The sequence below is a fragment of the Lepisosteus oculatus genome, chromosome 22 (genome assembly GCF_040954835.1).
Source record: "Lepisosteus oculatus isolate fLepOcu1 chromosome 22, fLepOcu1.hap2, whole genome shotgun sequence".
In the NCBI taxonomy this organism is placed as follows: Eukaryota; Metazoa; Chordata; class Actinopteri; order Semionotiformes; family Lepisosteidae; genus Lepisosteus; species Lepisosteus oculatus.
The window spans coordinates 5,100,925-5,389,282 of record NC_090717.1 but is presented as its reverse complement, the minus strand read 5'-3'; the positions used below and the strand labels follow the sequence as shown (position 1 = coordinate 5,389,282).

Below are 288,358 nucleotides of genomic sequence, written 5' to 3'. Positions count from 1 at the left end.
ATCCATTCTATGTTTTAGAGAACTGTTCATCAAAATTGTATCATGTCACATTCCAATGATCCAGATGGTTCAGTAAATTGCCTGAGGCAACTTTTATTCATATTCCTTTGAAGCACAAGTGTCTAGAGCTATATCTCTTGCTGTATCACTTGGTGACTTCAAAATATTGCCTGTGCACTGTTTTGCATGTAAATAGTAATCAAGTTGATGCTTTGATGTTAAAAAATACTTTTTATTTTCACTCTAGATTAGCTAGCTAGACAGACAGACATTGGATTGTTGCAGAATGATTTCCATTATTTCCCTTTCATGTTCAAGTTAACTCTCACTACCTCCAATTATAATTCCCTCAACCTACAGTATCTTCAATAGTCTTATACTGGAAGTCAAGAGCACACAACATAAACAGAGAGTTCACAAAAGATTCTTCCCATACCAATAAATAATTTCTAGAATGTTAAAATATAATAAACTGCATTAATTTATTTAACTGGAAAATGACATATCCATTTTCCCTATAAACCTTAAAATAGTATATATAGATGCTATTATTTTTCTTTAAGAAATACCTTTAGGAAAGCTGTTGGTAAGTTTCTACAGAAATCTTTATAGAAACCTACTTGGCACAATTGTATAGAGACCCTTAAGCTATTTTCATAATGGAAGTGTAAATGGCTTTGGTCCTAGCGCTGAAGTAAATGCAATAGTATGAAAAAGCTAAATGAAATATGCACCATTGCATAAATGTGACGATCTGGTTTTGTTTGTGACTATCAAGGAATGAACAGAGAATTTCTTACCCTCAGTTCAAAGTAAGGATGAGCAATTGCTCAAACACAGTGCTGACTTGGCACTATTCCCTTATACTGTATGTATTTCTGCATTTGCTATTGCCAGAAATATGTGAACCAAAAAAGATAACATTTCAAGTGTTGTAACTTGTTATAAAAATATCATCTCAGCAGTATAAAACTCCAAAGTGAGCGACTGTATTGTATATAGTTCAATATGTTGTTAAAGTTTCATTGCCTTACAGCAACATTTAGATTTTTTTTTAAATCTGAAATGCTTACACTGTATTTCACCCTGGAATTGAACTCGTTATCCTTAGTTAGGAAACATTCTTAAAGGACAATTTCACAAAAGAACATCTCTTAAAAAATGAAAACATCTACAGTGCCTTGTGAAAGTATTCGGCCCCCTTGAACTTTTCAACCTTTTGCCACATTTCAGGCTTCAAACATAAAGATATAAATTTTTTATTTTATGTGAAGAATCACCAACAAGTGGGACACAATTGTGAAGTGGAACGAAATCTATTGGATTTTTGAAACTTTTTTAACTAATAAAAAAATGAAAAGTGGGGCGTGCAAAATTATTCGGCCCCCTTGCGTTAATACTTTGTAGAGCCACCTTTTGCTGCGATTACAGCTGCAAGTCGCTTGGGGTATGTCTCTATCAGTTTTGCACATCGAGAGACTGAAATTCTTGCCCATTCTTCCTTGCAAAACAGCTCGAGCTCAGTGAGGTTGGATGGAGAGCGTTTGTGAACAGCAGTTTTCAGCTCTTTCCACAGATTCTCGATTGGATTCAGGTCTGGACTTTGACTTGGCCATTCAAACACCTGGATACGTTTATTTGTGAACCATTCCTTTGTAGATTTTGCTGTATGTTTGGGATCATTGTCTTGTTGGAAGATAAATCTCCGTCCCAGTTTCAGGTCTTTTGCAGACTCCAACAGGTTTTCATCCAGAATGGTCCTGTATTTGGCTGCATCCATCTTCCCCTCAATTTTAACCATCTTCCCTGTCCCTGCTGAAGAAAAGGAGGCCCAAACCATGATGCTGCCACCACCATGTTTGACAGTGGGGATGGTGTGTTGAGGGTGATGAGCTGTGTTGCTTTTACGCCAAACATATCGTTTTGCATTGTGGCCAAAAAGTTCGATTTTGGTTTCAACTGACCAGAGCACCTTCTTCCACATGTTTGGGGTGTCTCCCAGGTGGCTTGTGGCAAACTTTAGACGAGACTTTTTATGGATATCTTTGAGAAATGGCTTTCTTCTTGCCACTCTTCCATAAAGGCCAGATTTGTGCAGTGTAAGACTGATTGTTGTCCTATGGACAGACTCTCCCACCTCAGCTGTAGTTCTCTGCAGTTCATCCAGAGTGATCATGGGCCTCTTCGCTGCATCTCTGATCAGTCTTCTCCTTGTCTGAGCTGAAAGTTTAGAGGGACGGCCAGGTCTTGGTAGATTTGAAGTGGTCTGATACTCCTTCCATTTCAAGATGATCGCTTGCACAGTGCTCCTTGGGATGTTTGAAGCTTGGGAAATCTTTTTGTATCCAAATCCGGCTTTAAACTTCTCCACAACAGTATTACGGACCTGCCTGGTGTGTTCCTTGGTCTTCATGATGCTCTCTGCGCTTTCAACAGAACCTTGAGACTATCACAGAGCAGGTGCATTTATACAGAGACTTGATTACACACAGGTGGATTCTATTTATCACCATCAGTCATTTAGGACAACATTGGATCATTCAGAGATCCTCGCTGAACTTCTGGAGTGAGTTTGCTGCACTGAAAGTAAAGGGGCCGAATAATTTTGCACGCCCCACTTTTCATTTTTTTATTAGTTAAAAAAGTTTCAAAAATCCAATAGATTTCGTTCCACTTCACAATTGTGTCCCACTTGTTGGTGATTCTTCACATAAAATAAAAAATTTATATCTTTATGTTTGAAGCCTGAAATGTGGCAAAAGGTTGAAAAGTTCAAGGGGGCCAAATACTTTCGCAAGGCACTGTATATATACTATTTTAAGGATTTAAGGATGTAAAGTCTGGCTAAATATTTGTTTTGTAACACCATAGTTATACAGTTAGAGTAGAAAACCATTTTTTTGTTATAACACATTTGTTGACAAAAAAACCCTTGAAAATTGCTAGTCGGTATCTTAGATGACACACACAGCTACAATCCATTTAGGTGTTCTGCAGTAGACCGTGCTACCTTTCATAATGTAGGAGACAGAAGTTGGCAACGTGTGAGAAAACAGAATTCTCATAAAGAATGCTGAACTTTCTAAACATTTCTAAACATTTACTTCAGGTTTCTTTTGCTCAGTTTATTTAAGTGTACTAAACGTTTTAAAAATGGGCCCAGAAAATGTGACTGGTGTGCCTTAACCAAAGCATATAGCTCACAAATGTGGTTGTTTTGAACACAGAGAATAAATCATAGTTAATGTAATGAAGTGTGAAGTCAGTTTTTAGAATGGTAAATCTACCATGTTTTGTAGATGTTTGTGACCAAGAAATGAGTGGGTTTTTTCTAACTTCAATATTGTCTTTTGCAAAAACGAACGGATATTTACTGAGAGGCATTAAAAATGCAGAGCATGCTTTTGTTTTGATCACTCATTTGTTGTCTTTCAAATGCTTCTCAGTATGTATAGTGTACTGAGTATGTGTGGAAACTCAGTTCCTTTCACTGAACAACAGGGGATGACAATACATTTGTAAAAGGTGTTGTAATAAATATATTTCACAAGGAACAATGACATCCAAGAATTAGCCGCGGATGTTTGAGTATTTATGTCTTAGCCTAACAACCTTTTTAGTTAAAAAGTAGCTTCCTAGCCTTAGGACGAGGGGTCCCCCCTAAAAAAAACAAGTAAATCCCAAAGCAGCAAATAGCGATGAAAGGAATTATGATTAAATTGGATAATGATAAAAAGACGAGGCAGGCATCAAAAGATGTTGAACACCTACTGAGCTGGGCATAGGATGCCAGACAGACCCGGGGCCAAAGAATTGACATCAGGAACAGCAGAGGATGAGGAAGGTACCCTCAAGCCTCAAAAGAAACAAGCGAACCCCAAAACCACCAAGGCAGAAACAGATAGTAGAAACATTGGAACTACGGACTAATGTTGAAATAGATAGCAGAAAGTAGGACACCTGCTGTCTGAGCCAGGTAGGACGCAGGACAGATCTGGGGGTGAGGAGACATCATAAGGAGCAGTAGGGCCTGAGAAGGGAGAAATCCAGGGTCGTTTTAGACACTGGGTATCAGACACCAAAGAGAGCACCGAAGAACCACAAAATCGAGAAGAGATATGTGCAAGAGTTATATATATATTGCAAAAGTCAGAAATGATTGTGAATTAAATCAGCTGGGTGTGATTGGCTTGTTTGTCCCTTCCAAACTTCAGTTAATAAGTTCTGTATAATGTGTTATGGAATGAAAAAAAAAGTATTTTGTGAATTGTTTGTGTAATGTTTTTTTTACTAATTGTAATTCCATATTACAAAAGAAAAATGATGGATGGCATTTTTAACAAATACACAGTATCAGCTAAAAAGCCAGAGCCAAGATGAATTAAAAAGAGGATCTTCCTTTCATATGCATTGCAAAGAATTAGTTTTGAAAATAATGGTAGGCTAGAGCCTTTGTTTATTAGATTAAAGTTGTAATGAGATGTTTTAAAATTAGTTGAATTATGATATTAAAAAAGATTGGAACACACAAGTGTTGGAACTTTGCTTTAGATAGGAACACTTGGAAGGATGAAACATAGGCAAACTTGGGATTTCATTGATCCTTTGAGCCAGGAAACTAATTAGCGATACATTTCGTTTACTTCTTATGTGGTAAGCTATGCCTTTCTAAGTTATATTACAAAGGATGCCAGCCTCTAGGAAGGGGACAAAGATGTATTTATAGTTTAGAAAATAATGTTAGTTTTCCCTTGGTTTTCTGACAAATAGAAGCGCAATGAGGCTTTGCTTTTGATCTGTCTGTTAATGCTACAGTTAATGAGGTTACAAGGCCATTCACTTGCTCAGACCTTGTGATGGTGAAGTTTTGATCAAATGGCCTGAGGTTTTATGAGATGTTGTGTACTCATAATGGCTATCCAGAGTCATATGTCCATGCCTTAATGTTTATTCTGAGTTAATTGTTGTATAGAAGAGTAACTTTATCTTCTTTAATCATGTTGTAATATGTTCCCATGAAGTCTAAGTGTTTTCCTCAGAATAGTTTACCATTGTTTCATAATATTATCATTCTTGATCGGGTGTTTCCATGACCTAAAGCATCCACAGAAACTTTTAGTTCTCCTAAATCCTTCTCTCAGAATACTCTCTAACCTTTCAGAAGAGAAAAGGAAAAAAAATTGATGGGTGACCTTTCATATAGGTTAACTTTGGTAAATAGAGTATGAGATATTGGCCTTCAGTGCCATCTAATATCTTACCTGAGTAATTTTTTGCTCTATATGATACACACAGAGCTATAGGAAAGACATAAGCCTTCATCTCAGCTCTGTCTGTTTCATTAATTTCAAATGACACAAAAGGCATGGTGCTCACTTATTAGGCTGTGCATTTGTTAGCCCTGACAGGTGTTTTGACAAACCTTGAGAACAATCCGGGGAAGAGGAGGGAGGTGGGGAGAAATGCAATGTAACCTTTTAAAATATCACCACAACCATCTGATTTGTGAAATGATCTTTTCCAAATATTGGGTAGAGATATGACATTACGTCCATATACAGATGTTCTTAAATGATCTTCCTTATACAAATCTTTTGTGGCTTTTTTAACACTTTGCATTGTATGCATTCAATGATACCACATATAGCCCCCCTTCTAGATAGAGGCTGGACCTTCTTTAAGTAGCCGTGTTTTGATGACGACAGAGACAGGTCTTGGGAAAGAGGTGAATTGTTGTCAACGTACCTGATCAGGCGTGGAACTGCAAATGAATTATTGCAACGTGCTTTAAAAAGCACTTTTATTGGTATTCAACTTGCCTGTGAAAACATTATTTATTTTTCCTTTTTTATAATCACTTTTCCCTCTCTTGTCTCAAAGAGATAGGATGGGTTAGGCCATACTACTGTAAGTGGTACATATTTATACTCTAGTGTGCTGTGTTTGGTAAGAATTGAAGCTTATCTTTATCCTGAACTTTTGTTATGAGCTCAAATTTGTAGATGTAGTTTGTGAGTATCCTTTGAAGTGCTGTACATTTTCATGTGCATGTTCAGTTTTCAAATGTTCCTTTTCTGAGAAACAGTGCTTGCATTTGTCCTCTTTTTGGATACAGCTACCCCAGAAGCTTTAACCCATGGTGTTATGGCTTCTAAGTTGGATGTTTATTGTTCCTGCTGGAAGTCCAGGCTTCAGTTAGTCTGCAGCCAGAATCCACACCTGCTCAAATACATGACCACAGCCCTAGTCTGTCTTATTCCCCCTGGTTCCACTGGCATCATATAATTCAAAGAACACAACAAAAATCATTGCTTGCAGAATCTTACATGGATTGGCATGATATGTGCTGCCCTCATTTAGGGTTACTTTCTGGCTTGAGTTCTGTGTTTGGCTAAAACAGAACCATGGACCACTGCCTTTGGAACTCATTCTTTTTCATGTTTTATCCCAAACCTTGGAAATCTCCAGATATCTAAGTTATTGTTTTTTTAAACTAGTGTAAAATATTAATTGTTGATTAGTCTTTAAATACGCTTTTATTTTCAGTTAGTTTTCTTGTAGTATGTAGTACTAAACTGTATTTAACATTTTCTCTCCTTGAGTGAGCCTTTGTTTTATGTAACTAATATAATTGCAGGTTGTTCATCTCAGCACTAAGAAGACCCTATTTAATTTAGTGTTTCCCCTCCTACTGAGAAAATAATCTCTAACATTGATGAAGAATTCCAGCCAAAACATCCATCATATTTCACTGCATTTATTAGTTTTATTTGTCCACCAGAATATTTAGATTTTGATGGATTTCAGTATACAGAAAACCAAAGTTTCACAGTGAAACAGCTTTGACTTTTTTCAGCTTTGACTGTATCTTGATCCTTCCAAATAAGTATTTAACCTCCAGACCTCATAAGGTCTTTTAACAAATCAGTTGTCTGCATTTACTTCACTCTTGGTCTGGCGCTCTTTCAATAACTGCTACCATTAATCAGGCAGCTCTGCGGTGCAGACAGGCACTGTTCCTGCTGTGCCTGTCAAGGAGAAGGACCACGTGCATCTGAGAAAGAGAGAAATTTCATTCATGCAGGACTTAAATTTTTCCCTAAGGTACACATAGCATGGCATATAAAAACTCAGGCAGTACAGTAATTTCAGTAAATGATCAGTGGGATGCATTTTTGTTATTAAAATAAAGGTAATAAAGAACAGTGAATGGTAACTGCTACAGCTTTTAACTCTGCGGGTGTTTTTATTGCAGCCCTGTAGTAATTGTTCGAACTCAAGATACAGTCTAAAATTCCTCTACTTTTCAGACTGTTATGTCAGCCAAACATGCTTGTCCAGCAGAGACTGGTGCAATTCTGGTGACCCTTTCACACTCACATGACCCAGACTAATCCTAGAGCGGTCAAACGTGCAAGCAAGAAATACTTCCAGAATAAACTTTAACACTTATGACTGCACAGACTAATGTGATAACACGCTGATTCAACTATTCAGCAACATATTCAAACTGAATTTTAATGCTCGTTTACGCCTGCAGTCTGAACCTAATAGCAACGAGTGAATTTGTTGGAAGAAGAAGGTACAGTACTTAAGGGATCATGATTAATTCAGAAAAACCTGCACCCTTCCTTTCACTGTCTAATGCTGTAGTTTTTATCAGTGCAAGCACGGCTTTACTGATATCTCATTATGCAATCTACTTTCCATTAGGCACGGTCGGCCTGTAGCATGCCTGTAGTGCTCTCTACTACTAGCTTTAAATAATAAATAGAAACCAAAATAAATGACTGCTTTGTCAAAAATGGGATGTACATGTCTTTACTTCCTTCTGCAACATAAGGGAAGGCGGAGTGATGTAGAGTTTACATCTTACAAATAACCAACAAGCTGAGTGTACACACATCAAAAGCAAAAGGGGCTGATAGGGGAATCCCTAAAACCTCAATGAAAATGAGTAAAAAGGGCCTTGATCACTATGCTTCTTTCCCCTTTTTGAATCAGTATGGGGTTCCCAAACACAGGGAAAATGTGTTTTAAAAATGTACCTTAAAGCCTTTGTGAAACAAACCTGAAACAACTAGAAGAACCCACAATTGTACTGTATATAACAGAAAATTGAAGAGATTTGCACAAATGTCTCTTAATTAGTGCAACAATTTAATAAAGTGCTGGATCATATATTCCATAACATTTGTACACCATACTTTCTCTGATTCTCTTATTTTGTACAGAATAAACTTGAATGGGTAAGTAGAGGAAAGCATGCCTTAAGATAAACTGAAAAATGTACACAGCTTTATTATTTTCTATGTCATACTTTTAAACTAGTTCTTCGCCTTTTAGATGCACAGAACATACCTGTAACAAATTGAAAGTTTATAGGAAAGGTTTATTATCATTCTAAGAAAAATCAAGTCAATTTAGTTTTAGTGAAAAGCATTTATATGACATTTAATTAAATCTAGTGTATCATAATTAAGATTAATTTGTTATGAACTAATGTTCAGTCTGTAATAAAAATTATATATAACATAACAAGATAACAATAAGAAGGACTTATAATGTAAACGGTGTGTTTGCTGAATTGCCTGTGTTCAATGAAGAACTTGTATTGTATATGTACTTATCCTTTAAAATATCATACCACTGTAGGGACCTCTTGTATTAAAAATAAGTATTTGGAAAAGTTGGCCCCCAATGTCACAAAATCAAATGCTGCACAAAAAAGTTGACATTGCACATATTGCTCACTTGTGCACAAATCATGTCCGTGCAACCTGGCTAATGGTTTAGTTTGAAAATTTCTGAAAATAGAAAAAAGATTAACTTTAAAATTGATGACAGGTCCAGAACAGTGACAGATGTGTGTATCGGAGTCAATGAAGTAAGAAGATGCAGAATGGCATACTCTCCTTAGTGATTAAAATCTAACAGAAAGGTAATGAGCTATGACAAATCCTTTAATAAGAGCAGCCCAAAATTATCCGTGGCGACACAATGAAGATGTTGCATGCGTTCTGTGACTTTAAAGTGCACATGCAAAGTTTAAAGAAACCAGCTCTGTTTCTAAAACTCCTCCACATAGACCTAACTTGTTATTTAACATACAGAAGTACTGTAAGGATACAGCACAAGGATGCAGCACAGGGTTTCCCTGTGATGTTCTTTTTGTGAGCAAAACAAGCCAACACTACATGATCAACAAGCGCACATACTGTAGAAGGCATGCACATGCATGACATAAACAAGGCTTGTGAAATCAACCACCAGTCCTTCAGGTAATCAGTTTAAGAGCTCTGTGGAATTCTTAAAATTTTGGTGCTTTAAAGAGACCAAAACATGCAGGTGCACCAGATTTCCAGGACCAGGACTGGGGAGCCCTTGCGTATAGCAAGATATTTTACACAAGTATTTGCGTAATATGAAGACAGCATATTGTGTTTCACAAATGTATTTTTAATTCTTTTACATTTTCCACAAGGTGTGGGATAGTGGTTAGTGCTGCTACCTCCCAGTTTTAGGGTTCAACATTTGATTCTATCCTGGGGTTCCTTCTTTATGGAGATAGCATCATCTGCCTGTGTCTGCGTGGGTTTTCAGCAGGTGCTCTGGTTTCCTCCGAGTACCTAAAGACATGTTTTCTAGGTACATTAGTGTCTCTAAATTGTCCTTGTGTGAGTATGCTCTGTGATGGATTAGCATTTGTGGCCCCTGTCATTTTACCCTGGGCTCCTGAAATGGGTTCTGCAACCCTTACCAGGAATAAGCAGCTTTCCTTTAAAGGCTGGATGGATGGATTGCCCACATGGTTTTAACCTTGCTCAATGTATTGATTAAAATAAAAACGTTATGTACGGGAATTTGCAGCAGAAACACGATCTGGGGCAAAAACAAAATGAAGTTTTAAAGTTTGTAAAAGGCTGCGATGCATGAAAAGTGGAAAGAGAAGTTCTAGAAATGACGTGTTGGCAGGGGCCATGGAGCTCCCTTGGGTATCAGATACTGCATGGGGAGAGAATCTCATTGCTTATGTGCTGCAGTTGTGTGCAGACCAACAGTAATTATGAAACATAAATGAATATTATAATGGATTCTTCAAACACAGTGGTACAAATTATCAGTAGGAGAAAATTTCTGAGAACAAGCCTTGTATTATAACAGACCTCCCTAGAGAGGTTCTCCACACTCTGCGTATGATTACAAGACAGGATTTATTCATATATCTCACAGTGATTGCAGGCTCACTGTGTGGGTGTTGTGGTTCCTTTGCATGTATAATTTGTCTAATAAGAATTAGAATTTGTCTAATTCACAAATGTTAATTGTTTATAGGAATCCTTCTTGTAGCCGGTCTACCAATTTTCATTTCATTAACCTCCTTAACATACGTAAATAAGGATTTTGGTGGAAATGTTACCGTGAGAGGTCAAGACTTTTGCAACACAAATTGCTAGTAAGTTGTCTATAAAGGGATTATCAACTAATAATAATTGCGCTTTGGCTAAACCTCTTAGGCTACAATAGCATAGGGAGGGTGTCTTTGGAGTGATTTCAGATTTTGCATAACTAATGCAAAAATGTTGCAATTATTAACATATAGTACAAATATTGTAGGTGTGTCATGGTTTTGGCATGCCTGAGTGTTTTTTGTAGGATGCAAGCATGCGATCCATACTCTTGTGTTCACTGCATATGTTTACAGCAGACATCTGTCCAATTGTCAGACAATGAGACATGTTATCGATACATACGTTTTATTAGGTGTATACAAAGGTCCATTTGAAGGTGTTTTCTGGTGATAGCCAAGTGAGATGTTGCCCTCATTACAGATAATTAACTGCAGAAGTAAACACCTCTTCCTTTGTATGCCCTTTACAGTGCTTTTATCTTTCCTACGCAGTGCTCTGGCACCAGTCAGGATTTACTGTTGCTCTATGTAAATGAGCACAAGGCTGCAATAAATAAAATCCTGTTTCATTTCCTTAGGGCCTTCTTTTATTAAAGAATGAAAGCAAAAAATGTGCATGTAAAATTTATCTATCAGGTAATTGACTGTGATTTTTGTGTTCATGCAGAGCTAGAAATAAAACCTGTAAGTTTTGCAAGATGGTATTGTTTTGTATCATACTGAGGGGTATTAATTTGCACTGAAGAAATGTATCCACTGGATCTTCATCCAGCTTCAATTTGGAGAATTATGTGGGCTCATTCTTGTTTTAGCATCTCTGGCTATTCCCTCTGTGTTTGCTTGTCCTGCTCAATATCATTTATGCATTGGTTTATGTCGACTAATTGTATGGCTGAAGGGAAAAGGTGGTAGCAAAGCAGGAATTAATAACCACATGCTGACTAGGACTTTATCCAATCAGATTTAATTTCACATCACAAAGGAGCTTTGGAATCATTAAAAATAATTGCTGATCTTTTGAAACTTTTTTTGATAAGAAATGTATTTTTTTCACGACGAACGACTCATAGAAAAATGAATGAATGAATGTGTGCATTTTGTACATTTATTTATAGAGCATTGAAGAGAAGTTTGTTTTAGAAGAGAATCTCATTTTCAAACCTGTCTCATGCAGCCACTTTGAAGTACTGAGAAGGACATACACAGTTCAGACAGGCGAACCTTAAATCATTCAGATGTTTCTCTGTGGTCTTCAGTGTAAATTGAGGACAACTGATCCTCTCAGATAAAATGATCTGCCATGCTTACCTGTATTTTTATTTTTTACAGTCTGCAAAAGGACTTTATATTATTATGCAGATAGGCAGGCATATTAATGTGATACAAAAGAAAGTCACTATATAGGAAGCCAAGGGTAATCTGCAACAGTGACAGTCACATGTAGCAAAACACTGAAATGCAGCAATAACAAATGCCTTTTTAAAAGCAACTATGTGATCTGAAATACAATATAAAAACAATGTTCAATCTATACTGTATATCCAAAACAAAATTAGATATATACTGTAGTTGTAGATAACCGCTATACTGTATATTTCAAATACATTGATTTTATTTAATACTACATTGTTTGTTCACAAATATATGTGTGTTTAAAATAAACTTTATGCTAACAGTACTGCAGTTGGACTAATTTTGCCATTTCTATATACACAGTCTTAGAATCAAAAGACATTTAAAAAAAAGATTTCTAAAAGATGTCTGAAATTGAAATTGTGGAACCTTTACATTTTTTTCTGTGATCCTTTTATTTTTTCAAGGAGATTATGGAACAAGGCTGTATTATGGAATTGATGCATCCTTCTGCAATGAAAGCAGTTCTGTAAAGCCAGATGAGTCAGTTAAATTAAATAAGACCTACCTTTCCTACATTTGTACTTCATCAATCTGGGTCATACTGATAAGCACAATTTGGTGTTAATACTTCTTGCCCTCTCTCAGTAAGGGACCTGAGATTTTTCATTTTCTAACAAAGATTGTAGAAATGACATTTAGTTTTTTTAAATGGTCTCCTTTCACTTTTGTGAATTTCAGGATTAAAACTTTTATAGATTTTCCTTAATGCATTAGCAGAAAGTTTCCTTCACCGCTATTGCAAGTACAAATGGTAGTATAGTGTGAAAGACTAGAGTCAGAACAGCCAAAACATTTGACAAAATGTCTTTCCCCACATAGAGAAGATCTAAGGGACATATCTGACATATGAAAAAAGTGCTATTTGTCTCATTTTATCAGAAGTATTCAGTTGACCAAAAGTCTAATTTTTCAGCATCGTTTCTGTTTTTTAGTCAAAGTTTTTCCATCTTTATGTAGAAAAACAATTCAACGGTCATCTTATAGTGACATTTTAACTACTTCGTTTTTATTCAGTTAATCCTGACTGATGTGTTTGTTTATTAAAAATGCCTTTTAGCTTTATGGATATATAGCGTGAAAGAAATTAAGTAATGTTGAAGAAAATCTGACAATGATGGTGACAATTACTGTAGCATTTTGGATTAGTGTACTGTACCCTGAGTTGCTCTGATCACGTTTTTGAAGATTCTCAGTGAATTAAAGAATACCAAATGACAAGCTTGGTTTCTTGTTTTCCAAACTATGCTATATTAAGCTCAGTTAAAGTAGTTACAATAGTAGAAAGCAGATCCATGGCACTAGTGATGGATCTCTGTGGTCTTGGGATGTAGTGGCTTGTGCTATAAAAGCACCAATAAACTCACTACTATTGTCCACTCATTGATCTCATTTTCTTTTCTTTTTAGCGTTCGTTGATGTGATGGATTGGGGGAATGCTGGTTCCTGGCAGAGTAGGAGGGGATGTGGTTTGTTAATTTGGAAGGGGTATTGGGAGTGTGGGCAGAGAGCTTATGGGTAAAATATGGGAAAATATCCCTTTTTCTTTTGTGTTTATACTTTGTGTTGCACATTTCTTCCCTTAGTAATGAAAAAATGTAAAAATAAAATGTTTTTTACTATTTCATACCATTGTATAGTAATACAGTAACTAATGACATTGTTGAGTAAATTGTTGAAATCTTAACATACATCTATTGTAACTCATATTTGCCTATAAGATGAATATGATATGCAGCACGGTGCAGTATTCATAAAGCTATGGTACTTGTTAAAACTTATTGTTGAAATATAAATAAATTTGCTTTATACCAATGTATTGTATGTAGCTTCATGTTGTTAGCATCTGTTTGTTAGCGAATCTGCAACTTCTGATAACTGAGCAAAAGCAATTTTTCAGAGCAAGCAATATATTAAATATTGGTTCTTAATAATCAGACCAAAAAAGAAACTACAATTTGGTTTCTAGCACAATGTTTTCACAGTATCCAGGCACATTCCTGGATACTTCATGTGCCTCCAAAGGCATAAACTGAATGTCAAAATACATTTCTTATGGTTTTGTTCCCTGCTATGGACTGAAGGTGCATATAAATGACTTAAAGTGAAGTTTTGAATCTGACAGACTGATGCTGACTGGTGATTTGATTTAATGTTTTACCTTTAACAAAACTGATTGTACAAAAGCTGTGGTTTGATTTGACTTATTTTTTTCATCAGTGGTAGTGGTGGAGCTGAATGTATATGTCCTAGCCTTCAAATCTCTGCAGTGAAACTACTTCTATTCATGATTTGGTTGACATGGGGTCTAGTGTGCACATAGTTGATTTTGCTGCAAAAATGGACCTACAGTATTAAGCCGCTAAGCATCTGTGATACATACTGTAAAGGTATTCTTATCCAATCTGTTGAATTGTAACATCTAAATAATTAAAAGAAACTGGTGCATGTTATAAGACACACCAGAAAATGCTACCTGACGTACTGTATCTACAGATTTATCAGAGTAAATTTAACGAGAAGTTGGAATTAATGTATAACTAATGGGGACATAAAAATAACATTAAAAACTAAGGCTTCTGGCGGAAAGCCAAGCTACTGCTGATTTAAATCAAAACTCCTGTTGTTTAACCAATACACCTCTTTTTTTATTAATCTTTGGAACATTCTGATGAATATCCTTATCCTGATTCTTATATTTCTACAGCTTTTTAAATGGAAATGCGTTCTTAAAAATGAATTACTTTTACTTTAATATAATATAAAAATATATCACTTTTCAAATCCATATCATATGGAAATATTTCTATAGCCATACCAATAAATAAATAAAATATGCCTCTTTTTCATGTTTTCCTTTGGGTTTATACATTGATTTACTGCAAGTAAGAAATGCTGTCTGTAATAGTCTTTATTTCTGTTTATTTTGAAGTTGGGATATTTAATTGGTAAAGTGGTGTTCATGAATCAATAATTTATTGATAAGTCACAAAGTCACACATTTTCCTTTTATTGTACTGAACTTTAAGAAATGCGTTCATATACAAGACCCTGTGAGTATTTACTGTGATGAAGCAGATTCATGTATAAATACACGATTCATGTATATATCTATAAAACCAAATTTATTTATTTCATTATTGAAGGAAAAGGAATTTGAACATTATACAGTATCGAACTTGGCAATCTGTTCAAAATTAGAAATGTTGCAGCATCTGTAAAATAAACTCATTAAAAGTATGGTTAATGCAATATTGTTGCATTATCCCATTTGTTTAATTGTTTAAAGAATGAACTGTTCACTCAGCAATATTTAAGTTTTCCCCCCATATATTCTAATACCATTCTGATGTTTTCATGGCTGACATATATACAGTTAATGTATTGGAAATCACAATAACATCTACATTCTGATTATAAATAAAGCATTAGTACATTTCTTCCCCCAGGATACATGAAACAGAGAGCAAGTTTTACCCAGAAGTGGTTCCTTGTGTTGCTCTATGCTATTTATAGTCTTCTGCAAAGGTTATCATGACAGCTGTTACAATTTTAAAATTCAATTCAATTTTCAAGAAGGTGGCTTTCTGAAGCTGGTTTTCTGAAGCTTTTTCCTGGGCTACTATTTCCATGTAGTCCAGGAAAAAGTTCCTGCTGCAAGAGAATATTTGTTATTAATTCGGACACATTAATCCCGTTGAGCAAACACATCCCTGTATAACGTTTTTTAAGCATTGAATATGTTTCATCTGTAAACAGATCATACATCATTCAATAGCTTTCTCTTCATACATTTAAATAGCTTAGCCTCCTGATTTCATTAGATGTTTAGACTTTAGAAGCCATGAAATGGAACTAAATAATCGCCGTCAAAGGAAAGTTGATTTTTGGGGAAATCCTCTTAACGTTTGTCGTACTGAAGCCCATAATTTAAAAACTTTATGGTGGGGCCACTTTAAATTTTTTTCCAAGTGGAAAAGAATGCTTTTTATCTGCAAGAGAAACACAGTCCTTTCAGAGTACTGAATCGAAGCAGTTCAGAACAGTCTGTCATAATATAGAGAAGGCAATATAGTTTGTCAATCTTTGTACAGACCAAGACACGAACTTGCAGTTCGGGACTTTCAGACTTAACACACTTGCATTTCTTACTCACGTAAAGCACCCACTTATATAAAAAAAACACCCTTTGAAGTTTCTCATATCAAGAACTGAACTTGTCACACTCATTGAAGTGAAATTAAATATGATATTTTTTTAATTTATGCTACATAAGAAATATCAGGCAAAGAGCTGGAATGAATCTCATGCCCATGCATGAATCACATATGGTCGATCTCTACGTGATTACCATATGAAAGACGAATATGGGAAACTCTCTTGGGCCCTTTGTATGACTCATCCTGCAAATGGCATGTTTCATACTGATCTCATGTACGATGTAGTTTACAGGAGCAAAGCGGAAGCCTGTATCACAAAACAAATCATTTTAGATTAGATCTTGAGGGAAAATACTTGAATATGGAGGAAGCACATGGGTTTAGAAAGATCAGCTTAAAATATACATTTTAAAAATAACCCTGTTAATAACCCATGTGTTATCGGAAAACTGCTTATGCAGATGAGGGTCACAGCAAGCCAGAGGTCTCCCTAGAAGCACAGGGCACAGGGTGGCTGCTCCAAGTCTGTCACAGGGTCATGAAGACAGGACACAATTTAGAACAGCAGACAGTCTCTAAAACTGGAACTGAAGAAGTACCCTGAAGCTGTGAGGATGCACTTCTAATCTTCCTGCCACTGTAACAATAGTCCTGCATTTATTCTCTCTAAAATTTAAAAGTGTCACCTACATTTTCATGCTTTGTACTGTATGCTAGTCTCCTATTTTCCTTTCATTTTTGCTAATCCCACATTTAGGTCAAGTTTATGTGCATAACACTAATATATTTACATTTACGCATACATCCACACAACTACCAATTAATTGGAATATAAATAAAGCTTTATATTCAGACCATAGTAATGTAATAATGAAAAATGACAGGAAGGATACCTTTAAATCTAAAATTAGACTGCATTCAAAATGATTACAAAAGCAGGAATAAAATATTAGCATGGAATCTTTTCAGCTCAGAATAAATACATAGGCATAACAAATACAACAAAATAATGCCAGAGACATTGCAAATCAGTCATGGAAGCTTTCTATTTGGAAAATATGGGATTAATAAGTAATGAATTTTGGCTTTAATTTCACATGATAATCATCTTAGTGCATTGCTTTTGTGAGTGTGTATAGAGTAAACCATTCAGCAAAGCAAATTTCACTTTCCTACCATTACTGATAATAGGCCATAAAATCTCATCAGTTTATCCCCCCCAAGTAAAAAGCAATAAATAAATACAACTCTAACCTAATACTTCAGAAGCTTCTCCTTAGGGAGTCATTGAAGCTGGGGATGAAGATCAAGACAAATCAGTCCAACAAGGCATTCGAAAAAACAAACCTAAATGTAATACTGCAGTCAGAGTTTGCCCCATAGCCTTTTAATCTTGGTTGTTCTGTTCTTTTTTCCCATGGTGTACATGCTAGCTATAAGATGCATGGTTATTAGGGAAGTCTAAAGGTAAAAGTGACTAAAGGTCTTTCAGCTGAGTAACAAAATCAGCTTCTCTCCATGACACTACACACTTATCTCCTTCTGCATGAAATCTCTCAGATACTGTACCTGGGTTTGATTAATGCAGTGGATCATAACATGTTAGGTATTGTGGGATGTGCTGCAACACCAAAAATTTGTGATTTAATCCTCACCTGAAGCAGTTAAGAGCGATACGTTTCTGCTGAAGGAGATCAAATAATGATGTCAAGCTTGATGTCAATGTTTTTGCAAGCCAAATTGGTTTTGAATTCTCACAAGTCCCCCTGGCAAATTATGTCAGGTTTTTCCAATTTGCAGACAAAGAAGGCCCCCTCCCAGCGACTATCATTGCAAGTTGCGCAGTTAGTGAAATTTGATGGTTTGGCAAAAGCTGGCTCTGTGACTGACAGTTACAAGATGTGTTATAGTCAGCGATAATGAAAAGAGGAAGAGGGAGACAGAACAGGGTTGGCGGAGCCCTCTAACAAGATGGTGGAGTTGCAGAAGATTGCAGCTGGTTAGTCAGACCAGCATGAAGAAGAGGCATTGCTTTCTTAAGAAACCACATTGAGAACCTGAGAACAACTCCTCTGAGAAAGCAGAGGAAAATGTAAGTGTGTGTTTGTATGTTTGGGTTTTCCCCAAATTCATGTGCCTTCCACTTTATAAATAGTATGGTACTATGTAGAACTTTATCTGACTTGATATACTGTACTTCCGGTAATTATGTTAAAAGAGTTAAAAGATGGAAATGACAGGTAAATTGCTTATCAGGTGAAACGACTTGGAAATGTTTTCTCTCACATTTATTTCTGTGTCTGACATTTTTCTACCTCGAACTCAGTGAAGACATTCAGCATTTTTTAACGTGGTCTTTATTAAATAAAAAGATGGCGTGTTTCCAAACCTCCACATCATCTCATCATTATGTTTTGAGTGCAACAGCATAATCTAAATGCAGCTGATACCCAAGATATTTTACTTTTCTCCTCACCCCATTGAAAGTTATTGGAACAAATAATCTTCTCCCTGATATACTGTATGCGGACAGATGTTCACAATGCAGTCTATTTTCCAAAAAGGAAATATTAAAGATTTAAAGATTAGGTTTTTTTTATTTATTAATTCCAAAAGGATGAATAAATAAAGGTATTGTACAATGCCTAATCTTGAATATGCTCCTTCCTGTAGTTTGTACTTACCTTTATAAGAACGTTAGTCATATCAGGAAATTATCCTTTTTTTAGGTTTTCTAATTATTGGCATGCATTTGATCAAGTTGAGAAGGGCAAAAATGATAAAGAGATCTTATTATTTATTCATATAGATATATTTTTCTACATTTATTTAGTATGGGAAATTTTCTGCATCATTAAGCCACATTAAATGAAAAACCTTAGGGATTCCTATATTTTAAATGCACCAGGCAGAGAAGCTATAATGTAGGGTTCCTGCATGAGTCAGATGTGAGGAATATCTATCTGAAGATCTTTTTTTCAGAAGGAGAGAATGAACTATTCCCCAGAGAGAACTGATGGTGCAGCATGACATTTTTAGGGCAGATGCTGGAGTTATAGATGAACATCAGATGTTATCCATTACTCTCAGGAAATTGTTAAAATAACAAACACCTAGTAAAACTCCAAAACAAAGCCTTAATTTAGAATCACTCCAGGAGCCCTAAAACATGTTGATAAGGAAAATCTGCTAGATTCAGAGCAATGCACACAACTGACCAGAAACTAGTAAAAACAGAATTGAATAAATGCTGAATAACAGCATTACAACAGTCAGTAGAATATTCAAATACACAAAAATATATTAGAAACCCACAGGAATTCCTGAAGTGTTGTTGGTTGTAGAAACTGGACAGACAAACTCCCATTAAGGCATTTGAACTTCCATGTTTATCAACAAGTGTCGGAGTCACCATGCAACCCCGCACTCGCCGCCACATTCCAACCTGCACTGCTCACCGCAATTAATCTATTATCCCACCACTCTTTCCTCCCTACTTAAGCCTTTCAACTGCACCTCTTCACGCTCACTATTGAGGTTTACGCACAGCTCTACTCTTCTTGTCCCTGATTTTCTCAGCATTTCTCTACCTCTAGAATAACGAATCTTTGCCCTCCTTCTGACTATGGACCTGCCTTTCGATTTGGATTTTGGTTACGGGATACTCCCTCCCTCTCTTCCACCCCTTACCCCAACCCCGCACAGGGTCCTAATTTCTATCTACGGGTGCCCTGACAAATAGTAACTAATTCATGTTCATAACAACTATTTAGAATGTTATTTCCTAACTTGTTTAAAATCACTCCATTCCAAATCACATAGGGAGGTCCACTGGGAAATCCACACTATTTGTTCACCAGTCACATGTTCTTCTGCGAAGCTGCAAATGCTGAGAGCTTTGTGTTGAAGAAAAAAAGTACAGTATGACCCAATGTGACATGAGGAGAGTAAGACCAAGCCTTTTATGTCTTGAGCTGTTGCTTAGTTAAATTAGAAAGCAAAATCAAATTTACATACAGTGGAGGCTTTGAAAATCCTAACAATTTCAGGATATATGACCGGTGGTGATACAAACAGCTAAAAATAAACAAGAAAAAGAAAGGGCACCACCACAATACTACAGTATATGAGTTAGTAATACTAATCCGTCCATCATCCTTAGTCACTTTAGGAGGATTGTGTTGAGCTGGAACCTAACTGGCCAACTGGAAAACTGGGGAAAACCCCTGTGAACTCAGGGAGCAGATACAACCTTTACAGTAGGTCACAGGAGAGTGTTGTTCACTTGGGAGAGATAAGGAGTGAGATAGACTAAGGGTATAGAGAAAGGGGAAGCCCAGCCTCCTGTAACTAGTGCCCCCCTTATATAGGGTGCAGAGGTGGAGAAGAAGTGCCAGGCAAAGGTCAGAGGTCAACTACAGAGTTCAGTGTTCCAAGTGGAGAGGAATGCAATAGTACTACTGATGTTAGTATTGGTATTAGTACTAGTATTAATATTAGTACACATATGTGCCAAAAAGTAGTACCTTTATTGCAGCAAGCAAATGATTTGTTTAGTATAGTTTGCAGACTGCAACAGAGAAGCAGAGCTTCCTCACAGAAGCAATAGAGACATTTTATATTTTGGAAACACAGTGTGTAGCTGATGAACTGAATGATACAAAACAGAATCGAAACCTGTAAACATTTGAAAATGTCATTTGAAGAAAAGAGTGGCCCAGTAATAATAACTCTTGAACTGTGAAGCATTTTCAGATGACTTGATGAAATCTGTTTTATTGCTTTCTTATTACCTCTCACAAAGCATTATAAAGTCAATGCTGATGGAGGTAGGTTATGTTTGATATTTTCTTCTGTGTGTGTTTTTTCTGCCCATTTTCTTGTCTGACATTTTGCTTAATGGATTTCAGTTAGTGTCTTAGGTAGAATAACTGATTTCTCATCCTTCTGGCTAAAGGCAACTCCCAATTAGACTGAGAAGCTTCAGTTTGTGTATTACAGGCATATACTAATTTGAATGCAAAGTTCAAAATCTTTAAACTGGGGGGTCAGTGCTGGACTTTTGCATTCATAGATTCAAAACTCCAATAGTTTATACAGTATCTTTCCCCTCTCATGACTCCATATTCTGAGCTCATAAATTACTGGTGTCTTGTTTTTGAACAGCTTCCATGTGTAGTGTTATTCTGAACTGTGTACTGGTTTTGGATTTTTAGCACGTTTGTGAAATGCATTGGACATTGACCGGATTATTGCTTAGTCATGGAAATAAAGAAAAGAGAGGGGTGAATGATTGAGTAAGTGGCTCGTGTGACACCCCTGCTTGGCTTTAGGCTATGCATTTATGATGGCTTGACTGGCACTGAAAGCAGGCCATGCCAGTACTCCTGGGTGCAGTCGTGCTTGTATTTCTGTACAGCAGTCCTGCAGATCGTCATGTAATAAACATCCCGGGCTCCTTTCCCCCCCAGGGACCTGAATTTGTAGGAATGTCTGTGGTGAGGATGGACAGTTTTAATACCATATATATGACCACAGGGAATGATAACACTTAGCCGGAAGATATTACAGCAGAAATACAACTTCCGTCCATTTCTTTCCCAGAGCTGGTGACATGAGCCCTACAGCTTTGTTGTAATAACAGCCTCACTATCTAAATAAGCCCCAGTTAAAAGGGCTCTAATTATAAGTAAGATAATCATATAAATAACTACAACAAATGTTAAAATGTTATATTTTTTTTGAAAAGGCAATTGTAAAGATACACTACTCTAAATACTCACTGGTTGCCTTAGACAAGGATTCTTACCTCTCTCCTATGGTCCACTTAAAATAATACAAATGTCTTTTTATTCACTATATCGACATGACTCTTATTCATTAAGTTTTCATGGTTCCATGAAAGGAGAAAAGTAACACAATTAAAGGAATATTGCAGGCAAAAATCTCTTTGAGTGAAGTATTTAATGACTAACATGAAGTGGTTAAGGAATTCAGGTAACATGCAGTAACAAGGGAAATAAAGAGACAAAATGGATTTGCATCATTTGATCTCACAACAAAAGAAGCCTACAACACGAAAGAGCTAATGAATATGGCTGTATCATTGGAGAGGAGAGATGAAAGGAGACCCCAGGGGCACTACTATGGACCCAGGAAACTAACTAGCTAACTCAGTAAAAAAAAAAAATCAGCATTTGGACAAGGTGCCACCAAGCAAGTCTACATGTCTTCCAGTACAAAAGTAGGAGTAGAATCAATAGGCCAAAGGGACAGTGAATCCCACCCCCTTAGACTGCCTAACATCAGGGCATGATTGACAAGTTTAAAAGCCTAAGAAAAGATCAATGAATTGTGCCTGCCTGTGGATCTCTCCACTGTGCTTTTAGCAAACCCTCTTCTGAGGGTACAAGAGACACAGATAGAATAGGAAAGATTTCGCATTAATATAATGGAAACCTGCTGGATGGCATATTTTTGAGCTGTTAATGGTTTTGTTACAAAACTGAAAATCCATTTGACATCAGAGTTAATGCTTAATTTGACCAGTGACCTCATTTTAATGAACAAGGTATTTCTTAAATCCATTTGAACTAATTACAAGAGAAAGAAAATTGTAATTATAATTATATGTGTACATCTTAATGACCAAATTCACTAGGGCCTTAAGGATCCTGGATTAATTACATATGCTAAACAATTTCAAACAGTTTGAAGGGGAATTTCACTGATCTGGGTTCCACACACATGAGAATTAGTAGTTCTTAGCTGTATTTGTAATGACAATAGGTGAGTACATCTTTGCTGGTTTGCTTCCTAAAAGTTATGAGGTATTAATTGAAGGGGCATTTATTGCTCCTTCATATTTTCAGGCTTTCTAATGGAATAGAATGGTTTATACCCTGAAAAGGTTTCCATTAAATAAACTTCAATACAGCATTAATGAAGAGTGAAGTGTCCAATATTGGACAATATCCTACTGGAAAAAGAAAAGGCTGTTTTTCTCCACTTGTTCAATGATCAGCTGCAGTTAAATGAACACGGTATCGACTGCAAGGGCAATCATTCTCTCATGGGCAAGCCTGAAGGGTAGTTTTGAGACGGAAGGAAGGGAATTAGCAGGAGCCTATAAAATGTTGCTTGTACTTTAAATCTTTGCAGACATAAGTCTGTTTCTCTGAGGGTTCTTGTCAGAAAACAAGCATTTCTGAAGGGGATACTGCACGTGTATAACAGTTGTACAGCTGTAACACCTCTTATACAACATGATATATATGATTTTACTTAATAACTAGTTGTCCTAAAATGATTTAAGTTCAAGTGCTTTAATTGTACAGTCATTATAATTGTAACATTGCTTCTAACTTTAGTATCTCAAAATCCTGTTTCTGTAAATGAGATATGAAAACTACATAGAAATAATACAAAAATGAATATTGGTTCATATATTTCTCAGCACCAAGCTTTTTTCCTTTGAAGTAATCTCCGATATTCAATATCATTCCCATAGCTTTACATGTAACAACATGAAAGGTGAAGAAAGTGACCTTCTTTATTTTGCTTGGCTCATGTTAATCAACCTTTACCTTGGGCCTGCAAAGGCAACCATGATAACATTTATTAACAAATCATGCATGCATGCAGATCCATACTTTGTTTATCAGTGATGGCTGAATCTCTCAAAGGAGACATTTATTTAACATGATTTTACCATATGTGGAAGGTTGGTGCCACAGCGAAATAACATTTATTTCTGTATTATTATGTAGAAAATTAATTAAAACAAAGAATTTCTCCAGTGTTAGGGTACATACGTATGGTGATACATAGAGAAGCAGGGAAGATACTGTACACTTCATGCATTTAGGTGGTTTAACATTGGAAAATACAAGAAGCTCTATTACCGTATTACTATTTCTGGAGAAAAATGTTTCATTAGATGAATCTTAATACACATAAAAACACTACATCATTTTTTCTAGAGAAAAAAAAAACAGTTTTTATAGTTATCTCAGCCTCAGACTTTTGGAAGAAAAAAATATTTCTGTCTGAATCTTGATGTCTCTGTAATTATGTTATCATACTGTAGTCCTCAGCAGAATTTTGTGAAATCACAAATGATTGGGAAAACAACCTTATTTTCCTTTGTTGCACAATAAAAATTTAATTATGTGTAGACAGCTAAAACTAAGATGAGTTACTTATCCTCTTCTGGTTTTTGTATAGTTTCAACACCAATGGAATGTTTACCCCAAGACGCTTCCTTTCTTTAAGACCAGAAAGAAAAATATTTTTCTTGTTTTGGAAACCTGTATGTGTCAAGTAATGTTTTTACACTTTAAGATTTTAAAAAATATGTCTACACTTCATACATTTTAAACTTGACATATTAAGTCAATTAAAAAAAAAACATATACAGAAAATTTAATTTATTTAGATATATTGGACTCTTTTAGTTTCTTTGTTTGTTCCCTGGGACCACAAAAATGTTCTGGCAGTGTGTGTAGAATACAATGGAGGACTGGCAGCTTATCTACAGTATGTGTAATAGAAAGTGTTTGGTATGAGCCCATGTTATTGAATGGGATTATCAGAAGTCAAGGGCATGCTATCAGCACTGGTGTGCTTCCAAAGGGAATACTGCTTTATTTGTATTAATCTACAGTATCTGCCTTTTGGCGATGTTGGGTCTGGACAAGTTCCAGGATATTCTTGTTAATAATGTTTTACCAGTATAATTGAGTGGGAGGCAGTTTACGTGGTTAGTATACCAGGTTTAGAGCTCCTGTGTCCTGCCTCCTGTCAAAAAGTATCAGGCTGGTCTGGTAGTACTGTCTACTGCTGCATGTGAGTGGAGGAATAGAGGAATACAATGAAATCTTATCAATGAAAGGTTAATCTTCTTGACTTTAATTTCTTCTTTGTTTAATTACATTCATAGTAACCAATGACACCCTTCGGATACTATTTAGAGATGTGCCCCTCACAAGATATGTTCCTGATTATGTTTTGTGAAATTGTTTTGTTAGTTTCTCTCTATAAATGATGTTATTATTATTGAGAAATATAGGGGCAATAGGTGATGGGGTAGAATTGTGCATTAAAAATTATATTAATGTGTGAAAACCAGTCTTGTTTTCATATACAGTATATCACTATGATGTTCAAACCAGATTTATTTTTTTAACTTCTGGCCTAATCCTTGATGGATTGTTGAGATACTGCCATGAATGGGCAATTGAATACCCATGTTGCTATCAGATTTTCATACTAAAATCTGCAGATTTGTACTGAGTGATAATTCTTATGCTGGTATTTTACCATCACACTATTAGAAAACTAAATATTTCTGATTCAGTTTCAGGCTAAATTGGAGGACTGTCTTGATTTGAACTCTGGCCTATTGATGATCCCTGCATTCTATGGTACTCAGTCAAGAGGTTCATTAAAGATAATTCTACTTAATTTGCCCCACAATTGCAAATGTAAGTTTGTTAAATGTTAGTAAATAATAATCAAATTATAGTAATATTACTAAATTGAATGCCCAGCTGGCATTTTTAAACAAATTCACTCAACATGTACCTTTTTCTGATCAGCCATATTAGAAATGCATTGAATATGCTGTTTGAACATCGTGGCTACCAGGATCTAGACAGAATCATTACATTAGCAGTAGATGACTCAGACATTTATTCACTTTGAGACTCAGCAACAGTGAATTGCATGTGATTCCTAAATTGTTAAATATACTGATTGGATGCTGTGCAGATCCCACTCCATGTTTCGTCTCTTTTTGTTCTGAATTATACAATTTGAAAATTCAATAGGATAAGGAATAGATTTCTACCTAGCCTCTTAGGCTTAATAAACAACTTTAACCGTATTTTTGAGTTTCCAGATGTGATTACATTTGGTCCACCTTTCTAAACAAGGCTCCTCCTTGCTCTCACCTACGTAGTACTCTTACTAAAAGTTAAATGTTAGTGTTGTTTTGTTCTCTTTTGGAAAAAAAAATATACAAAACTGACCTGCAAAAAGCCAAACTTCAGCAATTTATTTGAGTGGAGTGGTGTAAAAATAAAAAAAGAATGCATGTAGGAGGAGGCCACAGTGAGGGTGTTACTTTAAAATCTGCAAAGTGAAATATAAAGTGATCATGTTTCTATATTTTGAAACTGATTTCATTTAAACTTGTTAAGCTATTTTTCCTTTCTGTATTTTCGCTATGAAGAAAACAGTTTTTGCTTCTCACAACCAGAACAGATGAGACCCTTTGCTATCTCTCTTCTCCCCCAATTTAACTTCTTTGGCAGTTTTCCAGTAATCCCCGGCGTTTTTCAAAGGGCAGCATTACACTATACAGTCTCTGTACATCCTTAAGTTAACTTTGAACAACACATACTGTAAGAACCATAGTACCCCAGTGAGGAAGATCAATAATGTTTACAATGTTGATCAGTTGTGTTTTATTAAGAATTATAGTTGTACCAAAAGTCCTAATTGCTTATTAGTCCATAAACTCCATGAACACATCTACTCCATTATGGTAACGTCTTTTAACAAGCCATGACATTCAGACAGAATCCCAGGCTAGTGAAACCAGTCATAGACTGAGGAAAAGGAAAAGATTACAAGATGAACAATTCCTCTTGGCAATTATTCTTCCCTAAGCACAACACTGTGATTTCAGAGCTAGCTGCTGACCTTTAATCTCATTTGTTTGTGACTTTGTCGGCTTAATTCCCTAGTGTGGGTCAACAGATGACATCTTGCACATGACGCAAATTTTCATTTTATTACTACAATGACTATAATACTGAACGTTTTCGGTCAGGCTCCCTACTAGGTGATTCTCTGTTAGCTTTCACGTTTATAGATTTGATTTGTGAATGCTCGCGTGACTGCTTTTAACTATTTTCTTTTTCTTAGCAGACATAAAGTGTGACATGCAGAAGGTATAACTTCAGGTTCTTCCTGTGACTCATATGAAGTTATCTGTGGGGTATAATGTATGAAGAGCATGCCTAATGATTTCCCAGTGTGGTTATACAGGAGTGACACATCTATCATTAAACTTCAAGGTCTTTGTATGTTCCACCTACATCCTGCTGGTCATACGTCTGCCTTCACAGCATCAAAGATGCTCATTTTACTCATCGATCATCGAAATGGATTTAATCTTTTTTTTTAAAAAAGTTATCAGCAGGCAGAGAAAAACAACCACACTAGACTTTCAGTTTGATTCCAACAACAAATTAAAAAGTTTTCAATGATTATAGTGTTTGCACACTTTATGAATTGTTTTGATGACTCATAGTTCATACTGAATATCACTTTCCAGAAATGTCTAAAGCCCTTTCTTTCCTTTTTCTAAATCTGCTTTCCTTTTAATTCAAAGCTTTGTTTCCAAGGAGGCATTTGGTATGTGCATTTCTTTCTATACAAAATAATGGATTTTCAACTTAGGATTGTTCTTAGGCTTTTCTGAAAGTTTCTTTTTAAATGGAGTTTTGGAAGAAAATATCTGGACTTGTCATGCCTTCTACTCACCGCATTCCCACACGTAAACGCACATGCACTAATTACACCAGCCCTGAGCACTTCGGCTGAACGACTCCATCCCTGCAGATCACCCAACCACGACACCTCCTCAATCAATGCACCTTCCTCTTCGCACAGTACTTAAACCCTTCTGAACCCTCTGCTCGTCGCCCGGTATTGGTTGTATGTTAGTTCACCTGCCTCGCCTTTGTTACTCTTTGCCTTCTGATTCCTTGTTGCCTACCTCGGAACTCTCACCTCGACTTCCCCTACTGTCTCGCCCCCTAGGACTTGGAAACGCACTTGTTGTTCTCTTCTTTTCGACCTTTGGATTTGCCTACTCGACTTTGACCTCAGCCTAGCCCTTCTCTGGTTTGCATACCCTCTCTCTTGCCTTTTTCCTCGCGGACCTCGGAACCCGACTTGGACTTCGCCTCTTGTTTTGCTCCTTAGGTACTGCATAGGGACCATCCTCCTGTTTACTTAGCGGGTCATCCCTGACAGGACTGAAGACAACCCTTATCTTATTCACGGACCAGACTGCCTCCATGTGCATGAATACAGTATGTACCAATAGCCTATCCTTGCCTTCATTTTTTTGTTTCTGGCTCCACATGAAGACACTAGTTATCTCAACATCATGGTCAGAAGAATTTTGCAATATTTGGATTATCACTGTGTCCTTTGAAATGCACAACTTAGTTTTAATGCTGAAAACACAATATGGACATATGAAAAATAAGGACCGATAAACCCATACTAGTAGAATGTCACATTATTAAATAAAAGGATAAGATTTAATTGATGCTTCTTAAATAATTTGGAGATTTTTTCATACTGTGTGAACAGCAGTTTCATTTGAACAGTTTTCACAAAAAATGTAACTTACTGAAATGTGAGCACATTGATTCCATCTGTTTATACTGACAACTCACTTGACACGCATAAGTAAAATTAAATAAAAGATATTCCAGTATAAGGATAACATTTTAACAGAAAGATTCTAGAGAAAAATATCAACAGAGCTTTGATTACACCCTGCAATGCCATCTCTTCTAAGATTGAAGTCACAGAGTCATTTTGGTCCCAAAAGAATTGATTCAATCATGTCGAATAGAAAGGTTACCTTTCCTTTAACGGTCTCTGCTGTATTTTACAAGAAGTCATCTTTAATATTCAGAAAGAGCAAGAACTCACTCCTCTATCTCTGGCGAACTTTCTGTTGGCACACAAATGTGCTGTACATCAGGTTTTGATAGATTTTTATACTGTGCACATATCATTTCTAAGAAAGCAAAGATATAATTACTGGACTTCTTGTAAAGCTGTCATATAGTAATTAAACAACAATGAAAGGCATGTTATAATTGTTCAAAACTTACAATGTGTTTTAAACCATTCTGTCCTCAAGGCATTTTTTCAATGCGAATGGAATTTTTAATGGTCACAGCATTATAGGACTCCTGTGTCCTGGCTCCTGTCACAACTTGAAAGGCACACTGACTTTTGGAGGTCATGATATAACCTGTTGTAAAAAAAGGTCAATAAAACTAGTGATTAAAGAAATATAAAAACATATTAGTAATGATAAACAAGCGTGAAGATGCTTTCAAGCAACCCCTGATGCATTGCCTACAGTATGTATGATAAATGTTAGCTGGCCTGGTTTAAGCCTTTTGATGTTCATTCTGTAAGGGTGTAGAGTGACATAATACTCTTGGCTCAGCACTAGTGCATTATACAGGCCCCATTAAATGCAATTATAATATAGTACATCAACATTTTTAGAAACTGACACAAGAATTTATATTTTTAAAGCCCTGACTTTTAATCCTTGTTGGAAATGGAGGACCAGGCTGAATTGCAGAAGTAATTCTGTATATTTGCAATAAATACCTCAGATCATGGATTACTTTTATTAAAGACCGATGCTCAAAAATAGCTCAGAATAATATTTTACTTAAATAGTGGGCTGACTGTTTTTTGTGCTGGAAGTACTTTTTCTATATTACTTCCCCCACACCTTCTCTGGTGGTACTTAGTCAGACAAGTCAAGGTGAACCAAAAGACATTAATATCCCTTTTAACCGTCAGACAGAATACAAATGAAGTGCAATTAGACATACGGATATACAGTAGCTCAGACAGTCACTTAGTATTAGCTGAACTTGCACAATGGATCACTGGATGGACTGCATCTCATTCGTATGCAGTTAGGGAGTCTGCAGGGACATTTTGATCGACTCCAGCCATTACAAAGATGTTAACAGAAACTCTCCAGGAACTAAAGGCAAAGAAATAGGATTGAGCTGGAGTCATCTAATTGACCTGTATTAATAATTCAGATTAACTCACTGTAAAGCTACAATTAACTTGCACCTGTACTTCATTGGGTGGTTAAAGTATAACAAAATGGTTAAAAAAGAAGACAATTTAGGTTTCTTTGTCTGCTTGAAAGAGAAAAACAAACAGAGCTGCAATCCTGTGACTTAGATAAGGGATTCTGTTGTTTCATACTCAGCCCAAGATCCCATAAGCTTTGAACAAATCTGAACTGAGGAAAGGTCAAGGTGTGGGAAAACCTGTCATGATTGTGCACCCTTTGAATGCCAAGATAAGCTTCCAGCTTAGTCAAACTTGTAATCATTTGCTTTAGCTGGGAACCAGCTTTTAATACTTTGTTTACTTGCTCCTGCTGGTGGAGTGTTTTTTTTTAATTGTGTGATATTGCACTTGGATAACATTACCATATATGATTAAATACTTAAAAAATCACACCCCACCAACCCAAACAATATTATTGCAACAAAAATGTATTTTTCTTCTGTACAACTGAGGCCCAAGTTGTTTTCTTATATGTTTTTTAGCTGGCTTATTAATACAAAGTTTGGTGCTGCTCTTTAGTCTGTTTTTCACTTCCATAAGCAGGACATACTGTAGTTCATCAGCTCTAGCGAGGCAGTAGATCCAGCTATTATTAAGCAGGTGCAGTTAAAGGAAAAATAATAAGAGCCCAAAGCATAAGTAATACAAATATGGGTCTGATTCGCATGTGCTTTTCTTTTATAGAAACATTAAGCTTTTGGCAAACACTCCTGCCTGGCGGTGATGTATACATACATTCTTTTTGTAAGCATAGTTGCTTATCGATTTGATTATCTACAGCATCTGTATAGTACAACAAAAACAAATGCAAATTGCTGTCTTTGTCATGGGAATTATCCTAAACACATTATGCAAACTGCCTGGAAGCCTGGAACCTTCTGATCTGTGAGAAATTGGATGTAGTTCAGAGTCATCATTTACTTTTGCTTATCGAAAGCAGTCTCTTGATAATCCGACGTGCCCTTTCTGATGACTCAGCTGTACTGTCATCGGCCATTGAACAATAGGCAAAGGGGGACTCGAGAAAGAGAAATTCATCAGTTTTCTCTCCCAACAGAAACACCAAGTGTGTGTGTTATAAGCTGGCACTGAAAACCTAACAACCCATGGAAGAAAGCAAGGGCAACACTTGATAAATATATTGTACATGGGATGCTGGGAGTCACTGCTTGAATGATTTGCATGATTAATGGATACAGACATTTTGATCTCTCAGAAAATGTTGAATATTAAAGTTACTTACTCAAAGATCCATATGTTTATAGTATATAACCTGGGAAAGTCATACAATACTTAGTATGGTGATAACGTTTGTGGAGGAGACAATATAGTATATATTTGGAGATGGAACTGCATACAGTACAATAGTTAGCAGCTTTTTAGCCACCATCTTAAGTCTATGTGTATCCATAGGTTATACATTACAACCAAATTACAAACCAATGTCATCAATGACAAAGACATTCTAACATAAAATTAAAAAAATAATATATAGTGCATTTTTATTGACTATATGTCAAATACAGTATATTGTATGTCCTTCAGATATTAAAAATAAGAACTTCTCTACATCTGCATCTTTAGAAAACACAAAATGATTATAGCATTAGACATACTGTACCATGTATAAAAATAATTACCAGGTTCAGTTCTTTTGTGTTATTTTGATCCTTTTTTTTTTACTGTTGTTAACTTTAAGATTTGTTATTTATGTGTGAAAAATGCCAAATTGTTTACACAAAAAACAATCCAACACTTAACATTTATTCCATATTGCCGTAAGTAACACGTAAAATTAAACGCATTGTTATAAACAGCAGAATGAATCAAATTATTCATTACATTTATATTTTCAAAATATGTTTTTATTGTTTACTGGAAACTTTCATCTAGGAGTTATACATCTGAAATTTAATTTAACACTTAGACATTATTTTATACACTTTAAACATAAGCTATACCTAATACTGTAAAAGTTAAACAAACAACACCAATACTCTTAGTATATTGTAATGTTGATTATCTTTTGTATCAGCTGTATTGGTGAAACAGTGTTATACTTTTTATACAGTATATAATTAAGAAATATAATTATAATTAAGAAATATGCAAAGTGTGCATGTGTGTGAATACAGTTTTACAAGAAAGCATAGAGTATACTTTTCCAAGTCAAATCCAAGTAAAACTGGTAAAGTTTTAATGGAGAATATGGTTGAAGGCTTCACTAGTCTACATTCGGCCTTTATTGTCAAAGGCAAATCCTTTTCTTCCTTGTAATTCACATCCTGGCAAGTAATTAGTGAAGAGCTATGCTTTGTGCAAGTACAACTATGTCAGCAGGATCTGGTAGAAGTAGGTCACCCATTGCATAAAATAAGTATTTCTTTACTTTTCCCAGGTTACACTACCTGTATGTATTTTTTACTCATTCTCATAAGTGAGTGTTAAACAATTTAAAGCAATATACTGTATGGCCCACACATTCATCTATTAGTGTGAAAAGCTTTGACTGCCACTTTCAGAAAAAAAAAGGATCCTAGAGTTAAAAATGTTTATTTGGAAATGTTAATTTTAATTGTTGAGTAACTTGCACTCTGTTATTCTGACCTTGATCTGAACCTATATTATGAAATATACAAGCCTATCAAGGCATTTTCTTTCATCTCTGACTTCAAACAATCACGGAAGTGAATAAAATGAAAATCAACACAAGTCCCTTAATGCATTAAGCTTATTACTCGGTGCTTCTCTTTAATGAACCAATTACTGCTTTGCCCTGTTACAGAGAAAAGTGGCCTGGAGGGATGAATTCTGTCTTTCAGTGGAGTAATCACTAGTACCTCCATTCAAGCATGTCCACTTGTCAGGTATTGCTCATTCACTCATTTATGGTCAAAGTCATCAGCTTCAGCTTATCCTCACAATTTAAGGCCTCTCTCTTGAATGGTTTAAGAGCTGTTTAAACATTGTGGAAAGATAAGCAGTTTCCCAGCACCCTTATTAACAGGTGCATTTTATTTTTCAGTTTGCTCAGAGACTAAAAGATTTGGGTTTTGATTTTCAATTAACATTAATTAAGAGCTTTAGGGTCTTTGTTTTAGCAGTTCTTTGTGTCACAGGATGTTTTAGCAGTTCTTTGTGTCACAGGATGCTTTGTACCATTACGATAACTGCTATAGGATGTGGGGCAGATTTATAAAGGGAGTATGTTTTGGCCTATGAATTTTGTGAAGCCTCAACCTTCTGTAAGCCTGTCTGTTAAGGTTTGTAGGTAAATAAAACACTGATCAGCTCATTTCCAAGGTGAAGAGGCTCGGCTGTTACTGATTAGATTGCTTGTCAAGGTATAAAAGGGTTTAGCAAGCACAACCCTTTTGGTATTTAACGAATCTGTGAGTTCCTGAAGTGTGGTTGCTGTATGAAACAAACTTGACAAAGGTGAGAAATGGAGAAAGGGTTTCTTGGGAAGCTGGTGTTGTATGGCCACTAGTAAAAAGGCTGAAAATAGAGGGTTACCCAGTGATTTTATTCATTTGAGAATTTGTAAGTGTAGCTAGAGCTTCTGCTTTGTTTGGGCCTGGTAGTAGCCTAAAACTTAACACATGCTGGAAGTGCCTGCAGAAATAAGCTTTTAGGAGGAGACTAGTCTTGCAAATGGTTTCCTGCCTTATGGTAGAGGACTAAAAAAGCTTCCAAACTATCGCACAGCTTAATGTATTTTCTGGAATACTCCTCTGATTTGAATTTCAACTGCAAGTTCATAACAGGAAAGGTATGTCATTAGTTATTAGAATACAACATGAAGTTATTTCATGAACCGTGGTATGGCTAGACATGAAAAACCAAATATGCAACTGTCTAATGAATGTCATGGAGATGGTGATCCATACTTGCAACAAATTTGGGTCTCCATGCCACATCTGTGACTGAACAGGCTTCTTTCATCTTGTGCTTTAGTGCACTAAACCCTGATCAACCTTAAAAATATGGGAACACAAGCATTCGGACACCAAAAGGCAGTGCCTTGTCTAGTTCAGGCATCTAATGCTGGTTTTCTTTGCAGAATGAACACTTGCAGATGAGACTATTAAATGCTGGTCTTGAGATGAGGACTAGCAGCAACACCAGAAATAATGGGTTAAACACTTCTTCTTAAAAACTACACAATCAATAAGAAGCAAGGATACATGATTCAGAAGAAATGTTAATAATTTCTAAAATGATGATTAGATGAAAGCAGTTAAATATAAAGTGTGTGAAGATGCCAATATTCTTTTTCTCATAAAAACAGAATATGGTGAGGAAGCCTTTGATGCAGGAACATACAGTAGGTAGGAAGAATATAAACATTGATTTTTTTTTTGTTCATTATGCTGATTTCCTTGCACCCACGCAGATTTAAAAATGCGTTCTTCTGGAAGTGCAGAGGTTCAATACTTGCAAGTGTTGTTTATCTTGATATTGAAATGCTTGCAGACCACACCATTCTAATTGCTTGTCTCTGTAACCATAAACCACCCTGGAATCCTCATGATGTATCTTAATATTGTGCTTGCCAAAGCTTAAAATGTACTAGATTTTGATTTTTGTATCTTTGCTGGTGCCTCTTGCTTGACTAAGGAGAATGCCAACCCCCCTTTAACAGAAATGAACCAAGGAGGTGCTCCAAGGGTGTAGAGGGAGGGAAGTGAAGAGTGAGTAAACTAGAAAAATTAATCTTGAAGTGGGAGAGACTAGGGCTTGACTACCTCCTGAACCTTCTACAGTATATAGAAAGTCATGTTCTGAACTTGCCTGTATTTATGGAGGCAGTTGTTTGCTATAAATGTATTAGTTAACACATGATATTTCAGGTAGTGCAAATAGGCATTTAATTCAATTACACTTTTTAAAACTGATTAAACTGCTTTATTGAAGGAAGGCTTTCAGCATTTAAGGGCTACTTAAATTACAATAATATAGCTTATGCTGATGTAGTTTTTCACGAATGAAAGATGTGCTATATTTAGAGATGTTTCATATGATCTTCAGACATTACAATCTTTTAAATTCTACTCATTCTTTTTTTTTCTCCTATAAGTCTAACATTGCTCTGAGCCTTGTTAGCTTAGGTGATCAACAGTGAAACTATGGTTGTAGTTCTGTTATTACACAGATAGGACTTTGGCTAAAAAATATTATACTGCTAGCAAACTGTAATTATGGACCTAATAATTGTTTGGTGTAATTTATAGCTACTGGTACACTTTATTTACAATGCTAATAAGTGACTTTGCAGAAATGGACTTTTTTTAGGCTGAGGAGGCAAATCCAGTCAATGCTGAACGCAAGAAAAATAGATCATATTTCCTTTATGTATAGAGTTAAATATGAATTTTGTCTGCCTTCCTCTGGGAACCACATTTCATCACCTACAGTATGTGGGTCTTGATACGGTTGCTGTAAAACTGAGTTGAAAATAAATCTACCTACAAGTCATTTTTATCCGAAACATGCCCCTAGCACTAACGAGACATCATGAAAATATTTAATCCCATATCTGGAGTGCAAAAAACCCTAAATGGCTTGATCTACATTGGTTTAAACAAAACAGATGTACTTGGAGATGAGTGGGAACACTGAAGGATTTTCTTAACCTGGAATATGAACCTCTTGCACCAGCAATTATAAAATCATAATGCAATTATACACTCTTAAATACATCGTGTCCTATAACAAAACTTGACTTCTTTTTAAATGATTGTTTTGATTAATACTTGGAGGAAGATCACATGAGACCAAAGATGCCCTGTTAAAGATTTCTGTAAGTAATATTGCCCAGTAGGTAAGGAAAATGGGTAAAACCATCCAGTGGGCACAGCAGAGACATCTCTCGATGGAAAGAAAAGCTTATGGCATGGATACATGAAGGCTTGTTTGATTAATCATGTCCATGCTAAGTTAAAGGAAGGCATAATTCAGATTTTTAATATGGTTGTACTGCATGTTGGAAGCAAATTCATGATTTCTTCTTTTGATAATCATCAAAGAGGAAATATTTATTTCCCAACTCCAGCACCACACACAGACCTTTGGAAAAGCTGAGCAAATTTAATTGTGGTTTGCAGTTATGTTGCACAGGTGAGTCAACATAACGGATGACTAAAGCAAAATACATAATTCAGGGTAATTTCTCCAATCGCCATCAGTCTTGCATGTTTATTCCTTACACAATAAGAACCTGCTCATGGTAAAACAGTTGTCTCTTCCATTTTTGCTGAGTAAACTAATCATATTAAATCAAACTATACTCGTATTGGCTCTCTCTCTGCTTTTAGGTTTACTTTACTCCTCTGGGTTACTAAGATTTAAATGCACTTTCAAATGTCTACACCTTAAACGGCTCAGAAACCTTGATTATGGATATTACCCAATCCAGAAAACTCAAATTTTCCTTTATTTCTATTTCACCTAATTAATTTAAATGCAAATTATGACTTATCAAGCTCAAAAACCCCTTTCCTTACAGCGCAAACCTGCCATGAAAAAACATTAATTGAAGCCCCTTATCAAAGAGTAGGTCATTTCTTGTGTGCCTTTGGTGCATTTCCCTCAGTAGACCCATACTGTGGAGAACACATTGTTAGTTTTGATTGTAACTTAAGCTTTTATTTTTCTGGGCTTTATGGATAGTGAAATAAAGCTGTATAAAGTGTTTTTGGACCATGTTTTTATCTGCATGTGTGAGATGCATCACATGAACTAAAACAGTTGATTTCTTTTTTTCTTGCATAATTTCATCAGAGTGAAAGTGGGATGGTGGTATTTTGCTATTTTCAGTGAAAAGATTAATATGAAATCTAAATATTTTGAGCCCACTTGCACAACCTGTCTGGAGGTGGGGGGTAAACTTTTTAGTTTTCCTGAAGTAAAATATCTGATAATCAGAAACAAAAATGGATGTGGGTGGGGGAAAAAAAACATTTTTTTTCTGTTAGATTACATTGCAAGCGCTAGGCATTACTAACTGCAACAATACAGTGAAAAAACATCTCATGTCCTTAACCTCTCAGCTACTCTGGAATGAAGAAATGCGAGGCAGGCTAGCCAAGATGTGCTCACTGTCAAGTGCAAGAGTACTGAGACTTCTATGTAAGGTAGATTAATACTTTTGCTTATCTGTCATCAAGACAAAACAATGCTTGTGTTAATTTCTTTCTGGCTTTGTTTTACTCATCCTCATGTTCATTCAGTTGTTGTTGATGCTGGCCTGACTTTGAGCTGTGTTCTGACATACTGTAGGTCACTGCTTGTCACTGGTTCCACTCTCATGGAAATATAAAATCACTCCCCATGTACCTTTTGATATAAACCTTGCATGTACAAGAATATTGGTGAATTAATAAGGTGTATTTTCTGACAAACAGGCCATTATTCATAAGACGTATGTCATTCATATACCCTCTTGATAGTTTTAGATTGTTTTAAACTACTATGAATAAAAAGTCATAAATAATAAATATTCCTAAGTGAAGTATAAGATGACTCACATTATCATGTAATACCTGAACAATTCATCTCAACTGGATGGTATTTTATAGTGGAATCTCGGTGCTATTAATGAACTGTTTTGCTACACAGAAGGTTAATGCACAATGCTATGGTTTTTTATTATAAAGTTTTAATTTCATACATGCAAACAGTAATTTCATACTTACCTGTGTCTAACCGAATGACAAGCCCTATACTGCAGCACTAAATTACTTGGGAAGTTACTTCTTATCTGTCAAAACAAATTAGCTTAATTGAAATTGGTTTGAAGTGCATCCAAATTTCTAGATAACACAAGTTAAGAATTGCATGAGACAAAGCTGATTTTTATGATAACGATATTTTTTTATCTAAAGTTGTCTAGAGACCAAAAATGCAAATTGTAAGCATAAAGTGATGGAAAAACAGTGGATCTTGTTAACACTATCTATCAAGTGCTTCTCACTAAAAATCTTATGCCTTCTATGTCTATGGAGCATAAAATGCCTACTTGGTATGCAATGCACAATCTGTAAGAATGCTGTTCTCCCTGGAGTTCTGGAGAGAAACCCATGATATGAGACACAGCAGGTAAATAAAGTTTGTAGCTGAATCACAGCTGAACAATTACTGCAAGATATTTTCTGAAACAATCTCAAGGGTCAGTGTATACAGAAATTAAAATGAACAGCTTGCAACCTCAAATGTAAGCCAGTTAATTTGGAAAACTGGCAAAAAGTAGCACATCTACATGTTTCTGGAATGCTAAAATTAATTACAAATGAATTAATGTGGTTCTTGGAGAAAAACTTCGTCTTGTATTTCCTCCTATTATAATTACATGGTATATAAGTTAAACTGGATTTGACATGGAGTACTGTTTCAGATATCTTTGCATTTTTGAGGCAATATAATCATGACGGGTTTATTGCTTAATCTTCATAAACACAACATAGTTACATTCTCACAACTCCGTTATTTAAACTCAAAACTGGTACTGATGACCAGCTTATGTTTTATGCTCCCATTTTAACAGCCTTCTGAGACATGTAGTTTATTAGTTTCAGCAATTTGACATATGACATTTAAGAGTGTGAATATTTTTTTCTTTTTTTAAAGAACGTGTGAAAGATTTCTGAAATACCTGAGTACTTCTATTGCTGTTTGAACCAGGCTTTGGTGAATTTGTCAAGCTGAAAACGTGCAGCCCATTTCGTGGAAACGGTACTTGCTTTAAAATGAATAATGTACAAATTGTCCTCTACCGCTATCCACTGAATAAAATATCCAATAGCACATACATTGCAAAACATCACACCAAAGTGATACGAAAGGTTTTACGGTATTATGTAAGAAATCAATTAAGTCAACAGCAAAAAAAACTGTTGACAAACATGGAAAAATGTGAATAATTTAACTCTTTTGTTACAATTATTTGCTCTTCATAGCAGCATTCGTATTTATGGATGATGTATTGAGTAACGCTAAATTAAAGATGTGCTACTTACTAAACTGTGTAGAGTATGTCTGAGAGCTCCCTTAAATAGCATTAGTGAAGTTCTAATTTTGTTCTTTTTATTCTTCACAAAAGTGAACCTATTCAAAAGATTAAGAAGTACTTTTAAAGTAGGAGGGGGGAACCTATTCCATGGGGGGAAGTTCTGTTATAAGATTACTATCTGAGTTTATTCTATTTTAATACCTCCGACTTGACTTCACTACATTACACTAAGGTAATGGATGGGTTCTACTGATAACTTAAATTAAGCCAGAACCATTCTTTACCTCATTTCTAGTTTCCCCAATGCTCTGATCTAGTGAAAGAAGTGGAGAGAGCACTCTGTCATGTCGGACAGCAGAAGGGACAGCAAATTTAATCTTTCTGTGGGGAAAAATGGACTTAATAAACAGAGGTGTAAATAACTTCAGCGTGGCATCACAATTCCTTCTGTATTGTTTATTACGTAAGAAAAAGGGGCCACTTAGACCTGGCTCTGCCAAATTCATTAATCTAAATATAAAGCTGTGTTTTGGGCTTAATTTGTTATTGGTGGGATCAAGTGAAGAGATGTTATTCCTCCACCCAATACATGGTTCAAGACTGTGGGATTTCTGCCATATAGTAAATATTCCCTCTATGGAGTACTGTATGTTCTGCTTTAATGTATAGAGCCTGTGGAAGTGCAGATAGATGCTCCGTGTGTGGACCTCCTTTTGGAAAGAGTCAGTTGGTGGTGAATCCAGAGCAGTCACGACTAGAGCTGCACATGAAATGGACTTTACCAAATGCGTGACACGTATGCTAGGCACAGTAGTTGTGAGGCATGCTTCCAAAAAAAGTCATTAATCATCCATTTTTCATAAATTTAGTTTTTATTCAGAATTTCTCCAATACTGGACTGCTGTATGGCTTTTATATGGATTGGAAAGACACCAAGTATCTGGACAGCCTCAGTGTGTTGTTGTTGTTCGTTAAATGTGCCTAATATTGACCAGTGAACATTTTTTTTTTAGAGGAAATGTCATTTATCATATAGGACAGGGTGTTGGGGGGGGGGGAAAGGCAGGGGAGGTGCTGCATTAACTGTAGCTGGGTTGGAGTGGGGGAACCCAGAAAGGCTGATTGGCTGGCAGGGGAATGCAGATGCATTGTGATCACGGTGTACTGTATGACCCATTAACCTACCCAAGATGCAGTACAGTACATCATATCGAACACTCCGAGCCTTGAGGGTGCGAATGCAAAAGATTTAAAAGCTATTTTAAAAACCTTTGAAAAGTTAAATCTGAAAAGTAAATCTGTCCAATCATTAGCTTAAGTAGGTCACCGACAATCGGAGGTGGAACAAAAATCATATCTGCAATAGTACAGGTTTATGTAAATCGGCTCCTCCAAGCGGGAAAAGACTGTTGGGATTTACAGTATCTGTATTGCTGGCCTAACTAAAGGTTAGATTACAGGCTGCTTCTGCCCAGCGCCTGTTACATGCATCAAGTTTTAGCTCTGCAACCTCGGCTGAAATGTTCCTTTGCGCCATGTTGTCTCCTAGCACCAATCTTGTGCTGGTCCAAGAGAGCCACATTCCTGCAGGTTTAATAGGGCTCTGTACATTGGCAGCATGGGTATAGCTACAAAGAATCGGCCCTGGATTTGGGAACTTTTGATCTTAGCTGTTGTAAGAACTAACAAAACAAAACAAAAAAATGTTAAAACATCAAATGCTGCTGCAACAGGTCATGAAAGGGGACAGAATTGAATAATTGTCCAATGTCACAGATACTTGAACACGCAATCCCTGTTCTGCCCCAGGAAAAAGTGCTACAGTCGTCACCTCTGTGTTGTAACAATCCCATGGCAGTGGTGAAACTGGTGAGAGAAAACAGCGGCTTGGATACCCAAGACACCTTTAGGCTGACAGTGAAAGAACATGTGCTCTTTCTTTAGTTTTCGGACAGACCTGATCGGTGCTCTTTTTAGAGTCTCCAGCCCCAAACGCGCAGGATAATTGCACATATCATAAAACAAAGTCATATCTATTAAAATGTCAAGAGATGTGTCCTTTTAAAGGCACTTCCATGCAGTTGTGAAACACCACATGCACATATTGTGACAACCAGTCCGTTTTTCAATTTCATTGACCTTCACTAGTCATTAATCTTCACAAGGAAAGGAAATCTGCATCCTAGCAACACAACTAGTTTAAGAAAGCTTATCCATATTTCAATTACGTCTGTCGGTTTTAATTTTAAAGTTTTTCTACTTAGGTGTATGTTTTAATAAATATTTTGAAAATCATTGTTAAGGTTTGACAGGGGTGCATTTGGACTAGTTTTAAAATTAAAATAAAGTCATAAGGAATTAATGTGAAATTTCCCAGCATTCATTTTGATTCAACACTAGATATATTGTCAAAAATATAAATGCTTCTCACATGATCAACATTTTTGAGAAATGTGATGACAAACTTGAACTAAACAATGGCTCTTACAGTATAAAACAAAAGTACGTAGAAGGAGAAATTAACTACTAAATTCAGTGTAGTACACATAAAATATATATATTTTCATTTATGAAAATTGTTTAGTAAAGCAAGAAACAACATTTTTAGCATAAAGGGAAGGTCATTGCACATCTTCCAAAAGTTAAATTCTTAAATGCATTTTGAAGTCATCTACCAATATAATGCTCAGCCTGAATTTTTTTGTGTTTTTGAAGTTTTTTTTGTGACTTGTACTGTATGTTCAGTATCATTGTTTGCAAGTCAAACAGACATCACAGTCTTGTGTACAGTATGTGTGGTGTCCCTGGATCATTTTCTATCGCTAGTTTCTTTGTCTGTCTCAGGACATCGCTGACATACGAAGAAATGCACAAAATCAAGGATTTTCTTTCAAAGCACCTTTTGCACTGCAGGTCAGGGACAATGATACCTGCTGTATGTAGGTATATTTTTTTAAAAAAAAGCTACAATGGAGTATTTGTTTCAAAAATCTGAGTCTTATGAATTGGTATGTGGTTTCCTCAAAATGGAGAAGAAAGAATGGAATCTAGTTTGACAGATAGAAATAATTAATTGCATGTCTGTATTTCAGTGTGTCAGGAGGGATATCACTTTAGTTACCATAAATATTAGCTTCATGGTTATCATAGCCATTTCTGCTTTATTTCAATATTTTGAATAGGACAGGCCCCCTTTCAAAACATCTTAATTTTTCACTTTTATTTACTATGTCACAAATATGCAGTTATATAAGTGTAATTACATGCATGTAATTTCAATTTGAGCTTTCAGTTCAAACGACTCAAAGTTCCTCTGCATGATAATTTATCTGAGGTATAGATGCAATATAGAACAATATACTGTGCTAATCATTTGCAAATCTACTGTTTTCTTTTTCCTGCTTTGAGAAATCACACCTCTTCCTGCATATACTGTATGCTAATGCATGGACAGCACCATGGCTTGAAAATGGGCCTTTAATGTAGAACAGGAGTGTCATAGGACCTTCTTGAACTACTATTAGGTTTTAACGAAGAGAGAAGTGAAATGTCTGCTTTTCAAGTAATTCATGAGGAGAAAACCCATGCCTTCAAATTGTTCACAGCTAATATTACATCATCTTATTTTTCCACTGTTCGAGTAAATATTTCAACAAAATATCTAGAGGGACTGATCCTCACCATCTCAAGCATTAAGGTATTCTGTTTGTGATGGTTATGAAGTGTATCACAGAGGCCTGAAATGGTACTACCCATATTCCCTTTTCGGATTTAATTGGATTTGACTGAACCTGTAGTTCTGCTTACTAGGCTTATATTCTCTTGTTAAACTTTTCTGTCAAGTGGGTAATTAAAAAAAGTACTGATTATTTGATTATTCTTTATCTTTTGACCATGTAATCCTATTCTAGTTTTTCTTTTTGTGTATTTTCTTAATTTAGCTGACATTTAAATATTTTTTTGGTGACCTAATCTCAGTGTGCTTGAAGCCAAGTGTTTTCTTTCCTAGCAGGGTTTGTCAAGTGTCATACGAGAAGATATAAACTTACTCAGCATAGATTTGCATATTTGTGAGCTATAAGCATTAGCTGAGGAAGTTGAACAGTAATAAGATACACAAGCGCACACACAGAAATAGCACTCTTTGTTCAGCTTCTTAAAAAAGGTCAAAGAATTTGTACCTACAGCTTTGAATCCTGTGTGACAGCCCTTGATCTTCTGCTTTTGTTTACCTCCAGGTCTCTTGCTTATTTGTTTTGCTAATATTTTTTTAAAACACAGTATTTTCTGAAAACGGTAAATTCAGTTTTCTTCAATTGTTTTATTTGTAATTATCTTTTTATTTTTCTCACACACAACTAGTTATATACACTTTGTTTTGTTAAATCATTACATGTAACCTTAAATAGTTAATGTATTCATCTTGATCAAATTTGAGCCACAGGAAAATCAATTATTCTTAAAATTATTATTAGTTTATCTGGCATCAAAAATTTTAATGTGGTTTGTATTTTCTCACACAAATATCAATTCCCCCTTTAAGGAAACTATTCATAATATGACTAAATCTGAAATCAATAAGGGCAACCTCAGAATGTCCATAGACTAGATTGACATGACATGAATGTCAATGCATAAAGGAATTGAGTCAGCAGTCAATAGCATGACCTCAACTGTCATTATCAATGCCTGGGTCAATCAGACGTGGCTGTGCATTCAAAGGATGTGATATATAATTAATGTAATGGATGATATTCAAGAGCACGTGGTGTTAATTAGAATGGCCACTGGTATTTGGAGAGCATCATTGTCAAAGCATTGCAGTACACTGCATTGTACTTTTAGAGAATGTGACAGAATACACAACTGCAACTCATTTTGTAATTTTCTCATTTCCTATTTGTAATGTTGATAAAATGGAATTATCCTAAAAAGACCTTTATTTATAATTCAAATTCCTTGTAACATAAAATAATCACCCAAGAGCGCATACAGTACACGCATTTGTCATGTCCTGGCCTAAAAGAGAAACAACATCTTTTGGGTTTAGTTTCAGTATGCCAACATCTTAATCCTTGCAGGGGAAAAAAGGATTTTCAACAGATTGGGCTATTTACAGAAAGATCAAAGGTATTATGTGCATTGGGCTTTCTTTGTTTTTGATTAGTTTATTTCAGTAATTGTCTTAACTAATGTATCCTCAATTATTAGAGGACTTAGTTTGATAGAAACCATCCATCCATTAACCATCTAAAAGAATTTCAGCAAACCAGAGCCTAAACAAGCAGGTATAGAGCACAAGGCAGGACTACATCCTGCATAGGACATCAGTCCATTACAAGGCGCACTCACACAAACATACATGTACCAACAAGGACAATTCACCTGTTATATTAGCCTTCCTGTAAGACATGAGGCAACCAGAATATGCAGAAAATACCTTTGTGGGTATGGGGAACCACAATCCACCACAGAAGGTGCCCTAGCCTGGAATCAAATCTAGGACCCAATATCTAGGAGCCAAAAGTTACTTTAAAAAATCCTTTTAAAGTGTGTATATTGAACAACTTATAAAGAACTTTTGAATAATTCTTTTCAGAAGTTCTAAAAGCGTTCAGAAATGTAACCCCAACTTTGATTTAAAAAAAGTGATTCATCAGAGGTTATTTGTGGAGTAATGTTATCCCTGGATGCTTGTTACCTGACTCTGGAGAGAGACCACAGAGAACAGTGAGGTTAATTTGACAGTAGAAAGCTGGTACAGTCAATCCACAGTATAAACAGTCACCCTTCAGCAAAGCCCAGGCAAATTCCAGTGCAAAACATGCCTTTATAGCAGGGTCGTGCAAATGTTTCTGTTTTTCCCTCAGATGCAGTACCAGTCACAAAGTAGAGTAATTCAATAATTTTCCTTTCTTTTATTTTGAATAGCGTAGGGTGTTGAAAGAATCCTTAGCCTTTTTACAAGCCAGGCAAATAATAGAGAACATGCAGTGTAACAGAGGCCGAAGCAAAAACATTTCTTTGGATTTACACCATTGAAATGTTATCAGCAGGGCCAAGAAAGGGCAGAAGAAGGGCTGTTACATCTATTTCTCTCTGTGAATTGGCGAGCTCAGAAGCTATAGGGGATCATTGTGAAGTTAATGCTTTGTTTCCAGGCGCTGATGCCTGTAAATTGCTCTGGGGCATTCTTGGCTATCTCTATACCTGAGGTGCAGAGCAGTGATTTTCAACCTTTTGATTTGGAGACCCATTTCTATATTCTTCCACTGGGGCTGTGACCCATCAAGTAAAAATGAATCTGCAATTTCATAAGACTTGCATTTCTATTGTAAAGCACTGAATTGGTGTAATGTTAAGTTGAAAAACATGCTCTTACTTTACACAACCTAGTGTTTAACTGTTCCGTAATTTAGTCTGTAAATTTATTTTATGTATAAACTACTGTACTGTAGATGCTCCATTAAAATAGACCTCCAGTTTTTGTCCCTTGACTGAATGTTTCTTTCATCCTGTTATTGTTATTTTAATATTTCACTTGGGTTTTCCATGCACAGTACAGTACATGCTAATAGCACAATTAGCCATTAGTAACAGACTTTTTTTACTGGCAGTCTTTTTTGTTTTGATTGCTCAGTTTGTATGTTTATTACTGTGTTCAGTGTGGCTGTGCCTTCTGTGGTGACAAGTGGTGTCTGAGACTCTGGCTGTATATTTCATTTCTCTTGTGATAAATTGAGTTTTGTGTTGAACAATCACAACTCTCTGAAGACAGAACAAGGACTGATGTATGCAAATAGTTGACTAGTTGCCTTTTAATATATTTGTATTAGAATGAGTGTTTTCACCTGTTTTAAGTAGTTTTGTAGATACAGGTGTTGTAATTAAAGTTAATGTGCTGACGTCCTTCCTTTTCAAAACCTGTGCAGAATGATTGTTTGCTGCAGTATATTTAAATGTGCTCACACTGGGTCACTCAGGTTTGGTGTTCATTTTTTTTTTTTTTTTTACAGTTAAATCATTTTGAAGATTTCAATTGTGACCCCTTGGTTAAGATGCTGGTGTACAGAATATTGGTCTGACTACTGAGACAGTACTAGAAGCACACATTGTAACACAAACAATGTTTGTTCCTGTAGAGTTAGGACTGCCTTATTGAATTTAATTGGTTGGGATATTTTGTCTTTTGTGTGGTGAGAAATGTTTAGGATGGCAGTGTAAAGCAGCTACAGACTTGCATTGTAATATTAGCATTTCATGTTCACAAATTAATAAGCTTTAAAAAATGGGAGTTGTGGTGCCTTTCCATAAGAACATTTATTCTGTGCCCTGGAGACTATAGGCTTAAACAACTTCTGCCACTTCTCTGCTGTAGCCCAGAGTCCTCAATAAGAGCAGAACTGAAAAATTACAAATGAGACTCAACAAGGTAAGGGCTAACTGGATATCCTTGGCTTGCAATGCTAAGTACCACATTTTATTAAGAGCAAAGATGTCCTTTAAAAAAATGCATTAATTAATACATTAACTAAAGTACAATGCAACCTGAAAGTAATACTCAATTGATACATTCGAATCCCACAAAATGTGTTAATGAAATAGTAATTAAAAGGAGCATTGACCTACTGTACTTTAAAGACTCGTTAAACTCAATGTATTATAACAGAAGATTAAGTTGTAAGTGCAATCTGTTTGAAAAGATCAAAGAGAGGTTTTTAAGGAAGTTCCAAAATAAAACGCTTCTGAATATTGCAGGTTGCATGGTTGGTTATCGGTTTTAAAAAAAAATGTTGCTAACAGGATACTCATCACATACTATACACTGCAAGACGGTCACCTCTAACTAGGCACCACTTTTTCATCCCTCATATCTTTTGTGGGGAAAAAAATACAAAGGTTAACTGACCTTGTTTGTTTTCATTCTACTTCAGATCTTAATTACTTAATTGACTTCTTCATTTTAAGAAGTCAAATCTCCTCATTTTAAAGTGTTTAATCAGTTGTTGAATAAGCCCTTGAGATCTGAAGTTCCCCCTTCCTAATTTACAGGATTGAACTGGATCACCGGACAAGAATTAATGTTAAATATATCAGTTATATCGCTATTCATACTAAAAATGGAAAAGCCTTAGAATATTAGTAATGCATGTTTCCTATTATCACTAATACACTTCTACTTCCTTCATTCACCCATTTTCCAACCACTTTATCCAGTAATTAGTGTGGCCTTTTTCTTACAGTGACCTAAGCTTTGAATTAAGGCCTTTTTTTAAAGGTGATCAAGCTTGTTTCACCTGGACCTCGTTGCACCTAACGAGCTTTTGTGTGATTGGCAAGCTGCAATGCCTCACTGCACAAGCTGTATTGCTGGTCAGAGGGCTTAAAACAAATTGACAACTTTTTGTGAAAGTACATAAGCTATAGTATTAGCATTCCAGAAAATGTTTCTTTTTCCATCAGTATATATTCCTTTTCATCTCGGAAGATCTCAAGGTGCTTTACACATAGGAGGGGACCTACTGTACTTTAACTGCCTCTGAAGTGCAGAAGACATTATGCACCAGCAGTCCCTACTGCCCCCCCTCTTTATTTCTTGAGAGAGCAGTAATTATTTGTTTTTTGGCCTAACATTGTGTGAATATTAATGCTAGAGAGTGCAACTAATGTGTTCAATCCTTTGATACATTTATGCATATTCTAATGAAGGAAGGGTACATGTATTGGGTTTTGTCTATTTTTTACTCTATAGTAAAGTGTGCACTCTTTATTTTAAATCATGCATGTGTGTGTCATGACCAAGTGAAAATGGCTATGACTCACTACCTTTTGAATAAAAAGTAGGGGAAAATTCACACTTTATGGAAATCATCTTCTTTTTAAAAGCAGCTATTTAAATTGGAGTGGAATAATGCATGTCTTAGTCAAGGTCATTTTTTGTTGTAAAATTTGCAAAGAACTGCCAAGGATACATATGAAAAAGAGTCACGATGAGGGAACTCAGCTGCATATTCACATAAAAGAAAAAACTTGACAGACTTTTTCAATGTTTATGTTGAAATGTTGGGTTGATGACAGACCTCTTAGAACAAGCCCTGATAGGACAGCAGTTCTAGATGAAAATCAGTCTGAAAGAGCACTCCTATTGTTAACATCGCTGATCAATGCATATTTTGTATATGCATTGATCAGCGGTGTAAACAATATTTTGTATATCGATTAAATGTCTATCAGCCTAAGAAGAGAAGTATCTTAAATGTATTTCCAAGTCTGCAATTTTACATAAGGCAACAGTGATACTTTCTGAAGTATTCCATTCCTCTCTGTCTTGTAAAGTATAGCTTACCTGAGGTACAAGGTCAGGATGGGTAAGACATTTTCAGGTGGATTACAGAACATGAGTCATCTCTCAGACCTGATTAATACCCAGTTCTGGTATTTTTTTTTTCATTTCTGTGAAGCTTGATATTTGATTATTTAGTCAGCATAATTTCTGCGTTAAAGGATTGGCAATTTAATAGAATGCTTTTTATATATTAAAAACAGACAGCTGTCTTGTTTTGTACACTTTTTACTAAACCTTTTCATTTCCCAGAAGTGTTTAATCTGTGTGTTTCTTAATACTCAGAATCTCCCAATTATAGCCCTGGGCAAAACAAATATTGATTCATCATTCAGTCATTGAATAGTGGTCTGTTTGCCAGATCTCTTTGTTGAATGTGACAAAAGAAAGAACCCCTTGTGCTTAAATGGTTACATGTAAAAAAAAATCGCTTGTTACATTATAACTGCATAGAAATTTATTTTTATTACTACATATGTGATTACAATTTTTAAGAGCTTTTGTAGGCTATATCCATACCAAAAACAAAAATTAGTAACATTGATTAAGAAGTCTATTATTTGCAAGAATATTATTCAAAAAAGCTAAAAGAGGTTTATTCTTTGAGACGAGAAAGAAAGAATGAGATGCACAGTGTTTTTAAATTTTCATTTGTGTGGCTCTTTAGCCAAAATGCTGTGTATTTCTTTTCTTTTCAGGAAAACAATGTCCTCTACTTGTACCATCTGCAGTTTGTACGCCAACACAGGACCCCACTCTCACCTCAAATATGTGTTTGCTAGACGATAACAACAGTGAAAATTAATTTCAAGGGTTAATAGCATAAAAGATACAACATCTTTGTACACACACCTTTTAAAATTAATGTTTTCCAGAAGGCAATTCTGCTGCCTTTCTGCAGATTTTAAAAGGTCGTTTTTTGCCGCCTGCTTTCCAAGCATTAATTTTTTGTTTGTGCCAAGTGCATATTCACTCTTTTGTTCTTTTCCTGGAGCTGGAAATGGACTGCAAAGCTTGATTTCATGGGAGTTTCTTCAAACAACTGAAGGATGTCAACAGCCAGTTTGAGTGAATAGAAAGTCATCTCTCACCGTTACAAAGTTATCTCTCACACGTTTAAAGCCACCTTAAAATCCTATTGTCCTATGCATCAAACTGTCTTTGGGGTTTAAAATGAGACACTGATTGACTCGTCTGCTACGGAGACTGAGATCAGTCCTTCTTTCTAGTTTTCCATGCTGTGTGATTACTTTTGAAAGTATATCTCCACCTAAAACAGAACTTCTTAATTCCGTTCCCTAGTGGACCTAAAGAGTTCATGTCTTTCGTTTAACCCAGGAGGTCTAAAACTTTTTTTAGACCAAACAAGTACAGTACGTTAACTACTTTTGCTTGTCAGGATAGTTGCTTGGATTGGCAAAAGCACTAGGAAAATGCATGGATGGATGGCTTAATATTATTTAATTTTCTGGATCATAGTAAGCACATAGTTGTCTACATTATACTGTAGGTGCAGTATTAAGAAAAGCTAGGAATCCTGTTTCTGTTAAATCATGTTATACTGTAAATTCATAGCAAGAAAGCTGTGTACTGAAGAATTACTTTTGTGACTCTACATAAATTATATACAGTATTCCTGAATTTTTTATTAATACGGAATCAATAAAGAAATTCCTGCAACTTTCTTCAATGTTTTATTTCTATGATGTACATGACAAATTGAAACAATAGGGGATACCTATAATATCAGAGATATCATATAATTTATATGAAGTCTAGCAAATAGGCCAGTATCTATGCTTGTCATTACAATGTGTTAACAAAGTCTATAAATCCTGGGCAGCATGGATTCTGATAGATGGACTCAATATTATATTTACCTGCACTTTCTGAAACAAAATATAAATGACAAAAATGCATCTAAGTAACTAATATAAATGTATTTACTATGTTATTATTGAGCAGTATTATGAGTTGGTACTGTTGCTGAAGATGTAATATTTGTAGTGTGAAATGCGAAATGAAGGTTTCAATATTATAACAGCCCCACCCTCCAACACCAACCCCATCTGACCTCAGCATGTTTTCAAAGGGTCTTAGGTCATGGTGTTGCACACATCACTCTTGCAAATGTCAATTGTACATTTTTTTGCACACATCTCTCTGAAGATTTACAAAATAAATATTAATTGAGTTTTAAATAGAAGTTCAAGAGGAGGTTGAACCCTAATCTCACCCACATCTGCCTACAGTATGTATAATAGTGGTTCTTGCTTACTTTGTTTCACATACCTCCCTCTACCTCATCTTTGCTCTTGCAAGAACTCTGACTTATCCCTCATTAAAAGGGAAGGGCTATCCTCCTCCTAAGCAAGCTGACTTACCCCAGTGAAGCTCACTACTGGGATCACACCTTTCCTCTAATTTAATTAGGGTTTAACCAAATTACCACATTCTTATTTGCTTAAAAGATACAGTACCTTTCAGGGCAAGTTGCAGTACCTGCAAGAAATATGCATGACTGTCGCTGTAAATGTACTGTACAACAAGCTAACAAAATGTAAAATAATGCTGGCACAGGCTGAACGTGCTATGCACATGCTGTCCCAGGCAAAATGAAAAGAAAGGATAAAACTGCAGACTGTGTGGATTGCACTGTACTGCAAACACAAGCACCAAGCAAACTGCACTGCCAGATAGTCAAGGACACAGCAATGAATATGGCCTAAAGCTGAGGGACCACAGGTGCTGTCTGAACAGATGAGTCTTGATCAGGTTTTAGGGTTTGAGCGGATCTGGTTGCTATGGGTATCGTCACGCTAACCTTGTGTGCTGAAGTGCTCTATACACACAGAGATCAGAATTTCTTCTGTTTTGCTTGAAGCTTTGCAAAAAGGATACTTTATTCTGAGCATTCTTAGAGTGCTGCTATAAAAAAATAAGTACTTTCACTTTCCAGAATAAAAGTTGTTTTAAGACCCAATTAAATGAAGAAAATATTGGACATTGTCAACTCAGTAGACGGACAATATTTATAATCTAATTCATAGTGTTCTGTTGCTTTATGCTTAGAATGTACAATGATCATGGAGCATATGTAATGCATTATTTAAAATTTCAAACTTTTCTGTATGCACCACTGTCTAAAGCACCAGAGTATTGAAACAAAATACCGGTGAATCAACCTAGAAACCTTTTATCAAAAGTCTTTGCCACTTGGGAAACTCCTTCATGTTCTCAAAGTAAGATACAGAAAATTGATTCTGTAAGATGTATGAATTAAATTTAAATAGACTAGTACTCCTCTGTTCTTGTAAGATAAATGTAGAGGTGCTGAATGTTATCACGCACAGTTGCTTGTGAATAATTAGGGTGAGCTGCAATCTTAAACATGGCAAACAATATTGAAAACTATAATGGCAAGCACTATTGAAAGTACATGTATTTGACCTTCGATGGAGAACAAGGCATATACTGTAACTTTAGAGAGATTTTTCCAGAATAGACATTGAATTTAATTTCTCAAAACAGTCCTATTTTTCATTCTTCAAACAAATCACCTAGATAATATAAAGGATCTTCTATCAGATCAAAAAAATTAAATTTGCTGATTCTTAAGAGGCCAAATCAATCATTACATCTAGTTATCCTGTTACCTTTTTATTTTCCAACTTCTTCTTTTGTCTACAGTACTTTCTCTTCCATCCCGTGAATAGCAGAAGTTGGGTTTTGCTCACACTGTCAACTTAGAACCACAATTATGCATGTTTGTAAATAGAAAAACTGACTGCAGTTTATTCTGGGTCTGAACGTCTTTTACATTCACAACCGTGGTACCTGATGGTATCTGATTATTACAGTATATGCTGTACAGTACTTCACAATCTTGTATGGAAATCAGTTTTTACATCTATCTAACTGAACAGGCTCTTTCAGTACACACTCCTTACCTTCATGCTGTTTGTGAGTAATATCACCTTTAGAGACAATGCAATTTTTGGCATTATTGGAGTTTTTTTTCTATTTCTCGGTAGAGTAATACAGCTAAGCATTAAACATATTGTTTTCCTATTACCAATTTAACGCATCCCTATGAAAAGCAAAAAACTGAGCTCAAAGATCTAAGAAATATCAGTTGATTGAAGAGTGCATGTGGTACATTGTAAGCTTGACCTAGTGATGTGTGACCTCTGAAAATCTACTCCAGTTACTTGCATGCTTTTTAGCTCTTGTGCCTATGTACTCTACAATGGATTTGTTACCGATCTTGTTAATCACCTGTACTGTAAGTATGTTTTCTAGGGCATTTCTGCTGGGTGTTGTAAACAGTAAAAACACAAGATAAACAAGATAAAAACAAAAAGAGTCTTGTACTTTAATATTAATTTGAAAATGTGTCCGACTTCATAAAACATTGTCAAGACACAGGACCTTTTCTGCTCGCTTATGATCTTCAGTTGGTATTGTAATGTGCAAGATATTTACTGCCATATCTAATGTAGATTCTGCCCCTGAAATGGAGGAAAAATATGATTTGGCAGGACTATATGCCTCAGGCAAACTCAGTCTCTAAGGTAGCTATTGAAATGACTAATGTGTTGTCCCATGTTGGCAATGTAGTTAAAGGCAAGAGAGAAAAAACAAAAGAATACTATTCACGAAGAAGCTTCCTATTAAGTAAAACAAGAGTGAACTAAGTGTTGATATATTAGTGGCTGCCAATAAAACTTGGTATTGGATTGTTCTGTTGGAAAATCTTTTAGCAATTAGACAAGGTGTAAATTCAATTAGTGCTTCCTGTGCTTTGAAAAATAGAAGCACAAATACAATTAAACCTATCAGGATTACCTCTAAGCCTTTGTTTATGTTGTTTTTAGCCCTGTTTGTAACTATTAATCAGGGTTTTTGTATCTTTTAATTTTACAGCCCATATTTTCTCCCTGAACGTACCAGAATGCTGTTTTCAGTCCATTGCCTAAATTCTGGTACATGAATCCTTCAAGGAAAGCAAGACTGATAGCGCAAAATAGATTCTCATCTCTGAGTCCAGCATTTTTAGATCACTGAATGCAAGACAAGGTGCTGCTTGTTTTCTCACACACAAGGGTACCGATGAACATATTGCTTTATTCCTGCTGGGATAGCATTTGCAGCAGGTTGCATCTCAAATTGATTTCTGCACACCTACTATGTCGACCATAGGCTGCCATCAGCCTGTTATAATGACCTTGGAGCTGTGTGCAGGCCAGGCACTGCTTGGAGGCCAGTGCTTGACTGCATTCTTGCAATTCCATCTGCCAGGTTGAGATACACAGTCTTTGCTCTGTATACTCCCCAGTTACAGACCACCTTTCCCAGAAGCAGTCAGCCCCTATTAACAGTGTCAGACTCTATTAGTTTCCTAGGACAGGACTACGTGCCCAAAAGATACATAGGCTTTAATTTATTCCAGGATTTGTTTGTCAGTTTCATCCCAGAGCATCTGAGAGGCATACTGATTCCTGAAGGGCTTTCCTTTATTTTAGTGTCTCATATTGCTCATAGGGTGAATCCATGGCATTAATATCTATGATGGACAATTAGCACAAAGTATTTCGCTATTGCTTGTGGGATCAAGTTGTTTTGGGCGACGATGAATGGGAATAAGCTTCTGAGACCACACTCTCATAATTACTGTAGGACTTTACTTTTCATTTTGCTTATACTTTGGAAACAAAATTGTATTTCTTCAATTGTTTATCCCAATGTAGACCCAAAATGCAACACATTGTCACCGTTATACTTGAAAAGACACTGATGTGATTATTCAAGTAGAATATGTTTTCAAAACTGCCAAAACTTTGTATAATTTACTATACAGGCATCCTTTTGACAGAAGTTTAACGCTTCAGATTTAAAGAGGTTATTTGTGATGTCTTTACTCCGTTTTCTGTGACACTTCAGTAACAGTGCTTGTTTTAACTTATGAGAACCCCTTGGAGGAACAGCTGCTTAGGAACATTCTTAGCAATGTGCAAAGCTGCTCACAGCAGTCAAAAGACTAATGTTTTAGTACTGCCTAATAACGAATACCCTTTAGAATCAATTCTTCTCTCTGTGTCCCTGTTTGTTCCTCAGGGTTTCTCTAGTAATTGGCACAAGTAACAGTAGTATAAGACTGGAGGAAGGCAATGAACTTTAGGAAAAATGTAAATATTTGCTGTGTGCTGTAGATGCTGTTAGGACTTATCAGTGTTTAAAAACTTTTTTAAAAAAGATAGCAGAACACCTACTATTAAGAGACAATCCTAATTGAGTATACAGTATAATGTAGGTATAAAATAGCAAATAATTGTCTAGGTTGTAGGGTAAAGATAACACATAATGAGAGAGCTATGAAAGTCAAAGCCAACAATATAATTTCGCAGCTAAATTGTACACACAATTTATATCAGTCCATTACGCCTTAAATTTGGGAGCATCATCTGGAGGGCTGTTAACTCAGGGTTGAGTCCAGCAATTATGCTGTCTTATTCTAAGAGCTTTGTTCATCCAGTACAGAACTTGACTTGAGACTACTCCTAACCTCTTATTTTCTGTTATGATCATTGGTTTAATAAATGCATGGTCAGCAGTAAATATTCTCCTGGCTGCTTGGTCATAGGCACCTTGCTTTATTTATTCTTTCCCTCTTAGCTTCCTGTTTTCCTATTTTTGTATCATGGCACAGTTTAAACAATCTACAGTATGAATAGCCTACATAGGTTTTCTTCAACTATGTCTCTCACAAACTGAAATTCACTTTTGCAGTTCTTCAAAGTAAACTAAAACATTTGAAAGAAAAATAGTGTTGAACAAAAAAAAAAACAATTGTATCAGGAATTCTACTTACTAGATATTATTAAAGTGTTTATAGTATTCCTGAGGGAAATTCCGAATGGGATGGATCGGGACAAGAATAACAATTTTCTTCAGGTTAGGCTTGCCAGTGTGTTTTTATTGCTGTAATGTTTCAGCTTGTAGCTTGGTAGCACACAGCCCACAGCTCTTGGTATACTGTCTGCCGGCCTTCTCCAATGTGTCTCTTCACATTCCCACCTGATAAACACAACAAGAGGTATCTAGGCTCATACCCAATTCATAAGCTACTTTACAGTGCCTGAAGATACTAAAAGAATCAACCATTTTACCTCCTGAAATCTAATGGGTCCTCTATCCTAAATACAAAATTAACCAGTGCTACCAAGTGTAATATATCCAGGCAGAGATTTAGAAAGAGACAGGGCTTCACAGATGAAAGGCAGGCCTCCAACAAAAACAATGCTTCAGGCTTGTGATTCTTTTTCCCCTCTTCCTCTGCTACGTTCTGGATCATTGCCTGTACCAGATGGACGTGTTGCTGAGTCTCTCCCATGACTACTAGAATATCCTCTTGTGCTGCCTGAAGCGCTGCTGTCATCTCTTCTCAAGCTTTGCTTCCTTTTCTGACGGCTGTGTATCCTTCATCTCCTGGTGAAGTCCCAGGGCCGGAGCACAGCATTCCTTCTTCCTGTCTCTCTTTCTCTTCGCTCCAGCTCGAACACGTTTCCCTCACAACCAGCAGTTGTAAGCGACTGTGGAAACCACCCCTATTAAAGAGATGTTCTGGGATGCTCTCCTGACACTTTATTCTTCTGTTAGAACAGCGTGCTTTCTTTGCATGTTGCGTGTGCTGAATTTAAATTTTACACCATAATCACCAATTCACTCTTAATTTTGTACATGATGGCATGCCTTCTAAAGTATTTCTGAATTATTGCAGTTTGAATTATTCAGTATCCCATACTTCATGCATTGCTAACTGTCAGTTTTGAAATGAAACATTTTCAAAAAAGCAATTAGGACAACCCCAATGCATTTCCTACTTGGAGGCTCAAGATGACTGGTGTTTGTTCAGTGTGTCTTCTTTTCTTCCCACTGAACTTTTTTTTTAACCAAAAGTAGTCACAGGCTTACACATTAGCCCAGACAGAATTGCGGAGGAGATAAGAATCTTTTTATATGAGAATTTGTATGTTTTTTTCCCCATCTCCACTGCAGTGACAATTGACAAATATTGTGATAAAAAAGACTTTGTTTTGCTCAAACAGACCATTAAATTGTTTTCCCTATCCATCTCTCTTGTACAGTAAGTTTGTGAGACCCAAATTTATTCTGTTCTCTGCCGAGGCCTGAAAAGCCTTTTCATCAATAATGAAATTTCCCTTTGCCTTCCAGAAGAAATCATTTGCTTGCATGTAAGCAATAAAACGATAATATCATACAAACAATATTCCATATATCAAACCTGAATTGTGATGTTTGTGCTGTACATTATAGAGATCCTTTCAGGAATATTTCAGAACTTGTATTGTACTATTTTTGGAGCCATTTCTCTTGGTAAACATCACTAAATTTTGGACTTGGTATGAAGCTTAAAACTGTGTAGTCTGCTATGAAGGGTCAATGTCTTATGATGTATTTAAGAAAAAAAGTCCATTACAATGTGATTTCTCAGCTTTACTGTCAGAAAGAAGAATATAATTGTGTTACAATGCTGAGGGAATCATGTTTTTAAGAAGGAGCAATATATTCCACAACGTTGATCAATACTTGCTTTACAAATCACAGCACTTCAAATACGTGAGCCGTGTTACAATATGAAATGTGTTGTACAGTGTGTGTTTTTCTTGTTAAAAAATGGGAGGTATTGTCCAGGTTCAATATTTACAAATGAAGGATGATGTTCTTCTTCACATTATCTGTATGACAATTCTAGGACCTCAAACTAATTTTTGCTTGGTTTACTTAGAAGCTCTACTCTTGTTGTTTTGCCTTTACCACATAAATCATGAATTGCTGTTCTATTGCAAACAAGGGTTAATGCTCACAAGAGCTCACAATTTTTTTTTTAAATCCTGAGAGAGATCTTACACTGGGTGAATTAAGTGGGGATTACCACTTATGTGTTTTTCAAAATTTGAGTTTCACCCGGAGGGTTTGCTTAGATATCTAATTCAGTATAAATTCTATAATATGTTCTGGAAATCTACTTTGAAATAGAATGTTAGAATATACTAATAAATTGGGCTTATAAAAATGTATTTATAAAAACGTATTTCAGACGTTTTTGTCATAGAAAAAAAATGAATCCTTGCTTTCAGAAAGATGTATTTTAATTATCACCTGCTTCCTTAGCCTTCCACAATTATTACACACAGATTCTCTGATATTTAGGCAGATCCCATTCTTTCAAAGGCCGGTATTTCCAAGTAAAGGCCAAAGACACCCTACTTAGGCTGGTTGCAGGACAGTACTAGAATATTCATGGGTAGGAGTTGTCGTTAAAAATATCTCTTTGGAGCTAATTAGCACATTACCATTAGGCAATGCTCTTCATGCTGGTCTCAGCTGGAATTAAATTTTAATTGGCACTTCTTAATTGGCAGACTGAACTTAGAGTCATATTAACCAGGTTCAGCAGAATCATGCTGTGTGAATGCAATATTCGTGCAGTTGAACCCAGAATCGAATCTCTGGAAAGATTTCTGTTTGAATAAATTATAAAATTTATACGGTTTCTCTGATACAGCATTATTTGCTATGAACATTTCACGTGTGAGATAGTTTGCTCTGGAGTTCACATTTTAGACCTCTGGTTATTATTCGCACTGCATATTTTTGTTTTTTTCTGCTTTCTGCTTGTCTTTTCTTGTCAGACTTTGGCATGCTCCTGGGTATTCCCTAAATAATGCACTTTCTCATCTCTCTGTCTTACTGGGTTTCCACGAGAACATCCACAGAGTAATAACTCAGCTGAATATAGAGCAAAAACAGATCGAGTGCAAGGAAACTGTCATTTTATAAATCAAATTAAATTGAAAAGTCTAATTAGTTAGAATCTAAAGCAAAATATTAAAATTATTTTTTTAAATGTAGTGTTGAGTATGTCATGAAGACTTCTTTTGTAGAATGAAAAGATTCATTATACACATTGCAAGTTTCATATTAAATGGGTAATATGATGGTGTATAATGTATAGCTTTCACTACAGATAAATCCCCAAAGAATGATTTATTTCTAAAAGCACTGTGGCTATATTTTTTTGACTAAAAACCATGATTTACTTTGAAAGGACTTTCCTACAGACCTTTTAAAGGCATTATGTTATAAAATGTTGAAGCAATGATAATTTATAGTACTTTAATTCTGTCAAAATAAAGAAGATGCTATTGAAAACTTTTAAGTCCATTCATACTGTCAAATTTGGTGAAAGGAATAAAGTTTACTGGACACAAATACAGGAATTTATCTAGGATGTCCAAATCGGACAAAATTATTACTAGTGGATAACATAGACTCCAGCTGGTCATTGACACACACTTACTACTGAAATAATAAAAAAAAATGCAATCTTGTTAAGCAAAATTCCTTCATTGAGCTTAAGCGCCTCTAGCATTATTCCAGATCCTATCGCAAAGACAAAATCTGTGACACTAATGGCTTTAAAACATGCGCTATCCAATTCTCCTGACAGCGCTAATGTACCCAGGTGCATCCTGAAAATAATTTAATAGCACCACAAACATTCTGTGGTCATCTGGTATTTCATCAGCAATAATGAGTTACTGAGAATTAATGAGCATGGAGAACTGTTGGAAAATTATATAAATCATGTACTACATATTATTGGGTTTTAGGTTTTACATATTAAAGAATAACTAACAATAGTAATAAAAAAGGGATGCAGTCTGTTTTGAAATATATCTCAAAAATATGTATTTAATTTCAGTTAAAAGAATCAGACCTAATGCTTAAACAAACACAATTCATTCTTTGACATACAGTTGATCAGAACTATGAAATGAGACTGTCAGAGCACCTAACTTCAATTCGAATTTTTACATTGTGAAAAGTGATGCCACCACTGTTTTTACAGTTTCCAGAATATTGTAGTCATATTTTGCCAAAATTAACATTACTGTTTTATAATAAAATAACAGATAAATTACTTGTTCCTTTGTATAGGATACGTTTATTTCATGCTGAAAAGAGAAGAAAGAAAACATGATGTTTCGAAGAAGGATCCACAGCTGAAACGTTGTTTTCTTTCTTCTCTTTTCAGCAAGGAATAAACCTTTACTTGTTCCTCTGGAGTCTACACATGCTGACACAGCTATCCACCTGAACCTATTCTATACTAATACATACAGTGTTCAAAACTATTCAAATTGGAATTTGAGAGGTTTACAGAATGCAAAATAAACACATTTTCTGTCATTATCTGATGAATCAGTCAGAAGGTAATGTACAGTATGTGGCCCATTTTCTAACACTCTTTGCACTGCACATTTTGAAAAGTGGTACAATATGTAGCTATCCTTCTGAAAAATATCTGATCCCCCTAATATTCAAATTTTAGGCAATTAAAATACTAATCTTCTAATATTTAAATATTAGAATATTTCAAGAGGGTAAAAAAATATAGAACTACACTCATACTATCAACAGCAATATTCTATATTACTGTGTATTGTGCATTAAAATACATTTATCTGTATTGCTCACTTTATACTTTACATGTGAGTTTTTAGAAGAATAAAGTAATATGGATTTTAAATGTGGAATACATACAGTATATTTCATCTTTTGATTAATTGATCATTAATGACGGACTTCACTGTTGCATAAGTACTAATTAACCTTGTCAGTGAGTGGGTTGATTGGGCATAGGTGATCAAACCAATACACCCGGCTTGTTGCCAAGTGTTACATCACCTCATGTCGATTCAGGTCCTCTTTGGCAATGAAACAAGGTTTAATTCATTGTGGAGACCACCCTGATGGATGTCAGAGGTGGTGGTGAAGATGTGAAGAACTTTTCATGTGCAACTGATGAATCAATAAGAGGAAGGAGCATGTTTGATTTTGAATTAACTTGCTTTTTATTCTGTTTATTTTAGCTTGTGCCTTAGCTTTGAGTCATTGTAGTCAGATATGTACAGTTATGTCATGTACAAATATTTAGTCAAATAAACATTTTTCTTTTGTTTAATCCCATGAAACTGTCAAACAATACCCTAGATTTAACAAAAGTAACTACTGAAGAACGATCAAATCCCCTCATACTACTGGTAGTATTTAAAGCTCATTGAGACTTTAATTTAACTGAATTTTTCCCCCATAAATATTTATACATTTTCTTTATTATAATTTGGTTGGATTTAATTTTTTGAGTTTCTTTTCTGCAATCTCCTTAGTGAGACTGTTTTCAAATTATGTAACAATCAGATGATGTCAATTGGGTGGCACAGTAGTTGGCTTTGCTACCCTTGCAGAGCTATGCGTGGCCCTGGACTCTGACCTGGGGACATGTATGTATGTGCTCCCCATGTTTGCGTGAGTTTCCTCATGGTGCTCTGGTTTCCTCCCACTGCTCAAAACCATATTAGCAGGTTAATGGGTTTTGGGGAAAATTTGCCCTGGCATGAGTGTGTGTTTGTGTCTGTGTGTGCCCTGCAGTGGACTGGTGTCCCATCCAAGGTGTGTTCTCCCTTGCTCTTGTTGCCTGTCAGGATAGGCTCCTGGCCTCCCATTATCGTGTAATGGATAAATCAGTTGGAAAATGGATGGATGAAGTCGGTAAATATCGCAAAACAGAGGTAACTCTGGCATCACTTTTAGAGGATCTATAGTTTGAAAGATGGACTGGAATCAGCAGTACATGACTTTAACACTAATGTAGAATTCCAGACATGTTTTCAGCAAATGAGCCCTTTTCTATTTCAGATGTTAGTGGCTGCAGGCTAAAAGTAAGAACAGAGGTGGCCAAATCCTTTTAAAAGTCCAGAATATCAATTTTTCTTCCCTTTTAGCGAAAAGGTCAATATCTCAAGATATTCACCAATTTAATGTAAATGACTGCTTACTCACCCTCATGCTGCTCTTCATATTGAAAAGATAATTCTGAAAGTTTGCTATCATTTTAGAAAACTAAAAGGAGGAAGGAAGAGTCTGCAACAATTACTGTATTATACAATTCCAGATCCTGTTTTCTTTTGTCATCAGCTTTTGTAGGTCTCCTAGAATATGTGAATCACAAAAATGAACTGTATATGTAGAAATCCATCTTGTATGTCATGCACAGGTTATTTTTGTGAGCAGAACATAGTACATAACTATAGACTGTATATAATCAATAATTATTTTTTATTAAAGTCATTTATAAAAGCAGACTTGGGTTAATGCAACCACATATTGTATGCTGATGTGTTAGGTCTTACATTATGTAGAATATAATGATTTTTTTTGCTTTCTCCCTTAATTTTCAGATTGTAGCTTTTTTTAAACTTCTTAATTCCACAGCAGTGTGATTACATTTTTGCCCATTTGGTCAGCATTCACATACTGTACTGTATGCGGTAGCTACATACTGTAGCTTTGTAAATTGTATCAAGGTGTATAAGCACTGACGGCAATAAACATGGAAATTGACAAGTGTTTGAATGTAAAATTCAGCAACGGTGAAATAATGTGGTAAATAAATGCAGATCGTCTGAAGAGCCCTTTCTAGTTATAATTTGATTTTAACATCCATTTAATTTTTAGAGAACTGATAAGCATACAGGGAGCCTTCAGAATTGAGCAAGTCAACAATGCAAGTTGCTTTTCTGACAAGCAGAAAGTGGGACATAATTAACTAAGCAAAGCAAACGGTCACAATCTTTTAAAACTCAGACCTGTGTGGATTAAACAGCAGATCCTAGTCATAAGAAACTGCCATGCATGAAGACCATAATTCTCAAACAATTAGCTATTTTGATTTTCTTTGTATACAGTAAATGGATAAAAATGTAATGTATCTTAGCACACAATTAAAAAATAAAAGTGAAAACAGTCCTTGCACAGCAAAGATTGCTTTACATGAATGTACTGTATGGATAAATCTGTATTTCTTCAATCTGCTATTTGAAAAACTTTGAATGACTCCCTTAAGTGCTGGCATTTCCTTTTGTAAGTATGTTATTGCTGTGTAGTTTCCCACTGACTACCCACTGTGCCCTGAAGGATGACATATGCCTAGTTTCTGTATCAGGGAAATGGTAACATAGGAGTTTGGCTTTTCTCTCCACAGAGAAAAGAATAAACAATCCACTCATTGGGTTGATGTTTAGACAACATGGGGCAGCGAATGATTAAACACAGAGCAAGACTCCATAGCGGTGTTTTTTTTCACTTCGTGCGTTGGGGAGAGACAGACGTCATACAGTATTTAATACTTGGGATTTTGTAGTAGCTTCTTTTTTACTTTTTAATACTGTACATCTTGGAAACATCAGAGAGGAACTCACAGTAAATGCTATGCCCTTCAATGAAATCTTTTGACAAGTACCTACTGTTTAATGAGGAAACCAACATTTACAGCATGCTGGAAAATATCGACTAGTCTTGGAAATGAACCATATAAACAAATTTTGCTCTAAAAATACAACTTGATTTCTTTGTTGTAAATTATTTTTACGGCACCACCTTTAGGTTACATTGTTAAATAGGTGACATCGTCTGGTTTTCTTCCTTTTAGGTGAATTATAATGTTGGAACACAAATGACATAAAGATCATTCTGTTTCCTGCTAATTTTTGTTCTTGGAATAGCAGAAATCTGATATAGCTCACCTTCTTTCAGTGCAATTGAAGATTTGTTATAATTAATTGGCTACTTTGCTTTGTAAGGGTGATCTAACTGAAAAGGTAGAGAGTGCTTTATGTTGGGTTATTTCATCAGCTCTGTGTTTTGGGATGATCTGAGCCATGATGGCTTTCTGATCAGGCTTGGTTCCAGGTTATCCCCAGCGGCTGCTCCACTGCACTGTTGAACCATCAGTGTCACACATCTCAGCAAAATTGGTACTGAAGAAAAAAACTACAAAACAAGAATCATCTCCTCACTGAATTCACACTTATCTGAGCTGCTTCAGCTGGTTAGGAGGTGGTCCCTGCAGGACCGGATCAGCACATGTTGGTGGAGTGGTGTGTGTTTGCAGGACCATCTGTTATTTACATGCCCTGTGGCCAAACAGAGGGCTTCAGTCTCCAGTGTCTTGTTTCGGCTCACTATGGCCTTGCAAGCAATGCTGTTAATACAGTAGCAGTGAAATCAAAATAAACACAATGTACACCTTACCTACATTTGTGTTGCTATACAAAGAACCAATTTATCCCCATTTTCTTCCAGGAATGTGCAGGTCAGCAGTGTGGAGCAGTGGTTAAGCTTCTGGGATTGTAGCTGGAAGGTTATGGGTTCAAATCCCAGATGTGAAGCTAAGGTTGTACCTTCTGAACAGGGTGATTCATCTAAATTGCTCCAGTAAAATGCTTGGCTGTATAAATGGCTGCAAATGTAAGTTGCTTTGGATAAAAGTTAATCAAAAAATAATAAGGTAGGAAAATGTGAAATATTATGGAAAGGTTGTGTTGTGAAGAGATATCAGAGGCCAACTCCTAAATGCACCACAAAAAGAACAAATAAAAAAACATGGAGATGATCTAATGGGTTTAATAAGTAGCACAGGTGTTTCATAATTTGCTATTAATTTTATCAATTTAAACTGCAGCATAACAACTCATCCACTGGGATCATCATGCACTGAATAAATGAACAATTTTAACACATACAGTATTCTGTATGTTATATAAAACCTTAACATAAATGTGCTGTAATTTCCTGGATTAGAAGGTTTCATGGTAATATACCCCAGTTTTGAAAGAGAAAATATTGGACAGTTCCCTATAATCAATCTGTTCGAATCAGATGACTGCATAACTAAATTCATTAAACACAATTTATACCTCTTACTGTGCATTAAAATGTTAGAATGGAGCATTTAGCATTCTGTCTTTTATGATTAGATATTGTATTTAACTATGTGAAATGTAATGTTCCAGAGTTATCCGCCATATGTTTTTGCTTCTCCTGCAGTCTGCTTTAGCTTATTTTAGTATATTGCTCCCTTGCCAATATTCCCTAAAACGCTAGGTTCTGTACCAGTCTGAATCATTAAAATGTTACATCTTTCTTTAAAGTTATATTTGATATGATCTCTTGAAACTACTTTGAATACTGCTGAACTGAAAGTAGGATATCTCTTCAATAATTTATTGATCATTTTTAAAGTGAGTACAACTTATTAAATTTTTCTTAGGGATCCTCTGAGTTTATTGTTGCTAGGTTGTGCTCACGAGATATACAAGCTTGTAGTCTTTTTGGAAGTTGTTTTTCATTACCTGCAGAAATTCACAAAGTTTCAGCCGCATAACACAAAAGTCTTGGGCAGTGCTCCTGTCTGTGTGAAGGTGACATGTTTTCCCTCCATGTTTGCAGGGCTGTTATACAAACACTCAGCATTCCACTCAAAGACATGCAGGTACCATATTTAGTGGCAGTCTATTGTGATGTTCCTCATTGGATCATGAAAGGACTTGCATAGCCAGTGGATCACTTGATATGCCTTGTCTTTCCACTGGGCTGATTTATTTGCATGCCTGTCGGCTATGCAGATTCAGGGGAGGAGTTTTAACAAATACTTGAGAGATTGTAGACCGAAGCTTTGGAAACTTTTAAATGTAGAATTATGGGATTAGATTTAAGTCCCAAGTAAATCAGTAATTTGGTTTACTTCTTGTTTTTTTTTTATCAAGGGTTTTCTACTCAGTAATTCAACGGGGGAGAAAAAGGTAAAAGATCTGTTGTAAACTCATGGTTGTCAAATTACTTACCTTTTTTTTAAACCTGTTGCTAAAATCTATATATTTGAGGCAAGACTTTGAGAAGAATTCAATATTTCTTTCTAAATGAAAGTGACAGTGCTGAGGCATTAAATATAATTTTCGGTCATAATTCTTGCAAACCAGTGTTTTAGAAATATAAATCCCTTTAAGCACCCAGTCATTGTATTCTAGAGGAAGGTAATACAAATTGTTTAGACCATTTTATTATTAAATGTATGCATTGCATGTGGTACGGAATCACAAAAACAGCAAAGAAAGATGTACAAAAACAAATCAAAATAATCTGAAGAGAGCAAATGTCTAATTTAATTAATCCAAAAAGTAATTGTGTATTTATAAAGATGTCATATATTGTTCTATATAACTTTATATAAGTACACTTTACAAACCAATTGTATCAGGTGAAGGAATCACTGGCTCAAATGAAATCATGGAGTTTTGTGCTGGTGATTCTTTTGTAATACAGTATATATTTTTTAAATTCTGGGACTGTGCTTTCCATTTAGGTCTTCTAGAAACTTGTGTATTAAATGTCTCACACAGACAAGCATTTCATTTCATTACAGTTGTGTTTTAATTAACTGGTATTAGAAGGCGAATTTAAATGTTTCAAAGCAAATTGTTTTTGACAGGAATGTATTAGCATCTGCAGTTTGTAATTTGCCTTACAACAAATTAAGACAAATAATACCATTTGCAGTATAACAAGTTTTTCACTGGCATTATTATAGGTTAGAAAGATAAAAAGGAGCAAAATATCTAAAGTATTGTTAGTAAAAGAAAATAAATTCATACAAATGATGTGTATTTGTAACAGTTTGTATGTAAATGTGAATCTTAAAATAGCCAGAAATGGAAAACGGAAAGTATTCGTTGCTTTCATCTTGAAACAAACATCTGATCATTTAATGTTGGGACTCAAATCAAGGCCACTATATTTTGCATGTATACCAGACTTCTGGTGAAGGGGAAATACTGAACGGGATCTGTATTTCTTTTCCGTGTCAGGCAGGGGTCACTCTTAGCTGTGCTCTGGTATCCGTTGATACCTTAATTTCGTAATTCCAAAGGAAACTGCCTAAATAACTAAGTTACAGCCTTTAAATCTTGGACTTACTGTAAGTGAAAATATTCATGATCATTCACATTAACACCATTACTGAAGGGTTTAGAAAAAACCCTCTTAATGGTATTACAGAGTATTGTACCTCTCTGTGTTAATAAGGGGGTATCAACTATTGCATAAATCCCACACATGCCAATATTTCAATGTCTTTTCTTTTTCAAAGGATTCTTTACAAACCTGGACTGTTACATTAACCATAAAGTGCTAACTGGATGTGGTTGTTAGAAATAAGAACATAGTAAGTCTGCTTTCTATCCCACTGCTTTGTTTGAAATGTATGAAAGGCCAAAGCTGCCTGACAGCCAATTAAGAGCAATTCCTAGTAGTATTTTATGCTTGCTAATATACACAAGGGAACTGGTAGCATTTAAAACGCAAATCCATCTGCAGTGAATGTCATCTTATCAATAAACCTCACTATTGATTATGTTTTGCACTTTGTTTAATCCCACCATCTTGAAAAGAGGGTTTCAGAGCAGATGATGGCTTCAGTTGAAACATTTAATTAAAAAAAAAAAAGATAAAATGGCTAGTGTTTACTATAGACTGCAGACAGGCACCTTAGTCCCTGGCAAATTGAAATACCAGGGACTGCACATATGTGCACTTCAAAAGAGTTCTGAAATGTTGTTGTTCAAGGAAGAAAGGAAAATCTGTAATTAATGGCACCTTCTAAAAAATCAGAATCCTGGTTAGACGCAGGTGTACAAAAAATCATTTTTGAAAAAAATCTGTGAAGCAGAATTCTAAACAAACTCCAGGGACATATATTAGCATTTCACATGACAGACAAAAATATTCTGAATGAATGCACTCACGTGTGCATGTTTTACCACAAGTACCGTATATCTGTAATATGCATTTAATTTGCAAAGTCTAGTTTTGCAGAATAATCTGAAAATGTCTAGATACAGCATATATTAAATTATCTGCAGGTTATGGTAAAGCCATGAGAACAACAAGGTGATTATAAATATATTTCAAATCAGAGTTTCTAAATGGGTAACATTTGGCTAGAGGAGGCTAGTCATGAAAAATACTTTCATTTACATCTTACAGTATACAAATTGTGTAGAAACAATAAAAAGGCCACAAATGGTAGGACATAATATATATAGTATTACTATAAAAGTGCTAGAACATACTAGTAAAACCACATTCAGAGTGGTTTTCAATTTTGCTCTCCAATTTACGAGAAAGATGCTGTATATCGCTGCTCTGGAATCAGTCCGAAGGAGAGAAACCAGATAAATTCCTGGGCTTAACGGAATGTCCTTTTTTCTTGAACAAAGAAGACTACAAGGTGACCCGTTACAAATACTTAAAATATTTCCTGGAATATTTCCTCTTTTACCAGCTGCACAACTGTAGCACAAGAACAGTAAACAAGCTTTATTTTATGGGTTTATGATGCCTTCACTACAGATGTTTGTTCAGTAAATAGTCATTGCAGGTTACGTCAGAGATTTAGCAGTGCTTCTACAATATTGACTGCCCAAGTGTCCGTACTAACACAAGTCAGGCTTTCAAACATAATTGAATGCAAGACAGAAGAGAATAAGAAAAGTTATGAATGGGGAATAAAAGACATTTTGTTTGGGAACTATTAGCTACAGCAAGTGATACAATGATCTCTTCCAACCACTTTCTAAAAAAAAATTGTCAACCATGACCCATGGCTGGAGTATCTTGTTCTAGATACCCACAACGGATTATGAAAAAAATCCCTCTCGATTCTCAGTTCAAACTGCATTTCCCTGTTGTCTCCATTTGTACCCTCTGGTCTGCTTCACTGTTGATGGGGAAGGAGTGCATTGGGCGGATTCTCTCTGTGCTTTTGAGTATTTTGACAACTTCAACCCCTCATACCCCTTTGTAAACTAAAACATTTTCTTTTCATGACCAAAAATATTAAGTTATTTAACCCATTAGGTAGGACATTCCTTAAAGTCCAGGAAAGCATCTGGTTTCTGTTTTCTGGATTGATTTGTGAGCAGCAATATTATTTTTGGAGCATAATAATCAAATTTGTACACAGCATTCTAAGTCCATTCTAAGTATGCGTGTTTACTAGTGCATAGTCCAGTTTTAACAAAACATCCCTTGATTTAGCTATTTTCACTTAATTCTGTCTGCATTCTAATATTTTAGAATCTGATATGTGGTGAGCGTTCTGGTGCACTATGGCTGCCGTTGTATCATCCAGGTGGGGCTGCACATTTGTGGTGGTGGAGGGGAGTCCCCATTACCTGTAAAGCACTTTGAGAGGAGTGTCCAGAAAAGCACTATATAAGCGTAAGCAATTATTATTATTTTTCGTTTTGATTGCTTCCCCACGTCATTTAGAAAAATGCCAACATTAACCCAAAGGTCGTTTTCAGCTTTTCAATGCTTATTGTTGCGTGTCTTATCTACAGTATAATGTATGCATTTGCTGGTGGGAAGGTCGAATGAACTATGGTTTTATATATACACATGCCAAATGCCTACAGTATGTAGAATGTTGCTGACTCGTAATGACTGGGTCCAGGGTTCAATTTCAAGCAAGAGTGCCTGCGTGGAATTTACATTTTCTCCTCATAATCATGCATTTTTGCCAGAAGCACCTTTTTCCAGCCACCATCCAAAGACACACTGGCTAGGTCTCTAAATTCCCCCTTGTATGAATGTGCATGTGTCCTGTGAAGGCTTGGCATCCCATCAAGCCTTGTGGCTGCCTTGTATTCTGCCTTGTGGCCTAAGGCTGCCAGCTAAGGCTATGGCTCAGTTAGATCTGAAACCTTCAACGTTATGTCCTGCAATCCTAAACCCATTTCTTCACTCCTGAATGGGTGTTTTTTCATTGCTATAACTTCTGACAGCACTGAAACTTAGCTGGACCACATTCTAACCTCTTTCAAATGGACTGGCTGCCCTCTGTCTGTTTCAGACTAAACTCTTAAGTAAAACCAGCTTGATCTTTCTAAGAACAATCTCCTCTGAAAACAGGGCTTTCCTTCTTGCTTTGTCCTTGCTAGATTCTACGCCTAATACAATATGTACTGTACATACAGTATAGAACAAAAACAATGTGATTGGGTTTTATACAGTAATTTGGCTATGCATGTTTTTGGTTAGACAAATCTAACTTAGGAGCACATGTCACTAGCTGACATTTTCGTGTCTGAAAGTTAAGCTTTATTAAACATTCTTTAAAACTCTAAAACCAGTCCAGGGAAGAACAATGAGATACATTGTGGGACTTGTGCTACACCGACAGGCTGAAAGAGCTGACCTGACATTGACAAAATCACCTCAGTGGACGTCTTCTTAATGACTGGTGAAACACTAACTAGATGACACAAGTTACAAATATATGTGAAAGTGCAGTTCTGTACCCAAAGGGTTGAGGGAGTATGGAACAAACTGCTTAGACAGGTGTTTAAAGGCAATACCTTGGCTTCCCTCAAGAAATGACTGTATGAGATCCTTGGATCAGTAACCTACTAACTGCAAGTGAGACAGATGAAGTCAATGGCCTCTTCTCTGTTGTACCCTTTCTTACAGTATGTTCCTATATACTGTAGCTCAGCAAAACAGGTTCCCCTTAATAGGCATTCTTGAAAGCTAGTATTTTTTTTCTGGCAGCTAACACTAAGCAAGCCTTGTGTCTTTAAAGTGTGACATATAAGAACATATTATATATATACTACACTGATAAAAAGAAGTCTCAGGGTTTTCACAGAGATTATTTTCACATTCCTCAGGGAGATCATTAGGCATATGTGTGTAGTGTGGATGTAGTCCAGCAGAGAAATTTCCTAGCAGAACATGGAAGCTTTTATTCCAAACTTATATTTCCTAAAAAATAAAAGCAAAAAAAACCTCATAGAAGATATGTCGGGCAATTGTCTTCTGCACTGCATTTTTATAATCAAAAGCTAAATTACAGCCTTTTAATGAGTTTTACTTATTTTTATTTAATTTAATTTTATACCCACCAGGATTACGTTAGATTGCCAAGTCACTGTTTTACTGACTAGTATCATGATTCCTTGTCATCTCCACCTTGTTGTTGAGAACAAATCATGTTTGTTTTTCAGTAATTATTCAGTAAATTAACAACACAAAACAACATTTGAATGTTAGGGGGAATGTGGCAAAAATATTTCCCATTAATTCTGCTGAATGGGCACCCTGCTCTATAACTGGGAATAATAAATGACTAAGATGGAAATACTCCCAGCATAAGTCTTTTTTTAACTGTCCACTAGATGTGACAGGAGGCTGTGGCCTGACCTGAGATGACCCACAGGTGATGGGGAAAGTACAGTACGTACTTCTGAATGTACCTTGCTTGTTATTCTTTCTGAGAGCTACACTGGGATAGGTCATTGACCCTTGCCAGATATCATACGATTCATCACAAGGTACCTAGAACTATATATGCCTTAAAAACCTTTCTGTGGCTTTAACTGAACCAGACATAATAGCCTTTCATGACATCATATATACAGCATACTGTATATGAAGAATAATGCATTCCCTCTAATATGATTACTGTCCCTTAAAGTATTTATTTTTATGAAGCACGGATGTAAAAGTGCAGGCTTCTTAATTTTTCTCCTTGTAGGTTATTTTTTCATAAGTTCCATAATTATTGTCAAGCCAAATAGGATTCTGTTACTGTGCTCTACCGATGTTGCTATAGGCACAAGCCTAGCCATTAAGGTGAGGAAGAAATGATGCAAATCCAGAGACTTCCTTTGCTTCAGGACATTGTATCATGAATGCAGAAGGTGCTAAGCAGCATTAACCACGGACAAATAAATAAAATTAAAACCTTCAGGATGGAGGAAACCTCTGGAGGGGTCACATGTATACATTCTTGCCTTAAAAGCGTAGTGTGAAAGATTGAAGTTCTGTTTTGTTTTATTCTCAGCTGCACACATACTTTCATTTTGATAGGGATTGGACTATTTGTATTTCCCTAACATACTGGCAATAAAAGAAATGAAGGCTGATTGTTTTAAATTTAGATCTATGCATACAAAAAAGAAAATGTAAAGAAACTTAAGTATGAAAGGGAAGTATTTCTAAGCCTGAACTTGAAATCGTAATACAATTACTACACAACAGCAATAAGAACAATAACAAAAATGGCAAATAGTTATATTGTTATATCTTTAAGAAATAGTTTTTCATTGTCAGTCTTTGCTGTGAATTTCTGATGGTCTGAGGGGCAACTGTCCTTTTGTCATGAGACAACCCAAATGAGTTGCCTTAATAATCCAAAGTTATGATAAAACCACTTCAGCTGGTTCACGCCAGAGACTTTAATCAATATAAAACCCTTTCTAGTTCTGTAATTTGCATTAGCTAATGAACGATTTGAACACAGGAAAATCATATTACAATGCTCAAATGTTTAATGGAAGATTTAGGATGACCTAGAACAGGTCAATTCTAAATTAATAAATAATGTGAACAGATGAAACTTCAGAACCATATGGGACAATATAGTCTCATAAGGCAGGACAGGGAGAATGTAAAGTATAGGTTAACATATTAGCAAATCCTTCTTTGTATTTTTGCACTAAGCACTGCATGCAAAAACCTGTCTTCTCTTCAGTCCTCTGATAGCAGGCCATAGATTCAAGGAATCTTCATTACAGTATTAATACCCTGATTAGCTGACATACTTTGGCTGTTTATTTAGTTTAATAAATTTTCAAATACCTCAGGAGGCTTCAAGTTAATTAGGGTGCTGCTTCTAATTCTGGTGCCTGTTAAGCCAATTAAACACCATGGCAAAACTCATGGAATGTGAATGAAATCAGAGAGCCATTGATCCTCCCAGCTGCCCATCTTACTCACAAACACCTCTTTTTCTGGCTATGAGTGAACTTCAATACTGCAGTCACTGAAGATAGTCATGACAAATGATCCAAAAGATCTTATTCTGATGGTCATGCAGGATTGCTGTAGATTGCATTTGCAGTTTTTTTTGCAAAGGCCAAGAGGTAGCCTAGTTTTTTGCCATGGTATATATAATTTATAGTACTTAGGAGCAAGACAGATTTCTTCAAGATAGGAGCCCTGGGAAAATAACCTTGCAAACCTGACAGATTGAAAGAAGAATCAAACAAAAAAATTCTCAGGAAAAAGAGCTCAATTTTAATACAAATGGGAAGACATGGAGGTGAGCTGTGAAAACGAGTTCAGCAAGGAAAATTAATCAAAAAGGAATGGAATCTAGCAATGTAAACTGGTATTTGGAAAGATATTTGATTTGTGAAGCTATCACAGAAGTGATACTTGTTTTAGTACTGGTTGAAACCAAACTTTGGAAATCTGAAAAGCACAAAAAGCTTAGTGCATTTGAATGCTGATAAAATTCCGATCATAGTTTCTTATTGGATTTATTTCAGAAGATAAACCCCGGTGATGCAAGAATAGGCTTTATTGATATCTTGTATGTAACCTGGTTGGATTGAGGAATGACTGCCTGGACATGAAGTCAGCACCCACTTTTGGTGACCCAATAAGTTGCTGCATTGGCAATACAGGTGGCGATAACTAGCACAAAGAATGCTGGGAAATGGTATATTAGAGACTAGCTATTAATTATATCAAAGAAAAATCTTTTATGGCATCAGAATCCTGCATGGGCATCAGAAGAGGAACTTCTGCTTCATCTGACTACCTTGCTTGATTGCAGAATGTTTGTTTTGTTCATTGAACAAATAAAACTGGAAATGGACAGCTTGTTTTTACAAGCAAAGGTTTATTCCATGCTGAACAGAGAAGAAAAAAAACGCAACATTTCGGCAGTGGAGCCTTGTGGAAACGTTTCTTTTCAGCCTGGAATAAACTTTTACTTGTTCCTTTGCAGCCTACGAATGCTGACACAGCTACCTACTGGAACTACTTGTTTTTACAATTACTTATTCCCTGTTTCTTTATTTTAACATTTACTATTAAAAAAAGCCAGAACATATTTATTTCATTATCTGGATATCTCATCTATAGAGATATGGCAGTTAATTTAACCTTTTTGGTGCCAAGCAAACTTGTCTTTGTTAGTACCACTATGTAGCTGGAGAAAGGATAAGCCAATTATCTGTTAAGAAGACAGCTGCAAAATCAGCTGAACACGGTATACTTTGTAATGGGCTTAGAAATTAAATTTGGGGAACAATGCCATCACCCAATACTACTTTTCAATGTACTGTGGTTCTCAAAATGATGAAACCCAAGTAAGAATACATAAAAAAAGAGCGAGGTAGTTGTGTTCATGTGTCTGTGCTGTGTGGGTGGCAGGCAACGTGCTTGTGCTGAACAAATGAATTTCTTAGCTTTCCAACATACAGTATCCAGCATCTGTGGTTGTTTAGCTGGAATAATTTTGTTTGCACACATTTTTGACTGTTGGCCCGACACTTCACACACACAGGTTAAGTGTTCCATGTTTGAGAGGTAACACATTGCCAGACCCTTGTAATACTTTTCAAATTAGCATCTGGGGCCACCAGAATGTTTATTTGAAGGCAAAGAACTGTTAAATAATACATTTAAAGAAATAGAATCCATGTTATAATAGACAAAGGTATACCAAATTTCATGTTTCATTGTTGCATAGTCATTGCAAGATCATGCAAATTTAGGATTTCACTAGTCTCTGTTGCAATTAAAAATGCAATTAAAAGTATAACCACGTTCGCTTCATATACAGCCATTATTATTTTTCTGTGTAAATGTCATTTTGCAGATCCATATTAGACCATTTAAAGACCTGTGTTGATTCTTAAAATGAGAAATACAATACCTTAACTCCTTGACAGGGTGTACACATATTTTGACTGTTACTATATGTATTTATTCGGCCAATAATATATTTTTACATCTGCCACTCTAGATCAGATCATTGTTCTGTAAAAATTATCAGGTCTTTGTAAAATAGATTTTTTTTCATAGTAACACTTTTGCATGCTACCAGCAGGTGGGGTGCCTTCCCCAGGTTATAGCTGCAGCATTAGCAGGGAGAAGATAGACAACATACAGTACAGTAAGTTTGTTAGTAGCTTGGTAACTAAATCATGAAACAGATTTTATACTGAAGTAATAAAATCAGAATTACAGACATTACAGGCTCTGCCTTGGGGCTGGTAGAAATCACTGTAAGGCCCAGGTGCAGTATGTTTCAATCACCAGTACTGTTCCACAAGTCCACTGCAGTACTGAAAGTTACAAAGCAGTTATGGGAATAGTTTCAGTGCTACTTACAGTAGGATGTTTTTTTATGGGTGTGGTTTCCCTAAAAAAGAAACATTAGCATTAATGACTGAGCCACGAAACAGCTGTTTCAGGAGCTTCAATTTCTTTCACAGTATTTGAGACCTAAAGACACTTGCTCATTCATGTTTGTTCTTCTCTCTGTGTGGTGACTTCCCATTGATTCAATCTCTGTTCTTATTTACACTTATTTCTGCCGAAATGAAACTCGGCACAGGGTGAAAGAAATCCAAATTATTCTGGGCTTGTTTTGAATTGTTTTTATTTGACTTGAGCCGTCTGGTTCACCGGTCCTCACGGTTGTCTAGAGTTCCTATTCTTGGGAGAACATTTTTCAAATTAGGTCCTGACAAAATAATATTGTACACAAACACTTCTTTCATTAACCAGAACATTAATTTCGGCAAGGGGCAGTGATTGATTTATTACTATTATTTTTCCCATTTTGTAGTGTTAGTTTTCTTAGCTCTGTTTACACTTGTTGGCTCAATAAATCATAATTTAGCATTTAAAAGCAAGGCAGCAAAATGTATTCATTTATTTTCAAAACTCATTGCATTTACCTACATTACAAAGGATCACAGTTAACGAATAAACAAATATATGCAAAAGTCAGGAGTATTCATCAAATGCAGAAGAAGATATTTTTTCAGTAGTCAGGCTTCCCATTCAGGCATTCGGCTTTGGAATTGTTTGTTACCGGTTGCGTGAGGTATGAGTCAACAAGGGGAAAATGGATTAAATCAGGGGAAAATGGCTAAAAGAAGTGTCAAATGTTTCAGATTAATAAAAAACCTCCATCTTAGATGGGCAAGGAAGAGACTCATTTTGCAATCAGTGGTGTCCATTAGAGAAACTGAATGTCTTTCATTTCCCCATTGTACATTGTGCAGCTTTATCACTCTGCCATTACAATCCTACAGATGCTCTGGGAGGAAATTTACTGGCTTCATCTGAGCACAATGTGCTATTTCATTAAGCTAATATATTCAACATGAACCATAAAAAATGCTTCAGACACAGACCTGATTCAGTGCAGTGGAATAGAGACTTCCTGACCTGGATCTGCACTTTTCTGGCTTGAGATGTATTATTCAGGAAACCACATATGTCTTCATTTATGAGTTTATATATAGTATAGTGAATATAGGCTGTCATTTTATTCATATGCAGTCACTATATGATTGCTATAGGTTGCAGGCTGGGAGGCATTTTGGTGTGAGATGATTATTAACGTGCTGGCGGAAAAGAGATGGTCCTCAGTCATTAATCCTTAGGTCACCTGGTACTATACATTGACTTGGCACCTTAAGTTGTACCTTAGGCTCAGAGCCACTAAGAATTCCAAGCATGTCTGCTTACGGCTTGTTTTGCTTTCTGGTGAATACCACAGACTGGCTATACTTTCACAAATCCATGAGCCCTGTCAGCAAAGTTACTCTCTGAGAAACTGCTCTTGCCCACATCAGTCTTTTAAAAGTGTGAATTTAGATCTGTACGAGTGCAACAAATTCTTATGTGAAGAATAAAACCCACAGGAGCAGAAGACAAATATATACTAACCTGTATGACAAATCAATCCCAGAACCTTGTCCCTGGAGGAGCAAAAAAATAATAAGATGATGGAACTCGATGTGTTTCTGTGTTAATACAAAAAAAAAATGTTAAATTAATAGAGTGCTCTGGGCCAAATCTGTAATTGTGAGGAATTTGGTTTTGGGAAGAGTTCCTAAATATGACTTTTTTTTTTTGCAATAGATAGCCATATATTTTACCTAATTTTATCAGTCTGATAAATCACATCGCTTGACTGGTGATGTACTGTATACCTCCAAGGGTTTATTATTCAACTGCTCTCTTTACGTTTTACATTTAATGGCATGACTGCTCTAGAAACTTTATTTACTCCAAGTTGGCCTTTTTTTCCAGTCTCATGCCCTATTGAATGAAAATGTCCAAAACGAGCAGCAGTTCATGGCTGCGGACTAAAGAAAACCCTAATAAGGATTGCCTTACACCATAAGTGACAACTTAATCACATCACTGTCAATAAACAAATACCCGATACTTCATTTTATTAGTCAGGATAAAAATACTGAAGAGCTCACAATCCTGCTTATTACCTCTCTTCTTTTTTTCTGTGGCATCTTGAAGTTCACTGCATCCTATTTTGTGGTTTTAGGAATAGCAATTTAGCATGATCAGTTACAAATGTGAAACATGCCCCAAAATTGAATAATGTGCTACAGTCTGGACCACAATTATGTTACATTGCATTTTTTATTTCTTTTCCCAGAGTTGGTTTGTTTAGAAAACAGGTTTGTTAATGACTTGATATAATGACTTTCTAACTGTTCGCTTCACATTTCCATGGCAGCTTGGAATTGTTTTGATTGACAGTTACTAATTGAATTATTGCTCGATTTGTGGCCCTGGGCATAAAAGCCCACTCATTAAGCAAACAGAACGGCAGTTCTGTGTATCTCTGTCCATCTGTCTCAGCCGGTGTAGGGGAGGGAGTCTGAGTTGTTGTGCAAGCCCAAGGTGCAGAGAGATGCACAACAGCAAAGGGAAATGGACCTCTAAATGGATTTTGCTGCAATAAGTACTTCTTTGATCATATGGAACAAAGTGATTTGAACGGTTTGTGTTCTTGTCTGCCTGTTCTAAATGCGTGTGCAAGTGCCTAAACCTGTCAGTATCTGGAACAAATCATTCCAAATGGCTTTAAACTCTCTTGGATGTGCTCTGCCTTGTGTTAGTGTGTGCTGGGACAGACATGTATCATACTACAAGCACTGTGTGGATAAAATGTCATAAAATGCCCCTGTCAAGACAGTGATGTGAAGCCATCCCCACAATGTACATTCCTTTTTTAAAAAATGAAATGGTATTTTCTCTGTAGCTTTAAAAGTGCCCAAAATATTGGTTTGAGGATCATTTTCACCCAACGTGAAGTTTCATGTTACGAATTTATGGATTAAAAAGGAAAAATAACATTAAAGGGTGAAACGGTGTCTCTGAGATAATAACGGGAAATGTTTTGACAAAGAAGGTGTAATGGCTGATGTATTACAGTAAATAAATATTTCACTGACATGGAAACCGACAGCATGCCTCAGGCTGAGCAAAGTTCTGTTGTAAACAGTATGAGCATAGAAGAGACAAGTGTTACAGGTATTAGAAGCACTTAAAACATACAAATCTCTAGGGCCAAATGGTATTGTACTAATTATACTTCAAGAGACAAGATCTGTTAGTCATAGGCCATTAACAATTCTTGCAGCAGTCATTCAAGACAGGGATAATACTTCATGTGGAACAATCTGCGATATCTGTTACATTTAAGGAAACAAACAATAATTCAGAATCATGAATTTACACAAAAGATAATAAATAAAAAAAGGTAAAGTAGGTGATCATCTGTATGCCAATAGGATTCTATGGGATAATTAACGTGTTTAGATAGAAAGACTTCTAGCTAAGAAGGTAGGTCTTTCCTAATTAACATTTTACAAATCTTTGAACAGGCGAGAGTAGGAATGGATAAAAAACAGTGCATAGTACAGAATAAGGTATATTTTGATTTTTGGAAGGCTTTAGATGAATTACCCTAAAGTGATTAATTCTTAACAAAGTGGGTATTCAATGTACTACCATGTACTTGAATTAAGAAATGAATAATGGAAAACAGAGTACAGATAAAGGATGAAGGCTCAAATTGGGAAACGGGGGTGATACATTTAATGGAGTGCTACAGGGTTCAGTAATAGTGGCATAGATATTCCTGCTTTTTAAGCTATGTTGTGTTGTCTGGTACAGTATCACCTCATTAGAATATTGAGTACAATTTTGGTCACCATGTTACAAAGGATATTGCTACTCTGGAGTCGCTCCAGACCAGATACTTTCCCAGATGTAAATGAATGTCCTACAATGATAGGCTGAAATAACTGAATCCTTTTAGTTCATTTTTACTTAGAACTTAATCCTTCTGGTCTTGAAGTGAGAAGGTCACACGAGGACCTGATTTACATATTCAACATCCTCAATGACATTGACAAAGTCATCTTAAAGAAGTTTTTCAGAAACTAACATTTTATCCCTTTTCCAGGTGTTCTTCATTTTGCATTCCTCTCATTGGTCCCTTGCAGCAAATTCTTGTCCCTTTCCCCCTAAATGTTTCTGCTGCTTTTGTCCTTTTCCACAGACCAGTTGTTTCATCAGCCAAGTAAGTAGCCCAAGTGTGCGTTTCAAATTCAAAAACACCTCTTCTCTGATCCTGAAATATAAATTTAAGAGTTGAGACAAATGATCTAAAGAGCGAAGGAATGGAACAAAACAGTTTCTATATAGTGTCTGCTGTCAGTTTTATAAACCTCTATACCTCTATCTTTCTATTTCTATTAAGTAAACAGAAGAGGATAAACGTCTTACACCGCAGTATTGGCTCTGTACACAAACCCAGATGCCTTTTAGAAGAAGGGAAAACAGATGTAGCAAAGCCTGTGATGAACTATATTGTATTCTTTGAAAGGTACTGTATTTGATACAATAAAGAGGACATCAATATACAGTGTATATTGGAAGTGAGATCTATATAAAAAACATAGCGTTACAAATGTTACATCATCTTTCCCAGATAAAGCTTCTAAGGCCTTAACACATTTATTTGAAAAAAAAGTGGCAAGCAGCTTGTATCTGACGATCAATAACCCTTAGCTCAGAGTAATCTATAAAGAGGGATTAAGCAAGAGTTGTGCTGTTGGGTGACGTAAAATGATTTATAAATGCAAGGATATTCAGTGCTTTGCTAATATACCCAATCCTCTGAAAGGCTTAAACACGGACGTACTTGTCGCATGTGACATAAAAAAAGATGTCTTCTAATGCTACAAGTGATACCATATGTTTCTGATTTAAGAAGCATTAAAGAGATGAGAAGTCACCAGATTTTGTGGTTTAACAGAAATACAAAAATCCCTCTCTAATGTTTTCTGGTCCTGCTGTACATGTATAATATTGGAGGCCCATAAAAGTAAATAAAATGAAATTATATTTATGAACTGTACGTCTTTACAGGTCAACCATTTTGCATTGTGTTCTGTTAAATCTACAGTATCCTGTTTCAATAATGATCAACATATATTACCTTTTTATTGTGTTTATCATTACTAAAAATAAACGTTTTTGTTAAACATTTTTACCTCTTGTTTTTCAGCCTTATTGTTAACTTCATATTGGTGCTTGTATATAAAAGTATTAAATGCAGCTATATTGTGTATCAAGGGACTATAGTTAAAGGCAGTGTCTAATTTTTGTGTAGATTTTTAAAGGTAAAATTATTTAATCCCATGTAATCAATAACCTGAATCACTTTTTAATAAGACCAATAAAGCATGCTACACATGGTACTATATTAATATGTGATGGTATATGGTCACATCCTTTCAAGATTACACATCTTATACCCAGTTCTCTAAATACAATATTCATTGCAACAGCATGAATCAGAACTGGGAAATGATTTAGCGGTCTACAGTACAGCACGTTCTTTTTTTATTCTTATAATTCTTGTCAAAGTCCAATATCCTTTCTTAATTAAAAATGATAAAAGTAGAGCTCTATCAACAATGTGGAAATCAAATTTGCTTTCAAATTCCTTTTAAATAAGAATGGTGTTTTCTGGTTGGAGAAGAGGAGAGTGCAGTAATATCACTTCATCTGTGTCACCTTTTGATGAGGGGATTGAAGATTAGTATATTTTTGGATTTTATATTATACAGTTCAAGTTTGTGGCAAACAAAATTGTGCATGTTCTGTTGAGGTGCAGATTTATTTTTTTGATTTTCTACTGATCGCTTTCAGTTTATACAAAATTTGATCAGCAATGTTCCTGAAACATCAAAAGACAACCACCAAAATGGGAAAGCAGCACTTTTAGGCATCATGATGTAAGGGAAGTTATGCTTTATTCCAATGCAGACATAAGTTATATAACATTCTTAGTTCTGAACCACTGGTTTATTTGCAGCGAATCCAGCCAATATGAGGGCTTCTAAAGCAGATTGAAAGTCCTTTCACAGATTACTCTGAAGAATTGTCAATGTACTGTTTGTTCTGAACCCGGTATTTCTAGCTAGCTTTAGGCACTTGTGTGTCCCATGTTACAGATGTATAAGTCATCAGCATCAGAGTGCATCAGCTCAGCCCAAGATCATTGGTTTGGGGATCTCGGTGGTAATTTCTCTCTGCTTTTGAGTGTTATGCCAAGTGAGAGGTTTCTTCTCTAAGGATCTAAAGTATATTAATCTTGCCATTTTCTTACTGAAAACTTAATCCATTAGGCAATTTGCAGCTTGCTTAAAAGTCTATACCATGCTGATTATGTTCATTCCATTATTCTTTGAAGCAATGTACTGTAGGCATCAGACAACTTCCACTGTACTCATGATATTAAAGTTGTTTGTATGTAATGAGTATGCTCCAGAAGAAAATAAATTGACATAGCTGCTATAAATCCACAAAAAAGTGGTTGAAACAAATAAAAAAATGCAAGTTATTGATACTGTGGAATAGTTACAATTATTCCAAAACTACCAATGTTTGCAAAGCATTTTTTTTGTATGAGAGCACTGAGAATAATAGAGAGAGGTGGTAATGATTCAGAAGTTATTCAACAGCTATTCTTCAACACGGAACACTGCAACTCAGCCATTTGTCTAAAACTGAGAATTTATTGGTACTCTAAGTTGTTATCCTCACTGCCTCCTTGATATAGCCAATTGTGTGTGTGTGTGTGTGAACATGTCACTCACTGAGTTTTACCCTCTTTTGTAAAATATGAAACTATATATTTTACACACATTTGTTTACGAACAAATTTCATTGACAAAACATTAACACTTTTTTACAATACTATAAATGTTACTTGAAACTAAAGGTCTAAATAAAATCTGAACACACTGTAAAACCAGTGACGATGGACTGTTTAGGTCCCATATACTGTATGTCCCTCTCTAAGGAGTAACATTAATTGTAAGAGAAACAAACGTCAGCTATTTTGGTATTATCTATCCAGATGGTCCCTAAACACCATATTTGAAAAATGGTGAGCATTTATGATTTTCTTCACATTTAAGAATGTGTAAGAAAGCATTTTCTATATGGAGCCACTAATATGCTTCATAATAATTTAATACAAGTACCAAAATGTGCATGACCTTTATCCTAAAAGTCCAATCATCTTCTTGGATAAGTAGGTTTAAAACATGGGAAGGAAATAAACAAATTGTTTATGATTATGAAAGTACAAAATACAACAAACTTAATCTGTCTCCAATCTTTAATTTATTCCAAAATTATCCATTTGATCATTTCTGTAATTTCCAATATCCCATCTGTACACTGGGCTTGTGTGATTCTATGTTAATATCAAGAAGCATAGAGCCTGATTTTCATCATTTTAGAGCTCAATTAGACAAGTTGTGATGTGTACAGTACAAGCTCAAAGATATTTCTGCTCAGATAAGCATGGAACCTAGTTCGAAAATACAGATTTAATGGATAAAAGTTTTAAATTGAATTATTACTTTTTGAGATAAGGAAATGAGGTTTCAAAACAACATACTGTAAATGAAAAGTGTGACTTTTCCAAGCACACCATAAAACGTCATTTAACAATAAGAGTTCCGTTTTTACTGTTTTGCACAAGAGTTGAACTCCCAACACATGTTTCAAATTTACAGTACATGTATTCACAAACACAAAGAAAGAAACAGGGTGAAAAAATCAAAGGTGTGAAAGTGTGTATAATTGTAAGGCTTTTGAGAAAGCCAGTGCCGATTCAAAAGATCCTCGTTCATGGCTGACGCACTTTACTTTTCGCAAGACACTTCCAGTCTGTGATATTTGGAAACATCCCAATTTGATTCCAAAGCGGAAATCAGGAAGATTTCAGGGTCGATTCATCACAATTCTGCTGCACAGTATTATTGCAGCTATCCAGGTCGGTCTAAAGTGGAAAGAAAAAGCTACAGTACAGTACGTGCATAAACATAGGCATTATTAACACAAGTTCACTAGGGACAACACATCCAAGAATTTGAATGATTTGTGAATGCTTGGAATACTTGGTGAGAATGTTTGGCTTAATGTGCATGGTTAATGGGTATCCTTCTGGCCATAGGATGATGAGAGGGCTCAAACCCCATTCAGACTGAGTGAACCAAGGGGTAGCTGCAAGGTGGAGATGAGGCAGAGGACGGATGCTGTAGACGAATGCGAAGGAGGCTCCTGAGATCAGTTTACAGTATGTAGCTGGTTTCGTGATGATGGTGATTACGTACAGGTGTGTGAGATTGACTTGTCATTGCTATCCCTTCCAAACTTCAGTTCATAACTTCTTGAAATCTTAAATCTTGAATCCACTTCATAAAAAGTTTGATGAACAGAAAATATGAAGGTCCTCAGTTTAGGACTTGGTGATATGAAATGTACATTGCCATCACATAATTTGCAACAGCAAAGTGTTCCCAAACATCCATGCGTACAAACAAATACTGTATGTAAGAAAAGATGGCACAGTAAATGTTACTCAGAATATTTCTGAAAGATTAATATTTCTTGTTAGTATTTCTACTTCGGCAGGGTTTAAAAAGGAATAGGTCTTTTTCAGGCCAATTGGCATTCTCTTTCAATTTACAGTTCCATTTGCCTGACATAACGGAAAGATCTGTATGCAGTTCCAAGAGCTTTTTCCATTCACCATCTTTAAGGTCAGCAAGTGGACTCTCATAATTATCTCATCCTTCCAGCTGTAAAAATCTACTAATTTAAATTGGTTCCTTCTTTTTTCATTTTTCTGAATCTCTTTATGTATATGTACCCAACAGACACAAATCAGTTACTTCAAAGTGCTAAGAAATTAGGTCAAATATTTGGCAGGCTTAATTTTTCACCCTTCAAGAAAATCTATGAGACCATATCACTGACAAGACAATTTTAATAAACAAAACTGCTTCCCTTCTGGGTTTTTTTGCCATTTATATTCCTATTCTTTCTGTGTGAGTCTTATTTTGGGCTCAAGATGAATGCAGAAGGACATTACTTCTATTTTGTGTAATTAATTACTGGTGCTTTTTGTATCATGCTGTTTTAAAACCATATTGTTTCTCATTTCACAGACACAAGTTCCTGATCCTCTGTATTTGTCATTCTGTGTTTCAAGCAATGCTGTAGGCTAACGTGACTGCTGGTGCTGAGTGTCCTATTTTATATTTTCCTACACCTTGAAAATGGAAAACATTGTTTAATATTAATGCTGCATAGCCCCCTTTAATTAGTTTTTCCAGAAGTTCAAATTAAATCTGTGACAGCTTGGACTTATCTTTGGTCCACCTAGAGACGTTGAAATGCAATTAGTAGAGGTTTAGATTCCAAAGAAATTTCCATGTCCATAATCTGAGGACCCAGACTATATTTTTTCCTATTTCCCTCAAGTATAGAGAATAGTTTCTTCATGGCTGTGGCTTCTCTCTAAAGTCTTACTAGAACCTACAGACTCTTTATTGTCCTGAACCTTTCTTTTTACATGTAAACACAAAACAAACTTCAGACAACAGTAAAAACAACAGAACAATCTAACTGCCTTCTATGGAAATTTTACAACTTCAGAAACAGAATTCTACGAGAGCACAAAAGTGATTTTTAATGCAGATGCTTAATTAAAATGAAGACTTAGAAGTAGGAATTTAGTTTTGGAGTAAATACACAGTAGTTATGATGAATAGCTTAGTGAAAGCTGTGCATTCAATCCTTGTATTCTTCCTAAAATAGGGTTGTTTTCAAGATTTATACAGAAAGTGAATTTTGGAGAAACTAATCTTCATAACCATCCTCAGTGGAGCTATAATATCTAAAAGAGAAACAGAAGACCTGTAAACTTGTCTCAGCAGCAGACTTAAGACAGATGAATATCCATTAGACATAATGTCTTGCTAACATTCTGTGAGTGATGTCAGATACTGCATTATTTTATCTGGAGCAGATGATCTGGCTAGCAGGGTATGAACTCAAGAAATACTAGATACGGAGTACAACAGTCTTTTTGCAGTGTTTTTGTTATAAAGCTACAGTATGCCTTGTATTTATCCACAGTTAACATAAGAAACACAACAGGTGTAAATTTAAGGGCTGTAACAATCCCAGAAAGACATCAGTGGTAGATTATCTTGTGTTTTTTACAAAGACATGAATTCCAACTCTTTGAAGAATGTTTAAGTCATTTGCTTTGGCTTCATTATTGAATAATAATCACAAATCTGTCTAACTACCTTATATGCTTAAAAAGACCAGAGCATTTCTGCTTGAAAAAGATCTGTGTATGAAAGGACTCTGTCTTACACATAACCTTGAGGAAAAGTGAGATTGTTTTTTATCTCCGACATCCAGTAATTTACAGTCATTGTGATGTGTTTGTTTGTATATAGGCTGCACACGTGTTGTTAATTCTGACAGATTTGTATTAAATTATTAATGAGGGATAATTTGCATGCTGTTTGAGTCTGATTCTTGTGAGCAGTAATTACAACAGTGATGTAAAATGCAGTGCTGTGGAACGCTGTGGTATAATAGGAAAGACAATTTTAAAGACGGATACAATGTGTCTGAATACCTGGTGTTATTTGTGCAAAAGTCATGTTGCATTTCACTTAGATAAAAATTACTTTGTTTTACTTGGTAGGCACAGTTGGGCTTTCCAGGCCGTTAGGTGTCAATGGAAAATTTGAACATTCACTATTCAGCTTTTGGGGATGTCCTGCAAATCAAGGGAACTGCCATGTCTTTGTGTGCATATTGTTCTTTACTGCTGTAGAACCGCCTGGTTGATGCAAAACTTACACAATTCCCCATTGTTATTTTTGCAGTACATTTATGTATGGCAATGCAAGAGCAACACAAGTTCCTATGTCAAAGTATGGATGGACATGCATTAATTTCCTTCTCTTTCCCAGGGGCTGATTGCTCAGCCCATTAAACTACCATTGAGGAGTGTCCCCACCAACCAAGAAATACACAAATGTTTCCTTCACCACCTTGTAAATGTTCCACTTTAATATCTGACTCTTGCTGTGTTGGAGGGCTAGGCACCAACATATTTTGATAGATAAACCTTGGATAGGAAATCATGACCTTCTGCAAAGGAAAAAAACAAACGTTATTGCTGCTTGTTAAAGATTTTTAGAAGGAGTGGGCTTAAAGCTATTCATGGTCACACCAGTACAATTTCAACCATATAATATCCAGCCATGTCTCATGTTGAAGTCTGGAGTGCAGGGAGAATTGTGACTTGCAGCTATACATGTCATTGAGATTGCTCTTATTTCATTTTTGATAAAATAGGTAATATAGTAGCATTTTACTTGGAAATGGTACTCAAAGCACCTCAGATTTCTAAAGCAGAGAAAATGTAATACATTCATCCATGTCTTCTGTCCTGCTCTTTAAGGTAGGATCCAAGTTTTCATGTTTTTAGCAATTTTCTGATGTAAGATGAATGAATGCTCTTTATAAAAAGTTAATATACAACAGCGAATTTCTTACAGCCAGACTTTTGAACAAAAACATGTATTTTTCCAGTGCCTTGCAAAAAAAGAGTAATATTCCCTTTTAGTTTAAAAAATACATTTTGCAGGTCCAGTGAAAGTGCATCCAAATTTTGCTTAGGTTTCTCTAATGAGACAGAAAAAAAAAGCTTTCTTGTAATTCACCAGGGTATAATAAATTCTTTGTTGTCTAGTGAATGTTGCACTTGAGGAAAAAGAAAAACACACAAATTGTAGGTTCTATCAGAATGCAGAAAAGATTCTGAGTGGCACCTTAGTGGAGCGTTGACAAGGAAGAAAAATCATTTAGGACTTCCACAGGTGCTCTGTTACACTTAATAGCTATGTTACCATGACATGTTATCCAGAGGCTGAATTGAACAGAAAACATTAGTATTAGAAAGTTTCAACCTCTGTAGAACACTGGGACACAGTTTGTTGTAGGAAAGTACACCGACTACAGGGCTCACATCCAGGTACAAGTCAACATAACAGTCTTCATTCTGAAGCACTCATGAGCAGAATTCAAACAGCTCAATTTAGAATCCCCTCTGTTGTGCTCCAGAAGGAGAACCAGGTGAGCCAGATTGATTTCAAAGCCTGACCTGTTTCTTTTTATATTTCCACCACTCCCTCCCACCCCAGGAGTGTATTCTGAATACCGTTTAAACTTTGCAAAATTTGCTTTAATGTAATTAGTACTTACTGTATACACATACACTGCATGTTCATACTAGTGTAGTTTATGCCAATAATTTATTGCAAAATGTTATTCTTGCTAAATATGTCATAAAGCTTTGTGTCCTTTTTTACATATACATTATTTTGGTAGTCAACTTAGACTATTTTGGTAGTCAACTTACATAAAAAATTGTATAATCCCAAAACACGTTTTGCAATAACAGTAGAATTGTTTTCTTTTAATATCCTTAATGGAGCATGCAGTACCTACAGTATGTTTTCTTTAAAGGTAAATCTGAATCTATGGTGAGTGCATCCTTTTATTTTTTAAAACGTCATGGCTTTCTTTACTTTTAGTGAGAAGATAAGTTACTGAATGCAAGCAGCATGTGATGTTAACTTGGCTGGGATTCTGTTTTAATGGCACAGGAAATGATTCACTTAGGCACTGTATATGTGCTTTTACAGTAATTATATAGAATTTCCCACAGGAAGTATGTTAGTTAACAAATGCATACATCCATATGTCAAGAAGTAAAACTGTCACATTTTGTAACTGTGTTTTAAGAGTTCGGTTAATGATATACATATGACTATGGCAAATTGTGGGTCTCTCACTCTTGCTTCTGCAAGATAAGAGTTGTCTTGCATGGATCTTTTCAAAAGTACTTCAGTCATAAATGGAACTGATGTTGGTAGTTCATGCTATTTGGAATTGAAGATGGATCAAGATGCATGAATATCTCATAGTCACTTGGAAAAGCTGTGAAGTAATGACCATCCATCCATTATCTGTAAGATGCTTATTCTGATGTGTAAGTTTTGCAGCAGGATGTATCCTATTCTTGAAGGTCACAACACAGGACTAAGGGCACAGCTCATAATGATATATAATATTAGAATTTCACCTTGATCATAGTTTCTTGAATTCTTTTTAGATTTTGGCACATTGAATTCATCAGCTGGAAAGAACATTATTGACAACAAAATTTTCTTTGCGAAAACTGCACGCTTTACTTTTCTAGGCTTTGGATTGGTTTAGTGTACTTATTCATAATTAATTTGCCATTATTCGATCTCCAAATTTGTTTTGACATTATTTTTGTGGAATGTCCTGAGGTTTAGCAAATGTAAAGCTTTTTAAGGTCTCCAGAAAAAGCTCCCAGGGTGTGGAAACGTTGATGGACAAAGTTAAATAATGATTGATGTTGCTCTTCAGATGTTTTTTTGAATTACAAATTTCTCTATCGCAGATACACACACTCACAAAAACAGAAACCAAAAGATTTCAGATGGGCTTTAGAAACAAACTGGCAGCAGATACAAGAAAAGGAAAGGTCTTTGTAGAAAGCATTGGGGACTCCACTAAATCTTCTCTCACACTTCTGATTGATATAAACACCAAAGCCTGCTTCAAGTTGAACATTAGCAATCTGACGGTGCCTTCACTGGAAATGTTACCAAACTCTTCAAACATTTCAAAATAATTTAGAAGCACTAAGAGTTGTACAGAGAAGACTTATGTGTGTCTGGGTGAAAGCTGCTGAGCCATGTTGTCAAAACAAATCTGGTTAATTTCGGGGAAACAGTTGGGTGAGACCCACGAGTCAAATAATTACCAGGAACAAATGAACTACTATAGATGGGCCTTTTTTCCAGTCTGGTTTGAACTTTCCAGTAAAAACATTACAAAATGCCCACATTTTCACATCACCTCCCTTTTTTTATGTCTCCAAAATGCAGAGGGACACCTGTCAACAGGAACAGAGAAACATTTAATTCACAATATTTTTGAGTTCTTGCCCCACCCTGCAATGACACTCACATTCAGTGAGTCTTAACTGTAGCATTGAATTAATAAATCTTACCCCAGCCAAAATGAATAATTATGACAATATACAGTACGGTATTAGAAACAGGTCAATACCGGCTTCTGAGAGGCTCACTCAATGAACATGTTCACCCTATGAGCACTATGGTCACAGGCTTGAGTCTGGGTCTTGTCATTAGTTGGCAGTGACCAAGATTCTTCAAGGGGTATTGCAGAATTAGCTGATTGTCTCCAAGGGTAGTGTGGTCAGACAGACCTGATACTCCAGTATATGGGAGACATGAAAAACACACATGAGTAGCTCTTTCAGGTTAGATGAGGAAGACAATATTAAACCCCAATAGTATAGCTAGCAATTCTAAATTTAAAACAGAAAAATCGCTTTATGACTATAAATAACACTTTATGATAGTGATTTCCTCAATCCGAGAATTTGTTTTGAGTTCTCCTGTTGTTAAAGGCACTAAAACCAGGCTAAGCCCTGAGCTCTGTACTATTTCATCAGTTTTCCCAGATGCCCAACACAATTAAGTCCGTCTTAAATAAAAAATGTCCTATCAATGGAATGCACGTACAGTACTTAATGCTCTGCCCACATTTATTTACAGCTTTAATTAAGACTCAGTTGTTAAATGTTTCATTCATTGCACATCTCAATCAGTCATTAGCACAATATGCACAGATGAATTCTTGGCATCTGGGGGCTCTTTTCATAAAAAAAGCCTCATACTTATTTTTTATCTGGTATGAAAAGATAGGTTGGTACATAGTCTGTTATGAAATAATAATCCCTTAATGGAATTCTTGTGTGCTAAAGAGATACCTGAGAGCTGATTCTTCATGGTTCGTGGCAACCTTGCTTTCAAACTTCAAAGAGTCATACATGTCAGGCTGGCAGTGTTTCACATTCTAGATTTTCTTCTGATGTACTTATTGAAACCAGTGTGAAAATCCTGCATTCTGTAAAAATCTCATGGTAATTTCTTGGACAAGGAAAGCTTCACAGATGACAAATGCAGAATTATTGAAAAACATAAGAAATGTTAATTTTGCTGATCTAGCTTGTTTGGTTGCTTGTACCCCTTAGTTTATCTTCTGCAATTGATTTTAATTCTGTCCAGTCATTTATTGAAAGAAGGCAAGGTATTAACGTAACTCAACAACATGTTGGTAGTTTCTTCAATCTTATCAAATTTAATAAAATTGTTAAAAAATAAATCATTGTTTGATAGTGGGGATCTCTCTGCTTTGTAGAATAGACACTATATACTGCTTAATCTAATCTATTCACATATACAGTACACATTATTTACAAGAATAAATATTTTGATCTGGGTAACACAATGACATGAGAATGACATTGTTTCAGTTTTTCTGATACCTTTTTCTTTCTAATTTAGTTTTGTGGGCAGCCATGTTGTGAATGGAACTATCTAAAAAAAGACATCGAATTATTTCACTTGTGTATATACAGTATTATATATGTGGAAAAGAATGCAATTAGAATTCACTTTAAACAGGTCTACCCTCATCAGCATTGTGAAATGGCAAGAGCTAATTAGAATTAATTCCTATAATTCCAATAATGCATCTTCTAAATATGACATAAAGCTGAGAATTTGAAGACATCAAGTTTATTGATATTTTATACCTGTTAACGTGGTTATTAAAGTTCTTTGAGATTCTTTTTAAGGTTCTTTGCATGAACATAAGTATTACTGTAAGTGAGCAGTGCTACAGTATATTCAGGCTGAATACTTGAGAAAACGGTTTAATCTAAAATAATAAAAATCTGCTGTAGAAAGGAATAATCCTGAAATTTCATAAACACAGTAAAATGCATATTTTTACAGATACATACAGTAGTAATGTACAGTATCAGGCAATTCACCGATAGATGCTTCAACAGTATATAACTAGTACTAAGTAGTACTTATTTATTCAGTAAAGTCCTTTACCAGTTGAAGCTACATTGAAAAATTGTGGCTTGCCTTAAAGCAACTTGGTCACACTTTGATGGGACATCTTGTCAAAAATGAGAATAAATGAACAACCTATTGTGTATCTTAGAAAGCTTTTTTTTCTTTTTTATTGAAAAATCAAGAGTTATCAAGTGATGGACTGTGACAGCATTGTGAAACTCAGGACAAGTCAGGCTGTCAGAAGCAGTTGCAAAAGAAAGACAGGCAATATGAGAGAAGCCCAGCCACATGCTGAAAACCTTCTCTGGGGAATTTGTTTTTGACACCTGCTATTAAAATGTACAAATTTCAGACACAAAGAGTTGTCATTTGGGAACACCCACTGAAGCAGACCACCAGGAATTCATAGGTTAAGGTTCATAAGGTAGATTTTCCCAAAGCACTGAAGTAAAATTATTTTTGGCAACTCAAAGTACTTTATACATACAGTACTGTTAGCCCTATGTGTCTTGATTACAAAAATGTAATCTTAACAGCTCAGTTTTCTAATTCACTGTTGATGTGGTAGATTGGTCCATTAAAAGTGACACAGGTCTCATATTTACTCTTAAAAGGTAAACACACTTACTGATAACCACTAGAATGTACTTCCCTGATTCAGTTTCTGTACACTTCTTTATGGGGCTCCCTTTGTAAAAAATAATGAGAACTGGATGGCACCCCATGTTTGTCTAAGAATAATCCTAATTTTGGAACAAGCATCATTTGATATATTCTTATCCATTATGTCTTCCTAAAAACCTAATCATTTAATGTAGTCTTTCCTGCATAAGTCACCAAGTCTGGGACAGATTGAGGCGGTAAGCAGAGATAGGATTATAGACGAGATAGTACCAAGGGTGACAGCTGTATATTGGCATAGAGCAGGTCTAGAGAATAAATTTGCAATATGCGAGGAGAGGGATTAAGTGAGGCAATTACTGACCTTTTTGTGAGTTCCCCGTCTCATGCAACATTTTATTAATGGATGGAATTAATTCAAAGTACTTTTAAAATGCAGGTCCTTATAACTTCCAGAAGTGCTTACTGTTAAACTGCAGGTGGAATTTTGCATGAGCTAAAGCTGGCTGGCAGTGACAGCACATCAACTTCCTGGTAAAAAAAAATGACAAGCAGTGACACAGCATAGTCTTCAGTTCCATGGTTCAGAAAGGCAGTGTCTCTTTTAACCAGAGTGACCTGTACAGGCTCTTACTTTGCATAGCCTGTGAGGTTAGAGGACAGATAAATCATCTTTATCTTGAGCTGCTGCAAGTACATTATGAACAGGGCTTTCAGGATGATCCTTATTATTATCACATTCTCATGAAAGATTTATGCAGTGACTCAGTTTGTAGGTGTTTGGATGTCTTGCACGAATGTTGCAGATATTGTAAGTAGCACCTTTTACTGAGATTTTCTTTTTAATGTGGCAAAAAAAAGGATTTTCAAAGATATTTGGCTGTTCAGCCACAAAGCAGCAATGATTCATCCTATTACATGTTTTAGATTGATGCATACCTCCCTTCAAAAGTGGAGCTCTGATGTTCATGAAACTGCGTGATTTTAGAGTCTTTTTAGTCACAACCTAAACGATGTCAATATTGATAAGTTTTGATAGAGCCACAATAGCATCTGTCAAAAAGCACAAAGATCAAGTTAAATCCACACTTGAATGAGAGGAGTGGTGTAGGAAAAACCAAAAGAAGGCAAGGATGAAATGAAGGTGAAAAAGAGGCTAATGAGATGAAAATCTGGGCAATGGATTTCAGCAGAAGTGTAGGCAGGAGAGATCTGGAAAGGAATGGAGAGATTATAAGGAGATTTTAGTTATTCATTAAGTTTTGCCAGAGTTCTTGATTGTCACAAACATAATTCCAATATAAAAGAAGGCTGATAAAGCTGACATAAGTAATTACAGATGTGAGTTAGCCTTGTATGAATTACTTCCAAGGAAATGGAATCAATATCAGCAGAAAACCTGAAGGAATTCTTATAATGTATTATAGGAGATAGTCCACATGCGTTCTAAAGGGGAAGATCTTGTCTAACCAAAGCACTAGACTTATTTTAAGACACAAAAATGAATAATGGCAAAATCTATGATATATTATATCGAGATATCCAGAGAGCTTTTGAAGGGTAACACAAGATTAATTTAACTGAATCTCAAATAATTCAATAAAAATTCAGCCTAGACTATTCACCCCCTTACTAGCTCATATAAAGCAGCTACAGATGTGAAATGATAAATTCAGGTGCTATTACAAAATTAATTAGCACTGAACCTTGGAACCTTAATTGCTGAGGTTCTTAAATTCCCACAGCAGGTCTACTCCCTTGAGAAAACTATTGGGTTTACTTTGAGGTTCTGTTTGGTCAGTACATTGTAGACTCCAGTGCATATCACACATTTATATTAGAATTAAGCATTTATCACACTATGCTCTTCAGCAATGTCATGTTCCTTTTTCACATACTAATGTGCTAATCTTGGTGTTTTCATATTAAAATATGAATTAGATTCATGTACAAAATGTATCTTTGTAGAAATTACCCTGACACAAGCATACAGACATCCCTTTGTGAACTGGGAGGAAAGTGGAATATAAAATACAACCCATGACAACATGGGACCAACATGCAGTCTCCAGAGGTCTGATCAGTGACGCTGCCTGCCCGGGTGCTCTTAATTATCTTTGTGTTTATTATCTAGTCCCCAAAGTGTGGGAACACCTGCAATCACTAACATGATATACTTTCTGAGCACCATACCAGTACCTCCTTAAAACGCACTCAATTTAGATTAAACTCATAAATTCTATGGTCTAGTTCTCTATCTTGCAACAACAATGTTATCTTCAGCATATGCTGCAGCAAACAACGTCCTAGCTCATCACCAGATCACATGCTGTAGGTTGCAACTTCTTCTCAGCTCTGTTATGAGGGAAGTTTAATTATGAATGCAGGCCTGGACTTTTCCTAGAGTTAAAATAGCTAAAAAAAATGTAATATCAGTAATTACTGACCTTAAGGCAATGGCAAAAAATGGGAACAAAGAGGATGACAAGTCAATATGTAATCACCTTTTTCTCCTTTTCTTTCAGTATGCAAAGTTAATGTCTTCATCATTATCATACTATCACTGCTTCTTCATTAAGAGATAACAGCAGAGCTTTATCATGCTTAAGGTTTACTGCTGAGCATGGGATGAATGTTTCACTTATTACAAATCTGTTGAATTATGAATTAGAAAACGAAATCCCAGTGCAGCTGTTCCTTGCTGCCATTCCCAGAACTTTTTTCTCTATTTCCCATTTTACCTCTTGTGCTCAATACTGACAGTAAATGAAGGAGCCTCACTTCCTGATTATAATTAATAGTCACATTCCATCCCAGCCCATAGACAAGAGAATATATTTGTGAACAGCATGGCTCCAACCTTTAATGTTGCTCACATTTATTTTCATTGCCTTTCCTTTCTATTTTTGCACACTCTTCATGAACCCATATATTAATTACTCTTTTATGTCAGGCGAAAGTGATTCAAAATCACCCATCCCTGATGGTTTATCATAGGTCAGAAACAACAAAAACGCCCAGCATCATACTGTAGAAAGTTTAAAGACAACTACAAAATGACCAGGTTAATATATATTTTAATTTTAGAAAAAATGTGAAGATATACAGTAGGAATATCTTTTTCCTTTAATTTAAAACTGCAATATGCAGTTGCATTTAAATTTAACATAAATGACAGGGGCAAATTTCTGTTTTAAAGTTTGTCTAGACCAAGAAGCCTTACCTATCAAGATGAAAACGGATTAAAAAAATGTGATTTGAGACATAAAGAATTTCAATGTTATCGTATAAATTCCCACCTTTACACTGGCGTAATTTGCTTGCAAAACTAACCTGACAATGCTTGTCATGGTGCTTACGAGCTCAATACTGACCTCTGGATGCACCTGAATGTTTTACAACGAAACAGTGAAAAGACAGGTCATGTTACTAGCCTTCCTGCATTAACTGTAATAATCACACTGTCTAAACATGGCTGTAGACAGTATTCAGAGATCTTTTGCTAAAAAAGAAATCATGGCCACCAAGATGTCTTTCTTTTCTTTGAAAAGGTCAGTTACATTCTATTCCTTCAACACCGAGTGCAGAAAGCAAAACAGAACACTTTTGTTTCAGTATGCATTCCTACTTGCCAGGGTGTGAGAAGAATGGCTTACAACAATCATTAAAAACGCAATCATTGGAGTTATTACTACAGGTCTCATTCTGGTACACATAGAATTTTATAGGAACTATGTAAGACTCAATGTTTTGACTGTTAAGATTGTTTCAGATAATGAAATATTTCTTCAGGTGTGAAACATCTTCATCCATTTCTGTTTTTCAGAATAGAAAGAGCCTTTACCTTGACCAGCACATGCTGGCGTATCTTTCCACTTGAACCTTTAATGTAGACTTAAAGTTATTACTCTTGACTTTTAAGGCCTTTAAATTAATTTCTCGTCCTTGTAGTTTTCATATCCTAAGAAATTGCACCCCAGTTCCAACTATCTGGATCTCTGATGGAGGTCTTTTGTTTTGTCACCTCAACAAGACTACGATCTTCTGCTTTAGAATAATCCTGATTCTACCTATTTGTTTAAATTGGCATTCCTGTACATTTTCTGTTTTTGTTGTTTGATATTCAGAGTTTAGAAATGTTATTTTCTGAAAGATGCTTAAAAATAGTTTAGTATTTTTTATCAGGATTTTGATCCATGTTTGTTATGCTTGGAAAACAACATGTGAATATATACTATACATCCAGTCATCTTTAGTGATCGTTTGTATTTGGGATATCAAATATATTTTCACAGGATTGGCCCTGTGTAAGAATCCTGGATTGAAAATATACAAATTGTGAAGATGAATTCAGAACATTAACCTATTGTATAATTGTCCTTTTGAAAAATCAGATGGATTATTCTTTTGACAATATATTAGACATGAATGGTAGAATAAAGTATGTTCTGGGTGGTACTGAGTGAATAATTTTTTGAGTAACCATATGATGAACTGCAAAACACTAATGAAGCAAATCTTTAGACACCTGAGCTCAATAAACATTAGTTAAGTATTCATCTGGATCTGTCCATGCAAGTAAAAATTTTGTTGTATTTCATAACTCCTGGTTATAGCTGATAATAAGGCAGTGTGGTTCTAGACTTGTCAATATCCATTTGATAAAAAAGCAACATGGTTCAAAACCAATGAAATTAGAATGCTAAATTTTAGTATGCGTATTGCTTAGGTCTGCTTTATTTTTAAAAATGCTCTCAGTAGGAGTGCATCACTTCTTTTAGACACCTTAAAGAAGTGTTAGAAACTACTGTATATGAAAAATGGCAAGAATGCATTCAAATCAATTTTTACTATTAATATTTGCTTTTGGTTTTGCTGTGGATCTGTTTGCTGTGTATTCTGATTTTCTTTCTGCTCTTCTTTAGTTTGTCTGTTGGACATAATTAATCTAACAGCTGAATTTAATAGAATCTGCTCCTTGTCTATGGGTTTGCACTTAGATCAGATGTTACATTACCAAATTTAAATAAACGAATTCATCCCCATTCACTGATATCTCCACATGAATTAGTTTAATCCTGGACGGCACTGCTCACTTTTGTTCAAATCACCAAGCACGCACAAATCTTTGTGGTACATCTTCTAAAAATGAATTGCAGTGGAAAATTAACCAGCTTCAGATTAGACTCTAAATAAAGCATTTTCTCATTTTCTTTAAGTGTTTCTGTACAACCCTGGCTTGGATCTTCTGGGTTTTAATTTCAGAAGTATGTGTGTATACTGCATGTTATATGTTTATTTTTTTAATAGATGGCATGTTTTTCTGAAATGTGCTGTATGTAGTTTCTTTCTTTAATTCTATATTGCACAATAATAGTTTCTGTGTTTTTCTCCCGACTCCATTCATCTTTTGGTCATATTAATAATGTAGATAGTTCTGCATATGCAAAGATAGTCGACTAATATAGTTTTACTTATTGGAATTAATCAGACACTTTTCAGCTTTAACTGCTTGTCTCTGCCATTTGTTGACATATCTCTTTATACAAAAAACTTCCCTAATTCAAAACCGATTTCATAACAGTGACCTAACCTTAAAAGAAACTCTAAACAGTTTCCAGACTAATGTATTTACAGTTTTGGTAGTCTGTTTATTTAAGTCTGGTAGGCTTTTACAAACCCAGTTATGAAAAACATACATAACATATTTTATGTATAAAAGAAATTTAAGCTGAATTATGAGTATGTAAACTTCTTTCATTGCATTTTTAAATTGTTAGCTGCTTTTTTTGCAGTTCCTTGTTGCATTAGAACATGAAGTCTTTTGTCTCATAGCGGTATCTGTCTTACCATGGAATCTTCAATCTATCACTTTTTTAAGAGGAATGAATAGGGTAACATTTTTGTACATTTTACAAAACAAGATTACATTTTTGTATTATACTTTCTACTTCCTTCTACAGGGATTTTTGCTAGCTACTATGTTACAAAGTATTTACCATGAGTACTAACAGCATTGCCGCAGCAAGGCCAAACAAGTCCTACATAGGTTTGTCAGACTATTCTGTCTCCCTTATGAGTACTACTTTTTCTTAAATCATGTTTTTGGAAAGGGCAAGGAAGGGACTAAAATTAATCTGTGAATTCCATAGAACAAATCACTACTGAAGACTAAACTGCTAATAGAAATTCAGTGAATGAATTCTAGTAATGCATTGCATTTGGAATAAACTTATATTTGAGCATATATTTGACCTTTTGCCCAGCTAGCATCTTAGAGGCTGTCCCATGTGATGGGAAAGATAGTCAGAGACTTATGTATGAAAACCAGGAGGGGTGCTGAGAAGAAGATGAGACAGCAGCAGGATGCTAATGATTTTGTAAAGCCAGCTGGCATGTTCCACTGAAGACACTGTGTGTTTTTAGGTAAATTATATGGCCCGAGGATATCTGTTATTGTACATATGAAGGCAGTGCCTTAAAGTGATTTGGAAAGCTCATGTGAAGTGCCTGGGTGAATCCTAGAACTAAAACAGGGGTATGCACATGTAAAGCCTTTAAATGTGGAACAGAAATGTAATCAAAATGAATGACATTACCACAAGAACATGCACTGTAAAACCCATGTAGTGAGAGATATTTCCTCTTGTGGGAAAACACTGTGGTAGGCTGAACTTGTAATTTTCTTTTTGTCTTTGTAACGCACACCACACAACCTTGCTTTTAGCTGCAGAGGTCTTCTTGCAGAATTCTGTTCCTTTGTCCCAGCAGGTTCTTTTTGTTTTTCGGCTTTCCAATATCACAAAAGACATACTGTACAGTCACTGTTATTCACACTTGAGAAAAAGCAGTAGGTACAAGTCTCTAAATATGTAAGTAATGATAAGCAATTGTGGGGAAAAAAATAAAACTACTAAAAGTCTGCATTTACTGCTAAGGGAAAAAGACAAAATATATAAAAAATCGAAAGACCAATAGATATGGAAGAAAGCACAAGAAAGCAGTATCAAGACTGACTTAACTCAGATTTTACACATACTGTATACATTCCCTGCTAACGTTAAAAAATACAATGTGACAAAGTGTTTACCTTTAAAAAAATGTTCATCCAGCAAATCCTGTGTTCTTCAGCTGATGTATCTAAACCCCCAGCAAGACATGCAACAAAAACTCCTTCTGTTGATTGCTTTCTACACTCCTGTCTTCTAATGATTTCTAGCAAGGTGCACCTTTCACAGATTCATAGAGCAGGAAGGGGGAAAAAAACTTTACTGCCCTCAAATATGTCCATGAGGTCTGCGCACAAGTAGAGAAAAGAAAACTAAATATCACAGGACATATTGTTAATACACAAAAGACAAAATACACACTGGCGGATTCTAATTTCAGGTGCCAGGATATTACAAAATTGAATACAAGAAGTATACAAAATAATCCTCAAAATGTGGCCACCAGTGGCAACAATTTTGCCCTGAACAATTTTAAGTTCATGAAGTTCATGCTGAGAAAATACGGAAGATTTAACTTTCAAAATACCAAATAATGATGTCTCACGTGACAACCTTTTCAATAACATAAAGCTTATTGTGTTTCTGTTGGTGACAAAAACAAAGCAAGACATGACACCCACTCCTTCAATATTAACTGGCATATGTTCACTGTGGTATAATAAAATTACAAGAAGAATTGCAAGAATATTAATATTAATCATAGCAATCCAAATCATTGTTAATATTTTAGAAAGAGCATTGAAAATAGTCATGTCTTTTTTAATCTGGAACAATTAAAGAGTATAGCACATAAGAATAGAAATCCATTCCTAATTTCCCTCCCCTGATCTAGGGAAAAGATACATGTGAAGTATTATAGTCATTAATATAATTAGTCAAGAAAGTCGGAATAACAGAATTAGCATTTGGATGTCAATTAGAAACATTTGGGTTTGAACTGAAGCAAGAAAGGCTCATGTGAACAGTGTTATATAAGAATGTGACAATGGGCAAAAAAATAACAATTGAGGAATCCTGGTCTTTTACCACCCTACCTTCACTTACAGTACCACTATATACAGTATTGTCTGTGCTCAGATCTTTCTTACTCCTGCATATAATTAGGGCAAAAAATATTTTTTGAGAAAACCACAAACTAACATTTTCCTGGAATTCAAATGCATCCTAAAGCACAGCAAAGGTATCGCGAAATATCTAGGTGTTATCAAACCCTAACCCTAGCCTGACATCTAACCCTAACCCTAGTATAGGCACATAGTGTCCACAACGTTCTGTACTAATACAGTGGCCAAGAAGTCAAGCAAATGACTCCAAATCAGCCAGGAACATTTCAAGAAGCTTTTGAAAGGCATTTTGATGCGTCAGCTGTTAAAAGCTTTTGTCTATCATATCGTCTGTTCTTTTTACATGTTGCAGAAATGGTACATAAAATCAAAATGTTTTGAGCTTTTTATAGGTAAGGATAACAATTATCCCTAAAGCCTGGCTATAACAAAAGGTTTTCTTCTTTTTTTCTATCTAATATATAAGAGACCTTAGCATGTAGGAAGTGTGTTATTTGAAACTATTCATTTTTAAGCATTTTTGATCGACATGTGCACAGGTGAGCAAATACTGTAAAATTGGGCCAAAATTATTTTTCAAGGAAACAGCAAACTAACTATTTTCCTGGAATTCAAATGCATCCTAAAGCACAGCAGAAGCATCACGAAATATCTAGGAGTTATCAAACCCTAACCCTAACCCTAGCCCGACATCTAACCCTAACCCTAGTTTAAGCACATAGAGTGCCCAAAACTTTCTGTACTAATACAATGGCCAAGAGGTTACACAAATGACTTAAAATGAGCCAGGAACATTTCAAGGAGCTTTTTAAAGGCAATTTGATGTGTCAGCTGTTAAAAGCTTTTTCTCTTTCATATCGTCTGTTGTTTTTACGTGTTGCAGAAATGGTACATAAAATCAAAATGTTTTGAGCTTTTTATAGGTAAGGATAACAATTACTCCTAAAGCCTGGCTATAACAAAAGGTTTTCTTCTCGTTTTCTATCTAATATATAAGAGACCTTAGCATGTAGGAAGTGTGTTATTTGAAACTATTCATTTTTAAGCATTTTTGATCGACGTGTGCACAGGTGAGCAAATACTGCAAAATTGGGCCAAAATTTATTTTTCAAGGAAACAGCAAACTAACCATTTTCCTGGAATTCAAATGCATCCTAAAGCACAGCAAAAGCATCACGAAATATCTAGGAGTTATCAAACCCTAACCCTAACCCTAGCCCGACATCTAACCCTAACCCTAGTTTAAGCACATAGAGTGCTCACAACTTTCTGTACTAATACAATGGCCAAGAGGTTACACAAATGACTCCAAATTAGCCAGGAACATTTGAAGGAGCTTCTTAAAAGCATTTTGTTGTCAGCTGTTAAAAGCTTTTTCTCTTTCATATCGTCTGTTCTTTTTACATGTTGCTGAAATGGTACATAAAATCAAAATGTTTTGAGCTTTTTATAGGTAAGGATAACAATTACCCCTAAAGTATGGCTATAACAAAAGGTTTTCTTCTCGTTTTCTAGCTTATATAGAAGAGACCTTAGCATGTAGGAAGTGTGCTATTGTAAACTATTCATTTTTAAGCATTTTTGATTGACATGTGCACAGGTGAGCAAATACTGCAAAATTGGGCCAAAATTATTTTTCAAGGAAACGGCAAACTAACCATTTTCCTGGAATTCAAATGCATCCTAAAGCACAGCAAAAGCATCACGAAATATCTAGGAGTTATCAAACCCTAACCCTAGCCCGACATCTAACCCTAACCCTAGTTTAAGCACATAGAGTGCCCACAACTTTCTGTACTAATACAATGGCCAAGAGGTTACACAAATGACTCCAAATTAGCCAGGAACATTTGAAGGAGCTTCTTAAAAGCATTTTGTTGTCAGCTGTTAAAAGCTTTTTCTCTTTCATATCGTCTGTTCTGTTTACATGTTGCAGAAATGGTGTATAAAATCAAAATGTTTTGAGCTTTTTATAGGTAAGGATAACAATTACTGCTAAAGCCTGGCTATAACAAAAGGTTTTCTTCTCATTTTCTATCTAATATATAAGAGACCTTAGCATGTAGGAAGTGTGTTATTGTAAACTATTCATTTTTAAGCATTTTTGATTGACATGTGCACAGGTGAGCAAATACTGCAAAATTGGGGCAAAATTATTTTTCAAGGAAACGGCAAACTATCCATTTTCCTGGAATTCAAATGCATCCTAAAGCACAGCAAAAGCATCACGAAATATCTAGGAGTTATCTAACCCTAACCCTAGTTTAAGCACATAGAGTGCCCACAACTTTCTGTACAAATACAATGGCCAAGAAGTTACACAAATGACTCCAAATTAGCTAGGAACATTTGAAGGAGCTTCTTAAAGGCATTTTGATGTGTCAGCTTTTTACAGCTTTTTCTCTTTCATATCGTCTATTCTGTTTACATGTTGCAGAAATTTTGTATAAAATCAAAATGTTTTGAGCTTTTTATAGGTAAGGATAACAATTACTGCTAAAGCCTGGCTATAACAAAAGGTTTTCTTCTCATTTTCTATCTAATATATAAGAGACCTTAGCATGTAGGAAGTGTGTTATTTGAAACTATTCATTTTTAAGCATTTTTGATTGACATGTGCACAGGTGAGCAAATACTGCAAAATTGGGCCAAAATTATTTTTCAAGGAAACAGCAAACTAACCATTTTCCTGGAATTCAAATGCATCCTAAAGCACAGCAAAAGCATCACGAAATATCTAGGTGTTATCAAACCCTAACCCTAACCCTAGCCCGACATCTAACCCTAACCCTAGTTTAAGCACATAGAGTGCCCACAACTTTCTGTACTAATACAATGGCCAAGAAGTTACACAAATGACTCCAAATTAGCTAGGAACATTTCAAGGAGCTTCTTAAAGGCATTTTGATGTGTCAGCTTTTTACAGCTCTTTCTCTTTCATATCGTCTGTTGTTTTTACATGTTGCAGAAATGGTACATAAAATCAAAATGTTTTGAGCTTTTTATAGGTAAGGATTAGAATTACCACTAAAGTCTGGCTATAACAAAAGGTTTCTTCTCGTTTTATATCTAATATGAGACCTTAGCATGTAGGAAGTGTGTTATTTGAAACTCTTCATTTTTAAGCATTTTTGATTGACGTGCACAGGTGAGCAAATACTGCAAATTTGGGCCAAAATTATTTTTCAAAGAAACGGGAAACTAACCATTTTCCTGGAATTCAAATGCATCCTAAAGCACAGCAAAAGTATCACGAAATATCTAGGTGTTTTCGAACCCTAACCCTAACCCTAGCCCGACATCTAACCCTAACCCTAGTTTAGGCACATTGAGTGCCCACAACTTTCTGTACTAATATAGTGGGCAAGTAGTCACACAAATGACTCCAAATCAGCCAGGAACATTTCAAGAAGCTTTTGAAAGTCATTTTGATATCAGTTGTTAAAAGCTTTTGTCTTTCTTATCGTCTGTTCTGTTTACATGTTGCAGAAATGGTACATAAAATCAAAATATTTTGAGCTTTTTATAGGTAAAAATTACAATTACCCCTAAAGTCTGGGTACAAGAAAAGGTTTTCTTCTCATTTTATATAAAATATATAAGAAACCTTAGCATGTAGGAAGTGTGTTATTTCAGACTATTCATTTTTAAGCTTTTTTGATTGACGTGCACAGGTGAGCAAATACTGCAAATTTGGGCCAAAATTATTTTTCAAAGAAAACTCAAACTAACCATTTTCCTGGAATTCAAATGTGTCCTAAAGCACCTCAAATGATTATAGATTTTCTAGAGTATAGGATTTCAAATGTTTATAAAATACACACCATGTTAAATTAATTTATTTTTCCCACTCACAAAACACCATATGTCGTCCTGTGTAATGCCCACTACCTTTGTAACATCACCTAGTATTTTTTTTTCTTTTCAGTTGGATGGCGTGGTACTGTACTTTGGTTGTCAGGACTACTGCCTCACAGCACCAGGGCCTTTGAGTTGGATTCTGAATTTAAGAGCCTGTCTGTGTGGTGTCTGCATGATCCTTTCAGACTGTATTTGCCCCTCTCTCCTTCCACCTCCCAAAGTCAATTAACTTCTAAATTGTCTCTTTCCAGAGATGAGGCATTACGAGGGGATCTCATATTTGGAATTATACAGTATATGCCTAGTACATCCAATACTGATTATTGAAAAATAGAATCAGATGAGTTCAGTGGGCTGAATAACATCCTGTCTGTGGTATTTCTGATATTCCTAACAGAAAGCATGCTAAGAGGCACTTCTTCAGGACAGAGTGCTGATAATTGTATAAGACATAAAAATGCTGTAGGCTGTAAACACTGAAATAAAAATTGAAAGAAAGAGATCTTCACAATGAGATGTAACTGAATTTAAATAAATCTTTCCACATGCAGAAAATGTCACATCCTTGGTAATTAATAGAATAGAACTACAGTAGAGCCATATTTGTTTGCTTACCCAGGGCATTTTCACAGTAATGTCGGCTTTTCTTCTATGCTTACTTTTTAAGGAATATTAAAATGTACGTTTTTGACAGTCAGACTTCAGGCTTTCACTGTCAGAAGAACATCTGCACTAGCTTTTATACTGTATATTTAATCTTTTATTTGCTACAACATCTGTTATGTATCCATGAACTCACCTGCTGCTATAACACTTTAGGAATAAAAGTGGGGCAATTCAATGCTTGAAGCAAAACCTTTGAAAAAAATTTAGATTTACCTATAGGGCAAAGAAACCTTTGATATGATTAAACCAGCCGCATTTGGTACTCTGTATTTGGGACCTTCCTACTTTTTGTGTCTATTAGATCAAATCATGATTCTTTTTTTTATTTTTTTAAATAATTGTATGCATTTGAATATTATTTTTTTGCTAAAAGGATTGTCAAAAAGTGCTAAATATGCTGTTCTGTAATTTTAACTTCAGCTTGGAGTGGTTTAAAATACTTTGACATCCATCAAAAAAATTACTTTAGCATTCCTAATCTAGGTTACCGTAAAACCAGCCTTAAAATGCCTTGCTACCTCCTTTTCCAAATACAGTCCTTTAGCTAATGCAATCACTTCAAAGCACTGACAAACACTAATAAGAGTAGGATCGAGCTTTTCACAAAATGACTATCAGTTGTAAGGTACAATATCAAAACACACAGAAAACCACAGACCAAATCCTACAGTATATACCTGTACCATATTCAAAATCGTCAAAGTCAACGCAGTGATCTTTTACAGAATCATTAGTAAAACATAGACTACTGTAGGACAAGAAATAAAGGCATCCAGATTTAAGACCTAGAATAGGGCGTTCTTTCATACAGAACATAAAGATTTGTGGAAACCTTGAACAGTGTTGAGTAATGTTGTTGAAGCTGATGCTCTGTGATCCAACAATATGTGTCTGGATGAGATTTTCAGATCAATTAGGTTCTAATAACCAAACATGGAAGATGGGCCAAAATGCCTCCACTCATTTCTTGTATAACCTTTCTTCTAGCTATAAATACACAGATGGAGAGTACCATTTAATTAATAGAGTCAGAGGGTTCACTGCTCTACAAAAGAATTGCCAATGCCTTTGATAAGAAAAGAAAAAAGGTTTCAAAAACCAGAGATGAAACACGTTGCATAACACGGGACTATGATTCTCAAATACAAAATCCTCTGTATTTTTTCCTAAGGAACACAAATCGGCTATTACTGACAAAGTTCAAAATGTGATCACAAAAAATTTATGAATCTGTTTGAATCTTCCGTATTACAGAAGTCTGGATTTTTCAAATGCCATTTAAACTTTTTTTTTCTAAATTATGTCACTTGATTGTTTTTGATTTTGAAGTACTACACTCATTAAAATGTGTAAAATTAATTTGGAAATTCTAAAGAAAAGATTTAGTTCTTTTTTCTTGCACATTCACTGGCAACCTAGGCTGTACAATAATCACAAATTCAGATTCTAGTCCAGGAGTAGTTTATTGACAAGATGTGGGAAGAACATTCCCTTCATACTGTAGGTTGATATACTATACAGTACGTTTGTTGTACCATCAACTAGAGAATAGTGAATCAAATCAACATGTTCACTATTTTAGTCCTTAGGATTACCTCTTTGTATCTTAAGATAAAGTTGCTAAATAAGTCCTCAAATAAAGTTAATCCAAGTTCCTAATAGAATTAAAAACTAATTCCTGAAATAAATGTAGACATTTCCTGTCCATTCTGACACAGAGCTTTGGGAATGTGCTTTTTAATGCATAAGAGGTGTTTCCATTCTATTAAATGTTACATTAGAAAGGAACACCAGCTTTTAATTATTAAATAGCTGTTGAACACCAAAGGCATAATCCTTTAATGATGAGATGCTGTGTTCTTTATGTCTACACGTGCTCCAAAGCAACTGACATTGTAAAGTGAAAAATGTGACTGTTCCCTAAGGTTTTTGAGGAACTCTGTTCCACAATGTTGACCAACCAAAGGTTTGCTCAAATTTTTAGTTAAATAAAAATAAAATAATTTAGGATACCATCTGGTCACATTCACATACTGTATGTATTTCACTGTTTCCCTGCCTGCCAATGACAGAAGCTTGCGTTGGTCTTTTGTTAAGTGCTGTCAGTACACATTAGGTGCATTTAAAATGATACAGGCTTTATGTACTTATTTATCAAATTGCTGTAAGTGCAAAATAACTGAAGTAGATCAACCTGGAATGCATCATTAAAAAAAAGAAATTAAAACAGAACTGATTGCCATCTGCAAGCAGGCTTACAAAGGAGTACATAGTGGTTGGAATCCTAATAGAAATCAATAATAAGAAACTCCAGTCTGGAATGCTAAGAGAAATTAAATCTGATACAAAATCTTTCTGCTTCAGATGTGCAATGTAAAATTGCTCTTACCAGTTGGCTTGTTTAATTTCCTTCTATAATTTGTTAGTGCACATTTTCCTTTTGATACTAAAGATTCTATAGATAAACATCTACAGTACCAGATGGCCATTATTGGCCAACAAGCATGGGGAAAATATGCATAAGAGTAATTCATAGTAGTTTTTATTCCCTTCTTTTCCTTCAATAGATACAGATACTGTAGAGCAATGGAAGAACTCAATCCATTATCAATCTCTTTCTTTAAGGAAAACGTAATAATTAGTGGGCTTACAAGTACTGAGATAATTCACAAATATTCATAAAAAACAACTTGTGAAAATGAATGCAGACTAAAAGTGTATAGATAAAGATTTCATGTTGCACAGCTGGACTCAATAACACAAAGAAAACAAATCGATAAAAATTGTGGAAGGAAGGCAGCTAGATCCAATAGAAAATGGTGTCTAATAAAACTGTAAAGTTTACACACTGAGTCTCCGGAGGAGTCAGGTGAGGGACCGTCCAATATAATGAGCCAAAGTATCTTGCCCTAGAAAATCTCTTACTGTCCAACACACTCAGGATTGATTTAATTAGAGGGGCTGCCTTTAATTAAAGCAGCTCGGTGTGAAGTGTTTTTTACAACCTTGTGGAGCAATAACCCTTGGTGTTGGCTAGTATAAAGCAGAAGCCCCTATTTAAATCGGTTTTCAAAAAATCTCCTGAAATGACATACACTGTTTCTTTCTCTTGGCCTGCAGGGGGGAGGATGTGTCACATTTCATATTTCTTTACCTGGCATCACCTGCACTCATGAACAAAAATAAGATGAACTGAAACATGTACAGGTGATGACAACTTCTCTAACAGATCTTGCCTTTGGCTCTCATGACAAATGCAGTGCTCATTTCTTTAGTCTGAAGAATGGATCACTTGAGGATAAATGAGGAAAAAGTTTAAAAACAACTAAAGCAGGAATATTTCAAATGGACAAAAGGATTTCCAAGAAGCATACGCTTACTACTAGAGAAGCGCATGGATGCCATCAAGAAAGAAAAAATCCTGTGTAACTTGTAATAATGTGATAATTATCACATATTTACATATGAGATTATTTTAATGAGATACTACATTATTGTGTTATTACAAAATAAAAATATTCTTTTGAGTGTACAACCTATTACATTGTGCATTGAGAACACCTAAAAGCTATCAATAGCTCAGTTGTAACTTTCAATTTAGTGTTCATGCCAATGTCCAATGCTGCAGAGTTTGTATGGACTTACAGTACTTTCGACTGAGATTTAGTCATAATGAAATCTAGTAAATTTTAGCTAATGTGAACAATGATTGTGAGCATAAGGAAACTCAGAAGTTTAATTCAATTATAAAGACTCTGCTATGGAATCGATTCTACTGCTTAAAACTGAAATTCATCTAAAGATAATATACTGTAGGTATTGCATGACAATTGTGTTATCATGTGGTTATCACCTAAACTACGCTATACTTTATTATCTCATAATAACAAGATAATTCTCTTGTAAATACAAGATAATCATCTTGTAAATACATGATAATTATTAGGTAATTATGAGATAAACATGCTTTTTTACTTGATGGCAGCTTTGTGCTTCCTTATATGACAGTATAGGTTATACAGGTATGTAGGATATGAGCCATAAATACTCAACACTTCCAATTCCAAAAAAATTAAAACAGCTGTCGATGATGTCTGTGACAAGAACCCTAGGTCTTAGAAAATAATTGTTTTGTCTAGACAATTTGAAAAGCTTTGAAACAAGATGACAAATATTATAACCTTTTGCTCTAAATTAGGAGCTATGCTTTTTTTCCTTTTGAAAAGTATCACTTTGTGTAAAAATAATAATTATGTTAGCCTGAAGATATTATTAACATAATCTTATCCATGGGATGCCACCTGTGCTTGCATTTCTCTCTGTAAAACTCAATGTCATTTTTATTTGCTTTCTTTTTTTACAAAATAAATCAATTTGGCAGTGATTCTAGGTGAGGTGACTTCATGGTTTACTAATCCTGATGGTATCTGTCACTGTAATGTGTTATTATGATGCAATTGTTTTTATTGGTTGCAGAGTGGCAACCCATATTTCTAGGAGTTTTCATACATTTATATTTCCTTTTTTATTTTTTACTTATTTTGCTAACTGAAAAATTGAGTGAAATTACATGCCGCATTTGAGGTTACAAATATTTTTACAATGAAAGTAGACTCATTGTTCTTATTTCTGAAATCAGAATTTTCACAGGTACTATATATAGTTTTTATATTGTACATGTTTACTCATGTGTAAAGTATTTTTCTGTATTGACATTCATACCTCCAATTGAATATTTGTTTCATGTTTTGAGAACTTCCATCATGGTGTTCATGCAGATACAGTATGTACCTTTATGCAGAAATTGTCCAGTAAATAATATACAGTATTCCAATATAAAGTATGTGTATCAACATTTTAAACATTTTAAAGGAAGATGCCACTTTTGTTTTCTTATAATAACACATTATTAAACAAAATAATAACTTTTCTATGACTATTATTAATTAGATGAGGAAGGCAAGCTTGTCATTTAGCAATCTTAAATTTACATTCAATTATACATGAGCATTCAATGTAATGTTTTTCATCTACCTACCAAATTTAGTTGACACTGGGCTCCCTATACACAAAATACAGGATTTACTTGAAATTAACTTAACAGATTGTGAAAGTGGCCATCACTCAGTGGAAGATCACTGCGGTACTGTAGATTCAGAATCTGTTTAATGTTCAAGTGTCAGTAGGTTTAGACAAGATAGAAATCTTTGTTTGAACCATATTACCCAGAATGCTGAGGGAAATGAGCGGCCGTCTTCAGCCTCCTGGCCAGTTGGGAAATAACCATTGGTCAGCTGACAGTTTCAAAAACCAGGAAGCTGAGGCTTCCACGTTGTTCTGCATCCTCTATACTGCATGGCAGCAGGGGGAGAAGGAACCAAGAGCACGACCTAGGGCAGGACACGAAGGAAGCTTTTTGACAAGTTTATTTTGTATTGAAGAGTCTCAGAGACTTAGAGAATCCTTGCCAAGCACTGTGACTTGGCTTCAAAAGTGTGATGTTGAAAGGGTCTAGGAGAGAGACCTTATTGTAAAAAGCAGTATTCAGCTTAGCTGTCTGGATATTGATACAAAGGGACAGAAAACGTCAGTTAGAAGAGTCATAAGAGGAGCTTATGTCTGGTTTTGGTGGCGTTTGTTTTGTGCTTTCCTACATTATAAATAAAAGAACACTGCTTTTGTCTCTTGCGGCATTGTTAATGTGTCTTTTTTCCTTGGACTCACCTACTGTATATTAAAGATTGTAACTAAGACACACCACTAACATGTGTCACAGGTGGAATAAGACATGCATAGTTGCAATATTCAGGTAATTACTCTTGGCAAAGGTTAAGTCTTTTCCTGGTCACATTTTTGTTTGTTTTAGATTAAATAAAAGAGGCTATACAGTAGATCAAAATATTTTCATTTCTGTCCTACTGACTATGCAGAAATTGTAATCTAATGTGTTCTTTCAGAATTTTGATGAAATAGTTGTATTGTGTTTTCTTACCGGCAGGAACAAGCAACAGCTTGAGCAATAAATCTTATGATGATAGTATGTCTGGAGCTTTTCATATTGATATCTGGCAGTTATTTGGTGATGTTAAATTTTCATTTGTATTAAGTCTTCCATTTTTAATGCATTATCTGTCACAACTTCTATTATGTACTCAGAGGTGACAGTTCCTTGAATTTTAACCATATGGAAGAAGGCTGTTGGCCAGTGACTGTGATAAAGTTAATAAAGACTGGAGGAGGTGTTGGTTGATTTCCAAACCGGGACACTATTTCCCTAGTTAATACAACACAGGAATATTGATTAAATCTCAACAGAAGCCTTAACAACTCCCCCTTGTTTGTATATGTTAGTTGTTTAATGAAATAAGAGATCAACATTGCTCTTTTTTCAGCATGCAGGTTGCTTCTCCAGACGTTTTTCCTGGCAGCTGTGTCTTATCCTAGCTTGGACTGGATATATTTGCTGACTACTTTGCAAGGGGCAATCAGTAATTCTATTATTAAATGGAGTTCATGACCAAAGTCAAGTTCAAGTCAGTAGTTTGTAATCACTCTCTGTCATTTTCACACCTACATTGTGTAATCGCCTGCTCTCCTTTGTATTCATCTTTTACATCCCTCCTCCACCCTTGCTTATTCCTCACTCTGCATGGGGGTACAAGTCTCCTCATCACTTGGCCATGAGGTTAAACTTCAGCTAAGCAGGTTAAGGCAAATTATTGTAACTTAAACTACTCAATAAACCTTTTTATACCATATGCCTAATTCTTGGGTGTTGAAATTTTCTACTGAATCTTTCCTCCTTTGTAGTGTATATGTTTACATTGCTATTGGGAAAATAAGATAAAAAATGTTTGTAGATTTGCTGAATAGTATTATTATATTTTAGGTAAGCCTCTTCTTTCTCAATAGAACAAAACAATCGGTACCTTAATTGTATTGCAAAGATTTTTTAAATTTCTCTCTTTGGTTCATGGTGTGATGACTGGCTGGCATATTTGAAAACTGGTACAGTATTTCGGGTATAGCAAATTGCTTGTGTCTCAGTTTATGTTGTTATAATGTTTTATGAGATGGAGACGTTTTTTAGCCACCTGACCAAATCCCTTGTTCTAAATTGTCACAATACTCTTTCTACTTCAAAATAAAATAGTTTAACACTTGCAATTTTTTAATTAATCCAAGAGGGTAGAAAATAATTGACTTTATTAAAAACTGATATACCTGTATTAACAGTCTTGATTTTAGGAGAAATGATAATATTAGAGTTCATCAAGAGAATCCAGAAGACTTTCATGTTCCAATATGTTTGGAGGGCATTTTGTATTCATCAGGTCTGTCTTCCAGGCTGCGAACAATTGTTTTTTTTTTTACATTTGAATGACCCGTTTTGTATTGCATGTCCAAAGGGAAAGAGGTAGGATAATTGAAACTGATTGCAGGGCTTTGTCTAAAAAGGAAAGTTGTCTGGGAGAATTATCTGATTAATCTAGTGAAAATGGGCTTTCTCTCACACCTAGTGCAGAAATAACTTCTCTTTTTCTCTGTCTGATTAAAAAAAATGGTTTCACAGTGATTCCTTTCCTTTTATTTTTCTTGACTATAATAATATTTCCATTGAGTCAAATCCTTCACCATTTTATCAAATCAATTATGGCCTAAAATGATACAGTGACCAGGAATTCACATGGTGGCTCTTTCAGATAAGAACAGCAGGCCTGCAGAGTACAGTCTCCCAGACGCCAAGGAGAGATACTGATGTCCACAGGGGACATGTTCTCAAAGATAATCCTAAAACTGATCATTTGACACTGACACTGGGATTTATTCTGAGGAACTACAAAGTACATACTATATCAGCTACCAATTGATTTTCCTGACTCAGCATCATGACAATTGTCTAGATTTAGGCTTGTTTGCCGTTACTGAATCAGTGATTAGTTGGTGGCCCCCTTTTGGTAACAGTCTCAATGGAGCTCCAAATTTTAGAAGAATACAACATTAGGTTGTTTTAAAACCTCGTTTTATACTTATTTAAACCTTGCACATTTTATCCTTTGTAATCCTGACCATTCTGAGTCCCCATTTAATGTTTCTGATAGCAATAATAAAGGAGAAATTTTGTAAGGAGCTCAGGGTGATACAAATACAAATGAGAAAGGTACTGTAAAATATTAAGCTTGTAACTATCATCAAGAGCAAAGCGTTGTAATTAAATGTGACTGTGTTTTGATAGAATAAAGGCCTGAAAAGAAATGCAGGTTAATTAAACAATGGATGGTATGAAAAATGAGGGTTAATTAAACAACAAGTGGTGCTCACCCTCAGTTCAAGAGTAAGCTCAGATATGTGCATAACAAGCAAATAATCAGTTAACAAGATCCACCTCCACATAATGGAAAAAGCTGTCTGTAACAAGCAGGATATAATGATCATTAAGGATAAGTTTTTGAGAACAGGAGAGTCATACATGTATCAGCCTGTCATAATACTTGATTTTGTGCACTACATTTTACTCAGAAAGGTTTTAGAAACTGACGCTTAGTAGTGACAAGCTGGGTTATAATGGCCATGCCAAGTGACCTATTTTGATTTCACTGTGTTTACATTCTGTGTGCTGATTCTTTTGTTTCTGGCTTTGTTTTTGGCCCTGCGTCAGTCAGATGCTTTTTTTCACAATTGTTCTGCGTTGGTCATAAAAATGTCTGTCTCATTTTCTGTATAGAATCTCTTATTCTGGTTAAATAAAGGAGTTTTATTGGACAGGCACCTGTCCCTGGATAAATGCTAACCAGTCCCAGTTATAATCTTAAGTAAATTTAATTTATGTAAATTTAAATCAATTGAATAAATTCATGCTATAGACAAGATTTATTATTAGCTCATATGGCCCTCAGAGGAGGAGGACCTTGGGGCTCTGGTACCAAACATTTTGATAAACGATCTATGATGAAATGTTCTAGAGCCTCCCATTTAAATGTGAGTAATTAGCGGGACTTGGAGTTTGTTCTTTTCCCAGGCCTTTCTTATGAACATCAGTCTGTATGGTTTGCTGGTGAAAAAAATATAATCTTGTCAGTGACACTAAAGCTAATCATGAACTTTTTAAAATTGATTTCTTCACATTCACATTAGAATCATACTGCTTTTGAAGGTGTGGTGGTGCTCTTGTTTGGTTGTCAGTAAAAAGAATCTGCCATGAGCTTTTTTTGTGTGTGCATCTTTGTTTTGGCTTGGTAAGCAGATTACCTTTTTATCTGTGAAGTATTGGACATGTGGGAGGATTAGTGGGGAACTGCAAGTAATTGCAACACATTGAAATAAGTCGGTGCTCCTCTGTGAATTATAATGGATAGTTTTATCTTTAAAATCCGTCCGAGTCTGGGGGAAAATCAATGTCATTCATCAATAAAGGACCAGGGCCAATCTATCAATATGTCTCTACACAACAAAAAGAAATGTATACTTTAAATTTCCAAAGACTAATAATAGGAAGTTGTTTTACAATTAGGCCCACAGGTTTAACAGCAATTTCCATTTACTTCACAGAAATTGGAATTCTTTAAAGAAAGTTTCCCTGCAAATCCCTATCATATTAAAAAAATTGCTTTGCCATATTCTGGATGTATGAAAAACAAGGCCAATGATGGCAAGAATCCTGATCATATACAGTACTATTCACAAATTTGTTTAGACATAGGGCTTCAGGGTTCATGTTCTGTTCCAAAGCTCTGCTACCTGCCTTTTCTCCTTTAAGGACCAGGCTCAATGTGTCTCTTACCACAGTCCTATTCACAGCACATTCAGACTTCTTATTCAGAATTTGCTGTAAATAAAATCTGCGGGTCTGTGCACGAATTGTTTGGCAGTTGCAAATGCTGCAAATCAATTCAGAAGCAATAAACTGTCGCTGATGTCTAAGAAAAGAGATTGTCAAGGTCATTTTCTCTCTGGTATGCTATTCATTTACTCTTGAAACTGCACTGCATGTCCTCTATTACTACTGAATACGGTCACTATGTATAATTGCCCCAGCTGTGTATTTGACACTGCTTTAATTCTGTAAATTTAAACGTGTTTCTAATCTCAGTTTATTAAAATATTCATCTTTTGTTTTGAATGCAGTTTAATGTGAGAATCAAATTCTTTAGCACATATGGAATAACACTACTAAAGAGCTTTCATCTCAGCCTAACTGGATATATAGTGCTTTCTATGGTCTTCAGAAAAAATAGTGACTTTATATGGTCATTGTTTTTTTAAATAAATTATAATGGTTAGTAAAAATGAATAAGTACAATGTCTTTTTTACTGAGTGATCAGAACAAACACTTCACCAGAACCTATAATACTTACATGCTGTGAAACGACAAAGCACAGTAAATGTCAGACTCTTACTTGATGTATGTATAGTATAGTACATCTTTTACTGTACAATGTTTACCACATATCTGTCTGAGAAACCATGATAGTGTTATGTGTGAGAAGAAGGCATGTAGAGTTTTGCTTTCTTAAAGTCTAAAGAAGTTAAATTATTCTTGAATTCCAAACTATAGCAATAAGACTGTTCCTGGTTCTAAGATCTTTCATTACACACAGTTCTGGCTTGTTATGAATCTCAAATCTAAAAATAAAAGTAAAAAAAGGAAAATACAAATTATCAAGACAAGTCCAAAACTATTTAAATGTGAAAACCTTCCTTCATTTGACAGCTTAAATGAAATTACTTCTAGTGCATAGTGCTAGAATCTGCACTGAGGTGGGAAGCCATGCTAATCAAGTAAAGATGAATTTGCTTGAACTTTATGTCCACCAATTTCCAGGTTATCCCAATAAGTTTCATGGTTTTCTGTCAAATCCCAGCAATGTGTAATTTGTATTATGAAACGCTGATTCACATTTCAGAAGGCAGAAAAGCCTACACTAAATTGCTCTCTGGAAATCTTTTATGCTATATTGTACTATAAATTTGCCATCTTTTAGCCATGAGTCCATACTATACTGCATAATTGACATGACAATACATTGCAAGAAGTATTCTCTTCTAGTAGAAGTGAGTTACAATTAAAATGAGATTACGTTCAGAAGTGTTAAGAGACATCTTGAATGGTGAATTGGGTTATGTTGTACAAGCTTTCTATGATCATTGACATACTGGCTACTGACTGGGAAACCTATTGTAAAACTACAATATTCTTGCTGTTTATTCTGGCCCTTTTCCTATAAAAATATGAATACTCTGAATTTCATGTAAGGACTTTTTTACTCTCTTTTGAGTACAGCAGCTTTCAGATGAAGACTCTACATACTGAAGTGCATAGCATTACAATTACAATCCTTGAAATGTTGCTTTTTTTTACAAAGTTAATGCAAACAATCTGTTCTAAGAATGAGACACAGTAAGAATATAAATTTACCCAGAGACTAGTTTATAAAAAGCATTACCTGCCTTTCATTTCTATATACTGTAGTGGCTCCCAGAGATTTAGAGTCTGAAATTGCAGTTAATTTAAGGAATCAAAAACCTATTTCAAAAGAATATGAAAAGCAAACAAATGCTAAGGAAGCTTTTTAAAATATAAATGAGCCCGTTATATTTAAAGAATATATACTGTATTTCTTGTGGAGAGAGAGATCACCAAGAAATGATATTTTTCTTTCAGCTGAATTACTCTAGCTAACTGTTACTGAAAGATAACCAAACTGTCAAAACAAGTGAACTGTCAAAGGGTCCATAAACTTGTGCACCCGAGAGGATGTAGTCATCCTTCCAAAATAGTTCATGTGCCTCTGGAATGTTGAATTTGGTCAACAATGAATCATTACCTTGGTCACTGAAATTTCCAATCCCAAATCAATTTTGATGGAGTAAACATGCTAATGTGCACATAAAACACACAGAATGCTGCAACTCTGGATTTCAGTTAATATCCACTCCAATACTCATGTCTGTGCTGGTTTCAGTAAAAAAGTGATTAAAAAATAACAGAAAAGCTGGCATATTTTCTTAGAGCTGTTAATCTTTAAGATGCCGCCCACAGAAATATTGATTTCAATTTCTGTTTTGTCCCTGCTGCTTAAAAGATACCAAGAGCAGTCTTCATAAAGTTACAAAAGGAGAATTAAAACTCGCAGAGGAATTTTAAAATAGTTTGCATGCCACAGGTGGTGTGCAAGGATACTTTCTTCTTGAAACCTGACAAACAAGACAATAATTACAGCATCTACAAAACTGCAGACAACATAAATCCTGACTGGTAGTCATCAGTGCAATTTAGACTAGGCTGCACCCTTGATTCGGGTTTGTCTTTTGTTTCAGCTGTGATCTCCAGTCATTAATAAGGAAAGAGATTCAAATTGGGCACCAAGAAAATCCGTATCTGAAGAAAACCATTAACCTCAGCAGCAGTGGAGAATATTAGCCATAGAAACACAGTCAAGAAGTGGCTACACTACACTGATGTGCTGTAGTCATTATTTGTTGTTTATTACTGAGGCTGCAGAAAGAGACAATGGAATCACTTCCGGAGTTTTCTTTTAATTGAAATTTTGGTTAATGAATTATGCTACAGTATCTCTTCATATTTCCCCCATTCAACACCAGTGTGTGCTTTGAAACGTAATCTGCTACCAAGGTGAAGTACTGTACAGCCCATAAGATATTTAAACATTAAACTCGTTTGATGCCCATGTACAGTATAACCTTTTCAGGGTCTTTATCTTTTCTCTGAGGGGAGATGCCAGTTGAAATGTACACACATATATCATACACTGGATATTTGTATACATACACACTTATTCCACCTGTAAATTAAATCATATGAACCCCAAAAGCTGCTTTGATGTTTTCAAAATGAAACAATGCAATCTATAACTCAAGTGTTACTCCGTTGTAGATGATGGCCATAGATATTTATAAAAATGCAGCTGCTAATTACTATAAAATCTATAAGGTTTCTGGTGCCTTTAGATGATAAAAAAACTTCAGGAAAAAAAGGTTTTGAACTGCTAGAAATAGAATCTTTGGCCTTCCATAGACTCACTGGAGATGTTTTATCTTGACTAGGTGGCCAATTACAAACTACAGTTTCATTGTTTTTACTTTTTGCAAGTGAAAGGATGAAAACTTGTATATCAGAGAGCACATGGGCTGCTGACAAAATTAGTGCCAATTCAGTGTAAACCAAAACTTTTTTTCTCTTTAACCTCTCTCTCACACAAATAAAAGAAACCCGAAAAGCTATGAGAGAACTTAGTAAAGATTGTATATACTGTAGGTTTTACTGTCCCAGCATGTTTCCAATACATTATCAACACAGGAGATACTGATGAAACTCCAAACAGTTGATAGTATTGGAACAAAGATATTGTTCTATAATGTAGTACAGTATATTAGGCAGACCTATTTGAAAACTTTTACTGTAGAGGCAGCAATATAGCAGCGTGGAATTCTTCAGCAGAGCTGTTTTTTATCATTCATTAAAAATGTATTAGAGGCTCCCAAAGCTACTCTGACTCCCTGCAAAGTTTTAGAAAAGAATGAAAGTCTGATTATAGAGAAAAGAGCAGAGGGGCTTCAAAAGCATTAGATTAAGCAAAACAAAAGTATCCTTCAGTACGAAACAGTAATACGTTGAAGTTTGCAAGCCATGTTGCAGCTGTTGAAGCCCGTAGACAATGCCTGTGTTCTCAGCATGTGATCTACAGTATGCACCAGCTTTCTATTGCTTATTTGACATTCTGCTGTTGCATTTATCTGTCTACTACAGACACGCTTATCATTCAGGCTACCAAAAAAGTCTCTCCTCATTGTTGATTAAATACAGCAATTCCTCATGACACTGAAGTCATTTGCCAAGGCAAGAAATGCAATATGACCAGTGCTCCCACTTACACATGAAATTAAAAGCCAGCATTAGTACAAATATATGTCCTATTAACCATAGTCATTTTTTAGCTGGTTCCCTAAGGAGCAGCATATCATATAAAATTATTTGTCATTGCATTAAATTCTGTGAGGAATCATATCCCTAGTATTTTCCATTTACTTTGTTACTAATGAAATATGCACAAATCTTCAATGCTGTAAAAATGCTGGCAGTACAAGTATGTGTTGTTTTTCCCCTTTTCAAATGGTGTGCTGCTTCCTCTGCATCCAATATTCATATTTCTAGGTCAATTGCTAAATTCAGAGGGACAATGCTGGCAAAGCTAAACATTGTGTATACTTCTGGGCTATGTCTACAAATATGGAGCACCATTACACAAAATATTTTTCCTTCAGAGTTTTTAAAATTTTTTTAAAGGTTACTTCATTGCGAGTATTGTGTATGTAGGGGAGTGAAAAGTTTCTTTGTGGGCTGAAAACGAAATGAAATGTTTTAATAATCATGTGGTTCACCCCAAAATGTGCAACAGCTATGTCCTTGCAGGTGGGGGTTGCTATAGAAACAAAGCAAAGGTTTACTCTGCTGACTAGTACCTGAATAGTCATAGTTCCTGTATAGCCTTGCAATGTGAAGAGTTCAAGTTTTGAAGTGTAAATTGTTGATTAAATAATACAGACTGAATTAAAAATGGTTTGGACACATGGGAAATTATTTGAAAAACAAATAAAACAAGAAACTAACTAAGTGGCAAAAAAGTATCTTGGGAGTTGTTTTTTACACGTTTCATTTTAATCCATGAGAAAATTAAGTACAAAAACAATTGGCTAGATATAGATGCTGAAACGTTTTCATTATTGATTAATGTATTGGACTAGTGCAGTTCTTCTGTAACAGAAAAAAAAAGATAATTTTGCTGTGAAGCTATCATTAAAAAAAGCTATTTCAATGCCATTCAATTTGTGACTGTGCAGACCAACATATTAGGTTACCATGATCTGGTCCCATCTGGTCCACTGTGCTTTGGACCCTTTTAGTGACTCAGATGGATCTAAACCTCCAATGTGGTCTTTACCAGCACAGGCTCATTGTCCATTTGGGAAAAAAATCTGTTCTGCAGATTTCTCAAATATTCTCAAATAAACACAACATTTCGGCTGTGGAGCTATATTCGGGTGTCTTCTTCAGCAATGGATCTGAAGCAGGTTCCACAGCCGAAATGCTGTTTCTTTTCTTCTCTTTTCAGCATGGAATAAACCTTTACTTGTTCCTTTGCAGCTTACGCATGCCGACGCAGCTACCTTCTTGAACGATCTCAAATGATACATTTGTAAATAATATTTAAATCAGTTACATACAATACATAGCTAAAGTATTGACTCTCTTCAGATTGTCAGTTCAGATGTACAGTATGTCTTTCTTTAAATCAAGCCCTTTTTAGTAGCTGCTGTAGAGGGCAGAAGAACAAAGGCTGTTGACATCTATCTGTGCACAGCCTGCCTTTCTGGCTCAGTTACATGGAGATCTCCAGCAGTCTTTAAGTGGGAGGTTCTATCTCAGTTCATTGATTTTTTTTTTTGTTTTTCAACTTTCTCTTTTCAGCTCTCCAAGGTAATTGCACTTGAATCTGGAGCTCTGCATTTCACAACACTGGATTCCAGCAGCATTTAATTGCTCAGAGAGGCTTGATTAAATGCAAATCTGACAAATATTCTACACATTACTAGGGATTTATTTATTTTTTGCTTTTGGTCCTTTCTATAATTGTGTTTGTGATTCTGTCACATAGTCTTTCCTTGCAGTTTTTTATAGACATTAGGGGAAAGCCTAGGATCTTTCCATAATGGGCTCCCTCACCATGTCTTCTATGCCTCCTACTCTGTATTGCAAGGAGAACTGTCAATTATCACTGCATACTGGCACAGTTCTGTCAGCACATTGTGCTAAAAAATAGTTGCTTCAAATGTTGTTTTTCTTTTCTCCATCACTATAAATACTGGAGTTTAGTGTCACCGGGCTCCAGCATGTCATTTTAATTAACTGCACAGATTCAGAGACTTTTATTGCAGTTTGTGGGAGCCCAATTTAAAAAGGTTTTATTAATGGTCTGGGAGTGAAGATTGCTTTGCAAGGCTCTTATTTAGGGAAAGAGGCATGGAAATATAGTGCAATAGCACTTTTAAGTGCCTATAGCATGGAATCAGTCAAAATACAGCTAGCGCTAGAATGTGCATCAATTCTGCCCTGCAGCTTTTCATAGATGCATGTACTGTAACTTAATCTGTTCTTAGTAATATTAAATCAAATGTATCTATACTAAATTGTATATTACTACTAATGTGCCAGGTATAGTATGGAATTCTAGACCGATAGTGGGATCCCTTTAACTCTGAAAGCAGTTGTAAATTCTATATAAAAAATAGTTCAAATGTAATTGAAAGTTAGAGTGTAACATAAAACAAAGACCCCAAAAGGTTGCCCTTCACTGTTCTGAAACTTTTCGTTTCTTAAGTTGACTCAGTGCAAAGTGGAAACCAGAGATAATGTGTTGATGTTTTAGTTAGCCAATTAAGAATGAGATCTTGTACTTAGAGCTTTATCATCATGGGCCAATGTGAATTATTAAAAATAAAGTGTAGTACTAACATTGGTAATTGTTTTATAGTTTTATGTGTTGTGGGACATCCATTCCTGAACCTTGACCTTACATTGCATAACCATTGTCAACACTACATTTCCTGGGCTAAGAAGGGTGACACGTTTAGTAAATTTAAAAGCTTCCTTACTGTAATAAATTGCTAAATTGTTTTATTTTAAAAAACACATTCAAGGTAGCCTGTGCTTATTTCTATTAACAAACATTACTTTGATCAGTTGGTTTGTCTCCTTTTATGCTCCTGAAGCTTCTATTCCACTTTAAGCAGTAGAAGAAGAACAGACTAAAGGTTGGATTTTAAAAAGACAAACAGACTTACCTTTAAGGGTTGGCAGTGGATTTTTTACTGCTTCTCTTTATTCAACTTGAAATTCCAAACCACTGGCATCTTGGTAATTATTGTGATGAATCCTTTGTGACATTTTAAAATACAATTGTTTTATTTCAATATTTCAATTGCAAGGTAAACATTTGTAATTTCTTAGGACATCAAGTACAGATATTTAAAATATTCGATTTACTTATGATATCAAAACCGTTTGCATTAATAGCATTATCACTAGGCAAAATTAAGGTTTTTACATAGCAGTTTAGGAAACTGAGAAGTAATCTTAACTGAAGATATAATGTAATTAAGGAAAGCCTACTTACATAATTACAGTGCAAACACTGTTCAAGTGATCACATTTCTCATAATGAATACCTGAAGAGTACTTGTTTTACATTAATGTACCTATATTGTGAAGTATTTCTTCCAAGGAAAGCAAAGGATTATTTAATACACTAAAATAACTACCACTGCACAAATATTTATAAATTATAGCCTCATAGTGCTTTTTAATGAACAGTTTATATTGACACTGCTTAGTACCAAGGATGATGAATTGTTATCTATCCTTTTCTGTTTTTTTGCAGTTAATAGACCACTTGTCAATGCCTTCCTGCTTCCAGCTGCTACCGTACTTCTTATCCATCCACCTATACTCTTTATTAAAATAAACCACTTACAATATGATTAAATATCCCCTTTTTCTCTACATTTTCCATTTTTGAAGAATTAAAGATATTGAAGCTACTTATTTAAATGTTATGCACAATAATTGAGGCACTAATAGTCGAATGATCAACAGTTGTGGAGTTTCTGTTTGTTCTGATATTGAACTGTATATTTCCTCAGTTCATAGGAAGTAAATGTTATGTGAGCATTATCACACCAAAATAATGTGCGCTTATGTACAATTTAACACTAGGCATTTCAGTATTTGTTCTTCAAGCTCTAGATTATAATTTCAATACATACTGACCATTCTACTTTTCACCAAAGTCTACACTTTCAGAATTTTACCCTGTCCAAACTTTGATATACTGCAGAATATATGAAAAAACTAAACACTTATCAGTGGAAAAGGCACAATTTTCATGCTTTCACTAATAATATATACTGTAATTTGAGATTCCTTGTAGTTTACGTCTTTGTGTTACTATCCAAATAGTCCAATTTTAACACCAAGCCTGTATGAAATAGACAGACGTGGAAGTTTCTCTGGGTCAGACTGTAACCTTTGGTTTCCAATGAGCACCCTTGGCAGGGCAAAAGTGTCTTTAATTTCCCATAGATGTTTATGTTTCTTTAACACAGGCATTATTTTTCAATGATAAAGTGCTGCCTCAGCAGGTTATGTGCCACTGAATGACTGTAAGTCATATGGCTAAGGTAGAAGTAATTCATAACGAATGAGTCTCTAGACGTCAGTTTTAAAAATTCTCCCAGTGCAATTAGATTAAAGGTGTATATCATTGAGTTGCAGGAATAAGGAAAAAATCAATAGCTGCAAACTGTCCAAAACCTAAGAAGAACAGCAGTCATTTCAGGGTGTGATTCATGTGTCTATTGAAGCAGCAGTTTTCAGTAATTGTGTTTTTAAAGGTGAGTTTCACTGCTAGCAGCAACACTCCTACAAGGAGACCCAAATCTTGCTGTTTCACCTGCAGTCCCAATAACTATGAAGTAACCTGAATCTTAAGTCTCTCTTCAGGGCATCTGAGTAGTCACTTGATTAGACTGCCCTCTCCTGTTAAGGGTACAATGTACTTTAGAAATTAAAGTCAGGTTTGGTCTTTGTATTAATAATCCTCTAGTTAAACGTTTTCCATTTCTGCCATAGGAAATGCCTTTAGATGTTCTTGTTAATTTTTTATAGCCAATTTTTAGTTTCAGTTTAGACTCCAAGGCATAGAGCATAGAAACACTGTTCTTTTCATAAAAATAAACTTAATTACAGAGCACTGAAGATTCAGGACATGATCTTCCAGGCGCCAAAAGGACAAGTCATCACATTTATCCTTTGTAACAGAATTACAAAGGGACCTCAACCCTGGCCTGAAAGGAAGGCATGGACACTATGAAGTCAGATATGTGCACTGCAGCATTGAAAAGCTTCGCAGAGCAGGACTTCACTATAGCAGTAGAATAAAGGATACCACTTTCCATTACCAGAAATGCTTACGCCTTTAATTTTGAATGATTTTTTTTACCTTCTCTCATTTTCTTCAGGTTTACACCTGAGAGTCTTAAATCCTTACTTGCTGTGAAGGAATCACGTTATATTTTGTTTAAATAGATTTGATTAACCAGGGCAGACATGGAAAGGCTCTGGGGAAAGGTATTGGGGGGATGGGGGCATATTTGCTAGGAGGGTGAATATCATTAGATGTAAGGCAACCCAAGCAAAACAGCAAAGATTAAAAATGATTAAGATGATTAAGATGCAGAAAATCAACATTAGCAATAAACTAAATCCATAGTAAACAGTGGGACAGTCCCTCTTAGGTTAAAACCAGAAATGGGAAACCCAGACCTGTGTAACAGCAAAACACAAATGCTAATTTAATATTTTTTTACTTTAAGCAAGGATGAATTCAGTACATTTATTTAAAGGTGCTGGTTACAAATGTACAAATTACAGAAATTGAGTTTAATGTACTGGCAGTCCAATTCGCCTTCTCTTAGTGTATGTCACTGATAGACATACGGTTTGGAAGTCATCAGCCTTGCTCACAGATTTCTTGCAAATATTTATTAAGCATTTGACATTGTTTTCTCAGAATTATGATGCTGAAGAGATGCTCAGTTCTGGCAATTCAGTTCCTCCAAGCATTTGTAGGATCAGATCTAAAAGACAAAAATAAATTTTAAAAGACTCATTGAGAGCCACATCTAATGAGTTTTTCTCTGTCTGCTTCCTGCCTCAGTGCTTCTGGTCCTGTTGGTGTTGGATTGTTTTCCTTAAAGTGTCATTCTGGATGGATTTTCTTGACTCTGTAATTGTGATTGTCCCAGTTATGTCTATTCTTCTTTAAATGAAATTCACACCATAATATGATTGCTTTATTTTACTTCCCTATTCCTTTAGGTTTGTTCTGTTAAATACTTTGTGTGCGTAGTGTATAGAGAGTTGAATATCATTATGAATAAACAACAACAATCAACTAAAGCTAGTTCAGGATGTGCAGGTGATGCACTGTACAGTATCTTACAGATTTTTATGTGGCATCTGGAGACTAAGTCATACTCCTGTTTGGACAAGTAAACTTGTATTTGTATTTATGTGCTTTACTCATGATTGTACCATGATTATAACATTTATGTCCATTTCTTTGTCATCATTTCTGAAGGTTTGCATCATATTTTATGATGCCTTTGTTTTAAATGCTTTAAAATGATTTTACTGTTTTAGTTTAATCAGGTTTTACCAATAAGCCCCAGTTAACCTTTCATGGAGGCACCGCTACCAATATTGCTTTATTTATCAATTCTCTAGATTCAAACCCTGTTGCACAGTTCCTGACATGGACAATTTGAACGGTCCTGAGAGACCCAGAAGAGTGATGTAAGCAGAAAAGGCTCACTGCAAACCAAGAGACCATGAGTTGTAAATTTCCTGCATCAGCATCAATCTGTTGGATTCAGGTCACGTTAACATTGTTGCAGGGTTGGATCCCAGATTGTAGCAACAAATCAAGAACAGCCCCATGTCCACATGTTAAACTTCCCAGTGAGGGCCAAGTCTTCTTTGCCAGAAGACCAGTTCCTGACGCAGCAACTTTGAATGCCCTTGAGAGATATAAGAGGTGACATAAACTATGTAGCCTTATTAAACGAAGGAAGAAATGTTACGCAATCCCTTCCACAACACTATTATTAAATTGATTCAAATGCATTAAGAGTTGGGTGGCTATGGTTGTGTGGTGTTAATACAGCTATGGCATTCAAGTGATAAATAGTTTTTATGGCATTTACAATTTTAGCTATGAGTTTGTTTTAATATTTTTGCAATCCACTCATCTGTAAAAGGAAATTGTACTTGTCTGTAAATGCAAAATGTCACATGAAAACAAATAATGTTAATTAAGTGATTATCCTTCACATCAGTAATGTCTTATTTTTAATGAAAATGACAACAGATACTACCCTCTCATGTGTAAAGACAAGTGATATATCTTCTAAGTGCTGAAGCAATATTATACACATTTTTTAAATCTGGTGATGTACACAATCTGGAAAATACAATTAATGCCCAGTAAATGAAATACCAACAGAAGGATCTTTTTAAGAATGCAAACACTTTTTATCTTTGGTTTACCTTTACCCATTGACAAGGCTTTGTCTTCTGGTTTATAAAATGTACTTAAAAAATCACTGAAGTCAGCTTGTTCTGACCTAAGAAAAATCCCTTATGTTGTTATTATTATTATTATTATTATTATTATTATTATTTTTTATTATTATTATTTTTATGTCTGTTATTTTATGGGTGATTTAATGACGAAGAGAATAAACTATTAACCAGTACCTCAAGAGGAAATAACAGTCATACTAACAGCAGGCAGTATAGATTATATATGGAGCATAAAGCTGGAGTTGTGAAATGAACAGTGGTTGAAACATATTGACAGGTCAGTGGAGCAAGTACACTACTGATGCTGATAAAAGCACAGTTACAAATGATGAGAGGATGCAGTTATTTAGGCTGCTCACCATGCTTGTCAAAGGCTGCATGAGGAACTCTCTCATCATACACGGAGGGCTGTGTTATGAGCTGCAAAGCTGTCATCTGCTTCCTTTTCAATGATGCCATTTGGAGTCTTGACTAATGCACATATGTGAATAAATAAACCAGGATAGTAGATACTTTCAAAAGATGTAAATTTTGTCTTATTCTGTACTTACGGTAAACAATTACTAAGGAAGCGAACAACCACTTTGAAGGGGAATAGGTCCCTGAACCTTTTGGTCTGAAACTATTGAAATGGCTGATCCTTTCATTTTAAACAAAGTTTCAGGTAAGTGAAAAACTTAAAGATCAATTCAGTCTCTTGAAAACCAAATCAATCACAATCTCTTTCTTAGTACAGACAAACTGAGGTACCACATGTTGATCCACACCTTATTACACCTGAGACACAGTATAGTAGGCAATGCAATAGTACTGTTGTGAAAATGGTCTAGTGTCAAAATGAAAAAAGACAGTTAAGAAGAATGTATATTCTTCACAGTACCTATATTGCTTTAAATTTTCTGACACAATACCACCCTTGCCATCACCTGTCTGGACCAATTTTTTTGACACAGATCATAGGACCACTGTGCAATATGTGGGAACCACTTCCTGCTAATAATGCCAATGAACCCAGCCTTCATGACTTTGTGTGCTCATTCCTGTTGGTTTGTTATGCTGTTGACCACATACTGAACATCAAAGATATTAACATAAAATAACTAGTTTGAAAGACTGTGAAACATTTGGTTTTGAAATGATTTATGCTTAATTTGTACCTACCTTTCATCATTGACTAATAATAAGGGATGTATAATGTACAGTATACTGTATATTGCAAAAGTGATAATGTTTTTTAACTGTCTCTGGGCTTGTTTTACCTACATTACCACTGTATTCTGTGTAGATGCAACCCATGCACATTGTAAGAGGGTAGTAGGCTCAGATGGAGATCCTTTCACTAACCACATTCTCCAGACTGTCGTGGGGAATGACCTGCCATCCTCCACCATCTGACCAATTGAATAAAGACAATTGGTCAGGTGACATTTTAAATCCAGGAAACTGAGCCTTCATGGCATACTGACTGGGGAGCTGGCAGAACCTCTGTTCTGTGCAGCCTCAGAGGAAGAAGGGAACAGGAAAGTGACCAATCAGTGAGTCAGAGTCATGTAACTTGAGTTTGTTTGAAGTCTTAGAGACTGAGCTTTTGGACAAGTTATTTTTGAAGAGTCTTGGGAAGAGACTTTATTGTGAAGCCAGTAAGCCGCTTAGCTGCTTGGATACTTATAGAGAGGAACTGAAGAAGTGCAGTTAAAGCTCAAAGGCAGAGCTGGGGTTTGTTTTGTTTTTGCCATTTTTTCCTTGCACTTTAAATAAATCTCTATTTTGTACCTTACGGCTGCATCTGTGTGTCTGTTAAACCTAGACTCGTCTAGTTAAAGATCACTGCATGTTACCATATCCCCAGGTACAGTGAGCCACAATATGGTATACTAAATAAATATGTTTCTTTAAATTGTTGCAGTTTTCATACCACAGGCACTATCAAGCCAGTATATAGTTTGTCATGTAATGCAATTTGCACACTTGTTATTCTAAGATTTTGTAGAGCTGCATATTCATGCAAACAGTATTTTTAGATGATCCTGCTACCAATATAATTTAAAAAACCCATGCACTTCTTCTATTTATTGAATAATACTAGTCTTCACTTCCAGCTCACTGGGACCTAGTCAGCCTCTTGAGTGAGCGACATTTACAGAAAGTAGGGGTCAAAGATTATAATTACCTTTAGAGACTGCATGACTTACATATAAAAAAGGAGGTTTTGGTGCCTGCTCCATTATTAATGCTATACCCTTCATTTAGGTTGCAAATCATTCATTTAAAAGGGCACCACTGCAGATTGACCAAGAAGTTTGTGTTGAAAATAAATGGATTTGTTTTTTTTTGCTTATTTGAATGGGTGATCTGAGGCATAGTGTTCAGACACAATTGGAAAACAAACTATGCACTCACATCCCTGCATTTCTTTTTGTTTTGCTAAAGTATAAAGAATGGCCCCAGGTGTTTTGATGAAAGACTTCAGATCCTTCTTATCCTTCAGGAGAACTTGCTAAAGGTTTCTTGAAATGGGACTGCAGATATCCCTAATTGTAATTCTGCAGTTTATAAATATTAAAGAGGAATCTGGCTGAAGAACAGAACTGGTGCTCTCCCTTCAGTGGTTACTGAAATAAAATAGCCCAGACCTGCTATACTTAATAGATTAATACTGCTTCGGCAGTATGGATGACCACTATTCAGAAAAATTGATTTATTCATTTTTTTAATTTGGATTGGAAAGAAATTACCTCTCCAATTTTGGAACCAAAAGTGGACTGTGATTTGTTTGAGTGCTTGTCAAAGCTACTTACAATTTCATATGCTGCAAGAATGACCATTTCCAAACTGTTCACCATAAAGTCAAGATGGAAATATGTTTATTCTACATGAATCTTTTTTTACCTGATATTTCAGAGATTGCATTTTAAATGGCACCCTTATTCCATCAAACCTTAGCAATCCACTGAGTTGTCATTTCCATAAAGTACAGGTGCATTCAAAGACACACAAACCTGTGTTGAAATGCTGTTTTGTTTTTCATGTGTAAAAGTATATTCCAACAACATGGAAGTCAAATGTCAGTTATACAGATTCCATGATATACCAACAGTATATTGCTTTTGTACAAAAACAAATGCAGGAGAAAATGCTCATTTGAATCCCATAAACAGCTTTATATTAATAACCATTTACTTTTTTTTTAAACCAGGGACAGTTTATTCCTTACTGCTGCATCTTTTTCAAATGCGAATATGACCCAAATTTCTTTCTATTAAAAAGGAGTGTAGAGGTACTGTCATTGATGTGTTTCATGGCAACCTTTCTACCACAGTGAAATTTAATCAAATGTTTGTGTAAAGCCTCTGTGAAAGAAAAACTAACTCAGTACTGTCTGGCTTCATTATATTTTTCTAACGATTCAGACTGTCATAAGTTCAGTTATGTAAGTCTGCATTGAGAGAATCCTATCTCTCTTATGCCAACCAATTCATTGTAGCTGTGAGTAGCACAACACAGGCTTTATGGAGGACAGTGACAGCTCTTCATTTTTTTTTACTTTATTTTTTCAAAAACAACTACGATATTTAATGCACTGTACCTGTCAAGGTCCTGTCAGTCTATTTTCTTCCAAAATTCATTTTCTGGATATCCATGTCAGAAGCTGCCCAGACGTAGAAGCCACTGAGTGACAAAACTGGATGCAGGTTGAGCTTGGCATTTATAATTCATCACTGATCGCTCATGTACCTCACTTCCCCATCTCAAAAAAACGTGTTCTGTTGATCATTTATAATACCATGTGATGACAGGTAAAGCTACTTAGTCATTCAGTACTAGGTATGACCTCTTTGCTTGGTGCCAGAGTTATTTCTTTTTCTTAATGATGAGGGGATTGTCAAACCTCATTAAAGGAGGGAATCGAAGCTTAATATTTATAAGACCTTTGATGTCTAGAAATAACTAATGCACTGCACGTGTACTTTATCTGTAGTTTTGCAACCTGTCAAAGGAAAAACCCAGGTCGGCTGAACAGAATGCTAATAATTTGATAAATATTGCCAAAACATCATCCTTGTGTGTACAGTAACTCATCCATATTTTACTTCACTGTGATGTTTCACCTTGTGGCAAGGCAGTCTTTGAGGAGGCTGTTTAACAGCCAGGCTGCCACTAAAGGCCACTAAAGGAATCTCTTTTTCTGAACAGACACAGTGGGTAGTACACAGATCTGATCTAATTAATAGTTTATTAATTAATTGGTAAAGGCTTTAGAGGGCACATTCTCACATGGGTGTGATGCCTGGTATGTTTGGGTACATAAATGGCTTCATGCATGAAGGTAATTGGGTTTAAGGAATTAGACAGCAGCCTGCTTTCCAGTATGGCCCTTTATGGGCTCGCATTCTTTCAAATCCCTTGAGGCACCTTATCACACACTTTTTAAAATATAATCATTTTCATTTTCCCCTTTTCCTTTTATCCTTCTGTTTTTGCCCATTGTGTTTCATTTTCATCCTATAGTCTTATCTTGTATTCTTCTTATTAGTAATAATAGATTTTCTCTGTGATGTGTACTTTTTTTTGTGTATATGTTCCCTTTTATTCAAATCACTGAATGGTGCTTGTACATATTCCCATGTTCATTCTAAGGTTCAGTACTTTAGCTGTTTTTAATTATTTTGTTTCTTATGTATTCCAAACCTTGGTTAAAATGGGCAATGCCTCTGTGTAAATGTTACGTCTTGTGAAGAATGGCATTATGACACAATAGGTACAGTATGTGTGTGTTTAAAATAAGCTATGGTTAGTGCACTTAAATAACATCCTTTGGGGTTCATAAACTCACTTATGCATTAGTAAAAGGAAAAATGAATAACAGGAAGCCAGACCACAGCCTAGATGGGAGTCTTGGACTATTGGACCTCTTTGGAAACTCCGTGAACACCTTTTTGGGTTTACAGGGATATAGTGTAATTTTCCCTCCTGTAAACAGTATTATCATTTCCTCTAGCAATATAAAACAGGACGGTCTCTGTCATCCCTTCTGATCCTACATGAGAAAAATGTTTTAATGAAGTATGTATGTGAAGGGGATACATTTCAATTCTTACACCACAGATGTCCCCTAACAATAATATTTAAAGGAATGAATAGCAATTAAAATTCAACTGTAACATGGTGGCTTTAGACTTCAGTGTAAGACCCAGATGGAATTTCATATTTAAAAATGAATGTTAAAAACAATTGCGCATTGTTTTCAGTTGGCTACACATTACGTTGTTCTCAGCTTTTTCAATAATAACTGCGACTAGATATAGATACTGTAGCACCTATGGTGCAGATAACCAATTATGCATGATACTTTCAAAATTCCAGCAGCAAAAGCAAGCATCCAGCTAACTATTTCAGATCTTTCACAGAAAACAGTCTATGTACTGTTGCTTCTCATCAGTACCCTTTGGGATCTCTCTCCAATGCAAGTATGCTTATAGTCTCAGCAGAGTTTTTGCTGGTTTCCATTCAAGGATCAATATTGTTTTTTTTATACAGCAGAAAGTGTGTGACACTCATATCAAGACCCTCAATATTAGCATTTGTGACAGATACACACAGCAACTACACAGCATGTGCTCACGCTGTATACAGTTCATTCGAATTTTAAATTCTGGAGAAAATTATGCCACATTTATACATTTGCTGGTGGGCACAGTAGAAACGTTCTAAACATTTTGTTAGTATTATTTGCAGGTGTATACAATGCACCTGCAGAAAAGAAAGATCCCCCACTGTTTAATATTGTTTCATGCTCCGTATTACTATGTATCTCCTCAAGATACTTTGTTTTGCTGGGCAGAGATTGTCAGTTCTAGTAATCCCCAGAAAATGCTTTTAGAATATTCTTTAGTAAACAAGCTCTACAAGGAACATATTGAAGTCTTTAAAAAAAGAGAAAGACAAGTGCTTTTAATGTTTAATTGTTCTAGTTCAGTGACTTGCTTTGCAGCTATACTGTACCTTGTCATAATCTGTATATTTACACATTTTTCTTTATATTTGCGTTAAGTTCTTTATATATCCCTGTATTTAAAAAGTAGTGTTGAATTTAAGTAATTCAGTGATCAGAATACAAGATATGTCAAGATTTTAGTTCTTAATGTGTGTTGCATGCTCGATCCGAGTCAGAAATAAGGAACAATTTTTGAGTGCAAGTATGTGTTCTTAAAAGCAAACAATTACTCAATTAAACATCAATGAATAGAAGGCATTATGCTTAAGTATTACCTTTGTGAAGGCCAGAGATTGTAAAAGACCTTAATCTTTCTTTTGCCTTCCTTGGTATATAAGGGATCATGGAGTCTGGAAAGTTAAGTAAGACTGGAAATGCTTGCAGGCAATCTTTCAACATAAGATTAAGCTGAGGAGAGATCATGTGACTTGTATGCTGGGAAGGTAGCCCAAACTTATAGTTCATGTTCAGATATAGTTCAGAGATGCTGCTCCTTTTCTTCTTATTTTTTGTTATCCCATTATTTATTTTTTATTTTATTTCTGTTTGAGATTCATCTAAGATGGCAGGAATAAAGAAAAGGTGATGAAATATTGCCCCTCACATTGGGTTCAGCAGTGGAAACTGAAAATGATCCATTTCTATTGTGTCTGCACAATACTGTACTGGTGTTCCATCTAGGACCAAAGTCCTTCGTTGCTTGACAGGAAGGACTTTGGTGCCCCCATGATTCTGTATTGTTAACACTGTAAGAAAATGGGTGGATAGATGAGCTAATATGCTGTTTAAATTCTCTTTCCACATGCACTGGCTATCTAGACTTGTTGTAAAGGAAATATATATATATATTGCCATAATACAGGAGCTTTGTAGCTTTTAAGTATAGCTATACTACTGTACATCAGCTTCCCGTTCTACAAATTTACAAAACAAATTGGGGCTTAATTGTATTGTAAAGAACTTCTATATTGGGTCATAGTATGAACTAGAGAGACTAGTATACAGTATTTCTAAAATGGCATTTCAGGCAAAAGAAATAGCTCAGGTGGGTAGCTGCGTCAGCATGCGTAGACAGCAAAGGAATAAGTAATAAGTTTATTCCATGCTGAAAAAAAGAAGAAAGAGAACACAATGTTTCGACCGTGGAGCCTTCTTCAGGTGTCAAAGAAATAGCTTTTGTCTCATTTTATTCCCTTTTAAATTGGGTGCCCAGCCTCAGAACTTGTATGTCTTATAAGGGCATTGTACCGTAGATATAATGCCTTCCAAAAGTATTGGGACAGTAAAGTCAAAACTGTTGTTTGTGCTTTAAGGTCATGCAATTAGTATTTTTTATATTTATTTTATATTTTATATTTTAAATGCAATACCCCTCTAACGTATTATACATTTCATTTTTAAGTAATCACACGTATACATTGTGTTATATTAGAACATAAACGTGCTTTGTATTCAACCCAGTGATTTTAAGTGACCAGACGTATTGGGACACATCCACTTTAAGTACATTTCAGAATGTGAAAGTATTTGGTTGAATAGTCAATAACTGCATGTAGCCTGCAATCTCATTCTGTAATCGTGTGAGATGCTTTGATAAGCCTTAGCTGCAGCCACACTGAGTTTGTGCATATTCTTGCAGTGTTCTGACCTCAATTCTTTCTACAGCATGTAGAATGCCTTCTCAATTGAAATTGAAATTCACATTGCCAGTGTAGAATGTTTGACTTTTCAACTTTATTTGCATTACCAACCCATTGGCCATATGCATTGGGTCATTGTTACTCTGCAGGGTGTACCCAATAAGTATGGAACCATTTTCTTATATTAAACAGACAAAACATTTCTGTAAACCTTGAGAATTTATTCTGCTTGTTTCATCATTTGTTACATCATCAATATAGACAATTGAGTCTCATCAGAACACTATCTCATCTGTGAAGCTTGGTGAAGGTTATGTCATGGGTTAATGAAATGTTGCTGGACTATACGATTCTGTGCTCATTTTATTCTGTTTCTAAAACTTTGAAACTCAAAAAAACTGGCTCACAAAAATGATTGACCCTTGAAAGTGTGGCACCAGAGGATGTCCATAATTTATACACACAGTCTAGCAAGTTCTCTCCCTTTATAAAAAGTCAGTTAAACACAATGCAAAGATAGCACACACACACCACCCTCAAGATCTCAAGGAATTTGATACAGCTCTCCAGAAGAATGGCAGTACCTCCTGCAAAATCCAATTGCAGTTGAAATCCATGGTTCACAAGATTGATAAGGCCTATGAAACTGTTCAACAGCATTGAAGAAAGAGTCCAGGAAAATCTTTCTTCCAAAGTCTTCATGATTCAGTTTATAATTCACTACACAGTATATCCTGTTTTTTTTTCCATTATGGGTTTTATTTCCAGAGATAACATGATATAGTGGACAAATGTGTTGCCATCTGTGTAGCCAACATCTCCAAACAAGAAACAAGTATTAAGAACAAGTAACATGCAGATCATTTTCCTTTTAAAAACACAAGCTTTATTTTGTATATGGTTAGGCACAGTCTAAATTACTCCTGCAAATGGTGGGACTCAGTTGAAGTACTCTCATTTTTGTTGTAGATAGTATTTGAAAGCAGAAATAATACGTGTTTATTCAAAAGCAATAATCCCCATTGACTAAAAGCATCTTTTAAATCTTCAGCAACTATCATTTATGGCCTCATTATGATTCATTGGAGCCTATTGCTCTTTTAATGGGATGGGGATTACATTATGGCAACTGTACGTCTACATTTTCTTACCCACAGTATCATAAATAATTCCAGTCTATAACTGTCTAGGGCACGGACTAGTTATTGTTGAATATATAACTATGAATAGAATCCAAATTTGATTTCTTTTTACTTTTGTCAGTCTGATATAGATATAAAAAGAGTTCAATAAATACTTTAGCTTTAAAAGCATTATATAGTGAGAAGCATTAGATAATGCAACACATTGGTATTGATGCCAATAACATTTCTTGCATTTATATGTACTGTATTTGTTTTTGATTTTATTATTTGTTGTAATGTGTTGTTCAATTGGTACACATCTTCAAATCCATTGATTAAGTACTGTATATCTGAAGCAGATAACATCAAGGACACTTATTCTGCCATCATTTGCACGGACTATCCTGCTGTTCAAAATGAAGCGTGTGCTCTCATTTACAGCCCTATAGTCATTAACAGTTTGAGTCTGGTACTTGTAAGCCAACTGTGGAGAAGTTCCTTAAATCTCAGAACTCATCTGGTCAAGTGTCTCTTAATCAAGGCTGGACTAACAGTGGGACTACTGGGCATAACATAATGAACCCTGTGACCTGTCAGAGCGGTCAAAGCTTGTAGTGCTATCAATGAAAGACACCACTCTTCCATGATCATGATCATACATGGCTCTAAGAAGTGCATGTTTAAGTGGTAAGGACATACAGTAATGTTCTCACCCCTGCAATGGTGCAATAGTATAGAGGTCATAAAGGGTTAGCTCATTTAGTCAACAGCTCACAGTTCTGATTGGAGGACTACAAAAAGAAAAATAAATGCAAAATGTTCATGAAATTCATTAAAATCCCTGCTTTTGTAAAAAGAGAGGAAAACATATAATTTTATCCAGTATGTACTGTATAGTTATGTGTATAAGTTATACTTACAGTATATATAACTTTTTTGTTTTATGTCTTTTTTGTCTCACTAATTGTAATGGACAAATAATTGGACATTACTGTACTGTATGTAAAATGAGTCTTGTCCATGTGGAGAATGTTCATGTACTTTCAATCACATTTGAAAAATGCAAGATTTTGGTGCATAGGACTACAACCAAGATGTTGGTTCTTCATCAGAGACCATATAATTAATGGATTTTTTTAACAGGATGCTGCTATTTTCATACATGAGGCTCATTTATGCTTTTGGATGTTTTTTAGCTAAACATCTAAACATTGAATACTGTCAAAATGCCTGGGGTTTGTCACCTCTCAAGCAGATATTTGATCTTTGACAGTACTCTAGAAGGTGTCCTGCAAATAGGTCTTTGACTCCTCTCAAGTTAAGCCCCTATTACAGAATACATGCCTTCCAATTTTAAATGGAGAAAAAAAGAAAACAGCCCTCTCTGGGGAGGAAATCTCTGCTGACCTTTACAATGCCCTTTATTTAAGAGTGTTTGCCAAGCATTATTATGGAAGGCTGCACAATCTATATTTCAGTGTAGTGAGAACAGATTTCACTGCTGATTAACCCCAATTTTAAATGTGATTGTTTTTTGCAATACATTTATTGTAAAACAGAACCTTAACACCCTCTTCTTTAACTCAATAACTATAGTTCAGATTTATTCTTGCTACCTGTAAGTCTATATATTTCTAATAATAATGCAATCAATATTATTTACTCAGTAAAGAACTAAAAACAAAACTATTTGTTAAGATAGGAAAGGTAGCAAGTGAGAGGTCATTCAGCCAATTTATCTTGTTGAGTTACTGATTTTGATCCAGAAGCTTTGACAACATGGCTGGGTAGCTTGTTCCACACACCAACAGGCCTTAATGTAAAGAGACTAGGAGGCCCTTCTCCATAGTTCCTACCTGTGTCCTCTAGTCTGTGTTTCGCTGTTGGGTCTGAAGGATTCCAATAGTTTGACTTTGTCAACACCTTTGAGAATTTCCAATATTTGAATCAGATGTTCAAGACTAAAAAGATTCAGGTTTTTTAGCCTGTCAGAGTAAGATATTACTTTAAATCTGGGAATGTATCCAGTAGCTCTTCACTGGATTGATTCAGAGCAGCAATATCTTTTTATGTTCGTGGCCACAATATATACCTGTAAATAAATGTATTTTACTGCCATTCTTTGTCCATCCACAGCTGTTCATAATTCTTGAATACAAAGAGAGAATGTACTTGAAATTCATATAAGTTTAAAAAGAACTACTGAACATGTGAATTGCTCTTAAAAGCTTTACATTTTTTGGTAAAACCTGATAGGCACAGCCCAATTTAACTAATAATTTTCTAAATTTATTTGAAAAATGTATTTACAGTAAGTGGGTGTTTCTTTTTTTCCAATTAGACCTAATTTGAAAGAAAAATACGAAACCTTTGCAGAGCTCAAATGCTATAATTGGCCAGTCTTGGCTTGTTTGAACCAATTAACTTATTAAACTGTTTTTGTACTGTTGTAACGAAGCGTAGCTCTGGACCCTATGCAGACGGTATAATCTGGAAGTGAGTGGAGTAGAACAACAGGGAGGAGACGACGAAGATCAGGGCGGGTTGACAAACAGGGGGGCGTGACAACAGTGAACTGGCGCTCAGGGAGTGTGGCCATGGCAAACAAGTCCAAGGAGTCCAGGGGGAAGTCCATGGTGAAGTCCAAGGTCCAAATCCAGTAGATCCATCCAAGATGAAAACAAGACGCTGCTAAAAACTGGAACAGGATCTGGTACAGGGACGGGGAATAAAAATGGAATAACGAAGCCAGGTGCTATGAGCCCCTCTAGCCCTCTAGCCGTGGACATAGGGCGACTTGGTGGTAGGCGGGCCTCCGGGCCTCCGTCTTCTATCAGAGCCAGGAGTAGCGAGAGCGCCCGACTTGAATAAGGAGGGGCAGGATTGAAGGCAGGTGCACGAAATCATCAAGAATGTGAAAGAGCCAGAGCACGCCTAAGAGAAGGGATTACAATTGTGACAACTGTACAGTATGTTATCAACAATTTGCTCAAAGCCTCAATAGTATTTCCCCTTTGTAACAAGTTTAAATGTTAATACAGTTCAGCTTGAATGAGAAAAACCAAGCTTGTCATTTAGCAATCTTCAATTCAGAATCTTCAGACACTTTTGATTGCCACAATTCAAGGTACATTACAGTACATTCAGGCAACCAATTTGAAGTGCTGTAATAGCTAAAGACATCACATTCACCAATCCAATATAACAGTCTCTTCTGTTCTTCTCCTCATATCCATCAAGCTAAAAGGTTCATTGTTTATCTACAAAAACTACATCTGCAATGATTAACATTCATCATAAAGCAAAATTAGAAAAAATACTCTAGTAGAAGATCATCATAGATTTGTGTTTCTCTTTAAAAAGGTAAAATACTATGTGAAAAGAGAAAAACAATGTAAATGTGTGTACTGTGCATTTACAAATATTAATGCATTGCCATTTTAAAATTACAAGGATTAACCTGAAGCAGCATTTAAATTGAGGATTATGATGTTGCAAAATTTCTGGTGCTTCTCAGTTTTACAAGGACCTTGATATAATTTGGAGCTGACTTGCCTTCATTAATACACAAGGCATCATATTGCATGTAACCTCAGTACAAACAAGTTGTCAAAAGAGAGCAATTTACACTTCTGCTTAGATGTAATTTATACACAAGAATGCCCTTGACAGTCGAGGCTAAGGAGAAGCAAAGTCATGAGGTTTCACCGACCAGGGAGAGTTTGTAGACATATTTAGGTAAATGTGCTAAGGTACAGGCAAGACAATAAAAAGACCTGATTTATAAACTGCAGAGCTGCATTTCCAGTATTTTCACTGGGAGGATGGTAGTTTGAAGTGATGCACAGCACATTGACTGAAATTCTGTGCTTCCTTTTGTTTTTGTAATGGCTTGTCCCACCGAGATGTGAAAAACAAATTTGCTCAAAATGATCTAATCACTTCTGAGACATGTACCGGTATTTCTTCAAAACTCTGCAGAAAGACAATTCGGGTAATACATTTACTGGGAAACAACACTATATTTAAATATCAAACTTGTGTGAGTGCTAAAAACCCTTTCATACAAATCACACAAAAAAAGAGATTTTCAGTTCTCAAAGTAAAGGTTTAGGTTACAGTACTTAGCAATGAAGAGTGTCAAAAGAGTAATTCCGGTTTTCCAGTCAATTTTACTTCATGCTGCCAAAACTTCATATTTTCTGTTTTATTTCTCCTTTTAGTATCTGCGTATGGATAAGTTTGTCTTTATTGACTTACGTTTTTTCACAGTGTAAGCAGGGAGAGTACATTCTCAAAAAAATCCATAATCAGATCTAATATCACCTGTGCCCCATAACACTGAAGAACACTTGATGTAATATAATTTTCTGGTTACGTTCCACTGAATTCTCAAATTCTCCTTAGCCATCTCTATAAAGCTATCGGTATGAATATTAATAAGCAAATTACAATATGGATACAGTATAGTCAATTTGTGTACTGTACAAAATGCGTTTTAGGTTTTTAAGTTCTCCTAGGAAGCTTAGATTTAAGTGAGCATTTTTGTGCATGTAAAGTAATTGTAAGTCCTCTGGCCTGCTGTGAATATAAAAGCTGCACTTTCAGTTTAGATAGAAAAACATGTGTGGGAAAGCATGATGGTATCAGTGTCTCAATAGTGGACAAAGAATGCCCATGAAGCAAGATCATGTACCGTAACTACTGAATCCTGACCAGTACTGTATGCCTATCAATTTAATTCTCCAGGGAGGTCCTGCCAGTGTTTGCAGAAAACCACCAGAGGAATGCAAATTCACATAGAAGGAAGTGTATTTGAATGTATTTTTCATGGAAACAGTATTTGCTTTATGCATTTTTAATCGATGACTCTTTGACTTATACACACAATACATGTACTGAGACATTTAAGTTATATCTAGAAGTTGTGTGTTTTAAGAAAGGGTATTTTTGGAAGGAAAGCCAAGGAGGAAAAAAATAGAGACCTTAGTTGTCAGAAATCTACTCTGACAAGGACGGACTTCCATCATAGCTCTCCGCCTTACTCACACATTTCTATCACTCTTACCATTACCTTTTGCACAGGATTAAATGCAGTACTGCAGTTTTCAGTCTGGCACTGCAAAACTGCCTTTGTCAAATTATTTCTGTTGATCTGAATATCTGATCAAAGCTGCATTAATCTAACCACACAGGATTTCTCTTACATATAGCACAGCTACAGTACTGTATTTCTCTCAACTAGCAGATGTGATGCTGAAAGCCAAGAAGCACAAAAAAGATTCCAGTGTAGCGATAATGCTGCCATCCCACTGGATTTCTGTTTTACTTCTTCACAGATTTGTGGCAAATCAAACATTAAAAATAACTGAGTTGCTGAAAACTGCGTTTTACTGTAAGTTTTGGGCATAAGAATGAAGATCTGCAACATGTCAGGATCATTAATTCAATGAATACAGTATATACACAATAAATATCTTCTGTATTTTAATATTAACCAATGTATGTTGACAAATGCACCTTTCACAAAGAAAACCATTTTTTTGTTTCCTTATGGGCCTGCCACACAAAACATGAACTAGCTTGATATTCACTAACAGCCTAGTTTCATCTAAATAGAACAACTGTTTTAAAATACAAATAATAGAAAATTAAATTTACAGCTTGCAATGTCTCAATGTCACAACTGTCCATTAAGTACTGTTTTGATTAGTGTCTGAAAAAAAGCTGAGAAGAATTTCTTCTTTTCTAATTGTCAAGTATAGCACAAATGCGCATAGAATTGGGATGGGTGCTGTATTTGCGATCATATTGTATGTTTTGTTTTTTGTTTTTTTTTAAAGCAGGGTTTTCCCTACTAAAGCTACCCATGGCAACTTGCCAGAACAAATCAGCCTTCAACAAAATGAAGGTCTGAACATGACAGGTGAGGAAATTGGTGATACCCAATTGTAAACTGTGTGGTGCGTGTTTGTTTGTGTGTGGGTGTATGTGTGTATACACTATTTGAATAAACATTATTTTCTTTATGGAGCTTACCTGCAGGAAGAAATCTCCCTTTTCCCCAACTAGCTGTCAGTCAGTCTTCAGGTAGGAAAAAAAACAAAAGACAAAAAGCAAACAATGAAACCCAACAGCACTGACTCACACAGGGACTGTGCTTACCCACTGTCAGTCATGTCCTGGGTAGGTGTTTATTACACGTTACCTGACTAGAAATAGGTCTGGCTGCCAGCCTTGCCTTAGGCCAAAACACAGCCTGGTGGGTTGGAGCTGCAACTTGGCATCTGCAGCTTTACTTACTGCTTGTAATTAAAAAAAATCATTAAGGTCTAGTTCATCTGTATGCTTTCCACAGAGCTTCACCGCCTTCTACCACTCGTCCAGGAGCTGCTGGGTTTGATCCTGTCCATTTTATATATGGCACACACTGAACACACAACGAATCATGAATTGAGTGCCACACGCTTTCCTTTAGGGATTTCAATGCAAGCTGTGTTACGTCTCAGTGACTTTCAATCAGGAATAAATTAAACACTTAACTTTAGTTTTGATATAAATGAAATGAACACACATCCTCTCCCTTTTGCAAATAAGCAGTTGAAAATTGACAATTATTCTCATAGTATTAATTATAGTCATAACACCATCAGCAAATAAGAAGTCCTTGTTAGATTTACAGTACTGTCTTTAGTCAATCACATCAAAGATCGATAGATAAAAATAATTCACAGCTGTATCGCAGATTGAAAATTGGTGTTTCTCTCTGTTGCAGATGAGGTCATATCATTATAGAGTGGTGGTGCTTGTTTTTTTGTGCTCTGTGAATATATACATGCCTACAATATTCAAATAAAAGCAAAGGTTAATTGCTTTCTTACACCTATGAAACAGAGGCACATTTTGCGTAGAGAGGAATTGAATGTGCTCAAGCATTAATCTGAAATATGGGTGTCAACAGTTCAGAATATCAAAAGACATGCTCTGAAACCCCTTTAAGAATAATGTAATATTCCTCAAAATGTTTAAAGAGTTAGGCTGCTCATACTGTAACTTTACCATTTGTCCAAATCAACACACTTTTCCATGCTGGAAATGTAGGTTATAATATACTTTTTAGAATAAACACAGTATGAAAATATGGCTTTCTGAAGAATCACAGTATCCTGAATGTCTAATTATTCATCAACAGCGTAAATGCATAAGTCAATATTCATTATTTTATTTTCTGATTGTGGCTGTCTTCTGACTGTCTCTCAACCGACAACATTCATGACGACAAAACATGCACTTTACTGTAATTTTTATTTAAAAATGAGTTTTATTTTCCCCACTTGCTTATAAAAGTAATATTTCATGCTTGAACTTCTTATTGATACACTCCTCATTAACACCATTTTCCTGAAATTTGTACATTAGTTATTGTTTTTTTCTTCTCCCATGTCATACGATGATCTCTGCTCCTCTCTCTTGTCTCATCACCAGCCCACCATCTCAGAAACCACCAAAACAATCAGAAATCCCCAAGGAGGCAGAATAGAAAAGGGAAAATTATTTGGTAAAACAACAAAATAATACAATATAATAGGTACAGTAAAATACCTTTTAATACAGGAACAAAAAACAAACAAACTTGAGACCAGAATGACAGCATTGGTGTTCCTTAATATTAAAATGTAATTCACCATGAATTTATAATGTTATTTAATGGATGTTCAATAAATTTGTTACAACACATGAATAAGCCGTAAAGTAACATGTTAACTGTGACAGTATTTACAGTATAAATGATTAGTTGCCTATTACATATTTCTGATGCTCTGAAAGTTTTTATGACATAATGGTGATACTGTATGTTGAATGTGTACATATTTTATTAACATGAGTCATATGTATTTTTACTGAGGTTTGCTAATATATAAATTAATAAAAATGTTTAAAATGTATCAAATTAATTGTTAATTAGATGCTTATAAAGAATTCATAGATATCGTTAGAACATAGTGTTATCATGACATTTAGTAACATTTAATGCACACTAGTTCTGTTTTCAACAGTTTTAATGACTGAGAAGGGATTTGAGATCTAATAAATCTTGTTTTAGATCTACACAGATAAGTGCAAAAAATGTGAGGTATCAGCATTTCCCTTTAGATGCTATTGGGCTCACATTAGAAGCTCTCTAGCTCATGTTCAGTAAATGAACCACTTTTATTTGCTTGCTTTTTTCAGAATTAGATTGCTTCATTTTGTGGAAAGCTAAATGTATAAAAGACACTACAGTATATAAAATAAGGTTTTCTCATATAAAATAATGAAGTTAAAACTGCAAAGTTCTATCAGTATCTGTAACTACTGTAAAATCTTTTTTCTTAATCTGTTCTCCATGAGAATTTAACTACCTTAATTACTAAATGAATTCTACTTTTCTGCATGTGAGCTTCAAAGTTAAATGCCAATATAGTTCATTTTGCAGTGAAATTTGCCTGATAAAATATCAAGACATGAAAGCACTCAAGTGAAAATGCAGAGCTAAAGTAGATGAGAATCACTACAAATTAATATTTCCAAAAGGTAATTATTGTGGATAAGCAAGAAAATCCAGAGTGATATTAATTTAAATGTATCATCTGTTCAGCCTGACGTGTTAATATATGTTTCACTTCTCATGCATGCTTACTGCTTAGCTTAAGAAACGTGAACATAATTATTTAATTATTCAAGCAAAAATTAGTTCAAAATATTTCAGTTTTCAAAATCAAAGAAAATGGGAAATATTTGGGTTACGTTGTGAAAACACTTTGAGCAGGATCTCAAAACTGTTTTGTGAGAGTAGGGCAAACTATTTTTATGTAATTTTCTTCATTTTTCAAGACACGTTATGTTCGGTGTAAATACAATTGTGATTTGATAAATAGAATTTTGTTATAATTCAAGTGATTGAAAGATAAAATTTGATACAATTGAAAGTCCTGAAAGGACCAGGATTAATAATTTATGCTCAAAGCAATTTGTCTTGTCACAGCAGGAGAGAGATGGCTATCTTTTAATTTGTGTCCTTTTCATAGTTCGGTACAGGCATGAAGTCACATTCGCCAGATGTCCATTTTTGGATCAGTCTTTCTAAACCTGCCTTTCTACATAAATAATTCACATCTTCTCTCAACTAAAAGGTAAGGTTACGGTCATTGTTAACTACTTAGAAATACAACAAATAATGCTGTTTTTTTCCTTGGTTACACTAGCTAGAAATGTCTAGGTTAGCTAGACAACTGTTAGTAAAACTTGCTTACATGAATCTAAAACATCCACATGACTGAAGTGAACCAGTAATATATTAATAGTTAAGATTCCATGAACAGGAATCGTCCACATTCTGACTAATCCTGAAGCATATTTTGTTTGAAACTAAACATTTATTGTGTAATGGATATTTAAAAAAAACAGATTAAATACAAAGCTATTCAGCCAAATCAATGTAATTACAGTTTGAAAATTAAAACAGACTCATTCTTCATTTCAGGCCATTTAAATATTTCAATTGTTTAAAATGTTTCTTTTTTAAATAATGTTATTACTAGAAAAGATATGTCTTAAATATTATCACCAAAGGCTCCAAATCTACCTTCAGCAAATTCTTCTTTTCTGCCAAGATACTGTAATTTAGTTTGCAATTAGGAAAAAAAAACATGTAGCAGGGGTGCCCTTAGGATGGAGGTCAAAAGAAATGTCAGACCATTTAACAATGTGAGCAATACTTATTATTAAATATAGTACCTTTTGTATATACGGTACTATTTTATTTGATTATATTGGCAATTTGTGTGAATACTATGAGTGTACTTATTTGGGTATTAATGTGTGCACATTCTATCTTTAATTATGATTCCCAGTTTTATTCTGGAAATATGCGAGATGTCCACCAAACATCTGTTGACTGAGTGAAATGTCTCACTATAACAGCTGCAGAGTCAAATATGTCACAATTCTAAAAGACCCAAACTCTATAACAACACTTCAGAAGCATAATAGCTTCTGGAAGCAAACATACAAAGGCCAGATTTTAACTTGAGTCCCATTTGTTTTGCAGTTAGGCTTGTGAAGTCTGAATTATTTTTCTGGACAAAAATCCTAAATTGAATTTATATAAATTTAAATTTAATTAAAATAGGTTAAAACTTAAATAGGTTAAAATAAAAATGAAGTTTAAACTTGATTACTTTTGACATTTTAACTTTTTGTAACTTTTGTGTCTGATGAACCTTGTAAAATCATATACAAAACCACAAAAGCCTTGTCTTTCTTAAACTAAAGTCAGTTTCCAGTAATGATATATAGTAAGTTTCAAATGTTCTACAAACAAATAACACACTGCAATGAAGTTTTTTTTTGGCAGTCTTACTTGTTTTCCCTTTCTGTCTGATCAGACACAATGTCTTCTCTTGACTTTTTCTTGAATTTTTCAGCTCAAAGCCTACATTTGCATTTATAAAGTTTTATTTTCCCACAGTGTCAGACATCTGTCGGATCAAACCTGATTAAATAAATGTATTATTGTGTTGTGCTTTAACTCTGGCTAACTCTGTAGGCATTTTCAGAAAACTTTGATGGGTAAAGGGAAACACATTTTATGGTAATTTATTTCAGATTGGTGGCCAATGTAGTGGTAATTATGGTTCACAGGGTATACCAACGTGCAAAAATTAAATTAAAAAATGTTTACTCAGTCCTTAGTCATAGTTAGATTTGGCTCAACCCACCTGGCTTAGTACACCCATGCAGTTGGGGTGGAGGAGGGATGCAGAAAGAAAAAGGCTTTAGTATACTTTATGTGGAGTTTTTGCTTACTGTAAGAAATGTCATCAGGAATGTTTCTAGGTTAGGGCAACTAAGGTGGGAGTAAAGTTGACTGCAGACATCCTTTGGAAACTCCATACCTTAAAACTGGGGTGGAGAAGATCTGCCTGAAGTCAGTTTAGAAAATGCTAAGTGAAGGGTTAATGCAAATTTCAAGGTGCCTGTGTTCATAACATGTCATAACTCCAAGAACATCAGTTGGTGCCAACTGGTAGAGAACTAGAGACTGAAAATTATCTCAACGATGCACAAAGCATTCATTCTGTGCTCAGATATTATATGCAGAAAATATTTACACATGACAAAGAAGGAAGATCTCATTTTACACACCATTTTCTGTTTTTTTGAAGAGCTGATGCTTAGACGGTTGTAAAGCTAAATCCAGTTACAGCTCCTAAGACTGGATACATGTACAAAAACACACAATTTCAGTGAATAATAAATCCCTATTATGTAAGGAAAGGCACCAGTAATAACAATCAACTGGTGATTTTAAAAAATCATAATGATATACAATTCTAAGAATAATGGAAGGCAGAAAGCGATTCGGGCCAAGGTTTTTTTATTTTTACATCAGAGATAATGTGTATCTCATTGAAGGCATTGAGACAAAGCTTTTAAAAGAAAGAATGAAGGATTGCCAAAGGGCAGAAAGAGATTAAGTGAAGTACAAAGACTTATGAGACATCTCCTAATAAAGATATTATGTCTGTGAGCTAATGAATGTAGATTAGGTTTAATTACAAAATCACGTGAGTTCCCTGTGCTGTTCCTGGGTTCTAATCAATATATAAAAAATTACAACAGATTGACAAATGTCTAGAATCCTCTGCCTTTTACATTTAATTACAGTGACATTTATAGAAAACAGATACTAGACTGGTGTTTGTAATCAGAAATATCATATTATATATTAACATTTCACAGTTCCCTATTCCTGGATTATTTTGTTTTTAAACAGAAGTGGTACAAGTTCAGTTTCTGTAGGACCATAGAAAGACAAACATAGGCAAACACTTATGAGCTGGATAAATTCTTTGTCAATTAAAAATGACACAAAGTGCTTGCTTCTTGCTTTTAAAGGCTTTTATTTGGACACTGATCTGAGATGCTTTAAATGTGCAGTTTGGTATACATTTAGTATTGTACGACAGTTTGAAAAAAACATTTATTGAAGGAAATATGAGGACAAGGAAATGGATCTTTAATGGAAGAGCCATGTCTCACTGAGAATTACTTGCATTTAATGGGCTGAGATTGGTTTTCAGTTTCTGCCATTTTTCACATGGACAAAAGGACACCCAGGAGATTCTAAATTCTTTTCCGTGCATTTTATGTTTTTGTACCTTGTGTCTGAAGCAGCAGCGTCACTAACTTGAAAATGTAATTAATTCAGGGCCCTTCTTCTACCTATCCCTTAAGTTTTACTCAATATCCTTTTATAATTTCAGCTTATTCTTAGTAAATTAACAGTATTGAAGATTTTACCAAATAATCTGAGATACAGAAAAAGCATTATGTGTGATTTGATAAAAGACAATTTCCCACCACATAATGAAAACATAAACGACCACTACCCCAATCTTTTTCATTTCCTATCACCTTTAAAAACCATGTCTTGTGCTATTGTAGTTGAGAGTGCCTGGTAACTTAAGACTGAGTTCAAAATGTGTCCCATCTGCATGGTTATTTACACAACTTACATACTTATTGACAACAGGTTTATTTAAGGTACATTTGTTTTCCAACTGAATTCTTCCATAGTCAGGAAAGGTGAAGACAAGAATTGCTGAAGTTTTTGTCAGGTTTTTAAGACAAATTTAAACTATTTTCTGGAAAGAAAAATCCTACAACTCTTGACAGAGTACATAGTGAACACATGTACTATCATTTAAAAAAAATATAATAATAAAGACAAGCTATGAATAAAACTAGTGTTATTTGTAAGTATTTGTATGCTGTACATGGTTTAAACTGTACTGTACCACCTGAGGACTTGATAGCTGGTCAGAACATTTGATTATATGTCAGTCCTGCTACAGCAAGAATAAACTGCACTGAGTATATTATTATATTGAAGTGCAGAAAAGAATTGACTTGAGAAGATTCTTTATCCTAAAGCTTGAAACTACTGTAAAACCAATCATATGGTGGAGTATACTGTTTATAGAAACAATATTATAGCAATGCATAAGATAAGCACAGGAAATGCATATAAATCATAATGCACATGATAGAACAGTAAAATTATCAAGGTATGTAGCCAAGTTATTAGATAAAATAAAGGCTCGACATGTCAGGAAACTTTCTTTCAGAAAATTTCAGGAGCAAAGATCCTTTATTGCTTTCATCTTAGAGAAGTTCCTTTTTTCAGATAAATGATACCAATGCTCACCAAAATTATTTTAGTTAGTTAAGAACAGTGATACAGCTGACAGGAACACACAGCTACGTAAGGTGGAAACAAAAATGCTGAAATTAAAGTCATATTTAACTGATAAACTAAAACTTTCAAGGTGGTCAGTGGGTAAACATTTAGCTGGATGTCTCATACTGTATATGTCCTTGTACTGTATAACTGCTCCTTTTAGAACAGTAAGCACAATAGCTTTGAGTGCCTACCCATAGAGGGTTTTCTGTTTTTTATTATTTTAAGGAATTGTCCACTTAATGTTGGTTATATCACGGTTAAAAAGTAACAAGGATAAAAGGGCCAATAGAAATGTATTTTTGCATCTTAGGTGTATTTCTGAGTGCAGTGTGATGGTTTAAAGTATTATTGTTGTTGACTATAGTTTTAATTAATCTTATAAATGGATATCTCAAGCAAGCAAACAAACAAAATAATAATGCTAAAGTTACTGGAGCCTTCATTGAGTGCTGCTGTAATGCAATGTGATTCTATAGAATAAAGGATGTCTTTATCAAAAGATTCTCATTATGTAATCTTTAATTAAATGCTTTCCTTGTAGTTAAAAAGGAAGGCATTATTATTTTTTGGGGAAGTTGTGTATGAATACAGTGTTAGTGCTTTACACTGGACTATATATAGTGCTTTTCTGTGGGGGAGCTGTATATCACAAACTGGCATGGATATCCAGAAGCACATTTTTCTGCCCACTAACGTCCTAAATGTGTGTTACATATCTTGCATAACTACAGTCTTTGCACTCATTAATTTATAAAGCTTGTAAGTAAAGGAAATGCTTGACAAATGTATTTGTTGTATCCTCTTAATGCAACAATAAATCACTTATGTGCTTTAAAGAAAAACCACTGAAATGAAGAGCACTCAAAATGTCAATGAACAGAGAGAGGCAGTTGGGTAAAAAAAAAGTGAATAAACAACCAACAAAAATTATAAAAATATATTTGAAATTTGCTAGATGTGTTTTTTTCCTCCTAAAATCAAAAGCCCCTGTCACATTGCAAGAAAGCCATTGTTACATGAGCAGCATTGAGACATGCATTATCCTGCTAAAATGTTGTCGGGTTAGAGCCGGCAGCAAAGTGAGGTCCCGGGATGTCATTAATGTAGCGCTGTGCAGTCAGGTTGCAATCAATCACGACAAGTGGGGCTCTGTAGTGACTAGACACTCCTGTCCAGATCATCACATCTGGTTCTCCACATTGACTGGACTGCTGTACACAACAATTAGGATAGAATTCTGCATGTCAGCACCACATTCACTGACATCTATCACGGTGATTAAGAAAAAACCTTGAACTCTGGCTATAGAAGAAGATTCCACTGCTAGCATGACTCCCTGAGGTTTCCTACATCATTCGTCTGCTTTGATAAGCATTGGCAAACAATGAGACTTGTGTAGTCATCTGGCTTGCAAAAAACAACTTAGCTTGCTTGGATGTTTCTTCACTGTTGAGCTGCTGATGTGAAAGTTGTTGCAAAGCTGATGCACAATAGTATGAAGAAAGATGATAATAACAAGGCGTTTTGATTCTCAGACCTCCAGATCATAATCTGTTATTAATGGGCTGCATTTGACTGTGACATCCTACCATCTAAGAAGTTCTATTCAAATCTGTTATTGACAGAAGTGTAACAAAGTGTAATCTTACATTAGAAAAAGCCAAAAGACAGCATTGACGTAATACAATCTTTGACTTACTGTACCAATGGTATTAAGCTGTAGCTCTCTCTATAAGTGGGGAATATTAGTTACTTTCTGTGATTTTTGTTCTTGATTTTTGCTACTGTAGGATTAACATTCAACAGATTAAACCACCTCATTACCTGGGCCTATCCAGTTCTTTCACTAATGAGGTGACTTAGAACTTATGCAACAGTCAAAATCAGGCAAAAGTGTTTTGTGGTCAGTCATGAATGCTGAATTAATGAAAATGATACCAAAAACATTCAATGTTCAGTATACATTAGACTCTTATACTGCACCTCCATTGAAATCTGACCATGGACTAAGACTGGTTGAAACAGGGATATGGTAACCTTGATAACTATTGGTAATAATGAAAAAGGGCTGAAGGACAGACCTTTATGACACCCCCCAGTCTTTAATACTAATCTCTCTGTAGTTACACTTTTATTCTGTCACAGTGCTGTATCCAGGTCTCTGACATTAAAGACTTCTTAAGTCAATATTCTTTCTTTCATTCTATGTACTGACAAAATTAGTTATCTCTACCTGTTTTGTCTGTCCTTTCTTCTGTCAGTTACTTTTGTAAATAAGTGGAACTTTGTTCTTTATTTGTTTTCTCACATAAAGATGATCAGTACATCAGAACTAAAAAAAGTTTTTGCCTTTTTGCTTTGCAACAAACAGCTTGTCTAAACAGTTTAAACAGATCAGCAATGTAGCAAAACAAGGATTTCTTCTTTAGAAAGCACCATAGTATCAATGCTGTATATTTTGGCTCATGTACTTTTGAGCAGTTTTCTATCACAAATTTCAGGTATTGAGGGTCACCTTTCCATAATCTGTTTAATTTCTTTGTGGCATGAAGGACTACATGGATGTGTCTGTGTTATGTGATAACAGCCTGGACCAGCACAAAACTACCCTCTGAATATGCAGCCATCTGATAACAATAAATAACCTAGAATTTTCAGAAGCTGGTTGTTTTCTTGGAAGGCATGCCTTGTGTTTCAGAACTGTATTAGGGCCGTGAAATTGGCTTGAGTTTTAAATCCACCCAAACATGGCCATGTTTCCTTTGATTAAAAAGAAGGTAATCTAGGTCATATTGGCACTGAGGCTGATTTAGAATGCAACCTGACCCCATTTTCATTCTTTGGCAGCCTTAGTCTCCATTGCACAGGCTCTGTGAACTGCGAGATGACATGTAAGGATAACCAATGAATCAGGAGGTTGGATCTTGCATTTCTGTGTGCTTTGTTTTTTCTGCTCAGTCATCAAGCTGTGCTTGCCCCTCAGCCAGAGCATAATTTTATTGACATTTACTAATGAGGATGATATAATGTTGTTCAGGTCTACTGGTACTGTACATTGTGACTTGATTGTTTATTATAGTGCTTTTGGGTAAGAAGCAATAGATAACAGTATAGACTTTTGAAGTCTTGCTTATGGTGTCTTAGGGACGTTCTTTTCCTTAATTTGTTTGGTTTTTTTTTTAAACTGAGAGGTAGCGGTGGCACAGTGATGCAGTGGTAAGCATTGCTGGGGCTTTGGGCTCTATTCTAGACCTACCGTAGGCTGCTACAGTATATGTTTGATGTTTGTACAGTATGTTCCTGTGTTCGGATGGGTTTCCGCTGGGAGCACCGGTTTCCCCCCCACAGTCCAGTCATACTGGTAGGTTAATTGGTTTAGCCGTAGCGTGAGTGTGTGCATGGAAACTGTGTGTGATGGAAAGGCATCTCATCTAGGATGCTCCCTGCCTTGCGTCTGTTGTTTGTCAGGATAGGCTCCGGCTTCCTCATGACCCTGAATTGGATAAAACAGAAAATGTTTTGATGGATTGAAAGGCAGTTCTATTCAAATCTGTTATTGACAGAAGTGTAACAAAGTGTAATCTTACATTAGAGCAAACATAGTGTAGACGTATTAGTACTGTAGTTCACTTAGTCTTTAGTTTACTTCTAATTATATGAAAACAAGTCCTTGTTAGATTATAGGAGTTCTGTTTTTAATTTAGAGCTCACTGTTCACTGATAGAACTAAAATTAATTCACTGTTCAGCTCCCACAGCTGCTACAGGCAACTTAATGAAATATAATTTCATAATTTTTCAGCATTTTCTTGATCCAATGAGGCCAGGCTTGCCTGTGGGAAATGAGTAAAAGAAGTAACTTTATTATGATTTATTCATAAATGTTGGCTGAACAACATCTCCATTGAATGGTTATATTCTGAAGATTGATTTTGCCTCCAAGATGCTTTTAGAGGCTTGTTGTCAACCTACAGATGTTAAAATTTTCCCATTTTGCTATGAGATATGCAGAAACTTCTACAATCCCAAAACAGTGTATGAGGTCCAAAGGCATGAACTTATAAGCAGTTGGAAAGGATGCAATAACTAAGATGAATCATTACTTATTATTTTGGTTTAATTATAGTTTTATGCATTCTTCTGTGACAAAAATTATTCTTCAATAGTAAATCACCATTGTCAGGAATGCCTTTTTGGAATCTCTCATAAATAAAAACTAACATTTATTTAGATTTTTCTTTTGTAAAATTGAACTTTAAATAGGCGGGGTTCATTTATCCCGGGGAGAGCATAATGAGGAATGACAAAAAATCACCTAATGAATTAAAAGGCCTTAGAGTATTATTGTTTTTAATTATTTAACCAATAAATGTAAAACAATGAGTGCAAAACAGGTGTTGGATTTCAAGTGTAGGCTTGCATTTTTTCTGCTTCTAGTTCCAGGGTAGAAAATGTCTTACGGATATGTAGTGTTTTGACCTAGGAATTTGCAGCTCCTTAACATAAATTTTATGGAAATAACATGGTGCAAACAGCATAATTCTGAAAAAGCAAATATTTGCAGTACATTGGATTAAATGTAATTGTAAGTTGACTTTTTTATTTTACTTGTGATATTCATAGTATGTTTATATTTGCTCAGAGTTTGCAGACTGTTTTGGTGTTTCCATTGCAGCTCATTTTGTCTAAGCACGTTTCAAGGCTGAGAAGTTTAGTTCTCAAAGGAAAAGAGACCACATTTTTGCCACCTTTATTTCTTTTATTGACTGCTAAAGGATCTGTGCTCATAAAAAGCAAATGAAAATTGAGACTGCTAATGGGAATGCAACAAAATACCGATAAACCCTTATCCTTAGCCATCAGCCACAATACTGATAATAAGAAAGTTTCTCATCCACATTTGTAATTATATGTGTGCACATACTGTATACAGTATATCCACAAATAAAAATAATATTAATAATAAAACATTTTATAAACATTCGTTTATTGCCTAATAGAAAAACTTTACCTTACGATCTTTAAATGACCATTGTAGAGTACAGTACTTCAAATAAGAAGACAATTTTTAATATGTGCACTTTGTCATCTGAATGTGTTGTTACTCACCACACTTTCTTGCTTAACAAATTCGTATTGTTTAAATATATTTCACCCTAATCATGGTGCTCTTTGCAAAATCTCTTGTTAAGCTGATTAAGTGAACAGAAATAGCTTTGCATATCAAAAGTTAATAAAGGTCCTCTCACATTCTCTAAATGTACAGGATTTAAATAAAGTTTCTTTTACATTGTGTTTTTCATTAAACAGAATCTCAAGATATTTTACAATAACACAGAAGAGACAGGTATTGTATACACAAATTAAATAAATGCAAAATAATTAAAGCAAGAGAACAAAAGTGATTTTTAGGACAGGAATAAGTGCCTTGAAGCAACAGGGACTGAAAGAAAGATTTTTGACAATACACTAATATTGATTACCTTACACATTAAATAGAATGAGTTCATTTCCACAGGTGGAAGAATATCAGAGGAGATGGACTGTTTTTTTTTAAGATCTCATGGAACTGCCTGTAAGAGCAGACGTTTTGAACTTGGTGACCTGGCTAAATTCCCCTCTTTGCTTGTACATGAGGCCAATGATGACACACTGTGGGTGGGGGAGCTATCTCAGCAGTGTGTCAGGTCCAAATCAGAAGCAATTTTGACTGTTCACGAAATCTGCCAAGTTTCAATTTAAATGATGCACCAGTTGCCAAAAAGATGCAACTGGAGGACTGAGAACAAAGTAATGGCCACCTGTCCATCTTGGTATTATTGTATACAGCAGTATCATATTGTATATTAGTGGTATACTTAATAGAAAGACACTAAACATGTTCGGAATTATTCAGCCACAAGGTTCCTTAAATAGCAGAGGTTAGTGATATTGTTAGTATGGGCCACATATTGACAACAAAGACAAAGAAATGGTCAGTGTGGCAGTACAGAAAATCTAAAAGTTACAATCACAACAAGCGGTTAGTGACTGGAAGCTTAATTACAAGCAATCGTAAGCATTTTTACAAAGCAAATTTCGCAGCCATGAAGAAGATGGGAAATGGTGAAGAACGATGTTTAGTCATCTCATTAGCTGTGCATCATTGGTGTTAAGGTAAGGGGGTTTAATTTATTTTTTGCCTTTAATCGGAAGTACTGGAGTGACATCAAACTTGTTGTAGTCCATAAAGCTGCAACTGCAAATGAGGTACAGAGTAAAATGCATGAGCAAGTCATGCCTTTAAATCTCATAGCAACTGAGTTTGTGACATTAACAATGTACAAGATGAATTGAAAAACTCATCTGATGATGAAATTACAAAACAGTAATTAGAATATATGACTTTTAAGAAGTGCAGTTTCTTGCTTACTGTAATGACTTTATTCTTTCTCTTTAGTCAAATATGTCACAATTAAAGCCCAGGTTCAGCACCATCAAATATGTTTTTTTTTCACATCTAAATCTAAATATAAAAAACTTTCACCACATTTTTTGTTAACCCAATGATGTGCAGGAGAACAATCTTTATCTTATACAGAATGGTCATTTGTCACATGTCAGGCTCTCCGTAAGTTCTTCAATTCACAATAAAGCAATACATGCTAATTAGGTTAAAAAAATGATATCAGTTGCTTTTAATCTATAGTTTTGTATGATGTAGTGCATGTAATTTACATTTCACTTTCTACTGCTATTTAATTCAATTATTAAATAAACTATTTCAATGCATTTTTAGTCTGTGGAAGCTTTAGTGCATTCATATAAACACAGGTGCTAATAACGTCTTCTAGTTCTTCCAAATGTATTTTTATTATAAAAACAAACTCCAAAATATTTGAGTTATCTCAATTTGTTACACTCTGTATAGAGACTATAAAATACACTATACTCACACTGCTCTATATCTTTTTTCTGTTCTATTGCTGTCCTTTGTTGTAGATAGCTGTGGTAACCAAAATGAGCTAATTTAGTTAATTTCAAAATAAACTATTTCAAGGAACAAATTAGCAGACACCCTTCAGTACAGAAATGATTATAGCCCTTGTCTGCATTTTTACCCAACTTGCTAAAAGAAACACAAAAGCCCCATCAGCAATATTTAGCAGAAGTGTAATAGCTTGACTTTACATCTGGCATTTGCTTCATAGATATATAAATAAAAGAAAACTTTAAGCTGCCAGAAATGAAAGACCTAAAGTGGACACAGGTTGACCTTCTAGGAATGTGATTATTTATGCAGAATGGCAGGGAGGTACAGATGACTTATGTACAGTACAGTAGTGTACTCTTTTCCATTTTGGAAAATGTTTTTCTGATTAAAGCAACTTGGCTCTTTGACTGTTTTTTAAAGGTGACAGTATAGGTCATTTCAAAATTTTCACTATGGAGACACCTGGGAAGGAAAGATTTTTATAATATCACAAACCAAGGCTTTCATCTTCTTCACATGCCACCCTACTGCTACAGCCCACACATTAACCTCTAGTCTCAGCATTCACACTCCCCACCTTACAGCATTGTAAGATTGCTCCTTTCATCCAGGTAGCTTTTACATAATCACTGCTGAATAAAGCATAAAATACTTGGCCTTTGCATTACTGCAGTGAGAGTTCAATCCATCAGGGTCACAGTGGTGCAGTAAAGTGACCAAAACCTAGACTTTTTACCATCCTCAGTCAGCAAAAATGCAAAGCACTGCAGTGATCATAGTGGTTGCCAGACTACAATGAAAAAAAACCCCACAGAAGACCCCTCTGGAACCTCTACATGTATGATAATACATTGTTTAAAGACAGCTGGGAATAATGGAACATAGGCAGCTAATCCCTTTGTAACGCAGTCTGACACCACTCACAAGCATGTAATTGTGAAGTGTACAAACAAAGCTCGGATGAATTGTTATCGACGTGACTCTTAAATGGCTCATGCCTGCTATTTCACGATACTAAACCCAGCAGGGTGGTGCATAAGACTGGGAGTCTGAGTTCATCTAATGCAAGCCTGAAACCATTGCAGAAAAAAAAAACAACAATATTCAGGGTTATAATTTAAACTCATGCATGCATGGAGCACAGGCATAATTACATTTCAAACTGTTTTAGAATGTCAACTTTATTTAATGCTTATGAAAAAATGTGGGGGCAGCAGGAAGCACCTTCTCAACTTGCAAGCAGCAACTTAAACTTAACGTCAAGAGGTTGTAATAAATCTATAGAACTCACAGACTCGTCCTTGGGTTTTAACACCGGAATGCTTTAAGCTCACTTCATTATAAGCTTCTCTCTGACAATGAAATAAGCAGATTAGTCCTGTAACTACAAACACAAAAAATAACAAGGCTAAGACATGAATGCAAATGCTTCCTCATTTGAGCTAAATATTCATGTATTCAAGAGTAAAGGCAAATCAAACCTGTACCAAATATGACAAAGAAACACCCTTAGTGAAATTAGTAAAATTGCACTTTTTTTTGTTTCTAAGAGTATTGTATATTGGGAACTGAGATGCTTTGTGTTTTGCTTGTCTTAATGTAAAACTTTAGAAAAAAAAATAAGCTGCCCTGGTTAGGGGTACTTGCTAAAAATATTATTATTGTATTATTATAATATTGAAACTTTATACTGTATCTGATCATTTTGTTTATTATCATACTGTTTGTATTTGTTTGACATTGCAAGATATTATTGTAATGCGAAATAATATTTCATGCAGATTTAGACCAAAGTTTTAAGTTGTTTTTTTTTTTTAGCAGAAGACGCTGCATACATTAGTTTGAACTGGCATGATTACTCTTCCCCACAGACTTTATTTTTTAGCCATTGTCTATGGGGGCTATTACTCGAGGTTGCACAGCTTGTTTTGATCTCTATGTGAATTATGCATCAACCTCCCTGAAGAAATTCTGCCAGAAAGCTGGAGAAATGAAAAGAAAAAAAATGAATATGAGTTTTCTGGGCTGATAATCAGAGAGGAGGTGCTGTATGGAAAGTCTGCAGCAGGATGCCATGTAAGTCCTGGATTTGATGGCTACCTTTTGCCACAACAAACAAAAGTAGCATCGCAATATTATCCTCGAACCCTAGTGCAGATTGCTGAAGCAGACAAAATTATTTCCAGACTTATTTCAGGTGGCAGAGAATGATGAAGTCATGTATGTCCAACCTTGTCTTCACTTTGCATAAAAAGAAAACATTGCAGTGGACAAATCTTGAAGACCAACACATGTAAAAAAAGCAGAACTTACAACCAAGGGGAAAAAAACGTGTTAAATCTACTTTTCAAATGAAATAAATCATAACTGATAATTAAGCGCATGTTTGCATTTATATGTGAAGACATTTATTTCATATAAAAGAAAACAATCTCTACCGACTGAATGCTAAAGCCTTTGAGAGCTGTTTGAATGTGGCTGGCATGTGTGCTTCACCTTGACTTCTGTTTGTTGCTTGTGAGCTTACCTCTGAAAATAAGGCTTTCCTTTTCTTTATGTTCTGTCTGAAATGGCTTTTTAATTGCAGCCGTTGAGCTGTATACACTTTAAAATTTGAAATATGTAATTGACAGGGGAAATTAAACTCTGCAGTTTCTATTCATGTTCAGGTTTCCAGAACTCATTTTCACTTGCCTTTGATTCACTTTGGAAAAATGAATTCTGAGTTAATACACAAGTGTTTGGAAAATACCAGGAGAGAAGTGCAATGGATTAATTTTGTGAATAACAATCCTTACATTGCCTTCAGTTACTAAATTTTCAGACCTTCCATGGTAATACTCTAATATAAAATACATTTTCTAATGGTAATGCCAGTTTGAATTTACAAATTAGTTTTAATATGTAGTAAATTAGTAAATTAGTTTTAATATTTTCAATTGGAAGATTTAGTTACTAAGAACTTTTCCTTCTTTTCAGATGTATGGGATTGATGAAAGTACTAATTGGTGGTGTTTTTTGCAATTGTTTGACATGTTTGCATAGGGGTTTCATTTAAAATCAGTTAAAGTTCTTATCACTTCTCAGGAGTTAATTTTCTTCTGGAAAAAGGTGGATTACCAATTGAATGTATAACCATTTTTAAATTGGTTATTGGAAGGAGCTATTGAGACAACAGTCAACATCTAGCTAGTGTCAACTTTTGCAGTTGTTGGGAGTTTCAAAGCAGAAAAGGAACTGAGGTGTTTTCTGAGTTGTTTGGAGTCTGAGACCCATTGATCAAAATAATTGTCTGGTTTATTTTGGTTAATTAAGTTTATTGTAAATCATTAAGAGTCAAACACTATACAGTAAAAAAGTTTATTAAGTTTATTACTAAAAGACAGAGAAAAAGAGAGGATAGAAGGCAGGAGAGGATAGACAACAAGATTCAAGGAGAGGGGTGAAAACATATGCCAGGTTGCTCAGATCAACTGTAAAGACTAGATTCTAGTTAAGTTTTTGAATCTTGTTAAGAGAGCCTGCCATTCTGTTATTTTTAAGAAACTCTAGTTTCATGTTTAAAGAATCCCTAGGTTAAAAACGGTCTCTCCTGGTTAGTGCATTCATTTTTAGAACATGCTCTTTGTAGCATCCAGATTTATATAGAGAGAATTTAACTGTAGGTCATATTATGTTTAGTTTAGAGGCAATAAAGAAGGTTTATCTCTCTTGTTGACCTGTGCATATATATTATTATACTTGGTAACAGTCTGGGCTTTTTCAGGTTGGTCAGGACATACAGTATGCCTCTGAGACACTTTGTTTGTTAACAGTAACTTGTACTGTACTTTATGTAATATTTTTTGTGTTTTGGTTTCTATGTGTGTTATCATTGTTATTAATATCAGTTTAACCCAGTGAGTCTGATTTATTACTCATTTTGTCAAAGCTGAGCCAGAGAACAAAGATTTCAGGTGCCTCCAATTATACCAACTGGACATATTCATCAGATTTAAGTCCAGAGTGTTTTATGTATTCCAGTGCTAAAACTGCACTATACTGTATATTTATAGATCATTGGCAACTCCAAATCATTGAAACAAATGTGACATATACAGTAGTACATGAGGCATGACTTACTGAAAAACACACATGTTTTCATTCAATTTGTGCCATAAATACTTCAATTAATTTTAATATTGGTGCAGCTAAGATGTTGACTTTATAACTGAAGTCTTTTAATAAAAATTAATAACCAAGGATATTGAAATTGCTTATTACGGGCAGTACTGATATGCGCTGGCACTGCATTTGTTGTAACTAGCCAAAAAGCAGATGGTTTTGATGGATTAACATCCTTTTGGCAAGCCTTTTATTCAGAGCTTAGCAATCCTTTGTACCAGTTCACCAGACCCTCATTTAGACTGAGAGTGTTTGAATGGGTTCATTATTGTTTATTTCTTATATTTCTTATACAGGTTATACAGAACAGACAGTTAATTGGCACATATGTTTAGTTCATAGATAATTCATAGTCTCCAACAATATCAAATCAATAGACCACCTACCCGTATAGATGGTTATTCATCTTAAATAGACCATGATTTATTTCATGGAGTGGAAAATCACTCCAATAGACTCCAAGGCTGACGTGAGTTGATAAAAAATAGTGATGGATGGATTAATTTATGTGTGTGAACATTTTGTTCATTGTGTTTCATTGCATTAGTTAGAAGGAACATGCAATGTGAGTGCAAAATAAAAGACACACAAACATATATAAAAATACACGCACACACATACATTCTGTATATACAGTATCTATTCACTTAAAGTTTAAAGTCTTATATTTTTTAAAGCTGTATGGTCAGCATTGATCACAGGTCAAAAGCTGCTTTTATGCATTGATACATCAGCAGTCCTTCAACACACAATTTTCATCATAAGTATTGATTACTTCAAAAAATGGAATTTGCACACAAACAGCATACTGTTTAGTAGAATGTAAGGTAAAGGTTATGGAGTCTAATAAAGTAAAAGGAACTCTGGATGGTTATTATGTTCCTCTGTATCACATTTAAAAATATTGTGATTGAAGTGTAGGATTTCATAAAATACCTAAACCATTCTACATCAAAAACTACTATCAAGTGTGTCACTAGTCAGGAGACACGACAGGTAAACACTTTTAATCACTTCTGATTTGGTTTGCACATTTCATTCTCACAAAAAACAAACATTTCTATTTGACATTTAAAACATTTCAAGGCAATAGTTTTGGCCACTATGCACAAATATCTTCTGTTGATTCTCCATATTGGGGACACACATCTTTTTTAGAATTCATATCTCTTTATTGTATTGTTTGAAATCAGAAATGAAGTAACATAATGCCACAACTTAAGCTAGTGTCTGTGTCTAATAGTCTGAAAAGTCTGAGACAAGGTACTTATAAAGAAAACAATCTGTAGGATTACATTTTACTGTTGAATTAGACTTTATTGCTAATCATGACTAATTTAAAGTATTCTAGGAAAATTGCTTTGAGTTGGTTTCTTATTAAAGTAATTTTTTAAAAAAAAAAGACTTCAGACAATAGGTTAATTCTCCATTCTTCCTTGTATTGGCTGGTTATTAATTGGATTAAAATGAATTCCACTGTCTCTTAAGATTTATTTACTGGACCATAGCTGCATGCAAAACAGGCTCATGAACTATACTTCTCCACAGCATTTCAGAAGGAAACAGAGATAAATTAAAATGGCAAACCCATGCAAGTTTTCCATGTATTACTGAACATTTTTATTTATTTAGGTGTCTCTTTAAAACAGCATTTCAATGTAAAATAACCTTATTAAGGAAGAAGTGTACAGAGAAAGGAACAAAGGTACAGGGCAATATAAATGATTGTGTTTTTTTCCAGACATTCAACACTGGTATCTATTGCTGTGCTGAGACAGGAAATCAAAAAGGCAAAAATAGTCTCGTAAATATATAGTAAATGTATCACACATTTTCTGTGTATGTACGTTTTTGGTACTATAGGGGAGTTTGTTCTATAGCTTTGTTTTTTTTTGTATATTGGAATTTGAGTCACTTGTTATGTTTCTTCTATATGAATTAGATTTAATTGTTAGCTATTGAAATGAAAACAATTCAGCACTCAATTGCTGCAACCAGTTTTGAAAGGTATTTCTCAGAGGTTGATGTTTAAACTTCCCTAACAGGCCCTGCATGATTTAAGCAACTAGAGGTTGTTTGTAAACGCATACCAGATATAAATCATCCTCTGTTCATGAGTTCACAGGGGATACAGTAGCAACAAACAGGTATTGCAATTATTTGTTACTACTTTTACAGCCCATATTTACAGTATATGTCCACGTCTGCTATTTATTTGCTGATAGCTAAGACCTGATATTTTACCCTTCTTCCATGTGTGTGGCAGGACATGTCTGAACATTTGTCTGCTTCAATAACAAATGCAATCACAGTTGAATAGCTGAAAGCAATATATAATTGAGGGACTCTTAAGGGAGGCTGAATCTTCCATCCAAAAACAACAACAAGCAACAAACAGCAAGTGCAGAAATAAATAAAAATATCAAATTGCTAATAAGCTCTATGTAAATTTTAGAAAGGCACATATTTTATTAATGTAAATATCCATTCTGATCCCCAGGGACATTAAGGACCATTTCTCATCCACACAGTAGGAAACATCGTCATCTTCATGTAGTGAAAGTGGAAGCAAATTAATATAATTTTGGTCTTGTGCAGGTAATCCTTGCAGTGACTTGCAAGCTGTCATCTGTCACAACAATTCCACTGTATAAATTCCATGTAGTATCTACTGTACTGGTGAAGTAATACAAACATATTACATGTCAATTTGCTGGCATATTCAGTTTTAACTTCAGTCTACAGAATTTGTTTGGGTTTGAGGAGGGACCAAAGATTAGAAAACAAGCAGTGGGAAGTACTGTATGTTTTGATATGTTTAGAGCATTTTTTCTCTTAATGCTAGACAACACATCCCTTCAATTATACCTCTTACACAGAATCGATCTCTCTCCATAGAGAGTCCACTAAATGAACTAAAAATGGCCAAAGCATTGCCCAAGGTGTGTGATAGACACAGGTCCTACCGCATATATTTTGGACCCGCTCAAAGCTTGACCCATACTGGTACAACTTACAGTACAGTTGCTCAAATGGTTTCTCTGCTGACTAAATCAGGTTAACATTTGACCTTTGCCTTGCATATTTGAGAAATGAGTCTCTGCTAGCTAATGTATGCAAGGATCAAGTCAGATTTATCAAGATGGTAATGATAGCAGCTATTAAATGTACTGCCTTTCTTTTTTTGCTTTCCCTAAATTATAACCCCATTTTTATTAATTAATTTACTTATTTTTCTAATCCCCAAAAGGAGTCTCCATGTGCAAAGGATTATATACAGTATATGCCTCTATAAAGTGCTTCATTTACTGAAGCATTATGTATATGATGATGTTGAACTGGATGTCTATTTATATTTAAACATAAATGTTCTTTATTTTTATCTCTCTAAGGACCTATTTGTTATCATTGTGAATTGCATCATCTTTTTCCTTCTTTTTTGTTGTTGTGAGAAATCCTTAATAAACTTTAAGTTAAACAAATACGGCCCTGCAGTAAACGGAGCTGAGTTTAGGCCAGGCAAAAACATATATTTTTTTTCCTCTGGGTTATGCTTTTGCTCCTTATTTGCTGAAATTCATCATAAATCTAGGAGGACAGAGACAGTAGGGAGTGTTGAAGTGAAAGACGACAGACAGCAGGGGTGTGGAAGAGAAATGAAATGAATGTTTTTCACTTTATTCACTTAATACATAAAGTGTACAAATATCTAGGAAAAAAGGTCAGGAAGAAACACAAGTGTGACAATATGCACATGAAGAGAAGGCTTTCGAAATGATAACTGAAAGAAAGGTACTGTACATTCATTTACAGTATTAAGTATAAACATAAATGGTATAAATATGAATGGAGTGCAGCAAACACAGGACTCAAATTTTTATTTAGCATGGAAAAATAAGAGAAAGAAACATGCAAATACTATATACTATCCTTCTGATTTATTGGGGAAAGAATGTCATTCATCACAGCGAATACAGACTGAGCATTCACTGAAAGCAATTACAGGTGTGGGTGGGAGAGGGGTGTAGGCAGCACATTACATCAAACCACTCTCTTAAAAGTATTTTTTTGGTGTGGCAGACACAAAAATATTATTTCTAGATTGAATTGCTCAAAAGAAGAATCGGGTTTCCAAAAGTCGTGACATGAATAAAGTTCTGAAATTCAAGTAGGGACAACAAATAAAAATGGATTCTGTAAAATTCTTCACTTTTTTTTTTTACTTAAATATTAAATACTAAAATGGTATGGGATATCCGGCACAGTATACTCGAAAGTACAGATCTGGGTTTCTAAACTTCATTTAGACCATTTCTTAATTGATTTATTTAATGAGTTAGACAAAAATGCATAAAATACATATTTAAAGACCTAAAATTTAACCTTTTTGAATGTCATTTATCAGTATGTCATACAGTATATCTATACAGTATATTAATACTTAGTGACATGACAATTAATTTCTTATTATATCAATTAAATAGTTAGAATTTATTAATTAGTTAAAAATGATAATATATCAACTCAATTTGGAATTCTGAATAAATTGAATTCATACTGAGCCATTGGAGAGTTCAACAATTCATTAATATTCTAAAATACAAGAAAACAGTCAAAACAGTGGCTATAACATCCACCCAAACACACTAATGAATCTTTGCTCATAATTAATGGATATGGTGTACTGTACGTATTCATGAGCCTAAATCCAAGGTATTATGAAAATAATTGATATAATTTTCATGCAATTGTACCTGGCTCCTTGTCAATCAAAACCAATGAATGTGTACAGTGGATCAAACTTCAGAGCAGCAAACGTTTTTAACAGCTATTGCAATTTAATAAGATATCCTTATTTTAAAAAAACTTTATGTATTATACTCATTGACTTATACTGTATATACTGTAGGTCAGCTCTTTAAAGAGAATTTTAAGATTTCCAAAGGCTGTGACTGTGACTGAAACAAACAAAATCCAGTCTATATACCATTATTTTCTTCTAATGCAGGGTATTTTTAATAATACAGATACCATGTACTTGCAAATTTTTAAAGACACTCTTTTTAATATATTGTGACTTATGTATTATTGTGACAAGATGTATTGTTATACTGGTGTTTATTGTTGTCTAGCGACTTTAAACAGGAAAGTCCTTCAACTGTGACAAAAAATTGTCTAATAGTATTCTTCAAGAGCACATTTTAAGTGACTTTGGTAGTTGTCTCTTTTCGTTAACAAAGTGGGAATATTATGCCATTCATTCAAGGTTGCACGTTAAACAGCTGTACACAATACTATAATTTCAGTAATCAAGAAGCAATAAAGGCTAAACGACTTTATGATTACATGGGAAACTTTTAGATGATGGAGATGCAGTTGCAGGTGCTATCACTGCTCAGTCCTACCATTTGATTTTCCTCCTTATTAATTTACATTTCATCCATCCATTTTGTAACCGCTTCATCTAATACAGGGTCACAGGGGAGCTGGAGCCTATTCCAGTAAGCAACTGGCTCAAGGCAGAATACGCTCTGGAGAGGACACCAGTCCATTACAGAGACACAAAAACACACTCACACCAGGGGAGATTTATCCAGAATCCAATTAACTTTCCAGTATGTCTTTGGACTGTTGGATGAAAGTAGAGCACCTGGAGGAAGACCACATGAACACAAGGAGAACATACACTACATTGACAAACTGCACACAGATAGCACCCCTAGTCTGAAATTGAATTCAGTGGGAAAAAAAACAGGAATAGATTAAACATAAGTGAAACAAACTTAAACATACAGATATCACCCGGAAAAAGCAACTCCTATAAATGAGACAAATCTTTTTGAATTGTCGAAGAAGAATCTTGTTTTTAGGCCAGCTAGAATTTGAAGGTGGCAATGAAGAGTTCAATCTGAGAAGAATCTGGCAGTGAGCAAGACACACCCCATGTCAGCTATTCCTTTGTACACTTGCTTAAGTAAATTACTGTAAAAGGGTTTATAGTAATGTACTGTATAATGTCACATTGGATATAATTGTCTGTTACTAAATGAGAATACAGTGTATATGTGCCAATTCTAAACAAAGTCAGATTTACGGTACTCAGTGTAAAAGTAAAAGGAAAATTGTAAAATCACCTCATATATGGATCTATTGTTTTCACATGCAATAATGATTTTGTTTTTAAAGGACAGGTTCATGAGGACATCTCAAGATCTGAGAGGCAATAAATTCTCATGTGTTTTTTTATGTTTCATAGGAACAAAGTATTTCGTTACTGACACATTTGAAGGTCAGAATATTTGTTTTTTTGTGCGGCATTTGAAGTGAGTAGGGAACTGCTGAATTCCTATTTTAACAAAACCATTGCATGTATGGGTGTAGCTTTAGATTATGTCGTGTGTCTCATGTTCATCAAAAAATGGAAATCAAAATAAAAAGCTTAAGACCAAGAAAAGACTTTTCTCTATATTCAATGCATAATTCAGACTGGGGCTACGTTTATGCTTGCTTGAGGCAAAATCCATTAAATGTTTTAATGTGCTCATCCTCTCTCCATGAGCAGTATTAGTTACATTCTTCATCCGTCACCTATGCATTAATTTATGTTATGCTGTTTCACTATTGTGACATTGCAGAATTGCCAGAAAATTTTACTGTTACTTACTAAGTCTGTCAGTCCTTTCCACAAATTATTCACCTGCTCTAAAACATTTAAATTCTATCTTGAGTCTTTCAGCACTAACAACCTGCTTATCGAGGTATTAAAAATAATATGCTGTGCAGTATATGATTTCTAAAGGTACTGTATAGCTTTTGTTATTATACTGTACATTATCTCTCCTACTTCTTATTTAAATGTAATTAAAATATGCTTGATTAATTTAATTGGCAAGAAGTAATAAAGGTACTTTTCAAGAATGAAATAGTGATGTCATCCCTGCACAGGGGCCATCTTCTCTGTCTCATTCCAATTTATGTAGATGTACTGCCAAAGCAAGCATTATATCCAATATATATCCAATCCACACACATTCAAGACTTCTCTGGACAATACCGGATAACTCAGATGGCATCTTGTACTTCCAGCAATCTTATTTACTCCATATCGTGCAGAAACCATTTCCATTGGTGAAACAGAAAGGAGACTGGGGGACCATTTCAGGGAACATTCCAGGGCTGTGAGGATAAAAGATCTCTCCAAGCCCATAGTTTCCCATTTCACCTCTAACAGCCATTATCATTCTGAGCTCTCCGTCTGCATTTTCAAATAGGGGTTTTGTGACTCTTATTGCAGAAAGACATCCGAAACCAAAATTATCCTAAAACTAGGATCACACCTTCCCCCTTCTCTCAACAACAGATTTGTTTCCTTCTAATCCTCTCTGTTCATTTGCATGTTTTGAATTCACCCCTCTCTTTACCTCTCTCGACCTCACACCACCTGAGTGTCAATACTGCTTCTCTCCTGCTCCTGCCTCCTCTCCACTCCCAGTTTTTGTTCTCCCGTGCTTTATCAACTGCCGGTTTTCCTCTCTCCCTAACAACTGGAGGAGGCTCCACAGCCGAAACGTTGTGTTTCTTTTCTTTTTTTTCAGCATGGAGTAAACCTTTACTTGTTCCTTTGCAAGAAATAGTGATCTCAAATATAATATTATGGCCAGTACTTTGCTTTTGTGAATTATGTCTTCATTTTGATGTTATGGAGCCTTAATCATATTCTGTGTGCTTCACTTTTAATAAGGTTTGCAAGGGAAAACCTTGGGATGAAGACAAGACTCTGTATCATACACTTTGCTTCTATTTGCTTCATGCAAACACTGAAAGAGTCCAACAATAATTATGCATTGTGCCATTGCGTTTATCAGGTTATCTTTTCAATTTTCTTAATTTACTGTACATGCTGATATGACAGGTGTAAAGGGATGGTATACAATAGTTAATATTTTAATGTTTGCCGTTAACTCACCTAGCTGAGGAAATGACAATGTCTACCTCGCATTGCAAGGAATGAAATAGGGAGGCAGTTGTAAGGGTGAAACTGGGGTGAAGGTGATAGAAAATGTGTGTACAATTGGATGCAATTTAGCCCCCTGCAAATTTTTACTTAACAACCCCCAAACTGTTGCCAAACTGTTGTGTAGATTCAAGACTTTTTCCCCTTCTCCTTTCTAACAGTAGCCTTTTCTTTAAGCCTTATCGTTGAAAGCTTTTCTTTTTCAGAACTGGCAAAAGTGTCCTTTTTGCAGCTTTTCCAGAAATGTACAGTAGTTTCCTGTCTTGCTTTGAATGTTGAGTTTCAAGTTTCTTTCTATCTTGATTTCATTTCCCACTCCTATTTTTAATTACTTATGTATAAATATATAATTAATTTCTGATAGTAGAAGAAGAAATTGTAAACTCCTAGACGATTAGCCTTTTTTAATAGTTTCACCTTAACAGCACATAATCCTGTCTTGTCATTTCTGTCAGTGGCCTGTCAAAGTGAAAAAAGACAAATTATGGATTGACAAGGTATCAGTTGGGAACAGTCTATACTTAACATTTCAAATGCAATGCTCTCTGTTTTTTGTTGACCTTTTAGATTACAGTATAATAATACAAGCTCCTTTTCTGGTTAGGTATTTAAAATGTGCTAAAAGATTAGCTGTATTTACTTGTTCAATAACATACAGACATACAGTAACATTGGTCCTCAATGTGATGTGGTATTGATATAATTCAATACTGAGAAACAGATTTGTGATGTTAATAAGCTTTTAAAACAGAACCATTCAGACTTCTAAACAGCATCTTCATATGACTTTAAATGATTAGATTGGGATGGTGTTACTTTTTGTAGCCTCTACGGACTTGAGCCCTTCTTTATGATAGTACTCATAGATTACATTGAGTATTAATGCATCGTCATTCTGTTGCTGCAGTAATATTTTATGAGTGCTTCTAAAATGGGTATTGGACATTAATCTAGATGTAATTAACCCAAATATAAAACTAAAAAGCCAAAATTAAATTACATCTATTATTCTTTTTCAGAAGTGTCCATTTTCCTCAGGCTGGGGAAATCATGTACAGATACCCCCCCCCCCCCCACCCCCTAAAATTTGAAGCAGGAAACAGCAATCAAAACTGAATTGTTTTAGTGAAATGGTGCATTAATTACATTCATTAGTTTTTGAGATCATAACCCATTGTTTCCTTCCTGATGTCCCACAACATTCCGGTCTTCCAGATTTGGCACACACTGCTGTTATCTCCATGCACAAATTAAACCACAGGAAGAAGGCAAGTCTAGGAAAATAGCATACAATGTTATGGACAGGATAAACCTACTGTACCTTGGATTTGAGCTGGTTGGTAGGTGAGAATCAATTTCAACTTTCATCTCTGGGCTTTTTAAGTTCTGAACTTGGAAGTTCCTTTTTACTTTTCCTTTTATCACTCTGGACAGCTATAGTAATGTCAAGAGAATATTTTGCCTGCAGGTAGGAATAAAAATGTAATGGATGTAAAGGAGTGAAAAAGACGTGTGATTCATGCCATCTTATTAGCTGACCCGTGTGCTAGAGCCTTTTAATTAAGCTCAAAACGACAGCTAAGGAATTTGTCCAGTAAATAAGAAAAACAGAAATGTCTTTTAAACAATAACAATATTTTAGCTAAAAAAGAATACATGAAATTCCTTTATTACAATTTGGTGTTGTTGTTGGAATTTGTTTTAGGTTCTTTAACTGCACACAGTAGTAAAACTGATATGGTAATAAAACTGAAAAACTGTGCTTTCTTGTCTTTGAAGTGGGGTAACATGATTAAGTGGTTTGGCAAAAATGAAACAGTAATTAATGTGTAATGTTACCGTATCTTTTCTTGCTCTGTGCACTCTGTGCACCATGTCACTGTCACATTCGTGCTGTAATTTACATGCAAACGGAACAAGATGTGTTAAATAACATTCAGATATGTTAATTCAATGCAATGGGACCTGTTAAGATTTTGTGGCAAGATCAAGAAATAAGGTGTTTTGGCAATTTTTTAAACTTGAAATAGAAAGTAACAAAAACAGTTTGGAAATGACATGGCAAAAATCTCACATCCTACATAAACCTTCTCCCTCCAGACTACATAGATTTCTTAAACTGCAATCACAAAGATATCTTGGGCTCCAACAAAATTATGATTTTAGCTCAGAAAATCTATATTAATTTCAAGATTATACAGAGATATAAATCCTCTTATAGTGCATTAATATGCTGTATCTTTCCATACTTCTGTGGTTTGGCTTACAATTCCATTTTCCCAAAAGATATCCAGTGAGATCATTCTGTCTTCCAAAGCCGTCTGACAATCAGTCTTGCCCAGATAAACCTAACAGCATCATACTCAGCACAACCATTCTCAGAAAGATCCTTAATATCCTGACAGTCTAACAGTACAGTATCTTTTTCTACTATGTTTTAATGTGGTTATACAGTATATATTCCTTTATGTACAATAACGTGCTATTAAAAACTTAACTTGTTAAATGGTTTGGATAATTTGTTAATTAATCTGAGATGCCTTTGGAATATTAATCTGGAATATTAATTCCAGAAATATTAATCCAGGAAGTCATTTGGTTTTGACTTTCCCAAGCATGATACTTTCTTGCAGTTAAATTTGGAAGTCATTTTGAATTTTATCGGCTTATTTTCTACCTTATTTTTCAAATCAATGTATTTTTTTAATAACTTCTATACTGTATATCAGTTCTTAAGATTAAATGTCATTGTCTCCCCTGACATAAACATTCTTTTTCAAGAAACCAAAGGGTTGGTTTGAGAGTGTCAGTGACAATAAATCACATACTGTACCTCTATAATTATTGCTGAACTGAGGTGACAGTGACATTTTTGTGCACTGAATTCACATGTTCTATAGAGGCTATCAAGCTGAAGTACCTCTTTTAGTGGGAAGTAAAACTATACATGACATTTGGTAGATTTGACAATTTTAACTATTTTTTAATCTGTTGTCTGTGATACTGTTTACAGTATGTGGTCTATATGTCTTAGCCACGTGACTACAGTACTGCATATAGTATGTGTAACGAACAGTTCTTTCCGGACCCTATGCGGACGACACAATCCGACGAAGTGGGGGAACACTGGGGAAACGTTATGCAGGAAAACGAGGCTGAAGACAGGGGGGCGTGTCCAAGGTGCGCTGGTGCACGGGGGAGGTGTGGCCGAGGCGAAAAATCCAAGAGTAATCCTTAGGGAATATCCAAAAACACACGAGTAAGTCCAAAACCAGAAGATCCATCAGAACAAGATAAAAACCACGAAGACCGGGTCGGAACCGGCGGACAGGGACAAGGACAAGGAACAGGGGTTAAAACCTTAACGGGACCAGGCGCTTCCTGGTTCCGGACTCGCACGATATGGAAATCAGATGCAGAGCCCGGAAGAGCGTCAGCGCCTGGCTTTTAAGGTGGGCAGGGAATGGGAAACAGGTGCAGAGAATGAAGTCTTTAGTGAAAGGGCTGGAGCACCCTTAAGGAGGGGGGACTATAGTCGTGACAGTATGTTTGCCCATTGTCACCATGGATTCTTGACTTACTTTAAAGTGCTTTTACTTTGTTCAAGATGCCAAGAACAATCCTCTCTTTGAATATATCTGACTATGATAATAAAGAGTATGTAAGCAGTTTCCTAAGCACTGTAAATGCAATAGCAGCCTCATCAGCATTTCATTTTGCATGTCTGGCTTGGAATTGAGCACTATTGCTTGATACTAAGAGCTTTATTTGGGGGGAGAAAAGAAACACCAAAATAATTTAAAATATCACCACTCATACATTACTGAAAGCTTGGAATGATCCTTGACCCCCCTCCCTCTCCTCTCCTATCAATTTTTCCTCAAAAACATTCAGAGAAAATGCCCCTTTTCAACCAGATGTTCTACATGCTGTTCTGTTTCACCTACTGTAGTCTACTGTATTTCTCTTTGAGCTGGCCTCCCTGTTTCTATTAATCAGGAATTAAGGCCTTTTCCCTGCCACTACCACTACCAAGCCCCTGTTTCTCTCTATTCTCTGCCTGTCTTCATTCTCTACAGGCTGGGATTCTTTTTGCTCTCTCTCTTTTGAAATGTTCTCCCTCTCTAATGTTGCTCCAGTCTGGTGGAAAGACCTGAGATGAGAACTGTGCAGGCCCTGAGCACTTTGTGAAGCCTCCTCAAGACTTCCAGAAGCACCAGTGGTCATCTCTTCTCAACTTCACTAAACCTTACTCTTTAGATTCACCTTTACAACTCCCATTATTTCAACATAGCCTCATTACACTTGAAATCTGCAATATCCTTTTTTTTTGTTGCAGAACTTTTACTCTTTCACTATGCACTATCTGCCCTGTTTACTGTAGATGTCTTCTGTATGCTGCACTTACCTCAATAATGTTGATGTATCCCTCTCATTGCAAAACATAGTACTTACCCCACTGCCAGATACTTGGACTGGTTTTGTTCCACATGCTATTTTATATATAGTGATATATTCTAAATTTGCAATTTGATGTTTTTGCTTCTGGGCAGGGATGTTGGCACAGTGGTTATCAATTCTGCCTTGCAGAGCTGAGACCCTGGTTTCAATACCTGGAGTGCTATCATCATTGGGTATCTATATTCATCCCATGTTTGCATGGATTTCCTCCTATAGTCCAGAGACATACAGTACTAGTAGGTGGGTAAGTGAATGGGCTTCTGGGAAAACTGGCTCTGGTGTAAGTGTGTTTATGTCTGTGTTTGTATCTGTGTGTGCCCTGCAATGGACTGGCATCCCATCCAAAGTGTATCCCGCCTTGCACCTGTTACCTGTCAGGTTAGGCTCCAGCTTCCTTCTTCACCCTGTAATGGATAAGTGGATTACAAAAACTACATTGAATAACCTTCAGCATTAAGAATACTGCTAACCTATGGGGTATTGTCAGTCCATGAATGTTTCTGTTCTATTTAACGTTTCATCAATTGAATGTTGAATTATTTCAGAATGTGTATTTCATTGCTGTAGGAAAGCCTATAAGGAAATTAAAGCATCAAGCAACTTTCAGTTACGCAGGTATGTTTGCATTCTTTGCAAAATTCAGATGATTAAATTTGACATTACCTAGAGTAGGGCCTGACATATTGGTGTCTTTATTTTGATCATGCAATCTCTTTTTTATACTTACTTTGACCCTGTTCTGTCTCATCACCCAGCTAAAAAAAGCTGTAAATCACAAAACAAGGTCACCACTTCCTACTTTTTTATTTCCTGTTCTTATCATTTGATTGTTTTGCTTTTCTTTTATTTGAAAACAAGGCTGCCAAATGTTCTTCCTCTATCTCCAGTTATACTTTACCTTGCATTTGCTTTGTGCACTAGCTAAATTTATCAACCAATGGAGTATCTTAGGGTGGTAATGTTGTGATTTTCCTGGAAGTGTATTAGGTGATGGAGTGATACATTTTATTTTAAGCACAGAATTGTCATGTACTAGGTATACCCTAATCACATGTTTATCATTCAAAATCTCTATGATCAGTAGAAGAAAACATTCTTAAATCTAGATGCTTATAAACAGATTTCTCTTCATCAGAATGCATAGACTTCTTATTCCTTTTTATCTCAGTACAATGATAAGAGGTGAGAGGTTTCAAATTGCTGTGTCAACACAACAAATCCACAGTGAGAAAGTTGCAACAATTTATTGAGCAAAGAATTTTAGGTATGCCTTTGAATAATCCTTGTGTGTATTATTGTGACAAGTCATAAACAGTTTCACATTTATATATAATCCCCTTCTGCATTAAATCTTACAGAATCTTATTAAATCCAATGGGATTTTGGTTTCCATTAACAATAATTACTGTCATTTATATTTAGAATTTAAGGTTAAATTGCTTCTTACTTATCAAGACGTTAAGGGACAGTTCTCATGTCATGAAAATAATTCTTACGCAGTTTGCTCACATCTTTCTTATAGGAAATCATTAAATAGAGTTTTGTTTTCTTGAAGAATGTGTGGTGTACAAAGTTCAAATTTCAGTTTTGAAAGCTGGAATGGAAAATGGGAAGGTTTTTGGGCCATTCAATTACTTCTGTACTGCTTTGTGGTCAAAGTGATTAAATACCTGCTCACACTCTGTTCATTTTCAAACCCAGTTTCTCTTTCTCTGCTCAAGTGCATTTGTACAGCAGGAGAAAACGATCCTCTTGAGCAGCTGCCCAGAGATTTTGGGCTGCTGCTCACAAGGTTGCCTGCTGAGATAAACAGGCTGAGCCCATTGATGGAATGAACCAATCGTTGTGGACTATTTAAACCAAAAGAGCAAAGGAAACTGCAAACGTTTATTGCCTTCTTATCTGTCCTACATCACAACCATTCTTTTTTCTCACTTGTGAAATAAGGAAGACAATGTATTTTTTGTAGATCTGCCACTTATTTGCTGCCACAGAGTCCGTTTTATTCCTGCAAATGTACCATTGCTTTTGAATAAGACTATGACAGATATTTTTTTATGTTAAAAGTCATAACTAATAGAAATCTAATAAAGGAGCGTTTCCTCCATATGCAAACATACAAATGACTCTACATCTGACAAAGTTTTACTTTCATGGAGCTACATAACACATGTACACTACACTTCACACACTGGGGCTGTGTGGTGGCTCTGTGGCTAAGGATCTTCGCCTGTGGCTGGAAAGGTTGCCGGTTCTAATCCCACGGCTGGCAGAGGAATCCTGCTCCATAGGGCCCTGAACAAGGCCCTTAACCCCAACTGCTCCAGGGCCGCTGTATAAATGGCTGACCCTGCGCTCTGACCCCAAGCTCTCTCCCTGTCTGTGTGCCTGTGTCTCTCATAGAGAGCAAGCTGGGGTATGTGAAAAGACAAATTCCTAATATAAGAAATTGTATATGGTCAATAAAGTTATCTTGTCTTATCTTCATAAACACTACATGACATAATATTACAACATGCATTATCCTTTGTAGTCATTTGTGAGAAACACATTACAGACATGCAAATATTCATCATGGTTTAGAATGAGATATACTTTTAGTCACAATGTAAGAGCAAAACTCCAGGTAGAGAGAAGTCAGCTGAGACGGAACCGAAAAAACTTTCTGCACATGCACTTTAGATAGATACTTTATTGATCCCATGAGGGAAATTGCAGTGCAACAGCAGCTTAACACAGTCAACACAGCACAGTTTAATGAATGATATAATAATAATAATACAATACATATAGTACAATACAATCAGTACAGTGAGAAGTGCACTAAAAAGAGTTACTCACAGTCCAGAACATACAATGAACAAACCAGAACAGTTCACAAAAAGTTGTATTGCATAATATAAACATAAATATAAATGTATCGCACAAGTTCCAGAAGTCCTAGCATTTTTGTGAAATTTAGTTTTGGTGTTTGTGGATTTCGTTAATAAAGGAGTTATAGCTGTGTTACAGTATGTAGCCAATCATTTTAAGGTTGGGAAAATTATATCAAACATTAGATAAACTTTCTCCATGAATTCTCACAGACTACTCAGATAAACTCTGTGCATTTTCACTACAAGTACAACACTGTGTAATTGTTTGCACTTGATATGTGGTCTCGATTAAACTTGGAAATTTCATAAGCATTATCCAGATCAACAATGGTGATTCTTTCTAAGGCAAGGCATCTGTGGAAAGCTTCTATTAATTATAATTTGTTTCAAGGATAAGGTTTAAAGTATTTGATTTTAAAGAAAATAAAGTGCAATATGTTACTAAATTGATTTAATTGTTTAAATGAAATAACGTTATCATAGTTAAATAGACAGATAATATTCTAGGACTTGACATTTGTTGACTTCAACTGCCGCTGTTGTAGCAATCTGGTTATTCGTTTGTTTTAAATCAAGAGAAAATCACACTTTAATTATTCCTTTTTTCCTCCGTTCGTACAATTTGATATTTATAAACTGATTGGTTCCTTGGTTCATTAATATAATTTCTCAAATTAAAAGCTGAAAGTGAGTAAAACCTAAAATGTGCTATCAAAGAAAGCTGATTAGTATGGGGTTACTGTATGTTCTTTTTTGAAAAATGTATTATATGTTACCAAGTTTTTACAACACATTTGAGACTGCATCTGAAATGTTTCAGGTCAATCAACTAGGGACAACACTATGTTTATTATGTGAATATGAGAAGAAACATGTCTTTTTGGTACCATTTTATTGTCTTTTTATGACCTTTTGTTTCACCTTGTACTAGTATTGCACCACATAGATTTTCTTTTTTATCAATATTGGAATGGTATCAATGGAATCTGTCATCCCTTATTGTGTCGTTTAGATGTACCAGTTGGTTTCTCCCTAATCAGACTCAAGTAGCTTTTAGCTAAGCTATATACTCTGTTGAAAGTTCTGTACTCACAACATTTCTGACTTTCAACTACAGTAGATCTAGTTTGTTGAGAACTTAGCAAGCAACAGGTTCTGATTAATTGGATGTATTAACTAGATGACAATAGCTATGCGAAGGACCCAGAGCTTCAGATACAGTATCACAGGACCATACCCAGCTACAGGGATTGAATACACTGATAGGAGCTGGCATGTTACACACTGTGCATTCAAAGGTGGTAGGGCTAGCTCAATGTGAAACCTGCAATGCAGCAAGAATTCAAACAATAAGACATGATCATGGTATAAAGGAGAAGAAACCTCACTGTTGGCTGTAAAAATATATTTTAGCTCTTTCAAGTGAATGTATCTCATGCTGGAAATATGGGAGCTAATGTTTAGTACAATTTGTTGTGCCTTGTTGTGAATCCTGAAATGCATATAACTATGGGGGTAGTCATGCTTCCTATTATTAGACTCTATAGATCAAAAGAGAAAGGAGTATTCCCAGAGCAGATGAAATGAGTTTAAAGGATTACATTCCAGTCAGGACATATCTCTTCCTCAGTACAATTACATTTTGTGATTGAGAGAGCAGAAGGTTACATTTCCATTTCACAGAAATATGAGACACCAATGCAATAACAAAGGTGGGAATTATGTTTGTTACAAGTAGATAAACAATAAAAAAATAATCTTGCTTGATAAAAAGGCTGGCAGGCTTTTTTGTTATTATTACATTTCTGTATTTTTATATATTTCGTCCCATCAATATGCTTGATGGACTCAATTTAACTTTCCTGAGATTAAAGAAAAGTTTTGTTTAGATCTTATTTTCCCAGAATTTAATTTTGTTTGAAACTAGGGTAATTTACTTCTCAATTCATATGGAATTGGTCCATTTGGATAATGATTTCTGAAAGAATTTCCATGCTCATAGTAGGATTTCCTGAAAAAAGGGCATCTAGCAAAGACCAGTGGTAAATCCTTTGAAATAGTAAGGCTTGATCTATCTCTTTGTTTATTTTTAATTTGTTGTTTTTTTAAACTATGGGAAATCCATGGTTTCATCTCTAAAGCTTCTTTGCACGCACATGCTAGTATCACATATGTACAGTATAAGTACCTCTTATTGTGGATACACCGTTTTCCCATTACAATATTTGTATAGCTTTTAAAGTTCTATCAGCTCTGTCTAAAAAACCTGGTGAAATAATTCAGTAAAAAACTACAGTAGATGTGAAAAGTATATTATTTTGGTTTTGTACTGTATCTCAGCCGTGGTGTGCTGAAATTGGTTGTCTGTCATTCAAACAGTTTACAGTAAGTAGGGGTGAAATTATTCTGCCAAAACTCCTGTATCCTGTAATGCAGAAAATCACAAAACAGTTTTCCTGGACAAGAGCGTTTTGTTTGAGACTTAATATAACTAGTAAACGGATCTAAAGAATGGTTCATTCATGCTTAATATTTTTTGCTTCCCTAGTGGAATGTGCTTTAAGTACCCTGTGGACATTACTTGAAATCATCAAATCACTATATTGCTGCACACTTTTAGACGGCTTCAGCTAGCATTTAGACCAGGGCTGCTTATGTACCTTTTAATCCATTCACTTGCGCAAATCTGCTGCACCCAGCTCCTTGATTATCAATTACTAATTATTAATAATTGCTTGTTAATGATCTATTATTAATTATTAACTGTTATTCATGTATTATTAAATAATAATTCTTAATTATAAGCAGGTCAATATTTCAATTAAGGCAATAATTGTGTCAAAATATTGCACTGGAGAACATAGGAAATACTTCAACTTGAGCAAAGCTGATTTGGACTGGATTGTCCCCTCCAAAATGTCGAGACCCCTTTCTTGCATTGTGGAAAAACCTCTGATTGTCCCTTCTTATACATTCTGAAATGGGATACCCATACCAATCATTTACATTGAAAGAGTCATGGCGTCTACATGCAGTTGCAAACCTAACAGTGAGTAGCATAATCTGTTTCTTTTTTAAAAAAGCTTAATGAATGTAATGCACTCTCATTATCTCAGACTTTTTTTTAGAGGTATAAAAAGTGCATTGTGTAGAGACAAAAATCTTCAATTGCATAAGGCAGTTACAAACAAACCACTCCACCACTCTTTTGCAAAAGGGGATAGGATTGACAGGCATGAGTCGCTGGGGAGCTTAGATAAAATTACTCCAATATGGCCTCTGGGACCAGTATTATCCATGACAACATGTTTCACATGAAACAACAATGCTCTGATAAAGTCACTTCACAGAAGGTTAATTATCCTTACAATGTATTACAGGTCCCATATAGATTTCTCTTGGCGTCTGCTCTTACATGTAAGGCATTGAGGCCTAGAGGAGGCCTTCTAAAATTGATATCGACATAAAAGATTCATAGGTTCGTAGAAACAGATGACAAATGATATTTAAAGAATCAGTCAACCAGCTCTCCTCAAGGGAACATTATATTAAAATATAAAAAGAAAATAACCATGCAGTCAGGCAGTGTAATGCCATACTACTACCAATACTTACCAACTGGAAATTAGGCGCAGTACAATCCCTACCTGCATGTGTGCATGACAATATGTTAGTGTTTTACCATAAACACCATTTTTTCCATAATCTGTTCTGTTCTGTTTCAGTGTACCAAGACAATTTTGCTCTGTAATGGAAAAATAATGTACTGTATCTAATGGAATTTTAGCAGCTCAATTCAATTACATCTGACTTGAAGTTGTACTGAGTCTTCATCCTGGACTTTATGATTAATTTTTTTTCTTCTCTTTAATAACATAGTTTGGATAAGCTTATGCGAGAGAACATATGATGCTGGGAGCCTAGTCATGAGGAAAATGGAGTTTAACAGAAAATATTAAAATGCAATCAGAGTGGTTGAGCATAAATCACTAATGAAGTCTGCTCTACAGCTTTATCAGAGGATAAAAGCAGAACCACTAATTCTAGGTATTTGGCACATTTTGACAATAAAAGCAATATTGGAGCTCAACACAAACAAAAACACCAAATATCTTATTTTTGAATGAAATGTATTTCCTCTTTAAACTCCCTTTTTTATTATTTCAAGGATCACATTGTTCAGTTTGATTTTGAGTGATTTCCTTATATTCTGAATTACTAATGATTGTATTGCTGTTATCTTTAAAACTTGTTTTGTTGATACCTTGAAATACTGCTGTCATGAAGAATGTGTCTTCTTTTACCAAAAACTTTTTGAGCACATTACGTTGCTTTGTAGTAAGTAGTAGATGGAAGGAGAAAAGATTCTTTTACCATTTGAGACCCTTGTATCCATACTTTTTTTACTTTTCAGTAATGTTTTGATTAATTAATAACTAAAAATGAAGACATTAAGAAGGTTTAGCATTAATTATATTAGAAAAAACACTGAATCACAGTGATGATTAACTTTTGTGGCTACCAATCAAATTTCATTTGTAATATACGCAAAAGTCATTAATAAACCTTGGTAGCACAAATGTCAGTTATGTAAGACATTTGTCTTATGTAAGACACAAGCTTGGAATATGTATGTATTTCATAAACTTGTGTATTGGAACTTCATGGTAACTACAGTACACAGATTGTCTCTGTTAATTAGCTGTCACTTCTGAATTTTTTTATCAAGCATTTTTGCCCCTCTCAGTGTAATTAAGCAACATAAGAGCTGCTAATCACATCAGGAGTCATGGATTAATTACCTCTCATTTAGTGTTTAACCATCTCTAATTGACAGAAACAAAGATTTGCCTGGGGATGCTATCTTGGCTACTTAGTGAACCCTGATATTTCTTATTCTTTCAGCATATTGACTTAATGGACAAAAATGTCTAGGCTTTGTAGTGAGCAATGGATCAAGCAAATGAGACCACTCAAAGGCACTTAAAGTTGCTGCTGGAGTCTACCGCACTTATCAGTCTGCAGCAAATAAATCAAGAATTGGTTTCTGGTACCAGCATACTTTTGTAAAGCAAATATATCAAACTGTTTGGACCTCAGGAATCCTTTTTTTTCCCCTTGAAAGTGACACAAAACTTAGGAAAATTACAGTGAGTAATTATTCTCTCACAGATTAAAGATGTCTCATTGATTTAAGTAAAATGGATGTGGCCTTTAAAAACACCATGGCACAGCATATCAATTTCAAGGATCATTAATGAAGTATGATCACTTTCCCTGTCTTTCTAGACTGATCTAAATCTTTGTATTCTTCCCCTGTCCTTTGCAGAGTCACATACTCTGAAAGATCAGCATCTGATAGCATCTTTCCTGCTGCAGACAAACATGGTCCTTCATTGTGGTAGTTTAGCAGTAATTGCTTTAAATGAACACAGATGTACTACAGGTGGTTTCAAACAAGCTAACCTGTGTTTCAGACTCAAGCTTCTAGATATCTGTTAAATTAATCCAATGAAACGTTATATACATTTACAGTAAGTAGTTTTTTTATCTATGATAGATATACTGTACAGCTTCTATTGCAGAAAAGACTTGCACTGTCTCTTATTAGAATATAGCCATATTCACTAACATATGGGCATCTGTCCCTGAAGTATCACCTAAGGCCTCAGGAACTCATAATAAATACAGGTTGCCTAGCTAGTGTCCTATGGCTCAAATATTCATTAGCTCAATACTTGCAGAAATTTCATTGATCTCTAACATTACAGACATAAACAAGAGATCCCTAGTGTAATGCTAACAGGCAGCAAAGCTTTTATATTATACAACCTAGTAGTTTGCTATTGCCTTATCCATGTACTATATAGTAAGTAACACACAACTGACAGCAAACCTAGAGACATTATTACAATCAATTTCCAACTTGAAACTGAACATTTTGTAATGTGTAGATATCATCTAAAATAATTTGCATCCCTCTCAACAGTTATCCTGAAGAGTCACAAACCTTTGAATTATACATTGATTTTTTTATCAGAGAAGGCTTTAGCACAGACAAAAGTCTCTGTAAAACTGAACACAAATGACACCAATTCAGGCTCCTCCCTATTCTTTAGCTTATTTATGAAAGATGTTGTTACACTGATGTTTTATTTCGTGTTTTCGTTGTATTGAACATGAAACAGTGATATACATTCGCCTCTATTTAAATAAACCAATTGTAGAATTTTTTGTCAGTGTCACAGTTTTTATCATTCTAATTAACTAGCATCTGAAATGTTTATTAATTATCATTGCAGACATGAAATCTTGAGGACCTGGATAGAAGACTAGGTGTTAGTGTTGCTAGGTTCATCCCTTAGGGCCTTAAGTAGGTGGGCCTCAAACAGTCTGTATAATTGTGTTTTTTTTTCATTTTTATTTACGATAAGCACTTATGTGTTTATTATCCACTTAATAGAATGGTGGTTTTAAAGTAGAGTAGAATAAAACTTTTATGGGAATGTCAGAGGTCTGCAATTTGACATAATCAATTCTCAGACCAGAGATGTTTTTTCTGGTCTGTTGCTTAGTCTTTTTTTAATGGAAATAACCATATCTGACACACTGTAACTAGTGTATAGGTTCTGTTGGTTCTTTTTGGAATTTAAGAAAACATTGATCTACACATCTACTGACCATTTAGTTGATTAATGTAATGTTAGCTATCTTTAATTTTTTTTCTTGAACTCCTCATGTCAAATGAAAGGCAAGCCTTTAAATTCTTTTAATTTGATTTTTCAATCGTCAATGAATCAATCAGTCAAACAACCAATTAATCAGTTTTTTCTTATCCAGGTGGGTACTAGGTATTGGTGGTGGAGGGGAGTCCCTATTACCAGTGGAGCGCTTTGAGTGGGGTAACCAGAAAAGCACTATATAAGTGTAAAGATTATTATTATAATGTATAATACTTTACAATTCAGAGCATGCTTAAACACAATTTGCAATATTTTAATGTGTCCTTGAAATCATCTGTTGGAAGTATTTTGGAAAACATTACCAGGTGGTGGTTAAATGTAAAAAAAATGCATTCATCTTCTAAAACATAATTTACAAATCTGTCCTTTAGCACACAAGATTAACACAAGTGATAGAGCTTGTATAAATGAGTTGCAAAGCAGGGATTATAGGGAATAAGGATTTGTTACATCATAATGCTTAAATAAATATTAAATATCAAGGAAAAATGGAAGTAAAGTGGTTGTGCACTGTCAACAAGATACAGATTAGACCTGGTTGTCTAGTAAGATGAATAAAACTGAAAACAATTTAGCCATCACTTACTGAAACCTAATTAGCCACATTGCATTACTGCTTTAAGGACACTTTCTATATACAGTCCACAGAACTCCCCCCCTTTTTCTATTTTCGTAGTGTCAGTGAAGCTTAAAACATGGAGTTCAAACCACTACCGCAAGCCTTATTGTGAAAACCTGGTTCAAAGGAAGAAGCAAAATTTTCCCTATGTCTCTCTTTAAATGAGACCTTCCTGTTGGGGAGATGAGCTCCTCTCCTCTCGCCTGTCTTTTCTCCTCCTGTGCCTTCTCGCAGTGTTTGTGTGAGCTCTCCCCCTCGTGGGGCTGACGACCTCCACCTCTTCCCCAGAGCTCCTCCTCCTGCGCTCACCAAGGGCTGCTCCCACGAGGCACGGAGGGGGACCATCGAGCACAACCTTTCACACTTAGCTGGAGGACTAACTGTTGTGAATTCTCAAACAGGACATCCTACTGTAGCTCCAATTGGCATGCACTGAGCTTCTGACTGCATCACATTATAAAGCTGGGTTAGCAAGCACGAACAGTACTGAAGATATCAGCATTACTCATTAGTGATTCCTAGAGTGAAGATAGTCTTAATTAAAGAGTCTCATTAGGCAATACTACTTACAATCAATATCTGTTTCATTTGAAATTGCTGAAATTGTTGAGATTATAGTATTATAGATTGTAGTATAGATAGTATTGTATAGATTGTGGATTATAGATTGTAGTTTGCATGCCTTACTGTATTACTTAACATAAGTTCAGAACTGAACTGACATTGCCTGATCTGGGCAATTCATTGATTTTTACTGTGTGTCTAATTTTGCCCACAAATAAGCAGTCCAGCTAATGTAAAGTAAAAAAAAGAGGAACAAATAGCAAGAAAACATTTGTGGCATTTTGCTTAAGCGAGAGAGGTGTGAAGAAAGTGAAAAGGCATGCCTTTCATTATCTCAACAGAAGACTGAGTAATTATCATATGGCTGATTTGAAATCTATCAGCAGCGGCAGTTATGTCTGCCTTTGGTTATTCAGGCCATTGTGTAATATGTTTCCTTGATATTTATTGTAACATTGACCCAATAATAATTCTAATAATTTCTTAGGAAGCCAAATATATGATCCAGTGTTTATGTTTATCTTAAAAATAATAATAGGATACTTATGGCTGAACCAAAGAAAGGTTTTGGTCCTCTGAAAAGTAATTTAGAGTCTTTCTTTATATTGAAGGTTAAACCCTTTCTTGTGACATAATTAACATATTTGTATACTTATCAAATTAAAATGTAAAAGTAAACATCAAATAAATGCAATTTTGACATCATAGTTTAGCACGGAAATTTACAGTAGGTATTGTGTATTAAATGCAATTTGGCCTTTCTGACCTATACTTTAGCTTAAAATTTGTGTAACAATGATGGGTTATTCCTAGCGACAAATGAAGGATGTGCATTCACAGCTATGAAACTATAGAGTATGGATATTTCATTCAAATATTATACCATTTCTAAAGTTGTTTTGTTTGTTCCATGCAATCATGCACCTGAAACCTATTTCAGAATGAAAAACACATCTTGATGTCCTACTCACAAGTTCAGTGTCTGTGAACTGTGTATGTTTTTGTGCAAAGCATATCATGGTAACGTAATTATACAATATATATATATAATAAACGTAGTCTCAGAATTGTTTGGGTTGGCATTACATGCCCAAGTTTCTGGTATTGGTGGACCAGTAGGTGGTGCTTTTTCCATTTCACCAGAATTTCCAAACCAAAACTCCTGTATGATGACAGGAAGCACAGTGCTGTGGAAGATTGTGCCCTTTGGATGAGACGTTAACCCAAGGTCTTCATTCCTTGGCCATTGAAAATCCCATGGCAGCGTTTCCAGAACAGCAATGAAAATCCAAGTCTCTTGGCCAAATTTCCTCCACAGTTCAATTAGTTAACCAGTTTCTTATTTCTGTACCAGATCCACTATGCAGTGAGTCTGCTGGCTCATAATGGATGTTAGGTGTCATGCAAGTGACCCCTCCTTTATTTGAAGTGCTTAGAGGTCCTTTGGGATGAAAAGCACTGTACAAATGCAAGGAATTGTTAATTATTAAAGATAGGTTAATTTAAAGCTGAATAAAAATATTTTTTGTCTTCTTATGAAAATTGCATTAAAAAGATTTATGTTAAGGACATTGTAATTATTTATAATAACTTTGTACAAAGGACTAGATCACCTCCAATGTAAATTAACTGAACTATTTCTTTATTGTTAGGAGCACTTAATGTGAAATATTGTTTAATACAGTGTATTGCCTTCTCTGGGATATAAAGACAAAGACAATATTTTAATACACTGATATTTAAAGGCCTTTGATAATGCAATAAAAGTAAAAGCATACAAAGGTTTAAAAACAAATTATTATGATATATTATTTTTGTGCATATATTAATTATACAATTAAATTATATTAATCAGCCTACTGTGAAGCAAGAATTTCAATCACAATGTCCAGGATTTTTAAAAGTATTACAAATTTGTTGAAGGAGTATTTTAATTATTCGTAACTTTCAGTTTAATTAGATTATAGTGAAAAGGTTACAAATTTTTTCTAATTTTCATGTTGAATTGCAAATTCAGCTTAGAAATAGAAATGAAAAATATATTAATTTTGCACTGTTAAACCCTCATTTAGGTAGAGACGAGGCAGGATTGAAATTGTGACTTTTTTGGGGGGTAGCTCAATGGGCCCAAGAGAACGGCAGAGCCCCTACCTCGTTCATGAAGGAAGAGCCGGGGAGTGTTATCAGGGCAAAAGCAAGGTGGGGTGGAGAATGAAATCCATAGAGGAAGAGACAAGAAATGTAACACTTACAGTATATAATACATAATGTATTATATTATATATACATTATATATAATTGTAAAATGTAACACTTATGTCTGTAGAAACAGACAAACCTACTGTAGGTGTTTTCCCTATTGTCTATTTAAAAATCCAGTAATAATATTTTTTTGCAGTGAACAAAGCTTTGCAGAGCTGCTCAGTCAATCTTGGAAACTGAGAGCGTGGTTTGTTCTGGAAGTGTTTTCTTCTTGCTCTGCCTCACGTCTCCAAGGCTCTGGAATTGCCTATTTGCACGTTCTCCCCACAACTATGCGGGTTTTCTGGTTTCCACCCCAAAGTCACTCTCGTTAGGTTTGGCAACCCTTAATTCTTCTTCCCCCATGACGAACCACAAAGAAGAAAACAGTGCATGACTCCGATGCCTCTGTCCTCTGTGATTAGAGCTGGCTGTGGGACAACAACTGTCCATGCGCATAGACGATGTTTACTGGGAAACATTTATAGAGGAAGTAAAAAACAAATCAAGCAAAAGACAAAGTCGAGGATTTTTTTAATTGGTGTCACAGAGATTACAGGGCAAAGCAAAGGAAAGAGACCAGTTCACAGCATAGAGAACAGAGTACAGTTTAAAGGCAATAACGATACATTCTGCTTAGTTTCCCCTCCAAAAAATAGGCCTTTCTGGGCCCTGCAGCACTCAGGGAACAGAAAAGCCCATTCAGTGTCTCATGGGAGATTTTACTAAGAGGGGGAATATCCCTCTTAAATTAATTTTATGGTCTTTGGAAAACACATATCCCTTTTCAATTTTCTATCTCTGGCTCCAGGCACCTGTCTTACTGTACTTTCAGCGGGCACAGTTCTGCTCCCATTGCACTTTCTTCTTGTGACAGCCCTTATCTAAAGAAAGAAAAACATTAGTTAATGAGGTAGAAATGCCGCTTATTTCCTAGACAGGCTTGTAGGAATCATACACAACCGTCAACAAAGAGAGAGAATCTTCAATAGATGGATGATTTCTTTTGAGCAGGTCACCATTTAAAAAAATGTATTTGAGTTGTTTTTCCCCCCCACCTTTAGGATATATTCCATTGTTTGTATCTGAAACAATAAAACATTGAAAGAGAGAATGCCCACATTTTCCATTCTTAGCATCACACTGTGCATCTTTTTTTTAATCAATTTTGTTAGATAAAACCAAAAACAAAAATGAAAAAAGTAACTTCTTAGTCCCCATGACCAGTCTGTACTTCTTACTGAGGGATAACATTTAAGAACAGAGTCATACACTTTTAATCATGTTAGCATTATCCTACTTTTTAAAAATTCAGGTTGAAAGGCGTGCACAGTAGTCAACTTCAGTTTCAGACTGTGTTGCCTGGAAGGGTGTTTTTCCTTTTCCCCTGTGGTTTCAAAAAATAGGTTTAAATTTGCAGAAGACCCAAGTGTTTCCCAGCATGTATATTTCAGTATACAGTGTATATATATATACAGTATTTTGTACACTCTCTGGAAATGTTTAATCTACATTTCAAACTTTAAAATATTATAATGGGATAAAAAGTCAAGGGTTGGTTTTGGAAGAGTATGATGAACAACAGCAATCACCCTATAATCACAGGTTTTAGGTTGCGCTATGCTGGTAAATTCTATTTTTATGGTTTTTCAGTTCAGTTTGGTCACTACTGGAAGCTTTGTTTAATGGTTACTTGTCTATTAAAGCAAAACCTTGTGATTTTTCCTTAAAATACTTGCTGGGCAGAGAAATTGACAGCCATATTTCCCTTGAGGACAAATTCTCCCCTGGAAATCACAACTGTAGAGAATATTACAGTGGTGCAGCTTGTGAAAATAAAACCAATGCACACATAAAAGGTGTAGTATGTGCTACTTTGTGGTTTATCAAATTGTTTATTTAAATTTAATTTAAATAAATTAATGAAACAATACACTCAATATTATTTGTTAAAAATTGATAAAAGATGTCAGTTAATTTTTTCATCCATTGTGCCAAACCATTTGAGCATTTTTCTCAGAAGTGGCTGCCTCTTGTAAGATCAATTGAACTTAATTCTGTAAGGGGTAACAGATGTTTCCTAGTGGAGACCTTCACTTTCAGTGCAATGCTAATTATTTAATTAGCTAGAGTATTTCTTGGTTGTGGAATTAGTAAATTGGGATAAACTTACAGGACAGAAAAATAATAGTACAGTTTTCAAGTGCTCCATATTGCCGTGCCATAGTACTCTACTTTAAAACATGAATAATGCCCTTTTAATCAGAAATGAAAATGTCTATTTTATTACTGTTTATTAAAATATTATATTCTTAGATATTTATATAATAAAATACATCTTTTAACAATTGCCTAGCTTTAGGACATGTTTCAATGCATTTTATAGCTTGACCTCACAAGGGAATACAGCAAATCCTTGTCAAACGGTTGGAGAGTACCAAGGCAATTTGGCATAGGCCGTCTGCCAGATATTCTGTGTTAGAAGCCATTCATGCAGCTCCATGCGCAGTACCTTGTCTTCCACTTTCTGTTCCACCCCTGAAAGACCTGAATCTTCAATCACCTTTCAGCACTAGGAGTTACTCGTATGTGAACCGAAAACACTTCTTAAAAACATTGAAAGGAGAAGGTCTTTAGATCTCAGGAAATGTCTAATGAATTAGAATTATGTTTTTTTTTCCCTTTTATAAAAACATCTTACTTTCTGATTTCCTCATTTTGAAAGAAAAGTGTCCACCAGAGTGGCACACACTACATGAAGGTGTGGTGTTATTGGGGAGTATCAAACGACCTGGGAAAGGCACTAGCTTGTACAATGTACTGTACGCACTGATGTTTCTTTACATTCTCTTCCCTTTATGTGAAAAATTCCATAGGTTTTGCATTCATGTCCTAGTCAACCTGATGTTAAATCGCTTGAGTCTTGCACTTGAAGTATTATACTGTATGTTATGTACTGTGATTGCTCCCCATTAGTACTGACTAATTTATACACATAAAAAACATATGATATATTGACTACCTACAGAAAGCAAAGCTCGCAGAAACTGCTACAACTAATCCATTAGAATTGTATTAGTTGTACAACTGCCTGATATTACTACAGTATCAAATATTGCCAGACCATTTATATGACTATTTCTTAAATACAGAAAAATCTCTGTCTGGTTTACATTCCGCCCCTTTGATACGGCTCAGATCCATTTCTCTAGTGATGTGTTCAAGCTTTTTTCTAATTTTCCTAAATACCTGACTTTGTTTTATTTGTTCTAATGAAAACTCAGGCCAAAAGCTTTTAGGCGGTCAGTTTAATTGACCATCAACTCTCAATTTATGCTCTCTGTTAAGCTGATGCCCAAACGGCCAATAGAGAACATTATTTTATCAGCCATCTAATGCAATGAACAATTGTGATTCTGGTAATATCATGGTAAATAAGGTATTTAAAAAAAGATACAGTATAAGGGAAATGAACCATGAGGAACAAACTGTGTCTCTTCAAAAATGCAGTTATTCCTTTCCTAAAAATTCTGTAATTTCTATAGATGTCTCCTTCAAAGAATGACAATAAAAAGACTCCTGTGACAATTAATACACTTAATTCCATTTTCTAGAACTCATGGAAAACATTATGCATTTTTTTAATAAGGTTTTATAATCAGTCTTTAAACTGAGTTTATCCAGTGGAAATGCTGTTGAAATAAATAAATACATAAATGAATAAAAAATCCTTTTATGATATTTGAAGTCCTTGGAGTTGTCATTCTAATGTGGAGTTATTCTTTGTGTAGAGTTGAAACTGAAGGTCAGAAACAACACATTCAGAATTGTACATTGAGACAGCTCTTGTCTACATAAGAAGGAAGTGGCTTCTCCCTGGTCTATAAGTAACCATGTAAGCATTTAATATTTCTATCTGTAATAGACATATGACTTATACAAAGATTTGAGCTTTTTTGAAAAGAGCATATAAAGAAAACGTATTATTATGTATCCACATATATCCCTATTTAGTTAGTAATGCTTTTTATTAAAAGTACACAAAAATATAAATTTGTGAGTTGCCTTGGGGCACATTTCTATTCATGTTAGCAGATTCTTTGAGCATTTAGAGATGCTGCTTTTCATCTTCACTTAACCATTTAAAAATGATTCAAAGTCAATCCATAGCCTGAGCTTCCTGCAAATAGTATTTTCCTAGTGGGTTTTGAAAGGTATTACTGTATATGGTAAATGCTGCATTCTGAATTCTTATTTTTGTATATTAAACATTTGCTTTGTTTATTCTGCTTTTAAAGACATCATGATATAACCATGTAATTCCTGGGTTTCCTCTAATATCCTGCTGAGACTTATGGCAGGTTTATGAGAGTCTTTACATTTCAGAACATTTCAGTGCTTTACATGTATTATGTTTTTTTCTACATTGGTAATTATAATATAATAATATATCAAATAGAATATACCACCATGTTGATCAAACACGTCTCTCCTCAAGAAACAATATAATATGTTTTTTTCTTGTCTAGATTTGTCTAGTCTAGATCTTTGTTTTTGTATTTTCCAGCATTCTTCTTACTGTAAATATAGTATTTGTAAGAGGAGCAGTAGTAAGGAAAGCAATATCACTGTTTCTTGTTTCAATAACCAATGTTCTGTCAAAAATTGGGAGGAGTCAATGTGTACAACATGGCAAAGCTAGAACCAAAAAGGTGAAACTTGTGAACAGCTCTCCTCTACAACCTAAAAGGAAGCTCATCTCAGCGAGATCACCAATAATGATCCAATATCACCAATGATCACCAATAATGCCATTTATACTGTATAAGTCTTCCTGGAGATAACCTATGGACCTTTTGCAGATTATCCAAGCTTGCTATCATAAAACTTAAAATAATCTTTCTTTAAATGCCTTAGGTATCATCATTTTGTTTCATCTCCCAGCACTTACAGTATCACACCTGAGGATAGGCACAACATGAAAGAGGTTTTTTGAAACTCTTCTGGGCTCATCCCAGATATTTATTAATAGCAGTCCTACGCGTGCTACCAAAAACAACATTGTGCCAATAAAATATTAAAGCTGTAGGCTGTACATTTCTCTCTGCATTTTCTTTCCTTCTCAAATGGATTGTGGGAGTTTGGAACAAGCTGTCCAGCCATGTTTTTGAAGCCAATACCCTGGTTAATTTTAGGAATTGGCTGTATGAGATCATGGGGTCAATTAGCTATCATCTTGTTTGTAACCTTTCTTAAAATACACTGATAAAGGGAGAAAGCAGGACGTACTGTATGAATTAGCTATGATAAAGTTAGGAGTGTGGGTTGCAGTTGATCACGATTATTCAGCATCAGGTGATTCAATTGTATTGCTTTTGCCAAAAACTGAAATTACAGTTTGATCATTAAAAATGAATAAACTGTTACTATGGGTAAATGTAATTGAGATTGACAATGGGTATTGTTGACACTTGGAATTTTTCACACCATTAACCAAACAGTAGGGGGTCTTTGTGAACACCTTCACAAGGAAGTCATTATAGCACACATTATATTCTGCATTTGATTCATCTGAAAAACAGACAAAAAGAAGGGAATTAGAGTATAGCCAAACTGAAGAAGGCTTACCAATTTACCAATCACAGCAATAAAAGCAATATACTGTAGAAAGATTACAAACGAAAAGAACATTTTAAAATGCATTGTGTGTGTGTATGTACTGTATGTATGTGTGTGAATCTAAAACATACAGTAAATGTGAAGAATAAGATGCTATGTTACCCAAGAGAAAAAGGATTAAAGGCAATTTGGCATATAAAGAGTAAACATTTTGACTCTGTAGGGCTTGGTGATAAAACTTGATTTCCCTTTATGTTTAACTTACCAGCAATGGCAGAAAAGTATGAATGAGAGATTTTCTACTAGATAACAACATCATTTCATGCTTCAGAGCTATTACAAACAGCATACTGTATATCAGAAATTGCTTCGAAGATACAGTAGCTACAGTATGTAGGCTGTAATGCAATATCCTCTATAGTAAGATGAATTTTTTTTTCCATATGAAATATAACCTCAATTAACTTTAAAAAATGGACACTGTTAATATATTGTAGGTTATATTAAACAATTAAAGTGCTGCAATACATGTTTTTTAGTGCCACATTTTTGCCAGTTTATAACAGTTTTATAACAGTTATAATCAGTTTATAACAAAAGTTTGTGAGGGATGATAACAGTCAAGTTCAATCTCTCAGCTGTCACTAATTCATAATCAATCCTAATGTAAGTTTCACCTAAACATTATGAATACTGTACATGTCCCCTTCACTCCCTCGCTTATGTCTTTTATATCCCTCCTCCACCCCTCTCCACCTCTGCAGCTGCCCCTTGGACACTCCTCACTCTGCATGGGGGTCCCAGGCAGCTCATCTTGTGACAAGGAGGGGTAAACTTCATAAAACCTTTCTCAGAGGATACATCATAGTAATCATTTATGACCATCCTCCCAAAAGACATTACAGCTACAGTACTTATGTTTTCTTAACCCAAACCCTAATCCTAACCCTAACCTCATAATCCTGTCCATATCTCAGACCTAATTCCAATCCAAATTTTAACCATAACTCAAATCCAATTCTAACCAGAGTTCTAAAAACAAAACATCCTATATTGTTCACTTTGACAACCTATGATTGAATCTGTGAGGAGTGTTTGAATAAAGGGTTATGCATTTTGTTAGGACATTATATAGCCTCTGTGAAGGTATTAAGCAGGTTACATAAAATGTATTTAAAACAAAAATGACCACAGTCTCTGTCTGTTTTTATACATCAATGGTCATACAATATAAAACAGTTATATATTGTTCAGCTTTTCCCTAGCGCACTAGGGGCCACTAACATTTGAAACAGCAGCCATACAGCCAACAGCTTGCTGTGAGGAATAGTGAAATATTGATTACATTTCTGTCTCGTAGTGGCTGACAAGCAGAAATGGAGCATTTTTACAGCTCAATTTTTTTAACCTTGTGTTTGCAAACAACAAAAAATGGCATTACTGCTGTAATAGAAGAGTATAAGTCATTCCAATGCTGGGTGATCACATTATCTGAAAATCAGAAAAATACATTTATAAGTAAAATTAAATTGGCCTCATTGTTCGGTTGTTAGTTCTTATTACTTTCTTGTTGACAACATGAGAGATGAGAGTTTCCTTCTGGTTTTGTGAATGTCAGCACTTGTTAGTTTTATATCGTGGCATTTTTTCTTTCAGATCACTGCTAGGGCTCCTGCAAGTGTCAGCACCATCTTCTTTCAATATTAAAATCAAAGCAAGCTCATAGAGAGATACGTGCTGATGTTGTACAATCATCCATCACAGCTAAAAGCAGACTTAATTTAGAAAAACAATTTATGAATGAACAGTTTGGAAGTCTTTCATGCTGAATCAAAATACTTACATTCCTTCTTTGTACACACATCCCACAGCACAATAATGGAAGCATTCAATATAATAAGCCTATATTATTCTGTACATTAAAGGTTTCCTGTGAAATCCTGCAGTTCTTGAGAACTTACAGAGGTCTCAAGTAGCTTGTTATTTTTGTATTAATTCTTTTTTTATATTAAAGAAGGAAAGTTTGTGTATGAGTGCTTGTTTGTTTCAACATGTACTGTATTTCTCTCAAACCAAAAACTGAGAGATCTCAGTAATACACATTATGAAGTTGTGATTATCAAATTTTAATATTCCAGATATCGTAAGATGAACCAGCATTAAAGTCACAAAGTAATTATATAATGTTAATGGAGTGCTTTGTAGGCAGTTTCATTGTATTGAATTGTAAATTTTGCTGGACAGATGTACTGTAATAGATTATCCTATCCTATCCTCTAGGGTAAAATGATGAATTCTGCAGTTCATTGTCAAGTTCATGTGCTATTTATTTTTTGCAGATTTGCAACAATTAGGATATTAGGTTAATTTGGCATTTACTCTACAAATACAAATATTGAATTCAGAAATCTAGCAAATTAAGTCAGCTTCTGTAACTAAAGAGCTCTTTACATCAGCATTCCTATATACATCTGTAACATTTCAAGTTCAAATTCAATATTAATTTTTAATGTCTAAAAAACACAGAAATCGTTATTGGTGCTTAATGTCAGGGATTGGTTTAATAAATCACCATGTAATCTGTCTGTTGGATGGTTAAGAGGTATTATTCCCAAATCTGTGTTTTCTGATATTGAATATTTCACAATACACGTTTAATGACATGGCAAAAAATATAAGACATTCACAAAAATGTAACAAAAAATAAGAAAAAAATCTGAGCAAGCTTGTAACATCAAAAATGAAAACCAAAATTCCTAAAGAAAAAAAATATTTAGTAGATATTTCTCTTTTTATATCCCAGAGGTATCCCAGAATGAATATTCAGATAATTTAATCTTCTATATGTAAGTCTTGGAATAAAAATTAAAATAAATAACTTATTTTGTTATGACCTACTGGATTTCACATACAGTATGTTGTTTTGTGTTCTCCCAAACAGTAACAATCGTGGCAGGCGACATTAATCAAAGAATTGAAAGTATCTCTAAATGTCTGTTTTAATTGGACACAAGGTCTTAGGAAATAGAATTATTTCTTTCTTTACAAGTTTAGTTCTAAAATGACAAGGTAATTATAGACTCCTAGAAAAGGAAAGGTAGTTTTTTTAAGGTGCATTTCAAATGACTGGGCTTACGCCCTTACATCTTTTATTAGATATTTTAGTTTTGTTTAAGTAGGGGAGCTTGGACATACAGTATGTTAGTGCTGACTGCGGATGATAAAATTAAAAAACAAGCCAGAGTAAAGTATGGTAAAAAATATATCAGAGCAGCTTTGCCACCTTCTATACTGATCAGATATCAGAAACGAAGCAAGGCTGGATTGGGCCAGTACTGACATGGCAGACCTTTAAGGAAAATGCAGTATGGTTTCTTCTGCAAGTGGTGCTGATAGAATAACAGGTGGCACTTTTTTCTCTTGACCTGAATTCCATATATACTGGCCAGTATGCTGACCAAGTATGTAGAGGAGGTCCTTCAGATGAGACCAACATCCTGACTATTTTTGGACACTTTTCCAGGTTGCCTTTGAGGAGATTTTGGCAGAATGATCAGTGAGTCACAGTGGTCTTGAATATATTCCATTTGTAGACTGACAAAGGAAAGATGGATAATCTAATGAATTAACTATTCTTTGTAAAAATCTTTTTTGATCATGGAGCGATGTACTGGATTTCTCCTAAATTGTATGGTTAACACCAAACTCACACAGTTTCTGACCATTAAGACCATTTGGGTGGTCTGCCTAAACTCAGTCCTTGTGTACTTGTTACCCAATTATTTAACCACTAGATTCTAATCACTTATTCACTTCTTGTTCACTTATTGTTTCACATACTGCACACATGATTCTTAATTATTCTTTTATCTACTTACAAAACAGTACATGCACCATTGCATCTCAAATTGGCAAATGTGAACATAATCCCTCTTTGTCAAAAACGTTTTGATTAAACAATGGAATCATGGTAAGAATTTGCAATTCCCATAATTGTATTGGGGTTCACTGTAACCCCCAATACTGGAACTGCTTTATTGGAAGTTCTTTTTCTTAGCGCTGTAAGCAGGGTAAAACTAGGAGAAAACTGAAAAAAAAAAAACAGTGTAGATTTGTCATGGTAAATTTCTATATAGGATATTCAAGCACTTCACTATGCATAGTGTATTAACAAAGCAATGTAATGTTTTCTTGCAAGGAGAATCCCTTGTGTGTCTTCTTATTCAGAGACTTGATATGCATGTCTGAGCCCTGTATTCAAAATGGTTCTAAATGGGACTTAGTGGTTTAGTTAGGCTACTAAATGTTGGATGTGTTGACATATCTAATGGGTTCAGCAGAGGACAAGTAAAGAGGTTCCGAATATCGAGTTTCCACTGCTAGTAGGGAAGTCTTTCTGTTTGTTTGAATCTTATCCAAGTGACTTATTTGCCAAATGAAGACTACCAATATCAGAACACTACCTGATATTATCAGAGTATCACATTCACATGGGCTTGAGGATGAAGATTCAGCACTTTCAATTTTTGTTAATAGGATTTCGTGCTTTACTCATGCTGCATATTAATTATGCTAATCCATCCATACACATTTTTCTAATGTGATCATAATTTATTCATTAAAGCGATGATTGAGGTTAAACAAAAGGCACCAAAGAATACAGCTGTTTGTGTCTTCCTGGTATGTTGCCTGTGTGCAGTGTTGTTGATGAGCAGCCACGATAAAGATTAAATTTAACCCCTTGCTGTGTTCTGATGGCAATTTCTTAAAGAATCAGGTCCAACTATAAGGTACAGCATGTATACATCGTAAACACAACCTAGGCTTAAGGATGCTTACTGTTTGGAATTCAGGCTTTCAGGAGACAAGTGTATAAAGTATCACCTTATGCATACTTCCCATAAACTAGATCGGAGGTATCTAATTATGACTTTTATTGCTTTACATAAACAAATAAAACTGTATTAGTTAAGTGTTAGATCTTATTTTATTATAAGTGCTGTGTTAGTGTAACTTTCTGAGTTGGATTAGATTATTTTTCTTTTGTAAAGCATGAAATTAAAAAATATAAACTAGGCAATCAATTCAATTCTGGGATTTGAAGAATGCATTAATATCTCGCCTGGGTTCGATAACAGGCTTGGTGGTGCATAATATAGATCCCAAAGGAATGCTAAATGAAGTTTTGCAATGTAAGCTAGAATTTGGGCTACAAAAGAGTGATTATAATATTTTGCCAACACAGCATGACAGAGAAAACAAGCATTATGCTGCACACTGTAAAAGTAGGTCCAGTAGTATTGTTCCCAACATTTAACAATGTGGCCTATTCAAAATATTTAAACAAAGAAATAGAATTGAATTGTGTTGCAAAAATTGTAGTTTCTAATAGGTTTAAATCAGGAAACAACAGCAGAGGAGTGTTAATTGTCTTTATAAGCCATTAACCAACAAGTCTTTTGGCTGACAGCTCCAATCAGTAACACAAAAGAATGAGAAGAAGAAGCTGGATCAGGAATAAAACACAACTGGAGTCAATTAATTTGTCAACATTCCCTTCACATTTATTATGTATTCCATTAACTGTCACTTGCGAGACATTCATTGACTTGTGTCTGTTTCTTATTTTTTTCTGCAGAGCTGGACTAATGTGCAATATCTATTCCTTCCACTATTTTTGAATACTCTGTACTGTTTTGTGGTTGAACAGACCTTTTAATTTCCTAAAACAATCTTCCTTTCAGATATTACTTCAGCTACTTCATAATAACCCTAGAATTAAATGGTTTAATGCGTTAGCAATTCAACACATAGAATTGCCTTCAGCCTGCTTGGCTGAGGAAACAACAGCTAGGCCATAAGGATGAGGCTATTGGAGCTTCCCCCTATTCCTTGCAATGAGCCAAGGAATTGCTGCAAGGTTGATAATGGGATAGAGGGAGGGAAGGGGGTGTTCATTTACTTCATTACTTATTTGTATACCTAGCAGTGCTAAGCGTAGTGTTGTCTTTTCCCTTAAACGTCAGTTGCTAACTCCTTTAAATCATCTCACAAAGGAGATAACATAGATAGACCAATTTACATTGTTTCTCTACTCTCTTATTAATGTCCATGTTGTTTTTTATCTTAAACAGGCCTACTGAATCCCATTTTGTTACTGATAGATTTGATTAAAAATACTTTCTTTCAAGCACAGAAACCAATTAGTTTCATCTGCCCATTAAAATTGAGAAATATAGACACTTGCTGCCCTCCTGCAGATACAGAAAGTCTGCAGATACTTACAGTATGGAAAAATACTTTCTGCACAAAGCTGCATTTTCCATTGAAATTCATGTGTCCCAGGGAGCTCCAGCTTGAGTCTGCATGAGAGGTGGGAAGTCTGCAGTTCAAGCTACACTTTAAAGAACCACTAGTGTGTTTCAGAGGCAATCTGGACTGAAAATGAATATAGAGTATATAATATAAAAAGTGAAAAAAATGTACTGTTTTAGTAGGCAAGACATCCACTTCTTTTGATTCCATTAAATCAAAAGCAGAAACAGTCTAAACTCACTAAGAGATCTTCTCTGACAAGGTCAGGAATTTCTTTTTAAATAAGTTGTATACTGTATATATCCAGTTTGCTAATCAAAAATAACACAGTTTATGAGAAAGCAGAATTATTTGAAAACAGAAATAAATCTTAACTCAAATTACTGAATTAATTTCCTTTACCATCTCAGCTTCTCTTAAGAAGAAGATACAAAAGAAATAACTGCAGCAAAAAGTGGTGAGAATCTTATCCCTCTGCAATAGGTTTGTACATGCAGTAGCCTCCACTGTTGCAGACATACATCCAAACGCATTACTTTTTTGTTTATTTAAAAAAGGTTTATTTATTATGCAGTGTTAAAATCTGGGAGGACTAACTGTGATATGCCATTAAAAAACAGCATATACAATTTCAAGGTTTGAACTACTGTACATTAGTCAGACTGTTTTGTTTAATGTGTGAGATCATCATTCTTAACCTTCTTCATCATTCCATAACATAAAAAATTGTTTATTGTTCCTATTACTTAATTACACACATACTGTACGGTATGCAGGCTGTTTTTTGAGTAACACTTTTTTACCTTTACAGTAATAAAAGCTCCCAAAGCAAATGGTTTAAATGGTTGTTTAATGATATGTCTGGTGCCCAAGTATTAACGTATAGTAAGGTATTCAAAGTAATGGTGATCAATTTACATATCAAAGCATAAATCCTATGTTTGTCTTGCTAATTAAGAAGAATTAGACTGATATCAGCTCAAGCAGTTTGAAAGAGATTTAAATATTAGAGGTGGAAGAATAATAATTATTATCCAACACCTGCTAAAACAAAACACAAGGATATTATCCCAATCTTATTCATAACCAGAACGTCTCTAATGAAATGAGTGTCAGAATGAAGTATCTCACATTACTTTCAGTTTCTAATCTCTTTAGTTACACATGGAGACACCGTCTGGAAGAAAGAGATATAACACACTGGAATGCTTCTTTTGCTATTTCATTAAAATAGTTATTAAAAGTTTAATTATTAAGTGTTTTCAGTAGTTTATTAATCTCAGGAGTGGCCAATGAAAGAAACAATCCTATATTGCAGCCATTCCATGCAATGTGTTTACTACAGTATAAACTATCATAACAAGTATTGCTAAAACTAAGAGTAGGAGACTGTAAAGTTGCATCTCTATGGATATACTGTTACGGGTTGATCAGCACTAATTTATTTCTATAGCACACAGGCTAATTTGTTCTCAATGCATTATGGCAGGAAATACAAAAGCAAAATAAAATATTCAAGCCATCATGCCACCATTAAAAGTAATTGTGCTCATAATGCTTGTGTGATACAAATGTGAACTCACCCTACAGGCTAGATTGAATTGTAATACATCTGCTTGGCCCCAGAGCTATTAATTAGAAAAGATAGAAAACAAAGGTGGAGATTAATGCGTCGCCTTGCAAAGCGTAATCAGTCTTTGCTGATAACCTTGTGTCTTTGTCAACAGCCCTCCAATTAAAATGAAGAACCCTACAAATGTATTCAATCAAGCTCAGCGAACTTTTGGCCATATCTTTTACTTGCAAGCAGCATTGTGCCAAAACCCATTGTTCATAGCCATCTCGGATAAAGAAGGTGCTGTGATATAAATGCATTCTTTACAATGTGGCAGCTAAAGCTTTTTTGCTGGTTTTCTCAGTCTCTTAGGAAAAGACTGAGGTAGAGTTCTTTTTTTTTTACTGAAAGGCAGTGCTAAACACAATGAAGATAACCCCCTCATTCACTCCCTTTTTTGAACAGTGAGGTTACACCTGTACCTCTACTTTTGGTCTTTGTTTCATTTACTTGACAGTGGATCAGTGGATTGTTTTCTCTGCTATGAAGACAAAGGAGTGTTAATGGCCTGTGCACATCTGAAAAAGGACAGAACTCATACCTCTCATCATTACAACATAATCACAAATGGTAAAAAAAGTTTTTCATAACAAAATAATCAAACTTTGGAAGGGAGACTTACTCTGCATTTCAGTGATTCAGAATGATTATGAGAAAGCAGCTGAGATGAGGCTCAAGGCTGCTGTCATCTTTCCTGAACTTTTTTTTTATGAACTCTGTTAGGTGGCATTTTTTATCTTGTATCTTACAGTATGTGGAATGATATATTTTTGCTTTACGGTACTCTGGGTCTTAAAACTTTTAGACACTTGCCCTATTACAAAGCTGACATTTTATTATTTGAAGAAGTGGATGGCATAGCATGCCCTGAAGGACTAAAATGCAAAATCATCCTACAGAGGGAATGTTTTGCCCTTAGAGACAGCCTTGGGATTGGGTGTGCACAAACTGAAGAAACAGCACTTATTTATGTGGAGCACTTGTCTACTGGGGCCAGCAGCATGCATTAAAATTGCATTTGTTTTTGGAACTCACCAAAACTAAAGGTATTTTGTACAATCCGAAAGAAAAGTACTAGAAACTTGCATGGAATTGCATTTGTATTCATAGTGTAAGATTTGGTATACAAAAATGCTATTTTTGCATCTACAGTACATTCTATAACCACCTTTTTAAAGGAAGCTTTTTATAATAACAATGATAACTTCAAGTTTTTACAATGCCATCTCCAGTCAAAAATATAACAGTAAAAATCGAAGGCTAAATCCATCTAATTTTCTTAACCATTAAAATGGAATAAATACAAAAGTAAAGGTTTTCAAAAGTCTGAATCTGTGACAAACATGTCTCCATTATGTCTCCATACACTGGGCTGTCCCAGTGTAAATCAATAAATAAAACACAAATGTTTCCTTTAATTGGTTCTAGAAATTGATTCTAAAAGAAATCCCAAATCAAGTATATTGAGCAGATGGAATCATGAACTGAATATCTGATATCCTAGATTGCAGAATCCCTTTGTGCAATATTCAGCAGCTGTGCATTTAAAACCTCCTCAATGCAGTATTATCTACAGTCTTGAAAGCTGCAATAACAGAATTTCTCATCAGAAATTAGATGACTTCCCTTTAATATGATATCTTTTAGTTATCCTCTATCTACACAGCTTTCACTGTTTACAGACATTGATGTTAGAAAACAAAACCTTTCATTTTGTTGACTCATCATGTTTTATCATCAGGACTCCCTTATAACAGGGATGGTTGTATCATCATGAGATTTTAAGCTTGTTCCATGAATATTAAGAAAAAAAAGTAGTTTTTTATTGCATACATACAGTAAGAGATATTTTGAAATAGCTGAGATTGTAAGCTCTTAAAAGTGTGCTATACCTTATGCTTTGATAATTTCTTCTGTACAATATATATTCTGGAATTGCCATGTTATGCAATTGCATAGTAAATGCCTTAATTGTGGTTCTTTTGTGATTGTTCTGGTTGTAATGTGAGAGATTTTCTTAAAGAAAATGAGAATTACAATATTGATTTATTAATACAAAGACTTGAGAGGTAGGGAAATAGCTCAAGGACATGTTGGGCAACCTTAGTAGCTGAAGAATGTGATTTTTGTATACGTACTAGGATTTTTAAAGAATGTATTGTTTTGTCTATAGAGGAATATTAGTTGTACCTCCACTTAAGCCCCTTCATTCTTTAAACACTAGTAGCAAACAAATACAAGATAAGAAATATAAGTGATTGGTTCTCTGCAGATAAAATAATGCATTCTATAGATAACTATGGAATTACAGATATTAGCTTTGGCACTACTTGTCTGAACTCACCCAGAATGAACATTTTGAAATGCTTAACATAATACATTGAAGTTTGCCTATACTTTTAATTGTTACCATATTTTTGAAAGAAAACAAATGCAGAGGTACTTTGGAAGGCTTTAAGGGACTACATGCAAAATTACTTAATTGCCAAGACCAAGCAATTACTTTACTAGACCATCCTGAAATTTTCTTCACACCAGAAATTTCAAATGCTTATGAAATTCTAACACCTAAACAACGCAACATGAAATTTCACAGAATTGTAAAGGCCTACAGGAAGTTATGCCAGAATAATGTGTAAGTGTAAGTGTATTACAAAGTTTGTAAATCTTTCTTCTCAGATATTAGTTAATTGGTTATATTATTTGGTAGTCATGTAAAATCTTTGACCTCTGGTTAAATATAAATATAATTTAAAATACATTTTTAAATACATTTTAAATAAATATCACTTATGCTTAATAGAGTAATTTTAATTAAAGAGTGCAGAAAAGGTGATGGTTACTTTGGAATACATTTAGGAAATCACGTGTCATCATAAAAGGTCTTTGACAGGGACATCTTACCTTTCTTGAATGTTAAGTGCATAACTAAAAGTGCCTGTATAGTGTACAGAAAAATATGTATTTTTTATAAAAACCCTTTTGGCCTCTCCGAATGCAAGTGCAAAACTGAGTCATACCTCCCTATATGGAGTGCAGATTGAGTCAAGGCTTCTATGGAACACAAACATGAATACAAACACTCCATGAGTTATGAACTTCCAACTTACATCTGCATATAAACAAATATAAACAAATATAAACAAATCTTCATTTTCATTAATTTTAAACTCATTAATCTGGTCACATACTGTACAAACAAGTCAGGAACTATTGCAGGAGAGTAGCGTACAAACACACTACTTACAGTAGTTGCTTGTTCCTTACCTTTCATGTGAAAGCAGTGTGTGTTTCTTAGATTTGTAATCACCAAAGAACTGCCCTAAGGAAACCAAATGTACGTTATCAAAAATGCACTTTCCTGTGACCGTTGACCTCTCCTAAAGTTGAAATGCAAAATTGTCTCAATTTATTCGAAATGACATACAGGATCATTGTTACTGTGGAACAAATATGGAAATCCATATACTGTATGCATTATTGAACCATGATCTTTGTCATAACTTGACATCTGATAGTAAAGATATGTTGACTTGATTCACAGTCATTGTTATCTGCAAGTATATTTTTATACTGTTCGAAGGGGTTGATACTTTCACACATTAAAATATTAAAAACTTTCTACTGTTTCAGCCTCATACAAAATATTCATAACAGGAGATGATAGAGTTCCGCTGACAGCTTCACTTATGAATGATGGTCTTTTATGTTCTCCTTTGTTAATTGGAATATCAATGCATTCTATTATTTAAAATCCTGCTTGAAGATTTTCTGATTTAGCCTCTGCATTTTATATGTCAAAAGAGACAAGATGAGGCAGAAATCATTCATTAAAATAAGAACACAACATGTTTATTTCACATAATTCCATAGGTACTTTCATGCTATTGTTTAAGTTCAGCCTATTCAGGTGTCAGACATTACACAAATGTTAACCTGTATGAACTTAATTAATTGCATCTCATTTGTGTTTAGTTTCTAAATCCCAACACTGTGATCTGCGTCTTAAATTAATTTATGTGCTGCTGTCACACCTAGACATCTGCAATCAATGTTCTCTCACTTTCGATTACATGAAAGTTTCAAGCATGAAAACTATTATGAATAAATAAAGGAAGATTATCTAGAAACTATTTTTACCATCAATCATGGGAAATCAAAGCTTTTGGAATCTCCAAAAGGCTGAGAACAGGAGTCAGACAATATTTTACACAGAAAATCTGGGAACAATTCTTCAATGTATATGAAATGCAAAGAACGGATTATATGTTAAGGCAGTTCCAATAATTGTTATATATTATTGTCAAATATATAGTATTGATAGGACAAAACATTTTTTTTTTATACCATCCAGGAATCCATGTGTAACCAGTATTTGGAAAGGCTGACTGAGCCGCAAAATGAAAATGACACTTTCCTTTGGGTATAACAAACACAATAGTAATAAAACAAATATATTATTTAGACTTTATCCTGCTTTTTAAGACAATATAGCCTAGCATATTCATCAGTAATATCAATATGGAAATATATTTCAATAATAATATCAAAAGAGAATTCATCCTAATCAATCATTAAGGTATAATAGTCTGAAAATGTCTGGAATTGGCAAGATGTTGTAGATGTACTATAAAGGCTTACAGTACTGACAAGTATACTACTGATACCATTGCTAAAGTAGGAGGTAGGAGTTCTTCTCACCCTGTCCATGTCAAGTCAGTTACAGTATGCGTGTTCAAGGTGATGGCCCATACAACTGAGCAACATAAAAAAGAACATTCTCTGATTAAATATTTTACACGTAAAATAGATCCTGAACATTTTAAAGGTTTGAGATAAATGTTTCTGTTTTTAAAAGTTCATATAGAATAATGACTACGTTATAAGAAATTTGACCCTAGACAGGCAACACATGAGCAAATGTTCTGAGGAGCATCCTACAGGTAGGAGGAGGAATGGAATTCTGTTGATATACTACAGCTCCACATGTCAGCTATGGTACTGTATATTACTGTATATTAGCAGAACTGCTTTTTTTTCCATTGCAGTACTATTGTACAGTATAGTGATAATGTACTGTAAATCTGGGGGAATGGTCAACCAACAGAAATAGAAGAAGGAAATAGAACAAATTTGAAAAATACTGTACTTTATGGAAACCTTATCTCTACACAGTCATAATATGACACCAGAATGCAACTATGCTTTATATACTGTAGCTGTTAGATAAGTTAAAATTCACCTCCCATTGAAATGTTAATGTGTTAGAAAATTGGGTTTTCAAGGATGCAAGCCAAGAAATACTTAAAAGTTCAACTACATGAGATATATACAGAGTCTGTGTTGGATACAATCTGTTGTTTTCAGCATTGCCAAGTTTCTTTCTTCAACAATCATAAGGTTCGTGGTACAAGAAAAAGAACACAAAATCACGACTCAAGGAACAAAACCCACAAGATACTTATTAGTAGACAACTACTCCCTCCTACTCTGGTAAGAAGAATCAACCTCCTTTAGCAAAAGTTTTAAGCATACACCTTGGTCGTGCAACATGATTCCATTTTAAAGCACAGAAGGTGATTAGAAGAAACCACGGTTCAGTGAAACATGGTTTTTAGTTTCTTAGCTCTTTTTTAAGAATGTGATGTGTTTGCATAGTAGGAAGCAAACAAGGCCCCTGGTAAATCCAAAAATAGCTGGAAATCTGAAATTGAATTTTTTAAATGTAATATATTCCCTGTTGAATTGTTGTGAAGTAAACAATGTTCCAGGGCAATATTGCAGGAGGAAAGGGGTTATTGTTTTTTTTTTTAAACGCAATGAAATTAGAAATGATAACATATCGGAATGATGTTGTTTGCTTTTCAGAATTTAATACATCTTACACTGTTTTTACAGGGGATGTTCAAAAGGTACGTTTTTTATCGCTCAATAAATTAAACCATGTCCCCTCTATCCTACATTTCTCCCCATCTAAGTTTCACTTGTGGCTGTTTTCCCAGGTCCTGAGACTATGGGCATGTTCCAGTGGCATGTGTTGGTGTGTGTACATTGCTTTTTGTTCTGATCGATTGAATATCTGCTGTAGTTCACATACTTTTTTACTATCACACCTCCACATAAAATACAAACAGTGGTGTGAAACAGGAAAGGCAAATTCTCAGATATAAATGGGTAGATTAATTGAATTATTATTTGGATGGTGATATTAACTGATTAAAAGAAAATACAATGATTAGAACTCCATTTTAAAGTAGTTGGGAGTTTTTATGCAATTGTTTTGGACTGGGTGTTGCTTCTCCTCCAGGGCACTCACATTTTAGCTTTCTAACTGTAGCTCTCCATTTTTTTACATGGAGCAACTGTGATCTTGGTTGCTGCTTAAGTTAAGGCTTATATTTAGAGTTTGTTTTAAGCACCTGCTCTATCTGAACTTCCACATTTTGATCTTTAATCTTAGATGAACCTTAAATCATTGTTGCTGTTTAATGCACTCACAAAAAAGTGGGAGCTGTAGTAAAACTAAGTTCTTAACTTTTGCTCCTAGCAGAAGACGTGCAGCTCCCAATTTGCAACATATGCAAACAAAATCCTGTTACTTTACCTTGCATGCATGTGCAATCATAAGGATTGGCTGTTTCATGAAAGTCAAGGTGTGATGATTTTAAGAGCTAGTCTACGTTATTCATGAATATATATCTAAATGAAATGTGACAGAAGGCTATATGGGAACTTTTACGTGACCGACATAGACGCATGCCTCTTAAGAAATGTAAGTCTTTTGCATTTAAATTCGATTTTATCCATGCATTATTGAGCATGTATAACACATTTTGTATAACATCTGTTAGAAATGGTACAAATTCTCCTCAGAACTTGACTTGTTGTAGCTGGTATCTTGAATTACTTTTTAAGACTTAACAAAAACTGGAAAACCAAATCACAAGGAAATGGTCTGGACTATGTTAAGGATACATTTTTTCAGAATTGATATTTCTCGAGAGCATACCAAAGTAATGAATTTCAAGAATGTATTCCTCACAATTTTCTTTTACTTAATTGGACAGGGCATTACAGTTTTGTTTCAGATGTGTCTAGGACCTTCTTGAGAATGATAGTTGAGTGTGGGCCAGAGGGCATCTGCTGATTATTGGCCCTTATCGTAGAAAGGCAAGAGGCTATGACTCCTTAATAATTTGAATAGTTAAGCAGAGTTGTCTTCTCAGCTCTGAGTTAAGCTAATCAGACAGCAGTCAAAACTGAATGGAGACCCGATGGCTCCACATCTTTAAAGAGTGGAATTTTCCCAATGTCAATGCCCAAATAGCTACAGTACATTTACATACAGTAAATGAAGTGTACCGTATGTTTTTCATATTTGCAGAACTGTTTATGTTCCCTATTAATTCTGTTAGGCAAACTTTGTCACTGTTGTTATTGTATATTTATTTAAGTCCATGTTCATGATTTCTCCCTTTTGGGTTTGGGTCAAATATGTCATTGGGTGACCTGACATTTGCAGCTCTCCTTGCACAGCTCTCTTTTGTTCCTTATTCTCTTTAATAGTGAGCCACCCACATCCACATTTATTCAATGGAACAGAGATATGATGCAGTTTTTTTTAAAATGGACAAAATTAGGTGCACACAAGTTTTTCTTTAAAGTTTTTTAAACCTTTAAAATGAAGGTACTGTATGTGAGGAAACCTTAGAGCAATAGACAGGCTTATTAGGGAGGGTTGGGTCTGAGTGAGAGGCCTCATGTTGTGCTGGGAGATAGGAGTTGAAGAAGCAGGCAACTGTCTCATGGAGGAGTTAGGCGTTGGAGAGGGGACATGTTATTTTGTGCAGTTTATTCTAGTTTACCTCAGGAGTCCCATTTCAAGTCACATGAATCTCACTGAATTTCTCTTACATAAACCTCCAATCATTTGTATGTTACTGGGCAGAATGATGTACTGTATACGTATTATAGCTCTACCAGTCCTAACTAAATGACCTTGCACACACCCCTGTTATAAAGCAATGTAATCCTAATTGAAAATTAAAATGATAATTGACTTCAGGAAATACACCCACACTCCCACTCTAACCCACATTGGGGGAGATTCAGTGGAGCTGGTAGAACAATACCAGTACTTGGGGACTGTTCTGGACTCCAAGCTTAATTTTGAAGCCAACACTGACCTAATCCTCAGAAAAGGTCAACAGCGTCTTTTTTTCTGAAGGAAGCTTAATTATTTTCATTGTTCATTGTTGCTTTTGTTTTACCGGTCCTTCCTTGAATTTGTTCTAGCTTTTACCCTGATCTGCTGGTTTGGCAACCTAAATCTGAGAAGCAAGAACAAACTGGGCAGCCTTGTGAAAATATGTCAGAAGTTCATTGGTGCTGATCTTCCAGCTCTCACCTCCATCTATCATTCACGTGCTTTGCGTAAATCAAAATCCATCTGCGGCGATCCTTCACACTACTTGTTTAATAATATCCAGTTACTCCCATCAGAACTAATAAATAAAAATACTAAATAATAATACATTTTCTCTCTCCTTTGATTCATTGAAAAAATTCCTTTACATCACATACACTGAAAGAGTGGTCTCCCAGCGGCATAATATAGCCGCTTAACTCTACTCTGCTGTCTCTGGTGGCCTGTGTGGACTGCCCTAAAATGGTGTGTCTTCAGCAACCGTTTCTGAACTACCTTGAGCCTCCCTTCTACACCCTAGACCTCAATCTATTACCAGTTGGCTATTCAGATGAAACATTAGGCCTTCCACTTTTTTTGCTTTCCAGAGACTGTTTACTATACTGTAACTAATATTTTTCTATGCTTCTATCCTTTTTGCATCTTGTTTCTGTCTCTATTTCCTCAGTTTTACTCTTTGTGGGAGGTACACGTGAAAAAGATGGGAAAATGTTGTATTTTCCTTGTCATGAATTGCTCCCAGTTCAAATACTGCACCAACCATTTACTGTTCATGTCCTATAACATTAAGTAAGCAAAATTCAATTAAACAAAAAACAATCTAGTCTAGAGCAGGGTCTGCACACATGCCAAGACAGTTAAGGGACATCAGTTTACTTACTTGGTACTCCTATGGGAGGTGGGAGAAAACTGAAGCACCTGGAGGAAAACCCATGCAGACACTTTCAAACCCTAAACAGAAGGTGCCCCAGGTAGGAAATGAACCCTGAACCCAAGAGCTGTGTGGCAGCAGGTCTGGTGAGTAAAAAAGAAATTGTTTTGGATATATGGGATAAGCTATCTTGTCAATCTTTCACTTAGGTGTGCTGCAGTCTACAGTCTACCTTGTTACATATAGACACTCGGGTCATTTGCACAGCAGGTTTCCACTGTCTATTGGGAAAGATGTTACATGCATACATAACCAAGGTTTCATTTTGGAAATGCACTACAGTATGTGTCAGACAAAAGATGGTTCCATTGTGAAAAATAGACTCACTGTCTCGTTATTTCAATGACCTTGTTAAGAGAGATAACAAGAAAAGGCAGCATAAATTACATGCTAATCATGCTGGTTTCCTTTTGCTCTAGTATCAGAGAGCTGGGACACAGACAGTGAGATTCAAGCCTTTGGATTCCTTGAGTCTACAGATTTTTCTATTTTTTACTTTTTCTTTAATTTTTCAATGTGGCGTTTGTAATGAGTATTACTATTGTAGAACACATTAATAATGTTAATGTTTCTTAAAAGCAGAATTATGTGCATAAGGAAGTGATTAAGATTTACTGTATATATATATCACTTTCTGCAACCTTCAAACTCTTTATTCACAATTAACACTTGCCAGATAACCAATATTTATAATACAGTATCTATGTAGATACAGGCAAGTATGTACTATGAGGGGAGGTTGTAAAATGTAAAAACTAAAGTATGACGTTGGCTAGGACACCTTTTACATACAAGTAATAAAGAAGCAAACTTAACTCTGTATGCTAAAACATTGTATGTTAGAATTAATTGTGCATTGTGCATATACTGTATAGGTATATTTAAACACAACCATTGCAATTTCCATTATTAGCAGATATTCTATTTTTAATTAGTAAATGGTGAAAAGTAGCTACTGTAAGTGGTGTGTAAATGGTAAAGAAAATACATGTTTTCTGTTTTTTTGTGTGTTAATGAAAATCTGTGACAGCAGGAAAAATATTGGTTTTTAAACCAAATCATCAGCCAAAGATTTAGACAACACTTGGGGAGTATTATAGTATTATATTACATTATGATTTCTGCCCAAAAGTCCCAATGAAATGAGCTGTTAAAGTAATTCAGGGGATTTAGTATAAGGATAAAAAAATGTAAAGCAAATGTTGTAACTATTCCACTATACATTTCTTTGCTGCTCAGTAGCAGTCACTGATGTAAGCATCTTAGGCTTTGATTTAGGTCACTGCACTGACACTATTCTCAGGAGAGTCCTTGCATCAAGAAGGTGAGTACTGTAAGTGTCTAATAGCATCTTTCTGTGGTTTGCTGCTAGGAGACAGGATGGCCCAAAAATGCACTTGCTGTTTTTGTTAGAACTACGAGTGATCATATGAGACAGATCCACATAACATACACATTGAGTACCATATAAAGTGCCATGTAATGCTTTAATAGGGTTAGGAAACTCATAAATAACAAATGTGTTGCTTGTGCTGTAATCCATTCTGGTGCAAGTAACTCACTCACTACTTCATGTACTGTAAGTTAATCTGTTAAAAAATTGGGATAACAGTCTTTGCAGGTCATATTCATGGACACACATGAAATGTCTGTCCTTCAAGGAAAGAAACCAACCTTTGGGTGAACATCAAAGCAAGCAATGCAAGCAGGCAAACCGAGGTATCATGGCGTGAGGCTAGCGTAGACTGGGGTGTGTATAGAGCACGTGGAGTGGCAGGGTGCTGTCAAGCGGGGTTCTTCCAGATGGATGTCATGCAGGCAAGGTTTGGAACAAGGTAGACACAGTAGCACATCGCAAGGGAATGTCATAGGAAGCCAAGGTCCAAGCTGAGATAAACACCGAGCAGCGAGGTAAGGATAAGCCAGGTCAAGAATCCAACAAGCACGACAGGGGGTGCACAGGAGCTAAAGAGAGCGGCATGGGAACACAGGAACAAAGGTAACAACTAGGGAAGACAGGAACTAGAGACCAAAGCAATTTACAAACACAGGAAGCAGAGAACAAAACTAAGAGAAACTCTGGGACAAAGTAGAGGCAAGCTCTACAGAGGACTCACTCGAGCAGACTCTATATGAGAATCCCGAGTGAAGTCTGAGCTGCCCTTAAATAGCCTGAGCCACCTGAGGATGCAGAGGTGGTAATAGAGCACAGATGGATAGGCTTCCTGTCTGATTATATTTTTGTCCTGTTTCCAGTCCTAACAGGAGGGTTGGGGGTGTGATCAGTTATCATGACAACACTAGTTTGCTCTGTGGCGCTGCTGCCAGGGCAAGCATGACAACACTTATACAGTTTATACACAGTATTTATGAAAGTTAAACCTGGAACACAAACAGAAGCTACAGCTCTCTCAAAGTAGCATGGAAAGATGTACTGTATGCTCAACACACAAAAGAAACAAGAGAAACTAAAACAAAAAAGAAATGAATGGGTATGTGATGTACTGTAACTGTAAGCCTGAATAGACAATGGAAATGGGCACAGTGAAAAAATAGATCATAACTGAACCAAGAAAATGCTGGACTGGATCCCAAGAGAGGAAATATGACCAGGAGAGATTTCCTGTAAGCTAGTGAGAAAAAATCAATATGTTTACACAAGTAAGATGGAATAGATGGCTAAAGACAGACATTCATGGCAGAATCTTCCTGAAGCTATCACCTAGTAGTGAATCAATAGAGGCTGATGTTGCTGATGGTGATCGTCATGACCATGCTGATATACATTACTATTTCAGTGTTTACGTACTGTATAAGACCAGTCCTATAGGGCCATAGTACTGCAGGGTTATATACAGTAACAGCATACCTCTTAAAAATTGAATTAAACAGGTCATTGGCTTAATTGGAGCAGGTGGAGTCTTTTCCAGCTCTTCACATCCTGCTAATTTAAAATGACCTATACAACCCAAAGGACTGTGGCCCTCCATGGCTTGATTGGAAGACTGGAACCCCTGTAATAATTATAATAGTCTGCTATGTTATTTTAATGTATAAATCTTAGAATTCTATTCTGATGGTCCTCAATGCAGCATCAACTGCTGTTGTAGGCAACCTGCACTTTTGTTGCAGTACATGGCAGGAGTTCCTATTTCAAGACATTGACATGTATGAATAATGTAATATTTACATTCTAGTAAACTATCAGACTGTGCAACATCTGTATTTGTCACATCTTTTCTTCCAGTGATTGAAAGCATTCCAATTTAAATTAAGACTCTAGAGAACAGTCAGAATTTTATACAGGGATGGGAATTGCTCCCATTGCATATATGTATTCTGAAATATATCTTGAAAATGTATGTGGTTCTTCTGAATATGCCTCTATGAATCACAATGCATGGGATATTTTATTTACAGGCATTGCAGTGACAGGTTGTGCATCCACCCCATTAGTACAGACAGGTTGTACATTCACCTCACTATCAAAGAAGTCTTGAAATGGGGAAGGTATATCAGGAACAATGGTTGTGATCATGCTGTGCGACAAATACAGAGTAGTTTATGATTAATAACAACATATCCGGTCTCCAGTTTGAGTCTTTCCCATAAAGTTTCTTTCTACTACTCCAGATTGCCTTTGGCACTTTTCCATAAATGTAGCATTAAACCTTGTAATACTTTCACCTCGATTTTCAATGCTGTAACACAACATGGTGTTTTTTTCAATATCTTTCACTGGTTGAATGACACATTTGATGAAATAATGTTCTGCTGAGTACTTTTACATACAGTCTATTACACCCTGGCTGGGAGCAGCTCACAGCCTGCGGACAACAGCAGCATTCCCCTGAGTGCTCCTCCATCATCTCAGTCTGTGAGGACAGGATTGGGTCGTTTGTCCATCACACCAGCTGTGTATCGATCACACAGCCAATCACTCAATTAATTATGCTGTTCACTGTAGGGCTCAGGTCGCCATAGGGGTGCTCTGACATTGTTGAGCTTGCAGCGAGTCAGCAGGACGACAGCCCCTCTCCATCTTCTGAACTTGTCGCTACTTTCCTCTTCGGCTGATGATTCTGTACTACTTCTGAGCAGCCTCATTCCAGCCAGCCCTATGGCACCAATTCCGAACTGCTTCATTCCTACCAGATTCGGCATCACTCAGAGCAGCCTCACTCCAGCCAGTTCTTCGGCACACCCCCCAGGGCTGCTTTCCTCCATCTTGTCAATCAGCTTTCATTCAGGACAGAACGGCAACTACGGACCTGCCTATCTGCCTGCATTCTTTTTGGGCTTCTTTCGGCTTCCTCCTATACCTGCACTGCATTGTAAATACCCACGCAACACAGGCATAAGACAGTCACAGTTACAAAAAGTTTCCAGTTTTTGGAAAGACAAGCAAGAAGCAAAAGGCAGTCATACCGTAATCACTGGTGTTAAACAACGAGAAAGTACAGACTCCACTCAAGGAAATATCAAGGCTTAGGTTATCACAACAATGAGCTTTGCAAACCTAGGCACTCCTGAACAGCAGAGGGAAATGCGACATGGCATGGTTTCAAGGCAGAAGGATAGTAATGACAAGCCATTGAAGTATTAAATTGCTTTTGCTTAGGAGATAACAAAGTAAAACTCTCCAGGCTTTCCACCTTGGTTATCCCCACTGTAGCTTTATTGAGAGAATAGAGCATGAAGGGCTTGGAACTGAATAGCAGATCAAGGACCATAGTAGCTCAATTAAATCTCCATCAGATCTTCTTTTAACCCATGCACCAGAAATTTCTCTCCTCATCTCCCCCTTGTTTGAGATGTTCTGTGCTATATTTTAAGACCAATTTTGCTAGGTAATAAAGTTTCTACAAACTAACTTGGAGAAGTGCAGAAGCTCCTCCCATATTTTGCATTTTAACGCTAAGTGAAAGAACTCAAGAAGGGACCTATACTAATCAAAGGTTTAAAATGGTCCAGACAAATTTTAATCATGCATCTGAAAATGTTCTTTGCAGTAAAAGTTTCACTTGACAAATCATGGAAAAATAATCAATACCTTAGCAGAAAGCTGAGCTTTGTTAATTCTGGTTATATTACATATACCATATGTACTGTACTTTAACCTCAGATACAGTACAGTATGTAGTCCATTTGGTGCAATGTACACCTAAATTTGAATACATTTTTTGACCTATTAATTTTATTGAACTTATTTTTATTTGTTTGATGAGTTTGTTTTATGATTTATGAAGACAACTTCATGAGATTTTCTACAGGTATTTTTTTAATATCTTTCCTGAGTTGGCTATCTGAGACTTTTTTATGATTGCAGTATACTGTAATTTTTGCTGCAGAGAAGCAACCTTATAGTCTAAGTTGACTGCACCATTTGGCAAACCATTGGTCAATTGCACAGCAAAGAGAAAAGCATTGAACATGTTCACAAAAATAAAATCTTTCAAATTCACATCTTTATAGCTTATATACAGTATGTACCCAAACATTTTGCAAAAACATTCTATGATTGAGTAAATATAATAAGACAATATCGGAAAATACTAGAATGTCTTCCTTCAGCATGTACTGTACTGTACAGTATCTACTGTTGTAAAAGAATCTTGTTTTTTTCCTTTAATTAACTAAAGCTTTAATTCAAGGGATGTTCTGAGTGGGACAAAGATGTCCCTCTGTACCGTGCTGCATGGAAACAAAGATGTTTTATTTTTCTAATGTAGTTCTAAACTGGACTCATGACCCTGATTCAGACCACTGCTGAGTTTCTGTTGTTAGCAAGGTCACATCCATTTTATGATCCTGTTAGATTACATAATTTCTGCCAGTAGGTAGTTGCATCAGCATGCGTAGGCTACAAAGGAAAAGGTACTTCTTCACACTTGAAGAAGGCCCCAGAGCAGTAATGTTGTGTCTCTTTTCTTTTCATTTCAACATGGAATAAACCTTTAGTTGTTCCTCTGCATAGTTTCTTCCCTATTGCATATACAGTAAAAGCCTCTAGGAGGCTGCTTATTTATCCAAGAAAGACACAAAGAAAGCTAGCAATGCATTTCTTCCCATTTCTTCACATTTCTTGTGAAAATTGTAGTATCAGTAAATTTAAGTTCAAAATGCCTCAGAAATTTAGATCAGTCCTTCAGTGTTGAATATTGTATACCATGTAGTGCAATGTCTCATTCATTTATGTCATATTTGTACCATTTGCCTTGTGAGTCCTTTTGAAAGCATTTGCATGCTCTAATGCTGTTTGCAAGTCAGGGAATGGAAAGGCAGGATTTGAACAGCATCCTCAATCAAACTGACACAGCCAGGTCACAGGATAACCCACTAATCCTAGGAGATGAAAGGAAAAGGAGATCTCACAGATTCAGTGAGATAAAAGCCACAGGGCAGAAACACACTGCTCCTCCTGACAAAAATTCACAGCATCCTTTTTCTTAACCCACTGCTTCAGGACAGAATCGGGTGAATATGCAGATTGAGTACCTGCAGCCAGTTTGTTATTTAAGTCTTCTATGCCTCAACTTCATTGAGATCTGACATTGAATTTTCAAGAAAAAGACATAATTCAGAACTCAATGCTTTGAATTAAAAGTGTTCAAGTGAAAAAGAAAATATATATATATACTGTATACTGCATACAATATACACCACATATGAAAGAACCCAAACATACAGTAGGAAACACTACTTTACAGGGCTGCAGGTGTGTTCTGTCCATGGTTCCTGAAAACAAAAGCCGTCTGAAAAAGGTCTTTCATTCTATGTTGTTGTTCTCTGAGCTAATTCAGAGTTTCGTGACTGTATCTCAATGTAAAACATTTCATAACATTCAGTACAAAACACAAGCAAAAAATAGCTCCAGCCCTCTTTGTCGGAGACGGAACTAAATTTATAACGTAAATATTGTTAATACCTGGTGTTCCCCTTGAGAACTTGAGCTGCCTCCCTCTCCTCCTTTCAGTGCCAGACATGCAGGCAGTGAAAGCTGCAAGGTGACAGAGGATAAAGAATTGTGTGGGTGGCATTTTAAATGTTTTCACCCACACTGTCTATTAAAATGAAGCAGAAAATGGCCACACGGCAAGGTTTCTCAATAAAGACTGCATACACTTTCTTTGTAGCTCAGTTATCTTAATAAATGGGCATCATTAGGACTCTTTTCCTTATGTCTGAACTACCGTGTTTAATCTGGTCTTAGAGCTTTAGTCATAATAGCACAGAATTCGTCTGTTTTAATTACATTTATGTAAGAAAAATAACTCCATCACAAGGTAAAATATAATTTTGTCCAGATAATTATTTTGAGGACATCCATTTATTTATTTATTGTAGGTCTTGAAAGGTTATCTTTTTTATTTGTGGAAAACAGAGCAACAGATAGTAAACTCTATTCTATTAAATTTTTGCTTAGATTGAAATATAAAAGTTAGCATATGTTTGATAATGAAGCTTCTTTTTGATACATTGCAATCCAAAACCAGACACATCATATGCAGTACATCATGGGCTTCCCCCCATTAATTGAAAATTAGATTTGCCTTTGTTTCAGTCCCTGCACCACAACAATTCTAGTATTTTAAATGTCTGTCTGTCATATACATTTCCAAATTTAATGATTTTATTCCAAGTGAACAAAAATGAGTTGAAGGATATTTTCTTCTCCTGGTTTATGCATTAAAAAAAGATCTTAATGAACTTCAACCATAAACATAAGCCTGTTGGGTCTCTGCAGCTTCAGCTATCAAACAGGCTTGGTGGCAATCAAATCAACCTCATCATTGTTTCCACAGGTTTTGGAAAAGGGTGTGTGTGATAAAATATTCATTTAGGGCACAGAAGGGTGATAGCAAGTACTAATGGAGTAATTGATATAGAAGGAGACGAATAAGGAAACTTTTCATACTTTGCTTTATTGACCAATTTCTCATGAAATGAACTACTGTGTAATAAGCTTCTTCAATTCATGATCAGTTGCTGTGCAGCAGTCATTCTAGGTGATGTATGGTCACTGGCAGTGGATTTCCACCCATACATTATGAAATGTGTTTTGAGACCGTTCTGGATGAAGTGCAATCCATGTCTTATTGAAAAGGCATGTGACACAATGTCATATTGATCTGCAGGGAACAAAGTGTCTAGTTTTGTTCATGTCATTGCACTGTCACAGGATTTCTGGAAGTTTGCTCCGGAGCTTAGGTTTGCAATGTGACTCCTGAGGATTATATGATGGACTGCTGGCTGTCTGCATCCCAGGAGTACTAATTATTCCTCACAATTGTCCATCGGGCAAACAAAAGAAGACAGATGAATGCAGGTAATAGTAATGCCGGAATCAAATGCCGAAAATATTATGCCAGGACCATTTCCTGCAATTCCGTGCTGGCACACATTTTCTGGTTTGGATTGGCACACTTATTACTGTTTGTGCTGTTTAACTCAGATGGGAATTAGAAGAGAAAGTGTGGCAAGATAATACGCATGCAATTACTGACAGTTTGCCAACAGCTCAGTAGGCAGTCAAACACTTAGTGTAATAACTCAAATTAATTGCACATTTAAAGAATCACAATATCTTTTTAAATGATCTGCCTTTTGGCCTTCTTGTACTATACATGTACAGCTCTTGATCCCTTCCCAAAAAAAGACATCTCGGAACAGGTGCAGAAAAAAGCAAAGAAGACAATTTTATATTTAAATAGTGTATGTATTTTATTTTGTACCAAAAGCCTGAAAACACTTAGGAAGCTAACCTTTTTAATTTCTAAACCAGGCTTATTACACACAAGCCCACTGTTGTCCAACAGGACTGCAGTTTGACCGAGCCTCAATATAGCTTCACAAAAGTGGCCCATACATTTGTTTCATGCTCATTTCTGAAAAACAATGATTTTTAATGACTCTTCATGCAACCATATCTTCACAAGGAACCCTTTCTGATTTTAAAAGAGTGATTTGCCGGTGCTGCAGTATGTGAAGAATACGCTTATGAGCTCATTTGTAAGACTGTGACTTGGTATGATAACGCATATCAGCTGATCACATTTCGGTAGAAATGTTTCTACATTTTTAATCACACATTAAAAACATGCTGCAAAGACCGAAACAAAACATAAAACCTACTGGGCAGTTACCAATTCATATTTCTTATTTTAATTACCACCTGGTGCTATTTACAGTAGGATGCTACATTTGAAGTTGTTTTTAACCATTATGTTCCATTTGGTCATGCAGCATGGCAGTATATGGCAAATGTGCATCATATCTTTGTATTACATTTGTATAACATCGCTTGGTATTACTTGACAGTGGTATAAGGAAAAGGCTTCCAGCAGCACCTATGTGTTAGAACTGTCTAGACAGCCAAATGATGTAAAGTGCTGCCTAAACAGCCACAAAAAAAAAGAAATGTTGGGCTGTTGTGATTAGCAAAAGAAGCTTCAGAGGAAAGTGGCATGCATTCCAACAGGTCCTGCAGGATATATTAAATAATACTGTATTTGTAGACCATTAATCTCCCATTCGTCATGAAGGATGATCATTATTAGAGGTTACGATTGGGGCAACGGTGTGCACTTGAAAATGAATTGACTGCGCAATTCACCTAGTTCACCAGTTTTCAGGGATCAGTAGGACCAGACTCATGCTTCTCAAGTAATTGCCTCCCACTAACCGAATCTGTTCGTTTTTTACAGGGGTCCCTAATATTTTGAATAGTGAGTGCATGTACAAAATCACAGGTACTGAATATCTCTAAGTCTGTTGTTGTGCAAATTCTAAATTCGCACAATTAATTTAATTCAATGAGATTAAGAAACTTACTGAAGCCCAGAATGTAGTAGCAATGACTTGTAATCATTATTAATATCATACTTTTTTTTTGCTCCTAGAAACACATCCCTTCAGTGCAATTTTACTTTCAATGCAGCTGCTTATTGAAACCGTTCTGTTTCGATTCATTCTCCCTCCAACCATCAGAAAAAGTACAGTATACAACCTGCTCCGGGGCTGCATTGACTCCACTCTTCCTTGGAGCAGTAAATAACAAACCAAAGATTCATAGATGTACCTGTTTTGAGGGAAAAAATGTATCAGAAAAGAACATTAATTTAATAAAGTAGCATATCTGAAAATTATTTTCCGCTTTCATGCTTTGTATCTTTACTGTTTGTAAAAGATGACTCCAATTTTACTTTTTTGGATATTGAATTAATGCCATCTCTTTAAAAATTTTTGGTTTGTGAAAAAAAGGAAAAAACTAAATCTTACCAGCTGAAGCATAGCTCTGAGTATGATGCTTGGCACTTTCCTAATGAATGAAATGTACAGTACTAATGGAGCATGTGAGAATAACAAACCAGCAGGCTTCCTTGGTTTTTGCAAGCTAAATACATATATTAGAACTATTTGTCTTGCTTTCAATAAACTGGAATATTTATGCTATTATCTGCACTTCCAGTCTTCTTTCATAGGACAGTTGTTTGAAAGAGATATTTGACTTGACGGGTTAGCACATAAATTAAGGGATGTAACCCTCAATAAACCATAAGAATAAAGATGTTGAACATCAGAACAAAACTAATCCTTCAAATATGATCTTCTTGAGGCTTTGCACTCAGTACACGGTGAATTTATTCATAATTACCTAGCTGAAATGCAGAAACCACATATATTGAGATAATTAAAAACATAATTTACAGTGTACAGTCATAAACCCCATCAAATTTCATGATATCCATATTGGTTATGCTAGCAACATTCTGAAATAGTGAACTTTTATTGGGTGTTTGCTTAGACCGTAATGATTAGCTGTGACATCTTGGGGATGTAATTACTGTGAAAAAGTGAAAAACATTTTAATAAATTAGTTCTGTTTTTTGTCAGGTATATGAGTCTCCTATGTAAGACTCCTTTATTTTTCCCTCTGCATAATTCTTAAGGACACGTTTTGTAACCATGAAACAGAAGAATACATCAGGAATTTCAGAAATACTGTAGAATCCATTCATAATGTATCTGAAAGATCTGCCAAATCCAAATAATATTTTTTTTTATCGTTCTGAATATTTATTTTCCTAATAAATACTAAAACAGTTCAAATTAATGTAGATATAATACTGTATATAATATAAACAGAGAATATCATATTTCTCTTTTCTGGTTCCTCAAAAAATGTATGAATTTTAATTTGACTCTTGGATTCAATAAACACATACCTGTTATGGTTGCAGCTGGCTTCAATTAATCCCTCATTATCCAATTTCCCTTCCTTCACTACAGTATATTGTAACGCAACAGGGTTCAGGTGGGCGCCCTTGCCACATCAGGTCGGCCCCCCACCGTCGGGGGCCCGAACCCGGGACTCCCGCGTCACTCAACAGGGACCCAGCTTGGTGAGCTAAAGAGAGATCTCTCCACAGCCCAGGGGCTGTGGTCCTGCTATTACAGGGAAGGGCGGTGACGTCACCGCTCTGGTAAGCCAGCTCTTACACAGTTCTTGTCGGCCGTATGCATTACAATATAAACCCTCAGTTCACCTTGTAACATCCCTTGGTTTTAGGATCTCTTCTGCGGCCTGAACTTTCTTCCTAAAAAAACCTTTTCTACCTTGTCTGGACTCCTTCAATGTCAACTCTGATTTTGGATTTTTCAACTCTTGTCTCGCCCCTGTCTGGGCTGGACATGACCCCGCCTGGAATAACCGACCACTCTACCTCATCACCTGCCTTGGATACCTCAGTTTCCGAACCTTACCTGGAGACCCACACAGAGTTCATAAATAACACCGTTCTTACAATACCTTTGCATTTTGTCAGGTAGTTTTCAACATAGGACATGTTATATACAGTACAGGACAGTATCACGTCACTCAATGAAACATCTTGCAGTGTGATTTTCGTTGTGAGTTGTGTGGATGAGGAATACCTTGAGGAGAGCTCAAAGATACACAGTACTAAAGTGTTCTAGAGCTCGCCCTATCAGCTTGAGGAAGCTCAAATCTTAAAGGTCAGCCTCCCAAAGGCAAGTGATACACATCTCCCTCTCTTTGTTCATTATCTCTTTTTGGCAAGCTAGGAAAGTGGACAGATCAATCAAGCTCTTTCTAAAGGGCATACCTCATATTGAACTGTAGCATCTGGATTAAAGGGATCTCTTTTTAATAAGCGCAGCTCTCTTTACAAATCTATTTCACACACTTAAATTTGATGACAAAACTAAAAAAGCAAAGCCATTTCATTATGAGATTATAACAGTCAATTTTAATAATATCTTCTTTGGTCACAACATTCCCAAAATGTGTTGAGCCTTTTCAAATTATTTTATCTGATATTGCTAAATGAATGTTTAAAAGCTTCAGAATATTTCAACTCTCTCCAATTGTCTCATAAATACATTCAATTTTTAAAATTACTGTTAACTTTACTATTACTCTCCGTGTGGTCAGGTGATACAATATATTTATCTTGTAAGCCAGGACCCTTTTTATTTCATAATATGCATAAACACTACACTACTTGTAGATGCAGAATGGATCATCTTTCTCATATTTCGGGGAAAAATGTTATGACACATTACGAGTGAACTCCGCCTGAGTAAATAGTTTTGCAAAAAAGTTGGGACAGCTTGAGATGAATAATTTCAGCCCAGTATGCATAAAAACAGAAGCTGGCATGCGTTTGAGGAGAATGCAGAAAGAATAAATAAATTAAATAATTGGCTGAGAAGCAGCTATGAAATATTTCAGCCAGTCACCAAACAAAGATGTGTCTGAAAGGTTCTCTTTTCATTACATCTCAATTTTAGATGATTAATCACTCAACCCTCCTTTTTAAAATAGCAACATAGAGGGAGGGAGACATGGGTCAGACAGATGTCCTACGATGGAAAGGAGAAATATTAAAAGAATTCTTTTGTCCCACTGACAAGCAAATACACTAAACTACTTTCTTCCTTGTGGATATCATCTGACGTGGAAATGATCAACTTTCAAGATACCTACCGCTTAATTAAAATCGCAATAGCTCCTGCTGCAAAAATATGGTTGTGTCACTGCCAAGTTTTTTTTTTTTACAAATTAAAGCCAAATAATTGTTTTTAATCTCGATTCACTTATTTCCATACTTCTGTGTGTGTTAAGATTTCAGTGTGCAAGGAATTGAATTATAATAAAGATGGGAGAGTGGGTTACTTGATACATAGTGATTATTCCAGACTTGAAATAACAGTTTGAAACCAATTAAGCTGTGCATTGTAATATGAACATCAGGACACCACTACACATTTGGCACAGTAATTCCTGTAAGGAGAGGAGTTTGAATTAACAAGTGAGGAAAATGCTATGGTTCAGGAGAAATTCCTAATAATGCCTTTGCATTTAACTTTCATGAACGGGTGAGCCTCAAAGAGCCTTAAATAACAAGGTGAAATTCAGAATTTTGCAAAGTTACTGTTCTAGTCATAGTGTCATCACACAGCATGAACCTACTGTAGCTTACAGTAGCTATATTTCAAGTTCTCCACTGAAATTATTTTATTTCAGTGTCATTTTTGTGAAGTGTGAAGTTGTATACCCTTGAAGATTTGACTAAAATATTTAATTCAATAAAAATGAACTGTGTTATCAGTTTACACAGTGTGAAACACTGATTTTTAGTCATATTGTCTTCTGATAAAATTTTAGTTTTTCTTCCCCTGTTGAATGATCAAAGAACACAGAAAGCAACGAGGCAATTGCTACTGTCCATAAAGTAGTATTAGTCTGCTAGCATTTTCTATTATACTGTACGTCTTTGCTAATTGACACTGTCAGTAGGATCATTAAATCACTGTTGGACATACAGTACTGTAGAGTATACTATAACGGTCACCATTTCCTCACCAGACATTAGGCAGAGGGATGCACTGGGGTTAGGGTTGTTATATGTTCAGGACGAGCAGGAAGAAGTGTTATGTTTCGAAGGTAACAAAGGAAATGGAAGAGAAAGCAGTGAATGGGGCTGGGAGTTCACATCAGAATTGACCTGCAGCTAGAGAGAATGTCTTGTGCTCCATTATCTTTTGTTTTCTGTTATCAGATTTTTTGGGGGGATTAGCACTTTCTGCACATTAAAAGGGCATTCAAATATTTTTATTTGCACTTCCCAGTGGTGGATCTCATATTATTGTTTCCACAGAGACATCAAACATCTTCTCTCCCAGATATGTGTGGATATGAAATTGAGGTAATCAAACAGATGCTAAGCATGTGGACGAATACATACTGTAAAATTATTTTAATTTAAAGCATTTTTTAAGTCAGAAGCTTGCTCTTGGCTATGTGTGGAGTTCTATTTAAAGTAAAGGCAATGCAGTGAGAGTTCAAACTAAATTCAAATGAAATAGAAGCATTTGCATTGCTATTTGTTATTTTTGTACTGCTCCTGAAAAAGCCTAACTATTTACAACTGCTCAGTTTGTACTCCTGCCTTTTCTACATTTAGAAATGTACATTTCTTTAAGAAAATATAGACTGGCCCCACATCAAGCTTTAATTTATTGCCCTCTTCTCTTCTACTGTCTATTACTTCAGTGTATCTTCATCTGAACACAGAAAAGTTGGGAATACATTAACTGCCAAATAGTTGAATTCTGTTTTTTAAAGGGTTTAAAGGGCATAAGATCAACACTTATTCTTCCCCAACATCATTAAACTTGCTTCTAAAAAGCTGTGGGTGGCATTTTGAATACTGCTGTATAAGATGTTTAGATGTGATGGCTAAGTCTATCAACGGGCACCTTTATGCAACACACAGTTTAGCTTTGAACAGAATAAAAAATGAAACTACAGGTACAGTACACTCTGTATATACTGTAGTTATAAAATTGTTATTCTCTTCCATTTCCACAGAACCCATCAATACATAACACACAACCTTATCCACGGCTATAATATGTCATACATTCAGATGGGCAGCATGTCTTGGGTGATAAGCAGGATTCCTGGTTTTCCATGATAAAAAATAAACAAACTATTCAATAAAATTACATAATTACATTTTTTTTTCAGATTTAAACTAAAAACGTAAAGAAAATAAGGAGACTATGCCATTTAAATCCAAGTGTGAAAGAAATAACCTCCCATGCAAATAAATAGTTACTTAAAATGTTTTTCAGATTGTTTTGTGTTTACACATTTAAGAATACCTCTTTCTGCATACTTTGTTACATTGCGGTATCTAAATGATTTCTCTACAACAAAGTCATTGGTGTCTGTAGAAATACATTTGTTTAATAATGTTGTACTGTACTTACAGTATGTAGATGGCTTAGGGCATTATAGATGGGCATTGGGATGACACAAACACAACAGTAAAACTATTTATAATTCATTAAAAATCATTGGCATAACAGAATCAAACTAAGGTGTAGATAATGTATATAATAATTTTGTGAAAATGGTGAAAGGAAGAGAACGTTGAGCTTACTAAATAAATTGATGCACATGGTTTTCTACAAGTAAATCCTTTTCCATGCGTAATTCCTGTATGAAAGGTTTTGTGAATTAAGCGTTGCACAAATTTGAGCATCAATTAAGGAACTCAAGACTGGGATTTAGAGAAGAATAAGGAAAATTATATATATATAACTATAATAGAGAGTTATTTTGTGGTGCATGATTGACTAATATAATATCATGCTGAGACTCAAATGTCAGTGATAGTGTCTGAATAACCTACTAATGATGCAGGTGTCCTTACTGATTATACTACAGCATTTAGTCTTTAATGGGGAAGTGATGCTACCTAAAACACTACCTTGAATGTTAGAAGATCACAGCAGAGTAAAAAGCCTAGGCCTTAGTCTTGTTGAGGTCTTTTGGGATGAACTTGCTAAACCATTTAGCTGAACCAGAGGGAAGTGATTTTTCAAGATGAACTCTTTATTCAGATAAGCTTTGCCTGAAATAGAAATAGAGGCAGGGGAAACTGCAGTGAAATGGAACAGATGCAGTTACACTGACTCCCCTAATTAGTTGTGTATTCAGAATGCTATCCTGCTTGGAGCATGCTATAATATCTTAGATGTTTTTAGAGTACAATAGAACAGACGCCTCAACTTTATTTGGCAGAGCTTTGCCTTGGCCATTATTTTTAATGACCAAGACAGCATTTCATCTTCAGCTCCATGGCTGGAAGTCACATGATGCAGGCAAAAGCACTCACTAATAAATGCCTTTCCCAGCAAGTGCTGTAAAATCCTCACTGAGTACAATTAGATTAGAACTGTATATCAAAATGCTGCTGTCAAATCAATAAAAGTGACATCCACATATAGAGCCTTACAAGGGGAAATGGCAGAGGTTTTATAGTGTGATTCATTAGGCCATTAATGAAGCATTTTACACAGCGTCATGTTTTAAATGATTGAAGGCCTTTTATTTATTCAGAGAATATATATGTTTTTCCAGATGGTGACACCCGAAGATAAAATGTTTTGATTTCAGTGTCCTCGGGGGACAGAGCAGGTTTAAATGGGAAGGAGGCTATTTACAACTGGATGGCTGAAATACAGATTTACCAACATGGAGAGTGACTGTCCACCCTTTGTGAGTTTGTAAATGGATGGTAATGGTGTGAGAGTTTCATTGTGTGGTCCCGTAGTTGTGTCTTGGGTGAATACAGAGTTGTGAAGTACAATAATGACATATTTTTGGTCAAGCACATTATAACACTAAAAAAAAAAAATACATGAATTTGTAAAATCAAAGTACCATGAAAGTAAACATAGATCCATAAATTAAATATATATGTTTATACTTATACACACTATATACTGTATACTCAACTATATATTTTTTCTATGCAGGCTGAAAATACAGAATTAAACATGTGCGAGCTTTCATGTAATTACAAAATGTCACATGTAATAGGTTCTTTTAGGTGTTTTCTTATCTGTAGAGACTCTGAAGATTGTATTGTTTGTATTCTATGTTGAGTAGATTATATACTTGGGAAAACAGACTGTCCCATGAGGGAAAGAGTGGTTCAATGGTCTGGAAACCATTTTCATTAGAGGTTTAATGGAGAGGATGAACTAAACTAAAGCAAATAAAAACAGAGGTCTTCCGCCTGTTTGTTTAGTGTTCTCCATCATCAGAGCACCAACAGCAAACAACACACTAAAATACAAAGCTATAACAATAAACAAAAGAATTTGAATCTGAAATCCGAGTTTGCACCAGGAGTGATAAACATGCCAAATTTCTTCTTCTTTCTGCCCTTTCTTTCTCAATCTTGATATTTTTTGTATTAGCTTATTCGGCTTCTCTCTCTATAGGAAGTCTCTCTTCCAACCTTGCTGACTGCCTCAGAAACCAGAGAGATTAATTAAGCATAATACACCTGTGGCTCACCATGCTCACTTGAATTACAGCAGCATATTAGCACTATTTTAAGACTTGTTAATAGTAATAATTTTCTAAAATACATTATTTTCATTAGACAGCATGTAGTGATATAACTCATCTTAGGTAATGCGAAATACAATATTAAAAAAATGACTATTGACTCAGCCACTACTAAAAACAATAGTCAATCTAAACATGATGTAGCTACTGATAACTTATTTTAAAAATATATATCCTGTACATAATAGTATGAAAATCTGAAGAGGATGAGAATGTGTAGCCTTTAGATCATCAAGCAGAACCTTTTGTAATTCTTTAACTCTAGTTATTTGCTAAACTTCAGCTGATCTTTTCGCAAATCAGATCTTTACTAGAACATAGTAAGAAGATCTTACAGATAAATACGATATATTAATTTTGTTGTAAGCTTAAAGCAACATCTTAAATTCACTTCTCTTTTGATTAAGGTGTCATGCTCTCCCCTGCTGGATCACCCCGGAGCAACCAGCGACATCTCTACTTACCTGTCAGTTAGCTGGTTACCATAGCCACATGACAGGAAGCCTGTTCCACCTGTGTGTTATATTTCAGGCTATTTCAGATCTGCCTTGACAGTTGTCTGGGTTATGCTATCCAGTTTTGCTCTGAGCCACAGTTTGTTCTCTAGCTTGGCAGTCCCTGCTTTGTGTTTCTTCCTGGGATTCTTGACCCTGCTTCATTCTGACCTTGCCTTGCAGATTAGCCGACAATCGACCCTAGCAACTATCAGTTTGTTCAGACTTCGGTTTTGGATTTTTTTTGCACTCTAACCCTCATTACAGACTCCTGTTATACTTACTTCCCTGCTTCTTTGGATTCCTTTGGCCCTTTGCTACATTGCCTATTTGGCTATGAATTTTGCCTGTTCCTACTACAGCTCTGGACAGAGTTTGCCTGCTCATCATCACACTGCCTGGTTCTCTTGGGTTTGCCTCACAAACAGAGACCACTGCTTTACTCCGCTACGAGTGACAGTATTACATAAGGTGTTTGGATTCCCAGTTATCAAACTTTGACATTACTGTATGTCCTCCTGCAGTTCTGAAATAAAGGGACATAAAAGTAATGAAAATGGGAAACAGAAGCAAAAATAATCAATTTAAGTTCAGGAAATCTTCAATAATATAAATGATCATGGCGTTTTAGCAATAAAAAGGAAGGTAAAATCACATCCCTTTGAAAAAAAACAATGATACATTAACTTTGCCTGCAGGAAAGGCAGCATGCAAATATGTGTTTTAGAAAGTCAACAATATGCAGAGGTCATACACTTCAGGAGAGGGGATCTTTCAAAACAAACATTCAAAAGCCAGCATCATTGGAGCTGACAGAAGCTTTGGGACCAATAAGCAGCTATAAGTTTGTCATACTAATGTGAGAAGATATCTCTAGGAGGAATACAAGGTAGAACTAAGAAACTTGTTTTTGCCTAAACAGAGTAATACTGCAAGAGGTTGAAACCAGAGTGAGCCACCGTTGACCAAGAATCTCTAAATAATTAATTGTTGTACACTTCCAAATAGCAGGGAGTACTGGGCTACAGAGAAATACCCCAAATACAAGCAAGAATAACATGTTTTTCAATCCCCACTGACTCGCTCCCACCCCTCTCTCTCTTCTGACCCTGAATTGCAAAACCAGTTAATTTTAAATAAAGACTGCACAACACAAACATCAGCTTTTTTGTACTGAAAGCCGATGCACACATTACATACAGTAGGTATGCATAATAATGGTCTATTGCCCTACCTAGAAGAGGATCTAAAGGGGGTTTTTCTTTATAAATATATACTGTACATCTTGTATTTAGCCCTTAAATTAACATTGTTTGTTATTGTTAGATAAAATTAGTGAAGTTATACTACTTTCAATAAAAAACTATAAAGCATTTTACAAATAATGTCAATAAAATATATTTAAAATCGTCTCCTGTAGTAAAGTATGTAATATTAAGTTTGTTTTTCATTGGCATTTCAGATGTATTACTTTTTATTTTGCTAGGTTTAGCACAAAAGTGTTTAACACAGGTGGAAGTGTCTCACTGTGATGGTTAGCTATGTGTTTCAGCTATATGTTATATTTTTATATAATCTGTTTTTGGCAGCAATTCAGTTTAATATGTTGTGCTACTCCCAATACCTTCAATCCATGCAAAATATCCCAGAACCTACTATCATGATATTACGGGATGTTTTCATAAAAAAGTGCATTTATTTCCAAATTCAATACAGGGGAGCAATATCAATTCTCTTCTTTACAACAATAAATATGATTGGCAAAGCCTAAATCAATTCATAGTAGATAATGTATTTTTAAATGTCTCAGAAAATAATACTGTAGTTTCCATCATTTCCAGTTGAGTTATCAATTAAGTTCTCTAAGAGCAACTACTGTACATTCTGGTACAAAATCACAGAAAGGTTTTTTTTAATTATGTCTACTTTAAAAAAAACTGTCTTTGCTGGAATGATTAAGATTATGAATCTGTTTACTTAAAGCATGTAATACATAATTTTAAATTAAAAAAAGATTTCTGTTCAACTCGTTCCGTTTGACAGAAAAAAATCACAGATCTGGTATCTGATTCAGCTTTGTTGTGGAACAAAATGACATTGCTTAACGCCTTTAATTAGGTAATGTGTACCCTGTTGTCTTGTGCCTTATGTAGTCTGAAACCCATTCATTAAATAAAATCATATATCTTGTTGGCAGACATCATTTAATTCAAAGGGAATGAACAAGCTTCCAAATCTATTCATATTACTAGGGAGTATCTTTACAATTTTCAATGAAAATTATTTTTTCTTATTCAAGAATCTTTCCTCTTCATAACTGAATCGGTATATATACAGTACAGTATATTATATCAATATTTAAAACTATCAGTGCCATTTCTTCTAGATATCACCAGTTTCTTTCCCCACAAGAACCTCTGTTCAGAATTCTGGCACATATTTTTTACTTGAGAGTACATTAAAGATAGAAAGACAAGTGCACATACACACACACAAAACTCTGTTGCAGGTCTGGACTGAGTGAATCATTCTGCAATTTGACAGAGGATCTTTGTGGGTGGTTCTGTCAATCCTTGAGTCTCTTTCTTCATGTATTGTGCTGCAAGTCCCTGATGGCACTTTTGCTGTCAGAAAGACACCCAGGCACATTGTGAAGGCACTTTTACAGGAATGCACTGACAGGCAATATGTGGTGCTCTTTCTCCAAGATCACTAGTTTGAAAAGCCTGGGGACTATATGGGTCTCCATTTTGTTTTCCATTCCATTTATTCCATCTGGAGTGGTCAGCAAATGTTTTCACATGAAGAGTTGATCCATGAATGATGTTTATATAAAGCAACTCTCTTAATTAGAAAGTGTGTTATTTAAAGTTTCTTCACCACACACATCACAAACTGAAATCTTAAGGAGAATCTTCTAAGAAAAAGTAGAGTCATACCTGTAGTTCTTTAAGGATTTTACTTCACTTATGTTCTCTTTCTTCCACCACTTCTTGTGAATTTCCACAGTTGATTTTCATAATTTCAATCTGTTTTCTAACCTATTTTTCAGGATAAAGCAGCAGGCACAAGGCAGGGCAAATGCTGGCTGGGAAGCCAGTCCATCACAGGGCAGACACACAAAAACACACTCACACCAGGGCCAAGTGTCCCAGAACCAAATTAACCTATCAGTATGTCTTTGAACTTTGGGAGGAAACCAACTGTGAACATACAAACTCCACTGCCCCAGGGTCCAAGAGCTATAAGGTACTAATGCCAACTGCTTTGCCACCTAGCCACCCTGTTTATTTCTATTTTATATCTTTCAATGTTTCCATGTTGATAATAAATGGAGTTTAATAGACAGAAGTAAGGGAGGATCTCAGATTCTGCTCTCTCACTTCTGCTGCCCTACACATACTGTCAATCCCTTGCTGCAGACGGCTCTGAGCACAACTTTTCTCGCCCCCCTCCATCTACCTCAACGTCAGTGCTGCAGCATTTTCCCTGGCTCCTCTTTATAAGTGAGGGGGGATGGGTGTTATTTTCTCAGCCAGGCAAGATAACACATTAGTAGTATGCAGTCTATCCCTTTTTATTCGTCAGCTCAGTTCATCATTACATCAGTATTACTGTAATCCAACCATCCATTATGATAAAGCCCCATACTCCTGGGAAGGCATGCAGCAACCTGGATCCACTTCTGGAAGCATAAGGCACACGGTAGGGTAGGTACATCCTGGATGGGACGCCAGTTCACTGCGGAGCACACATTCTTGAATGATAATTTTCTACAGACATAACCTGGGCAGAAAGAGTTTGGAAACTGGGGGGAAACTGGAGCACCAAAAACCCACATGAACGCAGTGGAACATGCAGACTCCACAGAGAAGGTACAGTATGGAATCTATCCCAGGAATCCAAGAGTTTTGAGACAGCGGCATTATAACTCTCTCCACTGTGCCTAATATTAATAATATTCCAAACCTAATTTTCTTCCCCTTTTCCTATTTTCAAATTAATTTTAGAGGCAAAAACATGACTAATTTTAAACTTTCCTAACTTAGAATATGCAGTTTTTTAATACTATACTTTTCCTCAACTCAGTTCTAAGTTCTGAAAAAGCCTTAATGCGTAAAGTGACATCATTATACATTAAGTGAAAAAGAACTTGTCTACAAGTAAGTTTGTGTGAAGGGTGCAGAAACTGTGAAGCTATGAGGAGAACATAATTAAAGTGTAAGAAACCCTAAATAGTGAAGATAATGTCAAGCAAAGTTACCTCTTTGAAGTCAGCATAAAGGATAGGACCAGGGGGCAAAGAAAGGAGATAAATTCAGAACAGACATTAGTTGCTATTTCTCACCCAGGGAATAATAAATGTATGTATGAGCCTACTGTAAAAGCTCCAACACTCGGGTCATCCAAGAAGCAATTAGATGCTTCCCAGGAGGAAAAAAATGAATGGGAAAGGGACACGACTCTGAGCTAAGGGGTCTTTTCTCATTCCCGATCTGTCTGCTTTTCTCCACTCCCCTTATTCATTATTACAGAGCCATACTCAATCACTTCTTAGTCATTCTTTTTCTGTTTTTCTGATGACTTTCTCACAATATCTCACAACACCATATCATGGTGGTGAAATGATTCCACTGTCTTTTGAACTGATGATTTGTCTCCTGGTTTTCATATAAAACTCTGTTTCTGGTGAGCAGGGTGTTGGGTACTCAATACAAAAACCACAAGGTGAACTCAACGGTAACAATTAAGACTTGTTGGGTTATTTCTTTTTTGTGTGTTTGTTTGCCTCTTAAGGTCTGTAGGTCATGCAGAAGCTCTAGACCACGAGAAGTCTTGTACATTTTTGTCTAATTCAATCTTTTTTAAACAATATCTATTTCCTCTGACTCATGCAAATCACATCACAGGAGATAAAAATAAGAGCCTTGTTCCATTATTGTCTACACCTACACCTGTGAAAAGAAGCCTGTGAAAACAAAAAACATTTCTTCTGGGGCCACTATCAGTAGGAAGTTTTACTTCCGACATTTTTCTTAGATCAGACTTTAGATGTGAAATACAACTCAATTTCGCCCCCACACACTCTGTGAAGAAGCTGTTTATTTTCTTCAACTTTTATCCACACTTAAATAACTAGATTAATGTGGCTTTATAATACAAAAAACATTAGAATTGTAATCTAATACATAAAGATGATCTGATGAAGAGTATTTTTTTGTTCTTAATGCAGAAACCTATATCTTAGTCCTTCATCTTCATATCTTCATGTAAAGTGTACAAAGCTTCCACTTGGGAAATACATGATATAGTTTTTTGGACTTCTGAAACAGCTTTGTATACCTTATAACCTGTAAACATCTGACCCATTCACCCAGACTTAAAATTTAATTTTAGAGGTTTTAGAACTGTCTTCTTCCGAACTACTGGTTGGTTGTTTTTAGTTAACTCTGAAGTTAAGGTCTGAATCTGTGCACCTTTAAAGATTGCATTTTAACATTCAACACAGCATGACCAAACTATTAAAAGTTCAAAATTATTGTTGGAGAAGAAAAAATGAATTGTTTAGTCTCTGAAGTTTTTTTTTCAGAATTGAGGGCAGTCATTTGCCTTACAGCAACACATTTTATTTATGAACTGTCTCTTTTTGTCTGGTCTCAAGTACTTCATAGTGAGATTATTTAACATGTACAGTAAGTTGGAAGTGGAAAGATTTTGATAAATATGATAGTTTTTTTAAAGTAGTTTAAGATTTCTAATTAGTGCGATATGTATTATATTATGTTTTTATATTTTTATATATATATTTAAAATAGCTTTCAGGAAATTATGTTTTCACTTTGTTGAAATGTCTACATGCAGAAGAGTATGACTAGAGGTCCTTTAGACCCCAAACCCAGTCTTATTTGTGATCCTTAATCTTCTATTTGTAATGATTTGTAAATTATTGATCCTTTACTTTAAGCAAATAAAGAGTAAATTTAAAGGAACTCCAGACCTTAAGTTGGATTTGTTCCACATATTTTCCAAATTACTTAATTTAACAAGTCATTTGCTTAATTGATCACAAAGAACCCTTCGAGGAAATGTATTAATTTTGACTAAAATTACAGTCTGCTTAAACAACCTACAAGTTCAAAACACAAATATGGACAACTAAGTACATTGCTACATAAGGAATAATAAATATTAATAATAAAAATAATATTTTAAGGATGCACCCAAGGTACACTGAGAACTTCACAGTGTTTTTGGTTAGGCAGATGTTCAGAAGGCCGTAGTATCTGCATCTAGTTGAAATTACTTGGAATAAAGAATCTTAAATTTACTGTATGAGGGATGTCAAAGCCAGTTATATTGCTGGAGGCCTATGTGCACTATCCACAGTAACTCTCTGTGTCTTATTTCTTACTTTTGATCATGACACCCACACACACATAAAAAATAGACATTTTTCACAATGAGTACTGAACAAAGGAAGAGGTCGGTCCCTCTATCAACGTCATTGTTTCTCCCCATTTTACATTCCACATATGGTATAATTCTATAGGTGTAACAGAATTTTAAAATGCGTCTTTCCAAGTCTATCCATGTCGGAATCTTTACACTTGACATTGCTGCATTTTGTCACCTTGTTTACAATTATATTCTCATTCAAGATTAAACATTGGATTTCAACATTAATATTTAATTACCTAGATAGGTAAAAACAAAGTTTAATTTTATTTTTAAGCCAAAACCCTTCGTGATTAAATATCTTTTAGATACACATTTTTGAGTGACAAATTGAGTGTGTATAATATTGGTATATCTATCATCATTTCATGGTTCACTCCTTTTCTCTATATGAACACAGAAAGCAGACCCCGATTTAAAAAACACTCTCAGCCATTTTAACAGAAAATGTTTCTTATTGCTCTAATGGGTCATTTAGCCTTATGTTAAGTTTTTTTTTGCTGTTCGAGCCAGAAAATTATATTTTCTCCTCTTACGAAGCCAGATACAGCACCCTTTCATAAGAATATAAATTCAAGCTGTTGGGCATAAAAAGCAGGCCACAGAATATTTAATGTCTATTCAGAATTAAGGGGTAGTTTTCATAAAGTAAAAAAAACTCCAAATAGGTCAAATAGGATATACTCTTGGGGGTCATCGCTGGCACAGTGGTTAGCCGTGCTGCCTCGTAACTCTGGGGCCTTGGGTTTGATTATGGACCTGAAGTGCTATCTGTGTGGAGTTTGTATGCTCCCTATAGTACTGTATGTTCATGGTTTTCCTCTGGTTTCCTCTGACAGTCTATAAAACATACTGGTAGGTTAATTGGTTTCTGAAGACACTGGCCCTGGTATGAGTGTGTGCATATGTGTCCGTGTTTGTGTCTGTGTGTCTGGCCTACAGTACAATTTGCTTTCCGGGATACACTCCAGTTCCCCCAGTAGGTTGTGCTTTTTTCAAGTACAATGCACGCTTTCAAACCAAGATGCAATCAGTCAAGTACAGGTACAGTAAGTGTGCAGGTTGTAGGAATATTTCTATGCAAAAAATACCTGCAAAAGGTTACACTATTCAGTATAAAATAATTTTGATATATAAAAATGCATACACATTTTATACTGACCCTGTCATTGTCTTAGTTTTAGGCTTGATCATTATTATTGTGTTTGTAAACGAATAGAAAGGACATCGAACAAATTACTGTGTAGCGCATACCTGTACAGTAGCTCAGTGCATAATCTGCTGAAGAGTTCAGAAAACCTAAAGGCCCACCTAAACTCAATTATGTTGATTTTCACAAAATATGTCAGCAATATTATGGCCAGACATTAATATTAACATTAGAGTGAGAGCAGATTTAAGTCAGGGAATATATACTGTAACTTCAGGATCATACAGTAGCAAAGACTTAAAAGTTTTAAACATTACAACTAAACAACTAAAACATTCTAAATGCATGTTCTAGGTTTTTTTCATGTAGTATTTCCAACTGTATATTTTATATATTGTTCCACATAATTTATATAAAATATGTATTTCACGTGAAATTTAACATTGCAACACATACTACAAATGTTTAACTATATTACACATTTTTATGTAGAAGTAGCAACATCTACATCCATTTCAAGCACGAAATACAGTTCAATTTGGAAATCCTCCAATCTTTCATGGCCTCAAGGTAGTAATTATTTTTATGACAAAGTGTACAGGTCTCTCGCCACAGTTAACAAGATGCTCAAACATGCATCTCCTTTCTGTTTTGTCATTTACTGACATGAACAATTGCAAAGTCAGCTCTACCAGATTATTTCCTTACTTCAACTCAGAGCAGAAGTAGGTATTATACATTTTTAACAAAGGGAACCCAAGACTCACTGGTTTTCCTTTATTTCAGTAATTTCAGTGGCTGCATTTAGTTTAATAGTAATCTCAATGTTCCAAAAAGTTTGTTGACAAACAAGGTTTATTGCTCTAAATACTGTGTGTCTTTCCACGGTCATCTTTTGTGAACTCCACTGCTTTGAAGATAAAATGTAGATGTACCTTTAAAAGACAGCGTAAATCATTTTCTTTTCTCTTTCTCTCTACAATAAAATAAAGAAATGCTTGAGATACCTACTGCACATATAAAAACACACATTAGAGATTATGCAGTTTGTAAGTACATCTTATTGGTTTTCCACCTGGCTTGTGTTTAAGCTACTGTATACAGTATAACTAGATGCAATCTAGTTTTGTGTGAAGTAGTTTTAGATATTCCTTTAACACAAAACTACGTCATAGCAGGTGTTTTGAGAACGAATGAGGTGACTTTGCAGCAAGGGAAGCTGCAACAATGATTACGGACACCAGTAGAGGAATTCGAAGCTGTAAATATAGAAAACGGGACAGTTACTTGGAAGTACAGTATTATTCCCAAAAGCCATAGATGTGTATGAACGAACTAACTTTGATTCAGTTGCATGAGGCCTTCCGCTCAACAGGAAAACCAAATATTAGTTAAAGTTCAGGTTAGTTCAGTTATGGGGAATTAAACTCCAAATATACTGTATATATACTGTATATATACATATCATAATTGTTAAGGCACAGAGTTAACAGAAAAACAGTAGAAGAGTAAAATATTCTTGTTTATCTTGAAGTTTACCCAAAAGAGTTCCAATTTCCTTTTGTTTATATCTAAGCACACACACTGTATAGTCTTGATTTTTCTTTCAAGTGTTAGCTAAATGTATCAGTTCACTGGTGTCAGAAAATTCACTTTTTTAGAAAAAAAAACAGTCAAATGTTTGTCTATTGCCAGAATGGGTGAAAAAAAACCTGACAAGATTCTTGTTCCCATGGCAGGCAAGGGAGCATTTTAAAAATCAAGCACGATCACACTCTTTTCTCTTCTTTACCTTGGGATTAAGCTACTTTCTTGTAAAACAAAGCAAAGAACATACTGTGATCTGAAACAGAGGGAAACTTGTAAAAATTTAATATAGTTGTATATTACAAAGTTAGTGTCATATTTTTAAAAGCATGATTTAATTATGCACATCGCAGAAAAGTTGCACATTCCAATAGCACTTAGCAGTTAGTTCTTTAGCATTATCACATAATCAGAAGGTGGCATGGCCTAAAAACAGCAATGATCTAAACTTAAAGTACCTTGAGATGTGGATAATAATACATTTCAAGTATTAATGCAAAGCACTTCTCGTGATATAACAAAGAAGGCTTGTCCTGGTGTATTCTCAGCTATATTTATCTCCACAAACAAGGTCTCATTTCACAGTGCCTGGGAAAACTTCACATGCTATGAAGTTGCCAAATGCTGAGGTGTTCCATTATCCAAACACATTTCAGCAGGAAATATAAGAAAGGGAAAACAAAAAACTTGATTGTGAAGATCAAGGCATCTAGTAAAATATTCATCTGAACTTCACAAGGGAGTAAGATTGATGTGAAGTCTTTGGAAAACATGCTGTTGTGAGACATGTTTTTCACAGTGCAGCCTTTCTGCACTTTTATTATATCTAGCAACACAAACACCTGTGGAAACTGTTGAGATGCAACTTTTCAAAGTCGATCATATCAGTGAAAAAAAAGAAGTGAGAAACAAACTCTGAGATAACATTAACAACTGAGGCTGCCTTACAGTATCTCAGATTTGGTTAAATTAACATTTTCTGGGTAAGGACAGAATAATCTTACTTTCTAGGACTTGTTTCTTGCTAAAAACTGCCAATGCTGTCGGTATATACATTGTACAGCCTGCACTTAAGATTCCATAAAAGGCAATAGATACTGACTACTACTTCATTCCCACGACTACTTGAAGTCTCTGAACTCAAGTCATCATTAAATCAAAGATGCCGGTATTTAATATATATGCTGAAATGTGGTCAGCTCAACTAGTTATTTGTAAAAAAACAAATGCCTTCAAATTGAAGGTATATACAGTACAGTACATATGATTAAAATCCCATTTCCAAAGAGAAAACTTGAATTGAAAAGGCCAAAAAACACTACAAATGATCCTGCCAGAGACAGAAATCTGAACAGATGCGCCAGACAGTCCTACCGTGGTAGATCTTCCTGCATTGATGTTGTAAATTCAGTCCTTACTGCAGGTATTGCCACACTACAACATCTTTTGTCTTATATTTAAGCTCTGAGATGTTTAATTAAAGTCTCTAAACAACAGTAGCATCTGAAACTGAAAGTTGAAGCTTTTTTATTTCGAAACTGAAAGCTATTTTGTTTTAAATTGTCACCTTTTAAGGAATGTCTCATCAGATGTGAGAGAGCAAACTGTACAGTAGATAAAAGATCACATTTCTAAATTTCACAGTACTTGACTTGGAATGTGAATATGCACACTAATCCTTTTTTCCAACTGCTGTGAACTTACAAACAAATCTTAGACAAAGGCACAAAGGAATCTCCCGTGATAATCAAATCATTATGCTCTAGTAGGTAATGAAAAAACACTGCACCTGGGACCTTCTTCAAGGGTTTAAATGGCAAACACAGCACCAGGCTTGCTCAAGGCAGGGCAAAGGCCTTAGCAACAAGGGCATATTCCAAGGGATTCTGGGAATGAGGCTTTCGGCCTGGCAAGCCTACCAGCTGTTGCAATTAGCTGTATTAATTAAGTGAGAAGGACCTTTTGAAAAAGAAACCTTCTGGCATGCATATTATTAACAACAGCTAATAAAATATGTACACATAAATCCACCTCCTATTCTCTATGTGTAATTATTTTCTATGTTCACTTTTATTTATTATAGAAGATTTCAGATATCTCAGAAATAATATAACAAATGGGATTCTTTTAAATTAAAAATATTCCAGAGAAGAAACTATCAGATGAATATTCTCAGATCTGTTAAAAATGGTATGAAAGACACATTATTTCAAAGTTTAAAGTAAACTTGAGAATTACAGTATGCCAAAGCAGACATGTGAGGTAAATTTTGGCACCTTAAACAGTCAGGCCTTGTTTGAGGTTCGTGTAGCGAATATTGTACCATCCTGAATCCATAGAAATTACAAAGTCTTCACTGGCAATTCAAAAGAATTATATTCACATTGTCTGTATTTTTTTCTTTCATTTTGTCTTTCAAATGTAAAAATGTGTCAGAAAGGATTTTAAAAGAAAGAAAAGGGATTCAAATCAAAGCTATGTTGAATGTAAGCAATAATTAAGGTGACAGCTACAGTATGTTCTGCCTCTTTGACCTTCTATGTTTTGAAGGTTGAAAAAATTTGCAAACATCATAAGTAACACTATTGTTTCAAGTATACAGTTATACTGTTATTACCAAGCATCCATTATGAAAACTCACTGTAGAACTATTTACTGTTCATGAGTGAAATATACTTTTTTAAATTTTATTTTTGAAGAAGAAACCAGATATTTTTCTGGTAAATACAAGCCCAATTTTCAGAGACCATGAATGCAGATAAGGTTTTAATTAGGCATATCTGATTTGTGTGTAAGATGACTGAATTATTTAAATAAATATGTTAGTACGGAGAATGTCTGCCAGTATGACTGTCACTCATTGAAAAGTTCTTCAACATCCTCTTCATGGGCAATACTTGAAACCAAGCAAAATTCTCTGGGATGCAATTTTCTGCAGGGTAAAGTTCTGAGAAAAGAAAGGAACACTACACAACATTAACCAGACACTAAATGAGAATGAAAAGATTAGGAAATACTTTGTTTAATTAATAAAACAGCCATAACAAAGATAGAGTTAGCGGTCAGATGTTTTATGTTGTGATAAATGTTACTGTACATAACATACTGTACCTACAGCGCCTCCAGATGTAACAATATTGTGTATGTTCCAAAGTTTGAGGATGCAGGTTAATAATAATAATAATTTCTTACACTTCTATAGCGCTTTCCTTTTTTACACTCAAAGTGCCTTACAGGTAATAGAGACTCCCCTCCACCACCACCAATGTGCAGCCCCCAACTGGATGATGCAACAGCAGCCATAGTGTGCCAGTAGAGTATAAGTACAAGGTAGGCTTTCAGGGTAGAAAAAGGATATTGTACTGTCCTGGATCTAATGTTCCTTAACCATTTCAAGAGAAAACAGCATTATCTCTTTAAAATTACACACAAGCATGTGATTGTCTGGGCATCTACTCAGTATTTAGTTACATGAACCAACTGTACAGTATTACCAATGTACTGTAGGTAACAAACACAGTGCTTCTACTAACATATTTACAGTCATAAAAATACATTTCAGGAGCTGGTAAGTCTTTTACTTTTGAGTCTAGGAAATAAAAATCTATCAGAAGTATGAAGTTTTATGCCCTGGACACAAAAAAAATGAATCTCATGAATGTATTTGTATCTACAGTATAAAACGTGAGTAAACATTTTTTGTGGAAATTATGCTGAGTCTGAAGAAATTATTCTTTGGTTTGAGAAACATCTCTAATCCCATGAGTCTGCTCTGTGACTAGCATTAGAGATGCGGTGCAAAATTGATCTGTGTATGTACACTACAACTTGCTGAATCTAGGACACAGATCTTGTCCCAGTAGGCTACATTATAAATGACTGCATTGCTGTGCTGTAGAGACTACACACAACTGGTGACCAGCTGTGAGAGGGTAATTAACCATCTTCTTTAGACTTCAGATCTTTTCAGAATCCCTTCTCCCATTAACCTAATTTGTAACATCAGAAAATAAATTAGATTGTCCTTTTGTGCGAATATGTGCCCTGTGGTGGACTGGCATCCAGTCGAGGGCCCAGTTCCACCATCCACACTGGGATACGCTCCAGGTTTCTCCAGACTTCACTAAGAGTAAGCAGCTTTCTGATAATGGTTGGATGGATAAATTGCTTTAATGATAGCTTGCCGATGTTCCCAGTTATTAGGGATAGATTGGGTGATGAAGGATAACCACCCTTTATGTAATGAACTATATTGGAGCTTCCAGGATCAGGAATACAGACTCTGTTCACCAGGACCTCCTGATGTTGGTGATCCCAGTGTCTGCTGTTTTTTTCATCCAGACGAGCTCATAGTTATTTAACTCAGTCCTTTGTTTAAACAATAATTTGATCATTTTAATAATGAATCCTGGCTCTTAAAGTGCTAGAGACAAAGTTGTAAGAGACAATACATTGACCTGACTAATGACAGTCAACAGCTTTTCAAGGTCTATAGAGGGAAAACATTTCTTTCTCAAAATACACATCCTGCAAAAAAATGAATGTGTGACGATTGAAGATTGAGAGCGTAGGATGCAAGAGGAACAGCAGCTCTTGGATAGCTTCACCAATCTCAAATTGTTATTCTTGCAGACATTGGAAAAATAAAGTGGTGTCAATTTCAGTGATGGCAAGAGCAATAGTATTGCATTATTTCAATGGCCTCTGTGCTGCTGTGCAAAAGAGCACTCATTTGGATCATGATATTAATTGCCACCTGAGTCTTTTTGGAGGGCGCAGTGGTTAGATTGCTGCCTCACAGCACTGGTGTCCAGAGAACAGTTCAAGTTTGTATGCTCCCCCTATATTTGTGTGAGTTTCTTCCCAGTACTCTGGTTTCTTCCCAAAGTCCAAATACATTATTGTAGCAGGGTTTAAGTATGTTAATAGGCTAGTAGGTTTATTGGCTACTGGGAAAATTGGCCCTGCGGTGAGTGTGTATATTTCTGCAATGAACTGGCACCCTTGTGCCCATAGCTTACTGAGGTAGGCTCCGGCTCTCCCCTGAATTGGATGAAGTAGGCAAAAAGTGGATAGATGGATTATTTGGGGTCAAATGAGAAATGGGGTATTTCAACCAAGGCCAAAACAGCCTTGAAAAACATTTGTGATTCATTCTGTCTCGATGCAGTCCATTTCAGCATTTCAGTATTCTGTAACTATTATTCCAAAGGATTGGGGTCCTCAGAAGAGGTTTAACTTCTATAGGTACTGTTTTTTTTTTGGAAATGAAACTGTAACTGTCTTTGTAAATATTATTTATTATGACTTCCCCATGTAATTAACTAAAGCCTCTTAAGAATTAATAGTGTCTCCTATTGCTTAAACAGCTACCAGCGCTCTGTACATTTCTGCAATATTCACTCTTTATTTTCATTGATTTATCTTCAGATAAGCCTGAAAAGACATTTTCTTTAACCAAAATATTGCTCTAAGAAGTCTTTTTATAGAACTTCCATTAAGCATTTTGAAGTAGAGGATGCCTGTACATTACTTTGGGATAGCATCCAAACCTAAGTGAATAACAATTTCTTTGGGCAATTATGCTACTGTACATCTTATTATTGTCAGTGTAAGTACCTATATATACTGTATACTGTACTGTATACTGTATACTGTACAGTATGTGCAAATGTATCTCTTAATGCAAAGGAAGACAAATGTGTGAGAAATTCATAGGATGTATAACATCATATTGCGGTGCCCCCAGTCAGTCAGGTAATACTTCAAGAAAAAGCATTATAATCATAGAAATTGGATGTAAAAAATTCAAATATACAATATATAGCCTATATAAGAGTATATAGATTAAAGAGGCACAGGAAAAAAATGTATTACATTTTAGTTTCATATCACAGCTCTATGCAACTTACTACAGACATATTAAAGGAAATTCCTTACTTTGCAGAGCTTTAGAGTGGGAGGACCTACCCCATTCCCTTTAAAGATAACTACCCACAATTCCCTTTGGTTTGTTCCATCAAAACAAAGCCAACACACCAAGAACCAGGTAAGCTGGTGGTAGAAAACGTTTATGCATGAACCTAAAGGATATTGATTTTGGAATAAAATGGTGTAAATTTAAAGCTGCATCTAACCTCTTTTAGTTGTTTTTGTTTTAAAAAGTAATTATTAATGCATTTTTGGAGTTTAAAATAATGATTTACCCTTTTTAAGGTTGAAGACTCATTTATTTGCTTTGTTTTGCATGCATAATGGGAAAAAATATATTTTTATAGAGCAACTAGATTATTTCTGTTTCCTGTGATGCTGTGAACATAACTCCTTATGCATCTGTTGCCCATGGTGGAATTAGATATTCAGTAGTATAAGTCTAAAATAAACAGAAGCATAAAGCCAACAGCATTATATGTTTAATTCAAGGCCTATTGACATTGAAGGGATGTCAGATAAGGCTGAGGTGTAACTGTGTGATTAATAGAGAGGATTATTTAAATAATATATCATTAATAACACAAATGGGCTCCCAGCTGGAGTTTTGTTCTTCCACTCAGACTTTCAAAGGACAGCTATTTTATTTAGCTTATTGAATGTGTAAAAGTAATGAAATTATTGGTACAGTAAGTAAACAAAAGGCATGTAATTTGTCTCTCCAAAAGCTGTGAAAGCTTTTATGGGTCATGTACAACTGTGCAAACTATATATATATCATGATTTCATGGAACAGGTCAATTCAGAAATCAAGAAATGATTCTATGCCTCCTGAAGCTTTGGGCCTCTGTATGAGGTAAATAGCTGAATGCTAAAAACAAACCGATCAACTTCACATGAGGGATGTTGAGAAAATCCTGTAGAATGTCTTGTGTGAAAGAGGTTAGAATTAAAAAGAAATTGAACCCATCTAGCTCTCTGGTTCTTAGTAGTTAATTGATCCAAGGATCGCATGCTGCCATTTTATGAAAGTAGCCAGTGTAATGGTTTCAACAATATGGTTGTGTAACTTAGTGGCACTGTTAAATAAGCCTATGAAACCCTTTTCCTCATGTTCTTATCCATATTAGAATACAATAACCAAATGACTAAGGAGATGAAATTGACTGATGTCTTAGTCTGTCATTCTAAATGGAAGAGTTTGTGCTGATCATCTTATGTTGTGACATCACAGGCAGTGTGATCCATCTTGAAACATTGATCATTCTCTAATCACAATAGTGAAGAGAGATAGATGTTTGGCAAGACTGAAATGCTATCATTGCATTGATTGTGTAAGTGCCATCTTTAAGCATTATAGACAATAGAATTTAAAGCCAGGTTGTTATTCATCTTGACCTTAAAAATACCATTTTTAAAATATATTCATGGATTGATATTCCTCGAGCATCTTCAGTGTTTTGTGTGCCCTTGGTGTTGGGCCTACTTGAAACCAACCAACAGACTAATGCAACTAAAATATTTATCAGCTGACAATGCATGACTTTTGCTAAAAATCTCACACAAAAGGATCCTTTGCAGTTGTAAAAAACCCTATTATCTTAAGTAAGGACAGGAATCTCTAAAACAGAAACATTTCTTTGACGAAGAGGTGTTTTTTTCTGTTGCAGTATTCCTCTGACATTTTTCCATTTGTATTTCATTTATATCTTGAGAAACCTTTGTCATGACTCATTCTCAATGGATGAGTTTTCCTCAAGAGGCAGGTGTTTTGATTTTTTAATACAAATCTTTGTCTGTTGTAAATGTTAATATAATCATGAAATTGGTTCCATATTTTCTGAGTTTGCTTTTGTCATGTTGATCAATTTTAATTAAACAGCATTTTTTCATCATTTTTGCTGAACATACATTGTTACTGTTGCCATGTGCTTAGCACAAGAAAAAAAGAAATTCAAGAGAAACAAAATAGATGTCTTATCGTATACATTATGTTTGGTTGTGTCAGCTGTTGAACAATGCGTGATGTTAGATTGGATCCTGAAATCTAAGAGTCACAATGTGTATCAAAAGAAATAAAAAAACTTTAATATCTGCTGAGCATTATATTTATTTTATAATATCTTATATATTACACCTTATATAATATATAAACTGCATTTATATTACTGAATGGTTTCAACTCACTTATTACTCTTTGGAAAGGTCATTATATTATTGTTGACATTGTTATAAATGCTTTTGTTTCTTTTTCTTGTCTGATGAATATTTGAGAGAGTGTTAAAAATGCAATGTTGTGTCATAATTTATATCAGACATTTTAAAAAAGCATTGGGTCTGAGTCTTTACTATGACCCAATTACTTCTGAGATTTCATAATAGCTCATTTGATTGCCACATACAGTACACTATACATACATACAGAGGAATCAGCTGATTTTATAGTTTAGTGCAATTATTGCCTAGATTTTCAGGATGCTACAAGGCAAGATATTACAAAGTCATAAATCAAAGTTACATAAAAGATTCCCTTGGGAGGTTAATTTTTTTCTTCCTTTCGTAGCAAATAACAATTCTGCAGCATTCATAAGAATCACATCCTCTGAGACTTGGTTGATGCAGCTGCCTGAAAGCCTGTCTTTCATTTTCTCAAACCAGAGTTCAAATTGGGCTAGGGTCAGAGGGTGGCTGTTCCAGATGGATTTTGTTAAAATAGAACTGCCGATTCCAAACAACTTTTACAGAAACATAGCTCTACAAATGTAAGAATTTTCAAAGTATTGGATTAGGTTAGCATCTTATTGGTTTAGTGACCTAACCTTGTCATATGCCCAAAAGCCATGTCAGGGTTGACATTTCTTGGTTGCATTCAACTTCATTTTAGACAGCAAAAAATGCTGTGGATGAAAATAACTTAAGAATTACCATACTTTCCACCAGATATTTATTCTGGCGTATGTTTTCCATTTTTTGATTTGTGTATTCAAATTAGCATGCTGTGACAGTCTCACAGAACTGATCACATTAGGGCTTTGCATTAAACTTTCCTCACATTACAGGTCCAGACTCAGAACTTGGTACATAATGAATCATTTTCAAGTTACAAATGAGCGTGATTTGTATCGTACAGTATTTTGTGACACTTCTAGTATCAAAACAAGACAAACAACCAAACTGCATCTTCTGTTTGTAACTTTACTTACATTTTGCAGTTTAAATTAAGAATTGTAAGAATCTGTATTCTGTGATATTGTATATTTCATTAATGTACATATTCCATTCATTTGTTGTTGTATTCAGAGGTTCTTTAGAGAAGTTCTTTTTTTCCAGAATGCCTTAGATTGTCACTCCAATCCTTCATCAGCTGGAGGGCATTACTGCTCGTCGATGCAGTTTAGACCTACTTTCCTAGTCAATCTATAAACTGAAATGCCCTCCAGCAAGTTCTTTATAATGTAAATTTTCAGTACCATGTTTTTGAAGTAGTCTCACTGAAAGAATAGAAAAAAGGAAAAGTATGCTTATTTTGTGAGGACAAAAGGAAATGAAAATGAATTTGCATTTGGTATTTCTTAAAGTGTTACTACCATTTGTTCATATTCCTATGCAACAGGCACACATAGGCTACAATAGGCTTTTCAATATCATTTAAATAAAATATAAATACTATGATAAACTGAGCATAAATTGTGTTTAAGTTGGGTTATTGATGCATTTTGTTGTTACAAATTTCAAACATGAACATTTTCTTTATCTTATGTGAATTTTGAATGACAGCATCCTAATAACCTTAATTGCCTATAGAACACTACAGAGGACATTTAATTGTTTATCCCCTTTTTCTTAGACTGTTTACCTTTTCACTTTGCTGTGCATAAAAACATGTAATTAGTTCTCACCCAGAGCTCCAGGCGCATGCTGTGATCTGCACAGATGTAAAAATTTAATTTCTGCCTGCTTTAATTCAGTCTCCAGATGAATATCAAGATTATTTTGGAGGTATTTTGATTAGATGCTCTGCTTTTCTGGTTTTGATGCCTTCTAAATACAGAAGTGCCGTTCAAAATGTGCAGTGTTAAACCCACATAACTATCCAGGCAGCAACCCATGCCAGTTGGTTTTAAATGCCTGTGATACATTGTCTTATACCATGAAAACATTCTCTAACAGGCATGAAGAAGCGTTTCCACAGGCAAAGATTTCCAACATTCTGTTGCTCCAAGAAGCTGAGAGCACTAAAATGTTAAGTGAGATCATCTGACTCATTTTATTTTTACAATATCCAGTGTGTTTTCCCAAAATAATCAATTGTACTCTGCATTTGTGCTGTTTAAACCATAAAAATGGGATCTTATTATTCTTTGCGAAGTTGTACAGAAGCTGATGAATCACAAAAGCTTTTTTTGAGTCATCTTAATGGGTCATTGATGAAGCTTTCTGTGCTGCTTTAAAACAGGATTATATCTTAAATTTAGAATGACCAGCCACAGCTTCTACTGTACCTATGAAGACACAAACGACCTTTTAATAAGATGGATTTATGTTGCTGGCTTGTAATGTCAAAAGATTGCAGATAGACATATAATGTTTTTCACATTTTAAGTATACAGTACATTCAAGTAAAACACATTAACTGTATTTTGCTGGATGGAACATACTTTTTATTATAAGAGAACAACAAACAGTATTGCACTAGGACTCTATACAGTAGTTCATTTTGTAGTGCTTTATGCTGAGCTGCTGAACAATTTAAGCCACTGCACTATAGTACATATTGGTGCTTCTCCTCTGAGAGCTGTCTTGTGGCATTGATTCTGCTCTGTATTATCTGTGGGACTCATAGGTTAATAGGAGCATCGTGGAGGTGGTTAATTGACATTGACGATAGTAATGAGTGCCTGTTAAGCAGCTGCCCTATACTGGTGGTTGACTGATAATGAACTGCAATACAAACAAATCTAAAAAAAAATATTCTACAGGGACAATGACACCCTGTGATAGGTTTGCCCATTTACCAAGCTGTGTGCACACTGGAGGCCCTATCACAGATTCATTGTTTCAAATATTAAACTGATATCTTTGATTTTGAAAACTGTTCAGGTTTTGAAAATATTTCTAAAGATAAGATATTGTACAACAAAGGTGGTTCATTTTATTCCTATTAGTTAAAAGTGCTTACATCAATCAGACTGACTTGTATCTCTTGTATATTTCATTTCTGCTGGAGCAAGTATTTCAGATAACATATTTTTAATATATACGTGCAATAAATGTTTAATATCATGTCAGATAAATCACTGTGTGTGTCTGCAGGGTATCAGTGCTGCCAACAATGCTTCATCATTGACGTATAGATTATTCTGCAAGATAGTCCTTGCTAGTGGGATTGGGGTAAAACCCACCATTAAATATTCATTTAATTACATACAGTATGCTTAATCTAAACTGTCCATCTTTCCAAAACCAGAGCTCAGATGCAAATGTGATGAGTCCAATTAATGTTTCCCACATTTGTCATCAGTGGCAAACTATTTTATAAGATACATACTGTATTATATAACAGTGTTATTTAATATTTTTATTACTTTGGATAAAGTCAGTACTAAAGACCTGCAAATGTCACTGTAGAGGATCCCAAGTGGATCAATACTGTTGATGACAAATTTTAATCTCTCTGGTGGGTCTCTTCAATATAATCGGTGTTGTACCTACTACGAAATGAGGGTCATTTTCACGATAACCCTTACTGTACTTAGTTAGAAGTGATATGTTTTTCTGAAGCTCAGAATATACTATTGTACTATGAGTACTGGAGTTACAAAATATTGTTTTTTTTTATTCATCCAAAATGGGCCAAACAGGTCTTTGATCACTCTTATTCAATTCAATTCAATTAAACTTTATTGTCATTAAACTTACACAGGTGCATAGTATAATGAAAAGTGTTTCTCATTAGTCACTCAGGTGTAGTATATAAATAGGACAGAAGATAAGACAATAGACAGTTACACAATAGCAATAACAGTAACATGTAATAACATAACATAAATAACATGTATGGCCCGACAATGGACTGGTGACCCAAGGAGAGGGAGATTACTAGTGTGTTGTCAGTACTATCTTGCACACTAGGTTTTTGGTATACATGTACATTAGGCTCTGGCTTGCTTCTGTTCTCACAGGGATTAGTAGCTTACTTACACTGGATAGATGTACTGTACCATTCCCTTTTATTTCTGTCAAAAATACTACTTTATTAAAGAAAATAATGTCAATGATATGTATTCAAACCTTGGCAGGACACTTTAGATTCTCTTTAATACACAAATGCTTTTTTGCATTAAGTCAGACAGAATCCAATCTACTGGTAATACTGTTGCTGTTCCTTATTGATTTCTCTCACTTTATATAAGACACAAGTGACTGAACCTGAGAGCTTCATCACTTCATTTCGAGAAACAACCCATCAAGAGCTGTTGTACAGGTATGGAGGAGATGGGTTTTCCTTTAAACAGTATTGTAAGTTAGATAACACTGATTTACATTTTAACAACCAATGCCTTGTATGTTCCCCTTAATAAAACACATTCTTAATACAGCACTACATTATTTTTAAAAGTTCTGATTCTGCCTTCTATATAGAAATAATTTCACTTGCACTTTCCACAATACAATCGAATTGTATTAATACAATAACATACTGTATATTTAAGCTGTTTCATACTATATTTTGGATATTTTCCTAATATTTAAAAAACCTGGTAATAGAAAAATCCAAATATTTGCATTAAGCTTCAACATCTTTTTTATAATAGGAATATCCAAACATCCCATTCCTAACCGCTTCAACCAATTTAGGGTGTGGAGGGAAACAGAGCCTTTCTCAGCAAGCAACATGCCCAATGCGAGATACACCCTGAACAGGACAGCAGTCCATCGAAGGACAGACAGACACAAACAGACACACTCATACCTAGGCCCAATTAACCTACCAGTTTGTCTGTAGGCTGTGAGAAGAAACCCATGTAAACATGAGGTGAATATACAAACTCTGTGCAGGTCTTTAACTGAACCCAGAGTCCCAGTGCTCTGAGACCACAATGCTAACCTCTGTGCCACCATGGTGCTCATAATAGAAGTATATTAAACAGAAATGTTACAAAACACAATGCACCTGTCCTTGGAGGAAGAAGAATAAATTCCATTTGTACTTAAAGGTGGCTAGTTTTAATTGATGGCTTTTACTGATACTTTGTTCAGCTTTTGTAGAAGACCAGCAGCAAGTAAAGTTACAGTATAGTTAACCACATATGATTTGATAGAAGTCCATGCCATAGCATCACATAGATATGTAATGGAATTTGGAAAAGTAATTAATACATGTATTCTTTATTAAAATAATAACCCTTACAAAGAATTTTCTTTTATAATACCATTGGCTATACTGTAGATAGTGGAAAGCAAGAGAGACTGGCAGTGTGAATAAACAGTGAACAGAACAGGGCAAGCACAACAAACACAAGTATCCACACACACACAAAGCATGCATACACTCTGGGATTCGGACACCGGAATTACAGTACAACAACAGGATGTAATAACCATAGTCCAGTTCTTTGCAGTAATGCACTCAAGCCTGAAGTCCCACAGTGACCTGTGTACATATTCCTGGGAGCTTTGAAGCTAAAGTGTTTGTCAATGCACTTTGCAAAAGGATGTATTAAAAATGCAGTAGGCGGGTAATGTGCAAAATTGTTCAAAACATATAAAACTGTGTAAGAAACATCACAAAAATGATCATAAGGGGCCAGTTATAAGAATGCATAACAGTAAATGGGAAATAACAGCATTACAATCTTGTACAAGGATGTCAGAAAGCCACTTTTAATTGAGAATACTTAATTTCCTTCTTTATACATATCAAAATAATAAACTTTGCATCTTCATGTTAGGAATAACTCTTTATCATTTTTGGTGCATTCAAATGTGTCAATAATTTTCCTTAAATTTAGTTTACTGTGTTTTATATTCTCTGATCTGATATTTTTTCTAACTTAAATATCTATAATTTTTTTCATGTTATAATTTGCCCCAAAACAAAACTTTGAATTTAAGTTTTGCTTAATGGTAATATTTCTATTGTTTTAAATTATTTTAAAATATTTTATTAAAACTAAATTTTACACAGTAACATTTTTAAAATATTTTTTTTATTTTAATATTTTCAAGTGATCTGATTTTCTTTTCTTTATTCTCATTTTATTTTGCATTGACTTTTAAATTCTAAAATTGGGTTTGATATACAGCTTCTTGTGGCCTTGGGACATCTCTTTACAGTAAAACCTAAGAAAATAGCATTGACTGCTATTAGAGCAACATGAATCTGTTATTGCATCAACACTAATGTTATTTTACAGGGCAGGAAATTACATTTGTTTCTTCTCAAGACACAGTTCTCGTAATCCTGACACTTTTAAACTTAATTTACGTGTGGGTGAAGAATTGTCTGTGTCGGGGGTGGAAAGATTAATCATAAATGCAAAAACTGCCATAAACCTCAAAGGTCCAGTTTAAGCTATTGTTGTAATTCGTGGTGTTCTTCTTACGGCTGTTTTTTGGAATCGCAAGAAATCCATACACCCTAAGCAATTATTCTGGAAATTTAGCTATGATTCACTGCTGGGTATTTTGATCGTTACAAAACATTCTATTACTACATTCTGCCAGACAAAATATAAAAAATGTTTTTTTAATGGAATTCTGCTCACTCTTTTGGAACAAAGAGTGAACCTCTGGATCATTATGTGCCCATTTTCTGTAGAATAGTCTGTGCTTTCAAAAAGCATCTTAAAACTGAGATTGTTCACTTTTTATTATTCTTGCTTAGGAATAGCAGCTGCAAAGCATATAATACAAAACATAGCTGAATATTGCCAGCTCCTTGGTTACCAGTAGAAAGCCACTTCCTCTTTGTTTCTGAAGAGTATATTGCCTGAAAATATCAGAGCATTTATCATTTTTGCTACTACTACTTTTTATATCAAGCATATATTAACTTGTTGGAGAATCAGAAAACATCCACTAAATTGACTCAATAATTTCAGTCATTCAATGATGAATAAGCATCTCGGAAAATACAGAGTTAGTTTGTGAGATCCAGAATGATCTGTAATGTAACACACTGCTGTTCATTAAAAAAATATTAAATTAATAAATATTTAAATGGGTGTTCATTATTTCACTGATTACTCATATCAATCATTTATGAGAAGGATTATATTTTTGCAACTATGTTAGAACAAGAGAATAACCAGTAGTAAGTCACATTCTTTGTGAGGCTTCATCATCTTGAAGATTGTGAACCAATTGGCACTCCCATGTAAGTCAAGTAAGAAGAGTTTCATCAGAGCACTGCTTGTAATCAATGGAAACCATCAGAGAGTCAAGCCTGATAAAAACGGCACAGCCAGCTGTGATTGGTTTCCCAAAATGATGGAGCTCAATTTGCAGATTGACACCTACTGTACATTGGATGAGTATTAATCAACTAGGGTTTTCCTGACATTTTGTGAAAACAGTGACCCATATGACTTGTCAGCAACCTATGAGCTTGCAAAGATGTCATTGAGAGTTGCGCTTCTCTTCCAATTGGAGCAAGCTCTACAGTGAGGCACTGTGAATCACCATGCTGAATGATGAAGGTCTCTGACAGAGGAGTGTGACTGCTGGTTCCCTGTCTTCTTCTGCAGTGCAGGTGTTATACTCCAGCAGCAGCCTTGAGACTTAGACAAGTGGCAGTTTCACATTGGGTGGTACTGTATGTACTGTACTTAAAATCGTTGATTTAAACTTTCGAAAAACTAGGAAACAAAATTGCATCAATTTAAGAAATGTAAAAGATTATTTATGGTATGGAATTTAATCTTCACAATTTACAGTAGAGACATTGACTCCATTTAGAGTCTTGTAATTATAATGAATTCTGAATAGCAGGGTAAATATTTCCTAGACAGCCATAGTACACAGGTGTAACTGCTTACCCCTGTGGGCGAGTCACAAAAAAGGGTTCCTGCATTAAAGGTTACTGCTAAATAATGAGATATTGTGTTGTCCCATATCAAGTGGACACATGGTGGTAGCTACTATAGCTGGTTGCGAGGTCCTGCTCCAGGCTAGACGTTGGACAGAATTCTGTTTTTACATACAGGCTCACTCTCTGACTCTGTACTTTTAGGCAAAAACATTAGACAACAGTTGTGGCAGTCACATGGTTCTGTTAACAGCTAGCCAAACTGTTTCAGTGGAGAGAAACAGAGTGCTGGTACTGATTGTGTCACTGTCCTGGGAGATGCTACTTATCATGAACAACTTCATCTCACTACATTCCAGCACTCAAAGATCATTAGATGTTCAGATGTTCTCTGGCTGGGCCAACAGAGATGGTCCTCAATGAAGAATCTACCACAACAGTTTATTTTGTGGATTATTAATAAGCATTGCCGCTATTAATATACTGTCATGAGTGGTGTGTTTAGGTGTGTCTCTTTCCTGTCTTGACCTCTTTGTCTGGGTTTGTGTCTCCCCCACTTACATTAGCTGTATCACAACTGGCAACCCCCTGAAGATAAGCAGGTGAGCCAGGCCAATACCTGGATGGGAGACCTCCTGGGAAAGCTAAGGTTGCTGCTGGAAGAGGTGTGAGGGGGATCAGTAAGGAAAGTTCACCTTGGGGTCTTTGTGGATCCTAATAATTGGCTTCATCACCCTGTTCTCCTCCCTACAGATAGCTGATGTGTGGTAAGCGTACTGGGGCACTTTGGCTGTCATCGCATCATCCAGGTGGAGGCTTCACCCATTATCTGTTTAGTGCTTTGACAGGAGTGTCCAGAAAGGCACTATACAGCATACAGAATTTGAAGAAATTACATGATACTGTATGTAAGGAATTATTATTATTGTTTTATAATTGTTATTATTATTATACGAGATGTAGATTCCCACCCACTGACATTTTCAGGTCATTATTAGACAACGTGTTTGATACCTGTTGGTTAGCAGATCTTCAGTCAGAAAATCCATACTGTGGGTGTCTAGAGACCACCATGCCACTATACAGTATAAGACTTGGTTGTATTCATATACAGTGATTACCTTTAGAATGAAGTACACTCAGGCTGCAAGATGGCAATCCCAAAACTGTATTTGATTGGATACCACGCCAAACCTTGGTTTTGCAAAAATATCTTTGATTAGCCTCCCTCTTGTTTTATTTGGCTTTGTTTTTTTCTGTAAGTGTGGAGGTGGTGGTCTCTGTATTTCTTTTTAAGCGTTTTTGGGGAAAAAAGGACATGAAGGTCATGAAGAACATGGAGCTCTCCTTGGCTTGAGTTAAATGGGCAGTCAGTTTTCCTTCCTGATACCTATTAATGAAGAGACAGGTGCAATGTTCACGCTCTGCTTGTCATTCAGCCTTTTAAGGCATGCTTGCTGCTTGGCATGTGTCTCTGGACTTTTATTAATGTGAAAAAGAGGCTTAACCTTCAAATGCTTGAAGTTTCATATGGCTTAGAGATCAGTGTTTACAGTTGCATGCAGCTGATGTTCTGAAGGGCTTCTGTTTAAAATTGTTGTTAATGCAATCTTACTTAAAAGGGAGAAGTATACAGTATTACTGAAGGCAGTTACTATCCCCTGCTCTTCAAAGGACAGCAAATGTGTCCTTTACATACTAATAATCAAGCATGAGAGAAAGAATGTGTTTAAGCATGTTGGAAGAAACCTCTCTCTAAACTACAAGTGTCAGTTTCTGCTATTTATTTTTACACTGGTTTCCATGGAAATTGATTTCTTAAAAATAATCAGCATTTCATCTGTGGCTCTACTTGCTCTGTTATTCTTTCCCCAGTAAAATGTTGAATACGACCAGCATCGTTTCAAATAAGTAGTCATTGTCATTGAAGACATGAAAGGTATTTTACATGGATTACATTTAAATTACTGCCATTATCACATTCTTTCAGAGAGTGGTGGACAGCAGGCGTCCTCTCTATCTGCAATTCAAACTCCTACCACCACAGTCTGAAAATTTAATATTGTTAAAGGGTTCATGGGAGGAAAATGTAAAATGATTGACATCTTTCCAGCACGTACTGAAACCTATGACTTAATTGTCTACCATCCAAGCAACCTCATCTTTCAGGTTTTTGTTTTGTGAGGTGTTTTTTTGAAGTATTGTGATCTTCCCTCGTTTTACAAAGAGTATTATATTTTCAGGAATCTGATTTCACTAAAAGACTCCAAAATCATTGTTGAAGGCTGTCATTTTTTTATTTTGTCCACTCTCTTAGTGTAGTGATCTTTATAGCTTTTAAAATTATTATTTAAAAAAAAAACTTCTCTCAGTGCATAAAAACCGTGTTTTGCTTTGTTTCCACCATCAGATCTATGAAACGTTTATGTCATTCTTCAGCTTTGGTTCAGTGCTTTGACACTTCTACTGTAAAGTGCACCGAGGCTAGAAGAGGCTTTTCTTGTGTCAATATGTAATGAAAGTGTGACTGATGGACAACACGGTGAAAACTAGAAAAAGGACAGTCTCAGTCTTAAAAAAAAATTAAGAATGACATTTTTTAAGTATTTCGAAGTTTTGAAGCATGAAATTGAAGCTGCAAATATTGCACTGCATTACATGTTTGTAATATTCCATGATAAACAATTTTCACGTAATTTTGTGAGTGCACAGTCGATGAAACAGATTAAGAATGTTTTCATTATTTTGTGAAATTATAAAATCATTAATAAATGTAAGTTGTGATTTATTTATGGATCAAGTGGTTTAAAGAATCAAAACACTTTTACTATTATTAATGGTAGAAAAACATTTTTGCATCATGTCTGCTTAAATGATACATGAACATAAAATTTTATTAAACTTTTATAAGGTTAAGATTTTGTGTATTTTATCCCCTGGAGCTTCTGTCAGTAATTGAAAGAAATCCCGATACACTCATCAGACATGGGTCATGTACTTGCAAAAGCAGAGGGTTGATTTAATCTTTTCTCTGTTTTGTAATTAAATGGCTGATTATCCTTCAGATCCCTTGTTGAAACCTTTCACTGCTTATGCTGTTGATTTCTATTTTTTTAAGGAGTAACACCCTTTGGGTGCTGTAAAGTCCATTAAACGTTCCTGCCTTAAGCTAATGTTAATCAGCTGAAATATTAATGAAAAAACAAAGTTGTACTATTTAAACAAAGCTTTGATGTTTGTATTCATATGTCTGAATAATATTGAGAAACCCCAGTGATTCACAGGGATGTTTAAACTAATTGTTTTTCACTGACCTCATTTTACATTTTATTAAATTGACAGTTATAGCAAATTTTAATTTAGCTTCAAAAACGTTTACTGTAAACTGTCGTTAGCTGGTGAATATTCACAAGGACCAATTAGAACTAAGAAGGTGTTAAGTTGAGGGTGACTTCAGGTCTAGTATTCAGTGTTTGTTTCTGTCAGTACTGAAGTTTAATGAAGAACTGGTTAAGCAAAGAATTTCTTAACAGAATAAAAAAAGCTAAAACCAAAATCATTAATTAATTAATTAAAACTCATCAATTATATATATTTTTGTGTTAATTTTAATTCTCCCTTGCTGTGGGTCTGTCCAAAACAGTTTATATAAGGTTTATCAGGCCACATACTTTTATTTTAACTTGTTTAGCCTGTTTTATACAGAAACTTATAAGTGCTTAGGCTGAAGGACAATGATGAATATCACACAATTGACTACTGTAGTAAAAACAAGTGAAATAGCATGTATTATGTGTTGTAATGGATTAATAAAGTCTTAACTGACAATTATTACCTGATTTTAACCAGTCTTTGCACTGTGAATGCATATTGCTAAACTATAAAAACAATGATAAAAAGCTAATTAGGCAGTGTCCAATCTATTCCAGCTTCCAACTACTGTATGATGCCTAGAAAGGACTGGCTTTGGTAATGTGTTTGACTATCATGCTTATCCCCAGTTAACTCTTCTCCAAAGTAGAGTGACAGGATAATGTACCCTCACGCTGGAAAGAATAACCAGTGTCCCATGGAGGGTTGTAAGTTTAAATCGCATTTCCGCTAGTTGTTCTGACATTGAAGTGGATTGCAGCCACCGTCTGGACTCTGAGAGATTTGGTTTTCCTCATTAACGAGTTGACCTTCCCGAAATTGCCTCTGACCTCTCCATGCCACAATCACCACTGTGTCCTCCTGCCCATGCCAGCCACTGCTGCTTGTCAATAGAACTGCAGCCAAAACTCAGAGTCAGAATGTACATTTGCTGATGTCTTGCTGTGCACCAGCAGGCTTACTGGCAAGGAAAAAATAAACAGTCACAGTTTGGAATGCTGCCATTTTTTTTTATTTTTTGAGAAGCACAAATTCCTCTGCAGGGCTTATTCAAATCAACTCATGGCTTTTATGACACTGTGCTATCGTGGGGTGCATTTTTAAGCAAGTTTTAAGCATTTAGCCCTTATTGCACTGACGGACATTTAATGGAAATAAGAAACACATTTTCTCAAAAGAAGAAATTGCAATAAATAAATAAATGAGGACACTATAGGATCCTTACAAAATTCTGATGGTGAGACAAGTCATTCTTTTAAAGTTTTTTTTTATAACTTAGAATCTGCAGTGGCAGAAGAACAGCCCAAGGTTTAAATCACCTAACATCTGCCCTGGTGAATATACAGTATGTACTGTTGCACACACCAGGTATTGCTTGCAGTTACTTTATGACTGGAAATCTTCAAGCCGCTGCCAAGACTGTTTTACGCTAAGTTGTTCTTCTCGTAACAACTGGTCTGGATTGTGAAATGGTGAAGTCAGAAAGGGTGAAAGACTCATTCATTAGTGCTATCACGGGTATTTCACTGATGGATGTGGTTGCTAAGAACACAAAAACAAGGCTATTATGGACATTTCCACTCTGTATCTCTTAGTTGCAGTAGAATCTAATTTCATACTTACATCAGTAACTATGGAATAGTTATGGAAATAAATGTTAGACAAATGGATGCATGATTACCCAGTAAAAAATAATAATCATCATTGATAGAAACCATTCTTTTTTCAAAGATTCTTCTCTGTTTGCTCTACTCTTGAAAGAAGAGCATGTGTAGCAGCTTAGCAAACATTTTTATCTGGAGTACTAATCTATTTGTAATATAGAACATGTATTTTACTTTCATTGATTAAGCTAACTAAACTGAAAGGTGAGCTTTTTGGGGAAGGTTCCTCGTACCCAGTTAAAAACCCCCCAAAAGTAAACATTTACAGTATGTTTAAATGTAAGCCATGTACTCAATAATTTATAGATGACAGACAGTACTAGCACTTAGCAAATGATGGACAACATATGTATATTGTGAAAGCTTACTAGATACCTTTTTGTCATTAATAAATAATACATACCATTTTAACTAATAAGGCATGTTTTAGTCATGTACTGTAGAATGAATTTACTTGCAGTCAACAAACTAAGATTCAGTAATAAAGTAAAGTAAATTATCTTATCCAAAAAAAGAATGAAGCTAATAAGTTAATAATGTGAAGCAGCTAAATTGCATTTCAATTTACTAGTCATTTCCATTTTTGAGCATTTACTAGAGGGCTGTTAATTTGAAAGGATACCGGATGGATTATCTATACTATTCAGCTATCTATAACTGGGATGGATGGACTGTTCTTATCCTCAAATCAAGTTCCTACTGCCGATCTAAGTAATTGTTTCTCCATTGTATTTATATGAGAGATGTTGGTAAGCTGTGAGGTTTACTTAGCACTAGTAGGTATTGTTCAGATGTTATCACCTTTCTATTAAAATAGACCATAAAGGCAGCAGAGCTTTAAGAAAGTATTCATTTAAGGAGCGCCAAGTGACCATTGAATTGAAAAATAGTGTCTCTCTGTTAGAATATTATGTATAGCAAGTCAGTTTTTGATAAGGCGAGCTGCGGGGTTTTAATAATTTGTTTTGATTGGTACTTTTGGTAACCCCCTTGAGGAGTATAACAAGTGTCAAATTATCTCCACTTTGTCACATAAATGATTAAAGGCTTGATGTGATTCAAGACAGGGCATGAAGGCTAATTGCTTTTCAATAACAATTAACCTCACACAATATCACTGAGGATGAGTACAGCCATTTTTGCAATTACTTTTTTGTCCACACTTCCAAAATAAGTTTAGTGTTTTTGTTTGCTACTTAATTAGTGTCTTCCTGGTCCCCGCTGTAGTATTGGAGTGTGCAGTACAGGTACAGTATATCCTAGTAGAATACTAGAGTACAGTTTATAAAGTATTTCCACTGGACATAAAGAAGCAAACCTAGGGCCAAACATTTTAGTTAGTATAGCCAGCTGTTGAGCTCCACAGTTTTAGGAATTAGGTGTACCTAACAAAAAATATAGTCTATGCTCTAGTAGAAAACTGTAAGAGAGAAAATCATTTTATACAACAGAACTGCTGTTTAAATAGGAGAAAAAAACAGAATCTTAATAGTTCTAAATACAGTAAAGGCCTTCTATAGGGAATTTAATAATGTCAACTTTTCCAAAACTGGCTGCTGTTTTTAAGCAAAAATAATGAAAATATTTTGGTCAGATTTCCCTAACCCAGATGCTTTTCTTGCCATTACAATCCAATTTTTAGTGTTGTAATTGTACAAATTTAATTTTGTTTTTTACAATTTTTCCATTCCCTTGTTAAATTCCCAATGGCATTCCATGGTCATTGATAAATTAAAAGTCAGCACCCAGATTCCATTTTTCTGACATGATGATGATTGTTTGTTAAAAATAAATAGCTGGCATGACACTAAAAATAAAAAAAAACCAAGATATTGGTTTCATTTTGCTTTCTCTCACATACCAGAGCTTAGGCCTCTTGCAATAATTCTTTTTCCATGTATATTCCTCCCCAAAGCTATTCATGTATCCAAGTATATTCCTGCCATTTGAAAACCACATTGGACCAGTAAAGCAATATTGTTTTGGCCCTTTGCTTACAAGAACAATCTGTTCCTACTGCTTGTGATGTCTGAGCTCCGCTCATCGCCACTTAAGGTCTGGAACTCACTCAAACAAAGCAGAATTATTTATGAGAACTCTGAAATTTGGATGTAACTTCCTTCTAATATAAGAAGAAGCACTCACACTGCACCATTCGAACAGAAGTGTGCTCAAGTGAATCATTAAAAGGGCAATAAAATTTAGCAGTTCTACTGTCTTTACTAGCACTTGTAAAGGTTCATGGCTTTATCGCTGTAGAGAAAATGCAATGTTTTCTTTAAAATGCAAAATACGGGCTTAAGTGAGCCTCCTCCTTTTCTCTTTTCTTCTTTAAGGTGTTTTCTTAAAAGTCATGTACAATATAATGTGTTAATAAATTGCAGGAACCTAGACAATAACATCTGCAGTATGCAACTCGCTATAAAGCACTTGACTCATTTAATACAGTTAATTTTTTATTATTAAATTTCCCCAGAGGTTTATCTTTTGATAGCTTTTTTGTATCGTCATATTTGCGAAACATTTATGAAGCCCTCTAAAAGAACATGCTGACCGACTAAAGGAAAAAGGTGATTGTATTGAAGTGTAATTTCACCAAATGGATTATTTTTCTTTGCGATATATGTATTCTAATTATAGTTTGAAGTCATCAATGGAGTATTGACTTAATTATCTTTTTTGTGGGAAACAAATTAAAATTAGTCAAGTCAAATATAGAAACTGAAGGCTAGTGTTGAGAGACATACAGTAACAGATACTATTACATCTGGTATTGCCATGACTCTGTGTTCTTTAATTTAGGAAGGGATTGGAGATTCCCTTTCATACTCAACACAGGAACTAAAATTAATTGTGCAAAGGTATTTTGCCTTTAGCTGTGCATGTAGAACAGTGCTGCTAAGTATGTTACCGAAGTAATGTCACCCCCTTAAAATCTAGACAAATTCTCAAATGTTGAATGTCAAATCTAGGAGAATGTGAAATTCACCTGAGGCATACTCAGTGATTTGGTGTAGAGCAAGCCTGTGAGGGCAGAGACCTCAAGGCCAACCCAGAACATGCTCGAAGAACTATAGAGCTCAGCTGGCCGGTGAACTATCCAGCAGGAGTAGGAAATTCTTACAGAGAAAAAGGGTCTGGTCCTTCCTATTTGACAAGATACAACTATGACCCACTAAGACCAGTACACTGGAAACCACTAATCATCAGATAATAGTATGCACAGTGATGCTGAGAAAAGAGCTATGACATAAATGCAGTCACTTTATATGATGGACATGGTAAAATTAGAACTGACAAAAAATCCTGAAATGTTGATCAATGTTCTTTGAAAAACATTGCTTTTGCTTGTTCAGTCATGAAAAGAGGACTAAAAATAATTAAATTAGCATCTGAGTTTTCTTGTTTAGAAGTTTTAGGTTAATGCTGTAGCCTCTCCTGAAGGGATAAAACACCCAGAAGGGAAAGAAAAGCTGCACTTTAATTATTAGCACCATTCATTGCACTTCATAAATTCCTCTTTTTATTCAAGATGAAATAATGTTGCACTAGCGTGTTGTGAAAGCCTTGACTTAAAGAACATTTTGAAAATGAAATGAAAAGGTCATAAATACAGGAAGAGAGGCACACAGCAAAGAATCTTGCTCTACTGTGTGCATTTATTTGTACCCTAAATACATATCAGACGTGTCAGAGGGAATAATTAAAATTGTTTTTTAATTAATTTATAGTTTCACATGTTTAAATTCAAAGTTGTCCTATAAAGCAACGTAAACATATCCTCTGTCATCAAGCCATCATCAAAGGGGCAGATATTACTGTACAGTACATGAGTGTCTTAAGAAATTAAAATAAATACATTTTTAAAAGGGCAGAGGTAACAATTCTGAATATGTCCTTGTTTTGTTGCTTCCGTGCTATTGATCCTAACACATAGTTAAGCCACAGTATGAACCCAATGAATTGTCTTCTGTAATGTGAATGTTGATTCATACATACAGTACTGCAAGTAACGATGTCAAAAGAAGTACCTCATATTTCCAGTTTTGACTTTTTTTTTGACTAGCTGCAATTTAATTAGAACTTATGAGCAATTTCATCTGAAAGCCAGGAAACTAACTAGGATTTGCTTAAGCTGGGAATCTACTGCCCCACAGCACTCTAAGCACATAAGAGATAAGTGGATTTGTGCAATGCAACTGTCAGCATTAAATGCTAGTGGACATGCTTAGAAGAAAATAATAATGAGAAAAGTGGCATTCACAAGTTGGGAAAGGGGGGATTTTTATTAGCATCCTGGAAAAAAATGCCTTCTTCGTGAAATGTAATGTTCCTATCCACATACAAAATAGATATGAGGAGTACTTTATATCCACACACAGCATTCTAAATTAGTTTTTATTTTTGACAGAGTTAGTAGGCCTATTGATTTAAGGTGGTCTGTCAGAGGATTCAACAGGGCAAATTCATAGATTGCACCAGAACTCCAACCTACTGTATCTGCATTTTTAACTCATTGAATTTCCCCTCATTGAAGCCTTTTAATAGAACTTTTAACCTTGACAATCCAGCGAGAGCGAGGCATTGACACAGCAGAAAGTTCCTTTCTAAAATTTCACATCAAAATTCTGGTTCTTCTGTGGACCCTATATTGACACACACAGGATCTCAGACAGGGCTGCTAGCATTACCTTTTTGGAACAAGAGAGGAGAGAAATTGTATCCTCACACTTCATGCCCTCACAGCCGGGACCAAAGGGCATAAAGGTGCCACAGATTTCAGGACCTAGACCAAGAGGAATTTAAAACAATGAACAGGGGTGAGGCTAACAGACGACCAAGACATGTTGTGGATGCTGAGTCAAAGAAAGGGCTTTTAACAGGAGTCTTAATGGGGGTTCCTAGATCATAAACCTACTAATAGCTAATACAAAGCTCTAAATGGCCTTTTCCCATCTCTAGCTTGTAGCTCATCCCTTGTACCAAGGTTATAACCTCCACTCCACACTAGTTCCATAGGTTGCGAACTTTCCTCAGTGCTCTTCAAATTCATCTTCACAGCTAAACATAATTGAAAAAACAATCTTGATGTTTTTTGTTTCTCCTCCATTTACATGCCTTCATTTGCCTTTGAAAAACTGATTTACCGTACCTGACCCAAGAAATAATTCCAGTTATTTTTGGCTTAGTGCAAATCCTTGTACTAAAGCATAAACCCTTGATTTGAAATCTCCCTTTCACTTAATTATTAAAAGTTTAATTTCCTCACTGCAACTGTCATATCACTTGCATTTCGACCTCTCGCCAAAGTATACAGGGAAAGGATAAAATTAGGAGATTAAATGCTTTTTTTATCCCGCACACATGGTGACGTTTTGACAGCATTGTTTTCTCAGCTGAGACGAAGGCGGAAGCACAAAAAAGAGTGGGCGATTTGTTAACGGCTTTTATACACAGACAGAAAAGGATGCGCTCCAAGGCTATTTCTGGTGGGGAATAAGGCAGATTAATATGGATTATTTTAACCATGCTTTAAAGCACTTTAATCTACATTTACCTCCTGCCCCTGATTCTGTAAACTGGGAAGGCATCGTAGCGTAAATACCAGATACTTTCATTGTGTGTTAGTGTTTCTCAAGCGGAAGGGTGTGATGAGATGAAGTCGTTATGTAACCTTTCAGTTTCTATCTCTGGTGCATTAAGAACTCCTCATCACTGCTCCACTGCTCCTTTTTACCTTCCCTTGGGGACCCTGTTCATTTATCCTGTGATTTTCTTTGTTGTCAAAACCCTACACAGTAGATGGATCCCAGAATTACATTTTGGTTAAAAAAAACCTGAATCATGACTTCTGCTGTATTGTGATTTGCCATGACTGTGAAGTTCATTAAAAGAAAATAATCCCCTTTACAAAACAATGGTTATACCCTTAGATCCCCCTAGACCCGGTTTGATATTTCCAGATTCCTCGGCTAGAATCCTTTTTCTAACACTTTACAGTTTTTAATACAACATACTGTATATGTACGCAGCAAAAATTAAATGAAAGGTACAATATGGGACCTAGAAGGTGGCCCTGCATTAATTATTCCTTCTTGGTATTAATTTCTTGTTAAATGTCTCCTGTCCTACTGCTTTTCACAATAAGGATGTACATTTGTGTAGAGTGATATACTATATATAATAATATCATATAGTATAGAATAGAATAATATATCATAATATTCTATCTGTATTATTGAAGGTTTAGACCAAGTGAGCAGAAAACTATTAAACACACATTTATTAGAAATGATATCAAGTGCCAATATCTAATAATAACTATCTATTGCAATAATGTTGCCGTTAACATACTTTGAAGATATCAAATGGAGACACAATACAAATAAATTATATTGCTCCAGTCTGTATTAACCTTGAATCTTGTGAATACATACAGTAGATTTACAGTATATGCAGTCTAGCAGCACATTACAAAACATACTGTATGCAACAATGTGATTGAATGGCAATAACTAGTAAAATCCCCATTGATATCAGATTACTGCCAAGTGGGCCCAGTTGAAGGAATAACCCTGACATAAACAAGAACATAGTGCGTAATTCTGCCAGAGACCCATCTATGACAATAAAATAAGAATCATCGTTACGTGTGCGTTCCTTATATAACTGTGTGGATGTTAGTGACCTGCAATGTAAATGTGTGTATATGCACGGTTTATTAGAAAAATGCATAATTTATAAAGATGAAAGAGAATATTAGATTCAAGAGCTGTCATCATAAAGAAGTCTCAGTGAAGTAATTTTAACTATAAATCACTACTATTGTTGACATTTATTCCGAATCACATTGCAGGTTTTTTTTCGCATTGTTCCAGCTCATCCAAGATTAAAAAATCTTTCATCTCATACAACTACCAAGTGCCTTTCTCCACTTTTGCAATTCATTTTTATTAAGGGCCTTTTTCATCTCTACCTCCAGGTTCAAAAACACCCCTATGCATAGAGTTGCTTCTGAGAAATTCATTACATATTCCCCAAAGTAATAAGCAACAGAGATTTACAGTACAGTGTGTGTAGGAAGATTGCAGCAGATGGACTTGGGTTGCTCTGCAAGAACACAAGAGATGCATAAAACAAGTCCATATATAGAGGCAAGGACTACTGTTCTTTTTTAAAAGCATCATTTTCTACTATTTTACATAAAAGCGTCAAATCTATATTGCCATGCTGTTGTGTAATTCATTTAAAATTCAATTAGAATAACAGGATGCAAAGTAGAGAGGGGAAGATTCCCATTTCAATTACTGGCATGTCTAGCTCTAATTATCTTTGTGACTACTTTGTTTACAGCCTGTGAATAAATGTTGTGATACATTTCAAAGAGGCCTAAAATAAGCTTTCTTGTTTGCACCACCATTGATTCTCCTGGAGGAAGGGAGCTCTGGAGTCTATCCAGAAATATTCTCCATTAGGAAATGAAAAAAGTCTATCTGCACGTTTATGTGCACAAATGTATAGTATATTGATTTCACATATACTGTACATGCATTTACAGCACGAATGCTTGTATGTATAGTATACACTGTAACAATGTGAGTTTACTTAATTTAGCAATTGTAAGAAATAAGTTTATTGTTAGTCACTCCTTTATGCTGCTCCAGAGCTGTTGTTAAGCCAGGTATTGGCTTTGTTTGCACTTGAGATTTGTTGAGGAAGCTGATGGGTTGAAACAGTTTGAAATGCAGATTCTTCTGAAATCTAAATCCGTCTGAGATGTCCATTATCTGTTTATTATCTTTCCAGTGCAGCATATCTATTGTACCTAGAGGGGTATTGAAAAGGCGAGGCCCAGTGACACATTTGTTGTATCTTTGCAGCCCTGGACCTGGTGGGGTGTTATTTCCATGAATTACATGTATTTATGCTCTCCCCATGGTTATGTGGGTTTCCTCTGGGTGCTCAAGTTTCCACCCATACTCCAAAAACATACTGGTAGGTTAATTGGGTTGTGGGAAAATTGGCGCTGGTGTGAGTGTGTGTCTGTGTCTGTGCATCTGTCTTGCGAAGGACTGGTGTCCAGTCCAAGTTGTGTCCTGCTTTGTTCCCATTGCAGCTCCACCTGCAGCTCTGAAAATGGGTAGATGGCTATTTAAAAAGTGGTACACTTATATGATATAATATTATATTGCCCAAAAAAATAAAAAATATCTGCTGTACTTCATTATTAGCCCTGTTTGGTTGGACAAAACTTTAAAAAGAACAATATAAAATGTGTGGTTTAAAATTTTATCGATTTCTCTATTCACAATTGAAAAGTAATCCAAAAATACCGGAATAAAATTCATTCTAGATTTACTGATTTTTGTCCCTAGATTTGGCTTTTTATGGATTTTACATGTAATGTTTTAAAATAGAAAATTGCCCATTATCTAACACCTAAAATAGATTTCTGGAAATGTCTTGAAAAAAAATGTAGCAAGACTCAGAATTGTTGCAAAGAACTTAATACACCCTTGAAATGAAATTGATCAATAATTTTAAATAATTTATTGGCATTTCGCAAGGTAAACAATAGGCATAGAGATATAAAAAACAGGCCTATTTGACAGTGACAAATTCTTAAAGACATTTTATTTGCTGTAGGAGCATGGTTATATTACATGGTTACATTGGTGAAAAGAAAGCAAAAGTTTTGTTCTCGTGCTCAGGAATAAATATAAATTGCATCTCAACCAGCAATGCTGTTTTGTGACCCAATACAAAATGTGGAAATGAAGATGTGTCCAGTAGATATGATGGCTAAATAAGTGTATTAGCAGCTAATCCCACCTACAGCTATACAGGTGACTTACAGTGTATATGACTTTCTTTTAAAACTACAGTTAACTGAAACAAATTTAGACGTGTCATAATGTGCCACAAGAACTTTGAGCTGAAGGCTCAAAGCAAGAAAGGGTGTGAATTTGAATGACAGTCAACAGGAAAGCTGCACGAATGTTATATGATACTGTAAACAGCTCAGTAGCGTTTGCAATAAGACCTTCACATGCTACTGTACATATAAATGGGTTTAATATACCTGGTTTGCTTAAGAGACCAGAGAGGACATATTTCAGGAATTTCTACATTAGTATTATTAATTTGGGGAGTATAATACATGAATAACATTATCACAGTCCCTTGAAGAGTAACATAAAACAGAACTGAGTTATGCGAGCATGGTTATGTCCTGGGTAAATTCCCAACAAGATGACACTCAGAAATATTTAAACACATACTTTACTTGTATGTGGGGGAGTCTTGTTGTGATTGGGTAAGTGGATAGAGTATGTGTAGCAGGTAAAAAGAATTTGACATTTAAAGCCTTCTTGCTCTTGAAGCCTTTTCACTTCTACATAAATTATTTATGTGACCTCTATGCTAAATGTTAAGGTCAGACTGGCCACTTGCACTGTCAGATTTGTTATTTCGATTCAAAGTGGTGGTACTTTCTCTTGGAAGAGAAAAGGAGGGAGAAAAAAGCAGGAATAACCTGGGTAGTGTATGCATCTACTGTATAGAGCTTTGAAGCTGAAACAATATTAAAAAATAACTGCTGATAAGGTTAAAACAAATTATACACACAGTAGTATGTTAGCTTCAGAAGATGTAAAAATTGTCTTCAAAAATACAAAACTTTTAAATTCATGTTTTATTTACTTTTTGTCTATTTCTGTACAAAGATTTTCAAGCAAAAGATCAGTTTCTCAATTTTATTTTACAATTCCAGTTAGGTCTAGTCTCTTTGTTTTGTTTTGTTTTTTGTAAGAAATTAATTTGAATTTAGTAAAGTAAGCTTTTTTTGTGTTAGGATAATTTAATAAGAACCAAATAATTTGTTTAGTGTAGCCAATTTCCAAAAACAAATATTTGCATTCCATCTGTTTTGCTAAGCCAGATTATCCAGCTTTGAAGTTTTAGCATCAGGGTTAGGTTTTATTGTAGACAGACAGTGGTTTATCAGTACTTGTGCAGTATTTTTGCACCATTCATTTCTCAACATGCTGGTATGGGTATCATAGCCAGTGTAACTGTTGGAATGTAGTTCATGAGTTCAGCTATTTCTTTTTTTGGCTTTGTTGCAATTTGACACATCCATTAAGTAACTGTCTATAATAAAAGCTTCCTTTATTTTCTTGATCTGCCAGAGTGTGTATTAAATTACATGAGAACAAAAGAAGAAACAAATCTTCTCAGGCCTTGCTGTGTGTAACTGCATGTGTAAACTTAAATGTACGGATCTTTTAAAATTTAGATGGGTTTTTGAATGCATGTGAAAGGATTTCAGGCACTTCTGACTGTAGAGTGAGAAAGAGAGCTTGAAAAGGAACTGGTTAGAGTAACAATTGCTTGTTTTATGTTCTGTTCTTTTAGAGTACACAAAACGTCAGATAATGAGGGACATTAGCACGTCAGCACTCCAGAAATAGAAATAGACTTACTTTTTAGCTTTGACGTTTTACTAAAATAAAAGCTCTTTCTATTCCAGAAACGCCCCACACCTGGGCTAAAACTCCTTCTTGACGTTTAAACTCTTCTCTCATTTGACAAGTCTTTCTGTAAGCAAGAGATTAGAGCACCTGCCTGTTGTGACGAGCAACCCTAATCTGTCACAGGGTCTTTTGCAGAATAATTTAGAAGTCCCTAACCAAAAACAGACACCTTTATAGATAGAAATCAAATGAATTTGTCCATTAGTTTAAAAAGCAAGACTTAATCTGTTTTCATGTGGCAGATGAATGTTGTTACATTAAAAGGACTATGTAAGATCCTGATCATTAGGCTGCCTTAGGTATTTAGGTACTTGTACTGTATGTATTTTTGTTTTTTACAGATTTCCCATGCAGATACTGTATGACAGAGTTCTGGAAACACCATTTAAATTTAATTGAAAGGTACAATAAATCATCTTATGTTTTCTCTAACCAAGCCAAATAATAATATTCAAGACATGCAATAAATATCTTGTGAATGTGTTTCTAACAACTAATTTATTACTTTGGCCTTAGAAATAAAAAGACAAATTTTATAATGGATTATAATTCCATCTCATCGTTGACATCTATGAGGAATACTAATTTCTGAGTTTTGAAGTTTGGTGAATAAAAAACTAGGTTTATAACTGGGATTAAAGGGTCCTTGTCATCTGTGCATGAATTCAACTGTTTCAAATCCAGTATTATTTCTATGAGTAGATTTTACTTAATAGCTTGGGAAATTCTGAGTTTGCTAGTTTTTCTCAAAATGGTTGGCCTCTGATGTTTGAATTGCAAAGCACTTTTCTATCTTTCCTTATAAATTATTCCTGATCTTAGGCTATGATTTCTGAGATGCACTTAGTAGAATGTCCCAGTTCCAGTAATAGACACTTAATATATAATGGCTTTTCGCATGTTTCTGAGGCATTTTTAATAAAGATGCTAAACTGAAATACTATATACCATTGAAAAATTTAAGTTGAAGACATGACAACTCTTTAAAGCTTTTTAGATTCTCCAGCTTAAATGATGAATTTGTTTTAAATACAGTATAAATTACAAGGTGTTTATAAATCATGAACGTGGTAAATGATGGATATTTTCTGTTGAAAGGTGCAGAACAGTAATGCAGTGTTCTCAAACACTCCTGAAATCAACCACTTCTAATGCAGTATTGTACTTCATTACATTTTTCCATTCAGGTCATTTGCCATGCCAGTTAACCCTTCCACCAAAAATAGCTTTGTTCAGCATTTCTCACATTTAAGAGACTGTAGACTTAGCTACTGTTAGGATGCATGCAGATAGGTTGGGAAGCTGGAATTTAAAGTGGAATTGCTAATAGATGAGATTGTTACCCACCATAGCACCTGTATTGTGTTAGTCCTTAATCCATATCTTGTGAGAATGTCTCCCTCTGACATTCTGAATAGAGTTTGCTTTTCCCAATACTCTGGGTATCATTGTCTTTTGGCATCTGGATATTTTTTTTTCCTCTCTCCTTTGAAAATGTCCACTTGTGTTTGTGTAAGAAGTGTTCACATAAACTGCTTGTGCTGCACAGCAGCTTTTACTAAGAATCTCAGCTCTTTGTATTTGCTTTGCAGTCATGCAAACTAGAATACAAGTTGAGTGCTGCTCACGAGGAGTTTTATACTGTAAGTTCCATGTGCAGATCACAAAGCTCCTCACTTCTATTCCCACATCATTTTCATGCATTGGCAGACATTTAGCATTTAGCAAGTGTAAATGTACAAATCTTTTAAACGTTATACAGTATGTGTGTTTGTATGCATGTACTGTATAAGGCCTATAGATACTTCTGACTGTGGTTTGTGAATTAACTACACGTCTCTTATTTCTTAGATGCTTCTAATAACATGGGACCTTTTTGTGAATGATGTTTTTTGAGCTGTAATGGATTACACAATAAGTCAGAAGTATAAAAACATGAAATATTGAGTATTGCTTCTGTGGTTAAGTTATCATCTGTAATATCAATTTCTATTGACAGTATCAGCCTGTTCTGCAGACATTTTACTTTAATTTCAGAGTGCTTTGTGCGTCTTTGAAGTCTCCAAAAACAAGTGATTCAGAATTTAAAGCTTACACACATACTTAATATGGACTAGATGGTGTCTAAATGTATAAAGGTAACAAAGAAAACGGTCCTACCTCCATTAATCATGCTGACAAAACTCCACCTTTTGCTGAAGAGAATGAGAAAGAATTGACAATATGATAACCATGTACATTACCTTCAACGTTTCTTGCTATCTTATCTAACACTTTTTATGAATAAGCACTAAAGATGTGAATTAATGCCATGCCATCTCTTCAAAAACGAAATTGCTTTCAAGATGTTCACCATAAATTCTGTTTTCAAACTTTTTCAAAACTATTTCTCGTTATTGCAAGGCCAGAGGCAAAGTAATTTTACATTTCATATTTGTATTCACCTTTTATTTAGTATTTTTCACTCATGGCGAATGAATAAAAGAATTACTCTTCCTCTAATATTTGAAATGCATTGGGTTTTTTTTCCAATTCATTCAGACCTAAGTCGTTACAAAAACAAATTGGTGTGTAAAGGCATGAACTGAAAAATGACAACAGGGACAAAAATAGTGTTCAGCTATTTTTTAGTATGTCCTTTTTGATGGAAAAATGATGTTTTGCAATTATGCTTATTAGAGACAGAAAAGGATTGAAATAATCAGTTACAAAATCTAATTAAAAGAGCAGGCTATTTTTCTAGCAAAGAAAAACACAGATGCTTCTGTTTGGAGTTACTGTACTGTTCATCAAGTTTTCTGAACTGGTCATTAAGTTTTCTGAACAATTAGTATTTAAGTTTGGTATTAAATTGGTATTTAAGTTTATAATGCCATGTGAGGCAACCTGAGAAAACCAATCTCTTGTTTGGTTCCAATAATGTCTTTGTCTTTTTCAGTTGGTTATTAGTTATTTTTATCAATATTTAACTATTAATACATTTTATAAAATTTATCATAATGGAGCAACAAAGTGCAATACCATTGTGTTAAAAGCACAATATCAACAAATTACCTCCCAACACACACAGTACAAAGAGCTTTAGAGGTCTAGAAAATTAAATAAACGAACCTACAGTGCTCAATTAAGTGTAAAGTTTTCACTGAAGCTAGATTTCTATCTTTGACTTGAAAGAAAGATTTGAGTTGTGCTTTAATTAAGGCAGATGTAAACCTGTTGATTCTACTAGTTAAAGCTGATGAATGGTTCTAGTCAAAGATAATTGGCTTGAACATCTGTAACCTTATTTCCTCCAATTATTGATGCAACACCCACAATTATTTGGTCTTTTTTCACATTGAAAAATAGACACTTTTTGGGTTTTCGGAACAGTTCATATTTTTCCAAAACATTTTACACGAGCATTTGTACTGTATGTGTCTCCTCGATTCTGTCAATTGGATACATAGCCTTTGGTTCAGTTTCTCGCTCATGTCTCAGTCTCACCTTCTAATGCGACAAACCCAGAATATTTTGCTGCCAAAGGCCCTGACATCTGGTTTTGTTATAAATAAAGCTGTGTGTTCATAAGTTCTAAATCTATGGACTGTTTGCACCAAGACCTTAACTTAATCTGGCACACAGCAATTCTGACGCTGGAGAACTTAATAGGATACATTGCATGTAATGCTTGGTTTAGAAATATTCAACAACTTGATTTATTTTATTAATAATAACATTTAGTGACATTATAAGAAGACACGTATAAGAAAGGCCACAGACGAGAAGTCATTTGACACATTACATTTCTCTGGTTTCTTATTAAGGGATCATATGGAATCTGCTTCAACAGTATGACTGGGCAGCTTCACTACTGACACCCAGCACTCTGTGTAAATTTGACTCAGTGCACTGCTTTGCAGTTTTCACTTCTTGCATTTTTTTAAAAAAAGGAGAACTGCAGACCCAGTTTCTCAGACTGCTTATTAAATCTCAGTAACGAAATAAATTCATTGACAGTATAGAAAAAACTTACGCAATTTGAATGCAGCACAAAAGCGTGAACTTTGTGAAACTACTGTACTGTACAAGTCGCCATGTTGTCTAAAACTTGCACCCGAGTTCCCACAAATCGCAACATGATGAGGCCTTTCCTGCTCACTCGTCACTTAAATGCACAATGTAATGCAATGTAGCAGCAAATAAATACAGTTTGAGCAGCAGACATTTCACGGCAGAGATGTTCCAACATGATCTGCATGTAGTGTTAACGAGTAAGTTAACAGCAAAACTGTCTCGAAGAACAAAAGCAATATTTATATTGCATTCAAAGACATGTATTCACAAGCCTGCTTGTTTACAATGTCATAGGTCCGCATACTGTACGTCACCGTAAGTTTCGTTGCCTCATTCTGAATTGCAGAACATGGCGCTGCGCATACCTGGAAATGTCATCTATTGTGTGGTGAAAATTGGATGTTTTAACAAATTACTGTGTACATCTTACTATTATTATGGTTTGAAATGCTGATTCTTTCTAACCCCAAAATATGAAAACAGCGTTAGCAGTTCCCCTTTAATTACTGATCATAAATTGAACAAATTATTTCACTTTATCAGTTCTTTTAAGGATTTTGAATGCTTGCATCTGTTTCCCTTTAAATCAGTGTTGAAGACATTAGTTTCTTTGAATTTATTTATACATTCGTTTAAAACATGGACATGTTCCATTCTTGTTTTAAAGTTCATTTTTTATGTACGTTATATTTTATATAGTAGTGAGCATTTTTAATATTTGTGCGTAATCTGGTAGGAACGAGTGACCTTCCTTTCTCCTTAAATAATATTCAGGCTCCAGATTATTTTATTTGACACAGGGCTAAAATTAATAATAAAAGGTTCTTTCAGTACTTTACTAATTCAAGAAACAGTAAAGTTTTTAAGTAAAATGTGTCCAAAATAATAATGGGAAGCCTTTAGAAGATGAAAGAGAAAAGGCTAATGTAATTTTACTCAGGTGTTTAACAAGGAGATCAACACTATACCTTAGGCCATATAAGGACAATGTTCTTTTTCAAATAGTAAGTATAGTAGCATTAAGAAGATAGAAGTGTTACAGGGAATAAAAGCATTTAAGAATAAAAAGATATCCTGGCCTGATATTCTTCCAACTGTGCTTAAGAAAGAAAAAGTAAGCAATCTGTTGACCGTATCACAATGTCTACCCATGTCTTGAAAAGTGCTAATGTAGTGCCCACTAAAGGTTTGTCATAACAGAAACAAGTTATTATAGAAATACTGGCAACCATAAACAGAACTAAACTTGAGGATCACTTGTTAGGTAAAAGGTTTCTCGAAAATCAGCAACAGACTTAGGAAAGGCAGGTCTTGTTTAACTCACTTGTTAGTTCACTGAACAAGCAAAAACAGAAACAGACAGACACAGAGCACACAATTTTATATATTTACATTTTAAGAAGGCTTTTGATCAAGTTTTTCATAAAAGATTAATTCTAAAATTGCATGTAGTAGGCCTTCAAGGTAATGCATGTATTCGGCTTGAGAACTGGTTAATGGGTAGAAGAGTATAGATACGTGATGAATGTTCTGATTGGAGGCGATAAAATTAGTGCTGTGCAACTGTACATACATCTGAAGTAGGACCACTGCTCTTTCTAATTTATAGCAATGGGCTTAATTAGCAGTTTATTGATTTTGTGATGAGAAAACATGATAGCAGCAACAATGAAAATGTACAAAAAAAGATTTAAATAGAATTCAAAATAGGGCAAACATCTGGCAGTTGATGTTTTATATATTGATAGCAGGAAGCGGTAGCAGGTAGCAAAACCTGTCATTCAAGACAGGGGTAGTACCCTTGGATTAGAAAATCTCCAATATGGTGCACACTACAAGAGTGCCAAAACTTAATCAAAAGAATTATAAACTACAAGTCTTGTTTTTTATCACAGCAAGGTTATGGCAACTATAAACAGTACTAAACTAGAGGATCACATGTACTGTATGCCAATAGGATTCTCCAGGATAGAATGATACTGTATAAACACAAAATGGAAAACACTTGAAAGAGTACATGTGTAAAAGACTTACAGTATTTTTTTATGCAGGCACGTTATTGACTAGAAATTCTGAGAAATTTGTTCTTCTTCTTAAGCTGTGAAACTGGGTATAAAGAGTCTCTGCGACTACCAACAGATTTGAGCTACTGAATGGCCTCCTTTTGCTCACAACCTTCCTTCTGTTCTTATTCCGAATTCTGCATCTCGACCATAAAAGAAGCAGTATGATTATTTTTTGATTATTTACAGACGTTTTGGTCACCCTGTTCTAGCATAGCTTAAAAGTAATCTTTCCAAAACAGGTGTCTTTTTTTTTTACTTTATAAAAAATCTTACTGCATATGTAAAATCCTGATGTTCCTGTAGCAGAGCACATTCGGCACATATCTCAGTATAGGCTCTTTGTTGCTACTTACCTCTCCACTTCAGTGAGATTTTTGAGCTCATACATTAAAGGAAATCCTGACCACTTGTCTTGAACTTTATTTGTTCTTCTACTTGAGCTGTAATACTGGGTACAAAAGGTCTCTGCACACAACTTTCCTACTGCTCATGGTTGAGAACACTGCCTTAGCTGAGTAGCAGAAATGCCATGAAGTGACATTTCTAAGCTTTAATAGCTTATACAGAGAAAGCTGTTTAATGCCTCATGAGTAGCACACATACTGCACACCACAGTGACTTTGTGGTTTAAAGCCCCATCTTTTATCTCAGAGGTAGTTGCTGAATTCTCAGAGTCTTTTTAATAAAAAGAAATAATACAGATGTTTTATTTTTTTCAAATTACATTAAGCTCACTGTAACTAAACCATAACTACAAAATATACTCTCTATTGAAATTAATACTTGTCAGAAGGTTTTGCAGTTGGTGTAGTAGTTAAAAAGAAGTTGGCTTGTTCATCTGTTCAACACCTGGCTAAGATTCAAATATACAGTACCTGCCATAGACATTCAATTCAATTTATTTTAATATAGTGCCTTTCACAACAAGGTTGCCCCAGAATATAGAAGGTGATATGCTCAAAAATGTATAACGTGGACATTACTGTAAAGAGAGCGGACCTTTGTTGTTTTAGAATTGTGTCAGGAAATTAAGATAATGTGGTTTACCCACAAATAAAAAATGAAAAAATGAATAAAATGTTACAACTATTTCCTTTTGTGTTTCCAGTAACATTAATTCACATTTTTACATTATGAATATCTGTGCATTTTGCAAAATGGCCTTAGGACAGCCAAACCAGGGTGAAAAGAGTTGCAATTATGTTCAGTGAGCTTATTTTGGTTTTAAGAAAATGTATTGCTGTATTAAACCCATAATATAATATTATACCTACTGAAGAACACCCCAGAGGACATTCTTTTAGAACACAAGATTGTATTAATTGAGAATGTAAGAAACAGAATGAAAGTTTTTGTGAGCTAATGTGAGGTGACTACAAATACTGCACCCCTGACTGAAACAGATGAATAGCCTCGATTTAGGCAACAGCAGGAACGTTGTATTCCTCAAACTGTCCTTTTTTGGAAGGTTACACAAAAAGGATGATATCCAGGCCATCTTGTTCGACTCACATTTGACTTACTGTTTCTGTTCCTTTTCTTTTTATGTACTGTATAAGTGACAAGTGACAAGTGTTAAGACTATTCCCCATGACAATGACTGGCACTATGGGGACACCATGTTGTATTGTAGAAATATTTACTACAGTACAACATAGTATCAGAAATATTAACCACGATATTGTACAGTATGGGATATAATAATTAAAATAACAGGAAATTACAACAAAACAAAGGCATACGTATGGTATAAACATACTATGGAAAAGTATACCACTAATAATCTTTAAGAATGGTAAGCTCTGACCCTTTTTAAAGTGGAGTCCCATGCCAAAGTTAAGCCAAATCATGGAGCCATCTCATACACTACTACAGAAAACGCATATTCATTTACTGCAGAAAAGGTTGACAGGTGCATGTTTTATTCATACCAATTCCAGTTGGGGACTTGCAATCACAAAGGGCACTCTCTCTGCTTTCCCTATGAAGTAAGCCTGGAAATATGACAAAGAGTGGATAGAGAAAATTTTTCCCATAGCAATCCAGCTGTACACTGTGCCTTTCCCCCAAAAAAGCTTTGAATTAAATATTAATGCAGAAGACTTGTAACACATCAATCCACAATGAGATTTGTTTCCAGTTCAGATTGGAAACCAGCTGGGGTCAGTGTACAATGAAGGCAGTTGCATAATGGACGCATGTACTCTCATCATGTCTTCACATCTAACAGAATAGATATGTATTGTTTGAACTCCATGTTCGAAATGTGTTTTGGAATGAAAGCATTTTATATACTGAGTGAAGAATTTCTCCTCACTTGGAGTATTTTTTCCATCTTCCAGTCTTCAACATACAGTATTTGTTTTGTCCCTTCTTTTAATATTAGTTTTTTTAGGTAACTTATTTATCTATCCTTTAACTTAATTTGATCTGGATGTAGTATTCCTGTAAGACAAAAGAATACAAGTCTTTGAAGAACAGTTAAACCCTATTTTTTTTAATTTTCACACTCAATATCTTTAAAGAAAACCAATCAGATGTTGCACCCTGTATCACCTGATTTTTTAAATCAATACATACCATTCTGTCCATGTACCATTGTATGATATGCTTTTAAAGATGCTAAAAAAACATCAATTATCCCAGTAATCTCAGCAAACAGAGAGCAGAAATTATCAAATTTAACACACCTTAGCATCAAAAGCTTATAGTAAATGAGTCAACCAAGTTTTCAGCTGCTACTGTATCTGCACATTCCTAGTGATAGGTTTCATACCTTTTAAGTGATTCACATAACTCAGAACTTTGAAAATCCATGTCATTTTTCCATGCTTTTGCAGCAGTTTGTCCATCTGTAGTCCTTTATTACTGTACATCTTTATTTGAAATGCTCTATTATTCACAGTATCCCCCTGATTACGCATCAATGTCCAGAGGCTTCCTTCCTGTAAAGACACTAGAAGGTGATCTTTTGTTGCAGGAACTGAAAAGGCACACAGATGGTGTACAGTATTCTAAATGACATCTAGAAATTAGCGCTGCCAGTTGCACATAAAGAAGAAACTAGTAAAGTGACTTGCTGTATTATGGTATGCAATGACAAAACATGGGAAATGAAATCTAACTGGACTTCAGAGTTGACAGATTTGAAGTGTCAAAAGTTTTACATTACTGAGGCATGTTTTTACTGCAGCTCTGTCTTTTCAAGCCAAAGCATTACTGCTAGGTGCCCCTGGTGTACAGTAAGTACTGTACTGTGAGGAACTATTGACAGTGCTGTAATGCAGTACTTTGTTATTCCGTAACTTACAGCTATTAAACAAGGCGTGGTATAAGACAATAAGTGAGGAATAGGCATGAGGAAATTCCATCCAGGAAATGTGTATGCATACACTGAGTGGAGCGTTTTAATTGTCAATTAGAGAGGCGAGCAGAGTAGATGAATTTTTAATCACACGCATACTGTGGATGAACAGGCACGGCCTGTAAATGTGGGCTGGAATCCGTTCTTAATTATCCCTCAGCTCAACCACCACTCCTGTGCACGAGCCTTTAAATTTTTAGAAAAATAATAGCCAGTTGCAAGATTATTGCAGGGAAAGTCATGCTTGATTTGAAGATGGGCTCTCAGAGGGATCAGGATAAAACCCATGTTTTAGCGGTAGGGACTCAGATAAGTTTGCTCGTGTAAAACTTCCCCACTCTTCACTTTTACTCTTAATATTGCCATCTTAAAAGATGGTCTAAAGGCTCTTTATTTGATTGATTTACTTCACAGTTATCTTAATAATTTTAATTTTACTTTTGTTTTTCCAATTTGTGGTAAAACTTTGACAAACATTTAGTCAACACATAACTAAATTTAACTGAGTATTACTCTAATTCACTATTTTAATGTATCATTTGTTTTCATTTTTCAAGAAAAAATGGTTAGTTTATCAGTTTGTTTTCTAACTGTTATACCTAAATGCTATTTAACCTTAGCATTCTGCTACAGTCACTACACCAGTTGTAAAAAGATCAGAGAAACCACACCTCCTCAAGGTAGTTGTCATGAAACCATCTGTTTTGTTTCACACTTTGATCCTAAAGCACAAGCCGTATCAGATTAAGGTGGCATAGCCTTTAGGGATCTGTGCTAGATTTCATGTGCTTATTAGATACCACTGGACAAGAATCTAATGTTTTTATGTCTTTTCCAAAGTATGGCACCTTCTACAGCACAACAGGCTTGGAAAGTCTGGGGAAAGTGGAAGTAGCCAGGAGCACCCTGCAAAACACAAGTGACAACAAACTGAAGCTCAGCAGATATGAGCCTGGCCTGTACCTGGATGGGAGACCTCCAGGGAGAGCTAAGGTTGCTGCTGGAAGAGGTGTTAGTGGGCCCAGTAGAGGGTGCTCACCCTGCAATCTGTGTGGGTCCTACTGCCCCAGTATAGTGACGGATACACTATACTGTAAAAAGGCACAGTACTTGGGATGAGATGTAGAGTCCCCATGACCTGTAGAGTTATTTGAGTGGAGTATGTAGAAAAGCACCACTGCATGCAAGGGAGATCCCTGAGGGGATTCGGGTTGCTGATGTAAGTGATATTGGTACTACTATTATTATTATTATTATGCCACCTACTGGTCTACCAGTATCACTTACATCAGCAACTTGAATACCCTCAGGGATCTCCCTTTTTATAAGATCAGATGTTCAAAATAATTCTTTTGAAGTAACTCTGCTGTTCTTCTCAACTATAGGAGGGGCACCAGTACAGTAGTATTACTATATAGCTATTGATTGAACTTGTCATTTGTTACGAGAAGTTTAAACCAAGAAACATACTCACCTTAGCCAGGGAAGATGTACTGTAGTTATTTGAGTGAGGAAATATAATTTTAAAAGTATTTTTTTAAAAGAAAGAAATCCAAGAAAATCTAAATTATAATAGTAACAGTAATTAAATTAACGAGTAAAGGATTATTCATTGCTGAAAAGAGAAGAAAGGAAATGAAACGTTTCGGTTGTGGAGCATTTCTTCGGGTGTGAGAGAATTAAATGCATATGAATTTGAGTAATCAATGCCTTCTCTCTTGATACGTCATTCATTGGGCTAATTAATTAGTATCGCATCAATATAGTATTAAGTCAAGCATAGCTTAATCGGTGATTGCTTTAAATTTTGCCATTGCTGCATTTGATACAATCCAACTTCAGTGGCAGAGAAAAGTAATCAATTACAGTAACTTTATTTTGCGTTTCTGTAAATCAAAATAAGATTTGGAAACCTTGTAAGTCATTCTTTTCATTTGTGTGGCGTAGTGAAGTGGAGGCAAAGTAAACTTACCTTGGACAAGGAAAGGAAAACAAAATCCTGAAACTTTAACTGGTGACTAAAGCCTTTTGATACAGCTAATAAAAGTATTGCTGCAGAATCAACGCTCTGAAGAGTATTCCATAATAACATTTTCAAGTGCCTCATACCATGAGTATGTACTCATCAAGAAGACGAATGGCAGAATAATATTAAGTATAAGTACAAAGAAATCTAGGTAGAACTATATTGTACAGATAGTATTACCAGCATGTGCAATCAAACTAATGAAATGAAAATAAGGAAACAATAATGCTGTGAGTAGAAAGATAAATCCCACATGGAATAGAGAAAAAATACCTGAATATATTTTCACTCCAGTTCTGACCCCACTCTGTTATAACCTCCACTCTAGCATGTAAATGAAGTCCTGCTGACCTCCAGTCAGCAAGCTGCCTGAGAAAAACAACCAATGTTAGCATACCCCAGACATACTAACATGCATCTCCTTCTGTATGGATGAACCATTTCTCCATTTCGAATGGAATTTCTTAAAGCCTGGAATCTCATACTTGATCTTACAGGGTAGCCCATCATTATCGTGCAGTGACACATCACAGAAACAACAGTTTGTTTAATTCTGTATTATCATGGACTGTTAACAAATGCCTTTTTAAAAGTTTTTACAGCACATATTAAAGTGCTAAAGTAAGGCATTCACAAAATCCTAGAATAATTATAAGAACTCTGTAGTTTGATCACTCTGTAGTTTGAGCAGCCATATCAGCATGGTCATTATTAATTCAGTGTTGGGACGAAAGGTTCTTTCTCTGTATAGCGTAGGTACAGGATCTCTGGAACAATATTGGCTTTACAAAACTTTTAATTCTTGTCACCTCTCCTACCTCCATTTGGTAGCAAGTGATTTCACAAATTCTCTGCTAAGCACAGAAAACCTGCCTCTGGTCAATTTTCTTTATGCAAGGCTTTCCTTCATGCAAGAACACTCCCTGAAACATATTCTCTTCAATGGCATTTTGCCACCATGTAGAATAACTTCCTTTCTGGCTTACACTTGCACTGAACACCAGTATTTGTTGACAAGCCTAGTATGTACTGTATCTAAGATTATGCTATTGTATTTTTGTAATTCTCAAGGAATAGCTTAGACAACTCCTGACACGTAATGCCAAGATTATTGATGAACTAATGAGAATACATCAGCTTTCTTATACTGTACCCGTATAAAACCTGCCAGTGTTGCACTGTCATAGAAAAAATCTTCAGACACCAAATTATAATGCATATTCAGAACTGAATAAGCTTTCCAAAGTTCTCCACTGTTCTGAAACTTAATGTAGCCTATCTACTGTCTAACATTTGACCTATTTTTCAGAAATAAATGTCAAGAGCTTCCATGCACTCTTTTAGCTGTAATCTTTTTTCCAGATGTATTATAGTGAGAACATAACATGTCTAGCAAGATCCAGCATCTTTCATGACATCGCAGACTCCAGCCTAAGCATTGCCATACTATTGTATAATACTTGGAAACATTTTTTTCAACCTATCACAGTACCACTATTTCACCCCATTATCACTGAAATGTAATTACAAGCACTGCTACCAAGCACTTGACTTTCCCAGCTACAGTATATGAACAATTTGGAGGCTAAACAATAAACTGTTTGTGATTCTCGCAGTAGACAGATCAATGAGCTCAACATGGGCAACAAAATATTCACAGGACCCTCGAAACCAGCTAATTGTGCCAGGTTTGATACTGTAAACAGTGGTAATATTCCACACTGCTAAAGAAAAGGTGTGTTCTTCAGGTATGTGGGGATATTGGAGATAAAGGAGGAATACAAGGCAAAGGAAGACACTGCACTTGCAAAGGAGGTAACAGGACTTGGTACAGAAGTTGGTAACAGGTAACGGGTAAAGATATGGAAATCAAGGCAGTGAATTCCAGGAGCACAGTTACATGTTACTGGTATTCGAATAAAATATAAAAAGTCTTACATTCTTACTTTTGCTGCAAAATACTAATTATATTCTATAAATGAAAAATTTCCATTTATAGATTCCCAAATACAGTAAATGTCACTCAACACACAGGCCAATCACAATATATCTTAATTTACACAAAAGAATAACAAAACAAAACAGAACTGTTAACTGTTTTTGTTTAATTGTTTTAGTGAAAGGTGAGGAGCGTTTTAAGCCTAAAGTTTGAATCCTTTTTTACATAACAGATGATTGCAACACAAGAATTATATCTGCGTTTTTATAATCCAGCAGGGATTTCGTACAGGTGTTAAACCACATGCACACATTTTTCTGTGAAATAATTAAAGAAACGCCATTAGCAAATCATTTCAAACAGATAAAGTCTATCATGCCACAGCCTTTGTGAACTGCCAAACTGATATAATTATATGCTTGAAAATTGAATGGATTTCAGGGCAGGTGTTAATGCTTTTGAAACTGATCACTTATTGTTAGTCACTCCACCGAAGGAGGATTTACAGCTACATTAAAAGCCTTAATTAAGTCTTTGTTCCAGTTGTGTACCCATCCATATAAGGACATTTTCAGGAAAAAGTTACTCTTTTTGAAGTCCAGGTCTTGCAAAAACAGTCATCTGCGAAAGAACTTTGTTCAGAGATGCATGGCTCATGACCTTAACACTCTCGTTTCTTCCTTGCTTTATCGAAAGAATTTGTCGGAAGACTTTGTCGGAACAAAACGAGATTACTCCAAAACGGAGTCTAAAAAGAGTTTTTTTTACATCACTCCAAACATCAGTTTACAAACCCCACTCTACTGCCAGGAGAGTCCAACAAGTAAATGCATACCTTGTGCAAACTCCGGCATTTAATCACTATGCATTTAGTGAACACAGGTGAGCCATTTAGCGTTTTGAAGTTGGCTCTGAAGCGGCCTCTAGTGGCAACTCCAACCCCCCCCCACCACCACCCTTGAATCACTGCAACTTTTGTAGGGCCATCTGCCACATTCTACATCTTTTCCCAATACTGTAAATCTTCACTACATCCTAAGTTCTAAAATCCTAAGTTCCTGCTGCTGAAACTGCATTGATCTAAATTCATATTGACAATTGTTTCATGCATTTAATCTAAGTGGAACATTATTCCGTTATGAACTCTGTTATCAACAGATGTTTGTATTTAGTGTATATGTGCGAAAGATACAGTAAACCAGCCAAAATGGAAAAGCAAATGTGCAGGATCAGCAGGTTTTAAAATGCTTGCTGCTTGTATTCTGTAGCTTTTAGAGGGTGTAACAAGTCGAGGTTAGTAGCTTTGTGTGAAGTGTGTCATGCATGTATTTTTAACATATTTAGAGTTGTAATGAGCGTGTGCACATTTTGTGATGGGCTGGCATTCTGTCCAGGGTGCATCTTATCATGCATTCATTGTCCTTCAGGTACTGTAAGACTCCAGCTCAACGTGACTGAGCAAATATTAAAAATGAATGGATGTAAGGTTATTACACATTATACGTACGCCAGCAGTCGTATCACTCTGCAACTCACAACTGGCAACCCACTGAAGCTAGGCAAGTGTGAGCCTGGTCAGTACCTGGATGGGAGACCCCCTGGGAAAAACTAAGGTTGCTGCTGGAAGAGGTGTTAGTAGGGCCAGCAGGGTTCACTCACCCTGTGGTCCATGTAGGTCCTAGTATAGGCCCCAGTATAGTGAGGGGGACACTATACTGTAAACAGGCACTGTCTTTCGGATGAGACATAAAACCCAGGTCCTGACTCTCTGTGATCATTAAAAAAAATCCCAGGCTGTTTCTCAAAAAGAGTAGGAGTGTTACCCTGGCGTCCTGGCCAAATTTCCCATTGGCTCTTGCAAATCATAGCCTCCTAATAATCCCCTATCTATTAATTGGCTTCATTACTCTGCTCTCCTCCCCACTGAGAGCTGGTGTGTGGTGAGCGTTCTGGCGCACTATGGCTGCCGTTGCATCATCCAGGTGGGGCTGAACACTGGTGGTGGTGGAGGGGAGTCCCCATTACCTGTAAAGCGCTTTGAGTGGAGTGTCCAGAAAAGTGCTATATAAGTGTAAGCAGTTATTATTATACTGCTTTACCTGTGCCTTAACTATACATTCTAGTGGTAGACCTCTCAACTTACACTATTAAGACACTATTTTTATATTTAATAGTTGGAAAAGAATCAGCATTGATGAGTGCATTTCAAACCACCATGAAAGTAAAATGTACAAAATAACATGTTCATTACAAAATAAAGGAAATTTCCAGGTATGTGAAATGCCATATTCTGTGATTCATAATCGGGCAACCAGACTTCCAGACATGAAGTGGCCCTATTATATCATATTGTAAACAAACTGGCTTGTGAATACATCTCTTTTAATCCAACAGAAATATTGCTCTTGTCTTCAAGACAGTTTTACAAACAAATACTTCTTACTCGTTAACTCTGCTTGTAGGTCACATTGGAACATTTCTGCTGTAAAACGTCTGCTGCACAACCTGTACTTATTCACTCATACTGTACATCGCATTACAATAGTCCTTATGGTGACTAGTGAGCAGGAAGGGCTGCTTCACATCTCAATTTGCGCAAGCTTTCAAAATTCACAGTTTTGTTCTTAATTCAGAATTTGACACATTTTGTGATACTGACAGTTAATTTATTTTATCAAGATTTAATAAGCAGTCTGAGAAATTGGGACTGCAGTTCCCCTTTGACCTGACATTGCATGTCAGTGTGTTATATACTTACCATTTCTGAACTGTATTTCTAAACATAATCAAGAGAAAAAATGTTTCTTTTAGAACAATATAAATAAGAATGATCTGATATGGTTGAATTATGAGAAAGTAAAAAGAATGCAGAAAATCTCACTGTCATACATAAGTGTAATGCATTTTCTTATTGTATGTTAAATGTCGATTCTTTTCTGGAAAAGACAAAGTATCATTCTGCAAGCATTATGCTTTATATTGAGAAATAAATGTTTCCTTACCGTAGTTTTCAATGTAAACAAGAGGGAGAGCTTTGGGAAAATGAAAGATTTCAAACAGTTCACTAGAATGGAGCATTTTACTCTCATTAACCTTTGTGAATAGTGCAATCAGTCAGTTAAAAAAGACCAACACCAATGTGTCGAAAATATTGATCAACATGTGTCTGCTCATCTTAGTATAGAGCATGTTCCCCAGATGAATATGCAGACCCTAGGGACTGGCAGCCTAGAGAATGTCCCTTGCATTCTCATTGTACTGCAAAAGTTAACAACCTACTTTAAGGCATCTGTTTTGTAAAATATTGATCATCTTTTATTATTTATTAATTTAAGTCTTTATCTGGCTTCTATAAGAACAAAAGAATCCCTATGAATTAGAGGAGGCCATTTGTCCCATCTAGGTTGTTTGGCTGCTAATGAATAATTGATCTGAAGATCAATTTCTTCAAAAATGTGAGGATTCTAGCTTTTGTAACATACTGTAGTTGGGCAGCATGTTCCAGACTTCCACAACTGTTTGTGTCAAAAAAGTGCATAATTTCTTAAGGTTTTTAAATGCACATCTCTTTAGTTTCCACTGTGTCCTTTGGTTTATGTTTCACTGTTGACTTTGAAGAAGTCCACTGGGTTGGTATTTGACTTGAAAAATAATAGTGAATTCGGAGAAAAGGAAGATATTTATTCATAAAAACTCTCAACTGAAAACGTTTTTTGTTTGTTTCAGTGTTCCTTGCTTCAGTTCACGATTTCTAATAGTTCTGGTTGGATTGGCTGCTTAATATAAACGAATGATGTCTGAGTTGTTTGCAGAAATTATTAATTTATTTCGTTGACCCTTAAGTGTTACATGATAGAGGAACAAATAGATAATTATTTTGGTTCTAAGGTTTCAGGCAGGTCTGAAGGCCTTTGCAATGAATTATAATGAAGAAATTGTGTCTTTAGAATATGGCCAGTGTATAATAAGCCAAACCATTGAAGACAGCATCAACTTAGCACATTTCTTTTTCTACAGATTTGCAACTGAGATAAAAAATCTTGTTGGCCTCTTCTCTTTCATCATTATTGCTAAAACGTGTCATAGCAATATGTCCAGTCGTACAATATCAACATTTGGACTCCGACAAAGTGTATCGTACCAGATTTATCTTAGATGAATTGCCAGCTGTTGATAAATCTTCCTGTACTGAAATCAATGGCTCTCCTAGTGATTAGATAAGGGACATTTGAGGATTATGTATGTAGTGACTGATGATGGGCAGATTTTTTGGCACTTTATCTCTTTCATTCCATTTATCCCTGCCAGTAGTGGTGGTCTGGGGACAGACTGGACTTCATTGACTTCATTAAAGCAAGCCTAAATACTTCACACATCTAATAAAAAGAACAATTCTCCTTAATTCTGTAAAAGAACATGGAATGGAGTTGTTGATTTAAAGGGGGACTGCAACACTATTTTTATATTTTGGGGTTAGAAAGAAAAGGCATCGATGAATGCATTTCAAACTACAATGAAAGTAAATGTTCACAGTAACATGTAAAACCTCTGATTTACATCACAAAATACATTAAAGTTCCAGGTATGCACAACGCCATATGTAATTCAGTACAAGGCAAATATTGCTCTATACTTGATATTGCTCTATAGTTTTGCTGACAAATACAGGTTACTTGTTAACACTGCATGTAGATCACATCAGAACATTTCTGCTGTAAAATGTCTGCTGCACAACCTGTACATCTTTATTGTACTGTACATTGCATTACATTAGTCATTATGGTGATTAGTGAGCAGGAAGGGCTGTTTCAGGCCTCTTCTTGTGTGAGCTATACAGCACTTTCATAAAGACTCATAAAGACTGCAGTTCCCCTTTAATTGATGAGTCTCACCATGTAGAAATAAGGACTTTATTGTTAAGAATCAGGTCCACAATACCTGCTGCATGCATGTTTTGAATGTATGAAAATGATTATATTGTTTTGCCTTTCAAATTCACTATGAGGTGTCAATTTATATTCACTTACCTTTCAAATCCATTCTGCATGACCTACTCTGCAAAGCTCTGCTGCTTGGTTTTAGGGATTAATTCAAATTGATGTACAACTGCAGTGACTATTAGAACAGTAAACATGCAACATGTAAACAGCCATTCCTCACCAACTGCAGATCTCACTCATAGATAATCTTCATATTAAGCACCAGTCTTTGGGACTTACTTTAATTTGTTGTGCAGTGATATTTTGTTCATATGTTCTATAAATAAATATATTGTAATTATTAAGGAAAAATCTGCAGATTATGCCAGTTATTGATGGGTGCAAACCTGACGAGTTTTGCCTTTGTGTTATTTTAACTTTTTCTTGTGCTTGATTGATCATTCGCCAATTATGCCCATCTCTGTCATTGAAAATGAACCGTGTACAATATTAGCTTATTACCAACATCAGAGAGGCTTGTTTATGAGAAATAAAAATGGGACAGTTGCTGCAGGAAATAAGTGTAAAGGAAGTTAATGTCCAGGGTTGAAAAAGCAAACTTCCTTTTTACTCCAAGATAAAATAGCTGATTGGAGAAGCAATCGAAATGTGAAAGGGCTGTCCTGTTGGAATCAAACTGTAGACATATTGGCAAAATTAGCGGAAAACAGCAGTTATTTCAAGTACAAGCGGTGGGTGGTATTTGAACATAAATCCAAATCTCAGTAGGTGGCCTGGCAAAAATCATGGCAAGCATGGGTGTGTTATTTACTGCTGGAGAGTAAAAGGTGACCTGTTGATCCTTAAATGAAGTGGGCTTTCTATAAATCACATTAAAATAAATTAAATTATGTAAATTTCCCTTAGGAGAAATATTTAGAAAAAAATGCCTTGTGGATTGCTTTACTTTGAACATGTAAAAAAACAAAATCTTAATTACCAAACCCTCCTTGATTCTTTTAAAAACGTTTGGCTCTAATGTGACATCTTATGGTTATCTCTTGAAAGCTTTGCTATTGGGTGGCTAGGGGAAAGTAACAATAGGTGTTCTTTTCAAGTTTTGGATTGAATTTGTATTGAACATTCAGGAGAGATGACCCACATCTCAGGTCTGACTCACCTCTGCTATGCTAGCTCATAATTCTCCATGATGTCACTTTCTGGAAAAAAAATGCTTTCTTTTGCTTGTATTTGTCTTTCTGCATCCCTCCTCCATCCTGTCCCCACCTGTGTACTTCTCACTCTGTACAGGGGCTCTAACTTTCTTATGTCTGGCTCCTCAAAAAATATTCTTGAACATACTGTATCTTCTTGTTTTGTGAGCTTTTATTGTTACAGTATATAATCTGAACATATCGCAGAGAAGGAGACTGTGAGCAGTCTATGACACAGATACGTACGTTTTACTCTAGTGCCAGGATCGACTTCAAATTCAGAAAGGCGTTGATGAGCAATATAGGTGATAAAATCGACAATTGTTACCAAGTACCTCTGGGCTGTACGGTTTTAACAAAGACATCAATCACTCTCAGTTATGCCGATTGAGAAGTTTTGTTTTCCATTCATTTAAAAAGTGTCAGAGAGTGGGAGTGATCTCTTACATCCTGCCAATAAGGTAAATAACTTGTGAGGACTTTTTTTTTTTCATTTCAAGTGGGCGAGCTGTGTTTCTGGTGTGAAGGCAGAGTGAAAATGCTGGATGGAGTATAAGGATCCCCAGCACTGACAGATGGTGTTTGAAAGAGACACTGAATCACCGTTGAATCAGTAAATTTAGGCACTCTCGGAACATTACTGTTGAAAGTCATGCCAAATCATGAAAATATGTAAATAGTGAAGTCTGGCAAACTGTGGAAAAAGATAGGGGCAGGTGTTTTCATAACTGGTAAAGTAAAGTGTAAAGAACAGCAGGAGTTAGATTTAGAATGTGTTAAAAGAAGGGAAATACAACAGAATAAATTAGGTTATTAATCAATTGAAAAATACTCCTAGTACATCATATGTAGAATTGCTTCTCTCAGATAATAACGGATATACATTGTTAAGCACTGTGCATGTTCTATAAAGATATCATCACAGAGCAAGCTTTGCTAAAGGTCAGAAAACATGAAGACTGAGTATTTCCCTTTTCAAACAGGATCAACAAAAAACAGAGAACAGCTGAACATTTAAGTGTACTCTGAAAATATTTAAAAGTTTGTTTACACGTTAGAGATTACAAAAACAGATGTTGTCTTTTATGGGTGATTGAAGTTGAACTCCACTGGCCTACACTTCCATTTTGTTGTAAAAATGTGCATCTTTTTATCTCTTTATTATTTTTAGATTGTTAATGCATTTTGTTTTTAAGAATATCTCTTTCAGCTTCGACCTGGGACATCACATTGAACAGTTGCAAGTGATTTAGCCAGTGTTCTGAGCAAATGCAAATGTTGAATAAGACACATTTGCATTTATTATTTCTACTTTTAATTGACCAGATGGTATTGACTTTTCCTTCTGAAGATCTGGAAAAACTGTTATCCCAAAATTTGAAGTGATCCCTTGAATTGTTATAGAGTATTAGAAGAAGCCAATGTTCAGTTGATAGAGTGGTGCACATTCTTGTGTTCTGTGATTTATTGCATTGTTGCTAAGAAACGTCATATAAGCACAAAGTTCGTGTACAAGATGTGGAAGCCACAGCAATAAACCTTAATTTTCTCCCTTAGTACCTTTTTCCCAAACACATTTTGGCAAAAAAGAATAAGGTAGGATTTGTGTTGGCTGTTTCGGGTAAGATAAATTAACTCAAAGCTGGGGATGTTGGATAGTTTAAAAATAGTATGGCTGCCATGTTAGATTAATGGCAGTTACCTTTTTCCACTTAGCAACTCAAGTCAGCTTTGCAAACATTCCACTTGTAGAAAAAATCATTTTTTCATTATTGGTTGGAGTTGGTTTGCCAAGAATGCATCCTTCTTCAATATCATTTTACTAGAATCTGGGAGAACCGGAAAAGTCTGTGAAGTTGTGTGTGATTATTTTACAGCTGTACATTAATATATATTTAGAAGAACATAGGTTTTTATTTTTTCCAACTTGACTATTTCCAAGCGTACAGGGATTAAAGAATATGGACAATTTGTCCATAGGGAATATTTTTGAAAAGAAAGAAAATTTAATATTCTGTTTTTGCTTCATCTTAAAATGTCAAAGATGAGGAATAATGTACAGTGATCCCATGAGTAATTACTTTTGGTAGAGGATAAACTAACTCTAACAATCACGTAATATCTGAGATTTCTATTGATTGTAAAACATATATCATAAAGCACAATCTCTATAAATAAGAATCCACAAGCTAGAATAGATTTCAGATTTAAGATGGATCTTTCGGTAGTATTATTTTTATACCTTTATTGTTTGCTGAAGGTCAAGAAGGAGTTAGAGGTATATGATGGATTCAGTTGTAATTACAAACTATAGACATTTTATGAGAGAATTACCTCAGAACACAAATGGAAAAAAAACATTATATACACATTTTACAGCAGCATTCGGTTTTAAGGACATAAGGATTGAGATAGGACACATCTTTATTGTTGCACATGGGTTCATTAGTATTCCTCTCAGTATGATTTAACAAGCACAAGTATGCCATGCTCTTGTTCTGAGATCAGAAAAGTCTTCTGTGGAGATGTGTGAAGGCAGCTTATGAGGTGGTTTAGAGAACAGCTCTTTTGCTGCCAGATTCCTGGCCAAGGAATGCATGTTTTATTTTTTATCATATTTACCTTTTGATTTTGCACAATATTAATTATCAAAATTCTGATAACATTTTTTGGAAATATTGTAAAATGCATTGCTTGTGTTATCATTGTGCAGATGTGATACATTTATGAGACGTTTGTCACTGACTTTATTGACCCCTGAAATTCCAGATGTTTTCTCAGAATCCAAAAGACATCTATAGCAGATCATACAAATAAAATGGAAGCTGTGCAGGTTAAAGGAATGAGAATTTATCAGTTGGCGACATTCTCTGCTTGGAAAATTCCTTTGGTTTCTTTCAAAACAGCTGTTTTATAGATAGAATATCAAAACTATCATGTTTCAGAAGAAACAAAGAGAAACAAACTATTGAAAAGAGGAAGCCGTACTCCCATCTGTTTAACATCATAAGGAATTTTTGTGCATCAAAGGTAAAATATTCCGTCTTCTTATTTGTTTATTATCAATATTTGATAAACATCAAAATTGGAAGTCCTCACAAAAAGACAGATTAAAAAATACAGTAGTCCGATTGGTTGTTCTGTTTGAAGTGTAAATGACACAAGTCTGAACTGAGTGGGTTTAAATGTAAGCACACACAAAACTGTCAAACAAGACACTGAAAAATCTTCACCAGCACAATATGTCATGAAGTCTGAGGCCACTAAAGGACAATTGCATAGCAATCGATCCCCGATCTACTTTCCTCTTCCTTCCACCCTTCGATATGACATGCACTTTCACCAGAAAAGATATGTCAGTTTAAGAGCCCCAGGAAGACGGCAATATGTGAGAAAGTGGAAGGAGAGAGAGAGAAAAAAGAGCTGTGTTAAGTTTTATTGCTAGGGACAGCTATGCACTAAAATAATATTTAGGAAACCTAAGCACAAAGTGAGCTTTCAGCTGGCAAACCAGGTGAAAAAATTGCTGCCTCAGATGATGGATAGAAACAGCATGCTTGGTAACAAGAATCTGATTAAAATTGTGGGTGTAGACATGTTCTGGGGAAACATCGAGGGCTGCTGGGCAGAGACTGAGTGAATCTGTGCAAGGTTAAATCAAAGATTATGTAACAAGAGACAGACATTTTGGAAGACATCTGTAATTCACAAAACAATATAAAATGTTAATAAAAGCACAATTCTTATCTAATTTTATAGAGCAAGAGCCAGTTTTTT

General features: G+C 35.3%; 1 long non-coding RNA gene and 1 pseudogene across 1 annotated transcript; one reads left to right on the top strand and one right to left on the bottom strand.

Annotated features, from left to right (window-relative positions):
• Positions 1 to 64,840: 64,840 nt before the first annotated feature.
• On the top strand, positions 64,841 to 205,673 carry LOC107079758 (uncharacterized). The gene is made up of 5 exons (XR_001480668.2): positions 64,841 to 64,996; positions 82,639 to 82,800; positions 139,539 to 139,618; positions 142,761 to 142,865; positions 205,479 to 205,673. It is a non-coding gene; the product is annotated as an uncharacterized lncRNA (long non-coding RNA).
• On the bottom strand, positions 165,017 to 165,113 carry LOC138224527 (U6 spliceosomal RNA; annotated as a pseudogene).
• Positions 205,674 to 288,358: the final 82,685 nt, after the last annotated feature.